At 43.2% G+C, this 221,712-nt stretch overlaps 4 protein-coding genes across 10 annotated transcripts; 3 read left to right on the top strand and 1 right to left on the bottom strand.

Annotated features, from left to right (window-relative positions):
- The first annotated feature begins 12,386 nt into the window (after positions 1-12,386).
- Positions 12,387-174,614, top strand: LOC118782813 (cGMP-dependent 3',5'-cyclic phosphodiesterase). Of its 4 annotated transcripts, none has more exons than XM_036536389.1 (31): positions 12,387-12,550; positions 55,282-55,342; positions 122,431-122,520; positions 125,352-125,443; positions 140,348-140,457; positions 141,671-141,726; positions 144,641-144,700; positions 147,110-147,272; positions 147,621-147,673; positions 153,633-153,707; positions 154,072-154,113; positions 154,982-155,050; positions 156,307-156,437; positions 159,775-159,886; positions 161,068-161,107; positions 161,219-161,282; positions 161,619-161,700; positions 161,882-162,056; positions 164,870-164,982; positions 165,272-165,349; positions 165,694-165,816; positions 165,947-166,017; positions 166,691-166,813; positions 169,252-169,339; positions 170,884-170,931; positions 171,375-171,449; positions 171,661-171,760; positions 171,957-172,069; positions 172,656-172,694; positions 173,519-173,625; positions 174,152-174,614. In XM_036536389.1, exons 1-31 carry the CDS (start codon positions 12,483-12,485, stop codon positions 174,402-174,404), a joined length of 2,874 nt encoding a protein of 957 aa, XP_036392282.1. In that variant the 5' UTR covers positions 12,387-12,482; the 3' UTR covers positions 174,405-174,614. The 4 variants fall into 4 exon arrangements, with proteins under 4 accessions (XP_036392282.1, XP_036392284.1, XP_036392283.1 ...); XM_036536391.1 differs by lacking the exon at positions 12,387-12,550 and adding an exon at positions 50,490-50,589; XM_036536390.1 differs by lacking the exon at positions 12,387-12,550 and adding an exon at positions 54,791-54,945.
- Positions 174,615-179,328: 4,714 nt separating this feature from the next.
- On the top strand, positions 179,329-187,241 carry LOC118783194 (myotubularin-related protein 2-like). 2 transcript variants are annotated; one of them, XM_036536938.1, is made up of 15 exons: positions 179,329-179,560; positions 180,019-180,121; positions 180,902-180,974; positions 181,391-181,485; positions 181,620-181,724; positions 182,049-182,153; positions 182,253-182,336; positions 182,804-182,953; positions 183,275-183,463; positions 183,800-183,985; positions 184,175-184,381; positions 185,335-185,427; positions 185,673-185,786; positions 186,168-186,344; positions 187,092-187,241. In XM_036536938.1, the coding sequence occupies exons 1-15, from the start codon at positions 179,481-179,483 to the stop codon at positions 187,239-187,241; spliced, it is 1,911 nt and encodes a 636-aa protein (XP_036392831.1). In that variant the 5' UTR covers positions 179,329-179,480. The 2 variants fall into 2 exon arrangements, with proteins under 2 accessions (XP_036392831.1, XP_036392832.1); XM_036536939.1 differs by having other exon boundaries at positions 180,019-180,139.
- Positions 187,242-189,527: 2,286 nt separating this feature from the next.
- cep57 (centrosomal protein 57) lies at positions 189,528-197,433 on the bottom strand. 2 transcript variants are annotated; one of them, XM_036536730.1, is made up of 11 exons: positions 197,265-197,433; positions 196,413-196,575; positions 194,912-195,079; positions 194,697-194,818; positions 194,445-194,561; positions 193,017-193,094; positions 191,979-192,077; positions 191,790-191,879; positions 191,164-191,426; positions 190,734-190,878; positions 189,528-190,585 (listed from the first exon to the last, which is right to left on the bottom strand). In XM_036536730.1, the coding sequence occupies exons 1-11, from the start codon at positions 197,310-197,312 to the stop codon at positions 190,379-190,381; spliced, it is 1,500 nt and encodes a 499-aa protein (XP_036392623.1). In that variant the 5' UTR covers positions 197,313-197,433; the 3' UTR covers positions 189,528-190,378. The 2 variants fall into 2 exon arrangements, with proteins under 2 accessions (XP_036392623.1, XP_036392624.1); XM_036536731.1 differs by having other exon boundaries at positions 191,799-191,879.
- Positions 197,434-198,102: 669 nt separating this feature from the next.
- Positions 198,103-205,150, top strand: LOC118783000 (protein FAM76B). 2 transcript variants are annotated; one of them, XM_036536649.1, is made up of 10 exons: positions 198,103-198,479; positions 199,585-199,649; positions 199,965-200,019; positions 200,301-200,456; positions 201,352-201,554; positions 202,435-202,482; positions 202,740-202,817; positions 203,069-203,204; positions 203,325-203,426; positions 203,708-205,150. In XM_036536649.1, exons 1-10 carry the CDS (start codon positions 198,387-198,389, stop codon positions 203,795-203,797), a joined length of 1,026 nt encoding a protein of 341 aa, XP_036392542.1. In that variant the 5' UTR covers positions 198,103-198,386; the 3' UTR covers positions 203,798-205,150. The 2 variants fall into 2 exon arrangements, with proteins under 2 accessions (XP_036392542.1, XP_036392541.1); XM_036536648.1 differs by having other exon boundaries at positions 203,066-203,204.
- The last annotated feature ends 16,562 nt before the right edge of the window (positions 205,151-221,712 follow it).

The raw sequence follows: 221,712 nt of genomic DNA, 5'->3' as shown, positions 1-221,712 counted from the left end.
TTGAGGGGAGAGACTTTAAAGTCTGAAGGAAAGGGGAGAGTAAGATTGACAATAAAACCACAGCACAAACAAAACTACATTACCTCTGCTACCTCACAGACACAAAGACACAAAGCAGCTTGACTGCTCTTGGGCCCTAACAGCTCTAAACCAATAGCGGAATAGCTGACTACGGAGAAAGATAGTCAACAAATAAATACTATGACAAAGTAGAGGCTGTGAGCACAGCTTAGCTCTTGAGGCTAGCTGCCACCAGAAAAACTAGCTGCACAAAAAGGACAAGCTGTGCTCTCACTGTCACCGCCAGAAGGTCAGGACAGAGCTGCACTTCCTAATGTGAAAAACGCAGAAACACAAGAGATTTTTTATTTCCCACTTCAACAAAATGCTGTCCCAAAATGCCCTGACCTGCTCAATATAGCTAGAGCTAGCCATTCCTCCTGGGAGTGGAGGAAGAACTGTATGACACTGGAGGAGCAGTACACCGTACCTTGCCTGCTACAGTCTGCAGAATACTGAGTGTGAAACAGCTTACAGTATAAAAAAAACATCAGAGTAGATGTCCTCTTTTTAAGGAATATTATGCCATTTTGCTCATTTACGTGTGAAAGTGTCATTAGAAGGAGAGTAACTGTGAAACCTGAAGGAAAGTGAGAGAGAAAGACGGACAATGAAGCCTCTCAGCTCCAGGTAGAGGCTGAGGCCCAGTCTTTTGGACGTTTGGCCTCATGGTCTGTGTTATTTGAGAGACATACAAAGCCCAGCCCCCATTGTGATTCTGGGACCTATGAAGCCTTACACAGATAGGCCTCATACCCGAAGGCTGAGTTCACTGAACCAGTCTCTAGTTTTGGACCACATCTTCCATGAAAGAGATGTAACCTCGTACTCATTAAATTTGTGCCTGTAAGAAGATATACCCAGGTTACTTTGAACTGTCCATTCATGGAAAATGTAAGACAACACTCACCTTGGACTGTCGGGTACAAACTAACAGTCTTAACAATGTCCTATCCAGGAGTTCAGCTACTGTACAGTGGACAACTGTGGAAACAGGCTTTTTAAAGTTGGTTGACGTTAGAAAATTGTGATTTTTTTTCCCTTAATGCCTGCTGTTTCCATTAACCTCACCATTTGCTGTTCAGGTAGTCAACTAGTCTGATTTTCGGAAAGCTTCTGAGGAAATGAATGACCACCACCTAATGTCCTCCAAAGTAAAATGGTTTGTTTGTTCCATGAATCCTGTTTAAACCTGACATTTTTCAAACGCATTAACATTTAATGCAGTGAAGTATGAGGTAGGCTTTCTCCACTGACACCCTTCCAGGCCCGTCTCCCATTAATGTCCTAATGGCTTGGAACCTTTGCAGCATTCCCATGGCAACCGGGCCTTGCTGTGAAGTCTTCACTCATAAATTTCGAGGACTTTTTCAAAATCAATTTCCATGTTGCATAACGCATGTATGACAAACTGAAATGACTTTCAAAGGTTAAGGAGAGACAAAGGGAGAGGTCTCAGCTGTTTTAGGAGTGAGCTACATCCTCCACAGACAGTTCTTATCTTCCCGCAAAGCACCAGACACTCATGACTGGTAGAACAGCCCTCATTACTGGTTATTTTTAAATGTGATGAATTCTCCGAAACAGACATATGGAAAGGTCTGCTCCATGAGGACTACAATTATTAACTGTGACTTTAAGGTGAACTGAGGTAACTGAGGGGTTGAATGAAATATTAATCATGAGGACCTGACAAGCAACAGAGGTGAGGATTTTGAATGACGTGGTGGAAGAAAAAAATTGTATTCAAAACTAGAGCACTCTTCTCATTGTAACACTTTTCTGTTTTTATGGAAAAAAAATTGAGAAAACTTTAGTCCTCAGTTTTTTTTAACTATAGGTTGGGAAAATGGCATTGTGCATGTTTTTAGTGGAGAAAAAGTCAGTGACGACCCTTTCAAAGTTGTGATTTTGTCGAAACTTCAAGTTTGAAAAGTTCTTATGTAGTCTGTTGCTCAATGTAGCGCCAGTAAGACTTCACTTGCTGCCCCTTTGTCATTCCTTCTCTGAATTAACTAGCATTTGATGACTCTCAAGCTGTTTGTATTCATTTTGCTGCATCCACAATATGGTGATTTTAGAAGTCATTTGATTACTGATGCAGAGCATTTGGTGAGGAAAATGACACACTGTTCAACATCTGTGTTGAAACACCACTAATTGTGTTCAAACAGTCGCGACAAAATGCTTTGAACTGCTATGCCATGATGTGATATCATTATGCCCCGTGTAATGGTACAGGAATAGATACCTATTATTACTACTCATATGGATCTCCTCCACTTCACAGCCTACAGGTGGGCTCCCCCACTCCTTCAGATGCTACAGGTAGATGCTTCCCCTTATAATTCCACAGATGGCTGTCCTCCCACGCGAGCCTCAGGGAGAAGCAAATAAAGGCTTCTGAGTTGGACCGTATGCTTCATGCAGCTCTTGCTGCACAGTGAACAGGTCCTTGAAGACAATGTGTGGGGGGTGGCTGTGTGTGTATATGTGTGTGTGGGTGGTGGGTGCAGGCTCCTCGAGGCTGGATCATGGTTCCGTGCCACGTGTGTGTGTGTGTGTGTGTGTGTTGGGAGGCTGACTCACTGAGTTTCCCTAGTTGAACAGTGGGCGGCTGCTCCATTAGCAAGTGTTGGCGTGGTAGCTCTGCCACCGAACGCTCTCCGGCCCTGACTGTACCGTGGACCCGTGGGCGATGCCTCAGCCTATGCAAACATCTGCCGTAGCGGTGTGCCAAAAACGATAACCTCTTTTTTAAATCTTATCTAAGATGGTAACAGATCCAATAAAACAAAATGGAAACACAGGCTTGCCTGTCTTTGGTCCAGTTACCTCTTGCACAGCATCCTGCCGCATTCATTTCCATGGTAACTCCACCCTTGCGTTACTACGGCAACAGTAGAGGAGATTGGTTGACGGGGAGTGTGCTCAGCCTCAGCAGCTCACCTTTCTCACCTCGTGGTCTGCCCTCCCTGACCCTCCTCAATCAGAGAGTGTACTGTGTCTCCTCCTCTTCTCATAAAGGTGATGAAAGCAGGACAGGTTCCAGAGAATGGATGATCACTGTATCAGTTAATGAGAATATCGCTTTTGTGGATGTGGCCTGAAGGAAACTTCTCCTTCCTCTGTCCTCTGCTGAACCGAGGGATACATTGATTTGTGTTGTTCAGACACTGTATATTTACATACCTATTGTGCCAAAAGACTCCTTCTCAGCGTTGTCTGCTTATTTGCTGGCCATCATTGTGGTGCCACTCTCCACAGAGACCAAGAGTCATGGCATCGCCGCTACTGTAAACATTGGACCCCAGGGAGGCAAATGCTGGTGTCAGAAGCATCACAGTAACCACAAATAGGTCTAAAACCTACAGAACCCCAACTTCTGAGGAGTCGTCTCCCACACACAAAATATTACATTAACTATTAAGAGACAGGGGGAGATGAAGGTAAAGAAAGAACGAAGGGGAAAAAAAAGTCTGGGTTTTTCAGGTGTCACCTCCGAAGGGCCTGGTGTCGGATGAGCTGCTGCTTTGACTGATCCGTTTTTCTGCCCCCAGCGGGGACAGGCCTCTCAGGCCCTCACACCAAGCATCCCTCTCTGCAGCTGGTTGGACGCCAGGCATCACAGCCTCCCAGACCTTCACAAGTGCACTGCATGTCTCCTGACCAGCTGTGAAGTGCAATGACAGCTGTCCTCACTTCACATCACACACACTTACACACACACACACACACACACACACACACACACATGTGCAGGCACACACACAGACACATACAGACAGATGCACACCTATCCTCCCAAAAAGTGCACTTTGGAAGTTGCTCTGGAATAGAGCGTCTGCTGAATAATAAAATGTAAATGCAATTGCAATATTCAGCAGTCTGATTACCCTCATGTTTTCATTAGACTGTGCTGTGAGGAATAGTCTTCCTTTCTCTTGTTTGCCTTTTTTTCCCTCCTCACTCTCTCACTGTGATGAGATACACGATACAGGGGAGCTACATAATGCAGTCACTTAAGTATGTGATCAAAGATTTGATTTGAAATTCATAATTCATTGAGCATATTACTGTACTCATTATATGTTTACCTCAGGGCCTCTCTTGCTTGTATGACTATATGACGGTATGTTTTAATTGGAGTGAGAAGCTGACAAAGCAAATTGATTCTTGGATCCAAACCCTAACAAGGAAATTGTATACCTTGAGGAAATAGCAGTCACAAGTTGCATGGCTATTGACAGAGCTTGAAAAGGTTGCTGTTTATTTCTTCCCCTACAACATAATGCTAAATCAGCAATGTAAAGCAGAGAGAGAAAGCGTGAGAGAGCGAGAGAGAGAGAGAACGCAATGAAAACATCGCTATAGGTTCCTGTCTTCTGGTTTCCAAAAATAAGTATGGAAAGGATTATGTAAGATGTTTTGTAGCCTGCTGGTGGGAAAAGCTGCTGCTGCTTCATGTGATGATAACTTATTTTTCAAGATGCTATGTACACCTGTCTGAAAGTGCAATCTTGCTCAATGGTTGGGCGTTGTTCCATCAGATGCCACTAAGCTCCAAATTTCTGTCAGAGCTCCCTTACTTATCTTTGTTGGAGCTGACTTACCAACTGCCCGTCCGCCTTCAGATTGTCCCTACATTTTGAGGTATTCTTGATTAATTTTGTAGAGAGAGAGAAATCAGTAACCATCTCTGTAATCATTCCAAGCAAACGGAACTGAGATTGTAATTGCTGTGTAACTGCTTTTTCTTTATAATCCATTCTGTGGTATCCATTGTAATGACAGCTAAAGATGCTATGAGGTCCACAAAATTTCTATCCAGAGGTTCGATCTCCACCAACATAGTGAGTCTCTATGGCACATGTATAATGCACACATATGTACAGTACATGTGAATTTGTGAATTTGATCCCAAAGGTTTAAAAGCATCCATGTAGGCATGATCATGAATACAGCTGAACAATGCATTAGTGAACCACAGTGTTTAATTTATAAATAAGGAACACTTAATACTTGTAGAGGCTTAATATATTGCACAGATTTTTCACAATTAATCCTGCAACAGATCTTTTTTTTTCAGATGAGTCACCGGAGGAAGGATTTAATTTTGAGAGTGGCAGTTTTTACGTAATCAGCTCCATCTCTTCTCGCTCCTGAGAGAAGCCGTGGAACTGTCTCTGTGTTGTTTTTGTTAATGGCGTTATTTGTTCCCAGCGCAAATGAGCGCAGGACAGAAGTGAGCGCTGCTGACAGGATTAAAGGGATGCTGAGAAAAAGGCAGGGAAATGCCATCACAGCTCTTCGCTCTCCCTGCCGCGCTACAGGGGGCCTTCAAGGGCCTTTTTATCCACCAGCTGCACATGGATGCCAATCTGCTTCTGGCTCGTCTGTGGGATTCATGCTGCAATACTAGACGGTGTTTTAATCTAGGCGCGATGACAACGTTACTGAAAATATTATATATCTCTTCACAGTATGTGGGCGTGAGGGTCATTCCTCCTGAAAATATTCTAGTTATGTGGTTGCCAGATGGCCTGCGGTGTGTGCCCCTGAATCTCTCTCTCACACACACACACACACACACGCCTTTGTAGTAATCACATTAGCAAATAACAATGAATTCAGGAGCACTCATAACCACAACAGAACTAGCACAAAAGAAACAGACTCAAAGCATCTTTTAAAAGGTAAATGTGGACTCATGAAACTACGTTTGCCTTTAACAACTCCCCCTGTCCTTTTCCATTACCTGCTCTGTGAAATTACAGCAAGTACACTTCCCATGATGTTTACTGTACTGTCTATTATTTATTGAAAATGCTGAGATATTTTGCAGCTCAACACAAGCTTTTGTGCAAAAGCTAGTACATACTAGAGCCTTATCTTTCTCAAATATACCACACCAACACCAGTGCGGGTTTGTGAGCTTAAACTGGAGCAAATAAACTTTGCTTTAAACTGCTATTTGTTGTGCATCTGATTTTGATTGCTGCTTGTAATGTGTCAATTAAAATGAAGATTATCCATCTGCAGCTCCACTGTTGTCTATGTGTGCCTGTATACAGAATGAGTCAGTACAGCAAAGCTGAATAAACACAGGATCTTCATCCTCCACCCCCTCCCTCTGAACTCAGTACAGTCGCACAGATACTGCAGTCATAAAGAAAGATCAATAGGGCTGATGATGGTTATTTAACCTTTGCAGTTCAAACATTTAGCATGTGTCATTATCTTATCAGAGCAACCAAAATTGCAATTTGCAATGCTTGAAAACAACATTGTGCATTTGATTTATCTATGAGTGCCCACAATGCGGCATGCTATCATGTTATTTATTAATTTTCTGTGAGCATTCCCACAGATCTGCCTATCTGAAAAGACTTCCTCCGTTGTTGTCTTTGCTGACTCCTCAGCTCATGGAGTATGATAAAAAGGCCTAGACGAATAGCAAGCATGTGGCACAACACACATCTACAACATTCTCAGCACAACACACATCTACAACATTCTCAGCATCACAGCATTGTTTTGAGAATGGAGTGTATTAGCTGAGAACCTGCCTTACTTGGTCATTAAGGCCAGGCAGCAAGGGCTTTGCTTTTCTCGGCTGAGGTGGGACTGAATATGTTGGAAACTATTCTTCCTCTCTTCTCATACCCACACTGGCCTTTCTTTGAACCTTGGTTTCTGTGTAGCTGAACAGAACACAAATGAAATCCCATCTGAGGAGATTTCTGTAATGACTGTCCTTCAGTCTGACTCTGTATCAAAACAAAACAAAAATCCCCCAAACTGTGTGCACCCAATTGTCTGAAAGCAGATTGTATGGGCTGCCTTTGGGTCATTGACACGGTGCTGCACCACCTACTCTGCACGCCCCTGAGGCTGTCAAGGTGCTGAAGGCATGTGACAACTGGGTCATGGTGTAGGTGTCCAGCCACCTCATGCTGGATCCTAATCCTTGGTTTTCTGGGCAGGTGCTTCGGACATTATGGCAGCGGTTGGAGCCATTACTGTGGAAATGCTATTGTTTTGTTTGCAGGTGCAGTATTTCAAGCTGAAGAGACACTTCATGTTTTAGGACACATTGCCAGGTTTACTTTTATTTTGAATTTAAGAGCAAATGCATACCAAACAGTGCTTGTGTTTAATTAGCTGGTTTTCTGTTTGCTTAGCCTTACATTACCACTAACATATTGCAGTGAGTTGTTAGCCTCTATGATATGGGAGACCTGGCTTTTATTTGGTATGATAGAACTGAAGCTTTCCACTGGACAGTGTTTGCTGTATGGGACTATTCCTACCCGAATTGTGCTCAGACATCACTGGGAGAGAGCAACACTGGCCCCCTCTCTTCAATGCGTGTGGACTGGCACAAGTAGTGAGATCTGACGGGAGGCCAGGAAATAAAGAGCCTGTCTGCAATCATGTTCACTCCTTGTTCTTCCTGTGACACAGTGACTTACTGAGAGCACTGGAACATTTCCAAACAGACAACAGTTGTCTCCTCATCTATTCCCATTGTTATAAAGGCACTTCGAGTTTTGTGCAACACTGAACACAAGCATTTTTGAAATCATCAGTATATATTTTCCATTGTATTTATAGCCAAGGTCAATTCAGTAGATGTTTGCCACACACAACACACACACACACACACACATGCCCACTGCATACAGCACATATTTAAAGTAAACTTACGTTGACAGAAAAACTTATCTGATTTTTTCTCCTTTGAACTGAATGCAATGAAATAACTTGGATATTGCACTGGATCTAAGATTAGAAACAGAATTCTTTGTTGTGTCACCACGGGTGAACATCATGTGTTCTAACTGGGGTTTAGGACCTCGCACATGTGCGTGCTCTTTCATGAGATTCTAGCCTCTCCCTGAGTCTGTCTGGATATGTTGTATATTCTATTTGCCCGTTGAAGTCTGAGAGAGAGAGAGAGAGAGAGAGAGAGAGAGAGAGAATATTAATAAAAAGTTAATTAGTGATCCAGTTTAATATCTGTGCCTGCTGACATGATACTGTGGGCAACAAACAGAACTTTGATTAATGACTGAGGAAGCTGCAAGGAGAGCAGACCTCAACATTTGTTGGTAATGTATGCACAGTGTGCGTGAACATAATTTCTCTTTGCCCCCTCTAACTCCCTCAGAACATTATTAATTCTCATCAAGTCTGCAGATGAACTGGATGAGCCAATTTATTAGTATGAAGAGACACTGGGTGTGTGTGAAATACAACATGCGCCGGGCAGGAGGAGGAAAGGAGGAAACCAGCTCACTTGTTGCCCTCTAATCAAGCACTCACCAAATGTCCTGTGAGGTCAACAGGCTAGTCTTTGAACAAAGATGAAATGTCCGTTTTAGAACAGTGGTTACAGAGGGAGTTAAGCCTAATGGTTGCTAAGCAGTTCAGGTCATCAATAATAGCAGAATGGTCAAGAACAACTGATTGAGATTAGGGAAACCAGGTTGTTATTGAGGAGAGATGTTGTGACAGAGGATTGTGGTTAAGGAGAGCTGGGTGTGGTTAAGAAAAGCTGACATTGTGCCCATAAGGTTGCAAAAAGGTCGGTACATTGCTACATTGTGTATGTGTGTCTGTGTCTATGTGTGCGTGCATACATTATGCGTGTGTGTAGGTGCATGCAATGCGCATGTATGTGTGAAAGGCTGTATGGTGGCTAGAAAAGAACAATAAAGAAGTACCTCACAGTCTTTCAACATAGAGACCATTATCCTCAAAGCACTGTAGTTAAAATGCATTACAGATGAGGACACAGGAACAAAACCTTTCAGAAGAGAACTGACATGAAAAAGAGATGATGACTGTGGATTGGTCACATTCTAGAAGAAAAATTTGGCTGTGTGAAATGCTTGTATCAAAAGAATGGTATCAAAGGGATAGTCAAGCCCCGAGTCTCAGCTAGGGAAGGTGAAAGATTAAAAATTTCTTGAGGGTTTTGAGGTAAAGAGTTGTAGCCAAAAAGGGCAATGGGATATTTTGCAGGCTCTGGAGAGTCATGATATAGGCCCAAACCACACATTCGGGGCACATGATTCCACCAAAAATTGAAAGAAGCTAAATAGAAGCTGAAGAGAGGAGCTATTATTTGAGCTGACTTGTGGCAAACAAGGGACACTCCCACCACCAGCACTCTTGCCATAAGTGGTCACAAGGGGAGCATTTGATCAAAGAAACTTGGGGTCATGAGGTCAAAAATATTGCAAGACATTACAACTTGCTTTATTAGGGCTTGGTTAGAAGTGGAACTCCATTTGGATATGCTTCAGTATTATTGTGATGAACGATCACTGGTGACATTTGCAACCAGTCTGCTTACATTATTGTCATAACAGTCAGTTTCTAAAAATGGAGATCTGTAAAAAAAACTTTCTAAGTTTTTTTAACTTTCTAATTAACAATTAATAAAACTGAACCTATTGCAGCATAAGAATGTGGCATTTCTACATATTCATAAATTATTTGATACTCCACCTGTAGGCAAACAATAGACTCTAACCTTGCCATGGGTATGTTGGCTTGCAGTATCATACTAAAGTACCCAAGTAAACCCACACATTCTAGACTTAAAAACCCACCAAGAATTAACTTCACACTGAGATCTGTACATTAAACAGTTGGGATACCAGCCCTTAACTGTGGATAGGTCTACCTTGTGAATAAACTGTTTGGAAAAACATATGAAACATATGTGGAATACATGGCATAATACAATAAACAATGAGAGTAAATCATATCAAAATAAATAACCAAAAGTAACATCAGTCTTAATATAATGTTAATATATTGTTTATGCTGTATGGACCAAGCGAGAAAATCGAAATCATCTAATACTGTTGCTTAATATCAAGGACCACTTGAAAATAACCATTTTCTAGTGATCTTATTGATTTTAGTCATGGTATTCACAGACTATTGCAAAGTTACCTGTGTGACAGGACTGGACCTATAGTACAGTGGTGTTAATGGTACTTGATGTGATTGTGGCTTGAAGACCAAGTTCACATCCTGCAGTTTCTTTCATAAATGTTTTTTGCATCAATGTCATGGTCATCCTGGCCATAATAATACACAATTTGCACAGACATAATAATGTATTTAAATAAATATTTTTCTTACCTTCAAGCAGTCACTAGGCACCTGCATAGGAGTGGAGCTGCATGAGGAAAGCTGACCAGAACAGAATGCCATTTTAAGTTATTAAATCATTTTTTTTTACAAGAAATGATATGGTTATTTTGAAATACTACCTCGAAATTATGACTTAGTCATAATAATGAGATACTTTCATTATTTCGAATTAGCATCTTTATATTTTGACTTATTAAATCATTATTTTCAGAAAGTATGCCATAATAATAACTTAGGTCATGATTACCAGCAAACATCATTATAATGACACAAATTAATAATAATGATATGGAACGGTACTGGGTGGTGATTGGACAAGAGCACTGATAAAAAGGGTGAGGCAGCCCACACAGTGATCCATACGGGTAACTTTCACAAAGTCACATGGGCAGGGTGTTTATTTTAGGCCTGATGAAGGCAGCAAATCATGTCTGTGTTGACTACCAACGAAAAGCAATGATGCAGTGAATTGTTTTCATCAAGACCTCTCAGATACACAGGAGAAGATGTGGAATAAAGCTCTGGCTTAAAATAGCCATTCGTAATTAACCATAATGCTTCAAAACATTACTACAAAAGATACTACAAAATCAGACAGCACTTGATTCTTTGCCAATATTTCAATTATAACAGCCCTACGCAGCCCAATTTACAAACTGAATTGTTATTTTTGTTCAGAGAATTGCATCCATCCAGTCACAGCAGTTAACTCAAGCCCATGCCTGGAGGAGATTCAGGGAAAGCATATGACGCATTATAGTTTTGTTGGCCTAATGGTTACTCTACAAATACCAAATAACAGCTGTAGTAATAATCTATCATACATGTAAATGTAAATTCAAAAACTCCTGTGCACAAAAGATAGTGCAGTAATTCCACTTGCACAAAAACAAAATGAAAAGCTGGATGTTGTGGTAAGCTGACAATTGCTAAGAGCAATAACACTGAAATTGCCTGGTGTATGTATTAACCAGCAATTTAGTAGAATTGTTCTCCCATTGGTTGTCAGTGTGAATGGTGTCTCAATGAGTAATATATGCATTGAAATGCTGCTGTTTTGCAAACATAGTACGTGAGAAAGTGGCATTTGTAAAATGGCTGCATGTTGAGTTGTTTTCATATTAAGTCTATTCTCCCAGTTGGAACCAAATCACAAGTAAGCCTCAAGGAAGCATTGTATTTGGGCTTCTAGTTATTTGGTTTTACTGGATATACGCAGCTGTACTATAACTTGAAAAATTCCTTTGTGATTAAATGCAACTGTGGTTAAAAATAAAGCCAAGACACATCTTGTCCTCCTTTCCTATTTGTGTAAAAGTTTCGTGTCACAATATTTACAATGCCCTTCACAAACAGTAGATAGTAGTAATCTACATAGTAATATATAACTTTACAAAAGAGTATCCTTATGAGGCTGTTATATCGCTCTGCATAGTTGTTATGATAATTCATGGATGGTAATTTGTTCGTTCAAAACAACCGTTCATTAACAACCGTCGATTTTGTTAAATGACAACTTTAATTTTGCCACATGACAAATTACTCCCTCACTGAGGCACTGCTAGTGATGTCATCAATCCGAACGTTCGTAAATGTTGTTGGCTTGTTAGAGTTGTCATTTGGTAAATTACTGCTTAGCTAATTTGTAAAATGTGTCTGAAATGTGGAAAACACGTTAAAGACGTAAAACTTTTTTATTGGCTTTAGTGAATTGATTACTTTATCTGTTAGTTAACCATTAATACACAATCGCCCATTGCATCTACAGTTACAGAGGCAGCCTCCCAGTGAGACATTATAGCCTATAAAACTCCAACAGCAAGTTGTTTGCTCGCTGTTTGGAAAAACGTCTCTGGCTACTGCATTGATCAGCCCAGTAAAACTCAGGCCCCCAGCGATTTGTAGGGAGGTAGCTTCCCCATGCATACCCTATCTGTACGAATGGCTGTAAGATGCTGCATTAGTATCTCTTACAGCATCCCACCCTATCTGCTCGAAAAACCAAAAGAAGGAGAGAGAGAGAGAGAGAGAGAGAGAGAGAGAGAGAGAGAGAGAGAGAGAGAGAGAGAGAGAGAGAGAGAGAGAGAGGGGAGCACACACACCCATCCACTCGCCGAGAAAAACAAATAGTCGTTCGCTGCCCTGTCACATTCAACACTTGACACGCGTCGTGCAGACTCCAACTTGCAGCCCCGCGGCTCAGCCTGAACTCATTCGGAACCGGCTCCTGAGAGGCATCATGAGAGATGGGCCAGGCTTGTGGACATTCTTTTCTGTGCCGTAGCCAGCAGTATCAACCAGCTACATCAGAGATGTAAGTGTCCCCGTGGCAGATTGGGAGGGATAATCGCGAATTAATGTAGTCTATAGTGGTAAGAGAGGACACGCATAAATACACGCGTGCCCGTTCACATTTTCTGGTTGTAATATCCCGATGCCGATTCATTTGTCGTGATATTTCAGATTTGATTGGAAATACTGATGTAAAAGACAAATCGCGCATTAAGCAACGGCTTGCTAAGTGCAAATAGAAAAGAACTGAACATATAAAATCATAACAAAATGTGTACTTGTATAGTCGTTAAATGTTTTCATATAAAAGACATGACATGACAAATTACGGTTATATAGTAATAATCACTTCGTTATTGCTTTGGTGTTGAAGGCTTTGAAGCCGGTCATTGCAGTAGCCTTTCCTCTCTACCAGTAACTTCAAAAAGCTCTACTCTAGTAGACAAGCGCCACGTGATCTGATTTCTTTCCATTCTTTGCTTATTTAAATGTTTGCCTATTCGGTAGTCATTTTAAAGGGATGTGTTGTATCGGGTTTTTTTTAAATAACAAATTGTGCCTTATTGCAGCATGTAACATACACAATAGGCTACTTAAATAAGATAACACAGCAACTGTAATTTAATACATACCGTGTTAATATTTACCAGTGTTAAGCAATATGTTAATACTGACATATCAAGGTTAAATTTCCTTCTGTGTTGAAATGTGTGCCTCTGCAATGGTTTGACTGCAAGACATTTATTCAGAAGTGGCACTATACTAGTTAAAAAAGTGCACGATCCACACATTGGGCTAAACAGGATGTAGTAGTCTTGTTTTAATATTGCACAGCTCTGCTTACCATCCAATGAGTAGGAGGAAGATTTTGGAGTTGGTTTTATTATTGTACAATGCATGTTTCTGCAACAGTGACAGTGGGACAGAAAAAGCTGTAAGCTGTTTTTTTGTTTGAACAGCAAAAAATTTTGTTTGACCCCAAATCCTCTTTCCATTAATATAGGTTATGAACAACCACAGTCAGCTTGTTTTCAGCTTGTGCTCTTTTGCTGTTGTCATACCCGATTATGTGGCTAACAGCATTGTGCTGCATTATCACGGGGGGCATATTCAAGTCAGTACCAATCAGGAATAATCAATAACAGTCTTCCCAAGTTTCAGTTTCCAACCCCCCCCCCCCCATGATAACCTCAGAACCTTTTTAAAATGAAGTTGCTTTGTGCTCAACCCCTTACATATGAGGAGGAGCGTAGGGGGGGGAGACAATCGCTGACAAAGTGAGTCAGCGAGATCACTCCAGCCCACGTTCCCATCGGGGGTTTTGAATATCGCACTTCCCCCGGAGTGTCAGTCAGAGCACCACTGGCTGGCTGATTCCTCGTGGCCTCTCTGTGAACAGGGGCCTTTGGCTTACAACCTGATCCACTGGGCTGCTCTTTTTGATCAAACTGGGACATCATTTATTTCATCCGTTGCGATCAAACTTGGCTTTTTATTTTGTCCCAGAAATTTTTTTGCTCTGCGTTGTTTTCGCAGGCTCAAAATTGGTTCACAAACTGGCTTTTCTGTATTAGAGGGGTGGCACATTGGTATTATGTGTAGGACACACAGGGGTGGCACCCTACCACTGCACCCTTGAGCAAGGCACTATACCGGAACTTCCTAGTAAATATTCAGCTGTAGAAACATAAAATATGTAAAATGTTAACTACAGCATGTATGTCACAAAAATAAAGGCTTTTTGGTAAGCAAGTAAATAACGATTGTAATCCAGCCACGCTTACTAATAAAACCAGACCAGCGTGTCACTGTCAGTATAGTGGCTCCAGTTGTTAAAAGGTAATGGTCAGTGAATTCATTACAAATCGACTTTTCCATCATTCAGTGATTCATTAAAAAGAGACAAACACAATAGGTGGTGACACAGAAGGTACACATACCTCATGCAATGACATGGTGCAATTCTTTCCTGGGATAAATGCGTTACCAAGGGAAGAGTGCGTTTTAATGAACACATGCACGGATGAAGGCGTCTGTCTATTCAGCCAAAGCCTGGCTTCAATGCTTAAATTGCTGGCTCACAGATACGGCCAATTGACCGAGTAGAAAGGACGAAGGCTGTCCCTGGAGACCCTCCTCAAGGCAGCTGGCTCTTTGACCACACGGGGCTGTAGCAGAATGTGCCTTTTCCAAGAGCTGCTTTTTGATTCTGAGCATACAAACTGATCACAGGTCAGTTAATCCCTGTCCGGGATGTCATGTTTCACAAATTGGCCTCCCCTTGGTGAAGGGAATGCTCACTAACCCTGTGTAACAGACCGCTTTTATCCAGAGCAGCATGGGAAAGGACTGGCCAGGCCTGCCTCACACCTGCTCGGCAGCTTTGGGAGCAGAGTCCCTTCTCTATGCTGGACTCCACACAGGGGCAAAACACCAGCACTTTTCCCAAGTGGACAGCTCTCTGATCACATGACCACAAATATGTAAGGCACCCCTCCTCTCACCTTGAGAGCTTGTTTTCCTGACCTTTACTAATCCATCTGCAACCTTAACTATAAAAATGTGCAGCGTGATAGATGTAGATGTTCAGTGGAAACAGGCCACCTTAGTGGTTAGAATAAATGCCCTCGCATCAGAGTACCTTGCTGTGAAGATCTGAGGGACATCAGGTAAGATGTGGAGTGGGGGAGTGGAGGGGTAGCACTTTTCATCGCTTCCTTCAAGACAGGATGTGGACAGAACTGTGGAACAATAGTGAAGGCACCGTGACAGGTTTCGATTACCCAGTGATATCAGTGTCATTCATCACAATTATGTGAAGAGAAATTTTTATTACATTACATTATTCATTTGTTTAGTAGATGGCTTTATCACGACTTACAGTACATCGCTCACATTTTACACATATATGTGTATACAATTGGATATGGAGTGAAGCAGTTCCAGATAGGTACCTTGCTCGAGGGTACATAGGCCTCCTGTTTCCCACTAAAATGGTTCAAAGCAGATAAGATCCTCATTTAAGACAGTTTTAGCACTCCGATTTTGGGGCCCAGAAGACAGATGTAATGTGCCTATTTGGACTTGATGTAGCCTGCATGATTGCCTTGCATTTGAGAACAGTGGAGCCCTGACAGTGATGTATGACTCACATTTGACCACCGACTCCGCTGTGTGAGAGATAGAGCCAGAGATAGACACAGCCTCTCTACACTCACCCCTCCCTGTATGAGGTCCACACACAGGTCATTTGCAGGGTGATTCTTGTCATACTGATGTCTGGAACATGCCCCCACCTGTCTGTTAGTCCTTGCAGGATTGGTGGTGTGGGGGGGGGGGGGGGTAAGTTTTGGATTTAGCATTTTTACAGTTAGGAGGGGGTTGTTTTATGCTCAGAACGTAGCTCCCTTTTCCCAGCTACTTCCCTGCTTGTCATGTTTGATTGGCTTCTTAATGTGCCCGACGGTTGTGCACCTGCAACCTGGGACATTTGCCATTGTGAGCTGATTGCTGTGAGAGAGGAGTGTCTTCCAAATGGTGCAGTTTTGTGTACTAGCTGGTAGCTGGACAACGCCATCAAAAGCATACATTATGTTTTATTCTACTAACAATCACACAGGCGGTTCAGTTCACTTTATGACTGAGCGCTGCATCTTATAGTTAACGGTCTTGCAATGCTACATTATTCTGATAAAATGTGAGACATAGTACGTTGTGTGATGATTTGCGGTTTGTTCATGGATTAAGGGAAGGCAGTTTCCTCAGTTTTTTCTGAAATATGTTGCCAGGACAACAGCATTGATTGGGGTTTGGTAAAAAACTGCAGTCTGTATTTGGTGTTATGTACATCTAAAATGTTATATGTCGTTTTATAATCTGAGTAGAGCAAACAAAAAAAGGATTCATAAAAGAGTCTTGGCTCTTGCCAAGGCAAGTATCAGTCATAAGACTAAATCTGAAAAACACTTTTTTTCTGAGCAGAGTAATCACAGAATGTGTGCTCTCAAAGAACAAGCACACTCAAGTATTATTATCGCCACAATCTGCCTCTGCAGTAAAAGAGGCAATTTTAATCTGCTTTTCTGCCTGTCCTGTTAAAGGAGAGGCACGGGGATCAGTGGAGGTCTTTGTCTGAGGACATGTCTGTAGGGAGTCACTGAGAAGTCAGCTCTCAGAAAATGCACAGAGTACTCTAAGAGTATGAGGTGGCCTGATTGAAAGGGATGCACACCAAGTGGCTGAAGATGAAAGAAAAACATTGACCCAGAGCCACAGCAGTGTGGCTACACTCTGTTTTCAGGATTTGAGCTGGTAACCATTTGGGGAGAACCATTACAGACTGCCACCTGAAGCTGCTGGGGCAGCAGTTGTGTAGTCCTGCGTGTACGCAGACATAAGGCTCATACCAACTTGCAGTTTTGTGGATTCAGCATATGCATTACTATATCTTCAAACTTAAATATTTTACAATAAATAAGATATAACCCTGCACACAACATGTGGTCTGCAGATGGCATGTTTTCTGTGATAATAACTCCCAGTCAAATCATGATTACGAAAGCAGAGGTAAATAATACCTCCAGTGACAGAAATGGCAGTTTGACAGTGTGCTCCTTTCAATATTAAGGTGTTAAAGTTAGGTATCACATGTAGATCCGACCTTATTGGCCGGACTGTCAGTCTCACGTGAGCCACCCAGATCGCTGTCTTGAGTAATAAAACGAATTGAAATACAGCTCAGAAAGTACTGTTGTGGGCTAAAATTAATTTTAAAGTAAGCACCATAAAGCCATGAGGTTGAAACAAGCTAAATAATGGTTGAATGGAAGACCTGTGGCTAAGATAGCTAGCTAGTGGGCAAAGTGCAAACCCCAACAATTCCGGCGGTGCAAGAAACCACTGAGTTTCACGTACAGCATTGCGTCTACACATGGCCGACAGTCAAAGGCTGCAGGATCAAGGCAGACCAGATGCAAAGATGTTGCCTTTCTTTTGGCCCATGGGCCTCGAGTCTGCAGTGAACAGTGCGAGAAGTCGAAACAAATACCAGTGGGTTGACTTGGGCAGGAAGAACAACAAACTTGGTAATAAACTTGGCAGACATATTTGATATACAGAGAGCTATCGCTCTGAAATAACGTGAATTGACAATGGTGCGGGGGGACAGTGCTAAAATGGATATGCTCTTTTGGTCATTTTTTATTTTACATAGGAGCTACTTTTAAAACTATAGCTACTGCTATTACATGCTGATTGTAAGTAGATTCTCCATGTTACTAAAATAGAGCAAAGCAGGACACATTGCATTTTCCGAATAGTAAATAAAACAGTTACAAAATACATAATATTACAGAAATGTTTATACTCTATATATTTCTTTTGCTCAAAAAATTATATATATATATATATATATATATATATATATATATACATACATATATATTTTATATATATTTATTTTATATATATTTATATATATAATTTTTTGAGCAAAAGAAATATATAGAGTATAAACATTTCTGTAATATTATGTATTTTGTAACTGTTTTATATATATACATATATATATATATATATATATATATACACATATTTTGGACATTTCCGCCCAACTATTTTATCAGACATATGAATAAATGCTAAGGATACTACAAGTTACTGAGATGGAGTAGCTGTCTGTTAAATAGTCCAGGCAGTGACCACGATTGATTGATGTCTCTTTCAGCCAATCAAGTCACTTCAGCCAAGTTAGCCTACTTGTATAGGATCATGATGATCTTGTTAACTTGATTAATCAGATGTTTGCCATTAAGGTAGCTTTCAGTTTACAAAGTTTGTTGAAATTGGCAGAAGTAATGAATGAATGGATATTATGACACTTGGAGACAGACATCTCAAGGTAAGAGCCTTTATATGACAGAGCAGTGCAGATTGCTGATTGATCAGTTAGTCACTTTGTTTAGTAACATAGCAATGGCTGTCTGGTCGAAGAAGCCAGAAGATGTGGTTCACAGATAACGCATCATTGTTGTTGGGAGTCCAGTAGATTGGTCTCTTTTCATATCATTTGACACGCTTTTGACATGGGGCAGTAGTAGGAGAATCAAGCACCTTTCTCTGCTCCTGAATGCATAGTTAGCTCCTGTCTCTGTGCTCTTCAAAATAATGGAATTTGTTCTATCTCAACATCTCTGTTTGAGAGGCTATATTTAAGTGGAGAGGGTGAAAAGAACAGATTTTGAGATATACATTCTCAGGGTTGCTAAGCAACCAACGGTCCCACGTACAGGTGACTTAGCTTGAATTTTTTTTTTGGCCGCAGTGGAGCTTCTCTTATTTGTTGAAAGCTTTTTTATAGAGACGTAAAACGCTGTGTGGATTCAGTGTAGTTGGTGTGTGATTATCAATTCAGCAGCACTTTTCTGATTTCAGTTCTCTCACAGTTCATCAAGTTCAGGTGACAGTATTTGCAGCTGAGAAGAAAAGTATATCCTATTGAGAAATAGTATGCATAGATAACACACACTTGTGGTAATTTAGAAGTAATTCATGCATAAGGATTAACAGATTATATATTATTCGAAAAAACGATAGCAGTTAGAACAAAATCTTGGACCTAGTTTAAGGACCTAGACTGTAACATGATATGAAATAATTAATTTAAAGAACACAAATGTAGATGGGAATTAATTTCAGGTGGACAAGCATGAAATTAAGAGTAAGAGTCAGAGAGGGGTCAATATTATATATATATTAAGAAAATGCATTGGTAGCTGTTGGCAGCATCCTTTGGAAGGCTTAGTACTTTTTTAGAAAACTGCATAATTTTGAAGTGTGCACTGAATTTAATATATTCAGATTTTAGAGCTGTATGTTGGAAGCTGCAACAATGTGGGAGGTGATCTAAAAAAAAAGACCTGCTAATGAGTTGGGTTGGCAACAAATGAGTTTTCTCTGTGTGGGCAAAATATTTCATGCCATTCTACAAAACCACATGTTTTTTGTGTCAAATTGAAATCCTATTCATTAGATACATCTGTGCATCAGACAACAACTTACAGAACAGGAAGAGACTTGGAGATTTTATAGTAACTAAATGAGAGCGTTTAGTACATTTTTCATTTGCTGTTATGGTTAAATATTGGTGTGCTGAATGCTGTGGATTCCTCCACATTTTCTTTTTTGTAGCAGCCAGAACTGTGCAGGGATCATTTGTGCAGTTACAGTTTGTGTAAACAACCGAGACAGCTTGAAAAACGTGGATGGGAGAAGTAGAATGACCTCTGTCTCTGTTTTATGGATGTTGCCCTGAAATGTGCCTTCATTCAAGGTTGACAGTCATACCAACCTCAGCTGTGCAGTGGCACCAAGCCCTCCGCTGCGCCCTGCCAGTCTTGCCTTGAGATGGACCGTGAAACAACAACCTGATAACAACAATGCGTGGAGCAGATAACGAGTGCAAATACTTTGTGGCAGTTGGTTTACATTAAGATCTGAGAGACTATAACTTGAAGTATTTGTACTCTGTTGCTCTTTCAGGTCCTTCACTTGTGATTACAGTTGACAGAATTTCATCTTCAACACTAAAATGTATCGTCATTGTTTAACATCCTGTTTATTTACAGAAATTTTGGTCCCAATGTTCAGTGGCCCAGAGAATGAATCTGTCAAAGCTCTGTTCATCAGCATTCAGTAAACTGATACACAGGTAGCAGTGTTTATAGAATGTAAAAAACAGGAGAAAAAGGCACCAGGTTCCTCTGTATAAGATAATGGTGGAGATGGTGGAATCAAACCTGCCTCAAAAAACTATATTAGTTAGTAAGTTGTTGATGCAGAGTATGAGTGTCAGGTTGAACTTTGACCTGGTCACTGCCTCGACCCTGTCATTAAAGGTACATCCTAGAAGCTGAAAGCACTGCACGACAGTAGCAACCTAGTTAGCTAATGTTTACTAACTGGGTCGCCTTTTCAATCAAAACAAATGGAAGACTGCTTACTTGTGAAGCGTTTGCTTAGTTTTATTGCAGACAACCCCTGTCTCTGTGCCTACAATATGGCAGATTGCAGCAACCAATTAAACAAAGAAAATGCTTGATTGGAAATTACACTTCAGGTAAAATGACCTCTTGAGTGTAGCTAGCTGATCAGTAAGTTGTTTAAACCTAAAGTACCTGTAAGATAGCTAAAGCTGACGCACAGCTGTGTGTGCCTTTGCAGTCTCTATGGAGTAAAACGGCGTACAAATTAAGGATTTATTCTCCTTCCTCTTTCATGCTACTGTTTCTTCTGCTGCCTCTATGCTGACAACATGGCAGGGTTGTTGCTTTGTGTTATCAGAAATGACTGCAAGCTTTTCTGTATCAGGTGACTGTTGATGAATGTCACTACTACAGTATGATGGAAGACAAACCCGCCATTGGAATCGAAAAGTGAGGCTACAGTGAGTGCAGATGTTGCTGGTGGCATGTCAAACTTGCCGAATATCATTTAATGTTATTTGATCATTTATTGGTTTTATTATGTTGTTTAAAAATATTTTTGACATTGACAAAGCTGTGTACATTTCCAGAGGTCACAGGCCCATCTTAACTGTAGTGCCGTGCACGTAGTTGATGCATCTGTGGAGTATTCTCTCACTGAACACGTGCAGTTTTCTTGTTATTGTAGTTTTTCATCAGATCACTTTTGGAAAGCCCTGGCAGGGCTGATTATGTTCTATGTAGAATTCACGGTGCTCTTACAATGAAGATCAAGATTGCTTTCAGTTCCATCTTTGAAATGCAGGAGGTGGCTTTTGAATGTGCTTTTATTAAGAGTCCTCGCTTTCAGACCACAACAGAGAGGTTCTGGGACTGAGATGGTACTCGAGAGATGCTGGTAGGATATATCTTAAGTAGTTTATTTTTTACTTCTATTTGGCTTTGACACAGTTGTCCCCTGATGCAGTTATCTGTGCAAATTTCTGTCCACACAGAACACAAGCTATGAAAATGATGACACAAATCCCTTTTGTCTCAAAGCAATAAGAGCTTGATTTGTGAATTGGAATGTGTTTAATGTCTCTGCAAATTTTCTGCTGCTTTTAAATTGGCAATTTAACATGTAGAAATGCGTCTTCCATCAAGAGATTAGAGGCAGTTGATTGCACACAACAAAATTGCCAATCCAGTTGTCCCCCAGTCTGTAGGATGTTATTTTCCTTGAAGGAAGAGGTCAAATTTTCTTACTCTCAGCCCTCACTCCAAACCATCTGGAAAGAAGTGTACTCCTAACTGTGCTGGTTTTTTTCTCTCTTCCTTACCAGTGAAAGCAGGCCAAGAGTGTTTCTATCTTAAGGCACTGAAGAAAACATTGTACTTCTTGTGATGTGAAACCCGAAGTATAGCTGTACACCTCCTGTGTCTTTGTTGTTTTCCTTCAAGCCAGTGAACTCTAGCGAGGAGTCTCAGCTGTCTTGCTGGCGTCTCAAGTCAAGCATGTCATTTGTACCTCAGCAGGTGTCTCCAGTGGCTTTGTTCTCGATTGTTTTTTTTTTCATCACATGAATTTACCTTATAATAAGTACAGAAAAAACCTTGTTCCCATGTTTTCTCGTCCCTGTGTCAGCATGTAATTGGAGTTAGCAGCCAATTAGCAAGGGAGTTTTGCGCCTGAAATTTACTGGTCTGTGAAGGGCTGTTTGCTCCGGTCCCGATGCAGAGGTCTTCCAGTCTTACAGTCCTGAACCGTTATCCCTATCTCAGTCCCATAACTGTGAATTATTAAACAAGGTTTGGAATAAAAGCATATGACGTTTATCAGTATTCGTGTTACATTGTCTCTCTGTCTCTTCTGAACGATTCTGAATATTGAATGAAACAAAATGGCACTAGGCCATGTGCAAATGTGGTTGTGGGGACCGCCGTGAGCAAGCTGTGTTCAGAGGTGGCCCTGAAACAGAGATCAGAAGGCTGCTGGATGCACACTGATCCTGAGATGATGGTGGCACAGAATCTGGAAAGGCAGGGAGGCGAGGCCGGTCTCGAAGGTTGGTGTGGGTGTAACGCAGTTCTCTCCCTGACATGATGTGGAACAGGCCCTGGGCCATCTCTGATGGAAAATAAAGCTTTTGTTGCCCTATGGTAAAGATCATGTGGCAGCACACAAGACATCCATGCAGTCTGTAATGTGATTTGATGCAAGTGCTGATGGAAGATACATATTTTGAAGTGGACAGAATTTGAGTTAATAGCTGTGCCTATAGATTTTTTTAATCTGTCAACTGACAGAAATAGAATTAAGATGATAGTGGTGCTGCTATTGATTTACCAGTTTCATTCCTAGTTTTAGACTCAGTGGCCTGGAAATTTTGCAGTATTTTTACTCTCCTTCGCATTTTGTGTTCCTCATGATCACGTGTAACTTGCATAAAGTTTGCTTACACACAGACAAAAGCTAATGACCACAAATTCTGTGTCAAGTACGCCGTTGGTTTAAATACAGTGCTCTTCTCATTGCTACAAGCAACGCATAAGGAAGCAGAAAAGACAGAGTAAGAAAATCCTGAGAAAAACAGTTGTGAATGTAAGAGGTTTGGAGGGAGATGGAAGAGCGGCAGAGTGAGTGATGAACAGTCGTTGGTCCGTGTCGCTGAGCATGAGGGAGGTGTGATAAGTAACGGGTGGAAATTGGTTTGTGACATCGCCTTGATGCATAATTGCCTGACCTTTCATTATAATCTCCTCCCTGATGTTGGGGGGGGGGGGGGGGGGGGGGTGAGTTTGATGCTCCCTCTGTGCATCTTCTCTCTTCCCCCCCCCCCCCCCCACATACACACCCAATGCTTCCTTCCTCTGTTGATTACGGTTAAAAGTCAGCCTCATCAATGGCAGCTTGGCAGTTGTAATTGAATTTCTTCCCCAGAAAGGCCAACTACTGTAAATCTGCAGAGCCTGCAGTCTGAGAAAAGCTCTCTTGCGACAACAGATTCAACAGGGGCATCTGTTCCATCTGTCACTCGCACATTAATCTGTCTTCCTTTCATTCTTCCTTTATTACTTCTGTTCTAATAAGGATGTTATTATTGTTATGTAGTGAATAGGAGGAATAATGACAGTGACAGTAAGTTTTTCTCCAAAGCCCTCACTGTGGGTATTCAAATAATTAGTTTGGGGAATCCAGACTCGATCCTACACTGTATGTAGCAGCCCTGGTGTTCCATTCTTTTTGGTAGACCTTCTAACACTTGCCAGGTCCTTCTCTTTTACATCCTGTAAAAATAACAAAATAAAATATTAACAACAATAACAACCAACAACTACAGCACATATATTCTCTGTATAACTCTTCACTGGTCTTCCTGCCAGAGAGATATGGCATTTTATTAGTTTGAACAAGTTATGTCTTAAACTTTGTTTTTATGTCTTAAACTTTGCTTTTATAGGGCCGCAGTGTAGCATAGTGGTTAAGGCGCAGGACTCATGACTGAAATGTTGCAGGTTTGATTCCCCACTAGGACACTGCTGTTGTACCCTTGGGCAAGGTTCTTAACCTACAATTGCCTTAGTAAATATCCAGCTGTGTAAATGGGAAACATTGTAAAAAAGTGTAACCTTTGTAAGTTGCTCGAGATAACAGCACCTGCTAAATGTAATGTGATGTGTTCCTTAAAAAAATTTAATGGTTTCATGCACTCATATCTCTACCAGCTAACGTCTACCTTGTCTGATCAACTGTTGAAACTTGGTCATGCATAAAAGCATCTACCAAGTGAATAAATGTAAATGAAACTCACCGTCAACATACATAAAAGGAAGTAATACACAAACATCCCTTGTTTCAGTGTCATATTTTGATGCTGTCTCTGCACTGAGGGTAACATTAGGGTAACAATAATTAGCCTCTTCTGGAAGCTTCTGTGGTGTGACGGTGTTGATAGATCTCACAGATGTAGCCCCTGTGTGACCAGTCCTCTGATGATTGCTGCCATACAGAAAGGCTGTGGCTGAGAGAGGGCTAAGCCTTCATCAAAGACTGGGTATGACCTTCTGGTATTAGGCCTTTCTCTGTTCAAACCTCCGTAAAGACAAGAGCACAGTGTCTACCTGATTAGACAGGACCTTAGCTGAACCTTTTTTTTTTTGCATTGCATTGCATTGCATTCTATTGACTGTTGTTCCTCAACATGTGTGTATGCACTGGAAGGTTGTGTGGCTCAGTCCCACAACCAAAGCTTTAAGAAATGGCCCACATTACTTCTCTGCTAGGCATTCTCACTTTTAGAGGCTGATTAGGCCTCTGAAATGCCCTGCCATCTCTTAGAGGTGCCGTGCTTGTAGGTCAGACTGCTTTTATGCTTCAAAAATCAGGACAAAAGCATTGCTTCCAGGTACTGTTTTCCCAGTGCTCTGCTTCCAAACGCTGTGTCTTGATGAAATCTGAGCCACTCGCCTTGTCCCATACCCGCACACGGCAGCAGCTAATTCCAGTGGCACAACACTGGCCCTGAACCATGAAATTGTTAAATACTGCAAAACATTGTCGTTCCATATGGTTCTCCTTGCCCTCTGGCATGCATTATGCATCCCTTCTGGAGCTCCTGCGCATCTTTCCCCTATCGCAGCTTGGAAGGAGACTCATGCCTCATTTATTTATTGTGCTGGGAGTGCTTCAGAAGTGCAGGAAGGGAGAGGGATGGACAGAGGAGTAGTTTTTTTTTGTCTGGTTGCTGTCACTGGCACATTTGCACAAAGTCAGTGATACTGATGAATACTGATGAGTATGAAGTTTCTTTGACTGTAGTGGGGACATTTGGTACTGTTCGAGATACATGTTTCTTCTTTTTAAAGAAAATGCCAAAGTGAAGTATTCTTTTACAATGTTTGTCATTCTCTCTGAGTGCAGACAGTGAGTTTGATTGATAAAGTGATAACTGTCAAGGTTTTTTGGAGATAACTCACAAACCTTTAAAAGGAAGCTTTGATATGATGACCTGCACTGTTGCGTGGATAGGAGTGAGTGAAGTGAATGCAACATGGATTGAAGTCAACTGTACAGATTGTTGTGATTTAGATTTGACAGTCTAGCCCTGTATCTCTGCTCTCTCCTTGTCATGTTCACTCTACTGCATCATTCATCATTCATACTGAATTTGAAACAATGAAAACTAACCTCACTGAAATTCTCCAGCAGTCTTGTTCTAAAGAAGGGTATTCATGTTCCTTCAGATGATTTAAGACTACATCACAGCATTTCTGTTTTCGTTTTTAATCCAGTGTTTGGTAAAGATCCCACTTTACCTTTCCCATCTCTCATAAAGTTTTATAGCTCCACTCACAGTATTAAGTGCTCCTAGCTCCATAAAACTCTATTATCTGATATCCTTTATTTCGGTTGGCTGTTGTTAACGTCCAGTCAGTGTGGAAATGGATTTCCATTAGCGGAGGAGGCTGGAGGTGTGATTCGGTTGTCTTGGAAACGCTGCTTTCTTTTGTTTTGGCTACAGGGTGGTGTGGCGTTGATGCCTGTAGCATAACCCGTCGGGCCCCTTTCATGAGACACAATATCTCTGCGCTGCGTTACATTGGTGTCCAAGACCACCTGTTCCATTATACGCTCCACAAGGTGCTAGGCCCTAAATGCCATGTCATTGAATCAACGTCCGCAATCCGGCAGGGCTTTCTGTGACAGCAGGGGTGGAGAAGGGAGGAAGCCAGGGAGAGACAGCGAGAGTGATAGAGAGAGGTACAATGAACAGACGTGTTTGGTTTTGTTTGTGTTCAAAGCATACCTTATTTGTGTTTTGCATTAAAAATTGAAATAAATTTGGAAAGGGTGTGTTAGACTGCATTCTGTTGAACATATTGTATTCTTCTGCCTTACCAACTCATTCATTTTCTAAGGGGGGCTAAGACTCATAGAGAATCAGTGTGGAATTCAGCGTGGAATACAAATAACAAATAAGCAGGTGTAGTACATCCTATAATGTACCAGTAACTAGCAGAACTAAAAGTCAACACAGAGTCATCTTATCCAATTAGCACAAATCCCTAAGTGTAATGACTCCAATCTAAATCATAATCAAATGTCAAAGTGTAACAACTCCAATCTAAATCATAATCAAATCCCTAAGTGAGACGACTCCAATCTAAATCATAATCAACTCCCCAAGTGTAATGACTCTAATCTTAATCATAATCATAATCACTAGTTGTAGGACATTGGTATAACTAAAAATCAGCATCCAACACGACTTGACTTGAGACGGTGCCATCTGTGGAAGTGAGTTTTCAAAATTACAGTGTCATTTAGACCTTACTATACTGCCCTTTGGAGATGGGTTTCATTTTATTGTATTGTATGTTTACACATGTGGTAAACACACACACACACACACACACACACACACCATATGCATGCACATACCCTTATGAATTTTACAGACACAAATGAACACTGATTCTCCACATACACATACCTACTGTGCTCTCTGCATGCATGCACACAAACACACACACACACACACACACACAAACACACACGCACATACACATACACAAACGCGCATACACACACACGCATACAAATGTACAGATCTGCCCATTCTCCTCATACAAACATCCTACCTGAGTCCTTCCCACATTACCTGAATACAGTACTTTAGCACATGTACACTCTCCCCCTCCCTCTGGCTGTAATGGATACTCTGTATTTATAGCTGGGTACCTCAGGAGGAATGACAGCTCGCGAATGCATCTCTCTTATCAGCCAGATGTCGAGTTTGAGGGACCGTGCTGCAGTTAGCCATTTTGGTGTGTTTTGATTACAGCTGCATAATGAGGGTTTCTTCTGGATTTTTTTTTTTTTTACTTTTCTCTAGAGCAGAGTGTACAGGTCTGGAAGATTGTAGCAGTGATTAAATGAGGACCTTGGGGTTATTTCTGAGCATAGAGACAGAAATCGATGGCTCCCTGCAGTACTGCGATGCGTAGATACAGTGTGGGTGTATAAAGTAACAGCCCACAGTGAGGTGAGGAGGGTGAGCAGGTGGGGGTGTGTACTGTGTGCCGTACCAGTGCTCTCCAACACCCACACGCATGAACACGCTTTTATCACAGATCGTGGTAGATGTGATTTTTCTGTTTTTTTTTTTTTTTTTTTTGTTTATTCCCCCTCCCATATGACTGACAGGCTTAAGTGAATGATATTGATTGCACACTGTAGAGAGCTTATATTTTTAAATTCTCTACTAGCCTGAAAATAAATCAGATATATTTTTCAAAATTCTGTGAGGGGAGAAGATGTAGTAACAACCAGCAGAAAGACTGGGAGTGCAGTGAACTTGTGTGTTTGGGTGGTGAGGTGTTTGTGTGTATACACATGTATGTGTGTGGGCATGTGTGTTAAGATGTGTGTGCATGTGTTTGTGAGAGCACATGTATGTGTGTGTGTGTGAGGTGCTCCTCTCAGTCAGAGGGCAAGGCTTTATGGTGATTAACCCTCTGGTGACTCCAGGTTCATTTTAGTGCGTCTCACTGTAGATGGAGCTGTGGGTCAGGCCATTTAGAGGGATCGATCCCCATGGATATCGTTCCTCAGAATGCCCTGTCTCAGCCTGGTGCATGTACATTATGAGGGCCTGATCTCTGCTGAGGGGAGAGCTCGGAATGGCAGCATGCCATCGCCTAAAGCCCTACTCCCACTGCCTGTACTCTGGTGCTGCGTCCTGACATGAGTGAGCAGAGTGGTACAGGTTCTGGGCTTGTAAACTGAAGGTTACATTCCATTATTTCATAAACCCTGCATTGTCTCATCTAGCTCTTTATCCCGAATCATAAGAATAGGTGGTGCTAATTGGGAGTGACACGCATTACTTTGGCAGTGATTACCTTTGGTGCCTTCATTATTAGCCTGAAAATGTGGCTATCATTTTTAATTGCTCTGTGGCTGATATAGAAACCTGAAGCTTTACTTTAGTCTTCTGCTTGGCAATCAAGCGTTAAAATCAGTGATACTTCATGTATAAACCCTTGATACTTCTCTCTGCTGCTCTAATTATTGTTTGGACCCTATCACCTCATCCTGGCATCTGGTTGTGGGGATTGGTGTGATATTCTATCACCCATGGTGAATAGTTGCTGGGCTAAATTAAATAAAGATTTCATTACCAAGCTACCAATGAGATTAGCTGGAATTTGTTTTGATAATTACTTTAAGTAATTATTCCTGTTGCCCTAAAATCCAGTGCTCTGCTAATGCAAAATAAATAAAGAGCTTGCCAACCCTTTATGGGGAATATTGCTCTGGTACCTGCTTCCATGAAGTACATTCCAATTGTCATAGTAACTGTGTAACATGATGCTAAACAAAGGAAGAGACCCCATTTTAATAATGTTTGTTCTCTGTGGTTTATAGAATAGATCATGAAGTTTCTCATGTTCAATATGATATTCAAGAAGAGAAGAAACAATGTACTTGATTGTTTTAATAGCTTTTGGAGCTTCAGATCTTATTCAAGGGCAAATAGCAGTAGGATGCTTATCAAATCAAAAGGTTTTTTTTTTAAATTTCAAGAGAGCCGTAAGCTTCACTGTGAAGTTAAAATTCAAATGATTCATATCATTATCCCAAAAATGTGCAAAATTATTCAGAGTTATGAGATTATACAGTGTTCTGAGGGAGAGTCTTCCATTGTGAATAATTTGGGGCATTCTCTTGACATCAGTGTTAGACGAGGGTGCTTTTGAGATTACATAAATGGCAGATGAAGTCTGTGGTGTCTTGTTGCACAAGCTTTCCATTTTCTGAAATGAGACGGAGAAGTTATGCCGTGACCTAAAATGGACATTAACTTCAACATGACATTGGTTTTTAAGGAAAAATGGCTTCTGAGGTTACTCACTGTATATAATAACCATATTTTCAGCTTGATATTTATCTCAGTCCCATGCTTGAAGGTATGACAGCAGGGTCTGTTATACCCCCTGGATATAAGTACATTCACCTAATCACTCAACAGCCAACTGTTTTGCCAGTAATGGTATCTCTTTGAAATGGAGAAATGCATTCTTCCTCCACCTATACTAACCCAAGCAGCAGACAGCAGGTCTGATTTACCAGAAATAATATTATACCCTCTTAGTTCCACAAAAAGTGTCTGAAGGGAAGGATATTTTATACCTCTCTCTCCTGTTATGGTCGTTTCTTTTTTGCCTTTGTTTCCTTTGGCTTTATTTTAAAACAGATGGCGGATGTGTCCCTAGAAAACACAATGAGATTGGAGTGAAAGTGAAAATCTCCCCCCCCCCCCCCCAAAAAAAAAAAAAAAAACTCTGTCTCCTTCATGTGTAACAAAATACTTTTCTTTGGTAGACTCTAGGAATACATACAGCCAGGAGATTTGTTGATCCACTAGATCTTGCATTGAAGCAGTGCTGAGAACAGTCCACCTTCCATTTTCTCATCACTTCTATAGCATGGGTTTATAGTGTCCTTCAATTGAAAACCAGTGCACATTGGGTGTACCAAAAACCATCAACTCCATCTGAAACTGAGAGCTCTCTCGCAAAGTGAATGTGGATTGCCTGTCCAGACGGAGATGGGTGACGTGATTAGACTTGCCAGGATTACCTATTTGTACCCATTTTGATGGATACATTTTTGTTCAGTGTATATTTTCACTGTGTATGTATGTTTGTAGTCTGGATGACATTACATAACCAAGCTCTGATGAGTAACAACCATTCCACCAAACAACAGTAACAATAGCCCTGAAAAAGCAAAAATCATTATGTATTCTGGCTTTGCCTCCCCACCCCAACACACACACACACACACACACACACACACACACACACACACACACACACATGTAACATGTATAGTACCCATCAATCATTTTACAGCATGGGAGGACAAGTCATTTTAATCATCAGTCTGTAAATCACACTATTGTTAATAACCTCACACTGAAAATTTTATAGAAAATCACTAGTTCTTGTACATATTGTTGTACATATCATTGACTTTCACTTTATAAGATAATGATAATTAGCAAAATGACTTTTTGGTATCTAGATTGTCATTCATAGTACTTGGGCAGACAGTATTCACTATGATTAATTGGAAAAAATCGAAATTACATTTAAGGCTCCATGTCGGCTAAAATCTATCATTTATATTCAGTTTTGACATCACACAAGCAATTACATCAGCAGTTATAATGTCTATGAAGTAGCTACATAACCTATTCTTTAAGAATTTTGCTATCCATATACATTCTTATCCATAGGACACATGTATAAACAGCAGATTAATTTTCCTCATGCATGTGTTTCTATGACGTGTGTCTTTTTGGTGTGGTTAACATTCGCCATTATGTGCTTCATAAGCTAATGTTAACTGTTAACTCCAGAGTGTATCATATATCACAGATGCTGAAACACACCATTGAAGCAAACACAGCAGAACAACAGCATCAAGTTTTAACTATAATTCTGGTAATATGAGATATGGTTTAAGTGTGGCAATACAATGAACCATCTTTGCTTCGGTCACGTTTTGTTTAGAGATACCCCAGCCTGAGTGGGCTGTGTGTAGCTGTGTGTTTATCCCAGGTGGTAGTGTCAAAACACACAGATAACAGAGGGCCTTGGAGGGGGGGGGGGGGGGGGGGGGGCATGTGACCAATACTGCCATGCTTTCAACACTGTTTTTCTAACCAAGAGTGCAAGGTTGCAGCCTTGTGGGAACTTGGAAGGCTGTGCTGTATCAAAGAAGCAACATGCTTTGAAAGAATGCCTTCTGGTACATGGAATGTTGATTTCTCAGTTGGAGCTCAACAATCAGACCAAACATTGTGCTACGAAACACTTGAGGCGCTTCCTCTGTGTTGAGACACGCTGTGGTCTCCTGCTCCAGCTGCCTGGCCCCATGTGATTCTATCATGAGGAAAAGGGTGGCACAGGATGGAGCGGATGTTCACAGGCACGGGCGTTGCTGACATGTGCTGCGGCTAAATTGTGGGTGGAGTTCCCGACAGGGGCGCTGTTGGGTCGACTTGGTGGAAACTGAATCTTCTGTTCTTCTGGCCCTGTGGAGAGACGGCCTCCCCCACTGTTCCTGACTGTTTCTGAGCCCACGTCGGCTCTCATCTTCCTGACTGATGTGGATGACAGGCGCTCGGGGTGCTATCCCCCAGTGTGTATTTTCACCGCCTCATCGCTCTGCTATTTCCATGCACTGGCTCTGGGAGAATGGGGTGGAGTTTATTTAATGCTGCTGCAGGGCGTGGTTATGCCAGCCGGGGCATTCGGGGTCAATGCAGAGCCAATGGCATGCTGCAATGGTGTAACACTGGTGTGACAGATGAACCTTCTGGTTATCCTTTCAGTCGATCAATGAGTTAACCACTTTCTTCTCATCTCGGCGAAGTGATCTTCAAGACCTATTGTCTCAAACGCCACCTATGTACATGATTTATTTACAGTGTCTCATTTCAAGACATCCAAGAACATTAGGGCACGTCTAGCATTTTTCCTTACAGTGTTTGCTCTTGACTGGGAGACAGCATTGAAAGGCAACAATGTGTGATTCTGGCAAGTGCAATATTATTCTACATTATGTTTTTTATTATATTATTCTTGTCCACATCACACTAGCCTTAGACAAGCTTCATTATTCTCCTGACTTGTTGGTTGAGGAAGGAGTGTGGAACCATCAAAAGGTCCTTGGATGAGGCCGGCCTGCAAAACATGTTGACCAGAAACAGATTCTCCTGGGGTCCTAGGCTATCACTGTCTCTATAACTGGGGACATGTTGTGGGTCCTGCTCCTCGGGGAGCTCTGGCACTTGGCCCTTTATTCATTCATGCAGTCCCTTTGAGGTGTTACGACCCTGCAAAGTCTTACTCCACAGCACTGAACAGGAAGTCATTATCCGGGCCCTCTGCTTTCCGGTCCACTGCAGGTGACTCCGAAGGCCTGATGATGTTCAAAGATATGCACGGGAGGCGTTTGTTCCTCGACCTTGAGTAAATGTTAGCGCTGTTTTGTTTGGACGCCTCTCTCGGTGAGAGTGGCTTGGCGACAGCTCCACGTGTTTGCGTTTGATGGGCCGCTCCTGCAGGATGTCCCTTATCTCCAGGGTGGCACAAAAACTGAATCAACAGACGATATAAACAAACCAACATAAAGCAGGAAAATGAAAAGGCAGGCTTCTCTTATCACCCAGCTGCCTGTGCTTGTTTACAGAGCTCAAATAAAAAAAAAAACCTCAAAGCAGAATCCCCCCCAGGTGGAACCGTTTCGTCTTCAGTGTTCACTGTTGAGCAAACCATGGCCATTCTTTACGTCTCCTATACCTGTCTGTATCTCTCTCTATCTCTTTCTCTTTGTATTTCTCTCTCTCTCTGTCTTTCTGTGACCATATGTCTACTCCTTCTCTCTCGGTCACTTTTTCTCCCTTACTGTCCCTCTTTCACACTCTCAGAATAGTGATGTATTTCTGTAATGCAATAGGAGAGCATTTTTTTTGTCATCTGGGAAAGTGGAAACCACTTGAAGTGTCCTTCTCCGAAGCTGAATCAAAGGGGATCTATTTAAAGGTGCTCTTTTCATATTCTAAACAACCTATTGTGGTCTTTAAGTTACAGATGAATCATGTGAAGATAATTGCATCGTAAACTGATCTCAGAATTGAAAAGGTTCTGTTTTATGTCAGGGGACAGGTAAACTGTAATCGATGCAAGCCTCCCACAGCAGTCAGATTTCATCAGGAAGGGTGCCAGGCACAGCATGTGCATGCAATTAATAAATGACAAAAAGACTGGTTAATTTTACCTCTTTGGTTAAGCCTGCAATTACAGCAGTCATTGGGAAGTGCAGCCCCTTTAGCAAAACATCATAGGATTTTAGGAATCAGTCTGTAGATGATGCCTGGATCTGGTGCATTTTGTGTTTAATTTCTCTGCCCCTTGTCATCACCAATAATGCATAGTAATAATGTTTCGACTAATCAGCAGCAAGAGAGACTGTAGTACACACCAGTCCTCGTCAGTCCTTTGTGCATGTACCCAGGTATTTCTATTTTATTAAAGCTCATTCATTATTTCTTAGCATTTCTGCCCTTTGTAGAAAGAGGTGCCACTGGCTGCGATATTGATGATTAGGCTGCTCACTGTGTTCGTTCCAAAAATAGTTTCCCACACCCACATAGCAACCACTGGTGAAGAATTTGTTTGAAACTCCTCCTGAAATTCTCAGGAAACAGGGAGAACGAGATCATTTACCACACTGTAAACGTTGCTGCACCCCACTGTTTTTTCATTATTATTTTTGTTAAGTTACAACAGTTCTCAGTTATTCCCCTAAAGGACATTTACGTTTTGGTCAAAGTCTATGGTCCAAGCTGACCACTCATGGCTCATACTACTTGTACAGGTAGTCAGTGCTGGCATAGGTGGACACTATCCAGCAGGATTGGTCCATTTAAATCACCAGCACTCTCAGAGTAAGAAACAATATCTTAATCTCTGTAATTATCTCTATAATGACAAACTGCTGAAAATTCAATTGCATAAATTTGCAGTCAGATGAAAGAGGGATAAACCTTAATCAAAAAGGCCGTACAGAAATAGCATTTTCCAGAGGGCACCAAGAGCATTTTCTTTCTTTTTTTCCTACAATTTGAGTTTCCAATTGAGAGAATATTACTTTACGGTGCCATTTCACGCCATGTCAACCGAAATAAGGGAACTATACAAAAAGCTGACCGTGATGTTGGAGCCGCCCATGTGCCAAATACATTCCTTTTACTAACAAGACACGTAACTCTCTGATCCTTACTGTTTCTGACTATGGGATCTAGTGCTCTGTAAATATCTTCCTTGCCCAAAATATTTTCCTGGGGACTTCCATGGACTGCCATAACCTATTACTTTGAGTTAACATCACATTATGAGGGCTCCCGTGGGAAGGACTAGCTGGTGTTTCACCTGTCAGAAGAGGATTGCTGAGACTGTTGATATTTTCTCAAGCACAAGCAGGGACTTGTTAGCATAGTGAGATTAAATAACGTCATGAAGAGCCACAAGCATGGATGCCAGCACTTTTTTACTGATTCAGTAATTTTAAAAAATGAACATATCAGTGCAAATTATATGTTCTCATAAGATGCAGTATGTTCATTAGTATTAACACCAGGTCTGCCACAAGCCAATCACATTTGCACATAAAATGAGCATGAGTAAATCCAGTTCACTGGGTGTTAAATTAATGTATAGCAATTGTATGTCATACTTTACCTTCTTACAGAATACAATCCATAGGTTTAAATTAAAAGCATGTCAGTATTTCTGTATATATTTGTTAAAATCTGCTCCTCAGACAAACTTGGCACAGTTGTGTTAGTTGTTCAGGTACTTGCAGTTACTTACTTCATTGAACGACTAATTACTCCTAATCAATAAGGATTAATACCTGTCCTCATTATGCATTTTAAGGGGGTCAAATTAATATTAATAGTTTAAAAAACCCATTAAAGAAAAATAGAAAGTAATTTCTCAGAGAAACGACAGAACCTGATGTGAAACCTCAATCAGCATTCAAATCACAGCTCAAGCAGTGCCTTTTAATGGGGAGCTCAGCTGGGATGAGAGCTAGCATGCCCAGTGGGTCCCCAGCACCAGGTCTGGGAAATTATGTGTTAAGGGCACGCACTGGAAATATTGAGATGTGTCTGACCGTGAAAGACACTCCTCGTGATGTTCGCAAGGAGGGGAGGATTAACGGCATCGTGGAGCTGGGAGCGGAGAGGGACAAGGAGTGGAACGGAAGAATTAGGGAAGGTGAACAGATAAGCCTGAGAAAGTGGAGAGAACACAGCAGTGGGAACGAGACAAATGCAAAGTCAGAAGCTTTGACAAAAACAGTGTTATCTCGCTAAGTCATGGCTGAGTTGACTCTGCAGTTCTCATTCTACCAGCAATTTCTGCAATCACTCACTGCTAAAACAGCGGAACAAAATCCCCAAAGTCATTTATTTGTCTTAATTAAACAGGGAAGAAAGTGCCAGTGCAGTGGCATGCAAGTTTCTTGGTCACTGAGATTTAAGATTGAATAGCTGTGCAGTGTACATAACGGAACAGATGTTTTTTCTGCTGAGATCAAACCCATTCTTCCCCTTATTCCGCATTTCTGCAGAACTGTAAAATTGCAGAGATGTCATGCCTGTGCATATACTGGTGACTGTGAATGCTCCAGTAAGACCGATGATTTATCATTAGGGAGACCGTGCACTCAATGTTCATTCCTGGTGTAGCTAAAAAATCTTGATTGCTATCGAAATGGTTGGACCTTAGTTAGAGGTCAGAGCTCTCAGTTAAGAAATGCAGGGATGGAGCTTTCAAGGAAAAGCACAGAGAGTCCAACCTTTTAGTTACTGCTGATACAGTGTGTTTGGTAAGGCTTTTGATATGATTTAAATGGAGAGTGAGCCAGAGTCCGTGTCATTAAAACCACCGTTTTGCACTATGGTGTTGATGGTGGTAGGGAGGTTGAATGCCATTTCATGGTTTGATGGGATGGTCCACTGTTGCAGCTCTCACCCAGAAGGGGGGTCTGATAACTTTAATATTTTAATTGATTGCTCAGAGATCTTTGGGAGACCCACTCTAGCAGTGGAGCTGGGAGCAAACGTTGAAGAGGGTGATCATTTGCAAAGCTGTGGTGAACATAACCAATATGTCCACTCTCCTTCTCATAGACCTGTGCAGGGGCAGGGAGCATGTGTGAGAGGGAAGGAGCACTCATTCTTGCTGCAGAGATGTTAGTGCTGTGTTGCCATGGGGAGGACAGGTTTTTATTGTTTTTTATTTATTTTTTTGTCTCCGCATGTTCTTGGTGATGATTGTGTGTGATGTGTAGTAGTGTTAGTGGGGGTTGGCAGCATGGGGTTCAAGAGGTCCTGTAGAGCTGATTTTAAAGCTGAGAGAGAAAGAGAGAGGCTCTGCATACATATTTACTATGGATTATGGAGACCATCACTGAAATATATGCCTCACAGGCCATTAGCCATGTAGATATATATTGGCGATGTCATCACTGGAGTGTCTAGATCGTCAGTGGAATATATGATACAGAAAAAATTATGTGAGTACACATCACACAGGTAGCCAGTAGAGTGTATGTGGTCCTGAAGCACCAATGTTGTTAATAAGCAGCTGTTGTTAATAAAAAGTCTCTGTAGCAAAAAAATCTTAAGCTTTAAAAAATGTGCTTGAGTTTACCATGACATTTTAAGGCATTGCATCGTTAATCCATTGGGTGCGTTTCATGTAGGTCCGCTGCTTAAAGCCAGTCTGTATTAAGAGGCTAAAACCAGGATTAAATGCGCTGACAGCTGGGTTTACATACTTTTCTTTACATATCCAGCCACAAGCTGAATATGGGTTTCACCTGAGAAAAATAAACTGCATCCACCACAAGTGTCTTTGCTTCTTCTGCCTGAGGATTATCTTAGTTTATACCTCTTTTATTGGGATGTACTGTGCAAAATGCAAGTTGCAAGTTTGAGTCAACAAGTCCTGAGTTTTGTCACTGAAATATCCAAGCCTGACAGAAGGCATTTCAGGTCTACCTCTTCCCGTGCAACCATCGTTGTCCTCATGCCTATGTATTTTTAGAGGCTCCCCTGCCCCCAACAGGATGTAGAGAGGGTGCTGTATAGATTTGTGAGCTCAGCTGTGATGGGACAGGGGTGATCTCAGCTCCATATGGATAACCTTCATGGCCCATGGGCTAATGTACGCCCTGCTGTCTCCTGCTGTCCACCCCATGCTGCTCTGGTGCATTAGCCATTGATCTGTGTGTGTGTCTATCTCTGCAAACTCTGCACCCTAATCCTGATGTCAGATTTGAAATGCTCAGGTTTATTTCTCCGCTGGTGGTCAGGTTTGCGGGGGGGGGGGGGGGGGGGGGTGGTTAGGTGAGGAGTTGGTGGACAGCTGAAAGGACAGTTACTCAAGCAAGAAATGAACATCACAGATCAGATTTGCCATTTACCCCCTGGTGCTTCATGGGAGTTTTCCCCCTGGGACAGCCTTGAGGCACGAGGCGTGAACCCATGTTACACAGGAAGATAAGAGCAGAAGCATGGTGCACTGAGCTCAGCTGGAGCAGCCCTGTAACCCTCAGGTGTGTATCGCAGGTGAGGGGCAGAGCGTAGGGACAAATCGCAGTCCCATCTCTACCATGAGCTGTGGAGTTGAGCTGCTCAGTGCTCTCTTGGTTCATGAGTGGAAGGTCATACATCGTGGCATTGCCTGGTCTATTAGGAACCTATTGCCTGTGTCAGTGTTTTCTGCTGTAGCTTTGCATCAAAGCAATGCACTATAGGACCTGAAGAAAGGTCAGATCCCACCACTCTGATACACCAAGAGCAGGGAATGGCCACATAGCAAATAAATGATTTGAGCCCAGACATCCCCTGGAGGGATGACCTTTTCCCATTGTAAAGGTCAGGTCACCCCAATTGCCAGTACATTCATATAATCAGTGCAGTTATTTAACCAACGTGTCCTACATACTGTCATTCTCCCTCCCACTTCACTTTGTCAGAGCATGTGATGCTCTGCTCATATCATTATCCCATCATTTATTGGCTTACTGTCATGTGTGTCACACGCATGCTTTTTAACTTGTTACGTCTTCACTCATGTTTATTTCTCTAGAGGACTTGCTGAATGCATGTCCAGCAGTGGTTGCACTGTGGTTGGAACCCGTGACCCCCTGGTTGACTGTTAGTCCTGGTCCCCAGCTGCTGCTGAAGGGTGATGTGAGAAGAGTCATGTTTTCCTTCTTGGTGGTTGCATGCAGAAGCTCTGCCGCGCTGTGTGAGACCCCTGGCTGCTCCCTCCAGGTGAAATGGTTAATGTGTCGTGGTACCCAGTGAAATGATTACCCCTGACAGGTGCACTCATCGCTTTGGGGCGACTGACATTCGGAGTGGAGAGAGAGAGAGAGAGAGAGGGAGGGGGAGAGAGAGAGGGAGGGAGGGAGGGAGGGAGGGGGAGAGAGAGCGGATGCGCTGGAATATGAGATGAATATGAGGAAAAAACGTGATTTTCTGTGTGATTTGGAAGACCAGACTCAGGTGAGACAGACCCCAGTGGCTGGAATGCCTTTCCCACTCAGCTGGCTGCCAGTGGAGGTCACGCAGTAAAGATCTGAAAATGGCAAATGCATAATGAGCATGTACAGAATGCGTACAAATGATGAGTAAAATGGTGATGGTCGTTTGTGTTTTGGTTTTCGATGGTCATTCAGCACTTTAAGTAGTGCAGGGGCTTTAGAAGCAGCAGGGGTCCTTAATGTTCTGAACCTGAAATGCCAAGTCCATGTCCAGTTGTGTAAATCGATAGCAAGTATAAATGTAAGTCATCATGAATGAAAATGTCTGCTCTGCAAATAAATAATGTAATGAGCCTTTTCCTACACATTATTGTCTCTCTTTTCTGTGTTGGCTACAGTAGCGCATACATAAATCTCTGGTCCTGGAATGAGCAGAAGTACCATCTCAGGCAACACAGGGTTGCATGGAATGTCTGCATCAGTGCATTTGGTGGGTGCAGCAATGTAATTTTTGAGTGGACCATGTCACCTGCTCACAAGCTCTCATTCCCACATTCTTGGCTCTCTAGATATCTCTTTCTATTACTCTGTCTGTTTGTCTGTACTGTCTGTTGTCTCATCTTCATGGTCCTCTGTCTCCTACTCTTTCCCGCTGTCTCTACCTTTCCTCTTCTGTCTCTCTCTTCTTTTTTGTGGACTTTCTGATACTTTCTCTGTATTCTGCTAGACTTTAAAATGGAGATGCAGTTTCATGCAGAACTGTAATCTGTGCAGGGTCATAGCAGGTCTTCCATATTCAGGTGTACAGAAAGTCACATTTTTTTCTCATGATTGTGGCAGGTTATTCTTGAGTGTGATAGGTTTTTTAGATGATCGCGTACCCAAAATGTAATCTCAATAGTGGAGCAGCTCTCTCAAAGCAGTGACAATCATGTAATTATTGCTTTTTTATTGAAATTGTACATTAAATTACTTCTCTGGAGACAAGTACAGGGAAGTACAGGACAACAGTAAGACCAAACAAGCTAATTTGCATTGAAATATTAGATTTGAATAAATCACCACACACAATATTGACAGGATTCTATGGATCAATGGGAAAGATTTATGGATATGAGGTGAAAGTGAGCATGGAGTGTCCTTCATTTCACTTTGAATTGCTTTAAGAGCTTGAAATGCACAAAGCATCTTTTTAAAGAAGAGGCTGGACTTCACAGTCATTATTTTTTTACTTATTTAACACAATATGGGCCGAGGATGAATGCAGTCGCAAATATATCGCCTCCATAATTCATCACTTTTGCACTCACTGCTCTCAGCGTTGGTCAGGGTCACCATGGGGACCGTGCAGAGAGAGACGCTACGGCGTGTGCTTCTTAAAGATGTATTGTTTTATGATGAGTGCAGTCGTGTTGGCAGGCCACTGGGAGACCCACTGGGTAGCTATGAATTAGATGTCCTGTACCGTCTGCGGATCCCCATCAGATCTCAGGATAAGGTCAGGAAATGCCCAGCTGGCGAGGGCAGAAACAACCTGAGTACATACTGGCCTGGTGATGGTACACAGAGACGCATAGGTATTGCAGAGGGGCATATTCCTCTCAGGCTATAAAGGCAAAGTAGAGTGCAGAGGGGTGTTTGCTAGCAGGGGTTTAAATGCACAGTGGTGCAAAGGTGCTGGTCAGGAGGGGGTGGGCTTTATCATTAAAGACAGAGTGGACATGGTCCTTCTGTCATTAGTGAGTGGGCGGTGGAGTGGCATGGGATGATTTGGTCATTCCCAGCACTAACACAGACATCATCTCCCTTCCCCATCCTCTGCCACCTGCAGGAAAGGGGCTCTTTGATGAGTCTCCGATTCAGCCGGAGGAGGGGAGGGAGGGGTGCTTTGCAGTAATGTGCCGGAGCACAAAGGGAACAGTTGGCAACGGAGGTGAACAAAGCCAGGCGGAGAGATTGGTAGGAATGGTAAATGTCACCGTGTGTATAAATGTAACGCCTGAATGGCCCAAATTTCCCATTCTTTTTTTTTTTTGCCTTTTTCGAGGGTGGGGGAGAAAATGAACTGTGGTGAATGCACACAATGTGACGGACCTCCCCACAAAGTGCTGTATGCGAGCGTCTGAGAGGTAATTTCCTGCCTGGATCCAAATCTCATTTCCCTGTAAAAAAGAAAAAAAGGGCATACGGGCAGCTACTGCCCAGGTGGGGAGAAAAAAACAGTATTGTTTCAAGAAGCCCTTTGTTCAGCTCAGGCATATACTCTGAAAGAGTTCGCACATGATAAACAAGGAACAGATTATTTTTGGACACTGAAGTTTAAAGAGATTTTATTTACCCCTAAAAAAAAAAGTTTAATTATGTTTCTCCTCTGAAAGATAAACAACTTATTTGTGCACTATTCCTTTAGGAAGATTATGCAATGTTTTATCCCGTGTTTTTGTAGCTTTATTTATGCACTCATTTGTGATTATGTAAGCGTAAAATTGTAAGTGTCACTCTGTAATTGAAGTCTGAAATGAGAAACCCTTTGAAATGTTTCAGTTAGAAATAATCGTTTATTAACTAGATCTAAGGGTGGTGGGAGGACTCAACAGTTCATTGAAGGACTGGACAGTTGTTTTCAAACTATAAATGCCATTCATTAAAACGACTCCGTCCTAATTTGTCCTTTTTAAAATTCACTTTAAACTAGTGGACTGGGTTCTAAAGTAACTGCCAGGCTTTGATGTCAGCAGTGACAGAAATGGTGCTTTTAACTGTGTATGGAGCCTTAATGCCAATAAGAGGACTACCTGATGCTTCAAACGCACATGCGGATTGTTTCCCTAGTATCAGCGTGCCTTACTCTGAGTTTTTTGAACATGAAGACGGTCTTTGCATAGCTGCACTGAAATGGTGTGACTGTACCACTACTGACTGCCTGCACAGCCAAACACTCTGTCTCCCCTTCATCGGTGACTGCGTATCCAGACCGTTTCTGCCCCCTGCCCCCACCGTCCATCCTTATTAAATGTCACGGAGGCACACACGCTGCTTGCTCTTGCTTCGTTAGATTACTTAATTAGTAAATAAAATGAAATTAATTATGTAGAAGGGCATCTCTTTAGGGTCCAGTCTCGTGTCACTCAGTAATATCACTTTAATGAGTTTGCCCTCTTGAGATTTGTTTCGTGAATATTCATGCCATGTCTAACACTGTACACGTATGTTTGGAATTTCTGCTTAAACACAGTTTTAGGTAATACTTTTATAGTACAAGTGCATTTTTTTTACCCTGTTAACCTATGATATGAATGTGTGATGCCTGAGGAACCATTGACAGCACATGTGTAACAGCTGAATATCACACGATGTTCCTCACATGATGATAAGCTCTCATATTGAGCTTCTTAGATGAACCATAACTGTCCACCTGCCTAATATATTGTTGGTCCTCTGTGTGCTGCCAAAACAGCGCCAACCCGTCGAGGCATGGACCTCTGAAGGTGTCCTGTGGTATCTGGCACCAAAACATTAGCAGCAGATCCTTCAAGTCCTGTAAGTTGCGAGGTGGAGCCGCTGTGGATCGGACTTGTTGGACCAGCACATCCCACAGATGCTCAATCGGACTGAGATCTGGAGAATTTTGAGACCAGGGCAATACCTTGAACACTTCATCATGTTCCCCAAACCATTCCCGAACAAAGTGTGCAGTGTGGCAGGGCGCATTATCCTGCTGAAAGAGGCCACTCTTAACTCATAACCATCAACCATCATCTGTGACTTGTGCCACAGTAGACCTTCTGTCGGTTCGGACCAGACAGGATAGCCTTCGTTACCCTCACACGTCGATGAGCCTTGGGCGCCCAACACCCTGTCACCGGTTTGTGGTTTGTTCTTCCTCAGACCACTGTTGGTAGGTACTTACCACTGCTGGCTGGGAGCACCCCACAAGCCTTGTCGTTTCAGAGATGCTCTGACCCAGTCGTCTGGCCATAACAACTTGGCCCTTGTCAAATTTGCTCAGGTCTTTACTCCTGCCCATTTCTCCTGCATCCAACACGTTGACTATGAGAACTGATTGTTTGCTTACCATCTAATCTACCCAGACCTTGACATGTGCCCTTGTTTGGAGACGATCAACGTTATTCGGTTCACCTGTGAGTGGTCATAATGTTTTGGCTCATCAGTGTATATTGCTCATTATATCCTTTGAAGCCTTAATATAGTTTTCTTTTCCAGGTTCAGATTAATTTTCATAAGCATTAAAGCTAAAAGCTAAGATCCTTAAAACACCCCTGTAAGATAGGGCAAAATCCTAACCGGGTTGCTTACGAAACGCAACTTATTTTCAAAATTTGCGAAAACCTTGCTCGCATGCATGATCACACGTTGCATTGGGACCGCTGATGACTACTGGATTGTATTCACCAATGGAGGATACCGCAACGCCACCAATACTGCAACAAGAGAGTGCAGTGAGGAGGCAACGGTGCCCTTAACCTTTGTATAGAATTATGTGGGCCATTAAACATAATAAATTCTCATTCAGTGCAGTTTGGTTTCAGGAACAGTATTTCTGGGTGATCCATTACAGTTTGAATAAGAGTCGGAACAGCACACAGCCATGCCATGTCTGTACTAACTGAAGAGACCACAGCTCTTCCTCTTTGTGCTATGCAGACAGCACTTGCGGACATGTCACCCTTGCCAAAGACACAAAGAGATGTCATACATACTTACAACTCTTAAAGGTACTCACAAGCTACAAATGTAGCAGCGATGGAATGCTTTTTTTAAAATCATTTTTGTGCAGTATGGAGACTACTAACAATTCAAGTAGAATTTGGAATACCATAGTTTTCTAAAATAGTCCTGTACATACAACTAAAGAGTACAGGGAGAAGAAAATGGAAAATAATAAGTATTCAGATAATTGTTATGCTCCTGCTTCAGGGAGTGAAATGTATTTTCCTTGGAGTTTCTCCCCACTTTTCTACATAGCTGGTTTTCTCTTTTAACAAAGTCTTGCTATTAGATGCAGGTTTGACCTTTGACCACTAGATGGCAACATGAGCGAGAGCAAATGGAAAGAAACAGCAGAACTGCACATTCTGTATCAAAACTGATGGGAAGAAGGCAAGTTCTTCAGACCCGATACAGAAGTCTTCCTGTAGTTGCTGCCATCATTTTCTCCAAGCATGAGGTCACACAGGACTGCACTATGAGGAGACTTACAGTAACGAATCACCACAGAGCGAAGGACTTCTGTATTTTTATTTTTAACAGGAAAGGATTTGGATCTTCCACACAGACCCGTTTGAAACTCACTCTCCCAGGTGTTTACAGAAGATGACATGGATGATATTCTCCACAGGCCTCAGAGAAAAAAAAAAAATCAAAAAGCAGGCCTCCCGTCTTCCCTGACAACACAGCTAAATAAATAAATAAATAAATAAATAGCCTGATTGCTGTTATTTCCTAGGAAGTCTTATGCTGCTGCAATTTTGAGTCTCCTTTCACTTCGGCAGAGGCAAAGGAATCATTTCTTTGCATTTGTTTATACTCAGTCCTGGAATGGAAAGGCTGACGCCTGTATAAAGCTTGATTTATGTGAAGATCGACCCTTTCTGGATGTTTATTAGCTGTTGTCGTGCAAAGTGGAGTGTGCTGCTCTCTGCAGTCCTCATCTCAGACCTCCCTGTGTATTTACATTAACCTGTTGATTTGTACCTCCTGTCCTGAGGAGTGCTTTTCAGGGCTCATTTGAGTCCTCTGGCCTTGTAAAAAGAGTGGGAACTGTCTCTCTGGGGTTCATTGCCAAAGTCATCAAAACAGCTTGAGAATCCCCCACTGGTTCTTGAATCCACTTGGCTAGACCATATGCGACCCCTGCCGGAACACTTCCATCCATTCAATGTGAGATCTGAAATATTGAACATATTAACAACATCAGTAATGTGGGGGAAATATTTTCCAGCCATACTCGGTATGGTTCTAAAGGAAAGACATCCTTTGGAAGTTTGTAATTAAGGAGTGGGCAAGGAATCCATTGCGCGTGGTAACTTGGGGCCTAAAAATAAGCCGGCCAGTGTGCTGCCTGAAACCGCAGAACAGGAGATGTCCAACTGTGAGACCAGAACAAAAACAAATCCCTTGAACCATGGTCGATTTGGCAGGAAGGAAGGCGGAAAACTGAATCATATTTAACCTTTTTTTTCTTTCTAAGAAACAGAATGCTGACTTTTTTGAGACATGTATGTACTGTATTTTAAAATACTTGGAGCAGACTTCCTTCAGTTTGTCTAGTGTTTCAAAAAGTTTCACCCCAGGGCATTCATAGTCATTACTCCTCTAACAAAAATCGCCTTTTATTTTGTCCTTTTTATTGTCGCACTCAGCCATCAATATTGTGAGTGGAATTGATTTTTGTGAAGCCAGGCAGCACTTTAACAAATGAAAAGAGGCCTTTCTGGACCCAAATGCCCTCTCTCCCTGTTAATGGAATTGTTCAATGGTGATTTTTGTATTGTGTTTAATGCGCAATGTTGGTCCAATTTAGTACCACACCACGGCCTGCATGACACAGTCAGCAGGGATAGCCCATCTAAAACCCTGTAATAAGGCTAGTAATGCGAACCTGTGTCCAATCAATCAACACAGAATTTACAGAGTTGCCTTCCTGGCCCTCTGAAATAAACAGCTTGCATTTGTATCCAGTGTGGCTCGGCAGGATGAGGCTGAAAGAAGCATTAATGGTAGTGTTTGATTTAGTGGGTTAAATCCTTTTCCAGGATGTTATGTTGGGAGTCTCATGAAAGCAGGTAAAATATAAACAAGGGCTCACAAAACTGTCTGGAACCTGCCTAAGACACGAGCACTGCCACTGCCAATGACAAACTCTGTTTCTCAGGGTAAGGGCAGAGGTTAGAACCATGGAAGTAAAATCCTTATCATGTTTGGAGATGAAATGCATTCTGGGAAGACCTGTGCGTTCACCTCAATAATTTGCTCTTGAACTGAAGGTCAAGAGATACAAGGTTTCTCTCTCTTTCTCTCTCTCTCTATCTCTCTTTATTTCTGTATATGTTCCTTCTCTGCTTCCCTCTCTCTCTGTCACCCACCTCTCTCCCCAATCTCTCCATCCCCTGCTTCTCTCTCCCCCTCCCTCTATCTCCCCTCTCGCTCCCTCATGTCAGCGATCAGTTCTTAAAGTCTTGGCTGCACCCCAGAGATAGATGGGGCTCAGAGTGAACTGGATCCTGCAGTCTGTTTATTTTTGAGGGACTGCACAAACCTCCATTCACTAACCTTATAGAATTCTGGCCACTGCCCTCCATCGTCCCCTCTGCCTGCTTCACTCCCCTGGCAGCACCCATATATTGGGCACACGCTGTCCCTGTGCCAGCCTAACCCAAATTAGCCCCAGTGGGCCAATTCCTTCAGCGCAGTCAGGGAAGAGACGCGTTTCAGTATTGAAAAGTTTACTTTGGGAAAGGTGCGCAGGTAGGCTCAAAGGTGGGTCTGTGGGCATGCCGGTTCCTCTCTCTGCGCTGATGTGTTTTAGGAGCCCATGGTGCCAGGCTGTAGGTGCGTGCGCCACAGAATCCACTTTCTAATTTATTTTGACAGGCTGTAATTTTCTCTTTTGTTGCCCAGGAGGGTAACCGGCAATGACAGCACCACATCTCATAAGGTGTGAAAAAATGCAAATGGAATGCTTGGACTAAATGGCTGCCAAGGGCTGATGGGAAAATGGGATGCAATTAATATGCCTCAGGATTCAAAACACCATGGCAACTGTGATTCAAATGTGTTTCTTTATTTTTTCCCTGTACTGTTGCTGTTTTTAAAGGGCTGAAAATAACAGATTGATTGAATGCGATAGGCAACCAATTACATCACAGAAACCGGAGAAATGTACTAATTGCATTAGTGTATCTTGGTCTTTGTGCCTATTCCAAGGAAGTGCTGTGAGACCAATTTTTTTGAATTTGTGTTTACCACCATTGGTTTGGCTGTTTAATTGGTATACACATCCAGCAGCTGAACCCGATACATGTGCGTTTCATATGGTGAGGTTTCTTTTAACACGGGAGCATTGAAATGGACTTGTTGTATCGTTCCCTTCATTAGATCACAAAGATGTGGCAAAGAAATCATAGCTTAATTGGATCATTTCTCAAAGGCACCTTCACCAAATGAAGAATTGATCTCTATTACGAGGGACAGGTTGGAGAGTAACCTCACGTTCCCTGATGCAGAAATAAGAGAGAGCTTTTAATGCTGTGCAGTGTTGTCATTGTCACTCCGGTCTGCTTCTCAGGATTGGACCTGAAGGGAGCTGTCTTTTTCCATCCACTCCTTCCTCTCCACCCACGAGGATGAAGCATTTAGCTAACACTGCCCAGCAAGAAGGTACATGCTGCGCTTTGCCAAAAACACTCCTTTGGCAAGAGCCTTCATCTAAAATTCAGCAGCCTGGAATGGCAACCATGATCCCGTGGATGAATAGCGAGAGACAGAATCATCGAAGGAAACCGATTCTGTAGTCTGAAGTATCATAGCGTCCCAGGTATCGCCTCAGTAATCATCATCAGCAATGACAGCAGCAGAAGGTATACTGGAGAGGCTGTGTGTGCCCACAGCATATCAAGCAAGATTTTGCACAGGGGCAGGGCTGTTGTGGCTGAGAATGGAACAAAGGCTGTATATGTACTGACTAAATTAAACTTGGCAAACAGTCATGGCAGACTCTGAGAGGCTTGTGAGGAGCTTGACTTTCAAACATCTCGAGTTCATTTAGCAGGAGAAACGCAGTGCTGCCCATGAGAGGTGCTCCTGATCCAAACCCAGGAAGACTCGGGCCAGTGTGCTGCCAAACCCAGAGTAGATGCTTGACTGCAGGGCTTCAAAGCTGCACTGGATCTGAAGTGGGGCGTTGACTGTTTTGCGAGCCAACATTCACATTTGAGTACATGAATAATACTTGAAGCATATTTGCATGTGTTGACAATTTTACATTTTAGGCTTTCAGTGTGGTTAGACAGACTGGTTGGGTGAAATTTAGGAGATAACCTTATCTTGCAGGCTTACTTTTTCAGTAGCTGCCTCTGGGGAATTCAAATTAATGTTCCCCAGATTGAACCGCTCAGCTGTTTGTCTGAAGCAGATGACATTATAAAAAAATATGATAGCTTGCTTTTTTCCCAGTTTTTATTAATATCTCTTATGCACATGTAGTATACCTTTATCGGTCATATTGTATATGGCTACAAGTACCTCTGGGTATAATCTATGATACTGACTTTGGAGGAAAAAAAATACAAGGTCATGTACAATTACTTCCAGTATATGGAGAACATCATCTTGACAACGAAGATGTTTTAAGGGAAGAACACAACTGAACCTGTGTTCCTACCTAAATCACTCGTCTACAGATTGTGCATGTATGGATGCACTTAGCTGCCATGTAACAATCGTTCACTGACCATGCCTTGACACACAGTGCACCGCACTAACCACATGCTGACTACGTGCTGATCATATGCACCGTTCTCACACTGAACTTTTGAAACATGCACTAATCACACCTGGACATGAGTGCCTTGAATGCATGGAACATGTTGTAACATGCTCTTATCAACAGTGCTCCATCCATGGAGTGACCAAGCATGGTAACACCTACCAACCATTCGCTAACCCCTCTACTTTTGGACCTGTGCTGACGATATGTTGACCACTGCCAATGACACATACCAGCCATGCACATGCCACCACACTTTCAAACAGATCTGTCAGTCATGGGCCAACCGTGCTCTGACAGACATACACTGACTACATGTTCAAGGCAGTCTGACGACACGTTTGCTCAAATGTAGTGTGCTTATGGGACCCAAGATCAGATGTAGCTGCAACCCATTTCCCCAAGCTGCAAGGCAGGGGACCCCTGTGTGAATCTCTCCTTGTCACAGTGTCCATCACAGAGGTCCCATAGCTTGGGGGGAATTACCATGTCCCCTGGAGAATTTTTTTCTACCGTGCCACTGGATCTGACGTAACCTTTTCCAGATTCTGTGTGTCCTCCAATCCCTTTTTTTAATTTTCTTCTCTTTTCTACACCTCAGTGACCTGTGCTCTTGGAAGGTTTGCCTCTTCTCATGTGAGTGGCTCTGCCATGGGGGTATTGAGTGCTTCATTAGATGGTGGCCCCTCGGGGAATGCTGAGATGTCAGTCTGAGCCACACTGCCACGGAATCACCCAAAGGGGTAGAAATATCCCAGAAGGCTTTGTGGAGGTGCTGAAATAATGTATGGCATAAGCACAGGAAGGGAGAGACAAGCCTCATGTGCAGATGTTGTGCATTAGCACACAACTTTGTGGCTTGTGTCTGCTGATGATGTAGCAGTGAGAATGCCACATACTCTCCCTCTTCGCACTCATCACCTGCTGGGTTTGGTTTGGTAACCGTCCTTGCACTCTGCAACGGCTCCGGTCACTGCTGATGGAGATAAGCTCACTGGCCAATCCGCCACGTGGACCACAATGCCAGGCGGCGCCCAGATCCTGTGGCTGCCTGCCTCCCGGTTTCCACAGTGTAATCGTTACCACAGCGGTCACGAGGGGGTTAGTGTGAGTGTTCCGAGTTTGCAGTCCAAGCCAGAGATATGCAGTTATTAACATATAGATGTATTGCACAGATTTTAGACAGCACTGAGCTCGTGTGCACAGTGTTGCATGGAAAGAAAATTCTCCCACTCTGCTGAGTACAGTCTCTCTCTCTGTGGTGGGGGTCTGAATGTGTATTCCTGTGTGGGGGGGCAGCAGTATTGGCGAGGAGGGGGGGGGGGGGGGGGGCTCCTGACTGACACCAGTATCACAAAGACTTCTGTGTGCATCTTCAGAAAAAATAAAATACTGTTTTTTTTATCAGCAGGATTGACAGGTGAAAGCAGTGGTCACTTACTCCAAAGTACCATATGTTGCCATTTCATTTTTTTGTTTATCAGCAGATTGATATGACAAACAAGCATTTCTCGCTGTTCTATTGTGGAACAAGGAACTGAAGGGTCCATGGAGTTTCCTACAGTCCCATGGTGTGAGCCGTTTCCTGGCAGGTGGGTGTGTGAGGTTGCGTAGGGGCTGCAGCAGGGACAGTGGTGGACAGAACAGAGACAGTAAGCATTTTGCAGAACGCTTCCCCGGAAAGCCCCACGTGGTGCAGCATTTTGTTGTTCTCCTCTCCCTCCTCTCAGCCTGCTGGTGCTTACAGGCTATTGTCTCTTCAGGATGTAGAGTTCTCCTGGGTCACACTGACTAAATATGAAAACCACAGGAAATCTGTGTTTGTGAGTTTATGTGGGTGTGATTGCGTGCATGCTTATGTACGCCTGTGTTTGTATGTTTACCCATGTGTGTGAACACGTAAGCGTGTCTGTGTGTATGTATGCATGCTTGTGTGTGTGTGTATGTTTGCATGCTTGTCTCTGTATGTGTGTGTACCTGTGCATGCTTCTGTGTGTGTGTGTGTGTGTGTGTGTGTGTGTGTGAGATGAGACTTCCTCCTTCCCGTCTCCGGCCTTGCCTCTGTACTTCCTCCCTATACCAGAGAATGTGAGCATTGCAGTGTAGTTGATTGGAGTGTACAGACAGCTGCGTCATCTTTGATTTGGTGTTACTGGCCTGATCCAGAGAGAATAGACAGTTGCATGATCTTCGGTTTGGTGTGCTACTGGCCTGCTCCGGAAAGAACAGACAGTTGTGTGGTCTTTGGTTCGGTGTGCTACTGGGCTAAACCAGAGAGAACAGAGTTGCTTGGTCTGTGGTTTGGTGTGCTACTGGGCTAAATCAGAGGGAGCAGACAGCTCTTTCCCCAGTGGAGCCTCCAATTGCACACCTCTAACTGCGGGCTGTTCGTTGGGCTTGTAGTCTTCCACACTCATCTCTCCACTCCAATGCAAGATGTCACAGTAAGTGCTTCTGTCCTGTCCTACTTGAGCAACATTGAATCTATCTGGCTGTGACTTAGTTTCACTACTGTCCTTGCATAGAAATGATTATGCATTCAGGTTACACCTGTGGGGTTTAGTTTGTTTCACGTAGGCAAACTTTCCTAGAAGTGGAAAAATCAATCCTGTCTTGAATGGAGGGGTGGTTGTTCTCATTTTTCACTGAAAATTTCAGTGACATGGATATTGTTCTGGACGGAGTTGTAAAATTTAAGCAAATAAGCATATCGCTGTTTCCTCATGTTTTGAATTTAGCGTTGTGTGTGTTGTATTCAGAAAATTAAAAAATGGATTCCAATTTGTTTTATCCTGGAGGAATAGAACCCTGTGCCAAAAAACTCTCCAAACATTGATGTTGTTGGCTTTATTTTCCGCAAATGTAATTAAAAATGGAAACCGTTTGGGGCACTAGCAGATCAAAAGAAGCAACACACTGGAGAGGAGAATGGGGACAGGAGGCTGTCTGTTAAATAAGATAGCAAAAAATGAATCTGGATAAAAACATTTATTCACGAAAGTATGATGTATGAATATGTAATACAATAACTGCTGAATATCATCAGACCGGCATCATTTTTAGTAGGTGACCAGCGTAATCTCTCCATGCTCAGTGATGTCATAAAGCTGGGGGGTTTGATGGGGCAGAACAGTTCCTTCTCCACAGCGGCAATGCTTGTTTTGGAAGCGAGGGAAGTGTTGATTATAGGCAGGCTGCTTCCCCTCTTTCTGTCCAGGAGAAGGTGTGGGGTTCTGAGAGAAAGATTACAGCTGCCAGTGGGGCCTCTCTCAATTTAATTAACTTTATTTGGCACGAAGCACATTTTGTAAATATTTCCATAGCATGTTACACAATACAAAGCAAAATGAGAAATGAGTATCACAAAAGAGAATACAAAATGAGAAATGAATAGCAAATCTATCAAAACTATCTCAATGACTCAGAAATGATACATCTAAACCAGTGACCATATATACAGATTAAAGCACTAGTTGTAAAATGGCAGACAGTTGCACTTATCAGAGCTTTAAGAATACAACATATGACTGTCTTATCATTTATGTGATGTTATTCAGGCATTAACTCCCCCAGTCACTGGCTTGAACCCCTTGTATCCTGCTATCTTGAGGAATTTTCGAGGCGTGCAAAATGTTACCTTCTTTCTGTGGTGGTTAATTTGATTTTTAATTTAAATGGGTGTGTATGGTGCAAACAGGGCAGAACCCCATGGGAGGTGGAAGAAACCCATTTTGACCCTTATTTAAAACACAGTGCTCCTGTTAAGAGCTGAGTGTTTAGGATATTTCAAAAATATGTTTGCTGGATTGCTACTCATGCAAACGGAGGGTCGTTTTAATGAATAGTGTTTGGATACAGATGTCAGGAAGGATTCCTGTAATTTGTTACTGAATTCCTGTTCTTGTTTTTGACCACTTCACTCTTTAGCATCAGTGGGCCAAAGGCTTTAAGGAGCTTTTGTTTTAATTTGCCAGTCATTCTAAAAGTATTTTTAGTTTTCCTTGAATTAGATTCTAAATAAAATGTTTGTGCTTCTGTTTTGGCATGGCTCTCTCTTTCTCTCTCTCTCTCTCTCTCTCTCTCTCTCTCTCTCGCTGTCCCCTCATAAAGTATATCCTGTTTTACACAACCTTTGTTGAGATATTATGTGTAGTTTCCCAGAAAGCACATCAATGTACTTATCAGAGCTTGAACTGGGCAATGACCATGCACATCCCCGCACTGTACATAATGACGTGCATTCTGAAGGGTTTACTGGAACCTTTTCTCTGCATTCTGGGGGTGGGAAAGGAAAGCCCTGGTAAACGTGAGCTGAGGTCTCCTCAAGCAGCATGAAAATACAGCCACAGCTGGCTCCTGCACTGGGAATGAATTGATCGTTATGGAGAAGCCTGTGTGGGTCTTGTTGAATCCTCCACGTATATTCCAGTAGGGCAGCCCACATTTATCTGTAAGCAAGTTCCCCACTGCTGGACAAATCAGTATCATGGAATGAAAGCTGCAGCGTGTATTTAAAACATTAATAACTACACACAGATCTGCACTGAAATTATATTGAAATGAAATCAACGTGGTGAGTCACATCGTAATGATTATTGTCATGTAGGCTGTTGACATTAAGCTAGTGCAGCCAACAAAGATGATTCGAATGAATGTAAATTCTCAAAAAATCCAAAAACATTTTCCTCTGTTCCTCAACTATTCCTGTGTATGAAAAGCTGATAAACAGTTATTAATTTTGAGTGCATGTGTCTTAGTGGCATGGTTATTCCTCAGCTGATGGACCCCCAGGGCAGATCTGGCTGTCAGGTATGGGCTCATGTTCGCACTGCACAGCCTTAGCCAGCCTTCAGCTAGTCTGATGTCATCATTATGCAAATGAGCTCAGTCACCCCGGGGGAACCTTTGTGCCTTCAGGAATTTAATCTTCCAAAAACGGCCGAACGGGGAAAAGGACACGGGATCTGGAAGGAAGCCTGACAGTCATTTGCAGTCTGGAGACAGAATGCATCAATACAGGGATTCGGGGCAGCTGGTCGCCCTCTGTTTGGGAACCTTAACAGTAATGGATCATGAGCTTAATGTATTTATCCCATGTCAATCCCACCTCTATAAAAACTTACCCCATATTATGTCAGAGTATATTTATGTTTCCCTTTATTTGTTTGTGGTTCCCCACGAATAACTTGAAAGGAAATCCAAAAGTTTAACGTAAAATATGTCATAATTATTAAAATAATAACAACAAAAAGAATGAAAAAAAAAAAAACGCTTTGAAAAATTCCAAAAGAGTGAGTGCTGAATATGCTTCTTTGCAACACCAATATGTAATGTTTCATATTATCTAAATTGCACTGCATTTCACAATGTTCATTTATTTTATCAGGAGAAATAACAGGAAGAGTTTGTGTCTGCATTTATATTCAACAATAAATGAATATATAGAAAATATATATATATTTTTAAAAATACATTTTAAGTCACGTTTGCTTTCCAATGTACATTATACTTAATGAAAAAAAGAAATATAGCAGCTTCTACCACTCAAGGTTATTCGAAGGTTTGTGGTCTTTGATTGCCCATGAAATTCTTGTCAGGCTTCACTCTTAATTAGATATCTTTGAACAATAGTAATTGTGCCGTTTTCATCAGCAGCTCTTGATCAATACCCTGTTGTGATCCACAGCTCCTGTGTGTCAATGAAATTTAGGCGGAAAAGGCAGAAGGTGTTGAACTCAAGGCGAGGTGTTGTCTCAGGCACTCTCATCAGGCTATTAACAGTATGAGAGGATTTTGTTTTCATAACTGTTGATGCGTTTAAGCCTCCCAACAGGTTTGTGGCATAAACATTTCCAGGTTGTTACTTGTTAATTCATCAGAGTCTGAGCCGTGGTGCCACCCTGACCTTTGGTGTTTGATTAAACAGATTAAATCTCACTTTATTGAAGACTTGATTGCCTTAATAACAACCTGTGCTTTCAGGTAGGAAAGGCCCAATGTTACAGTGGCAGTACATATAGACACTGAAAAGCCAAGTGTGTAGAGGCAATATAGGTCTATATAGGTCACACAGAAGTTACACACAGATGCCACATAGCACCCGGTGCAGTCACTTTGTAATTAGCATGTCTTACTGGCTTGGAGATACGGCAGAGATTTGGATATTCTGTTCCTCAGGTCTTGTTTAATTGAAGAATTTCTGTCTAAACCACTAAGGTGCACAAAAAGCCATTATTTTTCAGTGTCTTTTCTCTCTGAGAAAAATGATGTGGTTTTATTATTTGTTACCTGAGTGGATTCAGTTACGCTTACATTTGTCGTGGGAGCTTGTAGCACAAGGTCCAAGATACCTGCCTAAGGACCCTAGACTATTCTTTGGAGAATCACCTTGACACCTTTAAAAAAAAATAACAAAACCAAAGAGAACAATACTGTGTGGAAACAAGGAGGCTAATCAGGCCTCTTGTGAGTGTTTATTCTGTCCTTGATTAAACTGAAAGAGTTCCTGCTGATAAGGAGAATCAGAGGAAATGTGGATCGCTTGGTTCACAGGCTTTAGGACCCAGAGGAGGCATGAGTCTGGACCCTCTCTTCCCTGCCTGAGCGCAGAGGAGAGGGTGAGAGAGAGAGAGAGGGAGAGAGAGAAGGAGAAAGAGAGAGGGATTTTGACGCCGCAGCTCTCTCTGTACCCTCGCACCCTTCGCTCAAGCTTCTGACACGGTTACCCTGTTGTGCCCATCGCTATGGGCAGCAGGTGGAGATGACATGACAGCCACTGACAGAAAGAGAGGGAGGGACCTGTAAGCATGGAAGATGTGGCTGCCAACCAGTCACTAATATATACAAACACTGGCACACACACACACACACACACACACACACACACACACACACAGAAAGAGAGAGTGAGCGAGTAATAGAGAGAGAGAGAGAGAGAGAGAGAGATAAGCGGGGAGTGTGTGTAGATTTGTGTGCTGGTGTGTGCAGACACTCTCTCCACAGATACTGACAGTCAGCCAGAGAGCAGCAGATAGGGAGAAGGGACAAAACTGAGAGAAAGAGAGAGAAATAGAAACTGCTAAAATCATGGTTCTGATACTGCAGCAGATTCTTATTGCGGTCATTCAATTTTTCAGAAGGGGACAGCAAGTGTTCCTGAGGGCGGAGGAGCCAACGTTACTTTCAGACACCTTTCAGGTAAGAGCAGCAGCTGTTTTTTCTCTTCCTCTGTCATCCTCTCGCTCTCTCCTTCATTTCTTACCTCTGTTATGTCTCCACGCATGCTTGGAGTTCTGTCATACTGTTGTTGTTCTGTGTGCCCCCGACTCTTGAAAGTTCAAGTTAACTTTCTCCACACCCTGCCATGTTCTGTGTAACCTGTTTGTTAAATAATCCTGTCAGTCCAGGACTGGCATATATCACGTGAGAGACTCCGTTGCCTAAAATACAGTCCACTAATGTCAAAGTGAAAGTGACAGTACTCTGGGCAGCACTACGCGTGCCGTAAACATACCTCATTTTACATTCCCGCAGGCGCCACGCGAGTGATCCAGAAGTTATCTGAAGTGCAACGTCCCTTCTGTACGTGACCTCTCGTTGAAAATACAGAGTAAAACGTCTCAGGACAGTTCAGGACAGGAAAATTGTAGAAATTAATGAACGATTCGGAGAATTGCGTTAGATTGGGTGTCTGCTGTGAACTGTCCTGATTTAGCCATAGTTAAGCAGACTTGTTCGTTCCCTCTTATCATCTATGAAGTTATGCAGCCATGTCCTTCTGAGTGTCTTTGTCATGAGTGTGTGTCTGTGACAAGAACTGAGTCCTGTTAACATGTATTTGTGTTTGCATGTATTCACGTTAAATAGAAAGGTATGTTTTTAATTCCTTTGCTCTGTTTTCTGCTGAATTTTGTTTCTGTGGACTATCCTGTGTCTGAACAGTCAATCAACTCACTGGCAGTCTTTTCACACACAGATGAACAGTGCATTGTTTCAGGCAAGGGAAACCAAGTTGAGCACTATGTGTGCATATCTTGTAACTGGCTGCTGGTAAATTGCCAAGCCAGGTCCAAAGGCTTAGTCAGATATTATTTACCCTGTAAGATTTTTCTATGCTTCCTGAGGGGACATGGAAGTGACCTTTCTCCCTTCTGTATGTGCTGTACCTGTTTTTCTCCCTGAGGACTGATACAGCTTCTCCACGTGCCATTACCACACTTTCCCCTGACGCGCTAATATCTGTTTTGCCATAAGGTTGTCCTCGTGCTCTGAAGCCTGCAAAACCAGGAACCAGAGCTTGAAATGCACCAGCAACATGTTTAAACACAGTGCGCTGCAGTGCTGTCGTTGGAGGTTTGAGGTCTGAAAGTTGAGCTTTCACGGTTGCTCCTGTGAGCTGTGGGCTGTGTTTCCAGAGCTCTCTTTGCAGGACGTTCACCTTCCAGCTGCCTCGTGCACGGCCGGGTCGGCGGGATCGGCTGGCGGAGCGGTGATCTCTGTAAGACCCGCTCGACGGCAGCACCGAGTTCGCCCTGGCGGCTGATGCTGTGGCGTTGCAGCGCACGAACCGCCTGAACAGAGGGGGCAACGCTGCGAACGGCACGCGGTGTTCAAGCACCGGCTCCCAGGGCTTCACTCCTCCACAGAGGTGGAGGGTAACGGCACGGCAGCAGACACAGATGCTGACTGAACCCAGGCACCTCATCATCACTGTCTCTCATGAGCCTCTGCTGTTGATGAATAAAGGCTCTGTGGGGCAATGTTATGTCCTCATGCAGTAGTTTAAATATACACAGAGGTTTGCAGTTTTTCATCATATTATGTTGGTACAGGACAGTCCAGGACAGCATAGATTACTCTCTCTCTTGTCACCTCTTTAGCTGCCTGTATTTATAAACCCCCCCACTCCCTCCCTTTGGGACAAGACTTTACAGGACCCAGTGCTGTGATGGTGTTCGCTTCATGTTTTCGCACAGATTGCAAACTTGATTAACTTATTCAAGGATCCACCCTAAACAGCATGATGCAGCCCCTACCACCATATTTGGAGATTTTACAAGTGAGCTAGCAGAGAGGAAGAGGAGTATGTGCCCTCCCAGGTGGAGATTCATTGGGTGCATAAAGTGTAGAAATACACAAGGAGATACAAAGCCGTCCAGGCTCCTCCTCTAGAAGAGGCTCAGACTTTCTCTTGCGGCACTGCGGTCCCTCACAGATCTGCTACCCTGTGTTTGAAAAGCCAAACTGTTTGCCTCACGTTATTTTCACATATTACTGCTAGTCTCTGCTGCTTTTTGCACAGGAAAACGGTGTCCTTGGGTAATGGGGATTAAATGGTCTTTGGCAGCGCAGTGAAAAACCAAACACAAAAAAACCCCTCGCATCATTTGCTGCTGAAAGCCAGCGTGGACATGTTTTTGTCTAATCCAATTAACCGTACACAAAATCGATGCCTCTGCTGAGATCTAAAGAAATGAATTCAGAAGACAATTCCAACAAACTAGATTTATTAATAGAAGAACATGCTTTGATATAAAAAAAATTCTTCTTGAGCAGGAATGCAATTAACTGCTTGTTTTTGAATGGTTATTTCTGCATTTGAACATTTTCCTTAGGATTTCTCATAAACTTGCCCAGAGGCAGCACAGCAGGCTCGAGCCTTTGGAGCTGAAAAACACCTGAAATCCCATTATTGTTAATTTGTGAAGCTTTGTGAATTTTCATCATGGCATTATGTATTTTTGGTGAGTGCTGTCTTTTTTTTTTTCAGTATTTTTGCGTCATCCAAAAAATTGCTTTAAAGGGTAAAAGTGAGTTTGTCAGAGGAAAGTAAGACTGAAGAAAGTAAAATGAAAGTTCCTGTTGAGAGCACATTGTTAGCTCAGCGCTGACCGTTTATTAAATCACACAACAACACCCCCTCGCAGATGCCCCCTCCCCCCGGTTCTGAGCCATACAGCTGTGCGGAAACAACACGAGGATTAAATATTCATGAGGGTTTTGGGGATTCTAATGTTTTCATGATACGGCACGAGCCTTAATGCTCGTGCATGAGTTTTTTTCTGAATGCCTCCTTGCAAAACAACAGCGTGAAAAGAATTCCTGCGAGTTATAGCATCAAGCTCGCCATGGGCATGGTGCCTAGGAGTAAAAATCAGACAAAGAAACATATTCATTTCAAGGTCTGGATACTTGTGAAGTGTTGTTTGGAAGCCATAGTGAATACATCACAAGCTTACAGGCGTGTAGCTGTACGGTGTGTAAAACCAGTTACTTTAAGCAATATGAAATGTGTCACTGACACAGCATGTTAGCCCATCCTTTTCGGATATTTTTTTCTAGTTTAGCCAGGCCAACATAGCTGACCAGCTATCATGCATTTCATGTTGTACACGTCTCACTGGACACCAGTTTCCTTTACCCTATGTCTCATGATTATCTGTGAATGCTTGACCGCTTCGAGTGTTTCCGTGTGTGAGCATCACGGGCAGAAAACGCCCGTCACTCCACTCTCTGCTCCCCTGCTTCTACAGCTTTATGCCATCTACCTCCAGCCCCTATCACCACCCACTCATACATCTACACCTCCTATTATTTCCCACTCTCTGGTTCCTTTCTGGATAACCAGCTGCCTCTTACCGCCCTCTCCCACCTCCTTCATCTGCAGCCCTGCTACTCCTGCATCTCACCGTCTCCCGCCCTTACTACATTTATGTCTTTCCTTCCCCCCCCCCCCGCTGTCATTTAAACGCCTCTAATTCCTCATATACTCTCACTCTCACTCTCCGTCTTTTCTCCCTGTCGCTCCCGTGTCTCCGCTCTCCCTCTCGCTCCCCGTCTCCTCTCCCAATCTCTCCCCATCTCTCCCTCCGTCCCGCTTGCACACACACCCCCCCCCCCCCCCCCCCCCCTCCCTCCTGCAGCACCTGTGGTGTCAGCGACAGACCGGTCATTAACATATCGAGCGCTCCGCACAGCGGAAGCCGTGCTTTTATCAACCCGCCCGATGGTGCTTTTCTATTGAGAAGAGTGTTTGCTGTCTGTCAGTGAATGTTCCCGCAGGGAGGCTGACTCTCTCTGGATTTTACCCCAGGTCTTCTGCATGAAAAAGGTTAATCCCTTGTCAGGACCAGTCCCCGTTGCCAGATGTGGAGGATTTGTTTAAAAGAACTCGCTTACTCCTACACACACTCACACACACTCACACACACACGCGCGCCCACGCACACACACACACGCGCACACGCGTTTGACATGCGCCTGGTCCTGTCAGCGCTGAGTTAAAGGGAAGTGTCAGACAGCGGGGGAGGATGGGCCAGGCTTAACGCGCAGCGACACTCATGGCAGTCGCATTTTAGGAAACGCTCAGCCCGTTACTGAGATTAGCTCCGTCGTCTCGCTCGAGGCGTTGCTTCCTGAAGCGTTCGTGCCTGCAGTCCCCGCGGACGGTTCCTGGTGAATACATCCAATCCATCAGTCAGTGCTCTTCATTTATTAGCGCTGACTGCCACCGACTCGCAGAAGGCATTTCCCTCTCCCCGGCTTCCAATGCAGTCACACTTTACTCGTGAAGGGCCTTCTCTGGATCACGAGGCTGCAGAGGTATGTGAAGTCATGTGTCTCTACCCTCTCTGTGCCCTGCATGTTGCCATCCATCACTTTTGCGCCTGCTGCTAAGTGTTGAGTTTGTGCGTGTCTGATGCTTGTGGCATAACTTGTTGAGCCAACACGGAATCATAGAGTGAGTTTTGCTCTGCTTGGTGTCTGTTTGCATTTTAGCTTTTTTTATCCTTAAGAGAAAAAAAAGCAACATCAGCCATTTAGTTGAAATTGGATTTTGGAAAAATCTGATTGTGTTGAAATCAGACTGCCATTCTTCAGTTCGACTGCAATATTTCATGAGGCATTTCATAGCTTTGAATGTCCGTAGACATCTACTGTGCTGCATGTGTCTGTGAACAAGGATGAGGATAACTAGCATTTTAATTGACTAGTGAGAGCCCTCGGCAAGGTGGGAGAAGCAGTTCTTTTGTTTCTCCTTTCTGTGTTCAAAAAGCCTTTGTTTCAGCCGGCCTGCTTCTAACGGGGTTTTCCGTGCGGCGTCTGTGAAGCTCTCCATAGTAGCGCATCACCTCAGGCCACTGTCTCCCCTCTAAAATTGAGAGAAAGTTATCGGGGAAAAAGAACCACACACAAGCCCCGCAGTCCTAATGAACTGTTAGTGTTTTAGAGGGAGACAGGGGGATTGTGTGTGTGTGTGTGTGGTGTGTAGTGTGTGTGTATATGTCTTTGGATGTGTGTGTGTGTGTGTGTGTGTGTGTGTGTGTGGTGTGTTGTGTGTGTGTATATGTCTTTGGATGTGTGTGTGTGTGTGTGTGTGTGTGTGTGTGTATATGTGTGTGTGGTGTGTGCTTGTTTGCGTGCACGTGTCTGTGTGTGCGGTGTGTGTGTGTGTGCGTCGGCTTCGGTTGGATTGGAAAGGAGGAAGCACTGTTGTAAAGACCCCGCACAATGACAGATGTGGCCCCACGTTTCTCTTGTGTGGCTTTGGCGGTCGGCTAAAATGAATGAACTGTGAGGTTGAAATCATTACATGAAACGATCTCCTGTCTCATATGTCTGTGCTCCACTGATACTGCATGGTGCTCAATAATAGGGTCTCTTACAGTGACCCGTAACAATGGCACAGACATTAGCGCTCCAAGAGAAAGGCGATTTGGATGTTGTACACTGCCGCTGTCCCTATGGAAGTGAACGAGTTAAGGGGGGATATTCAAGGTGACCTTGAATCTTCTGGCCACAGTGATTGTATTGTGGTCAACTGTGAATACATGCTTTAAACATGTATGCATGTTTACTGAAACTCATTCTTGTGATGATGATATATCTATTGTAATTGGATGTGCGTGTTTATAGTCAGTGGGTCCTTGAAAAAAATATATGGGGAGCGTATGTAAATGAAGACACTAAAGCTGTCCATTTGATCGACTTCTTTAAACTCGTCTGTCAGCTGGAATTGAGCTCCGGCCCCTCACAATCAATATTCATCAATCGACACAGCACTCAAATCAGTACAGACATCAATCTCCCTATGGATTCCGCTACTTTTGCTGGCTCCTGTGCACTAATTCTGAAAATGTCCCTGCCCCACTGCAGCGCTCAGCATTACTGCTGTTGCTGCTGCTGGTACTTATGATAATGGTAATACCACTAAAAGGACTGCCGCTAATCTCCCTCATCATCACATATTCCGACTCTTTGTTCTGAACAGCCACGCTAAAATAGCCCTCCCTGCCGGTTCAGGGGCTTTTATTTGCGACGCAGTGTCCCAGAAATATCCCGTTAATGACCGGGAACGCTGTAATATGCGCGTCTCCGCTCAGCTCTGCAGTTGTGTCGTCAGCGAGGCGTATATCTGGGGTGAGTCGCTCACCGGCAAGAGGAGAAGCGCTGTTAGGATACAAACCCGCTGAGAATGTGCTCCAGACAGAGAGGCATGTGCACGAGGCTCGTACTGCCTCACTGTTGAAGAATTTTAGGTACGAGGTGCTTTTGGGGGGTGGGATGAGGGCCTGGGGACAGGCGGGTGGGGTGCGCTTGCCCCAGAAATGGCCGGGCTCTACTGGCTCTGAGAGGCAAGGTGTAAAAATAGTGAACGTGTTTCTGGGACGAGATGTTTTGCATGTAGGGAAGAGAGGAGTTCGGCAGCTGCTTGTCGCTCTCGACCCTCGCTGCTTTTCCCATGAGTCCCCTGCAAATCAGGGTCCGTGGTTCTACAAAGGAGGCAAGAACAAAAAAAAAAAAACACCTCGCCCATTGATCAAGCATGATCTGCTTTTCTTTATTTCGGAGTTTGGACTCTTGTCTGTTGGGACACAGTTGGAAATCTGTTTCATCCTGAAGCGTAGTTCTGCATGAATGCCTGCGCAAACCAAGGGTAGCAAAATGGGGCAAGACCTTGCCTTTTGTTCTGAAATCCAGATTTGCCGCAGTCCGGTGGGTGAACCCACTAGTGAACTAAATGCACATCTCCCAAGCAGAGCGCAGTCTCTGTGTGGAGCAGGGAGTGAAGGTCAGGGTCAAGCTGTTGTCCTTGAATAAAGGATCAAAGAATAGATGGCAAGATGGCAGTGGCCCTGGGGCGAATGCACCACGTGCGTCGGCTCTTATCGGCAGTTGCATCAGAATCGGCGCATCCCAGCTGAGCTTCTGCATAATAACCCATTCCCTCAAAGGGGAGCAGGTACCTTGTGTCGCTACGCCTTTTCGCGTCACTGTTTCCCCACCCCATTCTGAGAGCTTTGCCGTGGACAAATTGCTGCCCTGCATTATTTATTTCTAATTCTCTCTGTCACTTCCTACAGAGAAGTGTTTTGCCTTTCAATCCTTTTTAACCTTACAGGAACATTTAACAAAGACATGTTGTACAATACTGTTTGTTTTTTGTACTGTGCACCGACATACAGTGTTAAGGTTCCTTCACGAATGTCAGTGTTTTTTTTAATAATATAGAAATTTTACTTAATTTAGAAATGGTATTAAAATGATCCTGTTGAGCCCTACTGCAATGGTCACACATACCAAATTGAATCTTTCCCTCAGGGTAACCAATTTATCTTAGTCTTCCTTCTGAAAACACAAAGAAATATATATTTTTTTTTGTTAATTTGGAAAAAAAAACAATGTCGCGTTTAACCTATTCTCCTGTAGAAATCTAATGCATAATTAAGGACAATTGCACCAAACGCTTCATTGGCTAACAAAATGGATCAGTGTACATGTATTTAACCTGCTTAGTCAACGATGGAATTGGATTGGGCATGGAAAATTCTCGTCGAGTGAAGGATTCTTCATTCCTCTCAAATGAGTTGGCTCGGTCTGCTCGCTGCCTCCTCGCACTTCGGAGGAATTCGAAAACTAGTGCCTGCATCTTGGCATCTGCCAGCTCCCTGCTCCGCTGTGCAAATGGAAAGCTGGTCTCCTGACGAGGAGTGCGCCAGTGCCAGCGTTCACACTGTGATTATGTAATAATCCCTGTTCTTCTCCTGCTGTCAACGTTTGGACGGCGGAGAAAGGGAGAGGGAGCGAAAGCAGTTGGCTGAAGAATGCATGATATCTGCGATTTGAGATTTCGTGTTGTTTATTTCAAAGCTAAAAGCGGGGCTTAGTGCGTGTGGATGTTCTGTGTCACCCGTCAGGGTGCGCTGAATGGGAACTGTGTGGAAAAGAGACCCAGTGGCAGCACCCTGGCACTGTAAAGTCTTATTGGCCGTAGGGCGCAGTGATATGGCACTTTGATCACCTGTGACTCCTCTCTCTCCACCTTGGCGACCCCTGCCTCTTATCAAACACATGAGATAAGCAGTGGTAAGAACCCACCAACAAGAGCAGGGGGACTCACTATCAGTTTTGTAACACCTGCTGCTAGTGATGCAGGACCACAGAGTGACAGATGTGTGAGTCTGTGATTGTGTGGCGAAAGAACTAACGACTACATGTCACCCAGTATTGACCAAGTGCTGTGCAGTGCGTCCCCACATGCGCACACGCACAGACACACACACACACACACACACACACACACACACACACACATACACACACTCTGTGGCATGCAGTCCACATGTTGGAGAAGGAGATCATGTAAGCAATGCAGCTGGGAATTATAGTGCCGTTTTCATTTCAATAGGCCCATTCGGTCCAAAGCCCAAAACAACCCTCTGTATTCTGTAGTTATCTGGCTGAAAGGGATGCAGCCTGTGCCGTGATTCTGTCTGAATATTGGGTGATGCGTTTTGCATTATTATGAATGCATCACAAAAGTATCACTTTAGTTTGTTTATCAGTTTATCCTGGGAAATGTCTGTAAAAGGCAGTCTTGGGAATCTGGCCTTAATCACATAGATAAGGACTCGGATTCAGATAAACGGTCACCTTCAAGGAGATTGCTTTCAGTAAACAACAGAGAGGCTAGAGAGTGAGAACAGTGGTATAATGAGCACAGACAGCATTGTGAGTTTGTGTGTGTGTGTGTGTGTGTATGCGTTTGCATGTGTTTATATTTATACATGTGCCCTTATCGGAGCATGCTTGCATCCTACTATATATAATGTGGGGGTGTGCGTGCTTGCTTGTGTGCATATATTTGTGTGTGTGCGGGTGTGTGTATCTATATGTATGTGTGGTGGCAGAGACAGTTATGTGTGCATGGCTCTTGTTTGTGAGTTCAGTACAGTCCCAGGTTTAATAGATTTGGGTAGTGTGCTGTAGGGACAGGAGCTGACTGTAACTCTTGAAGGAACAGGCTATCCCGCTCTCTTAAGAGCTTTGTGTGCCATCGTTCTGTGGCTGCCTCTCTATCCGATAAACAAGCTGTAAATTCTCTCGGTGCTGCCTAATGCATCTGCGTCTCGTTGAGGTCTTTGCCCTCTGCTGCTTTGCCGGTGAGGGATTTCTTTGAGGCCTTTACTTGCTTATTTATTTATTTTTGCACAAACACAGCCCTTAGCCATCTGGGTTGTCCGTCCTGATTACCAAATCAATCCTCTGGTAGCAATCTTGAAGAAAGGCAGAATAGGTAATCACAGACACTTTTGTTTATGCGGCACACCCATCCTGTGTGACAGCACTCATTTGTTTAGGGTGTCATTGATTATGAGCCCTGATGCGTCATAGGCAGTGATGAAGTGATGAAAGTGGTGAAATAGTGATGAAAATGCCTCTTGTAAGAACAACGTTTGAGATAACATCTGGGCTTGCTTGTGGAATAGGTGGGGTTTCTGAGGTGCGAATCACTGATGTGGCGGAACAATAAGGCCTTGATTGCGTGTCTTTCTGAGGGAAAATGGCAATAACAAACTGCATTCAGTGCTAATGTGTGTTTGTTCACATGCGCAGGCAGACTGGAGCAAAGGAGTTCCCCGTGTTCTCTGAAAACAAACACAAACTCTCAGAATGTTGCATGCATAATTGCTTTTGCCCGATTTGTGTCTCATGTGTTGTTTTTGATTTAGCACTGGTGTTCAGGGCAGGGTGTTCACTGAGATTTGTAAATGCAATATATATCCACAAACTCTATGTGGAGCCAGGCCAGCAAGAGACAACAGTTTCAAATCGTTGCTGTGACACTCCTATTGTACACTAAACAAGCCATTGTACTGCACTTGAGTAACATTAAAAAAGAGAATGGATGTCAGATTTATGAAAAAAAAAAAGAATCTATCTAGCAATCAGCAGAAAATCTCACAATATGATGCAGAAAAAGAAACTATGCAGATGTTGGCAGTGCCTGTCACCATGTATAGTGAGAGACAACCTCATTATAAAAGATTAAGAAGAGGACTTGCTGTGGGTCAGGTCTCTGACTGCACTCCCATTCGGTGCATGTTCTTTTGGCCCTTGCTCAAATCCCAAGAGTGTAGGGGTTAACAGAGGAAGGGTCACTATGGCTCATGAGCTCTTGGCTCTGCATGCACTAACCTGTGGGTCAGGGTAGAGATGTGCAGTTACAATGAGTAATGAACAGTGTCTATAACAATGGGCGCAAAAGGTGAAAAATATGATATGAGAATCTTTGCTCCACCCAGAGAAATTCCTTATACATTACTGTTGGCAAGCAGTGGTTTTTGATGAGATGAAGAGCTTACTTACCTTGGCTGGGAACTCAACCCTGTTTAAAAGAGCGCATTCATTGAACGTGCTCATTTTTTCGGTGAACGGTGAACTCGAACGTATCCGTTCGCAACTAAAGAACGTGAACTTGAGCCCGTTCCGGTTTGTGCGAGATTTGGAATCCTTGGGTGTGTTAAAGTTGCTTTTATTAGTGCAACTCATCAGATAGACAGCACGAGAGCTCGCAACCAACTGCCCATATCCCGCGTAACAATCACTGTACATGTAGATTTACACATAAAATAGTCCCTGGAGCAGCTCATTTAAAAAATGGAAGAAATGAACAGGGACTGTGAACTTGTTCAAAATTCAAAACTGTGAACTATGAACGTGTTGAATTTTTGAACTTGTTCATTTTAATCTGTGTGAACTGAACTTTGAGCTAGCTCTTGTGAAGTGTGAACTTGCACAACACTGACAGTGACATCACTAAAACACTAGGTTTCCTAGAAAGGCTGGAATCTGCTATCAAATTCCTCCTCGCGATTGCCACATTGCCCTTCCCGTGATTCATACCACCCATCACATGAAGCCTGAAGGCATTCTTCTTCTCCTGTGCGGAGTTATTGGTGGGTCACAAAGCAAACTACGAGGTGAATACTGCTATCACTTCGTGCTGGAAGAATAACCCCCAGTCAGGTAAATAACCCCAATAACCCCCAGTCAGGTAAAGCTCCATACACAAATGTAGGAGAAACAGGAGACTATTTTTTTATTTCTTGAAAACCCAAAACTTGCATTTGCTTCAGTGTTATTTCTTGAGAAAACCAAATTGATTGCAGGCATCACAAACAACAATTCTGTCTTCTGTGCATCTGTCATCTATTGTTCTTGACAACACAAATACATACGCAGGTGGTAAGATACACAGGCCCCACTAGACCACTGCAGCAACAATAATGGTGAGGTGCGAAGTAGTTTTGGAAGAGCAGAAAATGAAACACAGTGTGTGTTCTGAATGTCACCTAGCAGGCAGTACAGTAAGGTAGGTGCATACAGTAGCAGGTATAACTGACGAAAGCTGCTAGAAATGCGACTGTATTAGTCCCTGGGGTTTTTTTATCCCTCAAAAAAGCCTCCTGTTATTTCGCTATTTTAGTGAGAAAGACTCTTGCCCTGCGTCTTAGACACTTTCATTTAGACAGCTCAGGGCAGCCTTTCTCTTACCTCCCAGGTGTCCTAGTTAGTTCTGACCCAGTCTGGGTAGCCTCTTCTCCGGATGATGTATTATAATGAGATGTTGTGGTCCGGGACTCCCGGCACTTTGCACTGCTGTGCTCCATCTTCACCGCATCTCCATCTGTGAGAGGCCTTCTGCTGTCATGTCAGACAAAAAGCAGAACTGGGTTACTTTGACTGGTGAGTTCGAAGATACAATTAACGCCCTTGGCTCCGGCTCCCCTGGTTTCTTACTGAGCATGCTCCTGTTCGCCTCCTGACAAAAGATGTCCTAAACACACTCTGTCTGCACATTTGCACTCTTCAGGAGGGGGAGGAAGGGGGGGGTGGGTAGGGGTTGGCCAGTTCAGAGTTCAGTCTTAGTTGTACACACTGTGTTTCTACACTAAAAGCGTCCAGAGCAGGGGCATGAAAGCTTTTGCCGATCCCCACAGCCCATCTCTCCAGGTGAAGGTGGGGTGGTGGGGTGCGCTGTCTCCTCTCTCTCAGGCCGTGGACAGCTGCTGCTGCGCCCCCTGCCTCCCTGCGGAGGGCCATTTGGTTACACTGCGCCATTAGTTATGTATTCAGCAGGCAGGGATGTGGTGAGCACGGGGAGGGGGGGGGACGGGGACTCTTCACTTTGCATGCAGATTTCACTTCCTCTCTCCCCCGGCTGCCACATTTGCTATTCAGCGCAGCTGAAAATTGAAACAATCGGTCAGTCCACAAAGGCCTCACGCAAATATTTATCCTGCTTCGATTTACCAGCGATCAGAGAGTCCTTCGGGTAAGCGGAGCTCCTTGAGCGAGAGCAGGTGGCCTCCACTGATTAAAGACCCGGGTCGCCGGGGTCTCTCGCATTAGTTTGTCTCTGTTGAGAAGCTGTTGAGTCGTGGGGGACGACAAAAGTCTAAACCGAGGCTGACTACCATCTCCCTGTGCCGGGTGGTGAGCGGGGAATAGCACACGGGAATGACCATGAATTAGCCATAGATGAATATTTGGTCAATTGGTAAGCACATCACATCACTCTGGCAGGCAGGAAGATGGTTACTGCTGAGACATTCAGCTGATTAGGAGCTGGGAAGGTTCCCATCTTCTGTACGAGTCTCGGCGGTGAAACACGCCGGACTGTAATGGATATATTCTGCAGCTTAATGAAGGTCAGGTCTTTCTGTGTCCTCTGTCTGCTGTCAGTGATGAAAGTCCACAACTTTATTATTACCTGCCTTGACTGAACAAGGAAAAATGACTATGAGCCCCATGTTCTTGTTTTAACAGAACAGTGGTATTCCACTGAGTTTTGCAGCTGCACTAGGGTTTAGAACACATTGTTCTGTGAAAGCAGCGTGTTTCCCACGTCTGATTATTTCTGTGTCAGAAATATACGGCAGTGTTATGATGCTGAGAACCAGCCGCGGCAGATGCGCATACACGGAATGTCAGTCATTTTTAAGCCGGCTGCATAATGATTCCGAATGGGAGGCGCAGTGCCTTTAGGTTGAGTGGCAACTGCTCCTTGGAGGATGAAATGATAATAACCGTTTGCGGTAATAACAAGCTCATATGCCACCCCTGCCCCCTGCAAGTCAGGGCAGGAGCGGCCGGGGATGTGTGGGCCCGACACTTGTTCCAGGGAGTACCGCGTCATTTGCCGTGAAAAGTTCGGCCCTCGAGATGAGATTGCAGCACGCTGTACGGATCTAAAGCGAGCACAGCGGTGCTCATTCTCCACGAGGCACATTTTGGAGGCAAAGGTCAGGCCCGCTCCTGTCCAATCTTGCTTTCTTGTCTCAGACGGTCTTTGTTCTCTTTTAGACATGCGACCGGCAGTCGCACCTCGGGCCGGGCCCCCGGACCTGGCCTTTTTGCAAACACGCCTTTCAGTGGGAAAACCAATATATCGAGCTGTCTGCTCTCGCTCGCGCACAGTCAATGCTGTAAATGGAATTTTAAAAATATTGTACTTATTGGCAAAAACAAGCCGCGTGAACCCACAAAGACACAAATAAATAAATAAATAAATAGCCGACATATAACAGCATCCTCGACAGATATGTATTATTTATGTCTGCTGGGTGAAAGCCTGCCTATTTGTCCTTAATGTAATGTATGATTGTGGGGAATAAAACATTGAATATGTTTACGCTGAACGCGGGTTGTCTTTTATTAAATCCCGTGTTTCTCTGAGGCCACCTCAGCCTCCACAGGAAATTAATCTGACAGCAGAGATCCGTCTGTATTTTTCACTTAAATAAATTCCCCACTCTTTACAGCTTTGCTGCTGTATTGTATCTGATCGGTCCTTTGATTTGTTGGTGTATTATTATTCTTCTCTGTGTCTGGTACTTTTACTGTGTGGTAAATGTGGCAATAACCCTAGTGTAATGCAGATGTGCTGTGTAGTGCGTTGTGAGAAAGTGGCAGTGAAACTGTAGTAACCTGGAACATTTTGAAAATATTTTGATGAAATTTGCTTCTTTTTTTTGCATCAGATGGCATGAATTTGCTTTTTTCCTAGAGATGTCACCCTTATCTGTAGCAAAAATTATTTTAACTTCAGTATGAAGTATACCTCAAATATGGAAACCTTTCAGCAAAAGAGGCAGCAGTACACTCAGCCCCAGCCAAACCAAGGCTGTGTAAGAAGACAAGGCCTGGCTGTTCTGCCTGCACATTGACAGATGTCATTTGCCAGTCTGGTTGCTCTCTCTCAGCTCCACGGCGAGTGGCGTGCGGGTGAAGTTGCAACCCCGCTCCACAGAAGGCTTCCATGGCATTCCTTGGGCTTTCCTGTGGCTGGCTCCGCCATCTGCCACTGGTTGGATTCTCATGCTGCTCAGAAACACTGTGATCGTCTTCGCTGAAAGCTGGCTGGTGGATGGTAGCACACACCACTTGCTGCCTGGACCTGCACCTCAGCCCCAGTCCTAGCACTCACTGGTGGGGACAGAGGGGGGCATGAGTCTGGGTTGTCCTCCTTTCTTCTGCCTTTCTGCTTTTTTTTATCCAATCAGGCCTAAAAACAGCTTTGAGGAGCCTTGCAGGTTGACAGGTGAACAAGTCAAAGCGTACGGGCTCGTTGGAGCAGAATGGCAGCCCCTGGGAAATTCCTCAGAAGGGCAGGCTTGGGTCTGGACACGGGATTGTAATAACAAGAGTCGTCTTGTGGGGGAATGCTGCAATGAGATGGGGGTTCCTTTTGAGGAACCAAAGTTTGCGCACGCGTGCTGACACAAAGCAAATTGCATTCCCGTTGCTGGCAGACTTTTCTTGAAGATCTCTCATAATCTCTCATCTGATATTGCCTCTCAGTTTCCTTCACTGCAGTGTGCCTCACTGACATACCTACAGGCCTTCCTTCTCCGTTTCCCTTTCATCTTATCTTCCAGATTTCCTGTGTGGTTTCTATGTTCCTGAGATTTTTTTTCTGTGCGGTTGTGTGTATATATATATATATGTGTGTCTGTGTGTTCCTTTGTGTGTTGTTGTGAATGTAAGAGGTGCTTCTTGAAAATGTATCAAGCCACGAACCACATAATCCATTAGGCATAGGTTCGTTGCCAATATCCCTGTGGTGCCTGACGTTTCTGTGTGTGTCTCTCTTGCTCATGGCTTAGCAGTCATGGGAGTGTGATTGCTTAAAGTGGGTGCAGCAAGGAAATGGTGGGTTGTTAGGTTGTGCAAGCGACATTATCTGAGTGACAACACCCACATCGCTTGCTTTACCAAATGCTAATGCAGACCTGCTCTGAACAAGGTGTTTTCTCACATTATTTCCACATCTGATAATTTACCTTCAGCCTCTGCATGACAGCCGAATACGGTTTGCCTCATTTTAATGCATGTATGAACTCATGTTTTGTAAATTGTTTCTTGAAGCAATTTACCAGAACAAGCCTTGCTCTCTCTCTCGCTGTTTCCCAGCCTCTTGCTCTTCTCTAAGAATCTCTCTTTCTCTTCCTCTCTTGCTCTTTCTCTCGCTCTTCTTCTCACTCTCGTTCTTGGTCTTTTTTTATTCTTTTTTAAAAATCTCTGAATCATTGCATTCATGCATCTCTGTTTGCGTGATGTTTTTTCTTTTCCTTAGGGTGTAGCACACTGTAGGTAAAAGTGCACCAAATCATTTATTTACATTCTGCATACCCTTCTCGTCAGCATCACCTACAATTACTCAGCTCAAATGTAGATTTTTTTCCCCTATGTCCAAATTTATAAACATATTCATGTCAATTGAAAGCAGCAAAATTAAATCAGAAATAATGCATATTTAGAACATTGCACATTATGCAAATGTTACACTAAATGCTAACAGTGATTTTATTCATTTAAAAATATTCTTTTTTTTGCACTCCATCTGCAGTTAGTGTTGCGTAGTTACATCAAAGGTTTGTTTTGAGATAATAAGTGTCTACCATGCAATCAGACACAATTGGCTGAACAATAATGCACAATTTTAATCAGGCTTTCTGCTGGTGCCACCACAGAACATCAGGCTTTAGAACTCTGGAGCACACCCTCACTGTGAGATGTCTGCTAGATTCTCAGGGTTCTGGACCTGTGATTCAAGACCGTCACTGTTAGGGGTCTTCTACATACACAGAGTTTCGGAGCTGTACTTCAGGACCCTCACTGTGAGGAAAAAAACCTGCATTTGCAGAAACACAGATTTCCAGCCATGTCATTCCTGTTGAGTTCAGGCAGTCTGACATCCAGGAAGGCACACTGTGACAAGTCAGGGCCCATCACTGCAGAGTGAAGTGACAGGAGCTGGCACCTGTGGAACAAATCAAGAAATTCAGAAATAAGTTGATTTCTTTTATTCCTTAACATATGGATGAAAATCACATCAGTTGCTGAATTCTGAAACTTGTTATAAAGTCTAGTGATTTCACTTTTATGATGTTCTTTACCAATAACTGCCATCTTCTTTTTGTTACTTAATTTGCTTTAGTTATCATTAGATTGTAAGCAACATCAGTAAACAAGATTTTTTTGTTATCAGATCCATCTCCATCCCTTGATTATTACAGACATTGATGAAAAGCACCAGCTCATTTTATAGAACGGGTTGCTCATTCCATATCAGTTACCCCGAGGAACACTCCTCTGTGTGGCATTTTGTAGAAATAGGTTAATAGCTGAACAGAGCAGCCCCTGTGTCAGAAATCGAAAAAGCGGGATGGAGGCATGACTTTTTCTCAGGCAATCGCTCACAGTGGGGCTGGGCATCCAAATACATCACTTGGATGGCTCAGGATAGCCCCCGGGACCCGGTCCACTTTCCCCTCATGTCCCCTGCTGTCACATTTCACAGAACTCGGAGACGAGACTCCGCCTAATCTGAATGACCCACCTGTCAGTAGGAATTAAAGAATGAATAAATGAAATAATAATTGTGTTTTTCTGTGTGTGGACAGCATGAGATTTGCTGAGGACACATCTTGTGTTTCTTTTGAGGAATGACGCAGAGTATCCCTGTATTCCGGTAGCACACCAACATAGTGTTGTGCTGGGCTTTTAACCCAAAGTTTTACAGTAATACAGGGACATCCAAAATTGTTTTTATAGTTTTATTTATGTGCACAGAGTGAGAAGGTGAGTCACGTCTTTTCCATGTAGCCTCTGCAAGGTGCTGCACACGTTGAAAACTGCAGTGTGACATTCAGGTGGTGTGGAAATGAGACGGCTCAAATCAGGCTCTCATAAGCTGCGGGGGACTGACATCTCACTTCCCTTCCCGAATGCCTTGGAGATGGTTCTGACAAGGTAATTTCTGGTGATGAATAGAGATGACCCTATAGGTGTTCCCTGGGTGTACACCAGCGAGTTCCTCTTCAGAGCCCGATCATAGCATTCACTGCCCCTGTATGCTGAACTGACATTGGATTGATGACCATTATTAGTATGTAAAAGGAGAATGAGCAAACACAAGAAAATGTCAACTGAGGAACTGACACCAATGGGTTTTTGACAGGGAAGTGGAGGTGAAAGTATACATTTGCAAATGAGGGACAGTAATAGCCTTTAGGGGCAAGGGAGTGGAGTGATGGGACGGGGTGAACAAAATGAAAGCCTACCTTGTTGTTTGGTTTCTTCTTTTATCCCCCTTTCCTCCACATAGAAAGCACCCTCCCCCATTGGGCAAATGAAAACATCTCACTTAAGTTTGGGAGTTATCGGGGTGAGGCAGGCCTGTCTGATTGATGGATAGTCAGACAGAGTCTGCATTATGACTAATCTGGGCTTCACACGTGATACTATCTGAAAATGAATTAGAGGAAATCGGTGCTGGGAAAAGAGGGGGAGTCTTACATGAGTAGACCTCTCCTGAGCCAGATCTTCTGGGTGCCTAGGCGTGTTCTCTGGCTACCTTTTAACAACCATTTTTTAACCACTACCTGTGAGGAAGACAGGCTTCCTCCAAATAGCCATTTGTCTTGCAATCTCCCAGAAAGGCACTCTGAAAGAGAAATAAAAAAATTAGAATGTGAATAGCAGGAAACATCATTCGGGCAATTACAGAAGCACACATTTGCTGCCATGCCTGTACAATTCATTCCTGTTCGATCGTCCTGCAATTATGGACCATATGGCACTATAGACAGGGTGCAGAGCACAGAGTGGTGTTTATTCTTATTATTCTGGTGATGGTGGTAGTTGTCACAGTAGTAGTCATGGTAACAATTTGAGTTCCACTAATTAGCTACAAATGACATGTACTGAGGTGCTGAAAATGCTTGTAGAGAGAGAGAGAGAGAGACAGAGAGGAAGTGAAAGAAAGAGGACTGTAGAAAAAGAGCAAGAGTCAGAACAGAACGTTAATTTTGAGAACATGTATGTGACTGCCTCTGTAGGAATGTGTGGCAATCCAGAGCTGTGAAAACCAGGTCGACCCGAGGGGGAGAGCGGGTGGCACAGCGGGGGTGGTGAGGCTCGGAAGGTGGGGGGTGGCAGAGACATCTTTCCTCAGCACACATATCTCTGCGCACAGAAGTCTCTTCTTCACATTCTCACTGTTGTCTTGTTGTTGAACGCTTGAAGATAAGCTCAAAGGATCATGAGAAATATTTTCACTGGCTTTGCAAATCCCTCTGACAACTGTGCCAAAGCTAATACTCTTGGAATCGCTCAATAAATTGTACTGTAACACAGAATTTATATAACGCCAAGTTGTGCATGTGGATGCGTGCGTGCACCTGTGTATAGTTTTAAAGTTATGGGCCGTTTTATTTTTTTAGAAAAATATGAAACAAGAAAGACACGTTGCCTTCTTTGCCTGTGCACCAACTACACTAGCAGCATCACTGTAGAAATGATGGATTTCACTGCTGCTTAATTTGAGATTTGAGATGGTAGTATACTGATGAGGGCCAAATTATTATGGCCAGACGACTGGGTCAGCGCATCTCTGAAATGGTAAGGGCTGTGGGGTGCACCCGGTCAGCAGTGGTGAGTACCTACCAACAGTGGTCCGAGGAGGGACAAACCACAAACCAGCGACATGGTGTTGGGTGCCCAAATCTCATCGATACACGAGGGCAACGAAGGCTATCCTGTCTGGTCCGAACAGACAGAAGGTCTACTGTGGCATAAGTCACAGAAAATTTTAATGATGGTTATGGGAGGAATGTGTCACAACACACAGGGCATCGCACCCTGCTGCATATGGGGCTGTGTAGCCGCAGACCAGTCAGAGTGCCCATGATGACCCCTGTCTGCCATTGAAAGCACCTACAATGGGCACGCGAGCATCGGAACTGGACCTTGGAGCAGTGGAAGAAGGTCGCCTGGTCCGATGAGTCCAGTTTTCTTTTAGATCACGTGGATGGCCGTGCATGTGTGCGCCGTTTACCTGGGGAACTGATGGCACCAGGATGCACTGTGGGAAGATAACAAGCTGGTGGAGGGGGTGTGATGCTCTGGGCAATGTTCTGCTGGGAAACCCTGGGTCCGGACATTCATGTAGACGTCAATTTGACACATGCCACCTACCTAAACATCGTTGCAGACCAGGTACACCCCTTCATGGCAATGGTATTCCCTGATGGCAGTGGCCTCTTTCAGCAGGATAATGCACCCTGCTACACTGCACACATTGTTTGGGAATGGTTTGAGGAACATGATGAAGTGTTCAAGGTGTTGCTCTGGCCTCCACATTCTCCAGATCTCAGTCCGATTGAGCATCTGTGGGGTGTGCTGGACCGACTAGTCCAATCCACAGCGGCTCCACCTCGCAACTTAGAGGACTTGAAGGATCTGCTGCTAATGTTTTGGTGCCAGATACCACAGGACACCTTAAGGGGTGTTGTAGAGACCTTGCCTCGGCGGGTCAGTGCTGTTTTACCACCAGTATATTAGGCAGGTGGTCATAATGTTTTGGCTCATCAGTGTATATAAATGCAGTGATTGCCCCAGTGCATACATGCATGTGTTTGCACGCGGATATGCCTACATGCTGTCATTTTCAACACATTTCCTAATGCAACACTCTGCCAGGACTGCCTCAAACTGCCATTGCACTTTGATGAATATGTGACTTGACTATAGAGATTTCTTACCTAATGATGTTGTGGGATATAGTCCAGGTACGTTTTAGATCTTGGGTTAACGTGACTGAAGCATCTGTGCTACAACTTGACCAGCCAGATAGAAAAGTAAGCCATAAACCACTATAGAGAATCTTACCATTTTCAAAGTAAAAGCATCCTCTTCGTGTCCTGTGCCATCTCCAGTGAGACGCTGTATACCTGCTCCAATGTACAGCATGGCATTGCACCAACCAGGCATGCACAGACGACTGTGCTGCAGCTATAGTGTCAATGGCAGCTGGTGAGTAGGCAGTGAGGAGGGCTGCATGTGCTTCAGGGTTTACTCCATAGCTCCTTGCATATGGAGAAGGCAGCATGGCAGATGGTTGAACTCTTGAATATTGATGCTAGGGCTGGTTCTGGAGAGAGAGAGAGTCCTTGGGAGCAGATCAGCTTTCTGCTTTATTTTTTCCCCTTTATCTCTCCTGCTGCCCTCCCTCTCTCTTCTCCTCTCCTCCAGTATTCCCTTTATAAATTATGAATAATTAAGAAAAAAGAGGACATAGATGCTGTCATGTGTATTGCCTGGAGGGTTGGATTGAAAATGGGCAAAAGCTACATTGGCAGTGATCTGAAAACAAAATCATATCAATAACGCAATACAAGGGAAACAGGAATTGGTGGTTGGGGGTGGGGTGGCATATTCCAGTTTTTGAAAAGGACACACTTGTGGACTAGCATTGCTGATGCTGCAATTCTGACTGAGCTTGTCTTCATACTCAAAGGTTGGAGCTCTCACCTCGACACCTTCACAGGATGTGGCAAAGAGTAAAGCTGAATGTTTACATGTTTGGCCACAGAAACCAGCACTAATTTTGATAACATGTTACCCTCAGATAAGCTCTGTGATCCGTCCGCACTGATACATTCAGGTCTGCTGCATAGGCAGCCAGTCTGGCTTATTGACACAGGCCTTGCCTGTTGACATTGTTTCAGTATGGGTTAAGGATCTCTTTGGGAACTGTGGCTGAGACTTGTTTTCAAGATCCTGCCCTTTGTGAAGTGGGCAGTTTCCCCTGGCTTCTCTGAAGCAGTGACCCAGGAGACGGAGATGATCAATCACTTCTGCCATTTTTAAAGTGCAATAATTGCCCACCTGGGTGTCATCAGACCCCTAATTGGACTAAGACACCTTCAGGGGTGCATTTTATTAGCCCAGCATGATATTGCAGAGAGTGGCTCAGCATAGGACACTAACAGAGGAGCAATTAAAACTGCAATTAAAAGTAACGTTAGGAGAGGGTTTGCTGTGAAGCTCCCTGTGGGTCCTTTTATGCTGAGGCCTTCCATGAGTCCTGTCAATGCCTCTCTATGTATGTATCACATAGATTCATATGATGTTCAGGCTGCAAAGCTATTCCTTCCAAATGCAGTGATTTCCCATTGCACCCTAAGTTTAAAGTGCAACAATGAACGTAAAATTAAAAATGATGTATCTTAACATTTTAAGTAGCTCTATTGAAAACGTCTTTGGTTTGTTTTAACAATAAGCAATACAAGGAAATCCCTTCATGGTTTTGTAATGTACTACTGGCTGTGTAGACCATTGCACAAAGCTCACAATGCATTGCTCCACCTTGCCTTTCTCTCTGTGGATTGTTGCCAAAACTCTTTGCAAATTGTATTACTCATTCTTTAAAAAAACATTCCAGATCACTTTAAAGCATAAATAAAAACACCATATGCTTAGTTAAGCTGTTGTATGCTAAAATTGTTTTTTTCTTTATACCCTGTTTGCTAACCTCATGCTCAAAAGCAGCTGTGACATAAAACCTTCATAGTACAGGTATGAAACCAGAATAGAGATGGAAAACGTTCAGTTTTAGCCAAAGGCTGAAGACGTTTCGCTTGGTAATAAATAGCTTATGCATTTCATTGGAACCACCTGGACATGCTTCGAAGGCTCATATGCAAAATGGGAAAAACTGACTTCTTGTAGTGCGTTATAAATCAAGTGCTCATTCATTTCTTGTAGAGTAGAGATGGGGAATGTCTCCTGCTGGTGAAACGGGGGGGGGGGGGGCAGGTTTCTCTGCTGTGAGGCTGACATCTTATTTTTCAGCGTGCAAACATTACCACTATAAACTGGAACACAGGGAACAACATTCCTTGCATTCCAGTTTATAGTGGAATAAATTTCAGATATTCAGTGAAGCTACCCTTGCAGCCTGCAGTTGGTGTTGCAGCTTTTATGCCTTCTACTCCTACACACACAGCACCCAGTGCTAGCAGGGGTGCTGGTGTCCAACAATTTCCAACTTTAAAGGTGCGAAGCTCCCAAGCAGCGAAGAGCTTATGAGTAGATCGCTGAGAAAGCGATCTCAGAAGCGGCTGGCAGCTCCCTATCCTGAGATCTCTCCTCTCCTGGGGGAATATCACCAGATCATGTATCTGTTTTCAATTACTTTTTCTTATCGTGTGTTCCTGTCTGGTCTGGCCAGGGGAGCGAAACACCCGCAGAAGACTGTGACGGATGCCTCGGCATCCAGGGAAAATAATTAGTTGCTCTGCGGCACTGTCGTGTAGGTGGAAATTGTGATAAGGTTTGTTGCCACGATCAAGCTGTCTGCGTTGACGTTGGGATTGACGTTCTTCCTGTGATCGGGCCTGGTTGCCCGTGCTGTGGACTGGCAGTCTAATCAGGGGGCGGGCATGTACGTCAGGCTGCATCACAGAACAGACTTTGAGATTAACGCCGATCCTTCGATTCAAATAGGCTCCAAGATACATTCTCATGCTTTTAGGTCACAGGTGAGATGCACTGTACTGTGTGTAAAGGCAGGTCTGGTCTAACTGTGGAAAAAAAGTAAAAGAGAGCAGTTCAATGCTCCAAACAGTATTACTAAAGATGAGCCTTAAAGAGTTGCTGAGTTGCCTGTTCTGGCAGTGCTACTGTTTTTATGCCTGGGGGAACCAACCTGTCAGTGTTAACCAACATCGATACTCACCCCCATGTTTAGGGAATAAAACTGATGAAAATGGAGAAGTACAAATCAGCAGTGGAAGAAGGTTGTGATCAAATGCAATTATGAGCTCACTATACCGATGGGGCCCATCCTCAAGTTGCTCGGAGTTAAAGGAAAATTAATTGTGACATTTAATTATTCTTCACATAATGAAAACCAACAGTAATTATTAAAGGTGACCTATTTTCATGGGCACTTGTAATTACAAACATGTGAGTGAAGAACAGAGTTGTCTGTTGGACCTAGGGGATCCATCTGTGTTTTAAATGAGATGTTTCAGGATAGCTTGCATGTTTCCATCTTCAGTATTCTACTGAAAAGGTCTTACAGCTTCATCAATATAAGAACACATAACACATGTGTGTGTGTGTGAGATAAAGTTGTTCATAAACTGTTACTAAACTGGCTTATATCTGAATAAATAACTTTCTTTGATGAGATACAGTATGGAAAGCCTGCAAAATTCTTCCAGACATGAAGCTTTGCTTTCAAATTGAGTGTACAGCACTGAAACTGAAAATACATGTAAGGAACATAAATTACTTTTGAAAATATTATTATTTGAACACGTCAAACAAGTTGTGCAACACAGATGTGGTATCTGTCAAAGTGCTGTTCCGAGCAATTTTTTTCCATTTCATGAAGACAATTAGGCTGTTATTTCTCCCTTTTGATGGTTGAAAAAAAAAACAAAACTGTTCCAAGGTAATAGCAGCAATTATATGAGGTATAAAAACACACAGAGCTTGGCACCATGAAATAGAACATATTGCATTTGGCGACCTGCTGTGTATTCTGACATCAAGGCAAACAGGTATTTTGTTACATCTGATCAATTTGTGGACCATTAATGATAAAACGCACATTCAGTGTTTGAGAAAATGATGACTGGTTGAATTTTCCCAGAGAAAGAATGAATAGAATTACAGCAAGTAAATGTTTTTAATTTTTTAATGACAACGGAATCCAACAAATACAAAAGGATGTTAGTGAGTTGCAGTTCTTTGACTTGTGAAAGAAATATCTGAGAAACAATGCAAAATGAATGTATGTTGCCAAGCCGTGGGCAGTTTACTTGCAGGTTAGTGTGAAACAGGTTAGTGTGAAACTGTTTCCCAATAGCACAGTAGTAATCAAACTGAAGAAAAACAAACAGCTTTTGCACCCCATCTGATTTTAGGAATGGGAATGCTAATTGCTGGTTGCAAGGAAAACTGGTTGACCAAACTGGCTCACTAGGGTCTAGTGCAATTACACTGTAAAATAATTACCAAATGTGGCGTTTAGTGTCAGCTTTGCATGGACACCAATCTGCTTTCAGTGGTGACAAATCATAGAGATTTTTTTCTTCTGCTGTTGAAAAAACAAAGTACTAATTACATTTAATCAATGCAATCATTTATGTGGTGTTCGCTTAGGGCTGTCCTGGAACAGACCAATCAAGTTGTCCAAAGTACGTTATTGACTTCAGCATTCAGAATTGCACAGACACTTTCATTTTCATTTTCTCGATCTTTTGTTTTTTTTGGGGGGGGGGGCTCATTATGTCTCTGATTATTAAAAACTGAGAACTCTAATTTACACGGCAGCTGGCAGCGATGTGAGGAGCTGGCGGTTCAAGCAATGTGGAATAATGCTGTTGGGTGAGTAGGTCGGTAATGAAGCCATCCAGTAAAATGGGAACTTCTGTCGCCTTCTCCCTAGCGAAGCATGCTCTTTCACTTAGCATTCTCACATAGTGTAGCATGCTTTTTAACACCCCATAGCCATTGTACAGCTATAGCGAATTTCTCACCTTTGAACCGTTTGGGAAGATAACGCCTCCATGCACTGATCCAGGATCAGGTAGGGGAACCGTAATCCTAACCCCCAACACTGTGGTGCCAAAAAATAACACCAAACTGAAGACTGATAAAAGGTCAGCGTTTGTCCCACTGGAGAGGCCCTGCGTGTCACAGTGGCTCTGAAGGTCCCTTTGGAAAAAAAAAGGGCAGAGCACCAATGGGAGGGTCACCTGCAGTGCCACGTGTCAGGAATATCCAGGATAATAAGACATGCCATGTGCCTGTGTGCTGGACAGGAAGGGGAACATTACAGCATTTCTGCCCTCGCTTGGACTGACCTTGACAGGAGGAGAACATTGATGCTTCAGCTGTGCTAGGTGGGGGTTGGGGGCCGGCATTTGTGCGTATGTAACTGATTGTGTGTGTGAGCATGCGTGTATGTGTGTGGGAGGTGGTGATGCTTTCTCCAGATCAAATCAAAAGTTAGATTGACTCACACATAGCAATAACGGATGGAGTCAACAACTAAGAAAAGCCTTTTGAAAACAATGAGTCAGAATGTCCTTGGTCATCTTTCAGGTGTCGTCCTTCCTGCATTAGCATAAATTCAATGGATCTCTTCTCTTTTGTTGTTGTCTGTATTATACATAAGGACGACAAAATGGTCAAAAACCATGCCTTGGACAGAAGTTGCTGTATGGGAGATAATAATTGCAGAGAAGTAAAGAATGATGTAGCCCTACTGAAAAAAATGACCATATTAATTATCTACTTTAATGATCTATTTGGAACTGGTGTATGAGGCATCATTTACAATTTTCCATGAATCAAGCATCAATGTATAGCATGGTGTGGCTCTGCTGGTTAGAAGCAACATTGTTAACACAAAGATTGGGAATAATTCTTCGAAGGTTAAAGTGTCTGAATGCCTAATTGTTTTGATTCCATGTAAGTGTATTTTGTCTTGGAGTCACATATCTAAGATAGCTATGGAACACTGCTGCCCCCGCAGCCAACTGCCTTCAGTGTTGCCATGGAGATGTGGAACAAAATAAGCCATGGCTTTGGCTAACTGAACAGAGGAATATATGTCCACGAGTCTCTATTTGGATGGTTAAGAACACTGCCGAAGCAATTGCAGCGAAGTCACAGCAGAAGGTATCATTTTAACAACATCTGATACCTGTGGCTATTACCTCAATGAAAAATATACCTTGGTAGGCTTTTTCTGTGCAATATCAACCTCAGCAAACCACAGCTCAATGGTCTGTGCAAATCTGTAGGCTTAGCTGGTATTTGGGACCAAAGCGATTATTTTTCCTCATGGTGATAAAAGCATTTTTCCATTTGGACTACAGAACCTCACTGGAATTCAAAAAGTAAAGCCAGGTCCAACCCATTCAGTTAGGGAATAAGTCCATACTAGTTTTTGTCTGGTATCTCACAGGTGTGAAGGAACCATTTTCAATGGAGAGGGAGGCAGTTGCATTGTCCATGTGTAATACCTGGACAGCTGCAGAAAGTACATTTTAAGACTGATAAAGCTGTAGCCAGTCCCAAACATGAGGGCCAGAACTTCATTGGGATTTTAGAAAGAGCAGGATTAGTTAAAAGTGAAAAGTGTGATTGAGTTATTTGTAATTACTTTACTCATTTTCAAAAGCCTCAAGAAAAGTAACAGTTCTTTTCATCCTGGTTGGGAAAGCTATCTCACAGCCATCAAAAATCTGTCAAAAAATCTGCCAAGGAGCCTTTAATGTGTCACGGATAAAGAGGGAGCAAGAGCGAGAGAGAGAGAATGTAAGTATGGAAAAGGATAAAGGAAGGGGAAAGGAAAGTCTGAGCGATAGCCTGAAATTAATAGAGAAAAATGACAGTTAAACACTTAAAAAGAGCCATCCATGAGCACAGAGGCTACATCCTCCTCTTGAGAAACCAACACATTGATTATGAGCATGTTTGCACTCTGCTTTCAAGGCCTTGTCTGGGTGTTAGCTATATCTGTCCTTCAGAGAGAAAAATAAATGAGGAAAAAAAGACAACAGCTGAGTTGCTTTGTCAGTGGGTTAATACATCAACATAGAACTGTCCCTCAGTTTGAAATAATTTCTTCTGGTCAACTTGCAGGCCAAGTATAGCTGCCAAAACTTGAGAGTCACTTAATTTTGCGGGTGTCTTACCTAACATGGAAAGTGACACCTGGATTTGGCATGAGGACAGGATGGCTGCTGGAAATGGATGGCGCCCAGGCGTGTGAAAAGGGGCATTGTTTCCTTGCATCCGTGCTGCTGCCTTGCGCCGATGTCAACACAGGCAACTGGGTAAAAGGCCTCCCCCATAAATCCTCAGTGTCACATGGGCTGATGCCGGCTTGCGTGTGGCGCCTGGTTCCCGATCCCTTTGGGGAAATGCCGTTGGGAACAATGGCTAATGGGCGGATGAAAGCACTTAAGGAGACAAACACACACCACCGGCTTTGCAACAAGGTGTACCTCTCTTATCAGGAGATGGTGTTAGTTTCCGTCTGGCATACTCAAGAAGGTGGCAGAGTCGACCTGATTCCAGCGTTTTAGTATCAGTTTTCCCCAAACTTAAATCTCTTTGATCTATCTAGATTCTGTGTTTCCAGCACACTCCTGTTCCCCGGGAAATTCCCATCAGTTCATATAAGCTGGAGATAGTTCTGTCTGTCAGACCTTTAAATGGATGAAAACACTGGGTTGTGACCTATGGTTATTGACATTTACTATTTCGTTGATATATGAAGCAAAATTAACTGTCTTAGCATGGATTTCAGGTCAGGCTTTTACTAATGACCCATGAAATCACCTTGAAGAACTGTGAAACACACACACAGACACACAAGCAGAGTATTGTTCATGTTCCATTTGAGGGCTGGACTGAGGCTTACATAAACACAACTTGTCTGAAACACAAGGAAGCATTTTTGGAATGTCCTGGACAAACCAAACCACTCCAGAGCTCAGGACTAGTTTAAACGAAATGTCTTTTCATCCCCCCCTCCTCCTTTGTGGACTAATTATTTAGTCAAAGAAATAATGAATGAAAATCTGAATCTTTGGGAGTAAGAAGTTCTCGAAGACTTGAATATTAACAGGGAGAAAAAACAGTAAATGTGTGAATAATGTTCCCCTGGGAACAGAGATAGGTGAGGACACTGTTGCCATGACAACATGTTATTGCAGCATATATTATAGCCACTAATCAGAATCTTTTTTATAGGTTTGATACAATTGAACATGAAGTATGCATTTTGATGTTTTTTGCCCCTTACCCATCTTTAAAATTACTCACAATGTCAAAAAGTTACTTTTATGATTGTTGACAAAATAATTTAATGAAAACAATATCTTAAGTTTTGGTGCCCTCAGATATGCTGCACTAAAATCTGGAAACCTTGTTTTATTGTGTTTTTGGAGAACTTGCATTATCTGTTTCATTGGCATCTAGTTGTGCTTGCACACGTACACTCATAATGTGGAAACACGTTTACACATACAGACAGAAAAGACACACTCTCTCTGACTTACACATGCAAGCCCATGCATACTCACACACAAAAACATGCACACAAGTTCATTTTCAATAACTTCAGCATATTTCCAGTGCTTTACGTGTTTTTTTTTTTGCCATAGTGGGCTGCTTTACTGTTGACCGCATGACACAGGTGTTGTGTCCACCCAAAGGAAGGTAGTTGTTTGTCTGTGGGGATTTCAGCTTCCTGCAGTGAGAGGCCTTTTGTTGTTTCAGACAGTTCTTTGTGTGAACTGAGTGGGAAGGCCTCTATAATTATACCTGTTTGAAGTTCCATCGATCAAATGCTCCTACTGCCTACAGGTTGTTCCTTTGCCCTTGAAATCAAATTGGATACAAAGGGGTGAGATATGCCGAGAGAGGGAGAGAACGTTTTATCTTTGATTGTGATTATCTTTACAGCATATTTTAGGTCACGCTTTGAAGCCTTTTGACATCAGGAGGTGATTGATCTATTCTGGACCATGGTACATTTGCAGACGTGGGGATGACCATGTGTGTGAGTGACGCGCAGTGTGTATGTGTGTGTGTGTGTGTGTGTGTGTGTGTGTGTGTGTGTGTACGTACGTGTGTTGTATGGTTTTCAGTGGGTCTTCTTTGTGTGTTTAGGTCATGTTTTTTCAGATAAGATTTGTCTGTCAACAGTGATACGGAAAAACAGTGCAACAAATTCAATGAAGGTGGGTAGTTAGTTTGCTTTTAACCCTGATAGTATTGACTTCTGAAACTCTACTCACCAAGACAAGTCAGACAGTTGATCTTGCCTTCATGCACCATGTGATGGAATCACAGCCAACGAGATTTACTGCAGCTAATTGAGTGACTAGATCTTTCGTGGGCGAGCTTCACAGGGGGGCATTTGTGTCCCCATCCATTTCACATATTATGACTGCTTGTGAAACATAACAAGAGGCCCAACTGCATGTGTTGCCTGTGATGGAGAGGGGAAACAAACATTAACCGTCAATTAACCACATCATCCCAAATCGCTGCCATCATCTTCTAGATAAGATCAAGTCAAACAAAGAGCCAACAAAAAAGCATCCATTCAGAAGGCTCACAAAGCTGTCATGCGTTCTGGCCATTGAGTCTGCTTGAACTCTGATCTCCCCCAAAAAACATCCACCCCTCTCCAAAGCAATACAAATGAAGAGCGCCATGTCGAAAGGTGGAAAATCAGCCCACATTTCATCGAGAAAGAGCAGGAGCGATGGTGACTGCTGGGCATAGATGTGGTGCGCGTGGCTGGCGGAGCATGCACAGGCATTTGGGTAATGCTCCAGGTCTGCTAAATGACTTATGTGGTTGAAGAATCCGAGCGCGCCAGGGGAAAGAACCGCTCCAGTGTCTGTTCGCTTGAAATGAGTTTTACTTCCGCCAGTGGAACGTGTCGGCTTCTTCGCGTGCAAATAGAAAGGAGAGGTCTTCCACAGGTAGCATGGGTTTCAAGCTTGCTGTGATTCGGAGATCCACTCTCTCTTTGCTCTCTCCTTCTCTTTTAAACCTGTTGCTGCTTTGAGTAGTTTGTTTGAATCCCCTCTGGAAAATGTACAAATGTACAGTCCTCCTCCAAAAGCTTCTAATCTCCCACACAACTGTTTTTGTCAGTGGGCTTATTTTTTCCAGAGGTAATTTTATTGAATTACCTGCTGTTAGCTTTTTATATGAAATAAGCAGGTGCGTGATTCATTCAAATTACACAAGCACAACTCTAGGAACCGATGCATTCTGGATGGAGGCTGTCATCTGCCTAGGGCATATTTTCTTATTAGAAAGTTGCAGCCAGCTTGGCGGAATTAAGATTGATTATTTCCCTTTCAGGCCACCTGTGAGACTGTCTGCCTTTGTCTGTCAGATCTTCTTTACACTCTCAGCATCAGTGATGGGATTCGCTGGAGAGAATCAGGCATCCATCACTAGGGAAAACTCAAGATCTGGAACTTTCTGTTGTCAAGGGAACCACTGCTGAGCTGCCAGATACAGCAGCACGTACTCTTTGCTCTTAACAACTGTTGAACATGTAGATAGTCAGTGTGAATGCACTATATGTGTGTGTGTGTGTGTGTGTGTGTGTCTGTGCGTATGTCAGTGTGTGCTGTCCACGTCTCCAGTTCTGATTGCTTTCATTGAAAGGAGCTGTGATGAAACCTGTCTCCATCAGTTTGCTCTCTTTGGGCACTAATCACATTTCTGCTTTCAGCAACTGAGAGCCATGTCCTCTCCTGAAACCTCACTGGGGCTGAATGTCTTATACAGTCTGTCACTGCTATATTCAATGACACATAAATAACTGAAGCTTTCAGAAAAATATAGCATTTTTAGTGATATATGTGATCTTAGCATTGACACAAATGGACCTTTAGATCATGAGTGGAATGCACGGTCCTTTGTAGACCATGCTCAAAATATTATATTCACATAAAGGTGCTGAATTGAATGTAAAACAGAATTAGTCAAGGTGGCCAAAGGTATGTTTTAATCTGCTTGACACAAGGCTCACACATTTCCTCTAACCAGTTTTTTTTTCTTTATTTCAGTGTCCATACTATAGTTGGAGCTGCTTAAATGCTGTCATTTTATTTTCTCTCAGGGACTTTATGATATTGACCATTTAAAAGCATCTAGGTTAATCTGTGCGTTGCTGGGGGACGTGTGATGTCAAGTGGCATTAGCCCAGCAGAACAGGGAAAAACAGAAGGTCTGTGATGTAACATTTGGTAGGGGTGACTTTTTATTCTGCAAAACAACTGGTGCCCAGGGCAGGTAATATGAAAATTCAGTCTAGACATTTCTGCTTGTTCAAGTTACATAAATAACCTTGCCAAAAGCTGTTTTTAGTCTTTGTCCTCCTATCAAAGGAAATTTCAGGCTCTTTGTTTCAGCAGCAGGACAGCAAGGAGTCATATTTATGGCTGTGGGAGCATTTACTGATTTGTGCTTGATCCTATGACCTTGTCTGCAGTTCTGTCTGTCCCCTTTGATGATACGGTAATTGTGTTAGGTCAGCACAGTGGCGTATGCTCCTCTAAACATGTGCCATTAAGGTAAATTGTTTTCATTAAGAATGGGTGTTATTTTTCGTTGCTGTGCAAGGTTCAGATCAATTTTGTCGTATCCGGTGTCCAAGATCCATTTTTGTAAAGGGCATCACCACTGAATCTGTCTGCTGTTCTCCTCACAATACATTTAAATGAATGTTAGAGTTTGATGTGTGACATTAAGGAAGATTACTTTTAAGCTTGCATCATGTGATAAACCTTTGCTGCATTTTCTTTTTTGTTACTTATTTTTAAACTATTATTAGATTCCTAGGAAAAGGGTAACTGGCAATCAAATTGACAAAGTGTGTGAGGCAGTGGTCCTTCGATTCAGACAATGTTTTAACTTCTTCTTGTTTAATCTCTTAACTTTGACTCACAGTTAAATGCAAATTTAATTCTTTTAACAAAAGAAATGTTTTCATTTATCTTGGCCATCACTAAATTTGTTGATTTGTGAAGATAATGCTTGCTTTTCATTGTGAGTGACAGTTAATGACAGATGTTGAATAAATCCAGGCGTTATGTGCTTGATGCTGCAGGACTGTTGGGGGTGCAGTATTCAAAGTGATGTGCTGTACCAGAGATTAAAGGGGCCGAGGCTCTGAAGCCATAAAAGGACAGCTTCGAGGAAGTCTGGGGCATGCCAGACCATTGAGAAAAAGAACACACACCTGAGAAAAAATGGCGAAATTGCCAGATTCTGCTGAAGCCCCCTCCCCCTTCCAGAAAATGCCTGATTCTAAATCATGACTTGCAAAGTCTGTTTCTGTACTGCATTTTTCCCAAAAGGACCATCTCCAAAATATGGAGGTCAAGAGTGATACCGGTTGGTACTTGAGGGCCGCTGTGTTGGCTGGTTTTCGCCAGATCAGGTCATTACCTTGCCCACTCTTTTATGTGAAAGGGCTGGAAAAAATGTTCTGGAAACTTTGCAAAGTCTTGGTGAGATTTATTGAGTGGCCCCTTTCATACAGGAAGCTCTGCTTTGAACAGGCAACTGGTGACCTCCCCTTGTTTGACCCGAATGTTGAATCAGCTGTTCTGTCAAACCAGAGACTGTGCAGTGGCCACCTTGTACCACCAGCTAATGAAGCCTGTCAGGGACTTGAGCCAGATCCCCTCAGCTTCCGGGGGAAAGCATGAGATTTGTAACTTAAAGTGAAAACCGGACAACACTGGTTTGCTGGTAAGGAGAGCCCTTAGAGGTGGAATGTGTGGCACAGTATTGTACCCTAAGGAAATCTCAGTGTATTTTTTCAGCACTTTTACCTCAGAGATCATGCACGATGACAGCTATTTGTGTAATAAATAGTAACCAGGAGAAAAGCACAGAACTACAGAAACACTTACACTCTTACATTTTAGGATCTGAAGGCTTGATGAAAAAACAGTCACACCATATTACACCAAAAATGAGTTTGATCTGCACTCCTCCTCACTGGTGATAAGAAAGTAAACCAAAAGAAACAGATGGACTCCCGGCTTCCCACCTCCCGCATCATCTCCTCGTCTCCTGGCAACCCTCTGTTTCCTGTAGCAACAAGGAGTGTTGCTGAAGACATAAAATTTGTCTTTAATAACGCCTGGCCGGAAATGGCCATGTCCCAAAGAAATGATGTCACCACCACACAGAGCGACTTTTGAGGTGGAGAAATAAACACCTCCATCTTTGCCACCATATCCCATGAGCTCTCAACAGTGAGACACAAATGAGGTCATCCACTATCTGCTTTCAAATAATGTACACACTATAACTACACAGAGGAGCACATCTGGATCAGTTCCTTGACCTTGACACCCTTTATTGATGGTAAATGCATCATATTTTGATGATGCATAAAACAAACTGCCAGTTATCTTTGATGCACTGTAGCTCTTTGTTGTCAATTGGCGTTTTTGCGTAAGGCTATCGAGCCAAACATGATATGAATGTCATCCATCATCATTAGAAGCTGAGAACTAATTTAGCACCAGTAAATGAAATCATTTGAGAACGGATGTCAGCACTTGTCATTAATGTCATGGGGCTTTCTGGAAGTAATGAGCCAATTACAGACGGTGATTTCACCCCCTGGAGCCAGTGGATAAGTGTCAGGTCAATTCCCTGTGCCAGAAACCTGGCTGTTTTGGCACTGTGGACCAAACATCTGTAAGTTCCATGCCAAGATGTTGCTGCTGGTTTTTATCCCATTGACTCCACCATAGGTGCAATAGATTATCTCAAGGAATATTGTTTGGATGGATTTACCAAGATTTCATAAATCACCCTTGTTAAGGGCTTCTGCTGCATTTTTTTGTATGTTCAATCAAACACTCTTCCAGGGGTTTCATTTTCTAATACTTATTGCATTGGCTCAGAGAACTGAAATATTATTTCATGCTCCTACAGATATTTATCTGTAAATAACATGAGGAATTGATAATCATTTATCAGAGACATATGTTTGGTGTTTCAAGCATTAAATGTTGACAGCAGTGACAGCTACAGCTCTATGCTTGACTGACTAAAAGAAAATGCACAATGAAGTGGTGAATAGTTCACTCTCTCTGATATGAACCAGAGGAGCCTGTCAAAGCCAAGAAACACTGGGAGGTCCAGGGGGAAGTGTAAGAGTGTTCTTACACTTCTGCATGCCAGTGTGATGTCCCTCATCAGGAGAACAGTTTGGGAACAGTTTTCTATGTGTGCCTGCCCCTCTCTGACGTGGGGTTGAGTCGTCAGAGCGAAGGTATCCTTGTTTGATCCACAGTGGCCCCATTGCAGAAGGGGGTCAGTGTCAGTCAGGTCAGTCACCTGCGCCAGGGCTTGAGGAAATCCTAATACTCCTGGCAGGGTGCCACGACATTGTGTTCTGAGTGTGAGCAGGGAACATCAACAGGAATCGCTGCGACCTTTGGGTTTACACACACAATGAGTGCCTCCTCCCTGCTTCATCTGAAATCACCAGTCTCACAGCAGTTTAACCCCTCGAGAAAGAGATTAAATGAAGCAGAACACAAACGTAACTTAGGCGTACTGGACACCCACGTAGGTCATTGATTTCCTCTGCTGAGTAAGTTAATGACAGGAAAATGGGAGTGGCCTGTTCACTGGACGATAGTAGCCTTACATTACAGAGGGAACTGTAGGTCTTTGCTTCAGCCTCAGTTCAGGTCTAAAAAAGAACATGAAACAATGCTCAGCGTGTGTGTGTGTGTGTGTTTATGCATGTATGTATGAGTGTGCAAAAAAAAAAAAAAATCAACAGTCAGAGACAGATTTGGCAATGCATCAGGCCTTATATATGAAACCAAGCTAGTGAGAGTACCTCAGACAGACATAACTCAACTTGTGTTAAATTTTTGGCTGAAATTCACAAAGCACTCAAATGCTTAGAGGTGTTTGCAGCTGTAGACTATCAGACCCGCCGAACTGGTAAAAAACAGGATATTCAGCATAGCTCCTTCAGGGACACAAAGAAGGAGCAAGAGGACTGGAAGACTGGAAACAGAGAAGAGTCTGAAGGCTTATTTCTGTTCCATTTGCTACGGTAGTGCTCCAGTGCTTTAGATGTTGTGGACTCTGCCTGTCTGCTGCCATCACTTTGCATTTCTAATTTCATCTCCCTTCTAGTGGTAGTACAGGCAGACTGATCAATAAACCAAAAACTATAGGACGTGCAGTACCACCATGTTCCTCTTTGGAAAGCGGGTAATATGTGCATTAACCTTAAAAAAAGCAAGTTGAAAGGGATATTTTTGAAAGTGCAGCCTGACAAATAATGAAACTGTCCTTTTCATGTGATTATTTGAATTTGATCAATCTCTTTGTGAGACTGAATGAATAAGACATTCATTTTTCTGAAGACTTTTTTAAAAGAAAAAAAAAAGAAAGGAAATGGATTTCTGTGAACAAAGATGTTTACCAGTACATGAAATCTCTTGTCTGTGCTGGTACTTTGAGAGAGATCTCTCTTTTCTCTGGCAGGTTGACAGACAGCATTTTTAATTTGACAGTAATCTCCCAGAAACTCCTGCTTTGATGTCACCCAGCCGAGCACTTCAAAGTTTCGGCCCTGAGTTTTCTCAAGAAATTAATTGATGTTGTTTATGAATTAAATTCCCTCAAACTGGATTATATCTGCCATTAAATTAGTGGCTACAGTCTGCATAAGTGTATAGAATTAGTAAAAATAGAGAATTATGAGTTGTGAAAAGTAACTGTTAACTCTGTTACTTGCAGATCCATATTTTTAAGACAAATTTAGACATAGATATTGGTCTGCTAAATTGATTTAATAATGCCCATCATTAAACAACTTTTAATCTAATAAACAGGACTAACTATGTATGTTGCCTTTAATCAGGAGTGGATTAATAATAATTACACTCCAGTGCACTGCGGAGGGAGGGGATGAACGCAAAGAGGACCCTAATTCAGGCCTACGAGGTTTAGAGATGATCCGCTTTAAGGTTTCCCTTCATTTCTATCTCAGCACTGTGCATAGTGGTGTCTTAATCTTGCTCCGTCAGAATGATTTTACACTCTCTCTTCATCTCTTCCTGTCTTTGGGAATGGAGGATAGGGGATTAGTCACGGCCTGTCCGCCTCTGTTCCTCAGGAGCATACTCCTGAAAGGAAATGTTTGTGTGTGTGTGTTTGTGTGTATGTGCACCCACAAGCCTGTGTGTTCAGTAACATTAAATGATTTAAGTATGCTTGTGCCCTTTGACCCTTGAGGCAATGGACAAAATAATTCTGATTTGTCTTGGCATTAGGTGCTATTGTGGATCACATTGTGCAGAACCTGCACAAGGATTTGAGGACATGATGGAGAGTGACTTTTAATGTGTTATACAGTGTCACTACAGCGTCATGCCAATTCAGAGAAAATGTGATGTGTTGGCTGGGTGCCAGGAAGCTAGTGGGTATAGGGGTTGTCTCCCCTTTTTTAGTTTTAAACTGTACCTCTGTTCCTGAGATTTCCACCACTGAATGGCTTCAACTGCCATTCCTTTACTTACCAACACTACTAAGAAGAAAGGGCCACGCTGTGTTCGCTGCCTCCGTATCAAAGCTTCCATGTACAGCTTTCTCCAGATAGCTTACTGCTAGATAATTTCAGATACACAACAGTGTAACCAGTTATCCTACCTGACTGCTGCTTTTCCAGCAGAACATCATCATTCTGAACTGCATTCTCGGGTTCCTGAGGCATTAAAATTGATGTTATAATGGTTTCAGCAGACTCACGACATGAGGGGGATGGATTCCAAACTGCTGAGACACACCTCCCCTCCACACACGCACAAACACACACTTCACCTGATTTGGAATCACTCTGATAAACATCAGTCTGGCTAAAGAATTTGCTAGAATGTCACAGATGTACAGCGAATAAAGGTCTGCATGTGCTGACTGAATGACACAGTACATCTGATGAAAAGAAATAATTTGGCAACCATAACAAATATATTATGCTTTTAGGAGGATTTTGTTATGGAAGCTTCGCCCCCTCATGGGTGTAGCTCAGACCCTTTTAGAGAACAGTTGGGGCTTCACAGGGGCTGTTGTGTGCACAGAACAGGAGCAGACTGGCTTAGGAGAAGAGCTGACTCACATGCATGCTAAAACCCGCTGAGCTCAGAGTGGGAAGATGTCAGAAGTTAAGGAGCCTTGTCAAAACAGGAAAGAGTTGTAATGTAAAAAAAAATGCACTGCGGCAAACTATGGCATGTGCAACACAGACAAAAAGGAACATACCCAAATTCCTGTTGGTTTTGGACTGGTGGGACTGGATTGGTTCTGTGTTAGGTAGTCCACTCTCTTGTCTAGGGGATGATATTATGGTGGTTTTTATTATGATACTGTAAGTAGCAGTGTGGTGTAGTGTAGGGCTGGGCCTAAAGACTGCAGTCTTCATTCCTTGAATCCAGTCCCTAGTGCAAGATATTTAGCCTTAATTACTTCAGTAAATATCCATCTGCATGAATTGGTAATACTGTATGTAGAAAATATAGGCTCCCATGTGCAATGCATTTGTGCTGGAACATGCCAGCTTCTACAGAATGCCTGCTTCCTTAGAATCCCCACCCCCTCAATGTAAGCAATGCAAGTGGTGTCACACCTTCTGACATTTTAAGATGTCACAGTTGACTTTAAGAGAGATGGAGAGAGGGATGTGTAGCTCCAAGATGCTGAACTCAAGGTGAGCAGATTTGCTCTAGCATAACTGATGCCTAACAAATGTTTATGGGGAAAAATGTATACCTTAACGTTGTGTGCAGTATTCAATAGCCATGTGAGAAAAAGAAACGGTGCTGGCTGCAGATCTGTGGCAGTGTGCTGTTCAAATGCACTCCCACACACACTCTGGCATCTGCACCCTGCCGGGGGCTTGCCACCGTGGGCGCTTTCAGCACAATGAGGAGATGAGGGAACCTGCGACTCGAGCCCTCTTAATAACACCACAATAACCTGAGCAGCGTTTTCTCCCTGCAGAGGTGCAGAGACGGGGGTTCTGGGCTGGGCTGCCTTTCTGTTTAAAAAAAAAAATACAAGCCCTGCGGCTTGCTTTACTCCTGGTCTCTAGGGCAGTGGCCGGTTTTACGAGCCACATTTACCAGCTGGTCCCTGGGTCTAAGCAAATGAACTATGACTGCGTGGTTGTCATTAAATGGAGTGAAATGTTCATTTAATGAGACTTGTTTGATGATCTTCCTGTATCCTTCCTTCATATGTCCTTTCCATCTTTTCTGAGCTATCACTTCTGCATTGATTGATGAGTCCTGGGGGGGGCATGAGCAGCTTGTGGTGCACTTGCGGCAGGGCCTAGTGTAAATACATTGGGATGAATCAGGGTGCACTTGTTTTATTTTGTGTGTTTTGGTGAAGTGCCATGATAACTTGCTTGGATATTTCCCCTAACGCCACCCACTGCCTGATGTAACCTCTGCTGACAGGGCATGCCCTTAATGCCTCTGTTACACAATTTTTGATCTGGTTTGAATCCCTGGTTTTTTCTCCACTCTGGTCACTCTGAAGTCAGTTTTCTGGTTTAAGCTGTGTGGCTGACAAAATATGGCAACATTTTAGACACGTTTTTTTAAATTATTTAATCGTCGTGAATTCATATATGATGCTACTGTCAGCGGACTTCCACACAATCTTGCGTCCACCACCTTGAGAAGCGTTGACTCCATTGCGTGGAATCGGTAGAATTGATGAAAGAGTATTCTGAACTCGTTTTTTTTTTGGCGTCCTTCGTGACAGGAACTGTGAGCGCAAGGGAAACCAATAATAATAATACCGGGTCGGTACCAGGTCTCAGCCGGTAACCGCGGAAGCAGGGAATTGAGCCCTGTATCACTGTGCACCTCCATGCGCACTGAGATGAAAAAAGATGACCACTAACATGATGATATACGTCTGCGGGGGAGAGTCTCATCTTGCTTACTGTCATGTTAGATGGGACAGACTCGCGTGCACTCCTGAACTAGAAACGCCACTATGGCAAAAACGCAAAAAAGCATGGTATGAACTCAGCTTTGGTCACCTATGATTAGTGATTTCTTTTTTGACAGACTCTAAAAAATATTTTCATCTTCAGTTAATGGCCACTTTCAAAAAACAGATTTGGGTGCCTTCTGAATGTATTTTTTTTGCAGTTTTGGTATATTGCAATGTATAATTTCTCATTTGCATTAATATATTTTAATTGTATTTGGAATATATTCTTGGGCTGAGCAACACATTTCTCAATACATAATGTATAATACCATATATTTCATTTCTGTGTGGAACTGAATGAAGCAAGACACACATAAGAAATATCAAGAACTTTTCCACCAAATTTTCAAAAAAAAAAAAAACTTACATTGGCAAACACCAGTGGACCAGAAGCAGCTACAGATGTGAACGAGAGGGACTGGAAAAGAGCAGGATATAGACATCTCCAGAGAAAGGAAGTGGTTGAGCTTGGACTGTGAGGTCTTGCCCTCTAGTTGATGCAGTTCCGTTGAGTTCCTTCTTGGCTCTGTCCCTTATTATCATTCATGCTGGTTTCCTATGAGAAGCAGCACTGCTTACAGGAGGGGGAAGAGAAGCACCACAATGGGTGAAATCTTTTCAACAATTGGGTGCTATAGGGTTCCCTCGGCACCAACACCTATGATTGGTTCACTGAACTTGTGAACAGGGAGGGGGGTTTAAATTCAACAACTCTGTTAATGCAGAATTAGACTGCGCCCTAATCCCTAATTTCCAACAATAAACATCCAGCTGTACAAGTACATAGTATAACAAAATGGTAGAATCATCATAATTTCAAATGTGCACCAATGTTATCTTTAATTAAATCTCAAAGGCTAAGGCAAAAACCAGATGATCTATGACATTTGGTTTGGCAAATGAAAACAAAAACAGAATTTTGTACAAAAATGAAACGAAACACCAAAGACAGTGAAAAGGGAGCATTGCCTTAACAAGGACTTTTGAGAAGTCTGTGAGCACAACTTCAGCCACCCCTCTCTCACTTATTTAAACCATTAGTCATTTTTGCTCATGACTTATACAAGTGTCTCTTTGTTTTTTTCCTCCATGCTGTTACTGTCAATGATGTGGCTTCTATTCCTGGACCCTTTCCACTCAGGTAAGAGAAGTAAATGCATTTTGATCAAAGCCTAATATTGTTTTACTGATAAACCAGCCAATAAATGGCTTCATGCATTGTTGGTCCTAATTGAGCCAGTAGTGCTTGATAATTCATCCTTATGTTTGCCTGTTGATTGGCCTGATGTTGCGTAGTGTTATAAATAGTGTTGCATAACTTATTATAAGTGTCAAATGTGTCAGTGTAAAATGTATTTGGAAAAGTTGAAAGTTTTTTTTTTATGACTCATACTGTTTTTATGATCCAGTCAGTGGGTTCTGTGTGTGTTTTTGCTGACAGGATAACAAATTAACAAATAAAAAATAAATAAATAAGTAAAGACAAGAACAAATTAAAATTAAAATTCTGATGACCTTGCACTGACATTGATGTTGTCAGCGCTACCTCCTCCCCACTCTATGGCCCAAATTTGGACAAATCCTAAATTTAACCCATATTTACACTGTTTTTACTTCAGCTTTACATTTACAGACCTGGCCTGTCCAAACAGACTCTGAATATTTAGTCAATTATTATGATAGCCTCAGAGGCTATATACAGTGTCTATGTACAATATTCTGGGATCATTGGTTCTAATGGCCATGCAGCCAGCTATTGATTCCAGTGGAGGGCTCTGGGTTTTGGTTATTGTGGATGACATGACTGTGTGAACACAGGCAGGTATAAGGACTGTGGATTTAACCAATGGGAGCTGACAACTTACCCTTGATTGACTTACCTTGTATTGTCCTGTCTTTAGCTTGTTTGTGATTGTTTTGCATGATTACGAAGCATATCAGTTTAAATAATGCACACCCACTTATGGCTGATTCCTTTTTGGTTGATTGCATCTGTGATAGTATTCATGGTGTACACTTCACATGAAATTATTATAGCGAAGCAAAAAAAAAACAAACTGTTTTGAAGCCAAAACAGGTCCATGATTTCTTTTGTTGTGTTCAAAGTCATCTAATGGAACCCAGTCTCAGTTACTGTTGAAGTAACTCGATGTGATGTGCACAAGGACACTGTAAAGCGACTACAGGCACAATTAAATTACACAAGACTCCACTGCTAATGGGTGATCCTTGGTTCAATTACGAGTCTTGTTATTTGTGTAAAACAATGAAAAGCAGATAAATTAATGCTAGTAATCAGATTAATGTGAATTCTCTGCCTCTGCTGCAGTATTCCCTGCTTTTGGCCCACTCATGGAAATGAGAGTGAGGCACAGTCACATTGGCAAGGTGACAAGGCCCAGGTAAAGTACACCTGTACACCACAGAGTGAGGCGTGAGCTGCTAAGGGCACTAACAAGGCAAATGCAGCTTTATTGCCCATATTATGTTGTTCACTCTGCCATCTGAAGCACCGGTGATGTGACGGGAAACCACTGCTGCTTGACAACAGGGTCGAGTCAGAGCATTGTGGGTAGTGTTAACAGGGGGGAAATGTATAACTAAATAAAAAGGTCAGTGTGTGCAGTTTCAGACAGGTATTGTTTTGATTCCCCAGCACAGATCCTGCAGTTACCCATCCACAACAGTGTCCAAGTGGCTGGAGAAAATGTCTGTCATTAAAATAAAACTAATCTGTTCTTAATGTGGGTAGACAAGTTAGCCAGAAAGTGGTATTCACTGCTTTAAGCTCTGCTCCGTGTTCAATGATCCCCTGTCAAATGCCCTCCCTCATGTAATGGTTTATAATAAGCCATCCAGTATCGAACCGTGCCGACTCGCAGAGCCTGCCAATTGCGAAATAAAATGTAATGGTTGCTTTTATTATGTGTAATGTATTGCTGAACAGATGAGAGGAACGGTGAGGTGAAAGCAAAGCTGTGTTCAATTTAAAGTGAAAGATTCCAGTCCGCAGTGATATTCCTTTTTGGGGACCAGTGAGAACAGGTTAAACAGAGGACAGTCATTTATAAGGCAAGTGCTTGGTCTGTCAGAGGTAAACTGTCACGCTTGACGCAATGCTATGTGGCGTGTGGCATGTGAAGGAGAAGCCCCTTACAGAGCCTATGCAACAGAGCGCTGTAAGAACAGGGAGAAGGGCATCCTCTACCCCCAGCTAATGCTCCTCGAGGTCCCACTGTACCCTTTCAGCAGGCGTCCTCTCGGCATTGCCTTGTCCTCTGTGCGCTTGTGAAGGTCACAGTTTTTCATTTGTGGCCTGGTTTGGACCACATACATGCACTCATGGATGAACACATAGACAGAAGTTTGATGTTCTTGCCATTGTGTAATGCTCTTCAGCACTCGCTAAATAGCTGCTGTTACTTTGTGATAACAAACATCAGCGACTAATTACCAGGCTGTTGGCCAAACTGTAACAAACTTAGCTGGGCCTCGTTTGTGGGGCTTTCTTTTAAATGGACTTCAGAATTTTCTTTAAGGCATATTTGTCTCTCATTACCTGTTGAGAGTTTCTTGAGAGCTTTGAATTTCTCTGTTGTTAAGATCGTTGCCATGGAGGTAAAATCACATCTTAGGTGTGCAATGGCTGCTGACTGAAAAAGATGTCTGTTACTCCTGCATGTGGTCTCTCTCAGACCCTTGTGGGCACGACTGAGGTACCATTCTTTGTCTCTTCCAAAAGCATCAAGTGCTTGAGTACATGTTCATTGGGACAGATTTGATCCAAGTAATTAAACAAGGTTTTGGAGGATGGCCGTGCAGGAAAAATTAATCAATGGGCAGCTGCAGAATTCAGGCCATTGTTTGAGGCTGGTAGTATGCTTTTCAGCTTTTCAACTTTTATATCAACAGCAGCAGAAGAGTTTTTTTTTTCCTTTTGATTAAGTATTGTTTTATTTTTGATTTGTTCTGATCAACTGCAAGATTGGCTCTGTGTGTTTTTTGTGGTCACCATGGAAACATTGAGGCCATTGACAATGGAGCCTGATCATTTCTGTATCTCATGCACACAGACTGAGAGGCATCGCAGCATGCAATGTTCCCACTCCTAATTATAATTACCTTGGTGGTACAGACACCTGGAGACATGTGACATGTTGGATTGGCTTGAAATTAAGTGAAGCTGAAACTGAAGGCATGTCCTTTTGTAAATCACAGGATATTACAGAGGTCACTTTGGTTGTTGTATGTTATTATATACAGTATTGCCCCTGGCAATCATTGGACATGCAGATGACACATTGTGGAGTAGAACAGAATTGATGCATATAAAATTTATGTGCAAGGTTTCTGAGTTTGCACATCCATATCTAAGATATGTGAGGTGCCAAAGTAGAAATGGTTATGCTCAGAATGACCTTGTTATCTTAGCTGGAATGAGAGGCTTTCTTGAAAAATGAAACGACAACAGAAAAAAACAGCAAAAAAAAAAAAACCTCATGAAATGCGTCATTATAGTAAATAGCATTCCACTAATAAAAGCTTTGTGAACAAAACTCACAGTCAAACAGAAAGTGCTACGTTTGATGGAACAACTTGAATTGCCTCTGTACAAAGGAAATGTGGTATGCTACTTTTTTCCCCATCAAAGATTCATATTGATTTCAAGGCTTTAAAGGTGTCGTCGCCGTGCACTCTCACAGTGCATCTCACACTAACGATGTTGCAGGTATTCTGGTGAGAGTGTGTGAGCTTGCCTTTTCAGGATCATCCTCCTGAAATCTCTGAATGTGAAATGTTTTTTACAAGCTATACAGCACGCAGCCTGACATCCTGTCAGTCAGGTGTGCTTGGACCCGGTGCTTGAGGCTGAGAGCTCAGGCTTAGGGTGTTCTATAGAGTGCCCATTTAGGAACTGACAGCTTATCAATGGTTTGATTTACGCCATTCAGAATAATTAAGCAGGTGTCTTTTTGTCCTAAATTTAGAGTGTTAGAGTTTTAAAAAATACATTTAGAATTGTGTTGCTAGTGTTGTGAATAGATTGAGTGACTGGCTTCATTGCCAGTCAGTAATATAAATGGGATATTTCCAGTGACACTTCACTGAGACTTCATAACCTGCTTTAGGTGTGATTAACTGTTAGGTGTGATTAACCTGTATCCCATTTCATGTCCTGCACATCTGCAAGTGAATAACGATATTGATGCTCCTTTTTGTATGCCGTGCTTTCAATGCAAAAGACATCACAGAGCCCTGTATAGGGTGAATCATGAATAAGCATGACAGAAATCGCCTCAGTGCAAGACCAGTGGAGATAATGACAGCAAAATCACATAAAATACATAACAAGTCACACGCAGTAAAAGCCTATGGTCTCATTGTACCTATAAAATCATGTAGCAGTGACCTGCAGTCTTCTTCAGCCATCCTCCGGTCCAGCTGGAGATTTCCATCAGAACCCTGTGATGTCTGCATGCACTTCAGCTGTAAAGGGACATGGATACTTGGCCAGTTGCCGGGTGAAAGAAAACACACGTGTTAAGCCTAAGAGCTTTTAGTCGTAAGGCAGAGTGATGGTTAATGGAGCACTTTCCCTCCATTTTGAAGAAACATCCTTGTACTGTGCATACTGGTAGAAAAAATAGGTATAATTCCCATGTCCCTGTCTTGAACTGAAGAACAGACTGTCATGTGAGTGCCTGGGGGGAGGGGGAGACACATGATCAAGTAATGATCAAGCGCAACCCCCCCCCAACTTAGTCCTCTTTAGTCCTTTTTAGTGCTTTTGTGTTCAAAAGTCCTCCTGTCCTATCTTGTCTTAAGAGGTGCTCTCATTACAGTGCATTTAATGTTTTATAGTGTGTCTTGGAGAGGGATGTTCGGGGCTGTGGTCTCATTGGCCTTAGTAAGACATTGACCTCAGACATGTACAGCTTGATTTGAGAGAACATCTAAAATAAGTTAAAATATCTGTACTGTAAACATGAAGCTACCAGCATTACAGCCTTGCACCACATTGAAACCAAAAACACACGAAAAGCTGTCTTTGTACATGTATGCGCATGGTATAGCATTGTTGAACAACACAAAGGCAATCCACACAAAATAGGCTAACTGAGGCCTCATTGTGCTAATGTTATGTGGCAGAGCAGTCAAACTCATTCAGGGGCTCAAGCATGGCAGGCGTTATGTGCGGATCCAAATGAATGAGACACTCGCTCCTTTTCACCGTGTTGTTGATGTTCTCCGCACTGTGATTATGGGTATGATTTTAATTAAACTCTATGACGCCGGCATACAGTTTCCTCTAATTGCATGTTGTAACCTTAATTGCGTGTGACCCCCCCTGCCCGGCTCCCGGGAGCCCCCCTTGGTGGTGTGGCTCACAGAGCAGACCCTGGCGAGGTGTGGTTGGCACGGCGACGGTCACTCATCAAATCCACCAGCCCACAGGGGCCTGATAATGAGCTGTGAAACAATATGATGGGACCGTTCTTCTCTCTCTCTCTTTCTCTCCAAATGTTTCTTTTCCTCTCTCCCTACCTCTCTGAATTTTTCTCATTCCCTTTTCCCTTTTCCTCTCTTTGTGGTCCTTTTTTTTCCTCTCGCTCTGACTGTCTCTTTTTTTTCCAGCGTGCATCTCTGTATCGGCGTATCAGCCATCATTATGCTCCCTCTGACTGAGCTGCATGGTTCGTGCGGCCTCATTACCCTCTTCAGCCTCATTATTTGCAGCTCCGTTAGACGTCCATTTCCAGTATCAGGTGGTAATAATAATTCACTCTGGCGCTCTTAAAAAAAAGTGCCCATGCCTTTGCACCTGCATGAGTCAAACGCTGCCACACATCATTTTTGACCCCAAATTCTACATGTCAAATTTACCTTCTTCTTACCTTCTCTAGCTGCACAATGCTCTCATGCTTCCGCTTCCACCTCCACCTGTAAGCCCATTCCAGGACAGAACTTTTAATTACTTTAATTACTCTGTGTGTGTGTGTGTGTGTGTCTGTGTGTGTAGAGTAGAAAGAGAAAGAAAGAGACAGAGCGTGAGTAAGAGAGAGAGGTTTAAAATGGATGCCCAAAGCCCAAAGTTTTTGGTTTTATCGTGTTTGACTACATCATGAACAAACTGTATTATTGTTGTCGCCGAGGGAGTGAATGTAGTATATCACTTGGCCTTTTCCAAAGTGCTAACATATTATGGAGCATGTGGGCGATTTTTATGGCAGTTTTAGCACATTTAGTTGCACTATCTACTCCATTTAGGGAGGTGAAATTGCACTGCAGTTTATCTGCTTGCATTTTCCGTTTTGCTTGTCTGCACGGTGCTACGTGGAGGTCACTCACTCAGGCAACATTGTAATGGAGTAACGTGAGCGAAGGAGTTAATGAGAACACCCAAGTCCGCAAACACATTAATAGCTCTGTTCCAACATTTCTGTGTGCTTTGAGCAAACATTCATCGGCCAGTTTAAAGCATGAGCAGCAATCAAAAACAGGAGGGGTCACCTTGAGACCTTTGGGTTAGAACAGATGGTGATGGCTGCAGGAGCAGCAGGTAAAGTGTCTGTTTGATCTCTTGCCTGTAGTGTTTAATAAGACATGGGCTATTTGGCCTTGTATCTTTTTCAATAGCCTTTCATCTGCATAGATTACAATTTATACTGGGTCCCCTTGGTGGGTTTGTACACCCTTTTGAAGTTTATTTCTTGCAGAATTTGAACTTCATCAGCGTGGGACAGGGTGTTTGTTAGGCTAGCGTGGACTTGGCCTTACCTCATAATTCATCATTAGGGACATTATCAAAGGATACAATAGGCACATAATCAGAGGAGACGAGGAGGCCACAGTGTGCACTGATTCAGGTCCTGGAAGAGCTTGCAAAAATTCTGTACCTTTGCAGATACAGAAAAGGCTGTACTTATCTCATCTGACAGCTATGAAAAATAGATTCCTGCAAATTACTGATAAGTGAGTTTGCCCAGATGTGGGGACTGCATTAATATTCTTATTTATGTTTCAGAGCGCCTTTTTGTGTCCAGGAAGTACAAGTTTTGTGCAGACTTGAGAAAATCGCCCTACAGTTGCCCGATAGTGGTAATATGAAATGAATTGAGGCGACAAATACATTTGTGCGGGGAAAAAGCTTACGTAAACATTTTTATTTTATTTATTTATTTTCCTACATGATGCAGACTAGCCTGATATTCAGCAGTAGGGCCGAATGAAACTTACTCTGTTGCACAGCACCCACACGTGCTGTAAATATTAAAATAGAGATGCTGACATTTTTCTCTGGGACTTCCCCTGTAGACATGGCTGCCTTGCTTTATTCGCCCTACAATATTACTTCATTGTGGGCCCAGCTTGCTTGTTACCATGGCGGTGCTATGTCTGCAAGCATTGAGGGGATGGGGGAGGGGGGGCTGTTTAGGTGCCACCCTTGGACAGCAGGCACCCCACTCCCAGCCTTCTCCCAAAGGTCCCCGTCAGAGGAGACAGGCTGGGCTCCCCACAGCTCTAGACTGTCAGGGATGCCAGGCTGCATTTCAATCAATGTTACAAATCGGACCTCTTCCTCTTCCTCTCTGTCTTTCTCTCTCTCTTCCTGTTTTGTCGCTTTCTCCCTGTTCCTGACCCCGTGGTGAAGCTTCAGCTGGGCCTTTGGGAACCCGGGGGCGCGTGTGCAGCGCAGGCAGAAAGCATCCACAGCCGTGTGGTCTGTGCAGATGGCATGACAGACCACACTGCACACTGTATTAATATATCCACTTAAACTGCATATTGTGGCCTCTGCAATAAGCTGCCTCAGAGAATTGAAAGAAATATAAAACCCAGTTACATACCAACTACACTTCTGTCACATTCCAGCTTAGAGTAACATTTGACTGACATTTTGACCGATTAGATTCACATTGGTTTAGCTTGGTGTCAACATGTGGCACTTTTCACTTTTCAGATGTCCAGAAGGATCTTCCCCCTTGTGTGTGTGTGTGTGTGTGTGTGTGTGTTCATGCGTGAGGGTTTGTGTACTGTGGATGAATACCAGAAACAGTCTTGAAATCCCTAAATGATGCAACCCACAGGCAAAGTGCACACCCAGGATTACAGTAGTACAAACCAAGAGTATAAAAAAGAGAATACCAACAGCAATGAGTTCTCTCTGTTGGACCTGGCAGATGCTCTTGAAAAGGTGGGTCAGGGAGCATCTCAGTGTCACATGACATACATGTGTACGCTGTGTCCGCTAGTGCTTAATAGCATGCTGTGAAAGACAATCAGTTTGATTTCTCATTGGACTGTGCTGTTAACCAAAGGGGAAAAAAAAGCCCACAGTGGCCATCTGTGGCAAATTGCAAGTCGTGATTCTTGATGTTTGAAACTCAAATTCAATCATCTGTTCCTCCGGGGGCCAGCGCCAATCGACCGTGTTAATTCCGTGTTCTGTTATGAAGGAAATGAAAACTGAAATGACAACAGAACAGACAAATGAAAGCCTGTAGAGTGACTGTGCAGTTCATTAGAGGCAGGCTGGAGGAGTGCACCAGCAGCCAATTTCGCCGAAATGGGACGGTGCGGTCCCCGCAGGATGTGCAGCCAGCGCTGAGGACGAGCGGCGCCGCGGTCTTCTGAGTCTTCCAGTATTTATGAGTTTAATATCCTTTTGGGGTGATTCTCTCTCCCGCTTTCCCCCCGTTTTATCAGGGCCCTTGTGTCTCTTCAGAGGTTTCAGGAAGAGACGGCGCAGCAGGGTTATACGATCCACGATTTGTGCCACACGGGAAACTTGTAATATACTCATATTGTTTAAATTGTGTGAGCGCAAGCAGACGTGTGAAGGGTATAATATATCAATTTCACTGCATTTTTGGTCCTTGGTCGTAAAACACAGAGATTTAAGTTGATGTCCCCTTTAAAACTGAATTTATTGGTTGTTGTAAAGTTGGCATCGGAGGAGCATCGGAATGCGTGTGGTGTCAGGCCTGTGATGTACCATACAGTCTGACACATGGCTGGAACGGTTTGGTCACCATGGAGACTGCGGCATGCAGAGTTCTAGGAGCTTTCGAGCCAGGGCTCATCAAAATGAGTGACCAAAACTGAAAATCAATACGCCATAAATGCTATCATACGAGGCAGCTATACCCAAGAGCAAGACACTTCACCTGAACTGCCCCATTGAAAACACTGCTGAGTAAATGGTTGGTGTGTGGAAAAAAAAACAGGAATGCATGCCAGCCTCGATAAAAATGAGTGAGGGGACAAAAATCTAAGGGCAATTTGTGTATGATCGCAGACTCGCTTAGGAGGCTGATGATCTCCTTGCTGTCTGTAGCCTGGGAACTGAGGCAATCCTTGGAGCACAGAACCCCCCCTAACCACACCACCACCACCACCACTACTGTGCAAAGCGCATGGCGGAGGTGTTTACTGCCTGCGACGTCTCCCGGTGAGATTGCACACTAAGGGACACTGTACTCCGTGCGGTCAGGGCTAAATGGCGGAATGCTACGGTGGAAGTGGTGGTCTCGTTCCTGCTCCTCTCTGCCAAGTAACCTTTTAGATTTGAGCTTACAGCTTTGATTCGGGCATGCTTAATGCACCTTTTTCATATCTTTCACATATTTTTGCAGCATGATAAATATTGGTTTTATTTAATTCTTGATTTTTTACTCTCTTACACTGATGCTGGCTCCAGGTCAGCAGTTGCTAACCTTGTTTCTTAACTCCTGTAAAGCCCCAGGAGGACCCCACTGACAGAACCCACCCCCCGCCACCCCATAGCACCCACCCTTTGCGTTTGCTTAATCTCAGCCTCAACCCCTCAAAAGAGCACAATGCACTTTGAGAAATTGCAGGTGAGCACAGACCTCAGAGTCCTTCTTGTTTTGCTTTATTTGTAACATCGCATCGATCTTAGAATCTAAACGAGCTTCAACAGGAACAAACTGAGGCAATTCATTCTCCAAGAGCAGAGAGGGAGAGAGAGGGGCCAGAAAAAAAGGAAAAATATGAGATAAACAGTAGTAGTTTCTCTTTCTGGATCCTGGTGGACAAAAGCAGGATCACAAGCAGGTTGTCTGAACTGTTTTAAGATTTCGTCCCACACACTTAGAATAAGACAGCTTAAATCTTTTCTTCAAAAAAAAAAAAGAAAATACACATTTCCTTTTCAGAAACACGTCTATTGCGGTAGACACTCAAGCTCTTAGGTAACCTTTCTGTTCTAGGCCAAGGCAATGTCAAAACACAAGTGATTCATCTCCCCAAATCAAATGTGCATGTGTAGCTTGGTCTTGTTTCAGGGACGCTTCATCATTGTAATATATGACTTGTCACTGCGAAAGCTAGCGCAGTAAGCCTCTCTCGTCTGGACAGGAATTCTTTAATGGAATTTATCGGTGTCGGGAGCCAGCGTAGCACAGAAACACAATTAGGGGTTCATAGCGTCTTCCTGATTTCTCTTCCCATAAACACCAGGGCCCCATCACCTCCTCTAACAACAAATATTGATTCACTACGTATCCATTAGGCATGACTTTCAAGGGAATGACAGTCTGTTAGAGTAGTGTTTTCTCTTTTTAGGCAGTGGAGATACTAGCAACAAAGACCCTGAAGTGAAAAGGGGAGCCGGGGTTAAACCTGCTTTGGAAGTTGGCAGTAAAAGACAGAAGATGTGGAAGGACAAGGTGTGTTAGCCACATAATAGTGTCAGTAGCATTGCTTTCAGGAGATTACCACCAATATGGATTCAGTAACTTTTCAGCCTCTTCATAATTGATACTCTCAACTCATGATGGGATGGATTATAATAACAGTGTGTGAATGTGTAATTTCCATTTGCATTTGAGACATAGACCAGAAAAACCGTGCTAAATAATATGAAAAAACTCACTGGTGAATTTTTCACCTTCCATATGGAGAAACGTGTGCAGTCCAGTGATAGTTGGCCCATGCTATGAGAGAAGGCTAGAGGCAGTAAATGAGAATGATGACAGAGGCTGTAATCAATGCCATTGCAAAAAGAAAGCACAAATTTACTATTGTTTAATTTTCTAATTTTCACTCCACACTCAGCTGTGGAAAACCTTTGTTGTTGCCTCCTGGTAACACTGGCAGCAGGCTTGGCAGATTTCTACTCTACGGTTGAGTTGCAAGTATAGAAAAATGTCATTAAACTGAATTTCCAAAATTTTGGTTGCCAGTTCTCACAGTGGGTTACTATTAAGAAAGTGGGTTACTTTAAGAAAGCTACATTTTCACGTTTTACTTCAAAAGCTGAACCTGACTCAACTACAGGAAAGCAAGATAGTCAACCTCCCTCCCAACATTATGCAAAGATGTCTACAGGGAGCACCAAGCTCAGATTTACTGCCCCCCACTCCCACCCCAACCCCCACCAAGGGACATCTGACAGAGAGGAAGATAAATAGATGCATAGACCTGTCCCACCAATTAGTTAAAAGCCCGAGTGAGTAGATAGAAGCAGTCAGTGTTGACCTTTTCCAGCACTCTGTGAAGTACACATGCAGATGCATGGCGTTTCTCCAGCACTTTTTTTGTCCTTGAGGAATATTAAATGTTATTCATACATGAGAGTGATGGATGCTTGTTGGCTTGTGTATGTAAACACGGCTCCTCACTGTACCAGTGGAAATTACTGCTCTGTAGTCCTAATTTACACAGATTGCTGTGCAGGAGGTGCTCTGGGTGTTTAACCTTAACAGACTTGGGTATGTATCTGTATATTGGCCTGGACAATTTCCACAGCCTTTTCCTTGCTTTCTTGAGTGGATGGTTTGTCAAAAAATGTTGGTGTACTCAGCTGTCATTGTACTTTCCTCTTGGTTAATATAGTTAAATAAAACAAGCACAAATGATTTTTTTGTCTTACTATCAATATATGGCTTTTTAAAGCTAACTGAGGTGATGGCAACACAGACCTGTTCTAGCATGTCGCCACTATGTAGCGCATGTGCAGACACTTGCCTTGTTTGGTTGCAAGAAGCAACCCAGAGGGGGAGACGGGGGACATTACAGCATTAGCATTCATGCGGGTTTGGCCGGGGACACCGGTCTAACTGGTCTAATTGACTTGTCAGGCCAGGGACTGACAGGTTGATTGGGTAAAGCTTTTGCATCCATCTGCTGTGCTCAGGATTGGCATCTATCAGCCTGGGACTGCTGGGCTTGCCCTTGCCTTGTGCTCCACTTTTGCATTTCATTTCATCTCATTCCCTCTGCCCGCTGGAGTTCGCCTGTCGTGAATACCAAATGCAGCCGAGGGGCCGCAGTCCGTTGGGTGAACCCTCACCTCTCCATTAGGGAGTGTGAGCATGGTTGTTGGGCCTCAGGTGATTGGCAAGGAGTGCCTCCTTGATCTGCATGGCATTGCATTGCATGAAAAGTGTGTGAGGATACCGGGTGAAGGAGTTGCCGTTGGCTCCTGCGACTCTTGTCAGGAATGCTGAGAATCGTACACGTAGACCCAACCCATCACCCAACCCATCTCACCCATTCATTACCCTTCTCAGAGTCACACGGAATAAGGGGTTCAGTAGGAAATGGCTCAGAGTGGAGGCACTCCTGGTGGCTTACAGATAAGCCAGAGGGATTTAGAATGCTAACAGAGTAAACGGTCTGCACCAGAAGAGACACTTCCAATCTAGCCCCATTTCTCTGCTTTTGTCTGTCATCCCACCTGCAAGTATCTCAGAGGGATGAACGTAGAGGCAGGGAGGAGGAAGGCCATGTGAGGGAAAGCACAGCCAAAAACAGAGAGAACACGGGAACAAAGCCAACAGTACGCAGTGGCTTTTTCATGTAAATTTCACTTTTAATTTGTAGCATCTGCATGAGCTAGCGGTTAGCCTTAGGTATCCGCTTTGATGTAAGAATAACTTGCGGAATGACACATTGAAAGGAGTAAGGGATTGTGGAGTGTGGTGTAGACAGCGGAGGGATTAGCAGGAGCGGGGAGCCTCTGAGATGCCAAATGGAACGCGTGTGAAATTAAAAGCGCTATTAAAAGAAGAGGTAGGAGAGACCCAGGCTTTCGCATCTCTCGCTTCGGCTTCAGCAGCCAAATCTCAGCACTGATTGTCTCTGAGAGCGATGGAATAAGGTACTGGGAGCAATGACTGATAGGCAGAACTTCCAGCGCTGTGCTGAAAGAATAGACAGACAAAGGCTTGGAACACTGGGAATAAGGCCTTATACGTAGTGTGGGGGAAAAAAGCCCAAAACAAACCACAAAAACACAAACAGGAAAAGGAGCGTGGTGTGACAGAGTGCTGCCTTGTCTTTACAGTTAAACCTTTGATGAAAAGCATAGGATGAGAATGACACATGAAAGAAAAAGTAACTACAAATGATGTTCTTTTACGACAGCTCAGATGTAGCGACAAACACAAGCGTTATTGATCTATTCTCATTCAAAAGAAGCAGTTTCCCTGCTGTTGTCGATAGGTGATTTTTCTTTTTTTGCACAACGTGCCCTCATTAAAAAATGGCGTTGCATGCTGAAGACAGTGAGTGTGATGTGTATGGCATGCGGAATGACACTCCTGCACAGGGTTTTTTTTTTTGGGGGGGGGGTGTTGAGGGGAGGGTTATGTAAGAAGACGAATGATGGGCAGGTTGTGTCTGTGGAGAGAGATAGGTACAGCTGCTTTTTCTGGAAAGCACTCTCCCCACCAGTCGAGCAGACATAATCCTGTTCCCCCATCAGGTCCTTCTCAAAAACGCCCTGCTTATTGCCCATGGTCTCCACGGCTTCTTGAATACTCCTCACCAGTGTCAAGGCCTGAAGGGGAAATCTCTCTGACAGAGATGCTGTGCAATTTAAAAGCATGGTTGAAAGCACAGGACAGCTGGGATAAGATGTAGTGGCTAGGACTATGCGGGCAGATTCCAACACACACAGCCACTTGGAAGTGAAAGAGCAGCTCACCATGGCAACTAATGATAGGAAGCAAAGAAGGGGGCTGGAGGGTGGGGTGACCCATGTGAATCTTGCCTTCAGATGGGTGCATTTGGAGATGGCCGACACCTGAAATGTTGGCTGGCTGTAATTTCAGCCTTCAGAGATGAGGATGATGCTAATGAGTGTTATTCTACCCCTGGAGATCCATGGGAGGGAAAGAAGGTAGCGTGTGCTGTAATTTAGAGTTTGATTCCGTGAGGATACATTTCCTCCACTCTCTTGGGAGCAGAGGGGCATATGATGTCTCCCCTGGAGAGCTGTTTATCCTGAATCCTGATGGCATCGTAATGTATAGTGAAAAAGAACATTGATGTTCATTGCCTGGCATCACAAGGGCTGACACTGGAATGCTTTTACCGAAATTAGCTGTTGGTGCGCAAATTAACACCCTGTCAAGCGTTGGAGTATTGTCAAGGCCCCCCCCCCTTTGCATCTTTATGCATTGCTGCTAACCCCTCCCCTTTTAATTAACTATGTTTCCTAGTGCTTTCACCTTACCATCTGTACGGGTTTCAGTCACTCATACAAATACACACGCACACACAGACACACACATACACACACACAGCTGCAGTAATGAGGTTCGCTCTCTCATACTTCATAAAGCAAAAGTCGTTAATTTAGATTACTTACTCCACACTCTATTAAGCTGAAGCTTTAGAAAAAAAACTACAAAATCCTTAAGAATTCAAAACTATCTAAACTTTTTATTCTGTTCAAGAAATGCATTACTTGCATCTCTGCTCTAATGTGATTTTTTTAATTCAGTTGGTTTTTTGTCTTCAAGTTCTGTCCCCAAACATATTGTTGCCATATGAAGATGTTGTATGTTAACAAATTTTCACGCTGTGTTGTTCTCTTGTAAAGCCATTCACATCTGTCTCGCTTTGATTTTGATAATTGGGTCCATTAAAACCCATCAGCAACATTCCACGCTTGTTGTTACTAAAGTTACCAAAAAAATTCTGAATGTAGACCTCAGTCACTTATTAAGGCTTATTAAGTTCCATTATTGAACACTCAGTGTGTACCCTGGGGGCACACAGGGCAAAGACAGAAAGCTTGAAGATGAAATAGATGAAAAAAGAAATCCTGCACAAAACATTAATACTACAAACCATCTATTTCCCTCACGCACTCCCCTTCCCAATCCCCATTGCTCCAACCCAATTCCCTGAACTCGGCAATCCCCATATTAATACACTGTTGATGGGAACCTTCCACCAGCATGGACACGTGTCTGTCTCCCCAAGCGTGAAGGTAGCATTAGCAGTGAATCTTGTGACCATAGTTTTCTCCCAGCAGCCCTTGCAGTAGGGCTGAGCTATCACAGAGTCACTTCCTGCCTTTTTTTTTTTTTTTTTTTATAGCTTTGCTTTTTCCTCCCGGTCTGTTATCTCCAGCTGGCCGGAGCTTTGCAGCTTGGCCCGTCTGTGGAGGTGTCACCCCACCCCCAACTCCCCCATCTCCAGAGGAAGCTGTGACTTATCGGCAGCGCACTCCTGCACACGCTCCCACTTCTGCAATGAGACACCCTCCGTTCCCATGGCCGACCCATCTGCGTACCTCTCTGTAACCGTCTCCTATTCAGAGAATTAGCCTATTTTCTCAGATTTGTGCTGGTTTCATTCCTGGTCTCCATAGTCTTTCTGAATTTTCTTTTTTTAAAGAAAGAATCCTGCTTTTTCATAATAAATATATATATATATATATATATATATATATATATATATATATATATATTTTTTTTTTTTTTTTACCTGGTTTTCATGTCTATTTGAATGTTTTTATAATACTGCAGTAGTTAAGCTGTAGTCATCACAGGCACTGTGTTCATAGACTGGAAAATTTTTTCCATTATCCTTTTAAAGTGCTGGCTGTTGTCATTTTGTATCTTTTCAGCTCTTTCTGACTGTGCACGTTTGTAGTCCTGAACTTCACTTTGAGAAAGCCATTTAAATTTTTCCACACCCACATTTACACATTATCATTCCACTCGAAGCATTCTGCACCAGAATTCTGAGCTGTAAAGTCCTTGTGAGGTGCAGTAGATGGCTGTGATGAAGAACCCTCCAATCCATGCCGAAAACACTCAGAAACAGGTCTGACCCTTTTAATTCGAGGGGCTACTCGGCTGTTAGCAGTGCCAGCTCCATAACACCTACAGTTGTCACTTTTTTTTTTCCAAAGCGCTGTTCCTCCTCAGAGCCTCATCAAGTCTCCTCCGTTTCTCTCACGTCATTAACGGGTCGCAAATCATATCGCCGTGTGAGCTGTCAAATTTTCCCGACGGCAGCTGTCTCCCCAGCTACTCGGTTTGTCCTTCACCGAGTGAGGCATCGTTCGCTGTCTCTCTGCCAGAGCCCCGTACCTTCTGTGTGGGTCTTGCAGACCACCTGCCGAGGCAGCGTTTGGTGTCTTTATGCAATGCCTTCTTTCCTTCCCGCTTTCCTGCTGCGGTCACGCTAAGAAGGACATGTGAAAGGGGAGGCCATTCCGGAATGTTTCCCTCCTGGCCGAATGTGTTTAAAATACAGCAGGGCCACAGGTAAAAACCACAGCTGTGCTTCTTGCCTCCCCTGTTGGAACCCTGTATTTCCTGTGTTTATTTTCAGGGCTAGGGAGAAGCTGGCAGGGTTCTCCTGTGCAAACCCAGGCTCGCTTTCACATTCAGGGATTACAAAACAGGCTCTTATCACCAGAAGCTCCCAGCGTCCCACACCTTTGTCCGTTCTGCACTCTCCTACACCCTCAAAGCAAGCAGAGGAATCAAATGCTAGTACAAAATAGGTGATCAATTAAACAAGTCACCATGTGTTACTATAAGCACTGTGTTACCTTAAAGCGCAGTGCAAATTGATATTTCTGCTGTCACTTTCTACTTGGAAACAGGCAGACCCCCTTTTAGATCTGGTTGTGTTAAGTAGGGAGAGCTTAAGTTCTGCTCCCTCGTTAGCAGAGTGAAAGGTCTCTCAAACACGCATCATACCCTTGATTGCTATGGCAACCTCAACGCACTTGATACAATTTTTTTTTTTGGCACCGCAGAATTGTGTTCAGTGTCTCGTTATTGCTCTGAAGCGGGCGAAGGTCGGAGATGTGCTGAAAAGAAATGCTTTGACTTTGCTTGATTTCTCTAAATGGCTTTTTTTCATGTCTAGTTTGCTTTAAGAGGCATTCGATTAATGAAAGCATTCCTAAACAAACCCCGCTGGGTCTGACAGAATGGAACGCCCATGCAGCCTCGCGCGAGCACCCTGGTGTTAATACACATGTGAACTTGGATTCTTTCGAGAGAAAAAAAATAACTGTGAGAAAAAGCCCCAAGAAGGAGCTCTCAAAGGAATTGGAATTGAATTGACTGCAGGAAAAGTGAAAGAGTGAAATAAAGAAGAGATCCTTGCCACTTGCCACGAGCGACAATAATTGCCTTCCATTCTTCCACTGTCTGTCAATCAAACACATAGTAGATAAATGTTATGCCATGTCTTTCAAATATAAATTTAAAATTCTATGTGAATCTTTTTAAAGCAAACAATAGCTTCAAGGAAGAGGTACGCAGCTTTACAATAAAATCAGTATTTAAAATTTTAGGTCATCATTTGCACTGCGTTGCAATGTGTCTTTCCAAAATCAGTTGAAAATCTAAAAATTAATATCAAACGTGATGTAACATATAGATGCTAGATAAAAAGAACTGACATACAGAAATGAACGCCTATACTGCAATGATTTCTTTACCAGAAATATACAGTGGATTTGAAGTCTTTCCTCAGGCAAGGGTGCAGAGGATAATGGATAATAACATGTGTCATTGTGCCGGTAATGTGAAGGCATGATCTGTGACAGGAGTAGGGGGAACTGGGGTATTGCGAATTCAGGAAACACAAATGTAATGAAACATGCAAATAGGGTATATCACGAGCTGTAATATGGCAACGCGACCGAAGCATATGAGGAACCAGTGAGAGCTCAGGACTGCTGTAGAGATTGCATTGTGTGAGCTACAGCAGAAACGCCTCCAGACCTTGTTCGATGGCATACCAAGGAGGAGCTTAGCCGTCAGTAAACCGGGGGGGTCTACAGATTGTTTCTTACAGTGATCTGCAGTGTTCCCGGGTCTGGTTATCATCTGCATTGTTCAAGGTCTGGCTGTATTCTACAGTGCATGTGTCTCCAGTGTTTATATGCTACTGGAGATACAGCCCTGTTGGAATAACATCCAGGACCCATACCTTCTGCTGCTGGCCAATGGGAAGTGCCGGGAAACACAGCCTTTAATTTGGGTTTTGGATTATTTGTGAGCATGCTGTAGGTGCAAGCATGGATGTGTGTGTGTGTGTGTGTGTGTGTGTGTGTGTGTGTGTGTGTGTGTGTGTGGAGTGGGGCATGTCTGAGAGGTACCTTCACTGCTCAGGATAAAGAGGTAGTAACGTTGTAAAATGTGGTAACGTTGCATTGCATTAACTTGCAGTTACCTGAACTTCCCATGGTGTGTGTAGGTCGTAAGAGCGAAATTATTGACATTAAGTGGTCTCAGAACATGAAGTGCTGCCATGTGCTTGCGTAAGCATGTGTGTGTGTGTGTGTGACTGTGAGATTAAAGATGTGTTGACACGAGAAAATGGAGAGTGATGTTCAGAGCTGGTTGGTTGGGAGTAAAAAGGCTTTTACTGAAGGAAAAATTCCACAATGCGCAAAGAGCAGATTCAGTTTGGTTTGTGTGAATGTAACATCCAGCTTGTCAGACGCTAGCAAAGCAGGTCGCTAGCGAAGCAGGCGATTCCACAGTCAATCTACAGAAGCGTCCAGGGATACTAGTATCAAGGAATGGGAGTGGGGATTTTTGTAGTTTGCAACTTCAGGTAATAATTTTTACCATGATACCATTACAGTGTCCTTAAATTTCAACCTAAAGTAGTAAATAAATAAATACATTTATTTATGATTGTTGAAATTTAAGGACATTTGATGAAATGTATTTATTTTGTTCAAATGCATATCAAGATAAATACATAACTAATAACTACATAATAAATAAATCACAATAAATTGGCATTTTGTAATCTACATGTTTTCACATATGCATTTATGGTACTTAGCACCTCACTGAGTGTTTGCCCACAATGAGTGGTGAGCGTCGCTCAAAGACCCGGACAGGCTGGCTGGAGAAGCGGAGAGGTGGCCTGGAGCAGACAGATATTCTCTCCTCTTCATCATCTCAGTCACAGCTGCTGCATTTTCAACACGCCCAGCGACTGATTTGGGCTGCTGGATCTGAGTCTTTTGATTCCCCTCAAATCAGAAACGACAAGTCTCCAGACACACAATAGGCCTGTCAAGCATACACTATACGCCTGTACTCTGGTGGGTCTGGCACACACATTAGCCTGTCACAGACACATATAAGCCTGTTACGCTGTCTCGGTGAAGATGTGGATGCAGAAATACAGAAAAATGATCCTTAGATGTACATTACAGCCGGATGGCAGTATGCTGCTGTTTTGGCGGTTCCTCTTTGTGGTTTTAGCTGTGTGATCCATGATGCTTTCTTGATTAAATTGTGCTGCGGGACCAAGGTCAGGGTTAATCCGCTTTCCCTTTGTGATGCGATGTGCTGCCTTTATGTTTGGCAGGGATCAGATGGATGGGAGAGAGGGGACATGTGGAAAATCGGGCTCTAATGAGAGAAGCATTACACGGACCGATAGCTGACACAGACTGAGCTGATAGTTGCAGTTCTGCACTGCAGTAGGTGTGTCAGCAGTCTGTATCATCCCACAGCCTGCACCATATGCCCTATAAACCCTATAAACAAAGAGAAAGTTCAAAAGTGTTTCCCTAATAAAAAAATACAATTGCTAATTGATGTCAGAAAAGTCTTAATTATCTCTCAAAATTAGGCTATTGCTCTCTGTGGGTTTTGGCAACAACCCATGTGTGCCTGGACTTGCACAGTCCAGGCATGTCCAAGGGGATGTCAGGGCCTTGGTGGCTATTTTTATACACTTGCACACGTCAGGACCTTAATTTCAGGATCACCTCGTATTATTAATGTTTTACATGTTAATCTGTTGACCAGATGTGTTTCCAAGAGGGCCTTTCTTCAGGATGGTCTGGATAGTTTCCATATCAACTCATGACCGTGGTATTCGGCTTCACTGGCTGTCTCAGTTGAACTCATTGATTCGCCCTTTGCCCAGTCTTTCTCCAGCTGGAAACCCTGCGGGACTATGGCCCTGCATGATGCAGGCTGGGGTCACCTGCTTTTACACAGTGTCATATGAACAGGTGACAGCCCTGCTGGGGTGAATGGATAGAATGAGTTGAGCTGAGCAAAAGCCAGAGAGATCCGTGCAGGTGTTGTCCTGGAAACAGCGATTCACAGCTGGAGCAGAAACTAGCTGACTTGTGTCACATTAACAGCTTTTTATCCAGCTTAGCCTATTTGATGTTTACAGGGAACTACTTTAACATAGTACTGTCAGCATGGAAAGATGAAAGTTAAAGCGATGTCATAATGCCAGGGCAAGACCAAAGACTGGCTGGTCGTTTTTTATTGTAAGAAACCATAATAAAGTGTCATCTGCTGTCTGTTAAGATGACAGGGTGAGGCTAAGGCATTATGAGGGAAAGCAGATGGCGTATTGAAAGTGCTTGATGTCGGTACAGACTGCTGCCTTTAGATATTGAGGAGTTACGTGCCTCTGTGTGTGTGTGTGTGTGTGGGCGTGCTTGAGGTGAGGCTTGTGGGGGCGGGGGGCACTTTTCCTGTAAAATTATCGGTTTTATGCCATGAAATTAATACATCAATCCTCTTTATCTTAAGGTGATTTTTGACCTTCATAAATAAATTATTTACATGAAACACTGCATTTAAGCAGGAAAAAATAACACATTTTCCTGTTGAGCTCATGAGGTCAAACAGTGGTGCTCTGCATCCATGTTGCAACTGGAAAACAGACTAGAATCGGGGCAAAAAGGCTGTCTCATGCTCCACATTCTATCCTAAATTAGAAAACCATGAAATACTTTATATAATCACTAAAGGAAGAGATGTAGCCTCCCTCCCCTCTTTTTCTTCCCCCTTCTGTTTTGACTGGCTTCGTTAGGGGACAAAATTCCTGTGTTTCTGGAGTCCCAGTACTGACCATCAAAAGCACCTGTCTGCATTCAGTAGATGGGTTTGTTTTTGTGGAGCTGTAGATGCCACCCTGTCCCCTGATATGTCACCTCTCTCAGCTTGACATTTACTCCCTCCCGCCACAGTAATTAATGGGAAAGGTTAATCAACCTGAAGGGCAGCTAAGGTTTAATGAGTTTTACTCAACAGTGCATCAGTACACGCGATCTATCTGATCTGTTCGGAAGTGTGGTGAACCACGAACGCCCCCAACTCGTTGGATTCTCACCCGAAAAGTCAACTTTGCATCTCATTTCCATTTTATTTTTAGCCTAAAAATCACATGGAACATACATAGTTGGCGGCATTTACACAAACTGTGCCGTTTGTGTAGTTAGGCTGAATCTAATGTGTCACTGAGTTACATGGATAACTATTAAATTGATGTATTCCACTCAGTTATTGCTGTTGCGAATGCGCACCTTGACATCAATAAAACTGTAAGGCAAATATCAGCCCACTTTAATTAATTGCAGGGTTGATTTAGAATCTGCAGCGGTACCAACTGTGGGATCATTTTAATTATGCTGCATGACTCGAGCATGAAGTCAAATGATTTTGCTCTACAGAGACGTGCGACATCTCTTGAACTGAATATGAAATGCGTTTGATAAGTCATGTTTTAATAATATTTTTCAGTAAGGTGCTTATGTAGCCAGGGAGGACAAATCACAAAGAATTGCTCATCATTGCAAAGGAGATTAATTAGCGTCTATCTTTGTATATCTCTCTTCTGTCTCGGGGACACCCTTTTTCTTAACGGTAAGCTGAATGAAGGGAGGTGACTGGGAGAGGTGGGATTCATTTGACATGCATCATTTCTGATTGTATGTAGGATAAAATGAAAAAAGAATAGACTGTTGTAAAGAAATAATGCAAATGTGGTGTTAGGAAAAGCCTGCCTCCTTTCTGTCTCCAGTTTTAGTCATCACTTATAAATATATTTGTATGTTTTTCCTTTATGTTAAATAAAGACCTTTTTAAAAGTCAAGTATCTTTTGTTTTTTTTTTCTTTTGTTTTACATTTTTTCCCTTTTTCCAAATTATGCTCTTTTTAATGTTAAATAAAAACCTTTTTAAAAATCACATCTCTCTTTCCCTCTCTCACTGCGCAATATTTCAAGCTCTGATTGTTGGTGCAATTTTTTTTCAAAGTTAAACACATTTTTTAAAGGTTAAAGTGAACTTTATTCCCATTAGTTAATTTAAAAAAGAACTGGCAGCGCTTGACCTGAATCAGTCACTGCATTAAGGCAAGCTTTTATACCTGAGCGTTTTTACACAGACTGGGGCTCAGTAATCTCTCTCCTCAAAACACACACACACACACATGCACATACCCACACACACATACACACACACTTTGTAAAAGAAGAGGTTTCTTTTTAAAAAATTTTATCTCATTCCCAAATTCCCTCTCCTGCCCAGAAGGCTTAGCTTTGAGTGCTTTCATTGAGTAAGCTCCTTGCAAAACCGCTACATCTCAGAATTTGATTTCAGGGAGCAGACAGGGGAGAAATAGCTGGAATTAAGCGAAAACTGAAGATAATAACACAGGCGATCAGGCAAGGTGTCAGGCATAGGGGTCAGCAGCAGGATCACTTAAAGCCAAGGATTTCAACTCATGAGGGCAGGCAAGTGCATGGAAATCTGAGAGGCTGGTTGAAGAGGTCACACTCTTAACTTAAGCGTTTCAGCACTAAGTCTGGTTCGAAGTGATAAGTTCACAGAGAGGGAGAGAAAGAGAGAGAGGCTCTTGCAATTTAAACCTTTGACTCAGAGTCGTAATTGGATTCTATTTAATTCTGTTCTCAAATTGCCGGTAATGTAAATTGTGTAAATTAACAGGCTGCATTGCTGGTGTGTTGTGTTTTTCCACCACAGACATTTAAAGGATTACCGTAATTGGCTGCAACAGTGGAGTGTCTGATTAAGAAAATAATGTGTTTAATTTTGCTGCTTCCCCGTTCTAATTCAACATGTTTTCCCTCGAACAATCACTTTCGGTTGCTGGAGTCACACAGCTTTTCATCAGGAGTAACGAAAAGTAGGTCTATATCTCAGACAGACATTGTGCCATTACCAAGACTTTTTCTGCAGGTCGTCTTTAGGAAACTGATTTATGACTGGGATTAAAGTTATGGGTTATTTGTTCATTTAAAGGTTGTGCAAAGTCTTTCACTGATTTTAATGTGATTTTCATGTTGTAATGGCACCATTTGTAGGAAAATGCAAACACACATTCTTTGATCATAGACTAGACGTACAATAATTAGCTTTTTCTTTTTTTCTCTTTCTCCCTCTCTCTCAAACACATATACACACATACACACACACCTCCCCCCCCTCCCTCCCTCCACAGACACACACGGCCGTTTTCCTCTTTCATCACAAAAAGCAGTAACTGATGGCTCTGGCCGGGCTCTCCGCCCGAGCGGTGTGCGCTGCTTTCACATGTCGTTACCCCGAATGTGAGCCGAGCTGTTCGGTGACAGCCGCCGCACGTGCCCTATCTGCGAAGCTCTGCCTGCGCAGCGTGAGGAATGTGATGGTAATCTCCCTGTTTTCTTTTTTCGTTGCAGGGCATGATTAAGTCAAGCAATGCCCTTCAGGCGTCCCGGGCTCTGGGCGCCGCAGGGGCTATTCCGCCTCTGGCAAATTTTCAGCCGCTCGTACGCTACATTGTTTATAGTTTGCCTCACCGCCAGTCTAGCTTTGCCTCTGCGGTGATTATGCGGACTGTGTCTGATTTATGATTTGGGAGGAGTGGCGATAACCTGGGGAGGGAAGCAAGCTGTAGCTGTTTCCTGCTGTTCTGGCCAGGTAGCGGGAAACCGTTCGCATGGTGTTCCCGAACATTCATGGCTCAGCGGTGCCGGTGGTGGGAAACCGGCTTTGTCTCGTGACCTGTTAGGAAGTGTGAAATGCACAGCACTTCTCGCTGCATCGACAAAAGCTTTCCACCTCTGTCTCAGCTGTCGCAGCACCGCTCCAGATCAGGGCAACAACTGCAATCATTGGCTTTTAATGTTGTGAAGCAAACAGGACTTGGCAGTGTGTCCGGATCAAATCTTAGCGTCACACAGCTGTTCAATCCTTCAGCGTGTCACTTAACCTGAATTGCTTCAGTAAATATCCGGCTGTATAAGTTGAAATGTGTCAAATGCAAGTTATAAAAGTCATTATGTATAAGAAGAACCTGATCCACCAATAAACAATACTCTGACAGATTTTATTTTAATGGAGTATAGCTTAGCTGTGATGTATTGAATTCGATGTATTGAATTCCTGTGTTTTTATACATTTAACTAACAAAGTTACTTTTACATATTCAAATGAAGAACCCAGATGCACCAGGATTTGTGGTGGAACCACATGCAGTCACTAAGTCCAACCCTTCTTTTGCAGTGGTGTTAGACGAAATTAATGCAACATTCATGAAGCCCAAGTAATAATTAAAAAAAAACTTTGAGTCTTCAAGGCCTTTAAAGCTCTGTGTGAATAGAGCAGTCAGTAGCTGTTTCAGATTTCAGTCAGTGTTGCACTTATATTTTCACTTGTTATTTGTATCATGTGCAGCATCCAGTGTGCTTTGGTGCCACCTGTTTAAGTCTCGATTCCTCCGGTGTGGATTTCAGTATCTCGGGCCTTCATGGTTTGGCAGACAAAGCTCATCTGACACAGACTCCTCAACTTGGGAGAGTTTCAGCAAGCTCTGGAAAACGTGGCAGATCTGTTCTGGAAGTGTCTCTGAATGCTTGTCTTGACTTAGGAAGGTCCTCAATAACTTGATGGGTAACTCAGCAAAGCTCACAGCTTTTTCGAAGTCGTATTTTAAAAGCTGTTTAGTCAATTTTGAGTGAGCTGAATTGCCATTTCAATGGCAGAAATTGATTTCTGCTGTTTATTTTTTTTTCTCCCCAGCAAGTGCCTTTCAATTGAAATTGGAAGTAATCAAAGGAGGCTTGGCAAGCTTTTACTGCCAGGGTACATTTGAGAGCAGCGAAAATAATTTTCTTTTATTCTTATTCAAGTACGAAGGCAATTGAGTCCTTGGAATAAGTCAGTCCAATGCAGAAAGTATATGGTTTTTTTTTTTTTTACAAATGAATGGATGAATAAATTAAGGTGCTGTTTGATTTGCAAACTCATTTCCCCTTTTCGGTGTGACTTTCTATTAGCATGAGCTCACTGGGAATGAGGCAGGCTGGTTCAAGATCTAGGGCTGTCGCTACGGAAACACGTCTGTTAAAGACTTGCCTTGATTCGCTGTGTGTGAGAGGCAACATACTGTATGTTTTGCCGCATGGTTTGTTTATAACGTGGGGGTACCGAGCCTCAATTTAGGACCTGCAGTCCTCTTCAGGTCACCTTGCTCCACCTCACAGTGAGTCATCTCTTGGTGCTTCATGTCTCTCTCGCATGGAATGTGCCATAATGGAAGATTGGTCGGCAGGAGGAGGAAGACGCAAAAGCGCAAGAGCTATAGCTGCAGCCATGGAGCGTGCCGAAGCCATGTGTAACATATATTTTGGAGGGGGAAGGTTCAAAACAGTGGAGGGTTTAGCAGTTTTTTAAATTACAGGATGGTCTCGTAATGTTATTTTTGTCTTACGGGGGGGGGGTGCTGCATCTTCCCCCCAGCCCAACAAGTTGATAGTTTCCCCAAGCTTTCTGAATGTGTCTACAGTTGTATGTAAGAAATTTTAATACTTAACTATATCTGTAAAAACAATGATTTCACCTCCATATGCTTCACACCTTTCATACACTGGGGGTTATGTAATTTTAATGCAATTAAATGCAATTATATGTAGGAAATCAGCATGAAATCTGTATTGTGCAGACTAATGACCTTGTACAATCATGTAGTAAAACCCATTATTGTCTATAGAGAGCTGGTGGCAACTAGGCGTGGAGCCAAGTAGATGATTTCAAATTTTATAGTGCTACACATGGCCACCCCGGAACAGCCAATCAAGTGAAAGTAAGAGGTATCACATTTCTTTAAAAAACATACTGAATTACCTGCCAGTAAAGTTTTAAGGGCAAATAGTTAAAGAGAAAAAATACCTTAGGTTAAAAACAGTATTTAAATATTTTTTGAGTTATTTATGATTTTACATCGAAATATTCCCATTGACTAACATGGATAGAACATTCAGAATCTGAGTCTGTAACATTTGCAATTGATGTCACAATCAGCCTGCATCAGATGCCATAGATACAGACTGTTTCTTGAGCAAAGCTTGTGCTAGGCTTTTTCAAGCTAACTTACAGTTTGTCCTCAAACTTTCCTTTCTAGTTTTAATTTATGATCTCTTTTGCCAGCTCAAATATGTGCTCATAAGATAAGATCCACCATTTGTTTGAATGTTTTGCAATTACTTGATGCAGATGACAGTAAAAACTTCCATTTCCATACCCTGGCATAATACTGTCTTTAAACTGTCCTTCTCAAATTGGAGGCCATAGTTGATCCATATCTTTCATCTGTGGGCAGATGAATCCTTCTGGTTTTCTGCCTGTGGGTCTGGGTAATGATGCTGATGATGAGGTAGTGTTACTAGAACAAGTTTGGAAAAACACCCACAGAGGGAAAGGTGAACCATGAAACGGGAACAGGTCTGCAACCCCAATTAACAATTAAACGCACAGGTTCTGCCAGGCTATAATTGCAGCGATGAAACTGCTTTTTGAAGTGGACTGTGAGGAAAATTATTTTGTTTATTTTTTTCTTTGCAGTGGCAACACCGCTCTGGTGCTAACTTGTCATTAGAAAAATGTTCCCTCTGTTTTGATTTTAATCCTTTTTTGGTTGTTTTTTTGTTGTTTGCTTGTTTTTTTTTCCCCCAGGATGCTTTGCTCAGGCTTGCCTCCATTATTGAAACCAGCTCCTTGCGGGATGCCATCAAGGAAGTGCTGGAGGCTGTGCTCCCCAAAGTGGTACGTATCCTCTACGCCACCTGTTACAGCAACACTCAGTTTACTGGATGTGTTTTATGTACCCATCACTCTCTGCCTCTCCCTGTGTTCAGCCCCACAGATCAGGGGCATAAAACCGTGATCTGCAGCAGAGGAAAACTGTGCAATTAATTTTGTTGTGATATTTACGAGTGTCCCTCATTTGCATGCGTAGATTATAATTACCATAATCAGTGGTCAGTTTGAAAAGGGAGTTGTGGGGGATTGACGCATATATTGGGCCCACTCTGTGTTTTAAGAGGGGCATATGAGTTATTGTGCTGTTATTATTGTTATTACATCACAAGTGTATGATTTCTCACACATCCAGGACACAGTTACTAATGACAAACATATGTTTGTTCTTTAGTCAGTGACAAATTGTATCACTATGCCCCTTTTTTGACCATAATTGCCCAAAGCTGACTTTGAATCTTTGACACAGAATCTTCTATTGCAATAACACATTAATAGCAGGGCTGTACCAGCCACAGTGTAAATTCAACCTTAGACATCCCATTCAGTCAAAAGAAAGTCAAGTCTCCATCTTTTTCTCCAATTTTCTCCATCTGTACTCTCTTTTTCAGAGTTACAGAGATTTCAGAGTTTTATTCTATAGACCTGGGTCTATTTGAAAGGAGACTGTCTTCTAGCTGACAGTCTGATTATGACACTGCGATATGAATGGGTTTGCTGTTTGGTGTTTGTCTTCAAGGATGGAAGTTTTATGTGCTACCATAGACACTCACCAGTCCATGACCTCATTTATGCCCAAATTTTCTCCCACTGATTGATAGTACGCTCGCCGGGCAGAGGTAATGACAGAGAGCAGCCTCCTGACTCTCTGATGTGTTCTGCACAGCGAAGGGGAAGGACGGGCTGTTGATGCCTCTGACACGTTCGAAGAAACAAACTAATTTGTTCCATCTCCGGCGCTTGCATTTTGTGAGCCAACAGCCTGTCTGTCTGAATGAGGGGAGGGAATAAGGCAGGCAGCAGCTCCTGGTCAAGCATGCTGACTGCATCTGCAATGTGCGACAGCTTCAGCTTTTCACTGAGTATTGGAAAAGTTAAATTGGTGTCTAATTGGAGTCGCATTGGGCTGTCGAGCAATTATTAATAAGAGCTGTGGACAATGGTGCATCTCGCCTCTAATTTGTTCAAACTATCTGGCTACACTAGAGCCTATTGTGGTGTGGCTCCAATAGTGCCCTCTTCTCAACCCCTGAGAGGTCGTTATACATGTGCATACCTATCTCTGTGCCTCAGTAATTTCCTCACTGTTTGCGCAGCTTTATCCATATTTTTTTTTAAATGAACCTTTTGGAGAAGTTATATCCTCCATAAATAAAGCTTTGGTAAAAATACGAATGCAATAAAGATTGTATTAGCCCTCCCTGAAGGCTGAATCAGCTCATTATTTTAATCTCTGTGACACCTGGCCTTTTGAATGTGAGGACCTACTTCCTTTCACATATTTAATTTCAGGATTCATAAAAGGTGGTGGATGGGTAGGGTAGGCGGCGGATTTTGAAGACCTGTGGCATTAATTATGAGGAGGTTTTCTGAGGGAAATATGTCTTTCAGCAGAGGCAGGCATACTCAAATACACTTGGGGTAGATGGAGGGTGTTTCTGGGAGGAGATGCCAGTGTGTGTGGGGGGGCACGGTAAAGACGCTCAGCCAGAGACGCACCAAGATGAAAAGAATAGTAATGATACTCAAACAAAAACAACTTCTGTGCGGCAGCCACAATCTCTGCTGTTTGTGTGCTTTGGAGAGGTGAAGCTGGCTGGATGTGGCACGGATACACAGACGAGGGCTGGGAATGTTTCAGCCCTAGGGAGGGTCTGATCTGCTGCCAGAGCTTGCTCCTACATAAACATGACTTCCAGACCACGGAGTCGACAGGGTGCGGGACGGCCTCCGAGCAGCCAGCGCGCCGTTTTGGCCCGAGAGGCGTGCCGTACGATGTGCGTCAGAAAGAAGACTGGCGAGCCTCCGCGCCCCGCCCTAATCCACTCGCCCTGTCGAATGCGAGCAACAGCCTCCGTCCGCTCTGCAGCTTAGATCTTTCCACAGCGCACTCGAAAACCAGGGTTCCAATCTTGTAGTGTAACCGGGGCTGGTTTTGCAACAGAGCCTGCTCCAGGGTGAAGGGAAGTCATCCTGCCAAAATCACATCACTCACAGTTCAACCTGGGCCACTCTCATCCTGAGGTGAAAGCTGAGCAGGCCTTCCATCAGAGCAGATGGTTTCCCTCCCTTTTTCCACAAGCCGACAGGAAAGAGAAAAAACACACAGACAAAGGAGGGCGTCTCAGGAACATATGACGCATGGCTGGAATTCTGCTGATTGAGTTTAATTATGCAAGGTCACAACAGTCTCAAAGGTACCTCTGGCTGGCGCTGGACAGGGGCCTCCCACATAGTTACTGTACATGAACGAAAAAAGCCTACTCCCAAAATGATTTTATTGGTGTTATATTAGTCATAAAAGTTTATCCATGTGGTACTGTAGAGGATTAATGCAGCAACAGTCAGTTCAGTCAGTTCTGTGTTGGTTCAAATTGATAAGGAGCGATGCAGATTCAAAATTGGAATTTTGTTCAAGATTGTATTTTCGTTCCTAAAGACTTTTTATCTAGCATTCTTAGGGTATGAACAGCTCTTTTATGTGCGTAGGAATGTGTTTGCCATTGCTGTTTCGAACTCATTCTCTCAATCTCTCTCACTGTATCGCAGACCTGATGCTCCTCTCAGTTTGTCTTTGTGTTCGTCTGCAGAGAGCTGACCCCAGATCTGTCTTGCAGGAGAGTGTGTTTGTGTACCTGCTGGACGTGCAGACCAGTCGGCTGCTCTGTGAAGACCCGCCCCATGAGCTGCTCTCAGAGGGAAAGCTCAGGTGAGGACAGAGCCTCCAGCTTTAAAATAGAGAGTAAACACTCTAAGGAGTCAGGAGAAAGCATACATCTTTATTAAAAGGAATGTAAGCTCAATCCAGTTGGTTTTAAACACACTCTAGCCTCGTTGAGGCATATGACCACAAAGCCACAGCAAGTGTTAAAGCCCAGGGTGCTGCAATCACCATGCAAATCACCACACCACAACTCTGTTTTCCGTCGCATGTTTTTATTTGTCAAGCAATTCAAGGATTTGATATCTGCATGGGGAAATCAAGAAAAACAATTGGGGGAATTGGGCGGGTAAAATTGGTCGTCATAATTTTGGCTCGGCTCGTTATTGAATCCAGCTGCCTAACAGCCTCTGTGCTGGTATCAGTGTCACATTCTGGAAGTCGTTCTGCATTCTTCGCTTTAATTAATTTCCTCAGCAATGTTGGAGTGCCTGTGTTTCACTCTCATTTATGTGAGTCGAGCCAACTGTAGCAAACTTAAATGATCTGTCGTACGTCTGTCTCATACTTTGATACTGCACCTCCTGGAAGGAGGGGATGTCTTGGGAAATGAATACTTCCCTCTTTTATTCAGCAGGGCTATCTAGGCTCGTGTGTTCAGTGGACAGTGGAGAGTTAAGGTGAGGTGATTGAAAGAATTGGGGGAGGGTGCTACGGCAGCAGTGCTGATTAAATCATTTGCTTTAATAGTGGCTCGTGTTAAATCATTTGTTCCAGTTGTGAACTATGTAAAACCATTGGTTCCAGTAGGGAAATGTGTTACATTATTGGTTACAGTAGTGAATCGTGTTAAATCATTGATTTCAGTAGTGAATCGTGTTAAGTCATTGATTCCAGTAGTGAATCGTATTAAAATAATTGGTCCCACCAGTGAGTCGTTTTTGAATGGTGTTCTGGAGATGATCAGCTGTAATTTCTGCAGTCATTGTCATCTTGCAGAGGAGCTGTCAGCAGATTAATAAAATGGGAAGATTTTACTGGCCACTGATGACAGCCTTGTTTTAACCTGGGCTTTGGGGCAATGTGGTGAAGGTCAGCTGAGGGAAAAGGCCACTTTAACGCAGCTCTTTTACCACTAGGAGCAGCCACTGCAGTTAAAAAACGAATTGATATGTCATAAAAACATAATGACAGATAACTGGCCCAATTTCCCGGTCTCCTGCTTGGCACGATATGGAGTGAGTGGGGCTGCCATCTGCCTTTGACTACAATAAGGCAATGCGGGGGTCACATGGAAGTGCCATCCACGACTGGCTGTGGTTCTGAATGACAATGACAATTTTGTGTAATTTACTTAAAGGTTGTTTTTTTGGAGGGCTGGAGGAGGGGCAATTACTAATCCTCAGCCAAAGATACATCTCTCCGTCCCTTCCTTTGAAGTTCAGCTCAACTGATGGATCGTTTGTCTCAGTTTCGAGGCCTGCTGATTAGGTTAATCTTGAATCTTACCTCTCGGATGGACGTATTAAAATTCACCCTCTGCCCAACCTTTCCATCTTGATAAATCGATGGATGTCTCATGACTGTGTTTGTATATCTGTCCAAATGGAAATTCCAAGAGATTTCCACTGAATAACTCCAGATCAATATCACTGCTAACAAACTGGCTTCTCAGACTTTTCCTCTGAGAATTTTGCATTCAAGCTGAGATACTGTCTTCATATGTATTCTCCAGCCAAGCTAAAGCACAACTGTATCTGGAAGTTTGTCCCCGAGGAGGATGAGCAGAGAGTAATTTGTGTAAATTCTAGGAGAACCCCGCTTGAGAGGATTCATTTAACCCTAGCCAGGTGGTGAACCTAGCTATAGTGCACTCTGGGTGTGGCTCCTCTGCTCTCTCCCTCTGTCTGCCTCTCCCTCTTAGTTGAAATTGTAATATACTTTATTAACATGAAAAGACTGTCACCAATGCACTTGAGTATATTTTTGTTTGCAATAGAAACAGCTATCACACATATTGTAAGCATGTAACTGAACTATATCTTTAACAGAATTATGCATGTATGTCTGTGAGGGCAAAGAAAAAATGTGTCACCCACAGATACTTTAAACGGTGCCTTGCTTGCTCCCTGTCCCTCGGGTTGTGACAGTCAGTGAGGAACTGCATATGTCTCATCCTTGCCCAGGGGGTCTGGTATCTCGATTGCTCAGCCCATGTCCCTGAGGACGGGTGCATGTGTTAGATGCTCATAGATGGGCTTTCTCATTAACAGCAAGTGGTGACGTGGTCCAGGTGAAAATCAGACCCTCAGGCTGTTCTCACTCTCCTTTCCTTTTTCAAACCTGTCAGACACATCGTACACCTGACAAGATCTCTGACAGAAAAGTCACAAATTAAGATTATGAACTCTCGAATTTATAAAAGGGACTCTGAAGGAAAGTCTTGGGAGAATAGGTTTTTATCAGAGGCATTTCGGATACTTGGAAAAAAAAAAGTCGCACGGGACCTCTGTTCACTGCCGAGCCTCAAAGATAAATGCATACAAAGTGCCCTTTTGCACCATTCTGGGCCACTGTGTGAGCTTCCTGCCCAAAGCTGAAACAGAAAAATTCAAAGCCTTGCTTTTAGACCGGTGAGGTCCTTGGAACTGGACCACAAAAAAGGCAAATGGATAGTAATTGTGAAAAAAAAAATTCTTAGACACTCGCTTTCCTATTCATAAATTATGAAGCCGCCTTAAGCCTGGAGCATGTATTTGGATGCTTTCCAGAAATATCATTCTGTAAGCCGGATGGGTTTTGTGCTTTGACAGCGACATTGGTGTTTCTGGCACTCTGTGCAGTTTTTCACATGGCTGGCCTTCTGAAAGCCTGGCTGAAGTATGGCTAGTGTTAAATCACTCTGACTAATTTGAACTGCTGCGCTGTGATTGCTTTGGGCTGCAATCTAAAGCAGTGATTATCGTCTTTCACAGTCGCTGAGCTTCACGGGAACAAAGTCGAGAAGCCCCTAAATTGGAATTTCGGGAAGTGTTTGCCCGGGGATATGTTGGCCCGAATATTCATGAGGAAGTGCTTTCGTCTCTGTCAGACACATCGGATTGCATGGCCACCATGCCTGTAACTTGGAAACATAGTTGCCACAGGTCGGGTTGAAAAGGGGTTGATGAGAGAAGATTTAGGATGATGTGAGACTCTGAGCATAACTCAAGGCGTTAATATGTCTTCATGAACACAGGGTGATTTCAGGAAAACATATCAGATTTCAAGAGTCAACTTTTTGAAATTGTACTTACCTTTATAGTCATCATGTGCTTTTACACAGCATCTGCATGTTCATGCCTGTATGTGTCAGCATGTGTGAGCTCTTGTATGTGTGTGAGATCAGAATTGGATGCCTTCTGTGCTCTCAAGGATATTCTGTGACATGCGACCAAAAGTAGTGGCTTCAAATCTCAGACTGGCACAATGGTATTGTACACCTCAGCAAGTGTTACATCGATCATTTCCAATCCCTCTTACACAACATGAACAATTATAGACCCCTTTGCCAGTATAGCTGAGGAGGAGCTCCTTGGGGTAGAAGGGCAAGTGCCTTGTTTTTATTTTATTGATTTGTTTCACTATTTTCCACAGCATATGTGTTCCCATGCATGTACTCCCCACCACCCATCCCTGTGTTTAGCAGACAAATATCCATGCAATATTCAGGCACCGTAATGAGAGATGTGGTGCTTGCGACTGTGTTGTTTTTGCATTTATGTTGATGTCAGAGAGTAAGCGCAGCGTACGCAGGCCCAGGCTATGATGCCGCCCTCTCTCTCTCCTGCGGGGTAGGAGTGCACTCACACAGGTGAAGTGCCTCGCACAAGTCGCCTGGGGATAATAGCACCGCCCGGTGAATCAACACTTTGAATAATTCAGCGGCCGTCTCTGTCTCCTTCGAGTGCCCCCTTCTCACACTCAACATCTCAGAGCTTTTTATCGAGGGCATATAATCAGAAGCATTTGGTTTGCATTTCAAAAACATCGCCTTAGGTAAATATATATATATGTGCATGTATATCTATGTACAGGTATACAGTAGATTGATTTTTTTGCTTCATGTCAGTATTGAACCAACATCAATATCTGATGGTTGGGCCAGTGAGTGCATAACGTTTCCCCTGTTGCCTTGTATCCAAGCTAATTTTTTTCCTTTTGCTATGGTAAGCTCCTGAAAAATTCCCCATCTTTTCACTCTATAGAGTCTCAGGCAATAGAGGCATTTATATCTAATTCTGATTATTCGCATTGTGGTAAACAGCAACGCTATCAGAAATTACGTGACATCCTGAAACATAAAATTCAGAGACAAATTTCATGCAGATTTGCTAGCTGTTTGTCGAGCACCTGTCTTGCAACAACTACAGGTTTTTTTTTCTGTGACAAATGGACAGGACAAACAGTCCAACTGATAGTCTGCCTCCTATTTTGCATCTCTCTTTCCTCAGCTGAGAGCATTTATCTGAAAACAATAGGTGAGTTTTGAAAAAGAGCGGAATTTGAATACCTTCACTGCCATTTCCACACACAGTTTTCACAGCAGAGTCCTGATGGCAGAAATAGACGCCGCCGCAATTTACATGTAAATAACTGATTAATATGAGGAATGCAAAGCGAGTGCAATTAATATGCACTCCAGGACAATTGCATGTGGCGATTGCATCTGTAATTGCCTTTCTTTTTTCATCTCTTTAAAAAGGGAGATTGTATTGCTTGTTAATTAAGCATATTAAAAGAATAAATAATAGCTGCAATGATAAGGGTGGATTTGAATCTTTTTTTATTATTATTTCAACTGTTTTCCTTTAGTAAAACAAAGCCTTGCTTCGTGTGTGTGTTGAATGGTCTTTTATCTTTTAGATAAATGTGTATGTAGTGAAAGGAAGCATTAGCATGTTTTCCTTAGAACATTTTTCACATTTGGACAGTTTGGGTTCTGTAAGTTGAGTTAGCAGGACTCTTGACAATTTAAATGTTTGTTGATATAGTCAAGGTTAACTGGTCCCTTTCTCACATATTCAATGTGAAATTTGCCAATTTATATATACAGTTGGGAGAAGTTCTTATGTACGAAAACATTGCATGAATGGGCTATTTTTTTCTCTGCCAAACATTGAGCAAACTCTCTTAGAATGCTCCATTGAAACCTCATGAATATCAACTGACAGCCAGCACACAGAAAAGAAGAGATCTATGCCAAGCGGCTCTTTGTTGTTACCTGGCCAATTGCAAGGGTACGAGTTTAAACCTCAAAGTCTAGACCCCTAGACCACTGAGCTCTGTTAGAGCTGGAGCGCCCGCTTCCAATATACAAAACGAGGAACAGGTGTTCTAGTTCTGTTATAGTATAGACAGAAACCTCACACTGTTCCTTGTCTGTCAGATTTAGCTGTTCCCCATTCTGTAAGATTTGGAACGGAAGTCACTGGCCCACTGGTGTAAACTCTCTGTTTAAAGTCGCGATGGGAGAGTGAGGCCTCATGAAGCCCACAGCAGGTGAGTCTGCCATGTGCTGTTAGTATCTGACTCATACAAATCAAAAGCAGAACACTTATGATTCACCCTAGCAAAACCCTGTAATTAGTTCAAGTACGGCTAACAGCCCTGATAGCCCCACCCATGTTGGGGTTCACAATCTGTCGCTCTCCCATTGCTAAGGTCATTGCATTTAGCAAGGTAATTGATTTCACTTTGTGTTTGTTGTTGTTCCTGTTGTTTTGTTGTTGTTTTTGCTTTTGTTATGTATGAGCAGAGTGAGCAGGAAATTAGTTCCCGGGGGATAGACACTTTTAATGAGAACTGTAGGCTACTCTGCGAAAAAACATAAATGCAGGATAGACTGTGAAACTGGCACTGTGCTCCACATTGTTGTACACTTGACAGAGAAGTTGGCAGCCACAGGCACTTCACTTCATAGGTTGTTATCTGTGGAATCTGAAGTGAGGAGCAGGGTTGATGGAATTCGCATGGTGGAGAGAGATAAGAGAGGGAGAAATAGAAAGAAACAAAAAGCTATGGTATTTTAAAAAAAAGACCCAGATGTAAGGTAAACAGACTTTTCTTTACCACAGGATGCCAAAGTTTGGAATGATTCTCACACTATACCAAATTAGCCTAAAATTAACTGCAACAGAATTCCTGTGGGGCAATGTATTCCATAAAGGAAAATAACAACTTCAACTATCCATGTTAATGTAGTGAACAATCCTCAAATTAAGCCTGTTACCCTCTATGGCAGTGAGGTCGCGGACACAGATACGTGGGATGAATGGGCAGTAGAAACCCTACCAATCTTTGCAAAAATATCCAGCAAATTCAAATGAAAACAATCAACAATTCATGCAGGGCAGAATTAGATCAACTTTATATTACCAACATACAAAAAAACAACGATACAGTTCTGGAGTAATTAATCAAGTAGCAACCTTAAAGTGAAATGGTCCTTTTAGTATAAAGCCTTGCAATGCCCTCAGCCAAGTGGTCCTGAGGCTGTCAGCACTAATACCTAATAACAGTGATAAACACAAACACACTACATAATGATAACAAATACAGTTCAACCAAATTATAACACAACACAAACAAAATTACATCAGTCATTGGGACACACACACACACACACAAGAAACGCAAATCAAACTGGTGCGCTCTGTGGCTCTAAAAAGAAAACTATGTTACCAAACCCGAAAACACAGGGGAACACTGACAAAGCACAGACTGAGTGAGGACAACCTGGCCATCGAAACTGGAGGACACTAGCAGATTCTGCCCAGGCAAGACACGCTGTACTCACTCATTTTCGAGAGGTACGAACTGAGCTGCACAGTTGGTAAGTACAGGGACACAAGGGCATATTAATTCCCCAGAATAAGGGAAATCTGCCTGGAATCTGAGAACCTCTCACTGACTGATTGCCTGTCGTCACTCTTGGGTGATAAGAGGGAATGTGTGTAATTGGCAGCACGATGTTTTACCACTTACCACAATCTCAGGGACAATGAACGATAAAAGAAAGAAAATAAAGACCTATGCAATTTATTGTCCATGGTTTATGTTATTATTATTATTATTATTATTATTGTTAGTAGTAGTAGTAGTAGTAGTAGTAGTAATAGCAATAGTATCCATGTATGAATTTGTTTTATTTATCATTTGTTTGCTTTGTTTGTTTGATGCATGGCAACATAAGTGTATGCTTGTCAGGCTAATAAAGCTAGTTGAAATTGAAAACTGAAATTAAATTGAGAGAGAAATAATCATAATTCTTGAAATAATAGGACAATTACTGTTACTGTGTAATAGTATTTTGCCAGCAAAGCTTTATTTGATTTGCGAAAGGCAGAGAGAGTGAGAGAGAGTGCAGACACAATGTCTTCTGTTAGTTTGTTTCCTCCCTGAGTGAGCCTGGGTAATTCCTTCGCAGCTGTGTCCCGAGGCTTCGATCCGATGCTGGCTTTACCCTCGGATCCTGAATCTCAAAGCTGCTTCACACCGCTCCGTTTCTGGGGTTACGCTCCCCTGGAGTGTGTGTGGATAATAAGGGCTTCTACCTGCCTGGCTGACTAAACATAAACAGCATAGACACCATTCAGCGAAGAGTGGCTGATTCCATTAGTGGCCAATTAACCGGGGTGAAACATGGCTTTTATCTGAATTGCACAGGTATGAGGAGGACTTAATGGACAATGTTCTGTACCATGGGTGCTCTGCGTTCAATTCTTTTCACGAGCCAATTAAAAGTTGTGGGATGTTTGCTCCGTATGTTCTTATAATAGCACTGCAGATACAAAAGTCTTGCAGAGAGCACACCCACACACGTATATGTCATTAATCTGGTGCTGACTTTACAGGACTGTTAGATGAAGAGATATCCACCCCCAGAACCTCTGAAATGATATTCTCGGGAAAAGAATTTAATGGCTGTCACGCTGAGAAGCCTCGGCAGCAGATTTGCCACAGATGAAGGCTAACTTGCCTATTTTAGGGCAATTTGTTTTTCATCATTTTATTTTCTTTTTTGGTCTAGAAAAAAAAAATTGGGGAATCGGAGCTTTTATTATTTTGACAATAGAACACTGTCAAGGATATAGGCTGGTGCACGATGCTGCAGAAGGAGTGCATAAGTCAATGAAAAAGGACCATCAGGCACGGCGCCCCTCGTGGAGAGCCGGAGTGGTGGACAGCAGGCCAGCTTCTCTTGGCTGAGCGAGCCATCGAACAGCGGCATTGTCATGGCACGGCCCCCTGACGGCTCCACACCGAGCTCCAGCGGCAGCGAGGCGACAGCCCTCAGGTGGGCTTCTCCCGGAGGACACGCCGTTGTCATGGGGACCGGCTTGCGTGGGATTGTGGTTGTCACCGAGATTTTTTCCTCACGGAGCTACATCTCTTTGCACTCCGGGCCTCTGGGTTCCTCTGTCCCAAACCCCCGCCGGGGCCCAGCACTGGGACGGCGATTTTCGGGGCAGCTGAATTCATCTTGAGTGTCTTTGGCTGCCAGAGGTCCTTGTGGAGAGGCTGACTGATGAGTGGAGCGTTCCCGTCCATCTGTCTTCCCTCTTACGGTCTCTGTAATCGAATTTTCCTGTCCAGAGTCCCCTCACACCATCACAAAAAAAGAATCTCCCTTCAATTTGTGTTTGCCTCTTTGAAGAGCATGAAATCTCCTGCCTGGTTGTTATAGTAGTGAAGATTCCTCTTTTGGCAGCCTGAGCAGTGCTGCTGGATCTCCCACTGTATCACAGCTGGAGAACAGCGCAGAAAGTGAATGGTCTCGAGCTTGTTTTGACACAAATAGGCGGGAGCTAATTATGTCATATCTTCCACCAAGTGACCATAGCTGATCCCTTTATTGGATAATAATTTAAAGGGCTTTTCCAAAGTTCAGAACTACTTTGATGGGCCTGTTTATCAAAGTACACTGAAGCGCCTGTGCTTCCCCCTTAACAGAATGCATGAGGATAATTAGGTCTCTGCTGGTGGAGCTCTGATGGAGCTGTTTTGCACTTGCACCAGTATGTCAACACTCCCTTTTGTGTGCCTTGCCAATGTGTAGTTAGTTGTTTTAAGGCAATCTGATTTCCTCCAACCGCAGAGGAGCAGGCTGCTGTGTTATTTTGTGCTTCGTCCGAACCTGACTTATTTAGAGGCAGTTTGTAAATGAGGGAGATAATGGAGTCATTTGGGGAGAAGCACACCATGGAGAGGACGGTTCAGTGTCGAGTCGTTTGAAGGGCAGTGAGATTAAAAAAAAAAAAGTCGCCAGGGAGAACTAATTACAGAATTTGTACTATCAGTCTCTCTATAGCAACATTCAGGAACACAGAGCATCGGGGAGAGAGGAAAAGGGGGGCAGGGGAGCTTCATTTCGGGGAAGGCCACAGAGGACATCCATCTGTGCTCGTAGCATCCCAGTGGGAGCGTTCCATCTATGCACAATCAGGGAAGAACTAATTAACCTGAATCAGTGCCCAGTCCTAACTCAATAATGTTGTAGTGTTGTGGTCAGATTGTACCAGCATTGGTACAGCCTCATTACCATGATGTGAAAATGTATATATTTTGTCATCTTGATTCAGCTGTCCTGCGTTTATCTTCGGTCCAATGAGATTGGCCGTCGGAGGCTGTGTGATTCACTAGTGAGCTTTTCATTCTGTTTTTCAGTGTGCATGTCTGCCCCGTCAGTCCTGCCAGGAAGTCATAATGTTGTTATCTCAGTTGCCTGCTAAATTCAATTGATTCATCAAGGGCTCATCAAGACGAAATGCCTTTGGGCTTCTGAGTGGCTCAGTCCGTTGAAGCACTTATTCTGGCTGCCCACTGAGCCCTACAGCCAAGTCTGAGCGCAGCCCACAGGGGTGGAACAAATCAGCTTTCTTCCACGGAGGCAGGGGCAGGTATGTCGGCCAGGATTCCCTCGTCATGCTGCTCTGTACCCTGCAACTCGCTTAGGTGCCTGTGAGTTGCTCAGATGATCCTCCCAACAGCACCTGCTTCCAGGTGCACTGTGGGACTTGTAGTGAGAAAAATAGTCACCAATGGCATGAGTGTGTATAGGAGGATTGCATTCACTATACCCCACAGTGAGATGTGTAGTTGACAATTCCAAAAAGATGGGTGGAAAAGGGGGGAAATGCAAGAAAAAATTTTAAAGAGAATTACTTTTTCTAAATGTCCTGTTCAAGACTTTGTAACTGTAAATCATACTATGGTCAACATTGTTTGCTGTAGTTGTGCTCAACTGATTTGCATCACTCAGTCCCTAAATATATTCTGATATAATTTAGTGCAGCACTTTCAGCTCAGTATTAATCACTATAAATGTGATGGTTTGAAGCAAGTTAATGTTGTAATTGTTTGGCACCATCTATGCACTATGAATTTTTATTGGCAATGTCACTTTTAAAGAGCACCGGTAGGCATTACATTCAGTGTAGTGCAATTATTTTGCTCATAACTGTAATTACCACCTTTTTATTATGTTTTATTATAACGCCATTTTCCCTTAATGCCTATTTACTGTCATTCTGGCTGCTATGTACATTACATTATTTATCTTAAAATGAATAAACCAGTTATACAAACGGCTAATATGTCAAATCTGAGCCTTGTCGCTCTGGATAAGGGCATCTGCTAGATCAATAAATAATAACAACTCCATTCTCGAAGGAGACACACAGCCAGTAATGAAAGCTGAATGTTCAAACAACTGCTGTGGTATCTGACAGAAATGGTTGTGTGGCACAGACAGGGTTTCAGTTAGACTATGAAGCATCGATGTGCGAGGCCCAGATGATGCATTTGATCTCAGTGGTGAACAATATGGGATTTACGTCAGGAGCATTGACATCTGTATTCAGGCGTGCATCTGTTCTGAAAGCTTGGGCCCTCCTCTGTCACAGAAGGGAAATTTTTTCTGCTTGACATCAGGACTGACAGATTTGTTCGACATCAATTGTTGTCCAGGACTCAGTTGGCGTTGTGTGTGTGTGTTTTTAGGTGCGAGCATGTCGGTTCTCGTGAGAGTGTGTGTGACCACATTAGTTGCATTTTACCTGCCCCCCCCCCCCCCCCCCGCCCCCCGGCAAGTTAAATTAGGTGAACATGGACTTCTCATTGGATCGACCTTCTCAAGTCAGACTGGGCAATAGACACCTTTCAGTTAAAACAGGCAAGCAAGAGAGAAACAACAGAAAATATACAGTCCTGTCTCAAGAAACCAGAGGCTATTTACATCTGACATTTTATGTGGTATTAAACAATACAGAAAAACAAAATTGCTTTCCATTTTTGAAAAGTAAAACTCAATAAAGTCAGGAGCAACCACAGGGACATTTTGTACTGATTCTCTCACAGAGTTTCAATCAGCACAGTTTGCAGTTCTGAGTGTAAGCTCATAATGAAGGGAAAGATGAGAGAGACCTCAGGGACTCAATGGGGGAAGGGGCGTGGCTGAAAGTGAAATAACTGATGTTCAGAATCATTACCCCTCCTTGCTGACTGCAGCCAAGAGAACGCCCAAGAGTGTTGCATGGTGGGAAACAATCTGGCTGACTCGATGGCACAAAGTGCTACTCTTGCTCTTCTGTTGGTGAGGGGCCTTGTTCTGTCATGGAGGATAGTTTCGCCCACATGATTTCTTTCTCTCTCACTTTAACCTTCCTCTGACTCAGTGCTGAGCGTTTGCTCTGTTTACCGGTCCCGCACCACAACCACAGGGCTCAGCACTCTGCGTTTGACCTTTCATACAGCTTATACAGCAGTGAAAATCCCTGGCTTTCGCTCCTGACACCTCAGTCACATCGGGGAAAAATGAGAACACCTTGCTGCAGCATCTGGGAGAACTATTAAAAGACACGGGCACTGCTGTTGGCTGAAACGCTAAATGCGTCCTGCTGAACGCTCAGTCCTTATAAACATTCTTTTCATAACTGTCCTTATTATCTCTATTGCAATTTCATTCCCCTCTGGTTTCCCCAGAGCGCAAAAGAAGGTATTTGTTTTTGGCCCTAAAAGATCCCTTTCTTCGTCTGTGAACGGTCACTAATGCATAAATGCATGAGCCCATATGTGTAAGCATTTTGCGCAAGCAATTTCAGTGAGACAATTGAACATTGTTGCTTCAATTTGGTACCAGCCCTGGCTAAAACTGCGGCCTGTAGTTAATTCACTCTGCCCCTCAGTTTATCAGTCTCAAATGAAAGGAAGAAAGCCAGAGTGACTGTCTGCGCCAAATGGCCCTTCTCTGGGATTGTTTCCTTTGTGTAGGATTTATCTGGCACGTTCACGGATGGAGTTGGCACTCCGCCTGGTGCCCATGCCTTAATAATGCTAAAATACTGTTTTGCCTTTGCTTGGCAGATGCCTTTATGAAGATTAGTGGCAGCACTTACTCTTTGCTTATTACCAACATTGCCTAGATAGAGATTTTATGTCTGAAAGGTGCAAGAGCTATTGAGTAAAAGTTTTGAGCCAACTATCTTTTATGGACCACTGCACCTCACTGATATTTTCAGTGGCATATAATAAAAATAATAATAATAATAATAATAATAATAACTGTGCAGAGAAGTCAATGCACTACCTATTTCCTAATCTCCCTCTGTCTTTTCCTCGGTCTCTCACACACACACACGCACACACACACACACACACAAAATCCTCAAACAATAACTGACTGATGAATGAATATGTGTCATCATCCCGCCATTTTTCCAGCCAGCTGTGTTATTTCTGTTATAACAGTGCAACAGATGTAATCCCCTGTTGTACGCCCTGGAGATGATTACACTACACAAGCACAATGCATTAGCAACATTGTGAGGATGACATGGTCAGTGTTCTCTCATGACCTTTGAAATGAAGTCCGTGTGACTCATTGGACCCATACAGTGTGTGAGTGCCTCTTCTTGACTGCTTGTCTCAGTGGGTTCCTTTGCTCTGAGTGTGATGATTACATCCATTCCATCACATAGCCACCAGGGCTGTCTGTAAAAAGGCTTTTTATAGAGGGTTCCCTCCATGGACATTTCAAGAACTGACCCTTTTATCCCCTTTTATTGACTGTACAGGGAAAATGTTTGTGACAGTCTGTGCTCCGAACCTTAAGTTTCTGCAAACCAAATCTTGCACATTATAAAGGACTACCTCTTAGCGAATCATGTCACATCTGCTTTCATACCCTGTATGGTGTAGCTGATGAGTGGTTTATTTTCAGATCAGAACTTGCAGTTCGGTTGCTTTCTTGTCCCAGTAGTAGAGCTATGGCATGACCTGGTTGTGTGACATCTGCTTGCCCTTTCCCTCTCTCTCCGTATCTCCTTCTGTCTGTGGGCCCTGATTTGGGTGAGATCTGTTAATTTAATGTACCCACAACATGTTTTTTTAACACAAGTATGGACATGAGACACATTCCCAGTTTTAACCTGGCTAGTCTGGAGCCAGTTTACAGGAGCTGCAGCAGGGCTCAGCCTAGTTGTTTGAACTAGAGCGTCACTTGAGCATCACCCTGTCCCAAGAGAAGCTGACAGCAGCACTGTCCAGTACCCGATGAGAAGTCCCTGGGGGGCTGAGCGCATTAATCTGTAAAGTCTTCTGGAGTGTTATTGCCGTCGTCTTTCGGGAGGTCATCCAGGACATTTTCTGAGAAAAGGAATTCCCCCTTATTTGCAGGAAGGGATTGGTGTCCTTGCTGCCTAAAAAGCATGCAAAAACAAATGACTGCTTGCATTTTGTGTGTTGACAATCACAAAAATGTGAGGAACCTGCTTGTACATTCTGGTCAGACATAGGTTACTAAAGAAAGCTCAATAATTATTGATCATTTGTGTTTAGTTTTAGTTTGTAGTTTGTTTTACTTTCTCTGCACTACCATGGTAAGTGACAGCAGCACAGGCTTTTTGAGCAGATATTCTGTTGACCAGGAAAAAAACATTTGCTTGAGTAGGTCATCACCTTCTGTTTAAGACACTGGAGGTGTTTGAGTGTGGGCAAACCTTAAATTCGTATGCTAGGCATCGATACACTGGATTGCAACACATGGTAAAAATAAACACCCTTACTTCTCCTTTCGCAGTTAGTAGGTGGAACAGGCAGAAATATCTCCTCTTTGGCCTTCCATACTCACTCTCTCGAACCCCTACTCCACTCCTTAAGGAGTTGTTCGAGTGGAATAGTAGCACACATAGTACCGAGAGCATTATCTATTAAACTAGCATACCCAGATGTAGTATTCTTGTTGAGGCACACAGGGGAAGTATCTGTCTGTCTGAGACTCAATGAGAAGGTGCCTTTAGCAGGGATAAACTGGGTCAGGTATGACAGTTGCCTGGTAGGGAATAGGATAGGTTTGTTTGAGCGTGGGGGGGGATGTATACCGTATTGGCAGTTGCACAGCTGTAACATTCCAATTCTTGTGCAACAAAAAGGCTTTTTTCCCCGAAGTTATTTCTGCAAATGCAGCAGTTCCCTTTGACTGCTTGTAAGGCATTTAGGTGACATAAATGATACCTCAGCACTGCTCTTCATTTGTTCCACTTGCAATGTCATAATAAATGGTAAGTCCTGCTCATAATTCAGGCTGATTCTTTGCCAAAAGTTTGCCTCAGCGCCTTTATAAGGGTGTCCTACTTGCTGCTTGTAGGTGAGAGTTTTTTTTAATCCAAGGTTGGTGTTTGACACAAGTTTGAAGTGCTTTTCTCAGAATGTTTATGCCTACCACCCTTTCTCTCTCTCTCTTTCTCTCTCTCTCTCTCTCTCCCTCTCTCTCTCTCTCTCTCTCTCTCTCTCCATGGGTTTTGTGAGTGGATGTGGGGATGTGGACTGACTGTGTGGTCTGTTCTCTCTCTGGGTGGGTTGTGTGAGTGGATGTGGTGGTGTGTACTCACTGTGTGATCTGGTCTCTCTCAGGGATGTGGTGACCCAGCAGAAGCGGGTGCAGTGTGCAGGTCTGCCCCCCTCTGAGCTGCAGGAGAAACAGCGGAGCAGCCTGGCTGCACCCTTACCACCCGACAAACGAGGTGTGTGTGTGTGTGTTCACTTGCATACATATCTGTGTATGTGTATAAAAATACAGAACATCAGGCATCTCATTTCTCTGAAAAGTAAGTAAACTAATGCATATTCCCATACAGTATTGAGAGTTAGAGAGTAACCAAACATTTCCCTGTTTGCATCTTGAAAGTTTCTAAACCAAAATGTCCTTAAATCTGATGTTATGCAACTACTCATATGTAGCAGTGTTACCTGGGATTATTATGTTATTTTTCATTATTTATTGGTTGAATATCTTTTGTGTCAGAGGTTTAACCTTCAGATATTCTGTGAAGGAAATAAACTGCCAGTATAAATAAACTGAGACTCATCATGTCTCTGATTCGGCACTGTCACTGTGCTGATACAGTAATGCTAAATTTCATTTTAGAGGAAGAGTTCTTTTTCAACTGAACTAGAGGATTGATGCTGTCAGATATGTGGTCTATCTGTACCGACAGGTGAGGATTAAGTTAAGACCTGCCCTCATGTGTGGGTCCCTGTATCCTCACCCCAAATATATACACACACCTGACAGAAGAGGACACACTGTTGGTTGGTGAAGGGGGGCACTGAGACAGGTGCAGTTGAAGGGAGGTTTGAATAGGAGTCAGCAATTGCAGGGAGAGTAATGTCTCGGTACATACAGTGTGCGTGAGGGTTGGTGGGGTGGGGGGGTGTCGTGAGAGTGAAAGACAGGCTAGAAACAGCGATTAACAACCTGAAGTCTAACCTGGCACCCACTCACTCCTCTCATACCCCCTCCAACCACCCACCCGGTTTCTGTCTCCTCAGAAAAAAAGAAGATTATTTCCGTCTGTCTCCCCTACCATTTCTTATCCCCTTGACAGTCCCTTTCAGGAAAATCTTTTTTTTCATGCTAGCAAAGCAGAACCTATCCTGTCAGCCACCATGGCATCTTTTTGGGCAACGCTGACCAGAACCTGACAGAGCTCATTAAGGGCCCAGCTCACACAGAGAGGATTTATACCATGTGTGCCGGTGTATGTGTGTGTGTGTGTGTGCGTGCGTGCGTGCATGCATGCGTGTGTGCATGTGCACATGTGTGTGTGCGTGTGTGTGTGCTCTGTGAGGTTTATCTCAGGGTGTTGTTTGGGTTCAAATTTACAGTTGAATTTACATTTTAAGGGTTGATCACTGATGACTCTCATTCCATGTGATGTTTTTTTTTCTCACCAGCGTTGATCATCCCGCTAGCAGACCAGGATCAAGGCACAGTCATTGCTGTTATTTTGGTAGGTGGCATTTGTGTGTGCTCATTGTGCTGGCTTTTAGTGGAACTGTGCATGATGCTCAATGCCCCACAACTCCACGGTACACACTGTGAAGTAGGAAGCAGCAGGCCTCCAGTCTCCATTGATGGAAAACCTCTCTGCACTCAGCAGATACCCTCTCTTCGTCTGTCTGTCCATCTGTCGCGCGCTCTCTCTCGCTCCCTCTGTTCATCCCCTCCTCCTCCCCTCAACCCCTGTCTTTTTCTGTCCTTCACTCTGTCCCTTATTTAGTCTGCTCTCTTTCACTGTCCTTCTGCCTCACTACGTCTCTCTGCCCCCTGTCTGTCTCTCCCTTTCTCTATTTAGCTATCTTTTCTCGGTAGCATTTAATTACTTCCTGTCTTCCTTTCCTTTGGCACTGGGGAGAGTTGCTCAGCCAGGCACACATACCTCCCCTGACTCAGCCGTTTCAACACGATCTCATAAGAGTGCAGTCGGTTATGATCCCTTCGAAAAGTTAGATAACTGACATAATACATAGCCTCAATTATAACTGTAATGCACAAACTGGCTATCTGTAGCTTCATGCCTTCACTCTTCCAGTCTGGTTAATCACCTTTCATATTAAGGGGAGTGAAATACCAAGAATTACTCAACTTGAGTTAGGCATGTCATATGAATGACAGAATTAAGTGGAACTCAGTGTTTTTATACAAAGCCTTCATTATCCAAAAATCAACTTGTTTGGGGTTGGGAGCAATGGTCAGTCTAACAGCTCTGTTTGTGTTGCATCTGAGAGTGTTAAGCCACTCTCACTTGGATCAGAGTAGATCAGATAGTGTTCTGGAGAGAATTCATTTAGTAACTAGACTTCCATGGATAAATAAGGACTGGACTCTCCCGTTGAAGAGCCTGAAGATCTCAGTGAGGGGCATGCTGTTGCTGTCTCCATCTGACTGGCAGGTGTCACTCGACCTGTGTTGCTGAAAAGGCTGACAATGAGTGTTCTTTATGCCTCTCATCACGATACAGTGAGTTTTTCTCACTATTTTGGTCCCTGGGGTTGAGCCCTCACACTCCTCGGCTCCTCTCACCGTCCCGCCTCGAGTTGTCAGCTCCGAAGCTGCGCGTGACGGATTTCATGTGGAAAAGTGGGCATGGTCTATGATGTCAGCCAGCGCCCCCTAAATGCCCTGTCAGTCTGTTCTGAAGTGGTCTGCCATCTGCTCCCTGACAGGGGAATTAATCCTAAATTCCCCCGGATTGCCAAAAAAAACGACAACTGATCTGTCATATCACTGAGGGAATGCACTTTGTTATTTTTCGCTCTCGAAAAAGAGTAAATCACTGTACAGCTTTCCCCCACGTGTCTCGAAATGTCATCTCGTGTCCTTATCTGCCATTTCATAGTGCCATTACAGTCAGATTCTGACACCGATAACGCCTTTTAACATGGTATGTAGGAGCAACTTATTTTGATGAATACTATTAGAGTGTTTATTAAGAATTTCCTAAACATTATAGTTGCCCTTGCTTTGTTTGCTGACAAATCAAGCAGAACGCTTCCTGTTGTAAATGTGTTCAGTCTGAAGCCAGTGTGGTGTTTGTGATGCTAATGGCTGATAGCCTCAAAGCCGTTGGGAATGCTGAGCGTTCAGAATCCTTTCCAAATGCAGTGCCTAGAAAGACGCAATGCAAACAATGTCTGCTTATAGTGAAAGTATGAATCATGTCAATTTTTCATGAGAACATGAGCTCTGGATTTGGCAGAGCTCACTGGTCTCACACACACACACACACAGAGCAATGTCATGCATTATAGCATAAAAACAAGTTGAGCTCCAAGGCTGCTTTCATTGAGGGAGTGATTGTTGTATAGTGTGTCACCTTCTTCCTGCTGCTCCTCTACCTCAGAGCCAGATGGAGGATGAGCAGGAGGACCATACGGTAGGATCCTCGTAAGCTTAACCATGTGTTTTACAGTGGAGGTGGGACTAGGTGAAACTGACATTGCTTCGCCTTCATGTGTACAGAGAGTATGAAACTAGAAACAAAGAGAAACGACGTGCACCTCCAGAATGCTCACAGGCGAGAACAGGGTGCTCTCCATTTCCCTCTCCTTCTTTCTCTTTCTCTGTCTCTTTTCATGCTGTCTGCATCCCACTTCTTTCTATGTATGTGCTGTGATCTCATTAGAAGGAAGGGAGGAGAGCAGCTGCTGATGAAGGGGGAGTGAAGATCAGCCGCTCTTCCAACCCACCCAGGTGTCTCTTAGGGGTCCATTAGAGGGGCTGGTCTGACCGCAGAATGCCCCCTCACTCCATCATTATAGTCGCTGGGGTCAGAGCAGGGCGGCCCCCGCAGAGCTGGCCCTGTCTATCCGGTCAGCGCCGCGGTGTTGCTCAAACCTCTCTACACCGTGGGCTCTGCATCCCCTTCTGCACTTTATCCCGGCTTTGGGCCAGATACCCATTTTAAACGAGGCCCCAGGATGCTCTTGAATGAGACCTTACTGTAAAGTGCACCTGCTCATATCCGACTGCCCTGCTGAGTCTCAGCCTGCGCTCCCTTTCCCCTCCCAGCACCATGCAGCGCTCCTGTTGCTTTTCTCTTTAGCTGTGGTCAAAGTGACTTGCGCTGGAACAGGTTAATGATTTTTCTGTGTGGATAGTGATGGGAGAGCAAGGCTTTGTGAACTCCAGAGTTGGTAGAGCTATTGTGTATCATCAGTGGTGTGAAATGGTCGTAGCATTTTGCTGTTATTAGAGCAAGGTCACTGACTTGGTTGGTTAATACAAGTCAGCGACTGACAGCATAGAGGACCATCGTTACAGGGTTCACAAAGCCTCACATTCCCATCGCTGTTAGTTACCCCAAAGTTCTCATCCACTTCCATGTAAATAACCACTCCTTGTTTTTTTTGCCTATTCCACAGGTCTGTTGTAAACAGCTGAGTGAACAGGATGAACAGCACCTCACCGTCCTGGAGAAACATGTAAGGACAGCACATGCAGTGACACTGGGCTTTCCAACCACTGCAGAAATGTGGCTCCTGGTGTGAGCACTCAGGGAAGAGGGGTGTACCTGAAGCAGCATGGGGACCCGTGAGGGTTAGAGCGAGCTCGGGGTCGGGTGTACTGTATGCAGATGGGGAGAGAGCAGACTTATTTCCCTGGAGACAGACTGTGACGCAAAAGAAAGCCTTTTAGTGCTGAGAATAAAAAGGGAGAAAGCCACAGCTTTCATCATACTCCAAAAGGACCCCATTTCATGAGGATCAGTGGACAGGAGATGGGAGTTCCCCTTTGATTCAGATAATTAATAAAAGTGCAGTAATTTCCCATCAGATAAAAAGAAGGGATAAATGCCAGATGAAGTGAAAGGAGGTGTGGTCAGGGGCGCATGAACGCAGTTGGTCTCTCCCTTTTTGTGACAGAAAGAGGAGTGATACGCAAGCTCTCATGTCTAACACTTAAGTTCTCATTTGTTTTACCTTAATTCTTTATGCTTTTAATCAATAATAATAATAATTATTATTATTAGTAGTAGCAATAGAAGTAGTATTAGTATTATTAGTATTATTATCAGTAGTAGAGGTAGTTTTTATATAGCATTATTTTTTTGCTGCTGTCCTTGTTATTAGTAGCATTATGCTATGAGTAGTAGAAATAGTACTAATAATTATAGTGATTTTATATTGTCTTCTGAGCTTTCTTTTGTGTTCCATGAATATGTTATTTATGCATATTAAGTGTATATATATTTTGTTTCATTTTGTTATTGGTTTTGTGTATATGTTTTGGCAGAATGAATGTATGATTGTCATGAAAATAAAGCAATTTGAGTTTTAATGAATTGAAGCGAGAGGCAGGAGAAGCGAAAGAGGAGAGCAATGCGAGAGAGAGAGAGATGAAAGGCAGCAGGTAAGGAGAGAAAAAAGAGGAGGACGGAGAAAGGAAAGGAGCGGCAGAGAGCAGGGAGGAGGAGGACGGAGGGAGCGAGACGTGAGAGGCATAAGAGGAAGCAGGTGCGTGGAGGGGTCGGGTTCTGACTCTGAACCGGAACAAAGGGGAGAGAGATGAAGGAATGAGGCGATCAGGGGCCTGGGCACGGCTGTTTGATTTGAGCCGACCTCTCTCTCAGGGGAGAGCAGGCGGCGATAGATATACCATACCCTCACTGCAGTATTTCAGCTCTGTGAGTGGCAGCGGGGCTAACCGCTGTTCCGTATGATGGAGCACAATCAAATTATTGCCCCTGTGACGCATGTTCCTGCTCTCTCACAGCACGCCTATTGACAGCTCCACCGCAGAATTGATGAAACTCTTTTGCCAATGACTGCCCCCCTGCCCTCCTCCTCCTCACACCCCCCTCCACGCTCCCGCCTTGCCTCTTGTGTCAACGAGGAGTCACACTGCAGGAGAATGTGCTTGCTCGTTGTCAATCAAAGTCATTGTGGAGCGTCAGAGAAGCGCCGTGTCAGAAACACAGCCAAACGTCTGACCTCTCCGTTGACTGCTTTTCTGAGAGACCACTTGATGACGGGTACATATTGACATGGAGGATTCCTAGTATACCAGCAACCCCTCTTTAGAATTCATCCGCAAAAAGTGCCCCATTTTCTGCAAATCTGCAAGTCTGCATTCTGCAGATTTGTTTGCTTGTTTGTATGTTTTATCAATTTGCTCTCTGAGAGGGAGTAGTTTTATATGTATGTGAAGCGATCCATTTAAAATGAGTCCGATTCAGCCCTGAAAATCCATGGAAATCAGAAGGAAGCCCTTGTGTATGCGCAGCCCGGAGAATCGCTCGTCTCAGCTGCTTTTGCGATGTGGTGGTTAAGATTTTAAAGATGCGGTTCTGCATTTTCCACAGCTTCATTATTGATCATGAAACCGAACCATCTCCTCGTTGCTCCCAGAGGTTCTTTCCATACAGATGCTGTCTCTCTGTATCAACATTGTACCTACCAGCTGCTCAGCCTTAAACTCCAGGAAGAGAGACAGGACGTGAGGCGCATGCAAACGGGAGGCGCGGGTCCCACCCCCCCGCAGTGTCAACAGAGAGAGCGGCGTCTGAATTTTCGCGGCTGCTGACTGGCACGCGTACGGAAGCAACTGCCGCCTGCCTTGTAGTCGTAAATAAGGCGTGCCGCACCATGCTGTTCCGTTCATCTCGCAGGTCTCAGGACATCGCGCACTCGCTTATTTCCCCCTCATTAGGAGCGTTGCTTACTTATTTAATACTACCCATTTATACAGCCAATCATGTGAAGTCTGCTTGTGGGTGGGCACCTTTTTTCTCCACAGTCCCTTAGGTCTCCGGTCCAGTGCCACACCACCACTCCCCACGCTGTGCCTATAATAATACGGTTTGCTGACTGCGCTCTGTTTGTCCCTTACAGCTCACTGTTGCCTGTAAGAGGGTGCAGGCCCTACAGAAGTCCGCACAGTGGCCCCAGGTCAGCCTGTCGCCGGTTCCATCCCAGAGCTCCCTCACTAAGGCTGAGACGACTGCGCCAGATGGCAGCTACAGCGAAATGGACCACAAGATCCTCCAGTTGTGTGGTACGAGTGCTTTCCTCTAGTCAGAGGGCCTGAACATGAATGTGTGCAAGTAGAGCTGTGTGTGCAGTCATGCCACATGTACATTTGTAACCCACAAAGGCATGTTGGCATGTGTAGGAGTTATTAGTTATTCAACTTGGCCTTTCTGCAGGTATGTGGTGTAACACTTTTAGTCCTTGTGCCTGTATACTGCCCTAGAATACAGTGCAGGTAACAGTAGATTCCCTCCTCTCCCTATTTCAGCATGTGGCCAGCCTGTGAGCGTTTGCACTCAGGCCAGATCGTCCTGTCCCTCTTCTCTTGCATCCCTCCTGCTCACTGTGTCTTATTTTGTTTTTCCATCCCCAGGTGAGCTGTATGACTTGGATGCGGCCTCACTCCAGCTCAAAGTCATCAATTATGTAAGTGCACTTGCCCCCAATTCTCACTTCAGGTCAGGGGGTCAGGGAAGGTGTCCTGCAGACGTTGGCCCAACCGTCGGGATCCATGTATCAGACAGCCGTAGCGTGTCCCATTGTATTCCTACCTCTTCAGTGTAATCAATAAACACTCTCCTCAGGCCCTACCTATGATATTGACATTGTTCTTCTCCCTCTGAAGCAGTCCGGTGTGTTTGCAGAACTGAAAGTAAAGTACCTGCATGTGACAATTTGAAGGGCTGTGATGGTCGTATGAACTGTGGCCTTGCCCATGTGATAAGTGCATGCTTTGAGTACCATTAGGTGGCACTCCAGATGACATGTAGAGGGTTTTTGTGTGTCAACATCATTTAAACACTCAGCCGAGCGCATATTGGACGTCAGGAGTCGATTGAGCGTGCTAGTCTGGTTGATTTTTATGGAACAGAGCTAATAATGAGAGTTAAGTCCAAAGAGCTGGGACAGAACATCCCCTTTGACAAGCTTTGTATTTGCCACAATACTCTGAGTAATAAAGGCCAGGAAAGGCCTTGGTCTTAATCAATATCACAATGTTGTTGTACAGCAGTGGTTTGGAAAATTGAAGTAAGGCTGTCCATACTGTTTTCATCCACTCGCCACTTGCGGGTGAAAGATTTTAAGGTATCCGATGAAGGACAAAGCTGTTTTGTATACTTTAAAATTCTGGCTTGGCCTGTAGATAAAGAGTGAATTTAAAAAGGCATGGCAGGCTGATTGTATAGAGTCAAGACCTTTACCTCCAGAAACAGACCCTTTTCTCCATACAAATCAGAGCCAAGCTGAGTCATTTTATTCCAAGGGTGCTTCAGACTAATGACAGCACACTGTCCTTGCCAGATAAAGGCAGTATCCAACAACTGACTTGTGTTCATTTTTTAGTAAAAAAAAAAAAGCTCTTGACAGGTATTGCTGCTGTTTTTCTTGTATTGTTTTAAACCTGATTTAATAGCACTCACAAAACGTACAGAAAGAGCCATAATCTCATTCACTGCCAAGGCTGCACTGAATAACATTCATTATCCAAACAGAAACATGTATACCAGAGGTTGTTGCCTTTTATATGGCTTTTTCCGACTTCTAGCTGAAGATCTGTCCCTGACAAATTCAAGTTAGTGATGTCGTTAAATTTATGCGGAGAAGAGCTATGAAAAGCTAGACAACTAAAGTGAAAGTAGGACTGAAGTAAGAGTGTAGAGGGGCACACGTTGTGGGCTATACCTGCACCCGAACCAGGTTGCCTGAAATTGCCAATGAAACCAATGAAAATGTGAATTGAACTGAACCAATCAGGACAATATGCAGCTGTGGCCTATGGAGTGGTCCTCTATTATCAGTTTAAGTTTTTTTTTTTTAATGATTGTGTCAGTTAGGACAAGGGTGACCAGACCTCCCTTTCAAAGACTGTCCATGTCCATGCCAGCTTCCCTCAATCCCCACCTCTGTCCCCTCCCATCTTCACCCCCCTCCTCAATCCCCACCCGTCCTTCCCTATCCCTCTCCCTCTTTGCATACACCTCTCCCTCCCTTTCCTCCCCACCGCTATCCCTGTCTGCCATCTCATGCAATACAATGGAGAGAGAGAGAGAGAGAGAGAGAGAGAGAGAGAGAAAGAGAGAGAGAGAGAGAGAGAGGGCAGCCTTGCAATGTCACAGCACAGCCTCTGACACCTGTGCCTTTCACCCCATCTGCCTTCCGTGATTACACAAACTCATCTTAGAGAGGGGGGGTGGGGAGAGGGGAAGCTGGAGGGTAGGGGGAGGGGCACAGCCTGGCGATCCCTGAGAGCAGCGTCCGGCACCTGCGCCATTCACTGCTGTGCCCGCCCAATCATAAACCCATCCTCCGCATGGAGAGCCAGAGAGAGAGAGGGTGCAGGCTGGCAATCACTAAGTGTAGCTTCCAGCACCTGCTAATGGTTTGCTGCTGTGCCCGATGGCCTGGAGCCATGCCCAACAGCCCTCCCACACCCCGCTAGACCACCCCTCCCCCTGTCTGCGGACTGACAACCAGATGTGAAACATTCTGGAAATAAGAAACACACTGCTATTGCATACGACATGTATAAACCAGCTTAAGCTGTCACTATCACTGTGTTCTCTCTGTTACGTTTTGCAGATGGGTTTTGAAAATATAAAATATCCGTGAAGGTGGGTGGTTGTCATATCACCTTGTATGGCACACCATGACAACAGTGACGTTTTTGGGCAGGGTTTTGCCTGGGCATTTTGTCATGCCAAGGCTGGCTGAGCCCTCAGTGGATATTTAATTGAACTGTTTCCTGTCAGTTATTGCAAGAACTCTTGGGAAATTGTGATGAAAATTGTGATGATTGTGCAAAGGTGCTGTTTTTTTTTCGTAAGAATAAGAAATGCACTAAAGCAGAGCCTCATTTGAACTCATTCAGTCCGTTCAGCAGCTGAAGTCTGTCTGCCTCTATAACATAACTATGTAAGTTATAGTGCTAGTCAGCAAAATAGTTTTGATGGATAAAATGAACATTTATTTTCAGCAGATATTTCCAGTTTTTAACAAGGCTTATTTTCAGAAAAGGGGCACATAACTGTTTTGTAATAAATAATAATTTAAAAATGGACATTAACATGGGACAGTATAACCTATATGCATCAATTTTTAATGAAAAATCATTGTAAAAAATAACAATGCAGCACCCATGAATTATTTTACATGGAAGCACGCATTCATTTTAATCACAGACACCTGCCTAGTCACACAATCCTGAAGCCAGTCCTTGGTGAAGAACAATGCATCCCAGTTTCTCGTCACTGAGGCACATCTACTGTTCTTCCTGCACCGTTCTGAGCAAACTGAACGACCTGTGCACACAGACGTATGTGCACACAGTTCCGTGTACACAGTATTGGGCATGGCAAGCAATTACTGGGGCTTCACATTTCCTGTATTCCAAAATGTATTCACAGAGTGCAGCCCTAATTTGACTTTTTGACTATTATTATGTGACTGTGCAGCTAGTCTTCATCCTCATTCAAATGGCTAGTGTGTCCAACAGAATTTTATCACTCTGCATTTTCTCACTTACATAAATTCCATTCTCTGGCTTCCACTCAAAAACATGAAGGCGTATAACAGGTTCTAGTTGAAGCGCTTTGCCCTTGGAGACCCACTGGATGGTAAAGTTAGTCAGTCGCTGTGATGGAATTCAGTGCTCCAGAGAACTTGTCAAGGGCCCGTGATCAATGTTCTTCTGCTGAAAACAAGGCATATCGACAAAATCTACCCCTTAAATTTAATGCCATTCCCTTCAATGTCTCCATAACTGCAACTTATCCTTAGCAATCACGATCTTTCACCAGATTGGCAACAGTGTGGTCTATGCTTTAGAACAAGTGGTTTTTTTAATGGTCCGGTTGTTGCGACATTCGCTCCCCACTTACCTGAAATTGTAGCCAATTGTACCTTGCTGAAATACCATTGACCCACAGAATGTAATGACATTTGATGATGTGGGCTTTAGAGAAATCCTCACTGATTGCAGCCATGCCACTGTTTCCTCTGCTCTAGTTCCAGGTCACTGTGTTATCTGATGCTGTCACTCCAAAGTCTGCTTTTGTATCTGTTTGTTTTTTGCTTTTTTGGGAAGAGGACAGACAGGTAAACTCACCTGTAGCTCTGTGTTGACATTGTCTGTGTATGCATGGTAAACATTTCCCAGCTGCTGCTGGGCGGGCCTAATCCAGGCCAACTGTGACACAGCAGCTTCGCTGCTAGGGACCTTAAAGAGGGGAGAAGGTTTGCACAGTTATCCCGATTGCAGCTGTTGCTGTATATGCCCAAAACCTTACTGTTCCATTGCTATGCAGTGTTAGGCAGTATGAAGTGTGTAGTTGCTCCATTTGTATAAAATTAATTAAATTCACTTTATTTGTCTGTATATTTAGCAGATGCATCAATCCAGCAGGACTTAAACAGCTTACCATTTTGCATCCTTTCCATTATGTACAGCTAGATATAAACTGAAACAGATACAATGTGCCTTGTTCATGACTACAATAGCAGTGCCTCATCTGGGAGTCAAACCTGCAACCTGTTGGTTATAAGACAGACTGACAGCTTCATTGCTGCTTTGATTATTTGTTATTGTTATTAGAATGATAATATGGCAGATTGATGTGAACTACCCACCCCCTCTGAACAAATCCAGCACCCTCCCAAACCCCCTGTTTCCCTGAAGGAAATGAAAGAATCATTCTTTTGACAGCAGACAGAGGCAAACTCTGCCACAGCCCCTGATTTGTATTCCAGGGGCCACCAGCTGTGCCGCCAGTATTAGCATAAAAGCCTTATCAGTGTTTAGACAGAGTCCTCACAGGCTTGGTCAAGCCTCGCTCTGTTTTGCCCTCTGATCCTCCTGTGGTCCCCTTAACCCCCTAAACACACACAAGCACACCCACTCACACACACACACACGCGCGCGTGCACACACACACACACACGCGCGCATGCGCACACACACACACGCGCGCATGCGCACACACATACACACTCAGAGTGACCCCTGCTGACAGACCCACAGCACTGCACACCTTTTGCAGGGGAGAGCAGGAATGAAGAGACTTTACTGTTGCGTGTGTATACACATTGGGACAGCTTTCATGTGCTGCTGCTGTGAGTCTCAGAATAATAGTCATTATGCCCATGCTTTTTGTGGAGTCATTGGATATACTTGCTGTGAAAATGTTTCATCCTTTTCTGCAAACCTCTTTGATTTTTCCTTGCGACATCAGTCTTTGCTTGGTGTCCAGAAGCATGTTAGTTTGGTCACTAAAGGCACACTATCCAAGACATATTTGAAATGTATTTCTGTTAGATTGTTTTTTTCAAGCTTATGTGCAATAAGTTATGAAGTATCATTCATAATGCTTGTGTAGTGGCACTGAAGCACAGGGTAAGAAAACATTGTTATCTGGTACAGATAGAAAAATTTGTTCGTGTTTCTGTCTATAATCAAAGATAGACCTGCACAATCAGCCCTAATTATTTGTTTTTCAATTTGTTTTAAAGAATTAATGCATTTCAACTCAATGGTCATGATCAGAATGCACACAGACAACTCTTACTGTGGTCAATTACTGTATATACTGTACATCAAGGTAAAGAATCAGTTTCTGTCTTTTCTTTTACTACCAACTGTCACAGAGTGTTGTCCAAACACAGGAGACAAGAGCATTTTCCCTGTTTGACCTGCTTCATGTTAGCTCACAGCCTTAAACCCTCTCATTGGCAGAACACTATCTGTATCTGTCTCTCTCTGTATATACATACATGCATATGTATGTATGGATGTATGTATGCATGCGTGTGTGTGTGTGCACGTGTGTGTGCAGTAGTCAGTAGCCAATTGGTTCCTGTGAGAAAGAGAAAAAAAAAACAATTTCAGTTTCATTTTTCACACGCGCATTCACTTTGCATTCACTTTGCATTGCATTGTCTCCCTCAAACAGGCTTAGGGTACAATGCAAAGTTACCATTCAGAATCATCCATTTGCTTTTTTCTACTTCCACATGCAGGTTTACTGTCTAATCTGTTAATTCCCCATTGTTGGGAGTTGGAAATGGAAGGTTTTAGTCTGCATAGCATGACATCTCACTGTGTCCTTGTTTTCCTGTAGTCTTTGAGGAGCTGTACACTCCACATTGTCCCTTGAATTATGTACTTTGTGTATGGTTGGCAATTCAGGGCAGGTGGCTAATCCTGCCGTGACTTTAAACTGCAAGGTATTTGTGATGCCAGGTTTTCATGACCATTCATACCATGAAACAAGCAGGCAACTTGCTGTTTTTGAGGCACAGTGTATGTGTTGGGGCAGTAGCAGAGGGGACACTGTTTCTGAGGCAGAAACGGACAAAGACATACTAATTGACTGATGACCTCTTTCCACAGCTGCAGCAGGAGACGCAGTCATTATGTTGTTGTCTGCTGCTGGTATCAGAGGACAATCACCAGCTATTCTGCCAGGTAGTATTTCTGCTCTGATTACATTCTCTCTGGTGGCATTTGTCTTCACTGAGTTGAGCAGACCCAGTCACACACGTGTGCACTCGCACACACACGCACACACACGCATTCAAACGCGCAAGCACACACGCACGCACACGCGCACGCACGCACACACACACACACACACACGCGCACACACACACACACACACACACACACACACACTGTCACAATGCTGTCTCTCATAAGCATACACATACTCTACAGTGACGGATTCTGCATTCTCTTCACCGCGATACATTATTCTTATTGATGTTCAGTTAAATGCAGTTGAAATGTGTAGGGTAAGTCTCAAACCCTGATATGTTCTCTTTTTCCATAGGTGGTTGGAGACAAAGTTCTGGAGGAAGAGATCAGCTTTCCGGTGAGTTCCCCAGCCCTCCCCAACCTGAGTGTACCCACAGATTTGAGAACAGAAGGGATGACATCTTTTATTATGAAGCAGACAGTGAATGCTCAAGTGCAGCCTCATTACAATGTACAGGTATACAGAATGGCACACTCTGTGACAGCTACCTTGCATTCATGAAAGGTAATGAATCTCTGAAGTACACTGGGAATTGCCCCAGTATTAAGAAGACAGGCAGTGGCATAAGATTCCTTCTCTGTGGTTATGACCAGTGCAAGACAAGATATGTTATTTGTTTGTATGTCATACTCAGCATTGTTAGGTGAGTGTGTGCCATCAGTTTCAGGTGGATGAAGCAACATTTTTGTTAATCTAGCACTATAAATGCAAGTCCACACAAGCAATCACTGCACACCCATGGGTTTTGAATATGAAGCCACTGCTGTGTAGCAGTGAGAAACTGCCGTGCAGAATCTCTAAACTACGTTTTGAACCAGCTCCCGTTCACACTTGGCAGTTGCCACAGAAACGGCACTGACAAAGCTGCCTGAAATTCACATCACTTTCCAGCCCATCTATACTCCATTAATTTGACACTGAAATTCTTCCATGGATACCCACCACACACTCCTGGCGACACCCTGGATCAGAACCCCAACTCTGCTCTGGACTGTCTATTTCAGTTCCTCTGAGGTCCCTGTCCTTGCTGAGGTGGGGGCACATAGCAACCCATTACCAGAGGCAGGACAGTGAGAGAGGGAACACGGGCAGAAACACAGGAAAGGCTGATGAAGAGAGCACTCATCGGTGTCTGTCAGGTGTTAACAGCACAGAGTGCATGAATTCATCCACTTCTCTCTCCACTTTGCGTTTCATTCCACAGCTGATGTTCGGTCGCTTTGGGCAGGTGGTGGAGAAGAAGAAACCCATCACTCTGGGGGATGTCAGTCAAGTAAGTTCAAAGACACATCTTTCTCTCTTTCTTTCTCAGTCTGTGTGTGTGTGTGTGTGTGTGTGTATGTGTGTGTGTCTTTGTCTCTCTCTGACCCTGCAAGTCTCCCTTCTGCCACTAATTTCCATTTACTTCTAGTGTCAGTAGGCATAGTTTTGTATCGTCCAGACAGAGTCACAAAGTTATCAAAGGAAAACCTCTCCATTAACACGTACATACACAGCATCCTCATGAAGGGCAATGTCGAGAGGCAAACTCAGAAGTAGTTGCTTGGGTGAGAGAGGGATTGTATACATCTGCCAGACGTTCCACCCAGCTGTGCTGGGCTGTTCCCCCTAATTGGTCATTAATAGAGCACGTCAAGTGTTTGCACGCACAGCTGTTGTTGAACGGAGACGAAAGCCCAGTCATTATCCACATTAGTGAAGCCCGCTAGAGAGAAGGAGAAAGTTGCTGGCTCTCTGTTGTCTTTAACTGAGATAAACACTGGCTGTGAAAAGGCAACAAGGGCTTGTTTGTATATAATTGGAGGCCTGCTGGGACCCGGTGGACCAATCACGATGAGATGCATGCTACTGGGGCACGCCCTTTCTCAGAAGGATGAACGTCTCCTCTGGGGCCGCTGTCTGGAATGTAATGAACCGGCCACAGAAGTGCGGGAAGTCGGTGTGGTTTCACAGGTGTTGGAGCAACATGAGCCAGGCCTACCTTCCCCTCCCCAGCAGATCCACTTGTTCAGTCAGCTGAGATGCGTGCACGCGTGCAGGTGTTCTGAGAGGAAAATCGACGCCTCCCCTACGGCGGTGTTCTGGAGAGCGGCCACAGAGCCTGTGTCCTTAAACTGCCGCAGGGACGGCTGGGAGTGAGGAATGAATTGGCTGGGAAACAGAGCAGACCCCACCAGAGACGGCGGGGCCGGCCTTTATCTCTGGCTCCTTTGCAGAGGAAGGGCAGATATCTGTATGCAGCACATTTTTAATTCACTCTGTGAAAAATGTTGTTTTTTTTCTCATTTGTCTCTCCCTCTCATTTCACATTCACTCTTTCCCCCCCTCCTTTTTCCTTTCTCTCCCCATCTCTCTTGCTCTCAGTTCAGTTTAATTAAATTCAATTCATTAGTGCTTTATTGGCAGGACAAGCTAAAGCAGTATTGCCAAAGCAGTCATATATAGTGTAAAGTGCATCTACAAATAGAATTACAGAACAGTATTCTGTATATAATAAAATCTCTGTCTGTCTCTTTCTCTCTGTGACAGGAGGAACACCGGCAGTTGAACAGCATGCTGGGATTCGAGGCACACTCCATGCTGTGTGTGCCTGTTGTCAGTCGGGCCACCTCTCAAGTGGTGGCTCTGGCATGCGCCTTCAACAAGAAAGGGGGCCAGAGGTGAGTCAGTCAGATTTGTGGTGCTGTAGTGCATTAGCAGGGTGCCTGGGAACGGCACAGGACCTTTCCCGAGGCATGATGGGAAGGGTGTCAATGAGACTAAATAAGACGCTGAGCAGAGTTCACATTAAGTGAACTTTTGTCAGAATTATCCGGGCTTTTCAAAATCAAAACAGAAGTAAATTATCACTGATGCTATCTCGACTAGTAACATGCTGTTTATAAGCTGCTTTTTAAACCTGCCAGCACAGCTATACTTTTAATCTCTTTGCATACATACATTTGCTTTCTTGACTTTATTTATCTTAGCAATGAAGATGTTTTTGGTTTCAGAGACAGTGAAAACTAGTGTAATGGCACAAAGGCCTGAGAGTAGCTGCCCTCCAGACATAAATCACTGGAGCTGTGGAATCTCAGTCATCATTGCCATATCACTGTGTCAAAGCCTGGGCACATAAGCCCTAAAGCATCATAAATTTCAACCTTAATACGTCTTCTGCCCACAATGCTTTGCTTGTTATTCTCCATGTGCACCCTGGGCTTAAGCAGGTTGTCAGCACAGCACTGTATGTGTGTGTGTATGTGTGTGTGTGTGTGTGTGTGTGTGTGTGTGTGGCAGCATTCAGCTGTGTTGGACGGTGGGGGAAAGTAAATTACCTGAGCTGGCAGTACAGCTATGGGCTTCTTGCCTGAATTTGCCCGTCTGCTTTTCCAGAGCTTCATTGGATCTCACTGTGCCTGTCAAGTTGTATCGGGGTTGGGGGGTGGGGTACATTTCGTTTTATGTCAGGACACTAGTTGCTGCTGTCTGCCAAAAGAAAGCCTCAGCACGAAGCCGTGCTTTAACAGCTCAGAACTCTCCCTGTAAATGGGTGCAGAGAAGAACATTTGGATGGAGAGCATGACAGCATGTGCAGTCAGTACATTTCACAATAGGAGGCAGGAACCATTTGTTTGCATCCCTCTGTCATGATTGGTTGCACGTCAGACCTCACCCTACAGTACTATCGGCTCAACACCTGTCCGCATGTGTGAAGCATGTGATGGGAGGGGGCACCTGTAAGGTGGGGGGAATATTAATTTTTCACATTTTTCTATAGCCTCAGTCTGTAACCTCACAACCCCCCATGTTCATGTTGCTGAGTCTGAGGGTGGTTATCTCCATGAAACACAGGTTCATTACAAAGTGCTGCTTGTGTGTGTGAAGGAATGGCCCTGGCCTCTCTCACCTAGCAGTGCGGGCCGCCCTCCCCTGTGTAAATGCAGACTGACTGGCAGTATGGGTCCGTTATGGAGTTAAACAGGGTTACGGGGGATATGATGAGGTGGTTCCTGGGGGCCCCTGCACATTAAAATGCTGCTCCAGCTTTTATTATTTACTGCAGTGTTCCCGGTATCTCCGTAATGCAGCCCTGGTAAAATAGGTAGAGATGCCTGCAGCGAAGTAATTTTCCTGCTGCCTACAGTCTGAGCATCAATCAGACAGGCTTTGCCGCGTGTGGAATGGGGAGATCTGTTTAAACGCTTGCGTCTAGTAGACTGATTTCCAGCCGGCGTTGCTGTTGTCATTTTGGCTCCTGGGTATCTAAACATTTCAGCCCCCTCTTTTTGCAAAGCCTTAAACCATATGTTTTCACTTATGACTGAGCCTTGGTAAAACCGCACATAATCTCCATGTCAGCTCGTTATTACAGACACAAGATTTTGACTTTGGATAAGGGGCATGTGTGAAAGAATAATATTCCACCGCACTTGGGTATATAGTGACAGATCCTGGATGCATGAACTCTTGTGGCACTGGTGTTCAGAGACAGGTCCTAGACATATGATCCCAATGCTGGCAGGCTTGGTTCAATCTTCAAGTAGAACCGGCACCATTAAAAATGCCTCAGGCCCCAGGGATTTCTACCCAGCCTGAAACCCCAGGTGATAAGGAGTGAATTTCTAAATAATCCTGTTTTTTTTTTTTAAACTTGGGAGTATTGAAAATCAGCCGGCAGTTCATATATCGCAAGTTGATTTTTGGTTTAACAGAGTAGCGAGGCAGGCTGGCGAGGGAGAACAGAGCTAATAAAAAGAACAAGCACAATGTTATTGAATCAGTTCCCTTCCTCCAGACGGGCACCTCAAGAGCTCACTGTATTAACAAGGAGACTGAGAGTAAACATTTGCACAAGGCCCTGAGGGAGAGCCGCCAGGGAGCTTCTCTGAAGACGTTCACTCCCACTCTCACCGCTGTTCCGTGCAACAGTGCTTTCACATTTTATCGTCGTCATGTCACACCCTTGGGGTGCTTTCCCAATGGTGCCCTCTCTCCCCATACTCCCCTCAGTAGCACTGATCTCAGATCAATGCAACTCACAGTTGCACAGGGCACAGGGGGAACACATAACCCAAAGTGTCCTCCTCACAAATCACTCTGGTGCTTAGCTGATCAGAGGGGGGGATGAGTTTGTAATCCACTGTAGCTTTCCTTCTGCATGTCCAGGTGCTGCTTTAATGTCCTGGTGACCTCTCATTCATGGAGGAGAGGGTAAGGGCCAGGTGATGTCTTATTTGGTTATTTATTTATTCAAGCAGGTACAGCTGGAATACTATACACTGTCGCTGCTATGTTACCCAGTCACAGACTGGCTCGGCAGCAGTTGTATCATACAGAATTAATTCTGGGAAACTGGTCTCTAGTCCTGGACACAGAGTGACCTCTCCATGATCACATTTTTGTTTTAAAATTTCGGGCATGTGTGGGGTAGTGGTTTGGGTGCTGGGCTGGACTGTGACCACGTCCTGGAAGGAACTCCGATGCTGTGCTGTTTTTCATTCTTAAGCCTCACCTGCACTCCGTTCTTGTAAAATCCTACAGTAAGCTGGATAAATAGCATGCAGAATGTGTAGTAGAAAAGTAAACTTGGCAGGATGCAGACATCTGCTAGGCGTATGATTGTAAGTGATGTTATTTGAGGAGAGCTTCACCTCCTGGAAGACCATTGGTCCCAAAGGAGTGGGTGGGGACCGGCAGACCCCCCCCCCCCTCCTTCCCTTTTGCCAACTGAGCACAAAGTGACGCAATCCTGACGCCAGCGCTGCAGTTGGGAAAGCCTTCCTCCGGCTCCTGGAGCGTGTGGCTTTCTCCGGCTCGGGTCAGGGCCACACAGAGGCACAGTGTTGTGTGTCTGTGGCGTGCTGACGCACTTACCGCCCTGCTGAGGCCCTGCAGTGACGCCAGAGAGGGAACATGCGTGAGAAGGGAGAAGGGGGGCTTTTTTTTCTCAAGCATGAGAGAGAGAGAGTGAGTGAGTGCAGTTTCCTTTCTGTCTCTCCCTCCCCTCCTCTGCAGGTACACGGAGGCGGACGAACGCAAGATCCAGCACTGCTTCTGCTACACCTCCACGGTGCTGACCAGCACGCTGGCATTCCAGAAGGAACAGAAACTCAAGTTTGAGTGCCAGGTAAGAGGATCCTGTCTCACTGGTACTCACTGCATGATTCAGCCCAGTTACTGAAAGCCTCCAGCCTGTTGTACTGTGTCTGTGTGTGTGTGTGTGTGTGTAAGGGGTGCTCTGTCAAGGACATGTAGCAGGAACACAAATGAGCCGGAGACGACAGGAGCAGGAGGGGGCACCATCCAGAGACTCTCAGCTGACACAGAGCAGCAGAAGTGTTAACTTGAAAACTCACTCATGTGAAAGCAGGCAGCCTCCAGTGAAATTCTCTGAGTGACTGAGAGAGAGAGAGAGATAAAGAGAAAGAGAGGGGAGCCCAGAGCCCTCCAGCGCGGACCTGTGGCTCCATCGAGCCATCCCGTGGCACTCCCCGACTCTGACATGCAAATGAAGGCTCTCCAAAGCTGACGCCTTGCATTTTAGCAAAGTGCTCTGGGACCATTGCTGAAGTCACCCTCCTCCCTTCAACACGCCAACTTCGTGCCCAATATTATTACTCACAAGGGACTCAGTGGATGTGAGTCAGGGCAGGGGACAGAGGGTAGAAAAAGAGGGAGGAGACTGCTCAGCCATGTTCTAGTCCTTTTCCCTCCAAGTGAACACACATGCATCTACCATTATTGGAGAATGGGTATGTGTTTTTGCCTGGATGTAGAAACTAATAATCAAGGTATCCAGAGAGGGAAGTAGAGGGAAGGGGTCAGTGCAAGGCTTTTGGAGTGATAACATCCTCAGAGAAGCACTGAGGGCCTCTTTGCTTCCACAGTTCCACTTCCTCTAGTTTGGTGGTCATTCAAATTATTTTCCACACTGTATGATAGATCTGTATCTGTATGTAAGGCGTCTGTGATGCAGTAAGATGTGACACAGTAATGAGGCAGAAGGAAGCTGACGTTTTGTCTTTCTCTTCTTCCTCATCACCCATAACGATGTGCACCTTCATGCCAGGGATATTTCTTAAGGCTCTGCTTTTGAGAGTGGCGCTGGTGTCTGTGGCAGACCGTTGCCAAGGTTACTCCAGCAGGTGGCCATGCCAGCGTGTAATGCCTGGGAGGGGATATAATGGTGAAGCACTCTGGGGCTTTCACCACAAACTGTAGCACCTCCTCCCACCTGTCCGTGTGCCTGGCACACAAGGGCCACATCTCACTCACAAATGCCACTTGTGTTTATTTATGTTTGCTTAGGCACTGCTGCAAGTTGCCAAAAACCTCTTCACGCACTTGGGTAAGTGTGCTTTGTGTTTTTTTCCCCCTTCCTGTCTTTTTTTATTCGAAGCAAAACAGACAATGCAGAATGCCACAATTTTAACCTCTTCTTACTCTTATTTCCCCCTAGATGACGTATCAGTGTTGCTGCAAGAGATCATCATAGAAGCCAGAAACCTCAGCAATGCTGAGATGTGAGTGCTAATGCAGTCATTGAAGAATGTACTATCACAACATTACACTGGCCTTCTGAGTGACTACACCTCTCATAAGACACCTTTGCTCTTTAGAGCCCCAGTCAATGAACATTAGTGCCTGCATTAACCTCTAGGTCATCTTCACTTCATCAGCATAACTGCAATGACTCAATACAGGGTCAGTAGCACAGTAATCAATCTCAGCAATCAATATCATTAATGGAAATGAGAATAAGAGCAGAGGTGGAAGGCAGTCTACCAAGGAATGCGAAAACTGCAGTTGTTGACCACGCCCTCTTTCCTGTCTTTGCCCCTCCTCTTGTATACACACAGCTGTTCAGTGTTCCTCCTGGACAGGGTGAGCCATGAACTGGTGGCCAAGGTGTTTGATGGCGGGGTGGTGAATGATGATGAGGTATGTGCTGTTTCAGCCTTAATCAGCTCTTCCAAGACAAAAAAAGAAAAAAAACAATATTTTGAAAAGGATATTTTTGTTTCCTTTGTCGATAGAGCATGTGGAAGAATCACAGTGGAGACCTTCCAGTGGCAGCTAACAGCAACATTTGTGCAACGCTGTTTTTTGTGTTCTTTAACAGAAGGAGTTCCGGATCCCAGCCGATCAGGGGATCGCTGGCCATGTGGCCACCACAGGCAAGATCCTCAACATCAAGGACGCCTACTCGCACCCGCTCTTCTACAGGGGGGTGGACGACAGCACCGGCTTCCGCACGCGCAACATCCTCTGCTTCCCCATAAAGGACGAGAATAATGGTGAGACTCTTTCACCGGTGTACTTCGTGTCCTTCAGCAAAACCTCTCGTACAGGACGACCAGTTGTAATTACTGGCTGCTGTTGCCCGTTAAGTTCCTCGTTCAGTGCGGCAGTTGGAATCCGAACGTGCCTCCTGTCAGTCAGGCCCTGGCGGGGACATGCAGATTAATGTGCTCCCCATGCCGTCGTGTTGATGAATGTGCTCTGTCTCCGCCGCTCCTGCACGCTCCCCCTCAAAGGAGGCCGAGCTTTCTCCTACAACAGGCGGCGGCCGCATAAACATCCGTCTGCTCCGCGGAGCGCTGCCATCCCCCCGTGAGAAATGACCCTGTCTTTGTTGCTTTTGCGCGAAATGAAATAAGAATCGCGTCTGCGTCGCTTAATACGGGGTCGTGTGGGGAAGCGGAGGGAGCAGAAGGTGTGTGTGTGTGTGCGTGAGTCTCGCTATCACCGCGAGGACCGCGTGTTCGTCACTGCCCAGACCACGGCCGCTCTTCTCCGGCTATGGGCTCTCATCCATCATTCTCCGTCCCTGCATCAAAACTGCCTCCCTTTCGTAAAAGGCAACAAGTAATAAAAAAAACCTCTTAAGCTTCTAAAGGCATATGTGAGTGACAGTGTCATTGGTGATTTGCTTCGAGGTTTACCATAAAGAATTTATAAGCTATGTCATTTAATTTACTTCCAGTGAAAGCCGAGACTGAACAGCAGCTAAAGCAATTCTTTCATTTTACATTGAAAGTTGGGTGCAGTGGACAGCTAAATCAGTTCAGAGGCAGATTCAGGTACAAAAGGAATGCAAAGCCGGAAGAAAAACCTAAAAGGGATAAGCAAATCCTGTCTGTTCCAGTGCACCCCGTAAAGTGAAATGATGTGTAGCAATTTAAGTGGAAACAGTTGGTTTTAATTTTTATTGGTACACTGGCTTAACAACTGAAAATCTCTTACATAAATTTTTGTGCAATAGTATCTCATAGCACTCGTTGTGCTAAATAAGCATAAAGCATAAGTGTGAAATAAATAATTATCACTGGCCACCATGGCGCCAGAGCGGGAGACCATCACAGACTGCAGGCTAATATTCATTTTGGGAAAGAACAAGATAGAGCTCATTAAGAAATGACGTCTTTGGCGGTCTACCCTCGCCCGTTCCCCACATACTAAAACACAAGAAAAGAGAAAAGCATAGACAAAACCAAAGCCTCACAGTAGGGAAAATACTCAAGTGTGTGTCTGCCTGCCTGTGTGCCTGCCATTTGCTCACTCTTTCTCTCTCTCTCTCTCTGGCTTCTGGTCACTCTCTCTCCCTGTGACTGCAGTCTCTCTCTCCCTCTCTCCCTCTCTCTCTCTCTTTCTCTCTCTCTCTCTCTCTCGCAGTTCAATATCAGTTTCAGTTGGCTTTATTGGCAAGACAAGTACGCAGTTATATTGCCACAGCCTGTGTTGAAATAACACAACAAATGTAATGATAATAATGAATGAATTCAAACAAAATAAATGAACATAATATTAAAAATAATATTAAATTAATATGAAAAACTAAATAAATGTCTTTTGCACACATGAGACATTCTCTGGACATTCCCTGGACCACACAGCTGGGTATTGCTTTTCATCAGCAGGCTCACTGTTACACCACAATTCACTAAGACTTAAGCAATCCACCTCCTCAGGCTGCAGAATCAGCCTTTCTGTGGCTTCTTGGTTTATCTTTGAGTCATATTTCCTCCATTTTATAGTTCCACACAATTATGTCCCCCTTTATGCATTGTTTTCAGGCAGATTTGTTGTACTGACATTATTTTTACTCCTTACTAAAACCTAGATATATTTCAGTCGTCCTTAGTTCCAATTTTTTTCACTCTCATGTCATCCAACGATGTAGATACGTTACCATGACAATTTGGATTCTGGCAAGCTTAAGGTGCTACTGAGCACATGTTGTGACATACTAATGCTTAGTGCATATCACTGCTCATTGCATGTTTGTTAATGTAAATGGTCATTAGGTGGTGCGTTTCATAATTCAAATAGTAATTCAAATAATTACATAATGGATTTGACCTTTAAAAATGTATTTCTGTACTAACACAAGGTACATCTGAGGAATTGTTTCTTATAAACATTCTTTTGCATGAAGGTATAATGTGTACAATGGTTATGGGAATCACCCTGGATAAGGAAATCAAAGGAAGCTAAGCAAATAAACATTAAAAGCAGAAGGTGATTCATAGACTACTCAGACAGCTTTGATAACCAGTACCTATATTAAGAGGTCAGTACTTTGTGGGAATCTTAATCACTGTTTTCATCTGACATTTAATTGTTCATCACAGTTTTAAATCATTTTAACTGTGTACTTCCAGTGATTGCTGAAATTGCTTTCTATTTTGGAAGTGGTGTGTCCTCTGACCCTGTTCAGGTTGAAGTATCTCAAGGTTTAGCCCTAAATAAACTTGGAAAAAAATTACATCCAGCATAAAGTGATGTCTCACAGTGCAGAGGGTACAGTGGCGACTGTGATTAGGGATGATCTCTTTTGTTCACCCCTCACTGTACCAGGGTTCCAGAAGTGAAGCAGGAATTCTTAGTCACTTCTTTATTCATGCCCTTCAGTGTAGGCCTTTAATACTTGTCTGAAAAGTGAATAAGGGGGACTTATTTGAGAAACTCTGAATTGGAGGAAATGGGCAGCACAAGTCTAAGTTGCAGAGAACATATGCAACTCATCTTGACGGGTCTTGATGGGTTGCTGAATGGTTGCACAGGACATTGTAAATGCAAGTCTTTCTTATTCTCTCTCTCTCAACAGAGGTCATTGGAGTTGCTGAATTGGTCAATAAGACCAATGGACCGTGGTTCAACAGGTTTGATGAGGACCTGGCCACTGCCTTCTCCATATATTGTGGTATCAGCATTGCTCATGTAAGTGTACACATTAGAGAACATGAAGTCTCTTATGTGTGTGTGTTATGTGTGACTCACTTATTTTTGGCCCATCTCTCTTTCCGTCAATCTTAATGATATTTCCTAATTTTTTCATTTAGTGATTAAATAACTGATTGTGATTCTGTCACAGTGTTGCAAAGTATGTTAAATATATTTTTTTCATTTAGTTCTGTTGTTTTACATTTAAATATTGAAGCAGTTCTCAGGGTTAAAAAAATCATTACCAATGATGCTTTGTGCAGTAACTGAATCTTGTCTTCTGCAGTCTCTCTTGTACAAGAAGGTTCATGAGGCCCAGTTCAGGAGTCACCTTGCCAACGAGATGATGATGTACCATATGAAGGTAAAACCGTGTGGCTTCACACGTCCACACCTATGCCTGTTTGAATCAGATAAAGTTTGTGAGGGTGAAATTGAGATTTTTTTCATGCTCAAAGGGAAAGTCTTCCTAGTTTTTCAGACTCCTAAGCAGGAGCAAAAAGTGTGCCGTCTGTTGTCTTTTCATGATAAATAAAGAACTGTCACTATGAATGAGATGTTTGCAAGAGAAAGGTGGTGTTGCATTAATTGTGTTCCTCACATGCCACCATTTGCTCGTATCCAGTGTGCTCCTGGTTTAAGGCCTGTCTGCTCTAGAGCCTGTGTCTGCAGGCTGTGGTGTAGTAATCAATAGCTGACCCATGGCAGGTGTCAGAAGAGGAGGTGACCAAACTGCTGAGCAATGGTATTGAGCCGGTGGCCAAGATCCACCCCAACTTCGCCGAGTTCACCTACACACCCCGGTCCCTTCCAGACGACAACACGCCCATGGTGAGAACGTACAAGCGTGTGTATGCGTGTGTGTGCATGCGCATATACAGATGTGTGAATGCACGCGTCCATATTTGTGCGTGCATGTGTGTATGTGTACGCCTCATCTCTCTGTCCTCTTACTCCACAGGGAATTCTCAGCATGTTTGAGGACATGGGCTTCATCAACACCTACAAGATTGACCTGCACACGCTGGCCAGGTGGGCTTCTGCATGTTTGCCTCTCACATGACACTCTTTCCAATGCTCTACATCACTACAGTTTTTTTTTACTGTTTTCCATTCCTGCTGCCTCCAGCATTCACCACTTCGTTCTCTTCAGAAACCATGGAGAATATACCCCAATGATCAAACCGTGTTGTTTGCTTTGTGGTTTTCTTTTTAGCAATTAAGTATTAATGGCGTGTCAATAGCCTAGCGATACGTGGCGTCCATCAATAATTCATACCATAAAATTAACAAATAATGGTGCGCCCATACGCAAACACTTCATGTTTAATTTAGCAGTGATGGATTACACCATTAATAATACATAAAGTCTCATTTATAACCTTTTTTATTATGGAGCTAACAGCCTTGAAAATATTTTGAACATGTGTTGTGCGTAGTGTGTACTTGACGATTTGACTAGACGTGATAATGATCTGAGTATAGTAGCAGAGATTGACAGTGAATGGGCTATTATGTGAGCATAGCGAGTGATGATGTGAGATTATGGGCAACGATGTCAGTGTAGTTGATGATGGAGTGAGTGTAATTGTACTGTGTGCAATTGTACAAGTGTAGCGATGGTGATGACAGTATATTATTCATTATGTGAGAGCAATCGATGGTGTTGTGAGTACAGTTGGTGATGATGTATTCATTCCTGAAGGTTCTGTCTGATGGTGAAGAAGGGCTACAGGGACCCTCCTTACCACAACTGGATGCATGCGTTCTCCGTCTCCCACTTCTGCTATCTCCTCTACAAGAACCTGGAGCTCTCCAACTACCTCGAGTAAGAATACTGCTCTGACCTCTCTCCAACTACTGCACCTCTAGTGAGAATAACGCTACATTCCTATTTACTTACTGCAAGAGTATTTGTCCATTTCGCTCTAACTTCTTGGATAAGAACAGTAATCTGTTTTTCTCCGGCTTACTGGGGAAGGAGTACTATTCTATTACTATTCATGTTTGCACTAGCCTGGTTTCAGCTACACCACAATTTGCCTGTGGTTTTTGTTGTGTTTACATTACCTCCCAGGTGTAGGTCAGCCTGGGAGGTCTCTGTGGCTCACGTTCGGACCTGACACTCAGTCTGTCCAAACCTGACCAAAAGGAAGTAGATGTGGTGTTTCCACTGCATGGAATGTGGAATCATGAAATCTGTGTTTACACACACCTGCCATAAATGAACAGCACAACGAATAAATGTCTTTTATTGTAATGCTTCTCTTTAGTAAACATTGGTTTGCCAAGAAATGGAAGGAAATGTATAGATAACTGCTATTTGTATTGCACCTATTGTGACAAATGACATTTCCCCAACCGCTGGAGAATGCAAAAAGCTCCTTTATAGGAGTAAATGTATCATTCTATGGAAACGTATGCGGATACCCCTTCCTGTGCAGAGTGCTGAGCCACAGAGGCACAGTGCTTTTCAGGCCTAAGCAGAAGCAGTGTGCATGTTCACATGATGGCTGAGGGGTGAGGTAAAGGAAGTAAGGGAAATATCTACTCTTCTTCCTTCCAAGCCCTGTGAAAAGGGAGAACACTTTTTCCACTTGCTCACTCGCAGTGACATCAGCTGTCCTCATCCCTCCATGGAAACAACTCTTCAGTCAACAAGTGAAAAAAAGCTAAGAGATACTGCATCAAACAGTCAGTGAACACTTCATCAAATGTAATGATCACACGTCATTCAGACACCTGTGGTCCTTTTTGATCACAGGTGCATCGAATGGGGAAGTAATCAACCGGGACAAAAAAAGCTTACACGGAATCTGTGATGCTCGGGAAATCGAAACATTCTACATTCTTTGGAGTTAATCAGATGGCGTGAGATTTCATCAGGCGACTGTGTAGGAGTTCCTACAGCTTCATTAAACAAACTTCGCTATCAGGAATCAAAGAGATCAGAAATGTCTGTCTAACCAGCCAGCCAGCTGTTCAGGAATGCCAATTCCTTTGAGGTTGCACTTGTTTGACGGAATTGTAATGAGTAGATCGCTCTGCGATGGAGTGCAGCAGGAATTTCTCACTGTGTTCTCTGCCTCTACTCTTCGACTGCGCCAGCACAAAACTACTTTTTGCCCATCGCATCTGTCATTGCTACTCTTCACAAACTCGTCCGGCTGTTAAAGATCGACAGACAGCAAAAACTATTGGTATCCAGGCCGCTAACATTCCAGAGCTTCCAGAACTCCGATTTTGTTATTCGGTCAATTGCAAGCATTGCTGCAACTGACATCAACCATCCCTGACACTACAGGTTTATGAGAGTGCTATCCAACAAGATTGTTTCTCTGGTTCTGATACACAAGAGTCAATTTTTGGGAAATCTTTATGCCAACTGCTGTAAATGTTTTAAATGTAATTGTCCTATTATGTTTCTGTGTGGATCACGTGCTGGGTATTTTTCTGTTCCACTTAACAGTATGGTCCTGTGGGTTTTGCTGTTGCCCCTAATGAGCTGTGAAATTAATCTCCTCATATAAAGACTATGAAAATGAAATATGAAATGTGACAAATCTGACCTCTGCTCACACATTTGAGTATGAGGAAATTGTCCTCCTCTCTCCCCTAGCTCCTGCATGAATTGCAAGGTGGGAAATTAGCTCTGAGATCTACACTCAGCTGTTACCATGCTATGTCTTTTGTAAGAAGTAAAAATAAAAATTTCACAATTTGTGCTTTTCCTGTGAAAGCAACAGGAAATGAGTCCTGAATGCACAGGAACAAATTCTCACTGAAGAGAAACATTCTAAAGGTGAATTCTAAGACTCTGAGCTGACACCTGCCTCCTGCTCTCACCTCGTTTGATTGTGCCTGGATGTGTTCTGACATAACCCACAGATGATTTGATCTTTGTTTGATTTCCCTTGTGTGCGTTTGTGTGCATGTGGGTGAGGTGGGGGCGGGGGGGGGGGGGGGGGGGGGATGCTACACAGTTTCAGGGCCTGCGTATTGGAGGCAGATCTTAAAGTCTACTTTCTGAGCTCGTGGAGTGCGAGGGAACAGACAGCGGAGATAGACTCAGCTGGTGAAAAGACATTGAGCACATTTTCCCTGTGTGTTCAGACACTCTCTGAGCTGTATGGATCGTTACACTCGCACAAAAAGCTGTTTGAAATTGCTGAAAGCTAGGAACTCTGTCTCCTAAAGTTGTAACTCGATCAGTGAAACAAACCATGTGCTTTAACGAGGTTTCTGTGATGCTCTCACTGCTTCCAGGGACATTGAGATCTTTGCCCTCTTCGTGTCCTGCATGTGCCATGACCTAGACCACAGAGGGACTAACAACTCCTTCCAGGTGGCCTCGGTAAGGACCTCACATTAAGGCAGCCCACATTGAGACTGCCTTTAACCAGAGGCTATGTGTCACTAGAGACATGAGTTACAGTTGCTAAGCTAGAAATTAGAGTTCCAGTGATGGTAGGGAAAGAGTTCTCAGATCATTTGTGTCTATATGGTGCACTATCTGCTGAGCAGAATTTCAACTCAGTATGCATAATATTTAAAAAAAAAAAAGATCTAACTCACTTTCATTACTAAAGCAAAATGTTCTCTGAAATTCTGTCTTTTTAATAACATTCGTGAAAGAGCATGGCCAAAAACAGAACATTCACTGCCAGCACATCAGAGCAGACAGCACTTGAACCTCCTGAAAGGAGAATGGAAGACAGAAGGAAGTCGGAATTGACAGTCCTCTATTTATCAGCCTCTGGCACAGAGTGCAACGTCTAGTTATTCAGCTGCTTAAAGAATCTCAGCAATAAGAGGAGCAACACAAGTTCCAATTTTTGGAGTCCTCTTATCCAGATGCTCATTGTATCAAGCACTGTGCCCTGGATTCGCAGCCTTTAAAACTGAGAATATATTACCATATGCGGGCTGATGATGCTGTGGTATGTATATACCCCTTTGGAGACCTGGGTCAGAGCTGAGTGAGCTCATCTCAGCTCACCTGTGAATAGCCCCAGTGAGCACGGGCCAAACGTTGCCATCACTGGCGCACTGTGAGGATCTGCACTGGGTACAGGCTGTCCACCTCTCCAAAGAGACTGCACTTAGAAGAAGATACAGCTGTCTCTGTTACTTCCCATCCCAGCTGAAGAGCTCCATTGAGGGCAGTTCTCAGTCTCTGTGCTCATGAATATTCATCATCATATATTAGAGTTCACTCATTAGAATGTATTTTGATTCTGAGTGACTGGCAGTTACTAGTCTACACATATTAATAGTGATTAGAGTCAGAACCAATCAATTAACATTGGAAATGAATGAATATTCATTAACATCTGCCCTCACTGGAACTGATTATTTGCTGGAAAGGAACTTCCTATGTGCAGTACAGAATGAGAATACATTATCTTGCTAGTGACCGGAGTGTCAGTTACTTCACCATTATTCCCTTGTCTGAATTTCTAAGAGTAGCACTTGAGGGAACCCATTTGCCATGGTAAATAGATAGGTCCTTGTTGAAGGTATCATTCTGGCACGAAAAAACACCAATACTAAGCACCACTAACACGTTATTTAGCATATCAGGTGCTTTTATTTTATCCCTTATTCCTCTACCCTTTACAGGGGTGTTGGCATCCAAAGTGGAGCTGTATCTTAATCTAGATGAAGATGTGTCAGGCATCTGCACTTCACATTCCATTGTTCAGTTAATTACCAAACACTCTCCTTGAGGGCAATTTGCACATCTTACCTTTTTTTTCACAATATATGTTATACACAATAATTCAACAGCAACGGCCCCAACACCCTTTGGTTGACATGTTATCAGAGGTCTTATAACAGTGTAATTATATTGTAGCATCAATACACAAGTATATGATTTTCTGTTTCTCTCACTAGAAATCTGTACTGGCTGCCCTGTATAGTTCAGAAGGCTCGGTGATGGAGGTAAATATTTATCTCTTCTATCCTGAAAAATGTTTCCCCTCATTACTACTCACATAAAAGGTATTGTGTGAAATGCACAAATGGAAAAAGTAATATGAAATGATTGACAGAAATGATAGACAGATGAAGTTCCTGTTTATATTTTTCCAACTAGACCCATTTTCACATATACCCCAGTCAAAAAGTGATCTGTAACTGAGGCAGAGCAGGAACAGAACATAAATGTTGCTTGGAATTCTCAGAGAATGCCAGTGTTGTTTGTTTGGTCTCAAAGGACATGGACAGATTGTGTAGTAGTGTCTTTATTCGGCTGGTTTTGTTTACGTTGTTGGAATGACAAAGGAGCCGATTTCTAATGTGACTCTGCTGCCACCTTGTGGCCATTAGCTATGCCTGCAGGCTCAAGCAGACCTTAACCTGTGCTGTTTTTTTCCCCTTCACAGAGGCACCACTTCGCCCAGGCGATTGCTATTCTCAACACCCATGGCTGCAACATATTTGACAAGTTCTCCAGAAAGGTCAGTATGAGGTGCAATTGTTTTGTACTGAGTGAAAGTGCCTCCGAGCAAAATGATTTTTTTTCTGTGTGGATCAATTTTAATTTAAGATAGAGGGAATGTTGCCTTGACTGACAGAGTAGAAAATCCAATGCTCAATTTACCAGTGAGGTGTAAAAAGATGAGAAATGTATATTTTTCTAATGCTTTATTTTGTTTTGTCGGTTGCCAGGACTACCAGAGGATGCTGGACCTGATGAGAGACATCATTCTGGCCACGGACTTGGCACATCACCTGCGCATCTTCAAAGACTTGCAGAAAATGGCAGATGGTTAGTGCAGCTCTGAAGCAGACAGAGACAGACAGATAGACAGGCTGTGAGGAGCACACCAGCCCGACCCTGGCTGACCCCCATAAGCGCTGGTGCTGACAGCTGTGTGACTCCCAGCTTATTTCATATCTCTGCGGGCGCTCCATCGCGGAGACACTGTCTAGATCTCTTATTTGTTGCATGTGGTGTCTTTCAGCGGGATACAATCCCAAGAACCAGACCCACCGCAGCCTTCTGCTCTGTCTGCTCATGACCTCGTGTGACCTTTCCGACCAGACCAAGGGCTGGAAGACTACCAGGAAGATTGCGGTGAGGGAGCCCTACAGAACATTGACCCCCCCCACTTAAACCTCTGAGGGGGTCAGAAAAACACCACATATTCAATACCAGACACCTTTGTTCTGTGGTAGCTTATCTTTGGCACCTTAAATTTCCTCTGCTGGAACATTCTAAGATATGTGCCCCTCTGAGAAGGTACAATAGCCATGTCTCTCCTGGAATCTGAACATCATTAAGTCCAACACAAGCCTGATTGCTGTAACTGCTACCCTGTGCTGCTGCCCACAAAGCACTGGCACAGTGCAAATAAATCAGCCAGACAAAGACAGATTTGAAAGAAATCTAGTAGCTTTCATCTGTGTGTTCGGGTATATAGGCCTCAGTGAAGCCAAGTCTATATCATTTTTTGACTGGAAATTTTTCTGACAGATTCAATCAATAGATTCCAGGGAGTGACTGTCTGTCATCTGTACAATGCACCATATTTTTAACAATGCATCATATGTTTAAGCGCATATGTAACTGCATCATGTTTAACAATGTTTCAATAATATTATACATTCAACATTATTATTATTGCTTCCTTATGACATGATTTTTTTTCTTTTTTTACCAGGAACTCATTTATAAGGAGTTCTTCTCTCAGGGGGATTTGGTATGTATGAAATTACATTTGACCTCCTGTTTGAATCATGCATGATAAACCATATCATTTAATTGGTTTTCCTCTTTATCACAATAGACAGAAAACTCATTTTAACAATATCAAAGGTGAACCTTGCAAACAGTAACAGAGGCTTATTATATTCTCTTATTCTTTGCATAATACCCTCACTGTGCCATATCATTTTCAGGCTGGATAAATTGTTAAGGTGCGATGCATTTGAAATGCCTGGCAATTCTTGTGTGAATTCATTTGTAACTTACACAAGGGATGGCTTTGCATAGGAAACATCTATTACCTGCATTTATACATTACTATATTACCTTACCTTTTCTTGTGCAGGACATTAGGTAATTCCTGAAAAAGGATACATATTTAACCTTAATTATCACTGAACTTCACTGAACACATTCATTGCAGGATCTGAGATGAAAATTGTACCAACTTTGTTTTTAACAAACACTTTTCAGATGTGGTTAATGCACCAGATAAATTGTGCTACAAGAATATATAGTAAGGTAATACACACCATGATCTTTAAGAAGAAATTTGTGATGTTTTTAAATTAGGAAACAAACACTGAAAAACTGCACTGTGTTCATGATTATAGTTCAGTTTTCATGAATTCTGCTGTCACCGTTTTTAACTTAATACTGAAACATTTGAAATACATTGTGAAATCATAAGACAGCATATCACAGTAACTACTGTATATTTGGCATGTGGAGAGTAGAAGTGTCTTGGCAGAACCTGTGTATGTTTAGGATGCCAGCAGCACTGTCTCTGATCGGTGGGCTGTGTCTGTGTTATTGCAGGAGAAGGCCATGGGCAACAGGCCCAGTGAGATGATGGATAGAGAGAAGGCTTACATCCCAGAGCTGCAGATCAGCTTCATGGAGCACATCGCTATGCCCATCTACAAGTGAGTCCCCTTAGGGCACAAGCGCAACAAATGCATTCATCAACAGTTGTGCACAGCCCCATGTGTGATTCATCACTTTCCTGTCTTTATATAAAGATGGCAATTTTAAGACAAATTAATCAGAGGCCATTAAATTATGTTTAAAAAACTCACTGGTCTATTAGGCTCAGCTTTCAGTGTAATGAAAATGTGCTTTTGTGCTTAACTCTGAAATATGAACTCAAGTAATAGTTTTCTTTTTGTTATTATTATTCCTAGACCTTAGTCAAGAAAGCATACTTGCAAAACTTTGATTTTTGCAGTAACAGTGAAGCTTTTTCACAATTCAGTATATCACAGTTTTTACAGTTAAAATACAGTGAGTTGACTGTGGTATGGGGCTAGTGTAATGCAGTTTCTGTGTAATGCAGGTCTTTGCATTGAAGTAGTTGAATGACTGATGATGATGATGATGATGGTGAAAAGTCATGAAAATTTGTTTAGAAATGAACAATTGTTTCTGCCCCCCACCACCTCTCCAAAACAGACTTCTACAGGAGCTATTCCCAAGGTCAGCTGAGCTGTACGAGAGGGTATCTGCCAACCGCGAGCAGTGGACCAAGGTCTCCCACAAGTTTACCATTCGTGGGTTGCCTAGTAACAACTCTCTGGATTTCCTGGATGAGGAGTATGAGCTGATGCAGGCACAGAGCCAGCAGAGCCAGGAAGCCCACAGGATGAACGGCTGTCTGAACTCCAAAGCATCCCTCGAGGATCTGGATGCGCGGCAGAACCAGTGACCAATCTGTTTTTAAAACACAGAGCAGGAGACCCGCAAAACAGTAACACCTTATATTTGAGAGGAGAGGGAATTACCTTCAGCATCGCTTCTGACCTGCAGACAGCCAACAGGTATCAGTGCTGAGAGAGATGCTGCCATTGTAGTACAGGAGTCTGTAGCTGTAAAATGAGAAACATTTTAAATGGGATGGTGTCTGGTTCAGTCCAACTGCAGCAGTGTAATAAAAGGTTTTGCAAACAACATGTTGATATTGTAAATCAATGATAGGCTTCACTAGCATTGTTGACGTGTGCTGTAACATATTACAGTGATAACATGTTGTCACAGAATGGTAATTCCTGTCATGTAAATATAAAGTGTTACTCTCTTCAGCTTTTAAACACCAAACATGGTGATTGCAGGTTTGATTTCTTTATATATATTTCTTTTTTTGAGTAAAAAATATTTCAGGTTTTTTGTGTGCTTTGTATGCCTACATGTATTTGTCATGGAAAACACAAAAATTGTGCTTGGGGGCAAATTATAGAGTGATTTCAGCCTTTAGTAAGCCTATTACAGGTATTCAGTCACACAACCCACATTAAAGCAATTATAGGTACAGTCAAATACTATCGTAGGAATTTTCCATTACTCTTAACTCACATATTTTCAGCAACAGGATCTCATTCCCATTTTTAGATGATTTATGCTGGTCTGGTGATAATGTCATTGAAATGTGAATCACTTATAATTGAAGGATGTTGGAACTTTTTAAATACAGCTTAAAACCTCATGCAAAGTAAGACAGACAATCAAGCCTTATGGTTTCTCATGAAGAAAACCTTTTTTAAGTTAATCGTTTATTGTATTGCATTGTGCATATATGCTGCATATTTATATATTTTTTATTCCTATCTCTATTTTAAACCCACAAAGATCAGTGATGCTGAAAGCAGGTTATAGGGATTCACATTAATGTTTAACCTCTAGCATTTTTATAGGCTTATGAAAATCCTTATGCATCACAAGTGCACTGGATTTGTGTATTTAATCCTAAAATGAATTCCGTTTGTCATTTTTTGCCTCTGTAAATTTTTTTCTGTAAAACCACTCAAACTTGAGAATGACTAAAGCCCTTTAAAGCAACCTTTAAGTCATACCAGCCCATGTTGCTTGTGTGTTGCTCACATTGCACAGTCATTATACAGAATGCGGTGGAACAGTAAAACTTGTGTTAGAAGATACGGGACACAACACTTTGCCTCTCCTAGTCATGAGTGGAAGATATTTAGCTAACTTTAGGAAGTGTGAGTGTAAATATATTTAGAGAATAAGGGCTATGAGGCCCTTTGAGGCATCAGTGGTCAATTCTGAAGCCTGGCAGAATGTGTATAATATTAATTTGCCTTACATTGTCTGAGTTGCCTTTAGTAAGAAGACTTACTGTATAAAGATATATATATCTGCAGTGTAATCATTTCTATTTGCACAGGTGCTAGAAAGCGTTGGCCTCCTTGCTTATTTTTTTTTCTTTATTTTTTTTTCGGAAGCAGACTACTTACTCTCTGGCCTGTTCACAACTAAATAGATGTGACGAGCACATGGGAAGTAGAGATAATGGATCAAGACGGCACGACACAAAATGATAATACATAACACTACCTGATACAAAAATGACGCCATAAGAGAAACAATTGTTAAAATTGCACAGTTCCAGGTGAAGACTACTGACTTGATGCATGTCATCTTGATTGATTATAGTATGTTTGATGCTCATGCACACAATGTGGTAAGTGGGATGGCTCAAGAAGTAATACCTTCTGGCACCTCTGTAAATATATGTTCATGGAAACGCCCATACTTAAATAAAAAATGTCTAACTACTGTATCCTCAGCTCAGTGGATAAATTACATTCTCACAATATAGTTACAAAGGTTGTAGTTACATTGTTACATCACTGCAACATTGCTGCAACATTGTGAGAACGTCACGTTAACAGGGAAGCTGTTTCTTCCCGCGGTTGTCACCAGGATTTACTGGACTTGATCCTGTACAAAAGATTTCTATTGTTTAAACATTCAGGTAGTTCTGTGAATATTATTCTTTCTTTTTATGCTGTGACTTGAACCTTGATTTTAGTCCTTGGTTGTTTTTCTTGATGTCTTTTGTTTTTCTATATTTTTTCATCCTGCCTTTTTACTTGTGCAATATAATGCTCCTGCTTGTGTTGGTTTATTGTGTACTCTAATGTAAATATGGTCTGTTTTTAAATTATTCCTTTTTACATATTTTCTTTTATGAAATATATATTCTGATATTTGTAAGTTTTTAATCTAGAGGTGTTAGCTACAAATTCTACATAATTTTTCACCCTCAAATTAAGACACAACTGTGCCAATCTCTGACCATGTTTGTAAATGGAGAATTCTGAACTGTTCTCATTATATAATTGTTCCAAGTGTCAAATATAAATATAATGTGTAAATAGAAATGAAATGTTTTCAATTATACATAACTGTATTGAGAAATATTGGCAGGAAAAAAAATATTTTGATTATTTAAACCTATGTGATTGCAGTGATAGTATTTTTAAAGCCCCTTTCTTATATTCATCATATTTTTGTTATTTTTAAAAAAAAGCTGTTACTTGTTTTGAAGCCTAACTTTGACTATTTTAATAGTTAGAGGACAAGTATGTTTCGATGTTATGTTATAGGTTTAGGACTGTTTATGGGGGGGGGGGGGGGGGGGACTTGAAGAAAAAGCTAGAATGATCCAATATTCTGACATTTCCAGATCAAAAAAATGAAGAGTTTCTTTATTTTTCCTTAGTTGTAGAATGCATAAACAACAAGTAATTGAGATTTTTTCTTTCTGTCATTGTGCTGTCATTTGTACATACCTGTAGATACTGTAAAGGGTATGTGTTGGACAGTCTGGTAAGTGTGCGTAAGGGATACTTAAGGAATATTAAGTGAATCCAACTTCAGGTGACGAGAACAAAACAACTTTTTATCAGAATAAATTTCATAAATTGAAGGTGGTGGCATCTTGTCATTTTTATTTAATTTCATACACAAACTGCACTGACCGCTAATTCCTTTCAGATATGATCACATTATCTATTTCTTCAGTAGTTGCACTTATCTAGGGTAGCTTGCTTTTCTTCTGTTCTACATATAAAGGTCAAAATTTACTGATGAAATTGAGTTCCTTGCTCAAAAGTAGCCCAGTGGAGATTCAAACCTTAGATTTATGGTCCAGTCCAGCAACAGTCCAGCTGCCTAACCACAATACCACACTGTACTCCAGTCTTAGGATTCTCTCTCACAGAGTTGTTGTTAATCAAAACTTTGACAATCTTATTCTTATTTTCCGATTTCTTCACTCCATCAGTGATTCACAGAACAAGCTATATGAGGGCCCATCTTATTGTGCTAGTATTTGACTCTTACATTTTTAGGGTATTGAGCATACAAAACTGAATAAAACTATTTTAAAGAAGGAATTACTGATTCAAATGTAATAATATCCATTATGTGCATATTAAATTGTGAACTGTAAAAAAAATGAAGTCAGCAGTGATCATTTGTCAAAAACTGACATTTGAATTATTTTGATTTTGGCAGGAATTTAATCATTGAAATGTTAATGATGAAGTGTTTATGAAAACATACATTCTAGACTGTGAACAAAATTAATGAGAAAAGCTACCGTGAACATTCAATACATGCTTCTTAGATTAGATGACATGACAAACATTTGTGTAAAATATTTATGACAACTTACAACCAGGAGGAGTCAACAGAAATTGATGATTTTAGCATTCAGAATATAAATTAATAATTAAACAATGTGTGATGCAACAATTTACCTTTGAGGAAAAGCCTAAAAATATAAATCAATATGTGAACAATTTTAAAGATAGCAAAGCTTTCACACCCATGTGAACTACTGCTGCCATATGTAATCACAAACAGATGTCCGTGGGTGTGTAGAACATCAGTGAAATTAGTTAGATAAAAAAGTAAACTTTAAAGCTTTTCTGAAAGGTGAAATAGTGAAAATCTGATGCAGAAATAATCATAAAAAATATTTTTGACCCATAATTGCAGAAAATACAATAGGGTGGACCAAAGTATATATTACTAATGTATTACCTGTAATTTAAAATACATTTGCAAAAGCAGTCATGGCTGTGTTTCTTTCGGTGAATATAGTGAATAGTTTCCAAAAAAAAAAAAAAATACAAAAATCACTCGCTAATCCAATATGGCTCCTGTACACGTGACCAACTGACACCAAACTCCCGTTAAGCCCTATTTCTCAGTGTGTGTATAGGTGTCAGTCTGTTTAGATAGGTACTTGAAGTGTCTTAGAAAAAAAAATAATAATGGGGAAATCCAATATTGCGTATGTTATGGGTTCTTGAGTCATCCGTGTGAGTCTGTAGCAAGATTGATATTTCTTCATACAGCTGCTACTGGTTTTTAACTTAAGGCTGGGTTTTAAACTGACTCAATTGCAGCATCAGTCGGGGTGGGGCAGCTACTAGCATAAACCAAGACTTGCCTGCTAGGTTTCGTGAGTTTTTGACAACCCATCTGGTTTTTACAGCTGGAAAATTGTAATCTCTGAAATTACGGTAGCGTGCATTTCCATTTTTACAAACGCTTGGTTCTGATGGATAGCCTGAACATAAGGAAGACTTCCTGTTGATGTGGGTTTTTATTAAAACTTCAAATTAAGTAAATTACCACGTTATAGAAGTTGTCCCAGTTGCAACTACTCTAGCAGATGGTCATTCGTGTTATGAGCTGTTAAAAAGGCGCATCTAAAAAGTTTGCTCCGACGTCCTTTCACGATACTAGCCGGGGTCCCACACTCAGGAGGAAAACAAACCACACCCCTGCTTTCCAGGAACTCTGGGAAAAGACGGCAGCTGCCTGGACTCCCCGTTACTCTTCTTGGTTAGAGCTATGTTTGAAACGCAGGACGTAACACGGTAGCTAGCTCACTAACTTAATGCACACCTAGCAATCTAGGTAAGATTGGTGTCATAACTGAACTGAAACGAGCTCATTTTTGTTTGAAATGGAAAAGAGTGGCAGCACCGACAGTGGTGAATGTAAACCGTTTTCGTCCAGACAGCCGAGTGTGGACTCAATAGCGAGGTGGGACAATTTATCCATCTTGCTAACAAGCGATATCTGTTGATTCATGTTCAGCTCCAGTGACCTTTAGCAAGCTACACCCATACCATTACAAGCGAGTTAAAAAATGATGATGCCGGATTGTTGCAATGATGTGTCATCGATAGCCTCATGGTAATTCCGCTAGCTGGACTAACTAGCTAAGAGGCTGTTTGATGAAAGATGCTCTATCATCACCAGATGTTTCTAGCCAAATGGACTGTGTTTAGGTAACGTTAGCTAAACTAGTTCGCTATGCTGATCTTTGTGTAGTGATATTTTGAGCGAGCCAGCTATGACCGGGTGTGATTTTCGTAGAATGGCTGTAGGTTTGGTGAGTGAAGTCGTCGGGCAGTGAAGTTCTGAATTATTTGCTGGCCGGTTATGAATTAAGTTATATTGCGACCATATGCAGATGTATTCGTTTTACTGTTTAACAGTACTTCCACATGTCCTTCTGACCGATCTTCACACCTAAAGCCCCCAGTGACTCACTCCTCCGATGCCTTATCCACCTCCACGGAGGTCTCCCTGGAGCTCCAGGTAGGCACTTCAATAACCGTTACTGGCGGTTATTATTGATTTAATCACGTCCGTGCATACTCATGTTTTAACTTTACTATTATTATTATTATTATTAGCTCTGAAATTAAAAAAAAAAATCATGAAACAAGAACAATGAAATAAGTTTCACATCATTTACTTCTTTTCACAATAAAATTAATTTCAGCTGTTCATTTATTTATTTATTTATTTTAGCATTTTCACTCAATTCTCATGACTCAGAACAGTTTATTTAGTGGTCTTATTGGTTGTCCCTCAGAAATAGTCATAAGCATATTATGTTGCTAATTTGTTACTCTGAATGCCCAAAATCACCACAGAGCAAAACAACTACACTACATTTAGACCAGGAGTGGCCAACCAGTCCCTGAATAGGAGCCAGAATTTACTAGGGTCAATGTGAAGGGCCACAGTTTTTTTTTTTTTTTTTTTTTTTTTAAATCAGTCATCCATTCATTTGAATTTGAAATCTGTTTTACTTTAAACATGAGGCAATGAGAAGGGGATGGAATGGCTAATTTGCCAAACATATTCACAGATATTCTGTAGATATTCGGCTCCATGTGCATCACATTGAAAGTTCTGAATCTCTCTGTAGATAGATAAACAGCTAGATACAATTCTCTTTTCATGAATGATTATCTTAAAACATTTTAAACATTTTAGCACAATTTAAAGCTACTAGTATATAGTAGGTGACCTGAGAGCTGTGGTCTATGCGTTATGTATGAATGGGCACTTCTCTTGTTTTCACCTCAGACGCTCGGGAATTGTCATAAATTGGCACAAGAGGAACCACAGTTAATACCGAAGGAGTCAATACAGGACATTGGTAGGTCAGCCACTGGTTTTGCAATGACTGTTTCAGAATTAAATACAGGGAAATACAAAACTGTTTAGGCGAAGAGTAACCTAAAAAGATATAAACTAATAAGTAAAATTGTGATTTTGTTCTTAAACAGACCAACAGCAGTGTTCTACCCCAGGTTTCAACTTGCAACCTATTGGTTACAAGCACAGCTCCCCAACTACCAGGCCACTCACCAGTCTAGCGTGTCAAACCTGATGCTACTCATGCTAAGCACGTGACCAACTAACACATTATTTGCAATTAAGACACATCCCTTTTGCTTATAAAAACCGGAGCAGTTTTGTTACATTTGAGGAAAAAACATCTCCTGCATGCTCTGTTATTCCTTGCAAATGGATTTTTCCATATCAAAACTGATTTTTTCCTTTGCATTGCAGCTAAAGAGGTCACCTACATCTGTCCCTTTAGTGGTGCCATTAGAGGAACTTTGTCTGTCACCAATTACAGGTTATTTTTCAAATGCACAGACAGGGTAAGTTGACAGCACTGCCTCTTTCAGTGTCATTCAAGAGGTGGTAAGAGGACTGTGTCCCTTGGTATGGCTTGGGCATGTTTGTGCAAGCTTTTCCCAGCAGTAGTGAAGAACTGATGTGGTATGGTTTTCAGGATACGGCATTTGCGCTGGATCTTCCCCTGGGAGTGATTAACCGGATTGAGAAGATTGGAGGGGTCTCAGGTCGCAGCGAGGTGTCCTATGGGCTCGTCTGCAAGGTTTGTTGGTGAACTCTTTCTTCCAGCTTCTTCCGGCTGCCTTTTTTAAAATGGACCAACTCTAAGTCATATTCCTGAGTGAATATCTTTTAAAAAATCAAGTGATTGGGCTGTGGATATTGTTTGACCACATCCTACACATCTTTTCCCACTTGTAAAGCTTGATCAGTATATACTGGAACCCTTTTCTTAAGGTTAATGTCCCCTTAGGGACTTGAGTCCAATCACTTCTCAAAATTGAGTGTCTTAGTCCATATAAATTTGTGCCAGTAGTGTCCTTCTCTTGACTGACATTATATGTTAAGTAGAACTCCCTCCTCACAGGACATGCGGAATCTTCGGTTTGCACACAAAGTGCAGGAAGGCTCTTTCAAGAAGTCCATATTTGAGGTTTTAATGAAGTTTGCCTTTCCTCTCTCATACGGCATGGTAAGAGAGCATCATCACTGGTTAGGCTCGCAGTTTGGCTTTCACTTACAAGAATATTTTTCTCACTTAGTTTTAACTTTTAAATATGTCTGTTTCCAGGAAATCTTTGCCTTTCAATATGGGCAGATTTTCCCAGAGAGTGGGTGGAAGGTGTATGACGCCCTCTCAGAGTACAAGAGACAGGTAGGCTCAAAAGTCTGTTTGCCCATCTAGTAGCAAGTGTTACCTCGTCACTTCCATAGATAGTAATAGCTTTTGTTGTTTTTAATTCTCCTTAAGTGGGTTAAAAATGAGTGTTTTCCTAATATCAGCTACTCCATCTGTTGGAATTCACTGGCTAGTTGAATGGATAAGTAGTTGTTGCTGTGTTTCAGAAAGTAGTAATCGGCAGATTTACATTTTTTCTGGTTTCTTTGGGATTTGTATTGCCTTTCTTAGGTGTTGTAGTATGCTATTTCAGGTAAATTATGCTTGAACAGTATGAGTGTGTGTGTGCATGAAAGGATTAAATGAGTAGAAAATTTCTATTAAATGGCAAAAAAATTGAAAAAAGGCCCAATTTGACAATTGCAGCAATAAAACAATAATCCTTGACATGTGTACATCTATCCTTAATGCTGTCAGCCAACACTCCCTCTGTCACATGGCAGGGCTTGCCCAATGAGAGCTGGAGAATAACGAAGATGAATGAGCACTACGAGCTGTGTGACACCTACCCTGCTACCCTGGTGGTACCGGTCACCATTCCTGATGAAGAGCTGAAGAGGGTGGCAGCGTTCAGAGCCAAGGGCAGAATTCCTGTGAGTCTACATCTACATTATTGTCATTTAGAAGACACTCTTATCCAGAATGACTTGCATCAAGTTAGAATTCTTGCATGTTATCCATTTTCACAGCTGGGTATCTACTGAGGCAATTGTTGGTTAAGTCCTTGCCCAAGGGTAAAAATAGCACTGCTCCAGCAAGGGATTAAACCAGCAATATTTTGGTTATAAGCCCTGTTCCTTACCAGTACACCACACTGCTGCCTGCAGAGTGTCACACCAAGAAGGACCACTTTAGGCCCTTTATGAGTAATGTCGAAGGGCACTCAGGTGATTCAACTACCACCTGTGCTGCAGGTCCTGTCCTGGATTCACCCGGAGAGCCAGGCCACAGTGACACGCTGCAGTCAGCCCATGGTGGGGGTCAACGGCAAGCGCAGCAAGGATGATGAGAAGTACCTGCAAGCCATCATGGACGCCAACGCCCAGTCGCACAAACTCTTCATCTTCGACGCGCGTCCAAGCGTCAACGCCGCAGCAAACAAGGCAGGGGTCCTGCAGTCTTTCAGTCACTTTATCCCTTTGACTTCCTTTCCAACACAATGGAAACTGCTGGAAAGCAGCATTCAAACATGGAGTGGGCAAGCAGACACCAGTGACACAGGAAAAGTACCTTTGAGTGGAACAGCTGAGATATTTGAACAGGAAATTTGCAAAAAGGCTCAGTGATGTATGAGCTAAGCCTTGCCAACCTCATAAATTGGCAGATGGGAAAGCCTTCCATCCTGATCGGTGTTTGTTTTTTCACGGTCTTCAGTTTTTCAGTTTGAGTCTCTTGAGTGTTTGAGTGTGCTTTTTGTCCTGGGCACATATATCCCGCAGATGAAAGGGGGTGGCTACGAGAGCGAGGACGCCTATCAGAACGCGGAGCTTGTGTTCCTGGACATCCACAACATCCATGTGATGCGGGAGTCCCTCCGCAAGCTGAAGGAGGTGGTGTACCCCAACATTGAGGAGTCCCGCTGGCTGTCCAACCTGGAGTCCACCCACTGGCTAGAGCACATCAAGGTGACAGAGGTGGAGGTGTAGATCGGGGCAGGGAGGTGGTGGGCCAGTGCATTCTGACATACTGTTGCTGCTGCACATGTTGTCCTGTTTCTCGTTTGTAATTTCAAACAGTTCTGCTTCTAAAGTGCCACTGCCCTTTGTTGTGATTTCTACCCTCTCTTCCATCCTCTCCCATCCCCCCCCCGACAGCTGATCCTGGCCGGGGCGCTGCGCATCGCGGACAAGGTGGAGTCTGGGAGGACGTCGGTGGTGGTGCACTGCAGCGACGGCTGGGACCGCACCGCCCAGCTCACCTCTCTCTCCATGCTGATGCTGGACGCCCACTACCGTACCCTCCGCGGCTTCCAGGAGCTGGTGGAGAAGGAGTGGCTGAGTTTTGGCCACCGCTTCCAGCTGGTACCTGCCTCCCCCTCCCCATTCCATTTTCAAAAGTCACCTGATTGTCCACACCAGCCAAGCGCCTTGTGGTCGACTGATCAGAACTCCTCAGCCCTTTGCACTGTACTGCCCTGAACTGTTGTTTAGGTGTAACAGGCATGGATATTTGATACAAAATGCAAGTATTATTACTATCTGTGTGCCTCTTTGTGCTCACATACAGAGAATGGCTGTGTCACCCCCTCCCGCAGATGAACACCATACATTGCCTGATAGACCGGAAAACTGCCCAAGATAATGTGTTCAGTTTTGGCTGTGGAAAAAAACCTGCATGCTCCAGAGAGCAGATGGCAGCAACATGAAGCTAATGGGCTAGTAGCCAAAAGTTGATACTCAGCCATTCCAAAAACCACTTGCCTCAGGCAAGTGCGATTTCCATCCCTGTTTATGTTAGTCCATAATTCAATTTTCATTAATGGAGCTGTTTCCAAGCCTTGACAGCTAGTTGGATTGGAGCCTATCCTGATTGCAGTGGTGTGAAGCAGACTTCCCACTCCCACCCCACCTGCACAGCACACCCCGGGGGCCATTGACCCAGTCCTTCTCTGGAATACTGATGGCCAACCACAGAACTGCTAGATAATGTTTTTCTGTACTTTGGAATGATGAAAGGTAAACCCACATCCATGGGCTTTATCCTACAGGTTAATATTACTATAACAGTGTATAGACCAGGCCCGCAATCCTGCACATTTTCAATTAGCAATTGCTTTACATATGGGATCCCAGGTGAGCTGATTTGCTCTTGATTCTTGTTATATATTGTCATAGCACTGACACAGGGTAGCAACTGTAATTTTGTTGTCCTGAACAATGACAATAAAGCTCTCTTATTTCTCGGAATGAAATAATCCCTCCTTGTTCTAGCCCACCCCCTTTAATCATATCCCCTTCTTCTTAACCCCCCACAGAGAGTAGGGCATGGAGACAGGAACCACTCGGATGCAGACCGCTCACCTGTCTTCCTGCAGTTCATTGACTGCGTTTGGCAGATGACCCGACAGGTGAGAGTCAGTGACTGAGAACATAGACAGCCATGGTCCCTCCTGAAAAGACACGCCTTCAAGATCCAATGTTTTGTTGGTGCAACAATACTGTGAAAGCTTTTCTGGATAAGGACCACTGCTGAAGCAAATTAGTAATAGAAAGTATTATTAGTGGGGCTGTGTAATATATTGTTGAAAGAACTACGTGGTTCTTTCCACTACCTGTGGTCATAACGAATGAAGGGTCTAATGTTTTCTTTCAGTTCCCCTCAGCGTTTGAGTTCAATGAGTACTTCCTGATCACCATTCTGGATCACCTCTATAGCTGCCTTTTTGGGACCTTCCTGGGTAACAGTGAACAGCAGCGTGTGAAGGAAGTAAGAGGGCCCCCTGGATGTGTTATTCCACGTAAAAGCACCGGTATCAGTATTTAGCTGCATGCACTCAGAATGAGTCTCAAGGTCCCTCTGAACTGCACCCTTGCTTCCTGGACCCCTAAGCAATAATTACGAAGTAAGCAGCAAAGGGGCATTTTGAATTTAACCCTTAAGCTACATCTCCCATGCTCCAAGCATTTTAATTAAAGCACATCTTTAATTCCTGAAGTGAGGTACCTGAAGTAAATTTCATGGACCCAAATGATATATGGTAAAACATCATGGTCCTAAAACAGAATGGTGATTTTATTCATGAAAGCAATTATAACAATGGTCGTATGTTTAAATCACTTTTTGTTCTGTACGCCTGTGCTTTGAAAGGAGCTGCCGGAGAGGACAGTCTCGCTGTGGTCTTACATCAACAGCCAGCTGGAGGAGTTCACCAACCCCCTGTACGTCAACTACTCCAATCATGTGCTGTTCCCTGTGGTTAGCATGCGCCACCTAGAGCTGTGGGTGGGGTACTACGTTCGATGGAATCCTCGAATGAGACCACAAGTAAGTGTATCACCAGACATTTAATACTGCGTGAAACATACTTATACGTAAGTGTAGTGAGGAAGAGTCATATTCACTGACAGTACAGGCCACTTACCACACGTCTTGGGGCTTACTAATTATAGCAGAAAGGTCAAGCATGTAGTTGTCTTTCTGATGCCTACCAGAAAAGAGACTGCCTTTTTTGAGATGGGTTTGTGACAGTAACTCTGTAGACAGCAACTTTTTCTGTGCTGCTGCCATTTGTGTTCTCAAGCCTAACATCACTGTGTTGCAGTTTTGGTTGTTTCAAGTTTACTTTCTGAAGCGCTATGTGCATGATAGTTATAGTTCCAATGGAATTCCATTTCAGTTCCTCATTATTATTTCCATTAATCATCCATATGTTGAAAACTTATGCCCATTAATTTCCTGAAACATATGCTGCTGTAAAATGATTTGAAAGTGTAAGAGTAGTCTTAGCTGCGTATTATCATTCACGTAAAACATTGAATTATCAGCCTACTTAAGTAAAAGTGGGAGTAAAACCTAGTCCATGCAGGAACTGTTTGTGAATTTGATAGCTCACGGGGAGAGTGAGGGAACCACACTCTTGCTTGGCCACTCATCACAAGTTGTTCTGGGTCAGAAGTAGACAGCTGTGGCTGTGTTGATGAGGCACACATCAGGAACGTGCTGTGTCAGTTTTGTTTGTCCTTACTGTTCACCATGTCTTTTTCACCATTCCCCCCACCCTCCCACCCCCAGGAGCCTATACACCAACGGTACAAAGAGCTGCTGGCCAAGCGGGCGGAGCTACAGAACAGGGTGGAGGAGCTTCAGCGTGAGGTGGCCAATCGCTCAGGCCCGTCCTCTGAGAAGGCGGGGTCTCCCACCGTTGCGCCTGTGCAGACCTGAGTGTGACGGCTGTGGGGGGTGAGAGGCCTGCCTTGTTCCATTCCGAGAACAAGGCCTCCCAAAGTTTACGGTACTGCACTGTGCTGGCTGCACTGTTGGGCACGTCTTCAGTTTGCTACATGGGAATTCTGCAGTGACATGTCAGCTGGTAGCCTCAGCGTTGCCCTGCTACAGTTAGGGAGGTGGCCACACTCTGAACACCTCACCTGTCTGGGCATAGGCAAACCTGGGGTTTTGATATGACTGCCTCTTTCCTTAGCCATATATTACTTAATTTACCTCCAGGTGTGGGACCCTTGTCTCTACCTGCTCCTGCTTTACTGTAAACTTCTTTACTTTGATACAAACACACACTCACACACAGCAATAAATATACACATTAACACATATTAATACAACATACAATTAAATAACTTCTTAACTTCTAATGTACTCACTCCTTCCAATATTACAGGAACCTAGATTAATGTTTAGGAGAAATTATTTATGCAATAAACTGTTTAACTGACGTATCTACAATTGATATATCAGCAGCAGCTGATGAGTATAGCTGACAAGCAAACATTATTCTACTGGACATAGGGCAAAAATTGGATTAGTACAGTAACTGCAAATTCTGGAAAGCTTATTCCTCATCAGTGAGGCTTATTTGGGTAGATGGGTGTTATGTTTATCCAAAACTTTGATATCGAGACTGGGGGCTCCCAAGTTCTGAACTGGTCATGTCATCTGCTAACAATAACTGGCCACATGGGCAAAACAAATAGGCTACATTTCGTACGGAATATGGTTGGATAGGATGGCTAGGGTCCCCTCATCACTCTGCTTGTCACCCTGGGACTCCCTTGGGCACTCGTGAATTACTCAGATAGCATCAGGATAGCTGGTAGCATTTGCCTCCTGATGCAGTGCGAGATTTGTTGTGTGGAGAAAAGTGGTGGTAGAGGTGCACATGTATCAAAGGCATGCATCTCATCCTGTGCTGCAACAGGATGGTACAACAGATGTCCTTGTGGTGGTGACAAGCTATGTCTAAATGTCTAACTGCTGGCTGCTAAAAAAAAAAAAAAGGTTGGGTGAGAAAAGGGGGGGGATGCAAAAACATGGGATACTAACAACAAAAAAAGATATTGAGACTAAGGATGAGTTCAACAGGGAAGGAAAACAGCATGTAGTAGTTAATGGATGTTGAGAGCAACTATTCTAGTATTCTAACACTGAGACACCATGTAGGACTGGATCCTTTGGAGATAGCATATCCTAATGAATTTATATGATGGTGATCACTGTAATTTGGGAGGAAAACACTTCACAATTTGCTGTACTTAATTATACTTAGACTGATGCATATCCCTGCTGAAATATAGAGCCAATAATCCCCATACCTGTGGGAGAACATAGGCTAATTTTCTTATATTTGGGATCTTGTTAAGGGCCACTGGCGTTGGATCACACATTTTCAGTGCCTTGTTAAAAGTACTGTCACAAAATGTAGCCATGTTTACCAAGTCTTGTTGCACACTAAAGTACTTACCTTGTGTTATTTATTAATACTTCTAAGGAGCGGAATTTTGTTTACTTATTGCAGAGCTTATCTCAAGTACCTCAATGTGTAGTTAGTCTTCTTGCACTAGAGTCATTGCACTGCAAGTCATTATACTAAAGGTTTCAAATGGAGAAATAAATTAAAAATATTGTACTGCACTTGTGTTGTGACTGCATTATTTACTTATAACGCTTGATGTATGTTTAGTTTGTAGTGTCAAGCAACTATTTTTGACATGAAATGAGAAGTCTTGAATGGGGAAATAGTTTTATTGCTGCTTAAAGACTGAATTGATTAATCATATATACTGATGGTTGTCACATGTTCCTCTCCTGTTCAGCCTTGTACTGCTCCTTGTATCAGCCTGATACTATAGTTCTAGCAAATTCCTGCCAAATTCCAAACTGTTCAATGTATGCTGTTTGGGGAAGTTCCTCACACAAATAAGTTGGAAAATGGGAACTCATTCACCCATTTTGGAAGTATTTCAGAATACAATTTACTCATATTGCTACTAGAGTGACTCTATTTTTTATACCTGACTAGGTGACAAGACATGTTGGGAAATAAAGATCAGTGCTAAAAGTAGTTGGAGGAGTCAAATCACAGTAAAGATCTAATCACACACTTATGACACTAATCACACCTATGAGAACTGAGAAGCCCTTTAATGTCACTGTGAAACCAGCACAAATTTATGCTGTAAAAAATAAATACTTTATTTTAGAATGTCTGATAGAATTACACAACCTGTATATGCAGAAATGGTAAAAGCCAACCCATGTTACGTACAGCATCCAGCCCATTATTTCACCTGAAAATTACAGCACGTATTCAGTTTTGTCTTTTTATTGCTCTCTTCAGTCAATCAGCAGGTCCCAGGAAGTGAAGGTTGGCTTTCTCAGCCTTCACTGTTTCCTTAGCACAGGGATTTGACACATTTCAGCTGCCCAGCCAAGTTGGTTGCGGACTTCCGATTGTGGACTAAAGAAGCCTCGCGGTTCGGACTTGCTTCACGTTCCATTACACATGCAACTGTGTATGAACGCCGAGGCACTGGTGGCTTGAGGCTAAACTGCAGTTGTTAGAATGGAGAGAGCTCCCTCAAGAACAGACTCTCTGAGCCTTCCAATCCATTATAAACACAAAGCGTTCCAGTAATATCAAAAAAATCCCTGGGCTCAGCAGTATGCTTAACGGACGGATTTTAATATGCTCTGTGTAATAACAGTGCTGTACTGGGACGGAGATGCTAGAGCTGAGGTTTCTGGGAGCAACCCTGTGCTCTTTACACCTCTATACCCCCAGCAGTTTCAGCTTGCACTCACAACACAAAGTGACCACACCCCTCAGAGGTCCCCAAGAAGGTCTGACCTGGTCAGCATGCAGGAAGTTCAGTATTTCCAGCAGACCTGGGACAAACGTTCATGGTAAACCCAGAGCACAACTCAACGTGAGCGTTTAACGCTTTTAGTCATCAGTGTGGTCTCCTTGAGACCGCAAGGTGAAAACTCACTGCTGGTCAAGGTGGAGAGAAAAACCTTAACCCTGTGACCCGCGCACACACACAAACACACACACACACACACTCTCAGTAGTCCCAGTGGACCTGGTCACTGCGCAGGGAGGTCTGGAGGCTCTGCATGTCCTTCAGCAGCCTCAGGCTGTCTTTGCTTCTGCTCCCTGGCTGGACTTTGACTTGTCTGGCGCCCCTGCCTCGTGTGGTGACTGTGGTGGTCACCTTCACCTCACCGGGATGTCCCCTCTGGCTCCTCGACTCCTTCTTCAACTTTTCCAACTGAGAGGAAAGGAGAGGAAAGCTGGCATGGGTACACGCAGAAGAGGTGGCCAAGAAAGTTCTCACACCTGACTGAAAGAGAAAGGGAAATGCAGCACGGAACAGTGAGGCCCAGTGTCTCCTCAGTGCAACCTCAGGGGTCTCTGACCTGTGCTTGGTGCCGCCGCACCTTGGCGATCTGCTCCCCTTTGCCTTCCATCCTCTTCACCAGGCTTTCCAGCTCCCTCTCCAGGTCCTGCCGCAGACAATCAGACCGCGAGTCCTGGATCTGCTTTACCAGCTCCTGGTGCTCACTGTCAGGAACAGCAGTCACACTCTTCAGAGCTGTCCACAGTATACATTCTCATGCAAGGGTACTCTCCCACACTCGATGGTGGCTGACCTGGTCACTGGTACCTTCTTGTTCCATCATGTCTTATACAGCAGATAAACCAGTCATAAAATTGTTGAAAGAATATTAAACGAGCCACTGTAAAGGGAGCTCTCCACTATGTAATGGTGAGGAAACATAAAAGGACTAATCTGTGGAAAACGGCCTGCAGAACTGTTTCATTAAAGAGCAACCAAGGAGCACTCACAAACTCATGTGGCCAAACTCATCCTGCAAGGCCAGTAGGAGCTCTGACAGCTCCCCGCTGCTGGAGGAAGAGGAGGAGGAGCTACTGCTTGAGCGGCTGGCAGAAGACTTCTTCCCATTGGTGGAAGAGGTTGGATGGGAGGACCTTCTGGCCAATGGCACCCCGCTAAGCACGCGGTCGTTGCAAAGCTGCCGGTTGTGCTGCTTCATAAGGTGCAGGACGTGCTGGACGTTGGCACGGACTGAGTGGCTCGTACTTGTGGACTAGAGAGATGGGATGTATTTTGTATTACAAAACAACTTCTAAATATACTTTAAATAACTTACTTTCCATGCCCTTCAAGTACAGGCCTGACCAAACAATTTATCGCAATGGCTACTGAGACTTATGTTATAATAATATGCTCTGAAAATGAACAAAAGGTTCACAGTTTTGTTCATGACAAAGTCTGAGAGCAAAGTGGCCATAACCAGGATTGACTGACATTCACACAGAAAAGAAATGGGTTTCATACAGGTCTGAAACCCCCCTTTTCTCTTTCTGACCATTTTGCTTGGATTTCACCACACAACCTTTCCCATTGCTTCCTTGGTTTGTTATTATTTATTATTTACCATGAGGTATACCTTACTTACTGTTCCAGCCACAAAGGGCACGTCTCCTAGGCTCAGTCTGTAATGCGGTTGTGCGTAGGACTGATACTGCTGCAAGGGCTTCTGGGTGACAGGAAGATGCCAAAGTCGTGTCAGAATAGTGTCCAGGAGTGATGACTACAGGTGCACATTAAACAAGAGACGCCATGTGCCAAACCTTACCTTGGCAGCAGACTTCTTTTTCCTGTCTTTCTTAGCTCTGGGAGGGCTGGGTGACACTGACTGGAGCAAGATGCGATTGGCCTCTAACCCTGTCTGTAACTGAAGAGGAGCTACTGAGGTTACACAGGTACAGCATCCTCCACAGCTCACAGGAATAGGTGTGAAAGCAAAAGTAATTAATGAAAAATAATGTATTTTATATTGCCTTTCTCTATAAATGAATCTCAAAGTCCTTCAAAACAAGACAGGAAAATACACAACATAAAATATTACACATAATATACATGTAATATACGTGATATGATTATACTTGATATAAGTATTAAAAGGTGATAAATTATTAAAGAGATAACAATGATAAAAAATAGCATATGGTCTTGCTATGATTTGCTGACAAGAACTGGATTTGGTATCCAGGTAGCTAGCATAGGTTTCTAGAACCTCTTTTGCCACCTACTGTCCTCTTGAAAGGCATGATGGGACAGGAAAAGGTTACTTCTTTTGCCAGCTACCTTAGCGTTTGTGTACTCATTGTTGGAGCCGTGCATGAAGCTATTTATAATTTAGCTAGCAAGATATATGGCATGAGGATAAGATTCAGAGGGATCTGTGAGGCTGTATAAACTGACATGTTTATAGATGGATTTCAGAACAACTCTGCTGAAAAAACAAAGCTAATGAGCAACTGTAAAGTCTGATGAAAAGACTGAAGCTTCTGCTTTCTGGATGACTGGATTTTAATGCGCACACATTATCCTTGAGAGGGACAAAAGAGATGCTCAATTCCTTGTGTTTAATAACAGTGTATGAACTGAGACAGTAAGTGGCATCAACTGGAATGTGTATTCATCATAGTCATCTCTTGTCGCAACAAGTGAGAAAGAGGCTTTAGTAACTACTTTGTGACTCTAATGAAGGTAAGCCACAAGGCCTCTCCCACCTTTCTGACTTCAACTGTGTGCATCAACTATGTGCAATGTGGAAAAAAAAGGCCACAAAGAAGAGAGAAATGGAGAACAGAAAGAAACAGGGCTCTACCTGGGCAGCCTTGTCTTGGACTAGCTTCCTCTGGTGCTCCTCCTCCTGCAGTTTGCGCTCCAGCTCTCGGATCTTACTCTGAACGAGAATGAGAAAGGACAAGCCGGTGGAATGACAGTATACAGGCACACACACTGTATATATAACTGAGTAAAATTGTATGCAATTTTTAATTTTAATATTATTACAAAGGAAAGACATTTTGTGATATTACAAACGCTTATATTTCTTCCAGAAAAAACAAGCATATTTAAAACATCCATCTCCAACTCCACAAAGCTTGCGCAGAAAACAGATGCATACAGAATTACATTACAGCTAAAGACTGTGTCCTGCACACACTGTTGTGCTTGGATAATGTTTGAAAATCTTTTTGTGGTTGCAACAAATGTTCTCAGCTTTCAGGAAATTACTTGACCATTTAATGCCTGCATGGGCCACAATGTGGGAGTTAGAAGTCAGATGTAATGAAATGGCAATAAGCTATGCAGAATGCTGTTGAACGCCTTGATTATCTGAGACAAATCCAGTCACGTTTTTGAAATCCACTTTGAATGTGTTTAAACATTTCACAATGCCTTCTGCCACCACGGAATAACTCATACAGTGTAAATACACTCCATCTGTCAGAACAACTCAATTCACCCAAACTTAGTCCTCACAAAACAAACCAAATACGCAGACCATACTGATCCTGTACATCTGTAGACCCGTCCACAGATACAGACACACTGCCAATGTTTTCATCAGCTCCTGAATGCTGTATTTGTGCATATTGGCTGTGTGCAGTAACTCCTCCTTTCTGAAGTGATTAACAGTTGGAAGTGCCCAGCTATTTATCATGTGTTTGTGAAGAAATGCATGTCCAATTTTATGACAATCCAATTTTTGGACTGTCAACTTTCTCCAAAGGAATATTTGTGGTGACAACTGTCTCTGTCAAAACATAAACATCATGACGCCTGTCTAAGCTGTTATTTAATGTCCTCTCGTCCCTGTTCAAACTAGATTTCATTTTGGCATTTCAGTGTTTTTTTTTTTTTGCTTTTTCCCCACATTATTCAGCTCTTTTTTGGAACTGCCAATTGGATACGTTATGCCCATCTCAGCATAATGTCCACTGTACTCATGTGGGAGTGCTGGGGTGTAATGAATGCAATCCTCCAATACTCACAAACCAACAGCCACTACTTTTCACACTGCAAGTGTCCCAACACATTACAGTGAGCAAAGCGGCAGTTGGAGGATGGGCACAACTTCACTGATGGGGAGTGACACATATTGTGTGTGCGTGCGTGTGTATATGCACATTATATATAATTTTATATAATTGTAGATGCAGATGCTATAATGTGATACAGTTTTTCAGTGGTTAAAGCTGAAAGAGATCTCTGGTCCTGTAACTATGATGATGGTGAGGCAACCAACCTCTGCCAGGTTTTGAGTCTCTGTGAGTTTCATGTACTCCTGCTCCAACATGTCCAGCTTCTCCAACTTGGCCTGAACTTCCCCATGGTCATCTGATTTATCCTTCTCTAGGGAGACCTGCATTAAAAACAAAACAAATTTTAAAAAACTGCAGTAAAGGTCAAACTAAACAGTTGTCTACCAGAGACCAGCATCTTTTGTTGAGGTCAGAGAGAGCTGGCTAGCACGGTCCTTTGGTGATTTTATAGCCACCTGCTGCTTCAGCACAGCCGTCCTCTCTGACTCAGCATTGCGCACCATCTTCCTCATGTACTCCAGCTGCTTCTCCAGGAGGTTACAGCGGGACTCGGTCGCAGCCAGTAGTGTGCTTAGCTCTGCGGGACCGAGAGACACTTGGAAGACTTAACAGGCTCAGACAGAAAGCCAGTATAGCCACAGCTCGAGGCGACCTCTGGTGGATCACTCACCTTGGTCGCGTTGGCGGCTTCCGCTGCTGCCCTCCCTCTCACCCTCCAGGACCTTCTTGTACTGGGAGGTTTCTTGAGACAGCCGCTGCAGGTTCTCCTCTGCCTGGGACCTCTCCAGCTCCAGCCTCCGGATCTTCTCCTGCAGATTCTTCAGCGCAGACAGGATGGCTGTACAGCACAACACACATAGTAATTCACCACTGGCCATTACAATGGACTATATTCCCCCATTAGTCTAAAGGTGACTCGGTAACTGTAATCCCTGTGCGGTCATGAGGCACATTGCTTTTGCACCATCTCAGGTAGTAATTGCTTGGATCACATTGCAGGTCTGCTGCTTTTTTTCCTGCTGCACTGAAATGTGCTTGACTACCTCACAGAGTACAAGCGCCTATCCCTGAATGTTTTTCAGTGAAGAGAAACTTCAGGCACATTCCTGTTGGTTTTATGGACTAGGACATCACACCTTGATTATTCACAGCAATGAAGAAAAATTACTTTCTGTTCCCTCTGATCAAAGGCCATGCAAGAGAGAAAGAAAACAGCCCTTATATTCTATGTGCCTTAAGTGAGTGAACTTCTACTGTGAGTCACAACTTAGAAGAGGGGGCGAGAGATGAGAGTGCTTTGAATCTCACCACTTCATACAATTAACTCTTGATAAATTGTAGCCCTGACCTAGCTGACTGTTTTGAACCAGCAGAGAATGGTCTGTACACATCTGTTGTGGGTGTCAATGGAGTAGTCCCATGGTTCACCCTGCAGGATTACAAGAGTAGGTTAAACTACCACCTCATTACAATCCCCTGACAGGATCAAGTGTCACAGGTATGTCTACTTCCAATTACTCTGAAATAATGGCTCATTAAATTAAGAGCAGAAATTACAGTACTGTACTGCATCAAAGTAGTACTGGGTTGTTATTTCTGCCTTGCTTCATAGTTAATTATCTAAAATTAAGCAAAAGTCCTCAAGATTAATCTATATTAAGATAAGGCTTTTCAGCATACCTGCATGCAATATGAATGGACTGGCCTTCTCATTAATTATAGCTGCCACTGAGCATTGTTTCCTTGTCAGAGGAGAATGAATCATTCATGATGGTGTGATCAGAAAATTATATTTTAATTCAGCCCTGACTAAATTTGACAATGTTGACTGCATTAAGAAAGATGACACTGTGGTAGTGACACCATGTTCACTAGCCTCCAGGTCCAGTTCATTGTCTAAACCAGCTGAGGAAAGAGTAGGAGTATGTGTTTGTATAGGTAACCTTGGCCCAGGCATCACTACAATTCCCAAGTCTTCTTGTAGCTGTCTCACTGGTCTACTGAGCAAGCTCTAACTACGTGTACATTGACTAAAAAAAGAAACCTGAAACTAGGCTAAAATATGTACGGTCAGAAAACAACCCGAGAAAATGCAGCACTTCAAGAGTATTGATCCAGTCCCTGGAGTGAAAGATGCCGAGCAGTGAACAGGGGGTACTGGCATACGCTACCTGCACTGTTGCTCTCTGGGAAAGCCCTCACAGTCCTGCTGTGGAACCGGCGCGGGTGGAGGTCTGCGCTTAGAAAAGGCCGGTCCGAGGGGTACTCGGCGAAGGATGGTAGGGATACGGTGTCCGACATTGCGTGTCCCCGAGAGTGGCCAGGCCTGCGGTCCTGCACAGGAAGAATAAAACTAATCCCCATGCACAAGGGAACTGAGCCTCTGCCATACTTATCAGAATATTAGCTACCGGTCCAGCCTCCTCTCCCCTGCTGATAATGTGTCTCCATACCCGCACAAATGCACCATCACGATACTCAACAGCTGACTTCTAGCTGACACTAGCTAGCTTGCTATATCGAATCAAGTCTTGATCAGGTTTATAAACAACTTTACTGAGAGCTAACGAGTTAGACGGCTAGCTGTGCAGACTAACTATGTCCACATATAGCGTGCAAAGGTTAGCAAAAATGCAGCAAGCCGCTAACCCGCCTGATGCCGCCATTGCAGAAATTAGCAGTCTCACAAAATGTTACTCAGTTTTTATACTTTTATGCCTTCCATGTCAAAAATGAATGAATACCAAGTTAGTCCACTTGGGTGCTAAATAGATGGCAGAGAACTCAATATACATAAATTAGTCCATTAGCTGAAACTTATACTAGCTAGCTGAACCAGGAGTGTGATAATTTCCTAACAAGGTAAATATACATGTGCTCAGTTTATTAAAATTATTAAACATTATGTCGACACATAAAGCTAATTAAGCTTGCCAGCAACAGAAAATGGACTGATCAAGCTAACTTTAAATAAATGAGTGCTTCAAGTAAACTACATTAGCCATCAAGCTACAGCATCGTACCGTTTCACCTGTACCCCATGCCACTGCTGATTCTGAAGTTGTCTCCATCAAAAATAAATTACTATTTCGCCTCCGGCTTGTCTTCAAGCACCCGCTTCATCTTCTACTAAAGTTAGCTATCCAACAGTTGCCTCTCTTCACAAGAGAGCCTAGCCATGTAAACCCACTCCACAGCGGAGAATACAGGAAACAAAACACGACCGCGTAAAATCCACGGTGCTACGCAAGCGCGTCACAACAGGGGAGGGTGTGGCAGACGATGCTGAAGTTTTGGATGTAGACTCGTTCTAAAAATGCAATGAGCAAATATTATCGTGGTACTTATGACACTTATAGTGAGCAGAAGTGGTGGTGACTATAGCTAAATTGCATACAGCTTTGAAACATCTACCAATGAGCTCTCTCATTTTCAATTCTCATGTACCAAGTTATGCTAGCTGGACTCTAACATTATTTCAAACAGCTATCTATTTAAAAGCAGAACGAAGTGACGATCATGTAACTTATAACCCTAACATTACAGCTGTGAGTGTTTGCCTACGTCACAGAAAGTATATAAAAGGAATTATTTGTTTCTTAAAGGGGAGTACACGTTTGATGTCTATTGTGGCTTGTTTTTTACTCAACAGATGCACAGCGTTTTATTATTTTATTGGCTCAGCCGCATCACGTGGTCAGCCAACGTAAACCACAGTAGAATGCGAAGTGTAACCGATGAGGAAAAAAACGCCCTGCAAATTCCCGCCCATTGGCAAGTCAGCGATGGTTGGTTCTTAGGTCCCTCCTTTGTAGTTGTTGGTCGCATCCGGTCCGAGTGATGACGCGGAAACAAAAAAAAGAGAGGAAAAAAAGGAAAGAAAAAAAGAAAAAGCCGAGAAGAGCTTAAAACTCCCTTTAAAGACCATTGTAGAGACAGTGGATGTACATTTATTGGTACACTTCATCGATATTTTATAATCATGCTTTCAAATATCTAGCCAGCTATCCATATTCTCATGGTAGATATTTGAAATATTTGCATTTTTTGTATTTGTATCATACAGACATAGGCTAGCTAGCAGGCTAGCTGGAAGGCTAACGAGCTAGCTAGTTAGCTAGCTACATTTTCTTTTTTGTTTGTTGATGAGAATGGCAACGACGGCCCTGTACGCGTGTACGAAGTGTAACCAGCGGTATCCGTTTGAAGAGCTTTCACAGGGACAACAGCTGTGCAAGGTTTGGCCATATCCTGTCACCCACGTACCGCTAGCTAGCCAGGCAGCCTAACATGTAAAAAAGAGCGCAAAGGCTATAGCTATAGAGCCAGGATTCACGCGTGTGCAGACTGCGCCGGGGACGAGTGGCTTTTTCGAGGTTCTGTAGCTAGCTACGCTAGCTGGCAGCTCGCGTTCCTGGCTGTACAAATGGGGTTAAATACATAATGCTCACCACATGTCGCTTGCTATCTACCCACAACCAAAACACGGGTTACGATGCTCATTAGTTACCAAGCCAGGTAGCTGGGTGTTCGATCAAGTCACGATAAAGGCTGACTTCAGTTCTCAATGAGCGAGCTGGCTACCCAACTAACCTTTCGGATCTTCTTACCAAGTTGCTGGCTAGCTAGCGTGTTTGGGAAGATCGACACCAGGTAGCTGTCTAAGTGACATTGTTATTATCACGGTATTTAAGTATGATCATTATTACTGGCGAGTTAAGTGACTGGCTGTATTTGAAACACAGTACAGTATGGTTAGCTAATTGCCGGCCACACGTGTGTTGGCATTTTAGCTTGCTAACTAGCTTCATATCTATAAATTGATGTAGTTTTGCCCATGACCTATGCAAATCCAAATTTAGTTATTGTACCCAGATACCTATCTTACTAATCGGATCGCAATTTAGTTGCTTAATTTTTAGTTACTTAACTAGTTCACTACTTCACTAGTGGGGTAAAATCGTACACCTCAGTATCAGTCAAGATAGCTAATCATTGTAACAATAGCTATTGCAATGAATAAATGGCTGACTTGTGCGATTTTTTTATATTCCATTTTCTCTGACATTGAATTAACCTTCTGAGTTCTAACTATAGCTAGCTGTACACTATGTCTGCTGTTAGCATATCTCGATGATTTCTAACGTCACGCGTTTGTTAACGCTTTGATAAAATCGCTCTCCCAAGTTTACAACCCGAACTGCCATCTAACTCGCTGTTGCCAGTTAAAGTTATTTTGATAAAAGAGGACTGTAAGAGAATAAAGTTGGCCTATACTGTGCAATATTTTTTACCACTTGAGATTATTTTATTGACATTTTGCATGTATTTTATTTCAAACAGGAGTGTCGGATAGCTCACCCTATTGTAAAATGCACATACTGCCGGTCGGAGTTCCAACAAGAAAGGTATGTTTTGACAAAAAACACCTGAAAATGGACGGTAGCAGAACAAAATGACACTGATGAGACTAGCTATAAACGCTGATGTTTCATTTGTTGGCAGTAGATATTTAATTGCAACACACCCGTAACAACCTGTTGTGATTTTCTTTTTTACCAGGATCAATTCTGCCTTTGTAATATTTATATTTTCATTGTGATGGCAGTTTTAATTGCGCAAGATTTTAAGGTGCAACACACATTTTTTTGTGGTGAGGTAATGCTTTATGTTCTGTTGCTGTTTTAACTAATATATATTTTTTTCTGTCTTTTTAAAAACAGCAAGACAAACACTATTTGCAAAAAGTGTGCTCAGAATGTCAAACAGTTTGGAACAGTAAGTTCAACATTTTGTTGTTTGTTGGATTGTTAAATGGATTTCACTGTCAAAAGTGCAGATTCGCAAGTTAGAATCACAGCAAGTCTAAACACTCTTATACACAGTAAAGCTGGCAGTGAACACAAGCTAGCATTTGAGTAACTTGAGTCAACTTGTTACTGCGTTAGCTGTTGACACACAGTTTCTCTACTGTGCTGTCAGTTCAAGTCCAACTGATTTTGGCCATTTTTGACTCATGCCCTTGTTTAGTTGCCATGCCATTTTATTTAATTTTACAGCCCAAACCTTGCCAGTACTGCAACATCATAGCTGCCTTCATTGGTACTAAGTGTCAGCGCTGCACAAACTCGGAGAAGAAGTACGGGCCCCCGCAGACATGTGAGCAGTGCAAGCAGCAATGCGCGTTCGACCGCAAGGAGGAGGGCAGAAGAAAGGTATTGGGAGTGGCGAAACGCAACCCTTCAGCTCTGAATGTCACGCTGAATGATCTCTGACGTTTTACCCATGATTTTCGCTGGTATGATCGTAGCAATTAGTTAGATATGTGAAATGGTGGACCAGTTTTACAACCCTTTGTGTGGCGATTGTCGGTGTATCTGGTATATTACCATGAAATTTAATCTCTGCTTCCATCTTAGACATTTTGTATTTGTAGCACTGTGCTGGGAAATCTATACAAACATGAGTGTTTGAATGACTCAATTGGCAGTTGTTAGAATTACTCAGAAGGGCTTAATGGCCTAAGCTGCCATCTGCTGCTTAGTCAACGCTGTTAAATTCTCCAATAAATGTTTTAACCCTCCTGTAACTTATCGCAGACATAATCGGTGTTATTTAATGTGAGAATGAAGCAGTTTTGGGGCCAAAATGCCTGCCATCAGGTCCAGATTAGTCAGTGTGTACCTCTGCTGCCATATAGGAGATGGGTTTTTTTATGTAGTAGGCTGTAGAATGAGCTGTTGCTTAGCCAAGGCGCTCAGGGGAAGAGCAGCGTTGGCTCAGAGAAGCGCTTGTGCAGCCAGTCAACGTTCCATTCCACGTGTGAATGCATTAGAGTTTTGACTGAGCATGTGTGTCTTGCATGCGAAAATGGTGAGCGCATATGATGTCCAATGCACCACATTTGGAATGAGGCAAGTTGACATTGTGTCCGTGCAAGGAATTATTAGAGGGAGTATCCCCCCCCCCCCCCTTTGGATGAGTATTGGCAGTCCATGTGTGTCTATGGTGGATTTTTAAGGCTTTTTTTCCCTATGTACCTTGGAATAAGCTTTTGAGTTCCTTGCCCTACCTGTTGACAGTGTGCATGCACGGTCTCTCATGCGGCAGGTGGACGGGAAGCTGCTGTGCTGGCTGTGCACGCTGTCCTACCGCCGTGTCCTGCAGAAAACCAAGGAGCAGAGGAAAGGACTCGGCTCCTCCCACTCCAACTCCTCGTCTCTGAACGAGAAGGAGCACCACCCCAGACACCACCACCACCACCATCACCACCACCACCACCACCACCAGCGACACAGCAGCTCACACCACAAGTAGGCTTCCCACTTCCACTCTTATGCTGTATAGTATCTGTCCGTGGTGAGGCACAGCTCAGGTATTCATGGAAGTAAAAATGAAGGGTGTTCCTGGCAGAATTATGTGTTAAGATGCATGCTGAGCCAGAAACCTAGTCTGGGTTTTTACATGCTGTATGGCTAACGGCTTGAATGGAATTTTCTGTTCTACTTGAATATTTGTGTTTCAGTTAGGTTAAGAAAAATGTTATTTGGGAAGCTTCCACCTCCAGTGTTGCGAAGCTATACCAAGGCAACCTTCTGAGATCCACAGAGCCTTGGTCACAGCCTTGCGAGAGTCACATCTTACCTTCACAAGGAAATGGGAGGCCAGGCTTAAAGCCAGCTTGTTCTGTTTCACTTTGGTGTAAAATGCTTTTTAGATAAAATTCATTGCAACAACAGCTAAGATTTGATTTCCACATTTCTTCTCTCAACTTAGCAGTGTTTTTACAAGGCAGGTGCAGGGGAAGGGTTTGTGTCAGTAACCTCAGGGGTTGGGGATGAATAAATCTGTCCCTCCCTGGGTCTGAGACTGGGGCCAACAGTCATAAAAACACATTAAGGGCTATAGGTCGTAGTGAAGTTGTCTGACGTTTTTGATTTGAAGGAAATGGTCCCTTGTGTTTGGCAATCTGACACAAAAAGGAACTGCTAGTTTCGTGGGCCTTGTAGGATTCTGCCTGTATTCTAAACAGACTGCTGTTGCTGTCTTGGATTCCCCTCCCCCTCTGCCAGCTGGTGAATTTGTGTGATGTTGTGCATTCAGCAATGTGAGACATTAGAAAATGGATGTGGGAAGAGCTCTGTTCCCTAGTAAGGTTTAACATATTTGTGGTGGTGGTTTTGTTCACTGCAGATTGAGCAGCCTCAGCCCAGAGCAGGACCAGGGAGTTTGGAAGCAGAGGTGAGACTCGAGTTTGCACCCCTCATTGAGTTCACGTAATGGTGGATTCCTCTTCAAGCACAGCCATAATCGCAGTACAGAGTTAAATCCACTGTTAACAGTGGAGAGGTGTGTTGATTCTGAGATGCTCGTGTGTGTGTGCGTGCTCGTGCATGTGTGTGTTTATCACTTTGACCCTTTTGATGAAATCTCCTCAAACTGGATGCATGTTGGATCCTGGATGCTGGTTTTCATGTCTCTCATCTCTTCTCCTTCAGCCATAAATCCTCCTCAATTCAGAACGAAACCCCAAAGAAGAAACCAAAACTGGAGACTAAGCCATCGAACGGAGACAGGTATGCAGGGAGAATTTGTGGGGACAAGTTTTTAGGCTAAACTAATGGATACAGATGTGTGGTGTATTTTTGTCATGCTCACAATTCTGCTGAAATTCTTGAGTGTTTTTGTATTTGAATAACCAGAAGAAATTATGTCAGTCTTTAATGTATCATTTCAGATTCTTTGATTATTTATTCAAACTGTATATACATAGTTACCAGTGTTCTTTGCAAACAACATGTAAAGAGCTGCCACTCTGTTCCAGCAGTAGCTCCATCAATCAGTCGATGGACTCAGGAGGAACAGACAATTTCATCCTGATCAGCCAGCTGAAGGAGGAAGTGATGTCACTGAAGAGACTGCTGCAGCAAAGAGATCAGACCATACTAGAGAAGGAGAGAAAGGTAGTCTCGTATTTTGGAGAACTGCCTTGAAACCAGGCCAGAAAATTCTCCCAAAAACACAGCAAATTTACCACGTTTTTTGGCAAACACCTTTTTTTTTTTCGTTTTACCTTTCTCAAGCTCACAGAGCTGAAAGCTGACTTCCAGTACCAGGAGTCTAGCATGAGGGCAAAGATGAACAACATGGAGAGGGCACACAAAGAAGCGATGGAACAGCAACAGGTAGGGACTGCTCTCTCAATCCAGCCACAAAATCGTGCCCCTGTTTAAATGGCAGCATAAAGCCCTGCCTCTCCACCTAAATACGGACATGTGGTGAGCATTCTCACACAATATGGTGTAAAGCATCACCCGGGTGGTGTTTGAGGTGGGTCACCCCTCTTTACTTTGTAGCATTTAGAGATGTGCTGTGTATAAATTAACACTAATGGCTGACGGGGAAAATAATTAGATGCTAGTCTTCTGCCTTCTGCTCAATCAGTGCTTCTTTTGCTTCTCTGCAGACAAAGAACAGAGAGCTGATGAAGCAGGTAGCAGCCCTCTCTAAAGGAAAGAAGTTTGACAGGGCAGGAAACACACTGCTGCCCCCATGAGGATGCCACTGGGACAGTCCCACAGGACAGAGTAAAGAGGATTCACTGTGTAACACTGTGAAAGCCTGAGGTGGTCTCTCCTCCCTTTGTTTTCCATCATTTCGCCATTCATTTTGTTATTTTTTCTCATTCAGGATCACAGGTTAATGCATCAGACCAATTCACGTTGCTCCACCTTGAAACAACACAGACATGTTCTCATATACACATACTTCCTACATTTTCACAGTCTCACACTCACACTCACACTCACACTCACACTCACACTCACACTCACACTCACACTCACACTCACACACACACACACACACACACAGGAGAGGGCCATGGGCACTGCCCGTCAACAAGGAAACACTATGGCAATAAAACCAAGCTCGCACAGCTGAATGACTTGAAGTGTGACAAACATCTCATGTTGAGTTGCCTTCATTTCAATATGCAGTTATACATCAATTGTGTGTATTTCTTAGCTTCTCATCCAGAGTTCAGTGCTATCATGTATTGTAGAATAATTTGCTGTACAGCTGTTAACAGCAGTGTTCAGTTGTTTGCATTATAACTGCCCATAGTGTTTTTTATTATTTTTTTGTTCCGTAAGCCAGCAAACAATCTGTTCATGGACTGTAAATACACAACAGGTATGTTAGTTCAAGGAAGCTCCATGGTTTTCACTTCGGAATGCAAGGACAGAATTTTAGCAGATTTTGCATGTTGATGGCCCTTTTCAGGCATTCTCCAGGTATTTTGTATTTGATTTTAATTTTGTAATTTATTCAGACTTTTTCACCACGATGCAAAACCTCACAGGACTGCTCACATCTTGGTTATATTTTCAAAGTGGCTATAATCATGTATTTGAAACTCTCCCGAGAACGGTGCAGATGGTATCCTGAATGCGGCGTTGAGCCAGAATGGCGGCTTTAATCTGGGTATGCAAGTTTGTGACTTCTCCCTCTTTGATGACCCTCCGCTCTCTCTGAGATGCCGCAAACAAGGATTGGCCCGTTTACTGCATGTCTACACCAGAAGAAGAGCCACTCTGCTGATTTCAGCACCTTGGACTGAATCTGCTGTCACGAGTGCCGTTAAGTCATAAGTGCGGAAAAGCATTTCTTTTGGTTTGTGCTCCCAAGTCTGGTCACATGGCAAACTGACCCTTCTGCTGGATCCATGCACATACTGGCGTTCCAGAAGGGGTTCGGATGGCAAGAGGCAGATGGGGAAACAATCAGACCAGGTCTACAAGTGTCAAACCACCAAGGAAATCAAGCTTATGATATTCATAGGAAATGGACTTTTAAATCCGTTTTTATTGGAGTTTTTTAGTTTGTTTTTTTTTTTTTTTGTAATCTTCTTTATAACTTGAATTCTCCCAGCAGCCCCTCTCTGCAGGAGCTGGGCTGTGGCGTTTTGCTGTGACACTGTTGTGGAAAGAATTGTACTATTGCATGACTCACCGCCGGGAGGGGCATTGTGCTCTCATGTACTGTATTGTACTTTTAGGCAGATTTCATAAAATCCAGTGTAAAGATGTCACTTTTAAACAGTCAAGGCCTTTGTGTATTTAAAACTTGTAACTTGTATTGTTTCTAGTAAGTATATGTAAGGCAATTAATATATGTAGAATATGCTTTTAAAGACACATCTATTTCACTTTTTACAGCTTGGACAGAACGGGAAGACTATACCGGCACTCTGTCGTACCGGTTCACTTTTGTACTCTTTTTCAAACCCAATGTTTAAGAAATATTAAATCTTGGTAAAACACCCACCCGTGCTTTCTGGTTAGCAGTCTCTATTAAAGGTTACTCATCACGTCTGTCATGCAGATTAAAATTGTAAGGCATGCTTTACAAGCTCATACTGTTAAAAGCATTCTTTTATGCTGTACCTAAGCCTCTCAACCTTTTCAGCATCAAACGCAGAGCACTCTATATTTCGTGACGCACTAAGTACTGCATTTTAAGCTGGGATCCAGTTTTAGGGGTTCTGTAGTGAAAAAGCTACACCACATTTTTCTGCATTTGCCAATGTCCAGACCAAGAGTTCACCGGGAGCATGAATTAATAATTTGGTGATTTATTTCAGATTGGGTTGTCATTTGAAATGAGTTATTTAAGCCTCTGAAAATGTTGTCTTGGGGCTACATAAGTGAAGTTTATTTCACTGTGCGCGTTTGTTTTGTTGAAAAATGAATGACTGAATGTCCGTTCGAAAACCCTCTCCAGAACAGGAGTGAAATTGCTGTTAACCACATGAGCTTTCACCTGTAGTGGCCATGAGGTGGCAGCATATACAAAGGTATTGTATTGGCTAGATGTTTTTCGTCTTAAAGTATTCCTCAGTGTTTTGTTGGCAGATTGATTTGGGTGTAGCCAGTTATAATGTACCTGTGTTTGAACTGTTTATTAATTCATAAGGGGATCTGATCTGGAGTTAAATATAATACTTACAGTCCCTGATGGAAGTTACCACATAACATTTATTTTACCCCAGAGAGAAAAAAGTTGAAGAATTACAACTGTAATTTCATTAGCAGCTGAATTTCTGTGTTTACCTACACATTTTGAGTTTACATTATAACACGCTTTTATATGTTACAATCCCAGTTGCCCTGAAGATCTGCGCTGTGAAGGCCGCCGATGGTTAGGCATTGTACTAGACAAAAGAAAGAAAATACAAAGTGCTTTTGAGGGTTCAGCAGGCCATTACCAAGAGCGTGTAAATATGAGCAACAATTTCTAAATCTCCTTTTAGATGCTTGAGACGCCAGCAGTTTGAAGTGGCCTACTCTTCCTATTTAGGGTGCACCAGTGTTTCTGGCGACGTCTGTTGGTCGGTAAGGGAAAAGCAGAGAAACATTTAGGGAGGTGAACTTTCCCCCACTTTCTGACAGCAGAGGAGAGCCAATGAGCTGCTCAGATGGCCATCCCATGCACAGACCCTATCCCACGGCCCCCTTCTCTCCCCTGCGAAAAAAAAAAAAGAAAACCATCTGCACTGTTTGAAAAGGTTGCACGTGAATTTAGGGTTGTTCTTTCTTTTATTTCAGCTGTCTGTATGTATGCTACTTTTCTAGAGGGATGAGGGGAGTCTCCCTTCCTGCTTTATCTGCCCGCTAGATTTCAATAGCTTTGTTTGTTCACTTTTTCAGGAACCGATAGGCTTTGGTGAGGCCAATTCAAACAAACGAGGGGGGAAAAAAAGAAAACTCCTCTGCAAAAGAAAAAAAGCCTGGACAGCAGTAGAGACCTTTCTGAAAACAACATGAGAATTCTGCACCGTCTGCAGCAAGCATGCTCTCTATTGTATTTGTGTATATGGTTACATAAGTTAAGGACTGCCAAAAACATTTAGCACTTTTCGTTATGGTGAGGTTACTGTAGGTCAAGGCCGAAGCATTTGGATTTTGGAAGTGTAAGTCTGCTGTTTGTGTTTTTTTGTTTTAGGATGATTAAGGTCTATGTTGAACTACTTTGTACAGTAGGTATATAAGCAGAGATACTGCACTTACACCTCTCATCCACTTTTTTTTTTCCAATTAGGTGTGTTGATGATGATATTAAAATGCTGATTCTTAAGACAGGAAAGGTAGTTCCAGCCCCAACTGTGTACTTTTACCTTTTTGTATTGGCTGAAGAAGCACTCGTGTCTAGGGCGACTGGCATCACTTATTTTTGCTTTATTAAATATCCAGTAAAAACGGATGTACACCACAAACACACCCACACATAAACCATTCTTGAATCAGGGTATTTCCTTAAGTAATTAAGGTTAAGTCTGTTCCATAACAGTACAATGGCAATGTGCCACTTGGACATATATGTAACCCTCTGGTTATAAACTGATGGTTATTACTTTCTTTGTTTAAAGCCCAGATTCTGTCAGGATTCACCACTAAGCCAATGATAAGAATAGTTAAAGCTTCCAAATCATGTCACAGACATAAGGGTCATGTTAAAGAAGAAACTGACACCTCACAAAGTGCACTCGTATTACAGAGGTTTGTATACACTTCGGAGAAACCTGTCAGTGCTATTGAAGATGAGATTTTAGCAGTGTGCTTTTTTCCTGGGTGATTGGCAGATCAACTGGCCCCGTATCTTCATTTATGCAACCAGATTGCCCATTTAGTTTAAAGAGGGCAGACACTTATGTTGAGATGGAATGTTTTCATTTACTAGGTTTTCCCCACACTGATGTCACACCCTTTTAAGCTGCCTTTTCTGTATGTGACAGGAGGAAGCACCTCATTTCCTTGAGCTCAAATTCCCGCTGTTGAACATGATTTTTACCATCGATCATTTGTACCCCACGGTACTGGAAGCAGTGCTTTGCAATGACAAGGCATGACGCACACAGGGTCAGGGGTGAAGGTTATGCTCCTTGCAGTGGCCACGTTGCAGGCCTAGAGGGAGACTCTGAGTGAAATGCACACGCACCAAAACCCTGTTGCTCCCCTGTGCCATCGTGGGCCTCGGATGAGAGAGCCAGCAGCCTCTGAAGCGCTGCATCAGCAGAGTTTCCACGTGAGCACCCCTTCGAGGAAATCTAAACCCAGCCGGCCTGCGCCAGAAACCACCACAAACGGGTTTGGACTGGCGGCAGTGTGTGTGTGTGTGTGTGTGTGTGTGTGTGTATATATATGTGTGGGACTGTGAGATTCTGTCTCTCTGTCTCCCTCCCTCTTTGCTCAGTTCAATTCTGTTGGCATTATGAGCATGAGAAGTATACTGTCTATGTTGCTAAAATGTACATTGATATAACTGTCTCTTGGCTGCTGGCTACTAGGTCAGCAGAGATGGTGTGGCAATTGCCCCATAACTCCTGTTACCCTCCTCAGTCATGCAGAAAGCCTCACAGAGAAAGAACCTGTTTCTGCACATATTATGGTGCTAAGAGCATACCCCTGGGCAGTTCTGTCATGGGCATTCCGTTGCTCCATGAAACTCATTCTGTCCCAAAAAGGTGAAAAGGTCATTTAAAAAAATGAAGAAAGAGACTTCAGACAGATCAGCAACTGCTCAGAACATTCCTGCGAAAGGCTATATTTGGGACTGACAGTAAAAATGTTCTGTTGGACTGAGGTCCTCCTCAAACAGTGCCATACTTTCATCACAGAAACACATGATGTTCACAGAAATAGCAAAGTGCAGATTGTCTTCATTTTTAACATTTTATTTTTCAGAAACCACCCAAGGTGCTCTTGACCTGTGGGCTTTGATCCTGGTGATCAAATCCCTTGTTTTTCTGCCAGTTCCGAAAGAATGCACAGCACACAAGCCTCTTCAAGTGACTCTCTAATCTCACATTTATACGATTAGCCTCACCATCTTAGTGTGTTTTCCAGGAAGTCCAGAAGCAATCCGCCTTTCATATGTTTCCAAACTGTCCCAATTTCTTCTGGATGATTTTAGCTTAATTGTTATTATCTTACTGGACAGTTAATCCTGGGAGTGAGGGAGCTCCACAGGAGGGTAGTTACGGAGGGAAGGCAATAGGCATCTCCACTGTAGTGAAACAGCTGGGAAGCTGGGAGACAGGAGGGGAAACAAGGGGAGAAGGTAGTTAGGGAGTGCACTGCAGTGTGCGCCCCTGAATGCGGTGTGATCACACTCACCCCCCCGACCCCCCTCTCTCTGCGACCATTCACAGCCCGGCACTTGGTGGTTTGATGAGCAGACAGACAGTGTTGTAATGGGAACAGCGGATCCCAAGCCTCTCACAGCGCCCGCCGCTAATCCCGCCGCTAATGCCTGCATGTGGGAATCGGCGCCGTCAGCGTTCTGGTCCCAGAAACCTCTGCATCATCGCTCCGAGAGAAGATGGGGCCTCTCGACCCGCTTAGTGAGGGGTCAAATCCCTCCTGCCCCTCCCCAGTTAGCTCTGTCATTCTCCCCGCTGCTGGGCATTTAGCAAGGGATTGAGCCGTCTCTGAGTCAGGTCTCTCTCATGCAGCAGCTGTGAAACAGCCCATTGGGTCAAACCCGCACACTCATGTCTCCCTCCACAAGTTAGCACCACCATAATGCAGATGTGAAACTTTGCAAACTTTAAACTCTGGCCCCAGGGGTTTTGCTTTAGGGTTTTTACCACCTGAGAGATTCTAGATTAAGGGGGTCTCCTTGACCAGTGTGTCCAGTCTCCATACTGGTAGCTATAGGTCTGTGAATGCTACAGCAGCTAAATTCGTGGTCTCTGATACTGCTTTAGAAAAGGTGTTTGATCAGCCTGAGGGAGCCTGTACCCCTCCAATACCAATATGCTGTGGGGTCAAGGGAAAGTTCCATCTCTGGAAAGGAAACAGAAATGGCACAACTGTGTCAAACATTGCAGTAGCTGTCTCATACTCATAGGCAGCAGAAGTCTGATAAAAAAAACATGCTGTCAGTGTATCAGAATCAAAGCATCTGCTCCTGCTTTTCCTCTTACTGGCTCCTCTAACACCAGAAGTGCCACCAACCAATTCCACCAATCATCCGACCAACAAGTGTAATTGATCTGATTGAGACTGGTTGTATCTGAACAGTACTGGTGGTGATTACAGTGGCCTTTACTTACACCCTGACCCCCCCCCCCCCCCCCTTGTGGCTTTCCCTGTTGGAGCAGGGGTGCATTTGGAGTTACAGCAATGTAATCCTCTTAAAGTACCACTCTGTGATGCCATCAAAGGCTACCAAATGATCTCATTGCTTAATGTTATCACTCATGACATTCGTGGAACAAAAACAGGACTAAAAACACTAATGCACTATTTAAGAGAACACTCCAAATTACAGGAATTTATCCACACCTTGAGGGCTGCTTCGTTTTGGTCATATGCTACAGTATTGAACTACTAAAATGTTGAGTTTCAATGTTCTGTTTAGTATTGGAATGACTTTGGTTCGTCATTTGATAAGTGGAAACCAATTATCTTGTTTTGTTTAAGTGTCCTCAGAAAACGTGTAGAAAAGTGACAAAAATCACACAAAACTTTCAGCGGTAAACTTTGCGAAGCAATGTTTTTTCAAAATATATCACTATGTCTTCATTCTGAAAAAAGATGAACATGTATTCATTTGTATTTGTCTCTGATTTTGTGCATCATTATTTTTGCCCTTATTGAAATACTTTTTTATATATTCACACCAACTGATGGATTTATCCATCCATTAAATAATTCATTTTTCATGCATATAATTCCCTAGAAACAAAATTTCCTATGTCACATTCATTTTGAGTCATGGCTTCCTATTGAAAGAGAACACTCACTTCAGATCCTGTCTGTCTGTGTATGTCTGTACATGTATGCATGTAAGTATTCATTCGTGTGCTTGTGTGTTTGAATGTGTGTGTATGTGAGACAGAGAGACAGACAGAGACAAAGAGAGGGTGTGTGTGAGAGAGACAGAGACAGAGAGTGTGTGTGAGAGAGAGAGAGGCTGGATGTCAGTGCCTGTGAGAAAGAGAGAGAGACAGGCAGCGAGAGGGTGCGTGTGAGTGTGCATGAACAGCCGACAGCAAATGTGACAAACGTTTTCAGCTGTTACTTTCAGCCTGCCCCGAAACAACAGAATGTTTAGCCTGTTGGTGCACCCACTGTGTTTTGACGAGAGGGCTTTGAGGGGGACTGGGCCTGAGGTGATGTGCAAGACAGTGGCTGTGAGCAGGTCAGTGTTGTGGTCCGAGAGCTTGGGGGAGCTTGTAGCTTGGAGTCTGGGGGCCTGGCTCTCCCTGCAGCCATGGTCAGATAAGGGTGGGACTCACAGCCTCGTCAGCAAAAACAGAGCCAAGTGAGCAGCCTCTCACCCAGCCTAGACACGATGCCAGCTGCTGGGACTTTTCCAATGCACCCCCCACCCCCTCGGCTACCCACCTCATTCCACCCATCGCTGGAGCAACAGTGGGTGTCTGTCTCCACAGCCCTAGCCCTCCCCTCTTGATCCATGAGTTAGAGCCAGACTGGGACAAGTGTTTGAGCAGGATACAGTGATGGTCACGGGACTTTATTGGCCTCGGCCGCAGTTCAGTGCAATTATTGCAATGTGCACCAATGTGAAGCAGTGATTAGAGCACTGGACTGGAGCCTGCACAAGTTTTTCCTGGTAAAAAAAGACCTGCCTATACAAATGAGTTCAAGCAGACTGTAAATGTGTCAGTACTGTGAGTGTTCTGATTGAATTCACATAGGCAATAATGATGAGTAATGTATAGGGATGTAGCAGGTAGACCTGTGCACCTCAGATAAAGCTGGAGGCAGACTGGGTTAACTCTGTTTCTCTCGTACTTTTCATCATAGCATCAGAGAACCAAGCTGCACTCGAGTCCTTCTTTTATCATAGTTTTTGTTCAGTGTTCTCCTGGGTAAAGTACTGTGGAAATTTACAGCCTTGAACAGATATGGAAAGCCTGCAGAATTTTGGTGTCATGGGAATGATATATATATATTTTTCTCTGTTCAAACTCAGAAGTTTCTTTCAAGTGCATGGCTGAACTTCTCAAAACGATTTTTTTTTGTCCCAGCAGGTCAAATTTCAATCAACCTCTATTATGTCAAGATTTTACTGGCAAGGAAAGGGAGCTCATGTACTTAATTGGCTCGGTAGGAGGCATAAAGTTGTTTAAGCTTCATGATGCAGCCTTGCTTATAGAGGGCGCCTGGAGGCTCAGGTTTAAGGTTAATCTACTAAAATGAGGGGAAGCAAAGTGCTGCAGTGCACTGCAGTGATTTAAAGGCTCTGGGCTGCAGCCACGCTCAACATCTGGAAAAACCGTTCTCTGCCTGGAGAGACACTGACCTACTTCACCCAGCACACAGGAAACGCCACACCTCAGCCAATCAGTGATCAACATCCCCGTGTTTCCCCGCCTCCAGAGCTTCCCAGAGATCATGGCTAGGAAGCACTACTTGCCTCATGACCTTGGTTATCTTTCACATCTTTAAGTAACATCTTCATTACTTCTTCCCTTGCACAGATTGTATTCAGGTCCACAGAGGGTGCAGTGGGATGAGACCTATGGAAGGTGTTTATTTGTGCATGCATTACCAGCGTTACAGAAAAGGAATGTTTCCCACAGATTGGCTGTGAGGAGGGCCATGAAAGCAGGTGCTGGGCCCCGTGCTCCAGGGCTGGCATGTGGTGTGCAGCGTGCTGGGAGGCATCTGAAGCCGTATTGTTCCAGGCCAGTTTTCGTGTCAGGCCTGGGACGGGACGTGGACAGAGCAGAGAGCAGCGGAGTTGGGAGAACAGTGTGAGGAAGCGCCCCACCTTCACCCTCACCGTCTGCCCCGGTGCTGCAGGGGACACAATCAGGGGAAACGTGCCTCTTTTCATACGCCACATGCAGGAGGCTGAGTCTCTTTTACTCGCCCGCTCACTGTCATGCACACACACTCACACAGCTGACAGACAGACACACACTCACAAACAGACTTGCATGCACAAGCATGCAAACGTACAGAAAAACACAAAAGGGAAGAGTTTCACACCCACACCATTACAATTCCAAACATACAGTGAAGCCAGTACGCGTACCTCACTCTGGTCAAGTGGCCCACAGATGCCAAGGATAAATCAAGGTCTTTGAAAAAAAAAAAACATCATTTCCTCTCATCTCCCCTTTTCACCTCTGGATGGTTATATTGAGCATTCTGTCTGCACTCACATTACGTTTCTTAGACTCCCAGAGCAGGTCATACAGGCCCCAAAAGAATTTTACTCATAATAACAGTTTACATAGCAACAATCATTTTCATAATTATCAAACTCAGATTAATAATAACAGATTAGATAAGAAATGGCTCAAGTGACAAAACTAACTAAACTTATGCTTTTGCAGCTTTTAGTCACAGTTACTGGTCATGATTATTTGGACTTTAATCATTGCTTGAAGGGCTTGCCAAAGCCAAAGTCATTTTGGTATTTAGTTGTGGAGGTCGGCACCTTACAAAAATCTAGGAGCGTGTGCTTTATTGTGTTCACTCACACTGTCTCAGGTCCATGCAGGTTTGACACCACTTCTTGTTCAGGCCTAGCTTATTGTTTTTGCACGAAAGTGTCTGTGAGAGCTCTAACGCACCATTATGGTACAGTCAGAGGATGCCCAACCCAGAGGAGGTCCTTCAAAAGGCAGCTCACAGAGAGAAAACACAGAGGAGGAAATTGTGTTTCTTCTCTTTTCATCTCCTTTGATGCTGACCCCACCCCTCAGGCATGCTGTGGTTAACAGCAGAGAGGAGCAAAGTAAACCCACCATATCACCCACTGGTTTTTGTGTGTATGTGTGTCTGTTTGTGTGGTTGTTATTTCAAAGATTAGGTATGTTGCTTAAAACATTGCTCTCTTTTTCTCATCTTATATCCAAAATCACCAGTGGACACATGATTTGTACATGAGGGCTGGTGTATAAGATAAGAACAACCACAATTGCCATGTATGTTCTATGTTCTATGAAGGATCAATAAAATAAGACTTACCCCATCACCAAGAGTAACATGAAGATCCTTCTAGGTTGTCCTTTTTCTTTATGTTTGACTTAGTGAGTTTCAGAGTAGGAGCTCAACACGTGACCAGATGGTTGGACTCTTAAGTTCAAAAGAGGCCTATCTTTTTAAAACAATGCCACGTTTCACCTTCAGGAGCAGTGGTATGAAATTGGGTTAACAATGTTTATAACATTCAAAGTCCATCTTGGGTAAGGGTATCAGCCATGAAAGTAAATGACACATAAATTGTGCAACAGAAGTGTAACACAGTGCAGAGCAATGATAGGGTGTTAACCAGTCAGGTCAGTAATGCAAGGCAATGCGATTCTGACCTCCTCTGAGGTCCTGCATAGGCCTTCTGCTCTCTCATTGCCCATGGGGAAGGTGTGGCCATTCAGGCTACAGAGCCCCAGGCTTGGCCAAGGCCATCTCCTGATAGTGTCAAGTCCCTTGCAACAGCAAGCTGTCAGATGTTTTGGCTGGTGGTATCCAGTCTTCCTCCCATAAAAGAGCAATGGAAACACATTTCCAGCTATAAGTCATTTTTAAATTCTATACATGCACACATACACCATCAAAATGTCAGGTTCTGAGTTTACTGAGAGGCAACGGACGCAGATTACCTTCAGTCAAGGAAGTAGAAATGCAATAAATGCTTGTCATCTATAGAGAAAAACAGTTCCTGACGGTAATGACACCCAGACTAGGGCGTAAACATCTGGTAGACCTACTCGGAGGCAAAACACCCTGGTATGGAGCGATGCCAAAAATGGGAGGTCTGTGGAGCTGTGCTGCAAATGGGAGTGGGTACCCGCAACAGTCAGTCAAGGGGCAGTGCACTGTTGCTGAGCGAGTCCCACTGAAAGCGGAGCAGTGTGTTTTTGCACACATCTCGCTCGGGTCGCTGTCACTGCCAAGAATACTTTCTCTGTCATTCCACATGTTTGCGTGGGTGGAGAGGCTCTGGAAAGCAGGCCCCAGTGCGCAAAACTAAACCAGAAAAATGTGAAAATGGATGACAGACCCAGAGTGCAGAAAGAAAAGCTGCATAGTGCTTCTAGGGTTTGAAGATCGGTTTGCCCCTTCATTCAGGAGGGTCATTCCACATGCATTAAACAGCTAGATACAGGTTATGTACAGTTAAATAATCTGTGACTTAGTAGTTAGTAGCTAGTAAGTAAGGATAATCTATCTTGCCAGCTGGGTAACCAGCATTATAATGAAAACCGCCAACAACTGGTCAGTCAGAATAAGCAAGCGGTGAAACAATAGAGACATGTTCTGACATAAAGACAATCAAATCACAGTCAGTGGTCCTACCTACATCAAAATATCTAATACAGGGAATTTTTCAACCGTTTCAAAAATTAAGCATTCATCTACCTTTTATCAGCACAATATCTTCATACAATTTCAAAGTTGCATTAGTTCTGAGGCAATGTAGATTCATTTTTAGGGACAGTATATCCATTCTGCATTTGCCATCTAATCTTCTAAACCTACTTTTCAATATAAAAACAATGGACTCCTCTTCTGGTTGCAACATAATATAATTTGTTTATGTATTGTTTATGTTAACATGGTCATGTATCATGAAAGCAGGTGTTTATCTTTAGAATATGTTATGGGTTATGAGTTCCATAAAGTAGAGCTGTAAACCTGTTTCTCAGTATGAGTGATATATGTTGCACTTGTGAAGGGAAACTGTAATGTGTTACCTTGGGTCACTGTGGGCTACAGGACACGGCAGGAGAATGCATTCAGACATATGTTTATGGCATGTCACTGGCCATGAGTTAGTTTGCCATTCATCCAAACACATCCTTGTATATGTGTGTGTGTGTGTGTGTGTGTGTGTGTGTGTGTGTGTGTGTTTGAGAGAAAGGGAGAGAGAGACAGTTTAAACCCTGATCCTCAGAGTGTGAGAGTGAAAGAGTAGAAGCCCTAACTGTTGGGCTGTTAGGGTGGAAAGAGTTCAAGCCCTGGTCCATAACAGGTCCACAAAGACCTTTTTCAGAAGGACTTTGGATTGATGATGAAAGGCCTCAGGCTTGACTGACCTCTCAGATCATACAGGGATTCACACTCCCGCGAGGGTGAGCTGGTCCCAGTCAATGGGCAAAGTCAGGGCCTTTGACACCTATGTCAGCTGCATTAGCCCGAAGCTTGTGGTCAGCCCTGCAAACAACTTTGTTCTTTTATATAGACGACACTTGAATTTGGATAAATATGAGCTTTCTCTCAGAGGGGTGAGATAAGCACACCCCTTCTGTTGCATGAGGGGCTCTGTTGTGTGACTCTGAGTATGATTACAGCCCAGGCGTATTAAAGTGTGAACAGAGGGCTGTATTTGGATAGCAGTGCAGTGGTGATGAATGTGGGAGATGAGTGTGAATGCTTGTACGCGTATTCCCACCCACCACTACAGGGGGGTGGAGGACAGCAAACACAGGGCCACACTGTGCTAGGTCGCCCTAAAAGAGCAGGGGCTGCTGGAGCTAGGAGGAACAGGTAGGCAGGTTTGCGTTTGTGGCCAAGCCCCTTGTCAAAGTTGGCAGAAAAAAAAGCATTAAAAAGAATCCAGCAGAGGACATTATCGGTTCAACAAGGAGCGGACACAGAAAAGAGGCTAAGTGTGTTTTTGTCAGGCAGAATGTGAATTACAGCGTGAGTGTTTGCTAGAAAGGTTTGCTATCGCATGACACATGAGCGGCATGAGTGATATGTAGACATGCTCGTTGTGAAGAATAGACAAGTGTTTGAAGGCAGGCTGGGTGTGGAGAGCGGGATGAAGGTTTTGATGTGCCACAAGAGGCCCTGCAATTAAAGAGTGGTTGCCAGGGGGTTGTTGTGTTTTTAAAACCACAGCGTTAGTCATAATGAGCTGGCTTGGGTCCCCAGGCATCATTCAGCTCCAGAGGCAGTGAAGAGGATGGGGGCGGGTTGAAGGGCGCCTTTTGGGGGAAGGAGAGGTAACGGGGGAGGACCACTTAGGGTCCCAGCTTTTGTCTTTGAGAGATTCTTCACATAAAGGAAGAACAACAACAACAACTCACTATGCAGCACTGCCATTTTTGATCAGATTCACAGAGAGAAAAGGGTTGACAGCTTACTTAGGTTTCTAATTACAGATGTCCCTTACTAACTATTCAATAAAACCCAAAACCTCTCAGATTAATCAAGCATTATATTTCAGTAAAGTAGTCCCTGGTTCATGCAGAACCACCAAGACATCTGTAGGAAAAAACTCACAATATTGTACCATGGCATGAATAGCACCTTCCCTTACAACCTGGAAGTTTTGAATGAAGTCAGAAACTAGTGACACATGGATATTGAGTCTGAATTGTTCAAATTTCCTGGGAAACTAAAGAAAAAACATTGCATTTCCCAGACATTTTGATGATTCATCTTTAGAACTGCAGTATTGATTGAACTGGCCAGTGAAAAACTTGAATACTTGAACAGACTTTTGTTACAGCTGTGGCAGTAAGAATGCCAGCCAATGCCTAGTTCTTGAAAAAAAAAACCTTTTTTGAGAAGAAATGGCTGAAACTGCTGAACAAAGGCACTTCCTCTAGTAAAGTAACTGAATGAGAGGAAGAGGGTGGCATTCATTCCCCGGTTCCGTTCCTTCTCCAAACATCTTCTCCATCAGCTCACACGCGCACCTTTCTTTCTTTTCAGTGATTACCGGCCCTCTATAATCAGTGTTAAAATAAACAGGGCAGAAACATTGGCCCATGCTTTGTTTTCGTAGATTTTTCCCGTGTGGGGTACATGTACATGAAGCGGTTTGTTCACACTCTCATAGTGGAGCTCTTTCACTTGTTTTGCGGAGGGTGCGCGATTCTAATCGTTTGTACTGCACTGAGAGGCTCACATTGTTTGTGTTTTTCCAATGTCAGGCACAGTGTGTCTCCAAGCCTTTGGCCGAATTGTACCCCCATCATAGGAGGCTTCACTATTATTTCCATTGAAGAAACAGCTCCAGCATATCAGCAATCATGGCTGTTTGCTGAAATCAAACTAATAATGACAATTAGAAAATATGGCAAGCAGGCGTTGTGAAATAACTGGGGTGGCTTGTAGGTGGCTATTGGTCAGGGTCAAGGAGAAGCATCAACTGAAAAAGAAACAGTTGCTATTCTAGACAGTTTCTAAAGAGTTCCAAGAGAGTTTTTGTTCCTAAATCCACTTCATCCTTTTCCTGTCCTTCACCCCACAAGACTGCTAGCCAGGCCATGGCATATAAAGCTTGACCATCACAGCAACATTCTCTAAAAATGTAAGTAAATATGATAAATGTCTCTATCTCTACTAAATAATTAATCATAAGCACTGATAAAAGTATACATAAAGTACAGGAAAATCTCATAAAAAAAATTTCAATCTCTGCAGTAATTCTCAGGTTTTAATCCGATTAACAAAATGAAGACCTTATTGGGGCCTTAAATGCAATAACCCTTCAAAACTGAAATCCATAAAAGTTCTATAGAAAATGTGTCCACCCATGAGCTAAAATGTATGTTGTGATTAACATACAGCACTGCTGTCATAGTCTCTAAACACAATCTACAAATGTAATGATTTCAAGCAGTGAAAGAGGAGTGAGAAATTTTACTGTCTTATTGTGGTTCCTCTACACTAATGTGATTTGTCTAAGCGTGAGACTTCTAGGAGATTCTAGTCAGATGGATAATCTTTCCCATGCTTGGAAAAAATACTCTTTATCATTTTCCTGTTTGTTTTTCAAATGTGATTTGAGGGAAATTTTACATGGACCTCTCAGTGAAACTGATTTTATTGTGAGCACCATGTCTTGACATGCAGCAACCTGTTTCTTTGATGCAAGGTTGCCTGTTGAGCATTTTTCAGATATTTAATAGTTGTTTTGAAACCCAAAGTAGTTCTCTCTGCAGGGCTTTTGAAACAAGATGCACGATCCTCAAAAAATCTTTCAACTCAGCCAAATGTCTCATGAAGGAAATGACACTGCTGACCTCACTGTTTTTGTGAACTGGACATCCAAATGCAGGTGAACAAATGTATCCTCTCTCTTTTCTCTTTTCCTCTTGGTGTACTGACCTACACATGATGTGTGTGTGTGTGTGTGTGTGTGTGTGTGTGTGTGTGTGTGTGTGTGTGTGTGTGCGCATGTGTGTGTGAGAGAGAGCACAGCTTGACAGAGAGACAGAGAGCCACAACGCATCACATCACATGGGGACTTACCCTAATGAACCTAAAAATGTGTTGCCGTATTTCCATCTGGCTTGTCCAACATGACAATCTAGAGTTTAGAGTTGAGACTAATCATTCTAATCTCGTCCAGAGCATTCACTTTGAAATTAATCCTCATATAATCATATTGTCTCAACAATTCTGGTCATTTGAAAGCAAGAAGGATTCTCTCATGAGGAATTATAACATAAGTACGATCCTGAAGCCTCTGTGGCCCATGACAGTGAAAAAAAAATACTGACCAGTTCAATCAGAGCCTGCCAGTAGCTATCTTATAAGATGTAAATATCCAGAATGCAAGAAACAGATTTGCAAGGACTGATTCACACAGGGATAAAGGTCTCCATTTAATCCTATTGCAATGTTTGGTGTAATTAGCTTACTGTAATAACACTCTTACAGGATCCAGACTGTAAACAGGGGTATTTTTCAGTGGTATTACACCAATCTGAAATGTGTGGAAGTACCAAAGTTTTTTTTTATTTTTGCCTTCTACTTACAGGAATCATCCATATATGGAAGGCCACATTGGATATACTGTAAATCGACAAGGAATTCTTCTGCACAAAAGACATTTGTTCCTTTGCATTCCAGAGTCACACCGCGATAACTATCAGTGGAGCAGTTAAGACATAACAGACCTGAAGCTGAAAAAGATGAGGGGTCCTTCCTATTTTTGAACGTGATTACAATCTACAAGTTCAGGGAACGCACTTGGGGGCGTGTTTTTCCTAATGTAATAGAATTCACTGACAGAGCACTCCTTCCTTGTGTATCAAGGCTACCCTGAACGGAAAAACAAGTGGCAGTTGTCCTGCATAGACGGGCTGTATATAGGATGGGACCTGTCTGCACATGCCTTCTTGATTTCAGAGGTGATTTTGTTTCAGTCTCTCGGTTGGGGGCAGGGTTCAGGTTCAAGGTCAAGGATGTGTGTGAGTCTCCTCACACATAGCTGCCCGTACAGGGACGGAGGCCCTCCTGGTTATCTGTCTCAAATTTGTAGCAGTAGGGACGTATCAGACCACATGCCCGACTTAAGGCCAGTAATAAGATACAGCCATGGTTAACCAGCAAAAAAACTGAAACTCTGTAAATCTTTTCTCTAAGCATCTAAGGTCATGGAATGTGTGTGTGTATGTGAGTGTGTGTGTCTGTGTTGCATATTGTGTGTGTATATGTGCAGATATGTACAGGTATGCATGTGTGTTTGCCTGCACGTTGGTGTGTGTGTAGGGATGTGTGGGTGTAATTTGTCAGCTTTGAATAAGGCAATAATTTAATATGCATTCTTTTTGGTTTTTGATGCATGATATATTCTCAGCATTTACTCAGTAGTTGATTTATTGCCATTGAACTTGTGGAGGTATCTGTGTGGGTGATGGAGATGTTAAACTGGCTTTCCTCTGGTTTAATATCAAAGAGAAACTGCAAGCTCACAACTGCGGCAAACCTGTGCACTTAAAAGCACACAATGTCATTCAGTATCTTTCATCACTGAAAGAAAAAAAAGGGCTGATTGCTTAGGGGGTGTTGAGCAAGAACATTTTCTGAAGTCCATTTGTATAATAACCTCGCTGCTGCCTGTAAAGAGCAAAACATGGGCCCCGGAGATACAAATGCGGTCGGGGTCTGGGTGAAGACTGGGCAGCACAGACTACAAAAGGAGGAGGACAAAGAGTACACAGACCAATGAAAGGGGCCTCAGCGCCCCAGTCTTGAGGTCAGTGTTCATGAGAGGTTATGTTTAGCTAAGCTGGCCGACTTCTCTCGTTCTGCTATCTCTGTCAACAACATCCGTCCCAAAATAACATAACAAAGTGGGCCCTGTCCGCCCCCACCCCCCAGCTGTGAGGCGTAATTCGAGCCTCCTGTTGGCCTTCATACAGTGCAGCCATCAGGCGTATCTGAGCCAACCATTCTGCAGCAGAAACAGCAGCCGCAGAGGCCCAGCTACAGGAAGTATGTTCTCTGTCACATTCAATTAATCTGTGAATACTCTGCTCAGAATAGAAGGTACCTGTCTGCTGCCTCTCGCTAGGGCAGAAGGAACCACAGGAGAAGGGAGGGGAAATAACTGCAGAAATACCTGCAGAAGTGCAATGACAGAGGGCTCTGCAAGACTCAAGCTTCATATCACAAATATACTCGGAAAAATCTTTTCTCAATCTGGAATAGCTGTGGTTTCATTTCTGATGAGCATCTG

This window comes from Megalops cyprinoides, chromosome 9, assembly GCF_013368585.1.
Source record: "Megalops cyprinoides isolate fMegCyp1 chromosome 9, fMegCyp1.pri, whole genome shotgun sequence".
NCBI lineage: Eukaryota > Metazoa > Chordata > Actinopteri > Elopiformes > Megalopidae > Megalops > Megalops cyprinoides.
The sequence above is the reverse complement of the archived record's forward strand: the minus strand, read 5'-3'. Positions and strand labels throughout refer to the sequence as shown.

Bases quoted from the DNA above. Each gene is read 5' to 3' on its own strand.
- LOC118783194 (XM_036536939.1), top strand. From the start codon at position 179,481: ATGGAAAAGAGTGGCAGCACCGACAGTGGTGAATGTAAACCGTTTTCG. The intron at 180,140-180,901 runs GTTACTGGCGGT...TTTTCACCTCAG, and splicing joins AGGTAGGCACTTCAATAACC to ACGCTCGGGAATTGTCATAA. The intron at 180,975-181,390 runs GTAGGTCAGCCA...TTTGCATTGCAG, and splicing joins GGAGTCAATACAGGACATTG to CTAAAGAGGTCACCTACATC.
- LOC118782813 (XM_036536389.1), top strand. From the start codon at position 12,483: ATGGGCCAGGCTTGTGGACATTCTTTTCTGTGCCGTAGCCAGCAGTAT. The intron at 140,458-141,670 runs GTGTGTGTGTGT...TTTTCTCACCAG, and splicing joins CTTACCACCCGACAAACGAG to CGTTGATCATCCCGCTAGCA. The intron at 147,674-153,632 runs GTAAGTGCACTT...CTCTTTCCACAG, and splicing joins AGCTCAAAGTCATCAATTAT to CTGCAGCAGGAGACGCAGTC.
- cep57 (XM_036536730.1), bottom strand. From the start codon at position 197,312: ATGGAGACAACTTCAGAATCAGCAGTGGCATGGGGTACAGGTGAAACG. The intron at 196,576-197,264 runs GTACGATGCTGT...CTTCCTGTGCAG, and splicing joins CATGGGGTACAGGTGAAACG to GACCGCAGGCCTGGCCACTC. The intron at 194,819-194,911 runs GTGAGTGATCCA...TCGGTCCCGCAG, and splicing joins AAGCCGCCAACGCGACCAAG to AGCTAAGCACACTACTGGCT.
- LOC118783000 (XM_036536648.1), top strand. From the start codon at position 198,387: ATGAGAATGGCAACGACGGCCCTGTACGCGTGTACGAAGTGTAACCAG. The intron at 199,650-199,964 runs GTATGTTTTGAC...TTTTAAAAACAG, and splicing joins TCGGAGTTCCAACAAGAAAG to CAAGACAAACACTATTTGCA. The intron at 202,818-203,065 runs GTATGCAGGGAG...ACTCTGTTCCAG, and splicing joins AAGCCATCGAACGGAGACAG to CAGTAGCTCCATCAATCAGT.